Source organism: Tursiops truncatus, chromosome 3, assembly GCF_011762595.2.
Source record: "Tursiops truncatus isolate mTurTru1 chromosome 3, mTurTru1.mat.Y, whole genome shotgun sequence".
NCBI classification, from domain to species: domain Eukaryota; kingdom Metazoa; phylum Chordata; class Mammalia; order Artiodactyla; family Delphinidae; genus Tursiops; species Tursiops truncatus.
This window is the reverse complement of record NC_047036.1, coordinates 97,907,493-98,195,850: the sequence shown is the minus strand read 5'-3', so window position 1 is coordinate 98,195,850 and position 288,358 is coordinate 97,907,493. Positions and strand designations below refer to the sequence as shown.

Here is a 288,358-nt window from a genome sequence, read left to right as displayed (position 1 = left end):
TGAAGAAGATGTGGCACATATATACAATGGAATATTGCTCAGCCATAAAAAGAAATGAAATTGAGTTATTTGTAGTGAGGTGGATGGACCTTGAGTCTGTCATACAGAGTGAAGTAAGTCAGAAAGAGAAAGACAAATACCGTATGCTAACACATATATATGGAATCTGAGGAAAAAAAATGTCATGAAGAACCTAGGGGTAAGACAGGAATAAAGACACAGACCTACTAGAGAATGGACTTGAGGATATGTGGAGGGGGAGGTGTAAGCTGGGACAAAGTGAGAGAGTGGCATGGACATATATACACTACCAAGCGTAAAACAGATAGCTAGTGGGAAGCAGCTGCATAGCACAGGGAGATCAGCTCGGTGCTTTGTGACCACCTAGAGGGGTGGGATAGGGAGGGTGGGAGGGAGGGAGATGCAAGAGGGTAGAGATATGGGAACATATGTGTATGTATACCTGATTCACTTTGTTATAAAGCAGAAACACCATTTTAAAGCAATTATACTCCAATAAAGATGTTAAAAAAATCTCTAATGCTAAAATCATAATTCTAAAATTAAAATCATTACCATTCTATCAGCTTGCTAATCTTTCAGGCTTAAGAACAGACTAGTGCATTTTAGCAATATAAGGTTAAAATACAATTAAGGTTGAACTTTGTATTTTTCCACTTAAATGTCCACTTTCTTTACATGCTTATAGGTTAACTCATTTCTACCTCTTTATTTTTTAAAATTTCTACCTCTTTTTAAAGCAAAAAAAGAGAGACGAAAGAAAACGATAAAGAAAAACTGACAATGCTTTCCGCATTACTGATGCAATGAAAATAACAGAAATAGTGAGAGAAAAATAAAACAATTTCATGTACCTGTTTCAGGCTAATTTCTTTTCCAAGAAAAACATTAAAAAAAAAAAAAAAGAATGAGCCACAGATTGCCCAGTCTATCTTCTCTATTAAAATAACTGCAAAAAAAAAAAAAAAAAGGAAGAGCGGGCTAATGGATCATTACAAAATAAAGTTGTCCCTAGTCACATTACAGTCTGCCAAAAATTTTTTAAAAGTCCATTCTTCATTCTTCTCTCTCCCCATTTACCTTGGTTCTTGAAATCACTGATAGAGCAGGATCATGGGAAAATAACAGTGCCTGATACTGTGATAGTATACACATAAACAAGTGAACTCTTTATAGGATTGATGGATACATCAGACCAAAAATGTCAAATTAGTTCAAATTTTAAATTATTTTACTTAATTTCTTTGGATACTGACCTCTAAAACTTGTTTGTTTGTATAGACACAACCTGTATCGTTGCTGAGTTAGAAACCAGTAGCTCACAGCATATTATAACCACAGCAGCCCAATTCAACTCACCAACTTAAAAAGGGAGCAAACTCCACCATCTCCTAGTCTAAGAATTAGCCTCTAAGCTCTACCAACTGGTAGAGAAGGCAAAACAACAAGGAAGTAGATTTGCAACAGCCTAAGACATCCTCAAAAAGGCACACTTAGTTTTATAAATTTATATAAAACCAAAGCCCCTCCCTTCCTTGTCCCTTCTTTGACTTTATCCTTGTTCTCTGGGACTACCTCCCTTAGGGTGTAACCGAGAAGGACCCTATGGGGCTCTCCCAGAACAGGACTCTTCACCATGTCCTCCACCTGCCTTTTGTCTGTACAAAAACTTTAGTCAAAGAATAAATTTAATCAGAGAAGTGAGAAAATGCAGAAAGAAAGGAAAACAGTCAAGAAAGACAAAAAAAATTATAGTTTAGCCATTAAAGTCAAGGACCTTTAATTCCTCCCTAAGGGCTCTAGATAATATTCTAAGCCAGGTTCTTTGAGCTGTTTTGCAGATACTGAAACCCCCAACAGGTGGAAGAAGTTAACTGTATGGTTGCCCACAAGTAGTGGACCACAGACTGGTTGGAACCAGAATGTTCATGATGTTGGCTCCCAATTACCTCACCAACAACGAGTCAGAATAATGTCCACAAGCTGACCCCCTTCCTCACCCTGTCTTTAAAAACCTTTCCTTGAAAGCCTTCAGGGAATTCAGGTCTTTCAAGCACTAGCTGCCTGGACTCCTTGCTTGGCACCCTGCATTAAATTCAGCACTTTCCTTCACCACAACCCTGTGTCAGCAGATTGGCTTTACTGTGCACAGGCAAGTGGACCCAAGTTTGATTCAGTAACAAGGGTAGTGATGCCAGCCCCTTATTTCCATGAGCAAATATGCTTTACACATCCACCTTTTGTACTATCATGACCCTGCTGATGGAAGTAGTTTGGTGCTTGGCTTACCATGTTTGCTGACTGACCTATCCTTCCAGATCAGTAACCCTAGGCTAATTGGTTTTCTCCCAATAACATGAAAACAAATTTTGCTTCCAGTATAATTGTGGAAAGAATTGATTGTACTTCCTGATATATCTTACAGACACCACCTGCTGTCAAATAAATCTTTCTGACTTATCACTATGCTTGTATTTTGGGGTATGTTTCCTAGGATGAGTCTATTTTTCATTAGAGCATTATAAAGGGATAGATGACGTTGAAAAAAATACTCTTTACATATGAAGATAAGGAAGAGCCTCCTATTTAGAAAGATACTTAAGCTGAGTTCTAAAAGGAGGAAGAAAGCACACTGAACAGATACATGGGGGAGAAAATTACAGACATGGGAAGAGGTAGTGTAAAGGCCCTGAGGGACGAATAAGTGTGCTTGATGTGCAAGGAATAGCAAGGAGGCCAGTGTGATGGAGTAGAGTGGAATGGACTGGAATAGAGTGGAGTAGTGTAAGGGGAGATGGTAGAAGATGTTAGGAACTGTAGACCAGAGCAAGAATTTTTTAAATGTGAAACCATCTTAAAGTTTTGAAAAGAGAACTGACAACACCTGTCTCTCATTTTTAATGCTCTATGGAAAAGAGGTTATAAGGGCAGAGTTAGAGCAGAGAGATGCATTAAAATGCTATCGCACTTCTAAGCAATAGATGAGGTGGACCAGCATAGGAGTGGTGGAGGTAGTGAGAAATAGTTTGATTCAAGAAATAATTTGAAAGGAGAAAGAAGAAGGTTGTGGATAGATTGTTGCATGTGGGGTATGAGAGAAAGAGAGGTAAGGATGACTCCAGATTTTTTACATGATCAACTGGAAGAATGGAATTGCAGATACTAAGAAAGAGAAGAAAATGAGGAACAAATGTAGAGAAAGAAATTAAGAATTTGATTTTACAGTATGGAATTAAAAATAGAACTATCATACAATACAGCATTTCCACTTCTAGGCATATATCCAAAGGAGATGAACTCACCATCTCAAAGAGATATCTGCAGTCCCATGTTCACTGTAGCATTATTCACAGTAGCCAAGACATGGAAATGACTTAAGTGTCTGTTGATGGATGAATGGATAAAGGAAATGTGGTGTATAGATAAATAATGGAATATTATTCGGCCATAAAAAAAAGAAGGAAATCCTCCCATTGTGACAACATGAATGAATTCTGAGGGTATTATGCTAAGTGAAATAAGTCACACAGAGGAAGATAAATACTGTATATCACTTATATGTAAACTTTAAAAACATTAAACTCACGGTAACAGAGAGAGAATGGTGGTTGCCAGGGCTGAGGGATGGGGAAAACAGGGAGATGTTGGTCAGAGGGTATAATTTTTCAATATAAGATTAATAAGTTCTGAGGATCTAATTACAGCATGGTGACTACATTTAACAATATTGTATTATATATTTGAAAGTTGCTATGAGCATAGAGCTTTAATGTTCTCACCATACAACAAAAACAAAATGGTAATTATGGGAGATGAAGGATGTGTTAACTAACCTTATTGTGGTAAATACAGCACAATATATATGTATATCAAATCATCACACTGTACACCTTAAACTTACACAATGTTAATATCAACTATAGCTCAATAAAGCAGGACATTTTTTTAATTTAAAAACATAATTTGGTTTTGGACAAATAAAATTGGGATTCCCATTAGTCACTCAAGAGGAGATGTCAAATAGGCAGTTGCCTATGCAAGTCTGGCATTTGGTAGGAGAAATCTGGGATAGAAACACATATTTGGCAATATCAGTATATAGGTGGCATCTGGTTGGGATAGAGTAAGTGACTCTGTTGGTAAGGGATTATAAAGAAGACTGCTTTGAAGACCCTTGTTATTCCACATCCAAAAGGTGAGGGAGAAGACTCAATTTCAAATCATTCAGTCATGCTTCTTAATGTCAGAGGTCTCTTTTGTAGCTATATGCAATTGGTAGTTATCATTAAGTAGTATCATTTTCAGAGGAATCAGTGCTAGTGAAGTTCACATCTTATTTATTTGCTGCTAAGCACCAGCTACTAGCCTCAGCTGATCTGAATCTGGACAAAATGAGTTCAAGTAACGGGAGAGTTGGACTTCGGTAAAGAGCACTGTGCCTTTGAATAATGTCCTTTAAGATACCCCGAAGGCTCTGCCCAGCCACCTGGTGTTTGAGAAATTGGTAGGGCTGCTCTAGAGCATTTTGATTCTGACAAAGGGTCTTCAAGGAAGCCACAAGCTTGGGTTCATATTATTCAGCTTAACAGACATCCACCCTTAAAATAAAGACAAATATTTATTTATTTTTATCCCAGTGTAGTAGCCTAGATAGACCCAATGATTCCAGACTCCAGACCTTTGTAGTCCCATCTCACATTGAATAGGGCTGACCTGTATAACCAATAGGATATTGTGGAAATGATGGTGTATGACTTCGAAGCTTTCTCTTGAATTACTTGCTTGGGGGAAGCCAGCTGCCATGTTTCAAGGACACTTAAACAGCTCTAGAGAGGAAAGCTCTTGGCAAGTTGCTAATACCCCCTGCCAACAGCTAGCAAAGAGCAGAGGCCTCCTATCAACAGCCATGGGGCTAGGCATCTTAAAAGAAGATTCACCAGCTCCATTCAAGCTTTCAGATGACTGCCGCCTTGGCCAATAGCTTGACTGCAGCTGCATGAGGCCCTTAGCCACGACAACCAGCTAAGTTGTTCCCAGACTCCTAATCCACAGAAATGAGAATAAGAAAGGTTGTTGCTCTAAGCTGTTAAATTAGGGAGTAATTTGTTACGTAGCAATAGATAATGAATACCTCCATAGTCTTTTCTTTCCTATGCCTTCTTTCCCCTTGTCTACACATTTGATTTGGGGTTTGCTTCACTCATAGGACGACAAAAGTTGGAAGAGTGAGTTCTCAACTGTGACTGCATACTGGAATTTATTTGGGAAGCTTTAAAAACACTCACACTTGGTTCCCAACCCCAGAGATTCTGATCTAATTGGTGTGGGATACAACCTGGACATCAGGATTGAGTAAAAATTATGTTCAAACAATACACCACCTGATTTCACATGAGATATAGAGCCAACTTGACCTGCCAAACTTCCTTCCAAAAGTGAAAGGTAGGGTAAGTGTTTTATGGCTCAGAGTCTTCTAGATATGGACTCTGCAAAAAAGAGTCAGCAATTAAGGTATGTCTCCCATCATTTGGGATGCATACAGAGCAAATAAAGCCACAGCAGAAGGTACAGAGGAAACACCAGGTAGATGTGGGCTGCTTTCCACCTGTACCCACTTAACACTTGCTGCTGTGTACCTACAGTTTCATAAAGGGTGACTTAAACTATTTTCTTCTTTTTACCCAAACTTTTACCACATTCAGTCCTCCTCATGCTCCATACACACCACATCCACATCAGTTAAGACACTTTTAACAAGTAAAAAAAAAACCAATCAGCTTAAAAATAAAAATGTATTCTTTACTTGCAGCTGATTCACTTCGTTATACAGCAGAAACTAACACAGCAATGTAAAGCAATTATACTCCAATAAAGATGTTAAAAAATATATATATCCACTGACAGAAAAAAAAATGTATTCTTTCGAATGATACAAAACTCAGAGGTAAGACAGTCCAGAGTTGGTTAATTGAGTAGCACATTGGCATCAGGCACTCAGGTTCATTCCCTCTCTGCTATACTCAGGTGTTCCTCGATGGACACAGTTTCCTCAACTCCAGGAAGAAAGAGAGAAGAACAAAAGAACAGAGAACCTCTCTTCCAACGTATCCTCTTTTACCAGGAAAGGAAAAAAACTCACTCACACACACATACACACACACACACACAAGATTTCCCATACATCTCATTAATGTGAAAACTAAGTTATATGCTCATTTCAACCAAAACAGGAAAAAGAATAGGAAAACATGATTGCTAAGGCTGGACATGATCTACCTCACAGGGCTAAGGATAGGATCATACACACATGCTTCCCTCACACCATCAACATCCATATATTCCATTGATTAGAAAACTTTCAATTGCAAATAGCAGCTATGTATGTTAGCTATTGTGTGCTACAAAACATACAAGCACAAAATCTCAGTGGCATAAAACAAAAATCATGTATTTCTCAGAGAGCTGCAGGTTAACAGAAGATATTTGGTTCTATTAATCTCAGCTGGACCTGTGTTTCTTTTGATAGGCAGCTAATCCAGGCTGGGCTTGGCTAGGTGGTGCTGCTTCAAAGTTCAGCTGGACTTTGCTCCTCACTGCAGGTTGGGCTGAGGTCTATCCAATATGCATTCATTCTGGGGCACAGGCTAAAGGAGCACAAGGTACCCAAAGAAGCTTTCTCATGTCAATAGCAGAAGCCCAAGAAGGCAGGCAGAAATGTGATACCTGCTAAGGTCTAACTCAGAACTGACACAGTATCAAAGTCAAGACATGAGGAAATGCACACCATTTCTAATGGAGAGGACTGCAAAGTCACATGGCAAGGAGCTTGAATATAAAGAGAAGTTAAGGACCAAGGTTGGTATTTCTATCTACCACAGATACTAAATCTGGCTCTATTTACCAAAAATAAAATTATTAGAAACGTACTGAGGACTCACACAATTGATGGAAACTTAATGATCAGGTTCATAAAATAAACATCTCTAAAACCCAAGGAGCTGGAAGCACAACAATCATTTTTAGCAGTAATAATCTGCCAGGATACTGCCACCACTGGACACTCTATGTCACTGCCACTCCGGTGAACCCAGCTGTCCTTTCTCGTATTTCCTAATTTAAGGTTTTAAATACCTGGCAGGAGCATCCAGTCAGCTGAGTATAGGTCATGCCCAAGCAGTATTATCAAGATAAGGGCCTAACCTTTTGCATTTCCATATTGGGAAGTGGACACTGCCTCCACCAAGACTACTCATAATTAGAGATTCTCTCAAGATATGACGGGACTTAGAAGTCAGAGAGAAAAAGACACAGTGTTAAGGGGCTTCACTAAACTGGAAAATAATAGGGATTCTGTGAATGGATAAAAGATATTCCATTATAACATCAAAGCATCCCTTACAAAGGGAGGTATTTCATGCCCAAAAACAGGAGGGTGAATCTTTAGATCATTCATGATAAATCATCTGGGGCCTAGCTAGCATTTACTAGTAATACATATTCAAACAACAGTTTCTTTTGGATCGAAGAGGAGAGATATCTGTTAGCCTTGCAAAACTCTAATTGCTTTGTGCCCCTGAATATACTTAAGGAAATTAAATATGTTCTCAATTTTATACTCAGCATTTAAATAATCTAATATACATGCTGATATTTGGTCACTTCATGTTCAAACATGCTGAGGAAAAACTGTTGAGCCTTGCCATTTGCAGCAACACAGATGGACCTAGAGGATATTACGCTTATGGAAATAAGTCAGACAGAAAAAGACAAATACTAAATGAAATCTAAAAAATAATGCAAATGAATGTGTATACAAAAACAGAAACAGACTCGCAGATACAGAAAACAAAATTGTGGTTGCCAAAGAGAAGAGGGAAAGGGGAAGGGTCAAATTAGGGGTTTGGGATTAACACATACAAACTACTATATATAAAACAGATAGGACTTCCCTGGCGGTCCAGTGGTTAAGACTCCATGCTTCCACCGCAGGGGGCATGGGTTCAATCCCTGGTTGGGGAACTAGGATCTCACATGCCGTGCAGCACGGCCAAAGAACAACAAAAAAAAGTAAAGTAAAATAAAATAGATAAGCCACAAGAATTTACTGTGTAGCACAGGGAACTATACCCATTATCTTATAATAACCTATAATGGAATATAATCTGCAAAAATACTGAATCACTATGCCATATACCTAAAACTAACCCAATATTGTAAATCAACTATACTTCAATTAAAAAAAAAAACCACTGGGGCTTGACATGTCCCTCAGAAGGCTTTTTTATGCTGAGAGTTCTACACTGGGATAGGTGTTTAATGCTACTCACAGCTTTAGGAGATCTTTAAATTCAAATTACTATTATTATGATTAAATAATGTCATTGCACTCAAGGGACATAGACTGCAGTATCAGATTAGGTCATGAGATTATTACAGCCATAAAGAGAGCTGTTTTTAATAAAGGGCAAGTTTTATTATATGTTTGTAGTAGATCAGGTCTATATCACAAAACAGCCATTTGGTTAGTGAAAAGAAGTGGAGAGGGAGCAGAAAGGAATATTAGAAAAGAGACTGAAGGGAAAGGAGGAGAGTCAGGAAGGGAAGGAGGGAGGGAAAAAGGGAGAGAACGGGAGCTGGGGTCAGGCACCTATATCACCTCTCATTGCTCTCCGCACACAGTGGTCCTCTGGGTTATTGGTGCGTTGCCGTAGTAAGATGGCACAGGATCCGTGCAAGGAAGGTGATGCCTGTTCTCTTTGGAAATTTTCTTCTTAAGCAACTGGGGACACTGCCAGCAGGTGAAACATTATGGCTCTCAGTTAACCACACCAACCACAACCACATTGGTAGCCCAGGCTCCTGCGATCCCAAGCCTGCTCTTTATCTTCCTTTTTCTGAAAATAGGCAGAACAAGGATATCCTCATCACAAGGTGCCCACTCAAAGGAATAGGAGTGGAGAGAAAGGAATGCAAAGGTAGGGCAACATTCTTAAGACTCTGACTTCTCATCTAAACAACTTTCTGGCCAGCTGTGGTTTTGTCCCCATCACTGCCCTTCTAGAACTCAGACTGTCCCCACATAATCTCCTTGGCCTTTTAGTTACTCCTGACTATATTCAGCGGAGCCCCACTTCCTCTCTCTGTAAACTACCAGACTGAGTGCCTAAGAAAGAAAATGGAACCACTATTTTCTACACTGAAATTGATAATAGACCCAGGAATCTTAATACATATAATGAAGAAGCTTTCCCAACAATGCCCTGAAAGGTCTCACCATATAGGAAGGAGAATGAATGAAGTAAATTAATTCCATTTAGTTGTATGAGCTGATCAACATGGCACAGTTTGGAGAGTTCATCAGTAAAATAAACGGCTTTCTAATTTAGGATATTCTTAAGCTTCTCCATTAAATAAGTATTTCTGCATGTATACATTTAAATAGGCTATCTAGTTCTAATTAGATCTAAAATGAAAGTGGATAAAATAGCTGAAATGTTCACAATTTATGCTCAATAAACTACAGTAATTAAATTATCAGAATAGTTCTTGCACAGAAGAAAACTTTATGTTAAAAATTATATACCCTTTCTCGGGGGCTTCCCTGGTGGTGCAGTGGTTGAGAGTCTGCCTGCCGATGGAGGGAACATGGGTTGAAGCCCTGGTCCGGGAAGATCCCACGTGCCACGGCGCAACTACGCCTGTGAGCCACAACTACTGAGCCTGTGCTCTAGAGCCCGTGTTCCACAACAAGAGAAGCCACCGCAAAGAGAAGCCCGTGCACCACAACGAAGAGTAGCCCTCGCTCGCCGCAACTGGAAAAAGCCCACGCATAGCAACGAAGACCCAGTGCAGCCAAAAATAAATAAATAAATGTATTTATTTATTTAAAAAATGATATACCCTTTCTTTATATTAAGAGATCCTAAGACTCCCAATAACTAGATAGAGGGTCATTCTTTTTCTATTCCTGACTGAAAATGGGCAGACAGTATTTGAAATCATTTTACTTTCTAGCCTAGACAACTCAGTGACAAATGATGGCTTTCGGGCTTCCCTGGTGGCACAGTGGTTGAGAGTCCGCCTGCCGATGCAGGGGACACGGGTTTGTGCCCTGGTCCGGGAAGATCCCACATGCCGCGGAGCGGCTAGGCCCGTGAGCCATGGCTGCTGAGCCTGCGTGTCCGGAGCCTGTGCTCCGCAATGGGAGAGGCCACAGCAGTGAGATGCCCGCGTAGTGCAAAAAAAAAAAAAAAAAAAAAATGATGGTTTTCAATACCAGTGATGGATTTTAGTTCTCAATTGCACTAGTGCTAAAAAGTCCTGATTTCAAAAGAAAAAGAGACCTTCCTATTTTAAATTCCATAAAACCATTGAATAAGTATAAAATTCTTACTTTTTTGGTACTTATAGCCTCCAAAAGAATTATTGTCATCATGTGATTCCTTAATTTTTCCAATAAATGTTCTTACAAGACTCAAATTTACTCAATTATTTGCATGCTTTACCTCTACTATTCAAATTCCTGCCAAAATCCAAATTAATTCTATTGAGCATTATTTCCTGTAGTCAAACAATAAAAGAATATTGTCTAAATGCTAATCTGCTGTTTATTCATTTTCCTCATATAGCTTCAGTCCCCCAGAGTTTGACATTTCAATAAATCCTTAAAAGGGATTATAATGCCGCTTGCTATATTTTGTTTTCTCCAAGAAAATAAATTAAGAAACTTTCCCACCTTTAACCTCTTAAAAAATTATAAAGAAGCCTATCTTTCTTCCTCTAGAAAACAGGCTTTGAATGTGGAATTAATTCCAAGCATCTGGAATAAAGAAACAGTCCCCGGGTAACAGAAGATGATTTCAATGGATTCTAGCAAAAGCTTCCCTGTAATTTGTTTCCTTCAAAACAATCTGATCACCCTCATTCTCATAGGATGCTAAAGCAGAGAATCCCATATGTGCTTATGCAATATTCAAAAGATCCCTGAATTTTTTTTCTGCAGCTCTAACTACAGCCCTTTGGTTTGCCTGTCATTGGAGGCAATCTGTGCATAGTGGATGGAAAATGTAGTCCATGATGTGGTTCTTAACAGCACAAATTAAAGACAGGTTAACATTTTAGTCATGATTGGGGGGAAATTTAATATGCAGGAGTTAATTAATGTGAAAACAACTAACTGAATTAAGAGCTATGCATAGCTGACTTGCTCATATGGAGCAAGTTATGTTGAAGAACCCAAATCAATCTTATTCTCTTCATGCACTCATTACTTCCAAATACTCACATTGAGCAGGTAGAGCCTGAGCGCTGTGCACGGCCTACGATTGCCTGGGTTTTTTTTTTTTGTTTTTTTTTTTTTGCAGTACATGGGCCTCTCACTGTTGTGGCCTCTCCCGTTGCGGAGCACAGGCTCCGGACGCACAGGCTCAGCGGCCATGGCTCATGGGCCCAGCCGCTCCGCGGCATGTGGGATCCTCCCAGGCCGGGGCACGAACGCGCGTCCCCTGCATCAACAGGTGGACTCTCAACCACTGCACCACCAGGGAAGCCCCGATTGCCTGTTTTTTAAAGCTGATTCTATCCAGTAGTTCATGCCCACCACACAGGTCAGATTTACTTCACAGCTGCCCCAAATCATAAGGGCCTCACTGCCTCTGGCACTCAGATGTTCACAGTACATGGCCAGTCTTACCAAGGAAATAAACCCCTGTGGCCAAGGTGTTTCTACAGTTTTTAAATCTGTATTGGTCCCTGCAATTGATAGGTGCCAAGAAACGTAGGATTTGTAAAAAGAATGAAATCTCCTCCCAGAAAACAGCTATTGGCTCAAAAAAAAAGTTTCACTTCAATCAAATGCTTCACTTCAAAGCCAATATAAACCACCCTTTCTAGGACCATGTCAGTCAGTTCAGGGGTTTAAAATCCAGAAAAATATTCAAAGTGGAAATCAGTTTACACCTCCAACTTCCTAATGGAATGCCCACAGGCTAAGTGCCCACTGGACAGTTGAGTGTTTTGCCACCACTTTCAATTCAATTTGTGTCAGGCCACGTCCTAGGGGCAATGAGGTGAGGAAGCCAGGAGACAGCAGGAAACAAGTGTACTTAGGGAAGAAGAGAATAGCACATGGAGATTTACAACCATAGGTCAAGTTGGATAGGAACGAGAGTACAAAGACTGGCCACAGACTAGGGAAGGCTGAGAACATACAGTGATCACGTGAGGGTTGAGGAGTATTTTAAGGGACAGGATGAGTGTGGAGTGCATCACGTCTATCAAACTTTTTCATGGTCCCACCCAACTCAGAAATATAGTCTAGCCATGGGCCCAGGATAGGAAATAAGTGGATTAGGAAATTGGGTTTCATGAATACATGACAGTCCTTGACACATCAGTCTAGAATTTAAATAGTTTTAAGTCTATGCATCCACCAAGCCTTCACTCAAATCCAGCTCTTTTATGAAAATTTTCAATTCCACCTCAGTCAGATGAAGATCTGGCCAGCTTCTGAATACAAACACTGATCTCTCATTTGACAAATAACTCCCTCTTGTGATATCTCTTTACTTTTATCCTATTGTTTTCTAATTACCATCTTGTTTTTAACATTCTAAGAATAGAAGTTTTGTTTTTCCAAATAGATAATGAGTCACTTATAGGCAGGGAGTATGGCGTATTTCTAGTTCAGACACATATGAACACACAGGCAAATACTTACACACGGCCTCTGCCCCTTATGCATATTAGGTATATTACAGGAATGTGGTGAATGAGAACGTAAGAATCAGAATATGTAAAACTAACTCATCAATGCTAAACACTTTTGAGTTTACAACACAAGGTGCAGTGTTTGGGGAACTAGAGATCCAAAAGATGTCAACCAGCGTCTACCTCCTCAATGGACTTTGTAAAGAATGAATATATGTATAAAGTCATTCTTTAAATAGCAAATAGGAAGTTCTACATAAAATGGTGGTTTGACTCCATGGATTTATTTCTTGAAACAACTTTAGCATAACATAAAAGAATAAAAAACATTATAAACTTTAAAGGACAAAGGAAATGGGAAAAAAGGCAACGACAGACAAGATATTTTTATTATAACTTCAGAGGGTGGAAAACAGATTGGGAAGTGGTAAATGACTTGAAGCATAAAGAAAGCTGAAACTTGCAGAGAATGATAATGATGACAAGTAGATTAAGACTCTCTTTAGAACCCTGGAAAGCGCTCAAGAATTGGAGGCACCAGGTATCTTGGGAGGCAGAGAAAAGGATGGGGCTACATAAGGATTCATTTGATACTACATACCTCCTCTACCCTGCACCAAGTGAGCTTCCCTCCCCATGCCCTCAAGAAAAGAGAAAATGTACTCTAGAGAAACTGAGTCCAGGAAGACTTGGGACTCAGACACACCCAGGCTTAACAGAGTGAGAACAAGGTGTATGTTGAAAACAAGGAATTAAGAAAATGCCTATTAAATAAAAAGATTATTCTGACACTTGTGAAAGACTTTTTTCAGGGAGACTATTACAATGGGGTTTGTAGTGGGGGATAGAGACTGGGTCAACTCTGAATAGAGCAAGAAAAAGTGGAAATATATAGCCAAAGAGCAGGGTGGAAATCAGTGGATGGAAAATTACTAAAAGGAAACATCAGGAGTAAGGAGAGATTCTGCATAATCAATTTGACAGGATTATTGCTGAAGGCAGGCCAGGGTGATAAGATATCTAGAGTGCAGGATAAGGAATTTGGTGAGATGCCAAAGCTAAGAGATGAAAATTTTGATCAGATATCAAGAGTGCAGGATTTTCTCTTTGGTGGGGCTAATAGTGGACTCCAGGAGGGCTTGTACCAAGGAGTACTTCCCAGAGCTTCTGCTGCCAGTGTCCTTGTCCCCACATTGAGCCACAGCTGCCCCCCGCCTCTGCAGGAGACCCTACAACGCTAGCAGCATTAACCAAGAAGAACTACAATCCTGCAGCCTGTGGAACGAAAAGCGCATTCACAGAAAGATAGACAAAATGAAAAGGCAGAGGACTATGTAACAGATGAAGGAACAAGATAAAACCCTAGAAAAACAACTAAATGAAGTGGAGATCGACAACCCTACAGAAAAATAATTCAGAATAATGATAGTGAACATGATCCAGTACCTCGGAAAAAGAATGGAGGCAAAGATAGAGAAGATGCAAGAAATATTTAACAAAGATCTAGAAGAATTAAAGAACAAACACCTAGAAGAATTAAAGAAGAAACAGACAGAGATGAACAATACAATAACTGAAATGAAAAATACACTAGAAGGAGTCAATATCAGAATAACTGAGGTAGAAGAATGGATAAGTGAACTGGAAGACAGAATGGTAGAATTCACTGCCACAGAACTGAATAAAGAAAAATGAATGAAAAGAAATGAAGACAGCCTAAGAGACCTCTGGGACAACATTAAATGCAACAACATTCACATTATAGGGGTCCCAGAAGAAGAGAGAGAGAAAGGACCCGAGAAAATATTTGAAGAGATTATAGTCCAAAACTTCCCTAACATGGGAAAGGAAACAGCCACCCAGGTCCAGGAAGTGCAGAGAGTCCCAGGCAGAAAAAACCCGAGGAGAAACACACCAAGACAAATAGTAATCAAATTTACAAAAATTAAAGACAAAAAAAATTATTAAAAACAACAAGGGAAAAACCCCACAGATAACATACAAGGGAATCCCCATAAGGTTAACAGCTGATTTCTCAGCAGAAACTCTACAAGCCAGAAAGGAGTGGAACGATATATTTAAAGTGATGAAAAGGAAGAACCTACAACCAAGATTACTCTACCCGGCAAGGAGCTCATTCAAATTCGACGGAAAAATCAAAAGCTTTATAGACAAGCAAAAGCTAAGAGAATTCAGCACCACCAAACCAGCTCTACAACAAATGCTAAAGGAACTTCTCTAAGTGGGAAACACAAGAGAAGAAAAGGACCTACAAAAACAAACCTGAAACAATTAAGAAAATGGGAATAGGGACATAAATATCGATAATTACCTTAAATGTAAATGGATTAATTCTCCCACCAAAAGAAACAGACTGGCTGAGTGGATACAAAAACAAGACCCATATATATGCTGTCTACAAGAGACCCACTTCAGACCTAGGGACACATACAGACTGAAAGTGAGGGGATGAAAAAAGATATTCCATGCAAATGGAAATCAACAGAAAGCTGGAGTAGCAATACTCATATCAGATAAAATAGACTTTAAAATAAAGAATGTTACAAGAGACAAGGAAGGACACTACTTAATGATCAAGGGATCAATCCAAGAAGAAGATGTAACAATTATAAATATATATGCACCCAACATAGGAGCACCTCAATATGTAAGGCAACTGCTAACAGCTGTAAAAGAGGAAATCGATAGTAACACAATAATATTGGGGGACTTTAACACCTCACTAACACCAATGGACAGATCATCCAAACAGAAAATTAATAAGGAAACACAAGCTGTAAATAACACAGCAGACCAGATACATTTAATTGATATTTATAGGACATTCCATCCAAAAACAGCAGATTACACTTTCTTCTCAAGTGTGCATGGAACATTCTCCAGGATAGATCACATCTTGGGTGAGAAATGAAGCCTCAGTAAATTTAAGAAAATTGAAATCATATCAAGCATCCTTTCTGACCACAAGGCTATGAGATTAGAAATCAATTACAGGGAAAAAATGTAAAAAACACAAACACATGGAGGCTAAACAGTACGTTACTAAATAACCAAGAGATCACTGCAGAAATCAAAGAGGAAATCAAAAAATACCTAGAGACAAATGAAAATGAAAACACGATGATCCAAACCTATGGGATGCAGAAAAAGCAGTTCTAAGAGGGAAGTTTATATGAATACAAGTCTATCTCAAGAAACAACAAACATCTCAAATAAACAATCTAATCTTACACCTAAAGGACCTAGAGAAAAAAGAACAAACAAAACACAAAGTTAGTAGAATGAGAGAAATCATAAAGATCAGAGCAGAAATAAATGAAATAGAAACAAAGAAAACAATAGCAAATATCAATAAAACTAAAAGCTGGTTCTTGGAAAAGGTAAACAAAATTGGTAAACCTTTAGCCAGACTCATCAAGAAAAAGAGGGAGAGGACTCAAATCAGTTAAGATTAGAAATGAAAAAAGAGAAGTTACAACGGACACTGCAGAAATACAAAGCATCATAAGAAACTACTATAAGCACCTCTATGCCGATAAAATGGACAACCTGGAAGAAATGGACAACTTCTTAGAAAGGTATAACCTTACAAGACTGAACCAGGAAGAAATAGAAAACATGAACAGACCAATCACAAGTAATGAAATTGAAACTGTGATTAAAAATCTTCCAGCAAACAAGAGTCCAGGACCAGGTGGCTTCACAGATGAATTCTATCAAACATTTAGAAAAGAGCTAACACCCATCCTTCTCAAACTCTTCCAAAAAATTGCAGAGGAAGGAACACTCCCAAACTCATTCTACAAGTTCACCATCACCCTGCTACCAAAACCAGACAAAGATACCACAAAAAAAGAAAATTACAGACCAATATCACTGATGAACAAAGATGCAAAACTCCTCAACAAAATACTAGCAAACAGAATCCAACAACACATTAAAAGGATCATACACCATAATCAAGTGGGATTTATCCCAGGGATGCAAGGATTCTTCAATATATGCAAATCAATCAATATGATACACCATATTAATAAATTGAAGAATAAATCCACAAGATCATCTCAATAGATGCAGAAAAAGCTTTTGCCAAATACAACAGATTTATGATAAAAACTCTCCAGAAAGTAGGCATAGAGGGAACCTACCTCAACATAATAAAGGCCATATATGACAAACCCACAGCAAACATCATTCTCAATGGTGAAAAACTGAAAGCATTTCCTCTAAGTTCAGGAATAAGACAAGGAGGTCCACTCTTGCCACTATTATTCAACATAGTTTTGGAAGTCCTAGCCACGGCAACCAGAGAAGAAAAAGAAATAAAAGGAATACAAATTGGAAAAGAAGTAAAACTGTCACTGTTTGCAGATGGCATGATACTATACATAGATAATCCTAAAGATGCCACCAGAAAACTACTAGATCTAATCAATGAATTTGGTAAAGGTGCACGATACGAAATTAATGCACAGAAATCTCTTGCATTCCTATACACTAACAACAAAAGATCAGAAAGAGAAATTAAGGAAACAATCCCATTCACCACTGAAACAAAAAGAATAAAATACCTAGGAATAAACCTACCTAAGGAGGTAAAAGACCTGTACTCAGAAAACTGTAAGACACTGATGAAAGTAATTAAAGATGATACAAACAGATGGAGAGATATACCATGTTCTTGGATTGGAAGAAACAACATTGTGAAAATGACTATACTACTCAAAGCAATCTACAGACTCAAGGCAATCCCCATCAAATTACCAATGGCATTTTTTACGGAACTAGAACAAAAAAATCTTAAAGTTTGTATGGAGACAAAAAACACCCTGCATAGCCAAAGCAATCTTGAGAGAAAAAAACGGAGCTGGAGGAATCAGACTCCATGACTTCAGACTATACTACAAAGCTACAGTAATCAAGACAATATGGTTCTGGCACAAAAACAGAAATATAGATCAATGGGGGCTTCCCTGGTGGCACAATCGTTGAGAATCCGCCTGCTAATGCAGGCGACATGGGTTCGAGCCCTGGTCTGGGAGGATCCCACATGCCGCGGAGCAACTAGGCCCATAAGCCACAACTACTGAGCCTGCGTGTCTGGAGCCTGTGCTCCGCAACAAGAGAGGCCGCGATGGTGAGAGGCCCATGCACTGCAATGAAGAGTGGCCCCCGCTTGCCACAACTAGAAAAAGCCCTCGCACAGAAATGAAGACCCAACACAGCAAAAATAAATTAATTAATAAACTCCTACCACCCAACATCTTCTTTAAAAAAAAAAAAAGAAATAAAGAAATATAGATCAATGGAACAGGATAGAAAGCCCAGAGATAAACCCACGCACCTATGGTCAACTAATCTATGATGAAGAAGGCAAGGATATACAATGGAGAAAAGACAGTCTCTCAATAAGCGGTGCTGGGAAAACTGGACAGCTACATGTAAAAGAATGAAATTAGAACACTCCCCACACATTAGAACACCATACACAAAAGTAAACTCAAAATGGATTAAAGACCTAAATGTAAGATACTATAAAACTCTTAGAGGAAAACACAGGAAGAATACTCTTTGACGTAAATCACAGCAAGATCTTTTTTGATCCACCTCCTAGAGTAATGGAAATAAAAACAAAAATAAACAAATTGGACCTAATGAAACTTAAAAGCTTTTGCACAGCAAAGGAAACTATAAATAAGACAAAAAGACAACCCTCCAAATGGGAGAAAATATTTGCAAATGAATCAATGGACAAAGGATTAATCTCCAAAATATATTAACAGCTCATGCAGCTCAGTATTAAGAAAACAAACAACCCAATGAAAAAATGGGTAGAAAACCTAAATAGACATTTCTCCAAAGAACACATACAGATGGCCAAGAGCCACATGAAAAGCTGCTCAACAACACTATTAGAGATTTGCAAATCAAAACTACAATGAGGTATCACCTCACACCAGTTAGAATGGGCATCATCAGAAAATCTACAAACAACAAATGCTGGAGAGGGTGTGAAGAAAAGGGAACACTCTTGCACTGTTGGTGGGAACATAAACTGATACAGCCACTATTGAGAACAGTATGGAGGTTCCTTAAAAATCTAAAAACAAAATTACCATATGACCCAGTAATCCCACTACTGGGCATATACCCAGAGAAAACCATAATTCAAAAAGACACATGCACCCCAATATTCATTGCAGCACTATTTACAGTAGCCAGGTCCTGGAAGCAACCTAAATGCCCATCGACAGACGAATGGATAAAGAAGATGTGGTACATGTATACAATGGACTATTACTCAGCCATAAAAAGGAACAATATTGGGTCATTTGTAGAGATGTGGATGGACCCAGAGACTGTCATACAGAGTGAAGTAAGTCAGAAAGAGAAAAACAAATATCGTATATTAGGGCATATATGTGGAATCTAGAAAAACGGTACAGATGAACCGGTTTTCAAGGCAAAACTAGAGACACAGATGTAGGGAACAAACGTATGGACACCAAGGGGGGAAAACGGGGGGGTGGGGGGAGCAGGGGGCTACTGTGATGAATTGGGTGATTGGGATTGACATATATGTAATAATATGTATAAAATGGATGACTAATAAGAACCTGCTGTATAAAAAAAAATAAGTAAATAAAAATGACAAAAAAAGAAAAGAGTGCAGGGTTTTCACTAAGCTGAACCAGCAGGAATATTTCTAAAATTTGATCAACGGCAGGGCCCAAGAGTGACGCCTAGTCAAAAAGAAGACTCAGAGGAGCCTGACTGAAGTTTGGTCTTTGTCAGTATGAATGGTGAGGGAGGGAGTGGGGCACAGGTAAAATGCCAAGAATTGGGCCCAAAAATGGCATTATATTTCTCAGCAGCATGGCTAAAAGCTGGAAAATAATGGAATAATATCTCTAAAACTCTGAGAGAAATTGTTTTTCAATCTAGAATTGTATATCCAAGTAGCTTGATTCAAGTGTGAAAGTCTCCTGAAAACATTTTTTGATTATTCTTAAAAAATTATTTTCCATGTTCCTTTTTTTTTTCAGGGACATACATAGGATATGCTTCAAGTAAAGCTGTAAGCCCAGAAAAATATACCATGACAGCTTGCTGCCTGTGAGGGGAGCAGAATATGTGACCCCAAAATATGTCACCTTGGCACGTGGATTATTTTGAGCTGAAGGTAAACAAGACCCAGCAGACCTAAAAAAAAAAAGCAACTTTTACTCCCTTAATTACCTAAAAGAATTTAGATGGAAGACCTGGCCCAGAAATATAGCTATTACCAAAGATAATTTTTTATCCGAAAGACCAAACGTAGGCAGGGCAAATATCTAATTACCAAGCATCTGCTCTTCTTATTCTCCTGTGAATTTCCCTCTTCCCCTTTGAAGCCCCAGGCCCCTACCCCATTCCTCACCTCAGTATGGCATATAATCCTCAACTGCCCAACTTGCTCTTGGGGCTCAAATCTTTGGGGGTCCCATATAGACAAAATTAAATATTTCTCTTGATAATCAATCTTATTTCAATTTAATTACTTATTTCAATTTTAATTACTTTAAAAACCTAAAGGGGAAAGAGGGAAAACGTTCTGCCTCTATACCTGCAGAAAATTATTTAGCCTTTAACAGTTTAGGGAAATTAAACTATAACCAATTATTTTACAAAGGGTTTTGGAGTAAGAATTATAAACGAGAGAAGGGGAGACCTTTAAAAAGGTGGGAAATAACACTTTCCTCGTGTTTAAATTTTTTAATTGACATTATCTTTTATTAAGCTTGTTTTGCAAGATAAGTATCCCATAAATGCTTCTATCAATACCCTCTTCAGATCTTTTAGTTTCATTTTTGCTGGCGCCAACATTCAATGCAATCATGTACTTGTGTGACCTTTTCGGTTTGTAAGGCATGGTAACCTGATAATTTTTCTTTTAGTTTTTCCATGTAAACACTTCACTGTGTTCAATGGGGCATAAGAATAGGAGCCTGCTTTTTATTCAGTTACCATATTAGTTAAGTCACCTTTTGTTGCAGAATAGACACCTTACGGATGCTAACTTGGCAAATAAAGGAAGTTATTGAATCACATGGATTAAAAATTCATGTATGACTTGAGGCCAGGGCTTGAACTACGTCAGCATAACCAGGCTTTCTCCTTCTCTCCACCCTGTTCCTTAATGTGATGGCTTAATGTGATGTCAATGAGGCAAGATAATTAATCCACACCTTTCATGTTCAAGTCTAGCAGAAAATATAAAGAGCATCTCTTTTAGAAAGCTCATCTTAGAATCCAAATAATTTACTTTGATTGGCTCACTTAGGTCAGGTGACTTTCCCTGAAACAAACACTATACCCTGGGAAATCAGGGTCACAGCTTTCACGCTGTAGAGTCTCTGGCCAGAGAATAGGTAATCCAGTTTCCCAAAGGAAAATTGGCATATTTTTTCCTGTAGAGGGGGAATAGATGCTGGGCAAGCAAAAATAGCATACATATGTTACAGCTCTTAATACATTCAAAAGCCCATTGTTCTGCTGTCCCCACCGAACAGAATTCCCGAAGAAGAATTTACCTCAGCCCAACTAAATGCTTCTCTTGGTAAAAAAAAAAAAAAAAAAAAAGTTAAAAATTAACACACAATTTCTTTTTAAACTTATGATCAAATCACACACAAATGCATATTTTTCAAGTTCTACATAGTCATTTGGAGTCTTTATAGAGTCCTTGCTCAATGTTTTTAGTAGCTTATAGTTATGACAGAAACTAACTATAAATGTAAGGAAAAGTTGTGATTTTCTTTCCTCAGAGGATGTGCATTTCTACCTGCAGTTTTCTCTTGAATATCATCACATTCTACCCTCAGCTTTGATGATGAAGTATAAGGGTTTTCTTTCACATCGATGCCCCCTGGGTTGCTGGCTATAATCAGCCCCCCGGGCAGGAAGCTGAGTATTCTGGGGAGTCACGTTGCATGTCTCCGAGATCAGATGAGGAGAGCAGCTCCATGGAGGCCTCCTGCATATTCCAGGAAATGGCTAAAGTGATGTGGTTTTCCTCTTTCCAAATAATTAATTTTCAAAAATTGGCATGAGGCTCTGCTATTTCTGTACTTGCATAAGATAAACCACTCTTGTTCCGTTCAGCTGCACATCTGCCTGTGGAGCACTGGGTTAATAAGTTACCCCTGCCATTGCCACCCGTGAAGGACTGGCTAGGGCTTTATTTCTTTTCTACTTTTATTTATTTATTTATTTTGTGGTACGCGGGCCTCTCACTGTTGTGGCCTCTCCAGTTGCGGAGCACAGGCTCCGGACTCGCAGGCCCAGCGGCCATGGCTCACGGGCCCAGCCGCTCCACGGCACGTGGAATCCTCCCAGACCGGGGCACGAACCCGCGTCCCCTGCATCAGCAGGCGGACTCTCAACCACTGCGCCACCAGGGAAGCCCTAGGGCTTTATTTCTACAGAAACAATCCATTCTCTGCCAATGCATCTGAAGGTCAGACAAAGAAGCATAGCTTTTCTAGTTTCAAACCTCACATTTTCTTTTCTAAATGAAAGTTTATCACATTTTTTTATCCAGTACCTAGCAGAATTAAGTATCCTCTCTAAGAGATCATAGTCTGGTAGAAATTCTGATATGTTATTATGCTATACAATGATTTAGAAATGTATTCTAGAATCCTAGTATATATGCATAGCTAATCTCCTAGATTAAAAGTTGTCTTTGGACTTCCCAGGTGGCGCGGTGGTTAAGAATCCACCTGCCAATGCAAGGGACATTGGTTCGAGCCCTGGTCTGGGAAGATCCCACATGCCACAGAGCAACTAAGCCCACGAGCCATAACTACTGAGCCCGTGTGCCATAACTACTGAAGCCCACGTGCCTAGAGCCCATGCTCCGCAACAAGAGAAGCCACCGCAATGAGAAGCCCGCGCACCACAGCAAGGAGTAGCCCCCGCTTGCCGCAACTAGAGAAAGCCCATGCACAGCAACGAAGACCCAATGCAGCCAAAAATTAATTAATTAATTAATTTTTTTAATAAAGTTGTCTTTGATATTAAGTAACCACCAAAAAAAAATCCACTTATGTATTCATGAATTCTGAGAGAGAAATATTTTTAATACATCTACATATATACATTTATATTTATATATATATTTATTTTTAATACATCAAAGACATTTTGATACATTTACTTAAAGCATTTTTCTCCTATTGAACAAATCCCTGTTCTTTGGTTTTGTCAAATCATAATGATTATAATAATTTGCAAATTTAAAAAATTAATTTTGAACTTCCTTAGGGTATACATGGTTTGATAATTCTTTATATATCTTTAGATTCCATTATCAACTTCTCATAATTCTTTCCTGATAAAGTGGATTGGTGATGAACGGAAAGGACAACCCTAGAGGGGAAGCAAACTTCTTTTTTGTTTTGTTTTCTGGTCACTTCTTGAATGGGATTTCCCATGTATGGCTTGGATCTTGCAGCTAAAGAGAAGTAACTCATGGAAGAAGATATTTAGGAGCTAATTTATATAAGACTAATAAATCCAAGACAAGTAGAAACCTTTAGGGTTATAAATTATAGGATTTTTCCCTATTATAGATCCAAGTACGATAAATAAAAATTGGGATCTATTTTCCCAGAGATTAAAGTACCAGAAACGAATCTCCCATGTGGAACTTGCTCTTAGGCACAGCATCGGATTTCTCCCTTGATGTGTAAAGCAAGAAGTAATGGAAAAAAATACCCCAGCTGAATGAAAACCACAAGTGTCTCTGATGCCCTGGCCCTAATGACTTTTATTCCTCTTGCAAAAACTTTTTTACCCTATAACCAAAATAACTGTCTAAGGCACATTGTCTGCAGTCCTTTGCAAGGCTTTTAAAATACTTTCAAATATAGTTTAACCCACCAAAGAAGCAACAGGTCAGATTAGGATTTGAGGCTATAGTAGTAATTACAGGTCCCTTTGGTTGTTTAACACATAACAACTCGTCTGGGGAAGGCTGGTATTAGAGTAAATTAAATTACAAAATAAACTTGTTAGACAAGTGTACTTTGACTAGACTTTTGAAAAAGAATCCAAATGATGAAAACATCATCCACTGTCATTTGTTTCACCAACCCACAAAATCTTCACTCAAATATTAGGGTCAGTTATATATTTATCAACTCGTGTGTGCTCTGAAAAGATAAACTAACGCATAGGGAATAGAAGTGTAAAGTGGGACTTTAAGTTGTGTATCAGGGAAACACATAAGTCTTTGAGAATCTACACTGAAGATCAAATTTAAAACTTTCACTTGATTCTGGAAGGCTGAGAAAGCCCAAGGAAATAAAGTGCTAATAAATGAGGAAGTAGAAATATGCACTGAAATGCAACAGAATAAGGAAACAAATGTTATCCAGCTCAAGATACACTTAAAAAGATTCAATGTAGCTGGATTCTAAAATAAGACTTAATATTCAGGTTTAAGAGGTATTTAATTTTTTCCCAGCTCTGTCCACTGAAAGGTCCTAGAAGCCCAGAAGTAATTACACCCCCGGAGCAATTAGCACACCCAACACCCAGATCTTTATTCCTAAATACCATTCTCTATTAAAAAGAATCAGGTAACCCTGGAGAAATGACAGATTCCAGGGTTGGTGCAGGGAAGGTACAAGATGAACCTGAACGTTTTGTGCCAGAAAGTAAGGAACTGCTAAAAATACACTAAAAATTAAAAAAAAAAAATTGACATGTCAAAAGGACACATAGAGCCAGCTCAAAGGCATTCCCACTGGGCAAGTCAGAGACAATTTAAGCATCAAAATAAACAAGGTCCATAACATATTATAACCCATTGAATAAAATAATAATCCATATTGACAATAAATAGATGATTGATAAATAAATAAATAAATGGTATAGATAGATCTTTCTAACTAGAATGCCAACTAATAAATCTAGAAAGATCCAATTTGAAAATCACATGCAACTATCATGATAAAAATTTATTTAGATAAGGCTAATTGATAGATTAGTCTTGGGTGATAAGGGTGGTGAGTGAGTTTGGTGAGAAACAGGATATTTCTATAGTTCCACCCCACAAATTATCACAACTATCACACCAACAGTGGAGCACAGCCAGCAATCTACCCAGTAGTGAAGCCTAGGCTGCAACCTTCACATCTTCAGGGTACAGCTCTTGGCCCCAGTGATCACACAACACAGCCTGAGGCCCTGCACCAACTTAGTACCCTGTCTGTGGCCCCACCTGAACACAGAGTCAAGCGAGTGGCACCACCCTGCCAGGAAACACAGTTTGTGATACTGCCCAACCAGAGGTGATTGCAGAGCCCCAGCTGGTGGCCCCATCTGACAGCAGAGCACAGCAAGTATCTCTGCCAGACTAGGGAGCCCACCCAGTGGCCCCACTTGAATGTGGAGCCCAGCCATCAGGCCCAACCAACTGTGGAGTCCAACCAGCAGTAACTGCCCTGACTTCAGAGCATGGACAGTGGTCTCATCCAAATTTATCCAAGGAGATGAAAGATCTGTACGCTGAAAGCTATAAAGACACTGATGAAAGAAATTAAGCAGATACAAAAAAATGGAAAGATATTTCCTGTTCATGAGAAGAATTATATTCTTCTTGTTTTGGATTTTAGAAAGTTTATTAAACATTTTTGGATTGTCTGGGCTATTGTTCTCCATTGCCAGTGTTCACAGAGTATAGGAATTCATGCTTTGGGGTTGAGAGAGAGAGATTTATCCTGCCTTGTAGTCTTGGCTATTTCTTATCACACTTAGGGGGTTTGACAGTTTGGAGGAAGCTGGGAGTAGAAGATATTTCCATTCACTACTGTTTGAGGACACACTGGAGGAGGTCAGACACACTCTCTGCAGTGACCCTGTAATTGTCCCTACTGGAGAGAAGTATTCTTCTTAATATTTAATATTATTAAAATTTTCATACTACCCAAAGCCATCTATAGATTCAATGTAATCTTTATAGAAAAAAAAAGGCATTTTTTTACAGATATAGAGAAAGTATTCTAAAATTCATTTAGAGCCACAAATAACCAAAGCAATCTTGAGAAAGAAGTACAAAGGTAGAGGCATCACACTTCCTGATTTCAAACTATATTAAAAAGCTATAGTAATCAAAACAGTATGGCACTGGCCTATACATTGACACATAGACCAATTGAACAGAATCAAGAGCCCAGAAATAAACCCCCATATATAAGATCAACTATTATTCGACAAGGGAGCCATGAATACTCAATGGGGAAAAAACATTCTCTTCAATAAATGGTGATGGGAAGACGGGAATAAAGACACAGACCTACTAGAGAATGGACTTGAGGATACAGGCAGGAGGAAGGGTAAGCTGAGACAAAGTGAGAGAGTGGCATGGACATATATACACTACCAAACATAAAATAGCTAGCTAGTGGGAAGCAGCTGCAGAGCACACGGGGATTAGCTCAGTGCTTTGTGAACACCTAGAGGGGTGGGATAGGGAGGGTGGGAGGCAGGGAGACACAAGAGGGAAGAGATATGGGGACATATGTATATGTATAACTGATTCACTTTGTTATAAAGCAGAAACTAACACACCATTGTAAAGCATCCAATAAAGATGTTAAAAAAAAAATGGTGATGGGGAAACAGGATATTCACATGCAGAAGAATGAAAATGGATCCTGATCTTACACCACTCACAAAAATTAACTTGAAATTACTTAAAAAAGTAAATGTAATACCTAAAAACTGTAAAACTCCTAGAATAAAATATAGCAGGTAAGCTCCTTGCCATTGGTCTTAGAAATGATTTTTTGGATATAACTCCAAAAGCACAAGCAACAAAAGCACAAATTTTTAAAGGACTACTTCAAACTAAAAGTGTCAGAGTATCAAGAGAAACCATTAACAAAAATGAAAAAGCAACCTTTGGAATGGGAGAAAATATTTGCAAATCATGCATTTGATAAGAGGTCAATAAAAAGGTAGGAATGTAAATTGGTGCAGCCACTATAGAAAACAGCATGGAGCTTCCTCAAAAAAATTAAAAATAGAACTACCCTATAATCCAGCAATCCCACTTCTGGCTATATATTCAAGGAAATAAAATCATGATCTCAAAGATTTATCTGCACCCCCATGTTCAATGCAGCATTATTCACAATAGCTAAGACATGGAAACAACCTAAGAGTCAATCAACAGATGACTGGATAAAGAAAATGTTGAGATATATATATATCTTTTAACATTCCCACCAACAATGCATAAGAATTCTCCTTTTCCTACATCCTTGCCAGCAATTGTTATCTCTTCTCTTTATAAATACAATGGAATATTATTCAGTCATTAAAAATAAGGAAATCCTACCATTTGCAAAAAATAACATTAATGAAACCTGAGGGCTTCATGCTAAGTGAAATAAGAATGACAAATACTCTATCCCACTACTGGGCATATACCCAGAGAAAACCATAACTCAAAAAGACACATGCACCCCAATGTTCATTGCAGCACTATTTACAATAACCAGGTCATGGAAGCAACCTAAATGCCCATCAACAGACAAATGGATAAAGAAGATGTGGTACACATATACAATGGAATATTACTCAGCCATAAAAAGGAATGAAATTAGGTCATTTGTAGAGACGTGGATGGATCTAGAGACTGTCATACAGAATGAAGTAAGTCAGAAAGAGAGAAACAAATATCGTATATTAATGTACACATGTGGAACCTAGAAAAATGGTACAGATGAACCAGTTTGCAGGGCAGAAATAGAGACACAGACGTAGAGAACAAGCAGAAATAGAGACACAGATGTAGAGATTGGGATTGATATATATACACTAATATGTATAAAATGGATAACTAATAAGAACCTGCTGTATAACAAAGTAAATAAAATAAAATTTAAAAAAATTTTAAAAAAGAATGATATACTCTATGATCTGATGATCTCCCTTATGTGTAGAATCTAAAAACATTGAATTCATAGAAACAGAGTATATAGTGGTTAATGCCTGGGGCAGGGGATGGGGGAATGAATGAAGGTGGTCAAAGGGTATAAACTTCCAGTTATAAAGAGAGTAAGTGGGGCTTCCCTGGTGGTGCAGTGGTTGAGAGTCCGCCTGCCGATGCAGGGGACACGGGTTCGTGCCCTGGTCCGGGAATATTCCACATGCCGCAGAGCGGCTGGGCCCGTGAGCCATGGCTGCTGAGCCTGTCCATCCGGAGCCTGTGCTCCACAACGGGAGAGGCCACAACAGTGAGAGGCCCGCGTACCACAAAAAAAAAAAAAAAAAAAAAGAGTAAGTTCTTGGGATCCAATATAAAGCATGGTAACTGCAGTTAACAATGCTGTATTGCTAAGAGAGTAAATCTCAAAGGTTCTCACCACACGCACCAAAAGAAACACCTATGTGAGGTGCTGGATGTGTTAACTAACCTTATTGTGGTAATCATTTTGCAATATATACACATATCAAATCATCATATTTGTATGTCTTAAACTTACACAATGTTATATGAAAATTATATTTTGGTAAAGATAGAAAAAAATTTAAAACACAAGCAGATTCTCTCTCTCTCTCTCTCTCTCTCTCTCTCTCTCTCTCTCTCTCTCTCACACACACACACACACACACACACACACACATACAGTTAAAAAGCAGTTGAAAAACCTTAGAAGCCCTGCTCCTAAGGCCTTTCAACTGCTTTAATCAGGCCCTAGAACATCCCAGATAATCTCCCATAGTTAAAGCCAACTGAATAAGGATTTCAATTACATCTGCAAATTCCCTCCACAGCAATACCCAGATTAGTGTTTGAATAACTGGGGATGTAGCTTAGCCAAGTAGACACATCAAAAAGAAAAAGAGAAACCATCACATTATGAAAACTCATATATATAAACAAGGAGGTTAAAAAAGATTATTTAAATGTAGAAACTATAGCCATTCATTCAATACTACTGCCATCATAAAAAAACGTATAACAATAAAAGCCAGGCAAACCTTGTAAAAGAATAACGATGTTTCAATAGGCACAAAACAGACATTTAAGATGAACATCATTCTTGAGACAAAAGTAAGAAGCTATCAAAGAATAGTCAAACATAGCCATCTATAATATACTGTTTCAGAAGGAAAGCTTTAGCTCGTAAGTCAGGTTCACCATGATAAACAACCAGAACCTGGAAAATACTGGACATCATAAATGACACAGAGACTGAGAAACAAGAAGTTGTCATATTTTATCATGGTTCAAAACAAAATGACTCTCAGTCCTATGCCTTGAAGGGGACAGAGGTTAGAAAAACGCTAGCAGTTGTTTTATGACCTTTCCAGCTTTGAAAAGAAAGGCCCCTTAGGCCAAGCAAAGCCCATTTTTCCCCATAATTTGAAGACCAACAACATTTTATCCTGGTGTGAGAGGTTGATCCTCGCTGTTTGACGGCACACATCTTTTCACAGATGGAGCTGAAGGCATCCATCTGGAAGGTTCTGTGCTTTCCCAGAACCATGACTCTTTTCCTCCTTTACCCTGAGCCTGCAGTGCCTGGGTACACTTCACTCCAAGTGACTGTTCCCTACAAGCTATAGTTCATCTTTTCTTTTCTTTTTTGAAACACTATATTGGAGAAGAAAGCTGCAGAGCAGCTTTTGTGAGACTCTATTATCAGAACAAAAGGAGGAAGAGCATGCATCAGTAGTTCATTCTTCTTAATAATTTTTATGGACTGAATGTTCTCACTGAGAAGTTAGAGAAGTCACTTAGAAATTCATTATGCAGGGAGAAAACTCAAGATGGCTCCTGGCACTAAGCAATTTTTTTTTTTCTATTAGATCGCTAAAGTAGTTACCCCACACCTGGGTGTGAACAAAGCTTAATAAAACCTTGTAAGTGATAACACTATGCTCTCAGATTATTATCTTCAGGATGTCTCTGTACACAGTGCATACAGTCATCTTCAGTATCACTGCCTACACTGAAACAAGCAGAGGCCAGGAAGACCCTGCTGAGATGGAGATACTATTGGGTCGCTGATCGGTTCACTTACTAAGAGGTCCACTCCTACCCACTGGCCTCGCCTGTGAGACCAGACTCAGCTTCAGGGTCTGCCTGTTAGTAGGCTGGGAAAACTCCCATAAAGTTGAAGCTTGAACTTCAATTTACCCAAACAAGCCCTCTCGTGGGGGAGGGTGAGTAAGCCTAAAGAAATAACGTTACTGAGAAGTTAAGACTTCTACAGTAGAATCCCCTCCTACCAGCACTAAAAACGAGGAGTAGGACACAACATGGCATAAGTATTCCCTATTGGCCAGATAAAGGGGTGAGTATGTGAGATTCATAGGAAAGTTGGTGAAGACTCATAGTCCTGGATTTGTACAGAGAAAAGACCACAAGGAGCTTGAGAGGTCAAGGGTGAGTCAAGGTCACTAGATGGGTTACCAGGACAGAGTGCTAGTGGCACAGCAGGCCAGTGCGGACAACAGCAGCAGCACATGTTTTGTACAGCATCCTGGAGAGATAACAGGAGCAGTGGCTACAGCACACAGAAGCAGAGGCACAAAGAGAGGCACAAATCTTATGTAAGATAACCTTCCTCTTGGGGTCCCCCAGAAAGACTAGAAAGGGGAAGGTGTAGGTACCTGTTGAGGCCCTTGAGCTCTCAGATTTCTTGCTGCCTCTGGAGGTATTGGTTAAGTCCCCCTATGATCTTAGCTCCGTAGTTCTTGCATTATGCATTTTCAGACTTTATTTGAGCATTCCTTTTTCCAGACTGGGTCTGAAAACCAGTGGTGTCAGACTAAGTGTGATTTAAAAACCAGACTGGGTCTGGGATCAGACCCAGACCCCCTTCAGGGACTTGAACCTTTGGTTCACATCCCCCAATTAAAAAGGGTTACAGCGGGCTCTTGGAACGAGCTGGAGATCTGAAGTTAAAACTGACCTAGGGAGGTTTCTCTATAGAAGCAGTTGGCATCTTAAGGTGGACAGTTCTCCCAAGATCGTGGATCAAGATCTTCTCTATAAAAGCTTCTCCCCAAGCTTTTACTGGTGGACTATTCCTAAACACTTCTGGTTTGGTATTGCCCAATTCAAATCAATTTTTGCTCAAATAAGCTCAAAATGTTTACTATGCCTCAATTACTCTTTTAACAGCATGAACACGCCAGTCCTTCACAGTCCCCACAACTCTCAATTGTCTTTTAACAGTTGTGTTTCACATTTTTGTGACTCAGTGACATTTGAGCTTGAAAGCCTCTGCTATAAGTGAGTATGAGGTGGGTCCAGTGGTAGATGATTCAAGGAAAGGCCAATTAAACTGTAGGTCACTCTTCCTGATACCCCAATTAACACATTTAATAAAAAGCAAGCTATGCTGTATTTCATGTTCTTCCAGGCCTTTCATCCAGCATTCCAAAGCTCATGATCAGAAAAATATGCAGTCCCGATAGCTCTCTTCTTATAAAATATGTATATTCATAGAATCTTTTCTGTTCGTTTCACAGAATCACAGCATACGTACATCTCTTTTTTGGCTTATTTGTTTAGCTTGAAATATCTTTTCTCAGTATAGAACAATGGATGAAGTATTTACAAATACTGACACAAATCTAACATTTTTCTTTCAGCTTAGCAATGTACAATAAAACAACAAACAGAAAGCGTTAAGAGCTGAATTATTCTGAAATTGGTCACACAGAACTCCAAAATACTTGTCAGAAGATTTTAAGCAATAGATATTAGGAAGGTAATGCATATATTTACATGGATCTAAGAACATTTTTGTAGCCTCCACAGTTGAAATATACTGAGCCACAACAAGCCTCCAGACAAAGCTCAATTCTGTAATTTAAGTCCCATTTGCAATAACTTCATAGGACAGCACAGACATTGAAACATATAATTTGTGTCGGCGGCAAAGAGATTCCATTATTCACTTATTCATCTTGAGATTCTCAGTTACAAACCAAAGAAATTGTTCTAGCTCATTGAAGCAGAAAAAAATACTTCATTAAAAGGATATAAGTTTCAGAATCTCTGGGAAAGACCCAGAAGCAGGCTTGATGTTCACTCTTCCAAGAACAGTCTCCAAAATAAGACACAAGACTGTTCCAGCACCAGGGCTACCACCAGGTACAACATCACAGTTTGCACTGGTGGTTCCAGGTACTAGAGACAACTCCTAGAGTCTTTTGGACTGTGCCTCTGGAAGGCTGGATGTCTTGGCCTGCGTCAATGTTTGTGCTTGGCTGCAAAGCATGATGGCTAGAAAAGTAAGGTTATGGGCTCTGCCACTGTGAGCGGTGGGCTAATAAGGCAAAGAACTCCCCACACACAAAAAAAGGTATACAAAGGTGCTGAGGAATCAAATGACCACTGCCCACCCACCCACCCCTGCCAAAGCAACAGGGCATTAGATACTGGGTGAGAAAGTGTTAAAGAAAAATAAAATAACATGTTAAGAAACAAATTCTTGTGGAATTTTTAGTCTGTTGGGGAAGACAGGACAAAAATTAAGCAAATAATCACATTAATAAATGTATAACTACCAACCGCATAAGTGATCCAAAGGAGAAAGTTCTGGTTCTCTGAGAGCTCGTATCAACTGGAGATCCAGAAGACTTCTTAAGGAAATGATTTCTGACCTGGGATCTGAAGAAGAAATAAGAATTAAACTGATGAAGGGAATTGAAGAACATTCCAGAACATTCCATTCAGGGGAAGCACATACGCAGACAGCTGTGATGAGAGGGAACACAGCAAGTTTGAGGAGGAGGAAGGACCATGTATTTACTTGAGATTAAGGTTAGGGTGGGAAAAGAGTTGTGTAAATAAGGTTTGAGAGGTAGATGGGGCTAGATGAGGCAATATTTACGTCTTCATTCTGAAAGCAAATGTGGAAGGGGAGTGCAAGAGTACTCTAATCAGAGCTCTCTGATAATTTTGTGTCAACTGAGCACTGGGGGGCTGTAGACAACATGTGGTTCAGGAGGGAGGTGACTGTAGTCTCACCTCTTACAAGACACTTGGAGAAAACCCACCAGCCACTTTACAGTAGATTCTTGTTGCTTTTTCTTCGGCGTGTGTAAGTTCTGTTTTAATCAGTTTTGCTATAACTGTTATTTTGCAAAATTGAATTACATACATGCTTAAAACATTTTCAGATTTTGAAAAGTTTAATGTCATAAATATTCCTTTTTTGGAAACTGCATCTCTGATGACACTCTAGAGCATTTGCAATTCATAGCCTAATGCATTTGGCTAAGTTGAAATTCCTTGAAATTCAGAATTTATAATAAAAGGCATTATGGTTTCCAAATAGTAGTGGATGACCAGGGAATTACAGTATTTAGCGCTGCTTTTCAGACTTCCACCTGAAAACTGCCTTTCCCTGGTCGTCTGATCTACTGTCTCTTCGCCAATTAATTCTTAGTTAATTTCTGCATAAATAGCAATAGAAAGCTCTATAAGAACTTCATTAATTTTTTCTTCAATTACTTGAAATTTGGTTAGAACTGAAGATTTCTTTGCATTAAAGCAGCCTGAAGTATTAGCTTTAAAAAGTGTGGTTTGAAGCCAGGAGACTTGATGTTAAGTTCTGTTTGCATCACTTCCCAGATATATGACATTTTGAAAGTTATTGGAGTCTTTAGCCTTTATTTTCTCAACTGCAAAAGAGAGGGCCTCCAGCTGAGTTGTAATGAAGATAAAATAAGAGGATATTTCATCAAAGTGATTCGCATGCTAGACAAGTGTAGAAGCATAAACATGAAAATGATTTACTAAATAAACAGGGTTCGGAAATGCAGAAACATTGGGGTGCTTCATAGCAAAGAAAATATTCAAAAATTTTGCAGCATTTTAAGAATACGCACAAAAGTAGAGACCGGAACTGTTTTGACTGTGCCTGTGTTCCTTCTTTCGGGATTTTCCTTGTTGGTCTCTGAGTTTAGAGCACGTGAAAACCCTGGATCAGCCTCCAGCAGCCTCCCAGCTGGGCTACACCCCAGAAAGCAATCGTGGCAGTAAATTTAAACAGAGTCCAGGAGTAAGCAAGGCGTATCTCTTCAACAGCCAGGTATGCTTAGGTTCTTTTGGTGCCCTATGTTTCATTTCATTTTATTAGCTGTTTATCAGATATACAGGGCGGAATTAATAATACGCCTCAGCTCAAGGCACTTTATAATCATCGATCCATATGAGTCTCTCTAGTTTTAACAGTTATTTATTCTACTTATCCACATCTCCAAGGTAACCATTCTGCTGTATTTCTTTTTTTTTTTAATTAATTAATTTATTTATTTATGGCCACGTTGGGTCTTCATTGCTGCGCGCAGGCTTTCTCTAGCTGCGGTAAGCAGGGGCTACTCTTCGTTGCGGTACACAGCCTTCTCATTGCAGTGGCTTTTCTTGTTGCGGAGCATGGGCTCTAGGTGTGCGGGCTTCAGTAGTTGTGGCACACGGGCTCAGTAGTTGTGGCGCACGGGCTTAGTTGCTCCACAACATGTGGGATCTTCCCAGACCAGGGTTCAAACCTGCGTCCCCTGCATTGGCAGGCGGATTCTTAACCACTGCACCACCAGGGAAGCCCTATTTATTTCTTTTTATTTTAAAGTGCTCTAAAATGTGTTGTGTGATTTTGTTAGCATTTCTTTTAAACTATGTAAATCCTTATAGATCTCATTCATTTCCTTACTCTTTTGGACTAAGTACTATCTTTTTAAGATCCAATCTTATTTCTATGTGTACATCAGATATGTCCCTCCTAAAGCTCCATAACCACCCATGGTATGTATCCTCCAAGTCTTGCCTATTTACTCTACCCAAACTGCCACCAACTCCCACCACTGTAAACATTACTGTAATAGCTATCTTTATATAGTTCACACTATAAAAATATTTGAAATTTTCTGTGGGATAAATTCTCAGTAGCAGAATTGCTGTGTCATAGTATGTATGTACACTTAATTTGTCTACATCCTGCCAGACTGTTCTTCAGAATGGCTGTATCAATCTACTCCCCATGAAGCTTTCTGCATAGCTGCTTCCCTGACAACACTTAGCATTATCCAGTTTTCTAATTTTTGCCATTTAATACTGTTAATTTAACCTGAATTTCTCTGGTTACTATCTTCAGCATGCCTTTGAGTACTTGGTTTTGAGAGTTTTCTTTTCTGTAAATTGCTCTCTCATAGTCTTTACCTGTTTTCCTATTGCGGTAACTGACTCGTCAATTTACAGAAATTCCCTGCTAATTATTAATTCCGTTCCAGTTTTGAACATTGAAAATACCTTCTCCCATTTAGTCATCTATTAATTTGGTCCATAGTGTTCTTCATGAATGAAAAACCTTAATTTTCCTGAGCATAATGAAGCTTTCACAGATTATTTCTTCTTTTCTAACTTTCTCATCCTTGGAGATCTTCCCCTGTGGTCCTCTCCCTGCCTGAAGTCTCACCTGAGGGTGCTGGGGACAGAATGACAGCTGCTCAAGTACAGAGGATGGATCAGTTTTGTTTGATGCTCTTTCCGCACAACTACAACAATGCCTGGACCAGGGTTAGTGCCATTATATATAAGTGCTAAATGAATGAAGTTAGAAAGTCTCCCAGAGCTATGAAGAGGTCATTTCACCTCCTGGATTCTTTAAGGTGCACAGTTCCCCACGACTTACTTGGTTTGCGTACAAGAAAAATCCTTCTTGCTCAGGGAGGGAGGAGGGCTGCAGTGGGGTGGAGCAACGGAAGCTGTTTGTCACTCTCTTTCCATGATTTCAATTTCCATGATTTCAATCTCCACATTGTTCCCAGTGGATCGTTCCGAAAAGTCAGTATCTGGAAGATTTTACATAGATATGCATATGAGTAAGTATCTTGCTGGTAACCAATATTTCTTGCTGGTACAAACCAATCCAAAACGTACATTCCCACAATATTTCTGATTGTTTTCTTTATTGGGGTATAACTTACATGCAATAAAATTCTCCCATCTATACAGCATATTTGCAGGGGGAGCCTTAATTTTGATATAATTGTATTTAGCAATCTTTTGCTTTGTTTTTCCTTTTGAAAATTTTTGAAGTGTTTCCCCATTCCTAGATTGTAAAGATTATCTCATACATTCTCTTAAATCAGCTGTATTTTTTTCCCTTCTAACTTACATGTTTAATCAATCTGGAGGTAACTCATTATGTAGTCTTAGGTAGGGATCCAATTTTTCTCCATATACTGAGACAATTTCCCCCAAAAACTTCAACTAAACATTTTCTACTGATTTGTGGTAATTCCTTTCAAGTTTATTAAATTCCCATGGATATATGAGTCTCATTCTGAGTGTATCATTTTCTTCCACTTATCTGTTTATCTGATCTTATACCAATAGCACATTGCTTTTACTACTCTGGCCTTGTAGTATGTCTTAATATCTGGCAGGGCAAGCTCTTCATCTTTACGACTTCTCTTTAAGCAGCAGACAGCCATGAACTTTTATTTCTCTCTACAAATTTTACAGCAAATTTAATAGTTTCCCTAAAATATCTAACTGGAATTGTTACTGAAATTGCATTGCATTTATATACTAAATTAAAGAAAATCTCTGTCTTAATAATATGAATTCATCCCATCCAAGAGCATGAAATGTCATTCTCTTTCTTCATAGCATCTTTCATGTCCTTCACCCAAATTTTAAAGTGTGACAGGAAAATTATTTGAAACTTGGAAATAAGACCACAAAAAGGTGAGTGGGATATCCTTTCAATATCACATGAGGGCAAAGGTCACAAAAGTATAGTTATGAAATGTATTTAGTTTATCTCATTGTTTACCATTAATAAAAGGTCTCAAACTTAGTGAGGTTACATGTTAACTTCTAGAATTTTTTCCAGTAGATGCAAATAATTTTGTGTCTAATGAAAGAGATGACTCCAAAGATTTATGGTCTGGGTTTGGGACATTAGTTTTATAACTAATTCAGCAGTCCCGATATTTCTCTGCTAAACTGCCTATAAATCCCTGGCATCTTAAGTTCTCTTTGAACTGGCCATACACCTTATTGGTCCCCGTATTAATTAATGGGTTTAAAATCTTTAACATGTTGATTTTCTATTTGCATGAAAGTCATGGTTTTAACTTTTTGAAAAGCACACTTTGGTGAGTTCCTTCATAAAGGTCTTACATATTCTAGGTTACTTTAAGTCTTAGATAGTTTATAGTTGTATTGCAATTATGAATGAAATATTATTTTTCTGGAGTTTCCCGATTAATTACTGCTGGTATAGAGAAATATTTTTGATTTTGTAAGTTGATGCTGTATAAAGCAACTTTGCTAAACACATACTGGTTCTAATAGGTGGTCTCTGGATTCTATTAGTTCTTTTAAGTACACAATTACAATATCAGCAATTAATGAACAGCTAGATACTATACACTAATAAATTTTTAAAGATAGATAAAGTGGATAAATCCCTAGAAAATTATCAAATGCCAAAATTAGCCCTAATTTTACAAATACTTCCCTTGAGGTTGATCCTAGGTTTAGCTTCTGACTCTCAATAAAATTCATATTTATGTTGTGTACATAAATGACCTCATTTAATATCCACTAAAATTCTGTAAGTTAAGTGCTATGCCCATTATATATTGAAGAAAATAAAAAAGCGCATCGTAAAATAAGCGCATCGTACGAAGTCACAACATTAGTTGTGGTGGCTCCTTGTCAAAAATTCAGCTCTTGTGCCTTGAAACCTGGTACAATTTTCTGAGGCAGAAACTTTTGTGTGTCTCTCTGCCCCTATCCTCCAGGTCGTTTTATTACCTAGAAGTTCAGAAAAAAATAAAACTGATCATAGCAAAGAAATGTTCATCAGCTAATAGGGTAAGTATTCACATGAGGTTTGATTTTTGCTATCCTTACATCTACAAAGAAAGACCAATTTGTTATCACAGAAAAGTGAGAAATACAAAATGATATCTCATCAGGGGTTTTGCTTTCTCTTTGGAGTCTGGAGGACAAGCAGGTTCCTATAACTGATGAAGCTGCTTTTAAGATGTACTTGTGGCAGTGTTCTCAGATTCGGCAAATAAATATACAGGGTGCCCAGTTAAATTTAAATTTCAGGTAAACAATGGATATTATTTTAGTATAAGCACGTCCCATGCAATATTTAGGATATATCCAGTATGTGTATATGTGTGCATACTATATATCCAGTGTATATTATATACACATAGTATACATTATAATCTTTACCACAACCCTGAAAGATTATTATTCACCTTTTATATTGATAAGGAAGCTGAGGTTCAGAGATATTAAGTAAATCATTCAAGGCCACCAGGTGGTAACTGGCAAAGCTGATCAAGACCATCTAAAACCCATGCTCTTATACTGCTTCCCCAGTTCCTCAAGTAACCCTGTGGGACAGCACCATGTTTCAGTTAACCCCAGTCCCATTCCCAGCCCTCTCCTCCCTTGCTCCACTCTATGGCAGGGGTTGGGAAAACTAAACTCTCCCTTTCCAGCTTCCATCACTTCCAGAGCAGGCCATGTGACACAGTTCCGGCCAGAGAAGTGAAAGCAGAAGTTGACTGGAGCTTCTGGAAAATCTTGGCTTTCACGATCAAAGGGACAAACATGAGTCACTGATCTGCCCCTCCTCCTCTTGCCATGATCACAGATTTGATGACGGGCGATGTAGCCCTCATCTTGTGATGACTATTCAGGAAAGGCCAGGGGGTCTATAGAGTTGCCAGCCAACCCTGGTACTATCGAACCTCTGAACCAAGGAAGAGCAACACCTACCTCCAGACTTCCTATTAGGTAAAGATAAAACTATTTGTTTAGCTACAGTAAGTCAGGGTGCGAATTTCCTTTCCACACTAATTATTTGGGTGTTAGGTATTCTCAATAGATTCAAATTCAGACAACATGAATTGGATGCCTAATACTTCCAGGCTCCTTGAGAGATGTCATCATAATTTAACCCTTACAATAGCTTTGTGTGGTGAGGATTACTGTACCCATTTCACAAAACTGCTTCAAAGAAGCCTCGCAGCCTGTTCAAAGTCTACCCTAAGCTGGTAGCAACATCAGGATTCAAACCTGTGTCATCTGAATCTGACTGTAGGCTTTTCTCTTTTAGATGACTGGAAACACTCGTATGATACTGAAATAACAGTTTGGTTTCATTTTGAAAGTATGCATTCAACAGGAATTTTCCAGTTTTCAGAGATGAATAATCATTTTATAAGGAAATTTTACTTTTACCAAAACTCATATTCCTTAAACTCACTGAATACATTAAACTAGCCTATGGTTTTTCATTTTTCTGTAGAGCAAGTTATGTTCTCTACTAGGGAGAAAAGATGTGTGATAAAATAAAGGTTGAAATCCAAGGAACATTTTTTTAAAAACCAAGTACCAAAAACTACTACGTTACAAATGTGAGAAAAAAAACATGGAATATGATTGTAATAGTTACATCTCACATTGGCTGAGGATGGAGTATGTAATGCTGGAGAATTCTTTTACCATTGCATTTTACGCTGAGTTCATAGTACTACACTGACTGGCAATCTCTCTTCATAATGAGAGTCTTTCGGCAGAGGAAAAGAAAAATAAGTTGTCATCTTAAAAAAGAAAAAAAGTACTATAGAAAGGGACAAAGATTTGTCAAAGGGCAGCACAATAACCATTATGGGAAGACATGACAAAGTCAAAGAGAGCTGGGTAACCACTCATTTGCCCACCAACTTAATAGGATAAATTCCTCCAGGCTCTTAAAAGATAATGAGCACACCAATTATTTTCTCTGGGCACAGGAGCAGGTCGAGGAATTACTGCTGTGTTCTGACACAATAACACAAGCCAGACAAGTCAGAAATGTCATCGTCAAGCAGTCTAAGGATATTTGAGCAGAGAGATGTTAATCACAGGTGAGTCTTGCCAGTGGCTCTCCAATCACAGAAGTCAGGGTTCATTTTCAGTTCAAGCATGATGCTCTCAAATCAAATCTGGTATTAACGACATCCCACAATAAGGAGATTTGCAGCAACCATAAATCTTTAGATCTCTAAGTCAGTTGTCTATTTGTCCTTGTTGTCAGAGAGCACATATTTACTCAGCTTTCAGAGCAAAATACTTCATATAGATGCCAGAGATAGGGGAAGATAGCATTGATTCATGGACATGGGTTGCTGTGCAGTAGGTCTTTTGACGTAATAATAATTGCTATTTGTTTTGTACACTAAAAATAATTTCTAGGTACAAATATTACAATCTGTTCAAATCTATTAAGTTTTCAGGGGAAGTAACAAGAGTTTTGCTGGCTTAAGCAGTCCTCTGAAGTTCTTTTGTTGTTTCTATTGCTGTTCCATCGGGCTTTTAACTTTAAATATTTTATTTAAAAATTTTTAAACCTACAAAAATGCTGAAAGAAGAGAACAATAAATACCATTCATCTAAATTCATCAAAATATTAATATTTTATCACCCTTGGGTTTTTTTTTCTGGGAATTTTCTTTTTTATTTTATTTTATTTTATTGATTTACAATGTTGTGTTAACATTTCTTTCCTTCTTGCCTATCTCTGGACTAATCATATTTTTTAATGTAAGAATATATATACTTTCTTGCTCTACCATTTGAAAATAAGTTCCAGACACCATGACAGTTCATCCCTAAATATCACACATCTGCTAAGAATGAGTGTTCTCCTATATAATCAGAGTATCACTTTCATATATCCACATTCAAATTTCCCCAGTTGACCAAAATTGTTTTTTTTAATTGTTTTACTTTTTCAATCTAGGATCAAATCAAGGTTCACACATTGCCTTTGATTATGTCTTTTAGTATCTTAAATCTTTTCCTGAAGAGCATTCTTTTTGTTTCTGTTTCTATTTTCACAACATTGAAAAATTCAGGACAGTTGTCCTATATTATGCCCCACATTCTGTATTTAATTGTTCTTCACCACGAGAATCAGGTTAAATATTTTTGGCATAAGTACTACATAGCACACAGGGGATGCTGTATACCTCCCATTGTGTCAGGTATCTATTCTAAAGGTTAATTTTCCTTGGCAATGAAAACACATAATCCATGGGATAATACCTCTTGCCACCTCCAACAACATTTTACTCAAAAGTTTTAGTATTCTTTGATGATCTTTGTTTGAATTGCATTCAGGTGCAAAATGGTGATTTTTTTAAAAATTCTCTCCTTTTTCTACATTTACTATAATCTTCTGTAAAGAAGAGCTTTCCTACTTATTTCTTCTCTCTCCCTCTCTTTCCCCTCTTCCATCTATCACTATAGATTTATGTTCAATGTGATATAATCTCTTACCATCATTATTCTTTTCAATGCTCAAATTGTCCCAGTTTTTTTTTTTGGTTGTTGTTGTTGTTGTTGTTTGGTTTTTTTGCCATACGCGGGCCTCTCACTGTTGTGGCCTCTCCCATTGCGGAGCACAGGCTCTGGATGCGCAGGCTCAGCGGCCATGGCTCACGGGCCCAGCCGCTCCGCGGCATGTGGGATCTTCCTGGACCGGGGCACGAACCCGTGTCCCCTGCATCGGCAAGCGGACTCTCAACCACTGCACCACCAGGGAAGCCCTCACTCAGACTTTCTTATCAGATTTCCCAGAAGTGGGGCAGAATGGGAGGAGAGAAGGATGAGGTTTAAGATGTCAGCAAACATCAAATAAATGGGGTCAGATAAAATTTTAAATATTTTTTAAATTTGTTTAATTTAAAAAACTTTAAAAATAGAAAAATTTTAAAAAGTTATTTTAATTTTAAAAAATAAATTAATTAAAATGTTTTTAAAATGTTTAAAAATGGGGTGAGACTATTACACTGGGCTACACTTACATTCTTTTACATAAGTCTATGAGATAGAGATCTGTTACATAGGTACCATGTGCGCCCAAATCACCTCCACAGGGTACATGTGAAGTACCTGGAATAAGAACACAAGGAACTTCCAGCTCTTTAAGTGGGAAACAACCTCTATTAATACACAGTAGCAGCAGAAAAATCATTATTCCTTTGCAAGTTACTTGACATTTTCAAATTGTTTCTAAATCAGTTATGGACAGGGCTATCAATTTTCTGTTTAGAAAATCAACTTTAGAAAGGATATGTGCTTTCATGATGTCAGAGGGCTCCTCAGAGGGTCAAAAGCATTTAAACTTGTCTCTCAGTCAAGACATCAAGATAATTCTAAGAGCCTCTATATTTCATATAAATGTCAGATTAGAGCAGCTCATCATTAAGTTGAATTAATAGAAATAACCATTACATTTAAACACTCAAAAAATAAAGCTACAGATCTTTGTCAAAACATATAATGATAAAACAATAATATTAGCAGCTAACATGAATTGAATGTCTTTATGTTCCAAACACATTATAGTCATCCTCGTAACAGTTCTTTGGATTTAATATTAATATTATCTCAAGTTTGCAATGAGGAAATTTAAGCCCAAAGAGGTGAAATAATGTGACCAACATCCCACGGCAGGTAAGTGAAGAAGTGAGAATTCAAACACAAAGCAGAAAAATAACATTGAAAATTCAACATTTCGGGACTTCCCTGGTGGTCCAGCGGTTGAGATTCTGTGCTCCCAGTGTAGGGGCCCCAGGTTCGATCCCTGGTCAGGGAACTAGATCCCCCACACACCGCAACAAAGACCCCGCAGGTCACAACTAAGACCAGGCACAGCCAAATAAATAAAAAGATAGATATTTTTTTAAAAAAAGAAAATTCTACATTTCATTACTGTATTTTAGCTCTGAAAGTAGAACACGGATTGATTTCCACTAAAGCTAGAAAGCGCCAGACTGGCTCAGATTTTAACCTAATCAGCATAAACTTTTATTCTCTTCTCTTCTATTTTTACCTTAGAATATTAGGGTCCAGCATCCAAGACAGCCAGTAGCCAAATGACCAGGGATGGGGCAGAAGAACTGTTTGGACTTTTCCAATCCAAAGGATCACATCAACAATCAGTTTGGAATTCAGTGAAGTATGCCCTGTTGCGGTCTTGAGGTGATTTTTTTCGGCTGAAATCCAGATTTCTCTGTGTTGTAACCACTCTGAAGAAACAGAATAAACCCCCCACCCAAAATCTGGCTGGAACGTCAAGACTGATGACACACAACAAGAAGGTATGAAAGGTTTATTACTTACATGAAATGAGAGAGGCGTTGAGTTCAAAAGTACCTATAGACTAATGGGTTAAAAAAATTGTTCAACCACTGTTTGACCTTCAGCTTTGGAGATCTCAATATCACATGTGTAGTGTAATAGTCTACATGACATATTTTTCAGAGCACTTTTACACACATCTCATTGAATCACCTCAATAACTGAGTGTGAATGACAGAAAATTTACCTATGCAAACGTGAAGCAAATATCTCATGTAATCAATATGTGTATTCCAGTAGGCAGAGGGTGCTAAACACCTTTATAACCCCTTGGTGCACGGCTTTGCTCAAATGGCTGTGGCAACCAGCTGTGCCGCAGATATAACCTTTGACAAAATGACACACCTCTGCTGTACTGCCCGTCACTTGCTTTCTGGCCCAAGCTTCTCTGTCCACTGAGATTCTGGGCTGTGATGGGTCACATGCAAATCTGTAAGTACAAGGAAATTAACACCCCTGGAGCAACCCTTGATTAACATAGGATAGGAACTGGGAAATAAACACTCACCTTTCCCTGTCCCTGGTGGACGATTCTGAGGCACATTCTGTATAACTCCAGTGGGGCCCTGCTAGCATTGAGCCCCAGCTGCACGCAGCCACCTTCTTGAAATTGCATCCTTGGATTCGCTTCCTTTCTTCCCTGTTCCACTCTTCCCAATCTGCTGTGCTTATCCTGCTTTATCAGATTTGGCTACAGTAGTTAATTAATAAATCGTTAATATATACTTCAAGAAAAATCACATTCCCTGGGGACTATTCATCAAGCCCTTGTCATAGAATCTGCTTTAGAAGGGAACCCAAACAAAATCAGAGAGTTTAAGTAACTTAAAAAAGAGTCAGTTAATGTTGCAGTTAGAAAACAGGTCTTCTGTCTGCTTATGGGATGTGATTAAAAGCACAGGCACTAAAGTCACATTCAACTGGGTCTGAAACTAACTGGTGTACTTTAAGAATGTGACTTGATTTTTCTGATGCTCAACCACTTAATCGGAATATTAATATAAATGATAATAACAATGGCCAGTCATTATTGAGTGCTTCCATGTGTACACTCTTTGCATATATTAACCTTCTAATCCTCACCGTAACCTTATGACATATATATGTATATTATATATATATATATATATTTTTTATTCAAGACTCATTTATTCTCTAATTCTGCCCACATGGAGACACCCTCCTTGAAAAGGCATTGAATCCTTCCATTCACTTTAACACCTTGTGCTGAAAACATGTGTTCTGAGGTTTCAACTATGAGATCCACATTCTTAAAGCACTGATTCTTAAACCTCATCTAGATTTCTCCCCTTGGATGCGGGGAGATGACCCAACCACAGCGAAGAACAGCTCAGGACTGTGGGCTCTGCTCGCCCAGAAGACCTTGCAGCTCCCCTGACCACCCGGCTGGATCCAGGACTAGGGCCCTGAGACGAGGGGTGCCTGCTGGACTGCCGCCAGCGCCACCGCCCCCAGCTCCTGTCCTCTTCACTAGGCTGGCTGTCACCTCTAGTTTCCCTGGAGTTTGGGGATTCCAGACGGTCTCGGCTCACACTTCTGTATGACGCCTGCTGCCTCAGCACTGCTGATCCACACTGAGGGGGGAAAGCACACAGAACTGCTTTTCAACACACCAACATTCCACACAAAAGTTATTTTATAAGCCTGCGAGTTCTTTTTCAGCAGAGGAGATTCCCAAGGTCATGACTTCCCCCGGCTCCCCACTGCCCTTGCCGGCAGACTGGATGTGCGTGACCGCCGTGCTGAGTCCGGCACACCCCCGTGGCTCCACTTCGGAGCACTCTCCTGGAGAACCGAGGACGGTTCCCTGGGCTCATCTGTCCTGAAGCCAGCCCTAGAGTGACAAGAGCCACACCTGCAGGTCTATTCCACTGACCAGCCGCACAGGACCGAGCTGGGCCCACGGACCTTGGTCTGGATTGTGTTGGCTGGTCATTCTTGCCTAGGTTCACAGGCCAACAGCCAGTGTCCTTCCTTCCCTGCTCATCACTGCACCAGTGGCTCACTCCTACCTGCTGCCATCACAGGCCTGGCAACCTCGTGTTCGGGGCCAGCCAAGAACTGAGACCCCAGCAGGCCCCTAGTTCCCAGCAGGCAAACTCCCCATTAAACTACCGCTGCCTGGCCGTGTTCTCGAGGCTTCAGAGTCGGGAAAGTGCGGAGGGCATAGCAAGCCGCGGCGCCCCCAGCCCCGGACCCGCCATGCTCCGCGGAGGCGCCGGGTCCTCGCCGCACCACTACCCCCAACACAAGCGACCTCTGCGCCCGCCTGTCCCGCGGACCCGGGTGCGCCTCCGGCCACGCCTCCGGCCACGCCTCCGGCCACCGCGACCCAGGACGGAAGCGCGGGGCGTGGTGCTCGGCACGCGGCGGGCGCGCGGCGGGCGCGGGGACGGACGCGCGACGGGCGCAGGGGCGGGCGCGCGACGGGCGCTGGAGCGGGCGGGGACCCCGGGTTCCGGCCCCGAGGCCGCGCGGACCCGCCAGGCCCACCTCCGTCCCCGCCGCCCGGAAAGCGAGATATAGTAATAATAATATTAATAATAGTATTACTAATATAATAATATTAATATATTATATTAATAATAATATATAATTATATATTATATAATTATATAATAATGTTGGTATTCTATTATTAATAATTATTATTATATATTATTGTCACCATTTTGCAGATGAAGAAACTGGGGTACAAAAAGCTTACTATGCCCAAGATCATAGAGCCAATAAGTGGCACCTCAGGTATTCCAACTCCAGACGCTCAAACTCTAGGGCTCACACATTTAATCATTATTAAACACATTTAAACACTATTAGCCTCCTCACAGGGTTGTAATAATAAAATTTAAAATAAAGCATCTAGTACAGTGCCAGTTGCATAAACAGTGCTTATAAACATTAACGCAAAAAGGAAAGAAAAATACTTTTTAAAAAGTTTAAATCCTGATTTAAAAATTGACAAATACTTCTTTTCTGTTAATTTATCTTTGTTTCTCTAATTTCCTTTTTTCTTGGACTCTCTTCCATTAAAATGTCACTGCCCTTCCACCACTGTGACTCACTGATGTTTTATCTTTCCCTTGTTCCTGGTCCCCAATCACCTGCTCCAACTTTACCCATTTCTTCCTTTCAAAGCTCATTTTTCTCAATTTCAAGGCTGCTGACAGATCAGCTTGTGAAACATTAGAGAGTTTATTTTCATACCATTCCCTTCAGAATATCACCAGAATAAACGTATTTGTGGTACTTGAGACAAACACCCCAAAATACATGGACAGTTGCAATCAGTATTTATCAGACCCTTCAGGATGTAAACAGAGGCTTCTCAGTGATCAAAAGGGATCAAGAAAAGGATTTCCCTGCATTGTGGGTGCTGCTTACAGTCTGAGGTACAAGCAAAAAATAAATAAATAAATAAAATAAACACTTTATTTGATTCACTAACAAGATCATCTTTCTTTTAATTAATAGCATAAGTACTAACTCACCTTAACTTTCCTCACAAATGATACCAATGAGGATAATTTGCATATGCAAAAGATTCACTCAGGGAGCTTTAATTAAGGTCCCTGATAACTTCTCTGATTGCATTTTTCACAACTGCCAAGAAACAGTGCAGTGCGGACTTCTTTCCCCTGGTGGAAGAATATTTTTTATAGAATTCTGAATGATTCAATGATCACTAGTGAAACATCAGCAGATGACACAGATGATTCCACAACTGATGCACTTTGTCTCCTTAGGCAACCTTGAATTATCCTAAGTTTTAGGAAAGCAACATCTATAACAGCTTGACTCTTCTTTGGAACTAAGCCGAGTATGAATTAATTTAATTTATTTTAATTATATTAGGTATTTCCCAATGAAGAAACATTCCCAGGCACCGTAAGTAAACTTGCAGTTTAGGATCTCCTTTTGATATAGCCAATATTTTATGATAACTGTAAATGGAGTATAACCTTTAAAAATCGTGAAACACTACATCGTAACTTATATAATATTGTACATCAACTATACCAAAATTAAAAAAAAAAAACCTTCCATCGAACAACCTTTTCAAGGTGGTTGGCACATTGACATTTCCAAGGTTTGCACTGGTTCCTCTATTCCTGTGGAAAACAGCCATTTGCTCTGACTTCTGCACAATGGTTAATTAATAAAAAAAGTAATCTACGCATCAAAAGACCTTAATGGATCCACATCTCACACTGAAATATTCCCCCAGCTGAAGAGTTTACATATTGCTTACTCTTTCAGTCATCACTTGTTTCAAATGAGTAATTAAAGGAAAAGTAGAATTCTCAGGACCCACATATTCAATGGTATCTGTGTTTGTCTAATGTCAAGGATGTGCATATCCTTGCATTTTAGGAGATAATATTTTCATGCCAAATATCAATATACTTCAGTGGTAATCATATAAATGTCTATAATTTCAATTTTCTCTGTGTGTTCCCAGTCTAGTTAACTCAAATATAGAACCCCATATTAAACATTCTGAAACATTGTGTCCTCCAGCTTTATCAGCTGAAGAAGTTGTACTGAACTTTAAAATGAAATAAGATGTTTTTAAAGGGGAACTCTTAGCACCACTTTTACAGAGCACTCTTGGTACAGGAATCAAAATTATTAGCAGTGCCTTTTTTTTTCTTGTTTTAAGAGACTTCTCATTTCTGGCTGATGGTTACACCTCTAACTAGATTTCAAGCTCCATGCTCAGAGAAAGAAAAGCACACACAGCTCTCCTAATATCCAAATAATAATCTCTTCACTGATCATCACAAAAGTCCAATCTCTATCCCGAACCTATTAAATTAACTACAAAATCTTTGCTGGACTCGAGTTCTCACCAAAAAAGCCTGTCTGTGAGGACATTGTAGTCATTTAACCTCACTATTCTACAGGATGTTCCTACATTCCATAATGTACCTGAAAGGGTTAAAAAAAAGTCCTTTCCTGTGATCCTGTGAATTAATCATAATGACTGCTCTCGATGACAAAGAAGGTCCCACATGAGGAGAGATCTGAGTGTGAGAACTACTGCTTGGTAAAAGCTCTGGCTTAGGGATATGCCACCATTTAGCCATAGGAAGTTCAAGTTACTATAGTTCAAAAACAAGAAAGGGATTACTTGCAGAATCCAATTGAAGATGGTAACAATCCAAGAGGCAATTGATTCCAAGGGAGGCACTGACGCCAAAGCTAAGCAGGGCTCTAAGAGAATAGCCAACATGGGAGGTCAGAAATCGGGTCATAGAGTAAGGGTATCAGGAGGGGGCAGCAGACAATCAGCTCAGAGGACACCTGCTCCCCAGGAGTGACACACCCCCACTGGTCCTTAAAGACCTACCACAGCAATGGTGCCTGGCAGGGAATATTCACGAGAGATGAAAGCTTTTCCTTTTGAAGCTTTGATGGCTCTCCATAGCCTAGTACTACCCAGAATCATCCTGTGCTGCTGGAAGGCATGCAGCTAACAAGTGAGAATGGCACTTTCATCCATTTGTTTCTCAATTCTAGAATGCTATCATTTTAAAAGAATATTCGAAAGAGATCTTACAGTGACCTCGGAGAAGAGGGACATACTGGGTGCAAATATGTTGCTGTCATGCACACTCATTTAGTGCTGACTCCACCTCTCCCAATATCACCTTCCCCACAACCACCACTATCAGTCAGTTCACCAGGAACCAATAAGCAATATTACCCAAAGCTACCAAAAATTTAATTTTAAGTTCGAAATGGTTTCAGAGGGTGTCAAAATTGTTAATGCTACAGGGCCTAAGCCAATGCTTCTCAAACTTTAATGTGCACACAAATCTCCTGAAGGATCTTGTTAAAATTCTATAGTTCTGGGGTGTTAACTGAGTGCTTGCATTTGTAACAAGCACTCAGGTGATGTCAAAAGCTGCTGCTCTATGGATCACACCATTGAGTCCCTTGGTGACTCAGAAGCCCCATAATTGTCCAATATTCTTGATGCTCCTTCAGATTAGAATTCAGCCTAGAATCAAATCAAATTCTCCAAATCAAGGGTTCTCAAACTGAACTCCATGGGTCTCCAGCTCTGGCACCAGACTCCCTAGGTTTTAATCTCAGTTCCTCTGCTTACTTCCTCCATTTCCTCATCTTATAGAATGAGTATAACATAGAACCTGTCTCATCAGGTCATTGCTGGAATTAATTGAGATGACTCAGGTAACACGCATCACATAGTTCTTAGCATGGTAATCAAACAACAAAGGTTAGTTGTCCCTAGAGGACCCCAAGAAAAACTTCAGGGCACTCTATGAAGCCTTCAAAGTTATTTCTAAAATATTCTATGTGCTGCAATTCATTTACCCGAGAGAGAGTCTATGTCTTTCATAGATTCTCAATGGGATTCACAACCCCCAAAAGTTTGAGAACTGAATTTAACAGCACATTAAAAGTACTATACACCATGCCCAAGTGAAATGCAGTGATGATTTAACATATGAAAATCAATCATTGCAATACAGCAAATTAACAGAAGGAAAGACAAAACCACATGATTATATCAACTGATGTAGAAAAAACATTTGACAAAGTTTAATACCTTTTCATGATAAAAACACAGCGAACTATTAATAGAAGGGAAGTACTTCAACATAATAAAAGCCATATATGAAAAACCCACAGCAGTGAAAGACTTAAAGCTTTTCCTCTAAGACCAGGAAGATGGAAAAGATACCCACTTTCATCACTACTATTCAACATAGTACTAAACGTCCTAGCCAGAGAAATTAGACACACACAAAAATAAAATAAAAGGCATCCAAATTTGAAAGGAAGAAGTAAAATGATCTCTGTTCACAGATGACATATTAGCACAAAAATTCCTAAAGATTACACACACACACATACACACACACACACACACAAACCTGTTAAACCCAAGAAATAATTTTAGCAAAGTTGCAGAATATAAAATTAACATACAAAATTCAGTTGCATTTTTATACGTTAACAGTGATCAACCTGAAAGAGAATTAAGAAAATAATCTCATTTACAACAGCATCAAGAAGGAGAAAATGCTTAGGAATAAACTTAGCCAAGAAGGTGAAAGACTTGTACATTGAAAACTACAAAACACTGCTTAAAGATATCAAGGAAGATTGTATTTGTATATAAATGGAAAGACATCCCATGCTCAAGAATTGGAATATTGTTAAAATGGCCATGCTACCCAAAGAAATCTACAAATTGAATGCAATTCCTATCAAAATCCCAGTAGCAGAAAAATATCTTATGATTCTTATGGAGCCTCAAGTGGCCATAACAATCTTGAAAAAGAACAAAGTTAGAAGCCTCACAATTCCTGATTTCAAAACACAGTACAAAGCAACAGTAATCAAAGTTGTATGGTACTAGTAGAAAAACATTTAGACCAATTTAACAGAATAGAGAGCTTAGAAATTAATCCTTGCTTATATGGCCAAATGATTTTTGACAAAGGTGCCAAAAATGCACAATGGGGAAAATACAATCTCTTAAACAAGTGATATTGGAAAACTGGATATCTACTTGCAAAAGAATGAATTAAAGAACTAAGTACAGGACCAAAACTATAAAACTCCTAGAAGCAAACATAGGGTAAAAATTTCAGGACATTACATTTGGCAATAATTTCTGGGATATGACACTAAAAGCACATACAACAATGCAAAAGTAGACAAATAGGACTACATCAAATTTTAAAACTTCCATGCAGGTAAGGAAACAATCAACAGAATGACAAGGCAACCTATTGGAATGGGAAAAATATTTGAAAATCTTATATCTAATATGGAATTAATATCCAAAATATCTGAGGAACTTCCACAACTCAACAAAAAACCCCACAAATAACTGATTTTTTAAGTGCAAAGAACTTGAATAGACAATTCTCCAATGAAGATATACAAATGGCCAGCAAGCATATGAAAAGATGCTCAACACCACTAAACTTAAGAGAAATGCAAATCAAGACCACAATGAGACATTATCTCACACCCATTAGGATGGCCACTGTCAAAAGAACAGAAATAACAAGTGTTGGAGAGGACATGGAGAGGTTAGAACCCTGTGCCCTCTTGCTGGGAATGAGAAATGGTGCAGCCACTATAGAAAATAGTACAGAAGTTCCACAAAAAATTAAAAATAAAATTACCATATGATCCAGCAATCCCAGTTCTGGGTTTCTCTGCAAAATAATTCAAACCAGGATCTCAGAAATAAATCTGCACACTCAGCAATATTATTCACAATAGTCAGGAGGTGGAAGCAAACAAAATATTCCTTCACAGATGAATGGACAAACAATGAAATATTATACAGCCTTAAAAAAAAGAAGGGAATCCTGTCAAATGCTACAAAATGGATGAATCCTGAGGGCGTGATGCTCAGCAAAATGAGCCGGTCACAGAAGGACAAATACTGTATGATTCTCCTCATATGAAGTATATAGAGTAGTCAAAATCATAGAAACAGAAAGTAGGAAAGTGGTTGCCAAGGAAGGGCTGGAAGAAGGAGGGTGGGGGAATTAGTGTTTAATGGGTATCGAGTTTCAGTTCTGCAAGATAAAAAAGTTCTAGAAGTCTGTTGCACAACAATGTGAATACACTTAAAACGCTAAACTGTACGTTTAAAATGACTTAGATGATAATCACTGTGTTTTTATTACAATTTTTTAAATATATACTGACGTCTGAGTGCTAACCACAGAGAATATCATTTAATTTGTCTGGGATGCAGACTGGACACTGATATTTTTTAAAGGCCCCCTGTAATTCATCAGTGCCATACAGGACCATGGGCCTAGTGTCCGATGTTATGATTTTTCCAAGAGAGGCTAAAATCAAGATTTTTATCTTTATTTTTAGTGTTCATATAAACATTGCTGATTTTTTTTTAATGCTGGCAACTAATTTTTTAAATTCTGTGCAAACCAAACACACCACTTGCTGCCTCTTGGGCTACCGATCTCCAAGTTCCTTTCTAGTTTAAAATGTCTGTGGATCAAAATTAAGTTTCCTGTGTCTCAGTAGGTGGCCTCCTTACCAGGGGACTCTCCTCTGGCTTTTGAATCTTCCTATGTGAAGTACTCATCAATAAAATGGGTCACTATGCACAATGGGGTGTCCCAAGAAGTGTATCATGGTTACAAGTCCTTAGCATGTGTGGGTTATCGTTTTGGTCAATAAACTGGAGGTTTTTGAACAACAATTTCAGGCAGAGAAACCTGTTTTTTTTGAGGGGGTGGGGGGATGTTTGTTTATTTGATTTCCAGTTTGAGAGAACCCTGTAGTTTAAGCTGAATAGTACATGGATTCCTAAATACATTTACCATACAAAAGCTGAATTGCTTTGATGTAAGTAGGACTGGAGAAGTGGGAAGCGAACGACTGTAATTCATTTCCTGCCTTATCAACAGGCTTTTCTGTCCTGAGTAAACTCGGCTCCACAGAGCCTCCATCCAGGTTCAAAGGGAAAGGTTCAAGGGCTGGAGGAGGGAAAGCAGTGAGCTGAACATCTTCATCCCCTGCTCCTGAGTAACCACTGCTCTTACCCACTGTACTGAGCTTCTACTTAAGCTTTTGTTAGAAAAGGGGTTCAAGTGCTTTAAAGAAAGAAGTTAAAAAACCCTGACCTAGGGGCTTCCGTGGTGGCGAAGTGGTTGAGAGTCCGCCTGCCGATGCAGGGGACACGGCTTCGTGCCCCGGTCCGGGAGGATCCCACGTGCCGCGGAGCCGCTGGGCCCGTGAGCCATGGCCGCTGAGCCTGCGCGCCCGGAGCCTGTGCTCCACAACGGGAGAGGCCACAACAGTGAGAGGCCCGCGTACAGCAAAAAAAAAAAACAAAAAACCCTGACCTAGATGAGGGTATCTAGAATACTCATTAATTTTTCAGATAACACTAATAGAAAAGTAACTGCACAAATAGAAAATACAAGCACCAATGAACAGTGAATAAATAGATGGAAAAGAAAGTGGAATTCTGAGGCTATCCAACAAACCAAATCATACATGAGTGTTTATAACACAACTTCAACCTAGAGAAAGCCTAAGTAAAAGCATGGGGATGTAAGGTCCCTTGCAGCCTGCTCACTGACCTTCTGCGTGGAGCAACACTCCAGGCTAGATTTTAGTGTCTGTGAGAGTGAAAAGCATGCTTAGCAGTGAGGTTAAGTAAAGGTCTGTAACATGAATCTTGAGGAAAGAGTAAAATAACCAAGATTATTCTTTCAAGATAAAAACACTATAAAAGATTGAATATAAAAAGACAAAGGCTGCAGAAGCAGCAAAAGAAAAAAATAGGTAAATTGGACTATATCAAAATTTAAAACGTTTATGCATCAAACTTTTGTACTATCAACAAAGTGAAAAGGCAGCTCTTGGAATGAAACAAAATATTTGCAAATTATATGTCTGACAAAGGGTTAATATCAAGAATATAAACAGAACTACAACTCAACAACAAAACAAATAACTCAATTTAAAAATGGGCAAAGACTTGAATAGGAATTTCTTCAAAGAAAATATACAAATATCTAATAAGCGCATGAAGAGGTGGCTTTAAATCTCTAATATTAGGGAAATACAAATCAAAACCACAGTGAGATACTACTTCCCATTCATCGGAATGGTTATTATCAAAAAAACAGAAAATAACTATTGGTGAAGATGTGGAGAAATTGGAACTCTTGTGCACTGCTGGTGGGAATATAAAACCGTGCAACACTGTGGAAAGTAGTATGGCAGTTCCTCAAAAAATTAAAAATAGGATTACTATCTGATCCAACAATTCCACTTTTGGATATATACCCAAAAGAATTGAAAGCAAGGATGTGAAAAGATATTTGCCCACTCACATTCATAGCAGTAGTATTCACAATAGCCAAAAGGAGGAAACAACCCAGTTGTGAATCAGCAGATGAATGGATAAAGAAAATGTGGTATACACCTACAATGAAATATTATGCAACCTTAAAAAGGAAAGAAATTCTGACGCATGCTACAACATGGATGAACCTTGAAGATATTATGTGAAGTGAAATAAGGCAGTCACAAAAGGACAAATACTGTATTACCCCACTTATATACAATACCTAGAATAGTCAAATTCATAGAGACAGAAAGTGGAATGATAGTTGCCAGGGGTTGGGGGAAGGGAGGAAAGAGGAGTTATTGTTTAATGAGTACCGGGTTCCCATTTTACGAGATGAAAAAAGTCCTTGAAGTGGACAGTAGTGATGGTTGCACAACAGTGTGAATGCCACTGAAGTGTATACCTTTCTATAAAATGGTTAAAATGGTAAATTACATGTTAGGTATATTTTACCACAATGTTTTCAAACATTTTTTAAAAACAAAGACTATAACAATCATGAAAGCATATTAGTCCACGTGCCAAGTGAGTTTCATGTGATGCCAGCCATACTGACTTAACATATTTCTTCTTTACAATATCATCCCACTTCATTTGATAGACATGAGAATCTGTGATCCACCAGGGTGAACTCTGAGTGCACCTGCAATGGCAGGACTGGTCATAGGGACTGTGACTTAGAGAAGGAGATCAATGGAAACAAGAAGGAAAGCTTAGAAGGGCTGGTTGAACACAATGAGGTGAGCAGGAATACTGAAAACATTTCAGGCCAAAGGGATTTTAGTGAACCTGATGATTCTTGAATATTATTGGCAAAGCTACTTGTAATAGACATCAAACTACTTATTGTAACAGGGGAGATAAAAGTCAACTGGTACAGTTTGTGAGAATGAAGTCTTTAGACTACTAACAGGACAAAAGTGTAGACAGTAGGGATTGTTTATCAGACACTAAATGTAATACAGAGAGAAACTAAAGGATCTCATTCCAAAAACACATAAAATTGCCTCATGGATGCTGAAACAATCTTGTGCTTGGAGACAGCAATGATTTCACACATTTTACAATATTAGAAGGTCTGGCCCCCCTTCCACTGGAAAAGTGAAGATTCTGATTTTTTTTCATCCTCTCTGCTTCAGATGGATCTGAGAAACTCAGACTTGTTTGGCATGACGTGTACCACCATTAAATATGCTTAAAGGAGTTTAAATATCAATGGATAATAAATAACGTAAAATTAACAATGAATAAAAGACATACCAAATTTGATACTTCCACGAATTGAGAACTAATAGCAAATTCACAGCAAATAAGAGAAAACTCCAACAAAGGAACCTGGAAAAAGCTCCAAAAGATTTAGTTATAATGTAAAAAAGAATTTTCAAGAAAACATGTCGATTAAGCTTTTGGCAAGATTTAAGAGCAGAGGCAAAGCTCTCAAGCTCAGGGTGGTGCTAGAGGATCCAAGCCCCTGCTGTGCCTGAGGTAGGCAGTGAAGGAAGAAGATAAAGACATGATGCTTCATGGGAGGTAAGAAGAGCTGGAAGATACACAAAGAGTTGCCAATGAGCTCCATCAGCCAAGTGGCCCCCCAGCCCACTGGCAGCACAGTGGGAGCCAGACACCTGCGCACGATGCCTGAAGCACACGCCAGAAGGATGTTCTGTGTCCAAAGACATGCCAAGCTTCAGAGGCAAAAAGCCTGTCCAGGTGGGCAAGATGTAATTGACCTATGTGCTTTTCTTCTTTTTGTTCCTCTTGTTATTGATGTCAGGTCACTGGATATTCATATCTTAAAAGCTGTGTTCCACTTCATAGAGATAGCCATTTCAGCGTTTGGGATTTAGACAAATGATCTACTTCACAACAACCATCGATAAGACCCACATCACTTTACTTCTCAGTATTCAACCTTCCTAAATCCTCCTAGATGGCTACATTTTACCCAAAAGACATCTCTCCATTCACAGGAGCAGGGCTTCATGGGGGAGCAATTGCTCACACTTTCTGTGACTCGCCAACCACGTTTCTTGTGAGTAAAGGTCACCACGGCTTAATAACACTTTCTATGTAGAATATGGAGAGGAATACAACTGCATTTTATAACCAGATCTACGTTTGTCCTTGTGACATAGCAACAGAGGAGAATAAAACATTCACTGACTGTCAAGCCTCAAAAGATGACTTTAAATCGCCCAGCTTTATGTTTCAGTGGCCTTTTTTATTGAAACATAATCAACTCATATTTGATGAAACAGACACAAGACTATGGGAAGAACAACGATTCCAAATGTGGGGAAGGTCTAGACTTCTTACTGTTTGTTATTTCAGTAATTTAAGCGTTTTGAGATTCAGGTCTATGAAACTCCTTTCTAACCCAAGTCAAGGACTTGGTCTCTCTCCAAAGTTTTTTAAAGAAAACACAGATTCAAAGTGAATGCACATCAGTCATGTGGGGGAAAGGCGGCTTTTGTAGTGAAATACGGATCTGAATCTCAGCCTTATCACTTATTAGTTACATGACCTGACATCAGTGTCTTTACCTCTCTGAGCCTCAATTTTCTGTCTGTAACAGGGTTCTGATAATGCTTACTTCTGCTGCTTGCTGAGGATATTAAATGGGGTAATGAAATCAACATTACCTGGCACAGAGCCAGGGACATGGTCAATGTTTTAAAAATTGAAGGTAAAAAGAGGTTAGGAAATTTCTGGCTTCTATATTGTCTGAGGAGAAGGAAGAGGATGGGGAGAGAAGGAAAGAAAAGAAGGAGTATCACCGCACAATGCACTGATATCCCTAAGATATGTCACTATCCTAACATCCTTTCTAACAGAAACACAGAATAGAATCAAAGACCCATCTTATGCAGCCAACTCATAAAGCAGGTATAGGACTCCCACCATAACATCAGGAGTCCAACGGGTTCCACTGTAAGTAACTTGGATTTGTACTCAGACCATTCAGATGTGAGGATAAAATCATTTCTTAAATAAACTAAAGGGAATTTAAAGCTATCCCTCTACCCCCAGTCTTTACTGCAAGGGCTAAAGAATTTCCATATTCGTCTCCCTTTCCCACTCACTTCAGACGTGCCATGTCCCACTAAGATGCATTTACCCTACTTCCCTCTCTTCCATCTCTGTTTGGGTGAAAAAAATCATCCATTCCTGTATTGGTTCAGTCTTTTGGACCATTTCTAATCGATTTTCTTCATATCTCATCACAGAATGATAACTTTAGGCAACGCTTGAAGAGTAAACTGCAGCCAACTAGCAAATTCAAAACAAGCCCAAGGTCAGCAGCACACCAGTGAGACCAGGGTTCATTCCTTAAACGTTAGAATCTGAAAATGAAAAGCAGGGTTAATCAGTTAATGGATCTGGCACGGTAGCATCCAGAGGGGCAGGGGAGGACAAAACACTGAATGAGTTCAGAGACATTATAAACAAAGAGGGTCATTGCCTACATGTTCCTGCTTCTCTCCTTAAGATCTGAATGTCCTTTGAATCCTAACATTTAAGAGTGCAACTCTTTCCAGCTCTGGGAGGCTTGAATGCCTCTAGTGAAATGCCAGCACTAATGAAAGTCTAATACCTTTCCACCTGCAGCACCTGTGCAGACAAATTGTACCAGGCTTCAGACAAGCTGAAGAGCCTCCGTGTGCTGTAGATGGAACAGCTGGTAGAGTCAGTGTTCATTTGCTGAATGGTTCCTGTAATCCCAGCTTGAGCTGGATAGGAAACTCTACAAAGGTAGCTAACTCGGAGCTTCCACGCAAGAAACATCTGTCAACTAAACAACTTTGTGTGAGACGCCTGCCTTCTCGGCTGTGGTGAATGATGACAAAGACTGCCACCAGATAGACTGACAATGGTAGTCAACACATCCTTTCTGAAGTGACACAGCAAGACTCCATCGCCACTAGCTCCAGTTGTTAAACAACATCTGGCACAGAACCAGAGTCATTTACCCAACCCCCTCTTTGGAATAAAATGAACACGTGGTTAGTCACAATGCATTTGGTCCCCTTCCACTGAGAGGTATTTTAGCTACCTATTTGTTCTATCTATTGAGTGTATTCTGCATCATTGTATCTACTCTACAAAGCCTGTAAGCATTATTATCAAAAAGAAAGATGAAAAGAACCTTTTCAGGAACCTTCAAACCACCCAACTAACTTCAAAGTATTATCTTACTCCCAGAATTACCCCAGTGGGTACAAGCATATACTATGGAGAGTGTATTTTTCAATAAAATATTCCCTTTGTGTGTATGCATTGGTTGAAACATGCCCTATCTTCTTATGAAATTATTAGTTCGTTATTAAAATTCTTCAATTGAACTATTTCTTGAGATCTGTTCCTTTGCTGACTCGTACCCACTATCACTGATCCTAATCCCACCCTATACCAGAGATTCTCAGTAAAAGGAAACGAGAAGATTGTACATACACGAAGCCTATGTTCACACCTTCTCTCCAAAACTAATACACCAATAAACCAATTGAAAATCAACAAAGAGAAAAAGAGATCCTTCCATGCTCCATGCCCACCTGATCTCACATTGTGCTACTTCTACTCTCAGCTTTGTCTTCCATTTCTAGATCTTTTCCTATCTTTTGGGAAAATCTGAACTTATCTTCTGAATGAGAAAACTAAATGCCTTTAGTGAATACTCACCCCTACCTCCTCCTTCACTACACAAACTTCATCATGCATTTTCAAGGCAAGCACCTTAACTGAGCTCCCCCTGACTCTCCACAATGAGGGAAGGGGACTGTCCAGAATTTCCCATCAGAATGAATTTGGATGCAAAGTTCCCATCCGAACTTTAAGGCTAGAAGAGGTTGTTCTGAATTTCACTCTTTGAGGAAAAGGATTTCTTTAAATGATGGTCCTTTAAAATGTTAATCTATTGGCAATGTGCTTCAGCATCACTTTAGGGAAAAACAAATGACACTTTGTTTCCTATAGACACTTTACAGTCTACAAGTTGAGTTGATGAACGCTTGATATTCGTACAACATGATGGCCCAAAAGCTAATAAGAAACTTATTATGAATGTCTTCACAGCCTAAGACAGTAGCCTACAATTCCTTCCCATTACTGGTTCTGTCTTCCAAGCCTAATGATTACTCCTGCACATAACTTTACACTTTGATTTTTTATCATTACCAAGCCATCAGACATGGATTAGGAGAAAAGTCAAAGTAATAGGAAGTTATATCCCAATATTATTTTTGAGCAACTAACAGTTCTCACTTGAACGAAATGAATTTTATTTTACACCAAACTCAACGATATAGCTGTCATCTGGAACTTCAGTGCTATACTCTACTTACTGGAAGTTTAGCTCATTGGATTCCTGGATTTCAGCACAGAAACCCTGAGTTCCACTCTTCAGGCCTTCCATTGAGTTACTATGTAATCATGCCTGAGTCATTTTTTTGATTTGTTTGCTTTTTCTCCATTTGTAAAATGGCAATAATCCAAATTCTCCAAGTCAGGGACCTCATTTTAGGATTTATTTTTAAGCTATGTTTCTAGAAGCCCTAAAATTCTGCATAGTTGTTTCAGGTGTTACATATAAATAATTTAGTCCAAATTTTTTATTTTTAATGTATATTTTAACACTGTGGGAATATTCTAGGAGTCACTAACTCACAAGTGATATATATTAGATTTTAACACATTTTGGTGAACCCCCTTGCAAGATATGTCTAGTTAACTCATTCTTGTCTTCAAATCTCAGTGTAAAACTCCTACCAAATTTGTGTATATAAATGACCTTACTTTAAATATGTTATTTATTAGTAAGTGTGTAGATTAGCCCTGGTCATTTTTTTAAAACGGCAGTACCTGGTTTGCTCTCATTTCTAAAGATGTGTAATCAAGTCCTCATGTATGTGAAAGCCTTTGTCAAAGCCTACATTCTAAAACAGTCCATATTGGGCATGTGCAGTACCTAGTCTTATCATGCAATCTTTGGGCAATGAGGCAAGATGGTGCTAGTGGTATATTGAGAAACTACTAGAGCCAGGTTACAAGGGCTGTTTGATTAATGGCAGATTTTGCAATCATGTTGGGGAATCATGCTGGATTTTCAGGGTGAAAAACAGTTTTCGGGATCATAAAGGGTTAGATGAGACACCATTCTGGGTTTCATGCAACTGGATAGGACCTCAGAGAATGGAAAACCCATGTTCCTTGAACATCTCACAGACTGGCCTATAGGTACAATTTGCTAAGTGCATATCATTTAAGTTTATCACAGTAAACTGTCCCTTCTCTAAGATTTATATAATAAGAGAACTCAGTTTTCCCATATCAGTAACACAGTTCTACAATAACATGCCCCTCCAATTTCTATACCATGTAAAATTCAGATTCATCTACCTGGAACACAGTCTTATCACATAATAGTCAATTACTCAATAACTAATTTCCAACAGATAATGTTTTAATATTATTTAATTATAAATCTTTTAGTACTTATTAGAAGTTTTGTGTGCTTCTTCTCTGACTTTGATGCTTATGATAAGAAATACAAGGGCTTCCCTGGTGGCGAAGTGGTTGAGATTCCGCCTGCCGATGCAGGGGGCGCGGGTTCGTGCCCCGGTCTGGGAAGATCCCACATGCCGCGTAGCAGCTAGGCCCGTGAGCCATGGCCGCTGAGCCTGCGCGTCTGGAGCCTGTGCTCCGCAACGGGAAAGGCCACAACAGTGAGAGGCCCGCGTACCGCAAAAAAAAAAAAAAATACAAGCAGTAGTTAGGTATTGTTGGTGATGCAATTTTGAAATGGAATTTCTTACTATACCTCCCATGGGTTTCTGGGTAAAAACTGCAGAGTGTCCTGAGAGCACACAGAAGTCCATTACCATTTTCAACTACCTGCCTGTCAAATCAGTATTTTTATAATATAGTTTATACTTTGGAGTTCTAGAGAAAATTATATTTGTAAAAGGAATCAATCACTGGGGAAAAAAAAGTTTGAAAACTGCTATTTTGAAGGTACAACCACTGGCATCATTTGTAAATCAACCTGATAGGTAGAACCAAAACATCCAAAGTGTATTCCATGCTGTATTTTGTCCGAGTTATGAGTAGGCATCCCCACTGAGAGGGAGACTGCTTACTTCAGCCCAACTCAAAACACAGATGGAACAGCTCTCCAAAATCAAATATGCAGTCAATGCATGAAAAGAAAAAAAGTAAGTTTTGTGAGGAGACACAAAATTTGGGTTTCATCTGAAACAGAAAGAATACACAGAGGTCTCATGATGATACTATCATGTCACTGATATTTATTATAAATATTGGATGCCTCTGGCCTGGTTTTATATTTATGATAAGGAATTAAAGCAGTTGTTAAATGCTGAGCTGTGATTACACATGGGTTCCAGCTATGCTCTTAGCCTTCTGGTCTGATTCAATCTTTTTTTTTTTCTTTTTTTTTAACATCTTTATTGGATTATTTATTGGATATTTTTTGGATAATTACTTTAAAATAGTGTGTTAGTTCATGCTTTATAAAAATGTGAATCAGCTATACATATACATATATCACCATATCTCCTCCCTCTTGTGTCTCCCTCCCACCCTCCCTATCCCACCCCTCTAGGTGGTCACAAAGCACAGAGCTGATCTCCCTGTGCTATGTGGCTGCTTCCCACTAGCTATCTATTTTACATTTGGTAGTGTATATATGTCCATGCCACTCTCTCACTTCATCCCAGCTTACCCTTACCACTCCCCGTGTCCTCAAGTCCATTCTCTACATCTGCGTCTTTATTCCTATCCTGCCCCTAGGTTCTTCAGAACGTTGTTTTTTTTTTTTTTTAGATACCATATATATGTGTTAGCATACGGTATTTATTTTTCTCTTTCGGACTTACTTCACTCTGTATGACAGTCTCTAGCTCCATCCACCTCACTACAAATAACTCAATTTTGTTTCTTTTTATGGCTGAGTAATATTCCATTTTATATATGTGCCACATCTTCTTTACCCATTCATCTGTTGATGGACACTTAGGTTGCTTCCATGTCCTGGCTGTTGTAAATAGAGCTGCAATGAACATTGTGATAAATGACTCTTTGTGAATTATGGTTTTCTCAGGGTATATGCCCAGTACTGGGATTGCTCAGTCATATGGTAGCTCTATTTTTAGTTTTTTTAAGGAACCTCCATACTGTTCTCCATAGTGGCTGTATCAATTTACATTCCCACCAACAGTGCAAGAGGCTTCCCTTTTCTCCACACCCTCTGCAGCATTTATGGTTTGTAGATTTTTTGATGATGGCCATTCTGACTGGTGTGAGGTGATACCTCATTGTAGCTTTGATTTGCATTTCTCTAAAGATTAGTGATGTTGAGCATTCTTTCATTTGTTTGTTGGTAATCTCTATATCTTCTTTGGAGAAATGTCTATTTAGGTCTTCTGCCCATTTATGGATTAGGTTCTTTGTTTTTTTGATACTGAGTTGCATGAGCTATTTGTGAATTTTGGAGATTGATCCTTTGTCAGTTGCTTCATTTGCAAATATTTTATCCCATTCTAAGGGTTGTCTTTTCATCTTATTTAGGTTTTCCTTTGATGTGCAAAAGGTTTTAAGTTTCATTAGGTCCCATTTGTTTATTTTTGTTTTTATTTCCATTACTCTAGGAGGTGGGTCAAAAAGGATCTTGCTGTGATTTATGTCATAGAGTGTTCTGCCTATGTTTTCCTTGAAGACTTTTATAGTGTCTGGCCATACATTTAGGTCTTTAATCCATTTTGAGTTTATTTTTTGTATGGTGTTAGGGAGTGTTCGAATTTCATTCTTTAACATGTAGCTGTCCAGTGGTCTCAGCACAACTTATTGAAGAGGCTGTCTTTTTTCCCTTGTATATTCTTGCCTCCTTTATCAAAAATAAGGTGACCATATGTGCGTGGCTTTATCTCCGGGCTTTCTATCCTGTTCCATTGATCTATATTTCTGTTTTTGTGCCAGTATCATACTGCCTTGATTACTGTAGCTTTGTAGTATAGTCTGAAGTCAGGGAGTCTGATTCCTCCAGCTGTTTTTCTTTCTTAACATTGCTTTGGCTATTCAGGGTCTTTTGTGTTTCCACACAAATTGTGAAATTTTTTGTTCTAGTTCTGTGAAAAATGCCATTGGTAGTTTGATGGGAATTGCATTGAATCTGTAGATTGTTTTGGGTAGTATAGTCATTTTCACAATGTTGATTCTTCCAATCCAAGAACATGGTATACCTCTCCATCTGTTTGAATCATCTTTAATTTCTTTCATCAGTGTTTTCCAGTTTTCTGCATACAGGTCTTTTGTCTCCTTAGGTAGGTTTATTCCTAGGTATTTTATTTTTTTTTGTTGCAATGGTAAATGGGAGTGTTTCCTTAATTTCTCTTTCAGATTTTTCATCATTAGTGTATAGGAATGCAAGATATTTCTGTGCATTAATTTTGTATCCTGCTACTTTACCAAATTCATTGATTAGCTCTAGTAGTTTTCTGGTAGCATCTTTAGGATTCTCTATGTAAAGTATCATGTCATCTGCAAGCAGTGACAGCTTTACTTCTTCTTTTCCAATTTGGATTCCTTTTACTTCTCTGATTGTTGTGGCTTCTCTGATTGTTGTGGCTAAAACTTCCAAAACTATGTTAAATAAGAGTGGTGAGAGTGGGCAACCTTGTCTTGTTCCTGACCTTAGAGGAAATGGTTTCAGTTTTTCACCATTGAGAACGATGTTGCCTATGGGTTTGTCATATATGGCCTTTATTATGTTGAGGTAAGTTCCCTCTATGCCTACTTTCTGGAGGCTTTTTAACATAAATGGGTGTTGAATTTTGTCGAAAGCTTTTTCTGCATCTATTGAGATGATCATATTGTTTTACTCCTTCAATTTTTTAATATGGTTTATCACATTGATTGATTTGCATATATTGAAGAATCCTTGCATCCTGGGATAAACCCCACTTGATCATGGTGTATGATTCTTTTAATGTGCTGTTGGATTCTGTTTGCTAGTATTTTGGTGAGGATTTTTGCATCTATGTTCATAAATGATATTGACCTGCAGTTTTCTATCAATGTGACATATTTGTCTGGTTTTGATATCAGGGTTATGGTGGCCTTGTAGAATGAGTTTGGGAGTGTTGCTCCTTCTGCTATATTTTGGAAGAATTTGAGAAGGAGAAGTGTTAGCTCTTCTCTAAATGTTTGATAGAATTTGCCTGTGAAGCCATCTGGTCCTGAGCTTTTGTTTGTTGGAAGATTTTTAATCACAGTCTCAATTTCAGCACTTGTGATTGGTCTGTTTATATTTTCTATTTCTTCCTGGTTCAGTCTCGGAAGGTTGTGCTTTTCTAATAATTTGTCAATTTCTTCCAGGGTGTCCATTTTATTGGCAAATAGCTGCTTGTAGTAATCTCTCATGATCCTTTGTATTTCTGCAGTGTCAGTTGTTACTTTTCCTTTTTATTTCTAATTCTGTTGATTTGAGTCTTCTCCCCTTTTTTCTTCATGAGTCTGGATAATGGTTTCTCAATTTTGCTTCTCTTCTCAAAGAACCAGCTTTTAGTTTTATTGATCTCTGCTGTTGTTTCCTTCATTTCTTTTTTATTTATTTCTGATCTGATCTTAATGATTTCTTTCCTTTTGCTCACTTTGGGCCTTTTTTGTTCTTCTTTCTCTAATTGCTTTAGGTGTAAGGTTAGGTTGTTTATTTGAGATTTTTCCTGTTTCTTGAGGTAGGATTGTATTGCTATAAACTTCCCTCTTAGAACTGCTTTTGCTGCATCCCATAGGTTTTGGGTCATCATGTTTTCATTCACATAACTGATGTGTCTTAGATGCTTAACATGAAAGCAAATATTCTAAAATCAGCAGTGTCCTTTGATTTTTGTATCACTTCTATATTATATAATTATTTAAACAATACTGTAGCCAATGTGCATAGGGAAAAATGAATCAACTGTAAAGAAAACTTAAGTTTTTCTATTATTTAATATCTTTTCATAGAAGGCAACTTGACAACTTTTTTTTCTCAAGAAAATGACTTCCTATGTGTTCTCCCAGAATCAAACCCAATCACAAACATTCCAGTTCAAATAGTTAATATGAGAAATGGATGAAACTCCAATAGGAAAGTGAGATAGGGAAGAGAAGGCAAGCATTAAATACTGTGTTATAGCCATGTGGAAAAGTGGAGGTAATCCACAGAGAAACTCTGGGAAACACAAGCTTCCAACTTGAAGGGCCAGGGAGCTGGGGCATTTAGATACCCACTCCCATCAGTCCTTGGTTGAGGACTGCTGCTGGGAAGCTATTAATTCCCCTCACTTCCTCCCTGCCATCTACACAGGCAGAGCAGACTTCAACAGCTTCAGAAGTTCCTGGGCTGGAAAATGCCAAATAATGGCAGTTGAAAGTTTGCCACATGCACAAAATGGTAGGGTCTAAGAAATATAGGAGGGACATTGAACAAATTTCCAATAGCAGGCAAGTGTCAAATGCAAATTCAGAGGGCTTCACAAGTGATCTTAGCAATTAGAATGGATAATAAGAAACCTCTCTCAACAAGAGCCTGAGATGCACTATCCTTATCATTTGAATAATGAGTGCTGCTTTCCATTTTTTTTTTTTTTTTCTTTTTTTTTGCGGTATGCGGGCCTCTCACCGCTGCGGCCTTTCCCGTTGCGGAGCACAGGCTCCGGACGCGCAGGCCCAGCAGCCATGGCTCACGAGCCCAGCCACTCCGCGGCATGTGGGATCTTCCCGGACCGGGGCACGAACCCGCGCGCCCTGCATCGGCAGGCAGACCCTCAACCACTGCGCCACCAGGGAAGCCCTGAGATGCACTCTTCTTATCATTTGAATAATGAGTGCTGGTTTCCATTTTTTTTGTGAGTGTGTGGTACGCGGGCCTCTCACTGTTGTGGCCTCTCCCGTTGCGGAGCACAGGCTCCGGACGCGCAGGCTCAGCGGCCATGGCTCACGGGCCCAGCCACTCCGCGGCATGTGGGATCTTCCCGGACCAGGGCACGAACCCGTGTCCCCTGCATTGGCAGGCGGACTCTCAACCACTGCACCACCAGGGAAGGCCTGGTTTCCATTTATTAAACAGTTCTTTTGTGCCAGGTACTGTACCAATGGCCCAACGTCCATGATCTCATTTAATGCCCACAACAATCCTATTATTACATCACCAGTTTATAGATGAGGAAGCTGGACTCAGAGGGATTAAGTAATTTACTGAAGTAACAGACACCAGCCCAGGTCTCTCAGTTGCCAAAATATTTTTTCTTTCTGCCTCCCACTGTTTTCAATGTCCCTAGATGGACAGATATATTTTCTTTAGCTTGAGTATGTCATTAGCTCTGGAAATTCTATCTAAAAAACATCACAGTCCCCCGCTTTTCAGAGAAAGACCTGTGTCTTCATATCTTTGAAATTCCAGCCTGTGTACCAAAAATGGAGAGACTTCTCACCTGATGCCCCTGCCGTTTTTGCCGCATGGACTTTTACGAGAAGCTCTCATTTAGTGCTCTGCACCTGCCCCTTGGTGGTTAGCACTTTCAAAGAGCTGCAGCCTCCATGAATTACAAAATCATCTCTGCTTCTATTTCCTTTCCCGTCTGATTTCCATTTGCTCTGCCTGGTCATGGATGGGAAGTTTCTTTTCTTGTAGCATCATTCCAGTCTGACTTTTCTTTCACCTCTTCACATTCCACATTCCATCAAGTGGCAATTTTATTCTAAGATCACCAGTTAGATCTTTAAAATAGATTTTCAAAGAATATCTGACTGTTAGAACTTCAAATAGCTCAAATATAACCATTTTCTTCAATAAACCTAAATTCTAATCTATTTTAAATAGCATTTTGAGCAAAATAATAATTCATACTCACTTGTATTGGTCCTTTTTTCCTCCTGAGTCTCCAAGTCACTCTTAAAACCTTCAAACTTTACGTCCTGTAATGCTATCACAGCACATTTTTAATTATTGGTATCAAAAGAAAGGGACTATCATAGGGGAAAAGCCTTCAATGTTATTTTACCAGCTTAATTTCTACACAAAAGCTTTGAAGTAATCAACGAAAAGAAGAAATGTGAATCCAAATATGCCACAAACTAGGAAGACAGTCCAAGAATTAACAATGAAGGTCAAATCCAAGTACAACAAATCCCATGGAGAATACTGATATGTTTTGCTGTAGTGACATTTCATGGTTAATTGGTGGTTTGTTAAAGATTACATTTCCAAGACCAAAAAGAATAATGATAAAACACACTCAGAAATGGAAAGCAAGAGGGCTCTATAAACAGTAGCTGTTTGGAAATTATAAATGGTACTAAATGACTAATAAGGAAGATAAACAGCTTACCACTTCTCAGGGAATTTTGTAACTTTCAAACCACAGAGTGTTGTGGGCAGAATTTGATCAAAGGTCTCTAGAGTACACTTTCATCCTCATGAGGTTGGGGGCTGTGAGTTGGAAAGGCCTTTAGCGGTTATCTACTTCCAGCATCCTGCCCCAGAATTCCTCAAATTCCATTTTTTTCCCATAAGCTGTTATTTCCATCCAGGTGTTACATGTACCAGACCCCTTTTCTACAGCAATGGCCCTTTCAGGTCTTGAGGTAATTTTAAATAATACAAAGAAAAATCTGCCTTGCAGAATCTTAGATTTCACTGATTTCACATTGCTCTTAATGGAACGAAGGCATGGCATCATCTGCCTAGCCTCATATAAAAAAGGAGGAAAAAGCCAAAAAACATTCATTGCCCCATTGAATCTGGTGACCTACATAGTCCCATGTGTGACACTGGTCCCACATAGAAAAATTTGAGCTTACTGTCCACGCTGAGGCTCAGTTAAACCCACCCTATACACAGTCACCTAAGTGACTTTTCTAGAACACAATCTGATGGAGTCACTCCTCTGCCTTCACCTTCAGTGAATCTCCATCGCCTACAGAACAAACTCTAAATGACAGAGCCGTGGCTCTCTTTCCAGCCATATCTCCTATCAACCCCCTTTCTCAGAGTTCATGCCCCAGCCATACTGAAGAACATACAATATTCTCTTTATCTTAAGGATTTTGTACAGAGTGGTCCCTCTGCCTGAAACTTTCTTTCTTCCTTCCATCTTTGCCTGGGAAGGTCCTGGAAAATTTCTACTCACCCTGCTGATCTCCACCATCACTTCATTCAAGAAGTCCCTCTGGGTCTCCCATTCCCTACCTCCACCACTGGGCTTAGTTAAATTTAGCCTCCTGTGTACACCCACAAAGACCCACTTCCTCTATCAAATGACTTATTTCCTATGTTGTAATTACCTATTTCTTTATCAGTCTCTCTGACTGAACTATACACTCCTTAAAGACTGAGCATTTGTTTTCTTCATTATCATATCTAAAAACCTAACAGAGTAACTGACACATGACAGTAACTCAGTAAATACGTGTTGGATGAATGAATGAATGAATGAACGAAAGAACAACACACTGACCAGCTGTATGAGGTCAATCTCTAGTCCATCCCTCTCTCTCTTACCTGCAACCTAAAACAAAGCCCAGTACTTCTGGATGTCTTCCCTGGTCCTGGAGCATTTGTGAACTTACAGCAACATCATTCCCATCCCAGACACCTCCACTTCCAATAATTTGTTCTCCTTGGCTATAGTAACACCAGTTACCTAAATGTGACCCGTCTTCTCCCACCACATCCTAAATCCTCTGAGCCAGGTGCAGCAGCTTCCTTTCACGATGCTAGGACAGGCCACAAAACAGATGATAATCCCTTTGCACATTTCAAGGAGCAGCACCAAGGGAACAGTACCTGGGAAATGCCGTTGAATATCCATGGCATTTCAGAATATAGCCTCAGCACTTCTCTCACTCTGGGAATGAAGGTCCAAAAAGCACATCAGAGAATGTTCATAGTTGTAAACAAGCTCCACCTTTGAAACACAATCTAGATAGAACCAAATATAAAAGCCTGAACAATGAGTGAAACCAAGGTCTCCTCCATGATTTCCCTTCTGACAACCTTATTGTCTCCTCAACCATAAAAGGTGAACTTGAAACTCAGGACCTTGCCTTATCACCAGAAACATCCAAGCTTGGATCAGTCTTTCTAAGACCATATATTTGCTCTGTGAACTATTAGAGACTTGTCACATACACAGAAGTATAACAGGATTATTTCTATCTACCTGGGGACCTGGAGTCTTTCACATTGCTCCTGTTCAAACTCTCAGAACAGCAAAACTTTACCTACAAAGTGTTAAAGCTATGACACTCCCAATTTTCACAAACCTCCTCATCTCTTGTGAGTCACATGCAGCCAATTCCAGGAATTGGAAACATGGTTGTGAGGATGAAACTGACTTTGGGGCTCCCCTTGGATATGGTCTTCCAGACTTACCAAAAGGCCATTAAGAGGAAGGTTTACCCCACCTCAGGGAAACCCAAGGAAGTACTTGCAGTCAAGGGCTGCCCGTGGCTTCTGAGCTATGTCCGAAAAGAATTTCCTACTGTACCTGGATCTGCTGAAGCAATTTCTGACTGTCCGAGAGCCAGCATGTACCGTTCCTGAACTGCCTCCATTGTGGATCATCCGTAGGGCTGTCAGATTTAGTAAATAAAAATACAGGATACCCAGTTAAGCTTGAACTTCAGATGAATAATAAATCATTATTTTTAGTATAAGTATATCCTATGTACTATTTGGGGCATACTTATCTTAAAAATGTACTCATTGTTTTTCTGACATTCATATTGAACTGAACAGCCTATATTTTATCTGTCAACCCTACTCATCAGAAATGATGGAGGATTATAGAGATCCAAGAGATGCCTCAGAGCATCCTCAACTTTTATTTATATGTCCTGGACAGCGAGCACGGACTTTCCACTCCCATTAATTGGCTATAATGGAGTATATTCCCAATTTTAGAGCTTTTTCTACTTGTCATTGTTATTATCTTCCTTATTTTAAGGAGATGTTTATTTTTCTCCAAACTTAATAGCTCATCAAAAAGTATTTGAAAGTTCATTAGACAAGGGAAAAACAACATGATTCTGAAAAGTGAAGGAAACTGCCTGGTGTTTAGCAAAGAAGCATTAGGGAGATTGAAAAAGCCAAACTTAATAAGCAAATCTCTCCAAGGGTATTTTCATAGCTTGATACCCTCCCACACCCTGAAAATATTATTACATCAAGAATGTAGAACTGCTAACCAAATGTAAGGCTCCCATATGATTCTATCAAACTGAGGAGGCTTCTTTACTAAGCAGTGAGCAGACCTGCTGCCCCAGGGACTTTGGCAGTTGCAACATAGAGCTCTTCCCTTTGGGATGGAAGCAGCAAGTTTTCCTGTGGTCTACACGTTGGCCCCCAAAATACTACACTCCCAATACTTGTCAACTTTAAGTATTTTTCTACATATCTCCATTTTTCTGTTACTATTTGGACTACATCCTAGACTTGACATTACATAAATTGCATTCAAGAAGGTATTTTTAAAAGTTGGTAGGAAATCTTAAATCTATAGCTTGCAGTCCCTGGCTTACTTTCATCCAGATGCATAAGGGTTTTCAAAAGTAGTCAGGTTAGTTACCCCATATCACAACCCCACCCTTGTGTCAGAGATATAAAAATGTAACATGATATTTAAGGTTTTAGTTGCAAAATCATCAAGCCTTCCAGACAGAGGCAATAGAGCAAAATGATTACAGAGGCATGGATTTTGATTTGCTCCAGTGTCTTGGGCAAGTCACTTGGCCTCTGTATTTATTTGTACTTATCTGCACTTATCTGTCACTTGGGGGTTATAATTGTACCTAGCCCATGGGTATATTGTACAAATTATCTGTAAAATAGTTAGAAGAAACCGACACAGAGTAAGCACTCCACAGACATTGGCTATTAGCTATTGGAAATATTTCTCCATGAAAAAGATTACTTTATCAGTGGATGACTCAGTGGGAGAGAGTGAATCACAGAATCACAGCATGCTGAAAGTGACCTAGTTCACACTCTTATGTGAAAAAAAGAAAAGTGTGTATGTGTAGAAAATGTCTGCAAGTTTACATAACAAAGTCAATCATCTTAACTTTGAGGATTAGAATAAATCAGGAAAGAAGAAAAGATTGAGTGTAATTCAATTTCTATATCATTTGTGTTTCTACACTGAGACTTTTAATACATTGGAAGTGCAATTTTTTTTAATGTGGCGGGATAAAGGTTTTCAAGTTTTCCTGATACATCTGTATTATTATTTCAGAATTGCTGGCATTTCTTGTCATCTTCGGATCTACACCCATTTGAGTCAGTGGGCCATTCTGGACGGAGGATATAATAGAGCAGAAGTGAAGTGAGAGAAAAGGAGAGAAAAGATTTTCTCTTTTCTCTTAAAAGAGGAAAGGTCTTTGGAATGGGAACAACTCACAACCAAACTTTTGGAAAGGATGTGATGGAAAATGAGACAAACATCCTACCCCTGTGATGAGAAGGATTCCTTGGGCTGGATGGAGGGAGGTCAGAGGTGGCTGGACAAGGAAACCAACTAGGGAGAAACACACACAAGTGCAGAGCAAACACCCTGAGGCCACTCAGCCTGACTCCATGCAAACATATGTCCAGCAGCCAGCCCTTCACCTGTGGTTCCCCAGCAAGACAGGTACCTCGGGGGTACCAACTCATTCTGAGTCCATTATGCCTGGCCATTCATATACCGCTGTCTGACTTGTGAGGAATAAACTCTAAATGTTTATGAGGAAATTGGGGAAGGAGATTGAAAGGTTACTTAAACAGAAAAACAAGTTCAGGAAGGCAGGATGATAGAGAGACAAGAAAAGGACCTTAAAAGATAGAAAGGATTTGCCAAAGAGGAGAAAGAAAAAGAAATGATTCCAAATGGGTTAATCTGCAGCTAGGAAGTTAAGGAAGATTATTGATGTGTGAGGACTATGGAATAAAGTGAATAAAATTTATCAGAAGTTGCTGAGAATATGGTAAGAAGCATGATTATCAAATTATTAATTTCCTGCAATGGCATTCTAGGGGGACACTAGGAAGGGGAAGCAAATGTTCATGAGATGACAGTAGCAGGTGGAACGTTGTTTCAGGGGAATATCAGTCTTGCAGTGTGTATCAGAGGAGGGCAAGTGTGAGCAAGCAATGAAATACTAAGTGTATACGGTTCCTTCACTGAGTGCACCCAGCCCCGTGGTCAGACTTGAGAACAAGCAGGACTTCAGGTACTGGAGCTACATTTCATTCATCAAGACTTGAGAAGACACCCTTAACTCAGGTCTTCTCTTCAAACTCCATCTTTCCTTCTTGAGCTTCATTTGGCCTCCTCCCTTACCCTCAAGCTGTGGACTAATGCCACAGAGCAAGATGGGTCACTAGTGTCCTCCATCCCCTAGCGACTGTGGTTCACATCAGTGGAGTACCAAAGGCAATAACCAAGTAACAGACACAAGAGTGTATGAACAAGAAGAGATTCTGATAAGGCTTTCTGTGACAGTGTGGACCAAGTCAGCTGTATATGCCTGGTATCACCTTCATCATGAGCATCCTTAGGGAAGAAGTTCTCAGAAGGCAGAGCCTGGCTCTCTAGAGGCTCTGCGTCCTCACGGCCCACTCAAAGACCTCAGTTACAGCTTCGGCCCCCAATATCTCTCCCTCTGCCTACTCACAGTTTTTGAAGTCTTTCCTCCACATTTCTCTTGAGAGATGGAGGAGGAGGAAGAGGTTCAGGCCAGCTCAGACTCCCCTGGGATCCCAGCAGGATGCCTATCATTAACCTCCCACCTTCTAGGAAGCTCCTAAGATCTCCACATTTGGGGGAGTTTTCATTTCATCTGTGCTTCAAATTGCTGGCTAGAGATGGCCTGTTGGAAGGTGGCTAAAAGCAAGTAGGAATCCTTCGGGCAGCCTGGCCCTTCTCGACTGTCAAACATCTTCAGGGAGATTCTAGGAAACATTGTTTGTTCTAGAGAAGGGAGGGAAACAATCCAATTGTCCAATAATGCTTGAATGGAAAATAAATGATGCTATACGCATGTGACGAAATAATATCAGTCAAAAGTAAAAGACCTAGATCTATATGGATTGACGTGGATAAATCTTGAAAACATAATATTGATTGAAAGAAAATAAGATAAAGAATGTTAGAGTATGATAACAGGTATGTAAGTATTTAAATATTTAAATCAATTCAACATATTGCTTGTATATATATATATAGATGCAAGAAAATAAACTTTATCCAAAGAACACATTATTTACATTTAATTTGCTCATTTATCTAGGAAACCCAAAAGAATCCACAGATAAACTAGTAGGAACTAATAAGACGGTTCAACAAGGCAGACAGATACAAGATCAATAAATTTTAAAAACCAATCAGGCTCCTCTACACTGGTGATAACAAATTAGAAACTGTAAAAGAAAATAAGAAAAAAATAAGATCTAAAAATAGTTACAAGAGCTATATAAATTATTTAGAGCTAAGCATATGTAAAAGTAAATAGAACTAACAAACTGAGTATGACCAATTAACCTCTGCCCAACCCAAGGATTAAAAAAAGACCGTTCTTACTTTATGAGAACAGACCCTCTTCTTAAGTAGCAGATCAGTAAGTGAGAGTGAATCAAAGAAACACAGCATTTGAAAAGTCAGCTAGTCCAAGCCTCTTGATCACACATACAGAAGCTGAAGCCCAGGAAGGTTGAGTTACTTGGTAAAGGGCCCAATGTCTTGACTCAAGGACTAGCATTTTTCACTAATTCATAAGACACAATCAACTTCAGTACCTTGGAAAGAGATGGGAAAAAAATGAAGAAATCAATCATATAGTTACTCATCTTTAAGTACAGAAATAGCCATGACAAAATTACAGGTATTGAGGGAAAACTGAAGTACAGAGTTTAAAAGGTCAATAATCCACAGGGAAACTGGAGACTATTTAAAATATTAATATTAAATCTCTATATAAAAGACATTAAAAGATCTCCAATCAAAATGTTAATTTTAGAATAGATATGGTATGGTACAATTTATAAATCAAAAATACTTAGAAGAAACACAATCTGGTTAACAGGTAAAGTCACAAGACAATTGCAGGAGAAAAAGAGTATCTTTCTCGAAATGTCCATCAATAAGGGAATAATTATATTATGATTTGTCACTAGAAGTAAATAAATAACATTTGCCTAAAAAATGGGATAGACCTACAGCAAAGATTTATACTAAATCTCTATATTAAAGACATTAAAATATCTCCAATCAAAACGTTAATTTTAGAATAGATATGGTATGATATAATTTATAAATAAAAAATCTCTATAAAGCTATAAATCACATATAAAGCACCTACATATGTAAATTCATGGACCAAAAGTCTTGAAATCAGACAGCTAGTGATCAATAATCTCTACAAAAGGAAGTAGTCTTGAGAGTGGGGTTGGGGGGTTATGAAGGGGGACTTTTATTGTACTTTTATACATTGTACCCTTTAAAATAATTCAGTTTTTTTAAATTAATTAATTTATTTGGGGCTGCATTGGGTCTTTGTTGCTGCCAGCGAGCATTCTCTAGTTGCAGTGAGCGGGGGCTACTCTTAGCTGTGGTGCACGGGCTTCTCATTGCAGTGGCTTCTCTTGCTGCGGAGCACGGGCTCTAGGCGCACAGGCTTCAGTAGTTGTGGCATGTGGGCTCAGTAGTTGTGGCACACGGGCTCTGTAGTGCAGGCTCAGTAGTTGTGGCGCGCGGGCTTAGTTACTCCGTGGCATGTGGGATCTTCCCACACCAGGGCTCGAAGCCATGTCCCCTGCATTTGCAGGCAGATTCTTAACCACTGCGCCACCAGGGAAGCCCAATAATTCAGTTTTTTATAAAGAGACTATTCCTAATATTATTCCTAAATTTTAAAAATATATAGTTGGATAACACTATGAAAAATTAATTGATATATTTTTTATTATTTCTCTTTGCTCCCTGGATTTTTTTCCCCATCCAGTCAGCTAGGCACTCTGAGTTCACTGCATTAGGAAGGTAAAGACTCAGCAGAAGTGAGGGAGAAAAAAAGAAAATTCTCAGCTTTGGAATGTTAAAAACGGAGGTCACAGTAGAACAGGTGAGAATTCTGTGAACAAAAAATAAATCTCGTCTCAAATGTAAAAAGTATTCTCTGCACTGGGAGGCAGGAGAGGGAGGGAGGGAAGGACTGAAGGAGAGAGATCAGTGTGGCCAGGGACATAGAAACTGTGCTTGAGGACGATATGCCCAGGAAGAGAATCAGAAGATTCAGCCTGCACGTGACCATTACCTCCAGCCAGCACCCCCATCTCAGACCTCAGGAAATTCAGAGAGAGAGTGGGAGTAAGTCAGGAGGGCCACGCACACAGTCTGTGTGGCAAGGGTTGTGGCCATTCCCTATGTGTGAGAAGTCCCCAGCAATTTCCAGGCCTCCTTCTGGAAAATGCTGGCGGACGTCTCTAGTGCTTATGCGAAAGCTTGTTCACAAACCTTGAAAGATACAGATGTAGATGACTGATAGACAGATGCATAGATAGAAAAATGTAATTAAATAAAACATCCAGGAAAGGTTTGGAAAATGCCCTTTATTGCATATGATGTTTATAACATTATATTAATGTTAGACTGAGTGCTGGTCCCTTCATCCTCCTTCAGACCACGGCATTCTGTCTGCTACTATCCTGAGGGTCCTTTCTTCTCCCTGGAATGGAGAAAACAAATGAGGTAGAACAGGAAGAGACAAGAAGCAGTATAAGCTCTGCTGGTCAGGGTTACCCTCCAGCGTTGCCTTAAAGCTCAGAGCCACACACAGCACAGTGAGCTTGGCTCCAGATCAACTACTGCACAACGAAGGTTCTGGAACATTTCCATATCTCGGGGGACCTCATTTCCACGTGACTCTCTTTCACATTCCCCTTTGTCCCAGAAGGCTAGGTACAGTGGTCAGGGTGAGATCTCAGCTCAGGCCAAAGGCTCTCAGACCTCAAAGTTCTGGTCCTGCAAGGGGCCCTGTCCTCTCTTCAGACCACTCCTGGCTCTCTCTGCCGAGAAGGAGCTGCTGGAAGTACATCCTCTTAGAGTTGAGGTCCACCGTGCAGGCCCTGAGAAAACTCCTAGTCAAAACGCTCCACATTCTTGTTTAAGTCAACAGAGGTCAATTCCTTTGGAAGTGCTGGGTGTGTCCCCAAGTCGACGCAACTGCACAGCCATTAGGTAAACCAGCACATCTCTGCAGCCCCTTCCCTTAGACTCCTCTGGGCCCTCGTGACATAGGCTCAGGAGACTGTGCCAGCCTCCAGCCTTACCTCTTCCAAGAGAAGGCCACACCGTCTTCCGGGATCTTCTGTCCCATGAATCTCAGTTGCTGTGTGGAAATCAAAAGAGAGAAAAACACTTCTTAGTTAAAGAGAATTTCCTGTGGGAGCTGAAAAGCTCAGGATAAATTCCCACTTACAGTCATGACTTTATTATTAAATGACTGGGCCAGAAGCACGGGAGCCGGTTATCTCCCATTCAGTTGTCCCCTGAGGTGCTAAAGCCCCCAACTCTCCCTTATGGAAGCATGAGCCTGGGGTGGTGAGACGGGACTGGCTCAGGGAAGGTACAGCTCCCTCCGCAGCCCCAGCCCCTGCTCACTTCCTGTCCTTCGGAGAATGAAACACATAGACTGGACACCGGCTCCTCGGGCAGAGGTCTTCCCCCGTGGGCTGCTGCCCCTCATTCTCCTTTTCTTCTTGCTCCTCTTTCTCCTCCTCAGAGGTGCTCTCGGATTCCACATTGTCCGTCAGCTGGGACATGGCGAGATGAAAGACATGGCAGCTGAAGCCGTCCTGGACACTGTACTGCACGTGCTGCTGGAGGATCTCCAAGGTGGGGAAGACCCGGCAGCAGGCCATGCACCTGAAGCCCATCTCCATGGTCACCAGCCAGTCCGGTGTCTTGGCCCTGGGCGTCTCCTTGACTGCAGGTGACCCTGATGGGCTGTCTGGCTCTGCCCTTTCCTCACACTCATTCTCCTCCCCAGTGGGCTCACTGTCAGACAGGTTTCTGGTGGACACATGAGAGATGGCATTGCCTACCCACACATGCTCAGGAAGGGTCACTTCTTCTCTCCTCAGCTGCTTTTCTAGCAACTCCAAGGGTTTCTCTATCATCCAGGAGACAGCTACACCCTTGTTCACTTGTACCCGCATGTAGAATATTTTCATGCCCCTTTCCTCTTCGTCTGTATACAGAGAGTCCTCATACGATGAAGAGGATGAGAAGGAGACATACTGTGATGGGGGAGTGGTCTCCCCTTGTTCCTGAACCTGGGCTAGGGGTGCTCTAGGCTGGGCAGTGTCTCGATGTAATCTCTGGATTTCTGAAAAAGGAAATTAAAAACATAATAACATGCATGGGCCATGCCAGAAGCTGAGGGAGCAGGTGTGGTAGACGAGGGAGGGACATTTGCATGACATAGCTGTGTCATGACCTTGGTGTCTGTTGGCCGTAGGATGGAGTGGTGTATCTGGTGTCATCTGTGGGCTTTTCATCTGCGCGTGGGGGGATACTGGAGCGGTGTCTGTATACAGGGGTGTGGAGTATGGTGGTGAGGGCTGTGGTATGTGAGGGATGCGGAAGGATGCGTGTACGACAAGGAGTGTGAGTTTGGGAATATCGGTGGTGCATTACTTGTGGAATGGGGCTGTGGTGCAGGAGAAGAACACTGTGGATCACGTGCCTGGGGTTTATGTGTGCACTGAGAAGGGCTGTGCCTGGAGGGCGGATGTATGTGTGAGCTGTGTGGACCTCAGCTGGGTGGTCCTGCTCTCAGGCTGGAGGTCTATGATGAAGAACTCTGTCCTTCTCTGGAAGCAAGGGCAAAGACAAACCCTACATTTCCCCCTGAAGATGCTTAATCCGGTCCCTCTGCCCTCCACCTCAAGCCCAGACCTTTCCAGCCCCTGCTCCTTGACTTCCCCACCATGGTGGTACCAGGATTCACACGCCCCCCAGACTCAGCTGGGATCCCTGCCCTCGTAACAGCTCAGCCATTCTGCCCAGGCTCCTCCACAGAGCCCTCATCACCTCCGATGACCCTGGGTTTCCTCTCAGCCTCCCTGGGATCTGTGTGCCTCCTGCCTCACAGCCAAGCACCCCCTCACCTGAGGAGCCCCGCGCCCTTACCACTGCAGATGAGCTTGCATGGAGAAGAAGCATAGGAGAAGTATTCAGAGGCAGAGGAGACCTCCCCTGACCCTGGGCTGCAGCCTTGGGCCACCACAGTGGATCCAAGCGGAGGGGGATCCTCTTGTGACTTCAAGATTCCTGAGGGAGGAATGAAAGGCTCAGGGTGGGTTCATCAGTCCTCTGTCCACAGATATTTACTGAGTGTCTGACACGTGTCAGGTGCAGCGAATACACACAGTTGAGAGTGTGGTTCCCGGTGGATACTCCAGTATTTAATTCAAATCAATACTTATTCTGTCAGTGTCTTGTTGGTAACGTAGGCCTCAGTGATGACTGCGTATGAGGGAAGAGTGAGTGATGTGTATCAGTTAAGTCTGTGGTAAGCGTGGGGTTGGCGTGGGGAGCACAGTGCAGATGTGTCTATCTGTGTCTGTGGCCTTTGTGTGCGTGGTTTCTGTTCACAAGTCAGGAATTCTGGGACATGTAACTTTTCCTCATTACATGGTGTGGCTTGTATTTATGGTGTGTGTTCATTCTTTCATTCACCAAGATTCAGTAAGCAGCTATTCCTATGTATCCGGCACTCTTCCATTGTTCTAGTCTCTGGTAATGCTGCACATTCTAGTAGGGGAAGACAAACACTAAACAAAAATACAATAAATATATAATACATCAGCTGGTGGTAAGTATATAAGGGTTGCCAGACTTAGCAAACAAAAATACAGGGCAGCCAGTTAAATTTCAATTTCAGATAAACCCAGAATAATTTTTTAGTGTAAGTATTCCCATGCACTATTTGGTCTTACTTATTTTTAGTGTAAGTATGGCCCATACAATATTTGGGACATACTCCTACTGAAAAATTACTTGTTGTTTATCTGGAATTCAAAGTTAACTGGATAGCCCATATTTTATCTGGCCACCCTGACATGGGTTAGTGAGACTGTGGTTTACTGTGGTTTGTACAAAGCGGGTCTGGCATTACTCAAGAATGTGTTATAAGTGTGGTGTGTGTGACATGTGACTGGTTCTTATAGAGGTATTTAGAGATAGCTGAAGTTAGCTGTGTTTGTGCGAGAGTTGAGGAGATACATATATATATATATAGTGTGTGTGTCATATATATATAGTGTGTGTGTCTATATACATATCTCATCTCCAGCGTTTGGTGTTGGAGGAGAGGATTGTGACACAGGTGGGTTGTATGAGAATGTAGTACAGGAGTGATGCGTGTATATACCTACATGTGCTGTGTGTGGTTTAATAAGGAAGTCGTATGTGGGGTGTGTGATATTTTTGCTGTATCAGAGTGTACATGGGTGTATGAGTTACTGTCTCATAAAACACCCCTAACAATAATTCTGTAAACACTCTTACATACACCGAGTGTCACCCAGGTCCAGGCAGGGTGACAAGAACTTTACCATGCAGACTTTATATCTGATAAGCACTCTACCCCCATTCATCCCGCTCTTCTCTCCACTACCGCCCCCCCCCCCCCCCCCACACACACACACACACTCTCTCTCTCTCTCTCACACACACACAGGAACATAGAGAAAAATATTCTGAATGGTGGGGACAGGGGCAGTCATTGCCTTCCCCAGCCTGTCCCAGCCACTGCCTGAAAATCTGCCTGCTGTCTAGACCTCCATTCCCAGGGCCCATCCTACAGTCTCCAGGGCCCTGGGCCCGGTAGAAGCTACTGGGCTCTAATTTGGGGCAGAGGCCTCTAGCTGGAACTCTGGGGTGGGCTCCACTTCCTCACATGACCACCTCTCTCCCAGGGCAAGCTACTCGCCTACATTTAATGCACGCAGGCACCACGTGGCCCGTGGCTCTCAGAGCTCCCCGCAGGACCCTGAGGACATTTCTCACCCCTGCCCACGTGGTCTCAGTCTCTGGAAAGCCCTTCCCTTCCCTTGATTTCCTTTGGGAAATTCTTCCTGTTGAAGGAATAAAACTTCCTTGCTTTCAATATGACACCATCCCTAGACAAACAATCTTCTTTTGAACTGCATTCCACTTCTCAAGGTATTTTTCAACAAGGCCTTCAACTCATGGGGCTTCTCTTTCCACTTTGGTAAAAGGGGCCAAGCAACTCATGGGTCTCTCTCAGCATCCTTGCATCCTTCACATCCCACACCTCATGACCCCAGGGAAAGATCAAAGAGACAACTTGGGGACTGAGAAAAGCTGCACCTCTAGGTCTGTGCAAGCAGGATGCAGCCTGCTGTGAGTCCGACAAAGCTCCAGGCCCGGCAGCCCCAGGAGAGAGTCCTCAGACCGGCGGAGCTGACCTCCCATCTCCCAGGGGCATCTGGCCCGTTCTGTGCCGTCTCACACCACAGGGACCCTCCGGATGGATACGGCAGCATCAGTGAGACAAGGTCTCTCGCTCCCTGCTTCACAGGTGACACGTTCTCAGTAACCCCCCCTTCCTAGAGAAGGTTCAGTTTGGCAGAAACCCATGTGCCCCAGACAAGGTGCCCCTCCCACATACCTCCTCCCTTCTCGGCAGTTTCCTGGGACTCTTCATTTTCCAGATGTTTCCTCTTTTGTCGCTGTTTCATCGTACCAACTAGAAGTCTCCCTTAGAAGATGCCTCACCTCCAACTCCTCCTCTTCCCTACAGCTTGGCCCTTCTTGGCTCTTGGGAAATCCGTTGAAATGATTCAATACCAATAAAAATAGTCAAGTCTCCTAAATGGCTGAAGAACTTAGACCACTTAGTGAACCGGCAGTACTGCCTAGCGCTCACCAGGGCTGCTAAGTTTCAAAGGTTGCCACGGCCACAGCAGAGTTCTCTGACCTCAAGGATGACCTCAGAGCATTCTGTGGACCTAGGTTCAACAGTCTCTGCAACAGCACAGACCCCATTTCCAAGAACAATTCCTTTTTCCCAGTAGAACCTTTCCCGTGAATTCAACTCTCACATCTTTCCAATGTGGCAGGATATTTTGAGATGTTAATCTGTTCTTGTTTATTGTCTTTTCTTCTTTTATTTCACCCTTTCCCTCCTGCATTCAGGTGGGTAGCAGACCCTATGTTCTCTGGCCAGTGGAAGAGCCTGGCAGGGCATAGCAGAAATAGCATGGTGATGATCTTGGCTTTTATTTCTAAAATCGCAAACTCCATGGAAAAGAGAGGATACTTGAGCAGAAACATAACAGAAGCAGGTTTTTGAAATTAGGTACTGTCTTGTTTCCCTACTGGAGTGTTGAAATGTGCTAATTAAGTCAGAGAGAGATGTCTGCAAATCCTGGAGGAGAAAAGGCCTCTCAAGTGTGGCTGGAGGGGTAAATGGGGCAAAAACTCTAAAAGGAGATGGCTATAGTATGCATACAAGCAGAATCATGGCAACCTGTCCCATGCCTGGCACAGCAGCCACCAAACCTAAAGGAGGCATGGCCCCCGAGCTGATGGACGTCTACACTTACAACTGTGGGCTCCAGTCAACAATGATCATGCTTCCACGCACTTCCTCAAAAGCTTGGCCCTGTATGACTTCCAAATAGGGATGGCGGAAATCCAAACAGGACACCAGCAGGATCAAGGCTTAAAATACAAATTACGTGGAATTATAAAAAAAAGTTTTGTACTGTTTCTTGCACACCTCTGCTTGTGGGCTGTAATTTATACCAGTTATGAGTGGCAATGCATCTGGATCCTCCTGATTCCACTCTAGAATTAGAGACACCTCATTTTGAGGTAGTGGCCAGGATCCAGTGGGAGTATTGGTGCACGGGACGAGGTAGACTCCCAGAAGTCACTGCTTTCATTAGAAATACCACATGGACTGAGGCGGGTCCCAATTTGAAAGGGCACTGCAGAATGACTTAAGGTTTCAGGCAACAGGAGAGTGAAGAGAGGACAACTTCAGCCTTGTGAGGGTTTGCTGATGAGATTAAATCTTTCTGCTTCTTGGAGAATCCCTAGAAAAGATGGGGCAAGGAGGATTTTTCTTCTTAGTTTTTTGGGGGTAGAAATTTCCAAACATACACAAAGTAAGGAGAATGATATAAAAGGAGTGCAGCACCATTTACCCATCACCCAGTTTCAACAATTATCAAAAGTCTGCCATTCTTGTTCTGCTACACACACACACACAAACACACTCACTCACTCGCGCACTTTTAGTTTTTTGTGTATTTATTTTGGTTTAGGAGTTTGTGGAGGGTGGGGCAAGTGCTGTTTTTTATTGCAAATCTCAGACATTATGTCATTTCTCCTTACATGCCATAGTATTTATCTCCAACAGATAAAAACTTGTTTCTAACATAACATCATTATCTCACCCAACAAATTTAATTATCATTTTTTCTTACCACAATAACTAAGCCATACTCAATTTCCTCCAAATGTGTTTAAATGTCTTTTTTTATGATCTATTGAAATCAAGATCTAAAGAAGGTCCACACCTTGCAATATGTCAATGTGTCTTTTAGTCTACAACAGTTCTCCCTCCCTTTTTTTTGGCACTGATTTGTTGAAGAAACTAAGTAATTTATCCTTTAGAATTTTCCACAGGAATCTGTTGATTGTATTCCTGTGATGTCATTTAAGATGTTCCCTATTACCTCTATTTTCTTATAAACAGGTAGTTACAGCTAGAGAATTAATTAGATTTAGATTCGATTTCATGTTACTACAAGATTATTTTATAAGTGATGCTGTGTACCTTCCTATTGCATTGCAACAGGAAGTACAAAAAGTTGTCCATTTTTTTGTTTGTTTGTTTGTTTTGTGGTACGCGGGCCTCTCACTGTTGTGGCCTCTCCCGTTGCGGAGCACAGGCTCCGGACTCGCAGGCCCAGTTGCCATGGCTCACGGGCCCAGCCGCTCCACGGCACGTGGGATCCTCCCAGACAGGGGCACGAACCCGCGTCCCCTGCATCAGCAGGCGGACTCTCAACCACTGCGCCACCAGGGAAGCCCTGTCTGATTTTTAATGAAGTTAAGGTTGATCGGTGAGGTCAGGTGCTGTCAGCTTGGTCCCTCCATCCATAATGATGAGGAACCACAATGCTCCTCACCAACCTTTCAACAAAGAGCATAACAACCGTTGATGATCACCACTTCCTTAGGAGTTGAACTTTCATTAGAAGTTCTAATTCCATCATTCCAAGGAGGATGATTCTTTAGGCATCTTTCTTAGACCCTGAATTTCTGAAAGAAATGAACCTCGCCTCAGAAAAGGAAAGACGATTCCAAACGTACCAGCTCAGGTTGTCCAACCTAGAAGCAATGGATTCATCACAGCTAGCCCCAGCTAGGTTGGGACATACTTTGGTCATTCCTTCATTTCTCTGTCCATTCTTCATTATATAAACAGTTATTTAGCCCCTCCTATGTGCCACGCTCTCTAGATTCTGTACTTGAACATTTAAGAACAAAAGAGATACAAAGATTTTCTCTCAAGGAGCTTAATTCTAGAGGAGAAGATAGACAACTTTTTTAAAATAAGTAAAATACCTAGTAGGTTAGATATTTGCAAGTACCGTGATGAAAAATAAAACAAGAAACTGGATATGGGACTATAGGAAATAGGGGAATTTCTATGCTGAATGGGAGGTCATGGAAGGCTTCACTAAAAGGGCCTCATCTCAGTAGTACCTGAGGGCAATAAGGGAGCTTAGAGCCAAGGTTACATTTTTTAGGCAAAAAGAGACTGGAGTCTGGGTCAGGGATTGCTTGGCGTGTTTGAATACCAGGAAGAAAGCCAGCGTGGCTGAGGGAGGGAGAGAGTGGTAAGAGGGGAAGTCAGAGGGATAATGAGGAACCAAATTATATAAGATTTATAGGCTACTGCTAAAACGTTGGCTTTTACTCTGAGTGACGTGGGAAGCTTGGAGAGTTTCAAATGAGAAATTACATTTTAAAAGATCACTCTAATTGCTTTGTTAAGAACAGACATTTGGAAGGCAAGGTCAGAATCAGAGAGAATAGTGGGCCTATTGCAATAAACCAGGAAAGAGATGAACCATAAAAGGAAAACTAGGTAAACTAGACGTCATCAAAACTAACATCGTTTGCTATGTGAAAGATTCTTTTAAGAGTATAAGAAGTCAAGCTAGAGACTGGGAGAAAATATTTACAAACTACATAGCCAACAAAGAAGTAAGTCTATAACATATAAAGAACGCTCAAACTCAACAGTAAGAAAATAAACAATTTGATTAGAAAATGGACAAGAGATATGAAGAGATTCTTCATTGAAAAGGATATACAAATCGCAAATAAGCACATGAAATGATGTTTAATAGCACTAGCCATTAGGAAAATGAAAATGAAAACCATAATGAGATACCACTACTCATCTATCAGAATAGCTATGGGATCCAGGTAAAAAATTAGCTTGTTTCTCCAAAAAAATTTTTCTTAGCACCTGCGAAGTCACTATGAAAGGTACAGTGAATAAACATTTTGCTATCCACGGAAGAGCAAGTAAGTTAACACTGGAGAAAACACTTCATAAACCATACAAGCTGCACAAAGGTGAGGCGCAACAGTTACCCTCAGGAGCTGTAATTCTGAATACTTTTAACCTCAAATGGACCATGAACTTCTCTGTTCCAACCTAAGATTCTATAGTCGTTTCGCAGTATCCTCAGGGGATTGGTTCCAGGAGCCCCTGCAGACACAAAAATCCACGGATGCTCAAGTCCCCTATGTAAAATGGCATAATATAGTCAGCCCTCCTTACCTACAAGTTTCGCATATGCAGATTTAACCAACCATGGATAGAAATTTTGATTCACATTTGGTTGAATCTAAGGATGTGTATTTACTGAAATAAATCCACCTGTAAGTGGACCCACGCAGTTCAAACCCACGTGGTTCAAGAGTCAGCTGTAGTACCAAGTCCAGTGTGGAGGCACAGGGGGTTCCCCGTATCACCAAGCAATTATCAGACACCACCTGAGTGTTGTACAAATGCAGCTCAGTTCTGACACTATTTACACAAAGATAGCGTCAGATTCCACAGATTAGGGCTCAGTCCTACAAGACTGCTCCTACCACACACACACACACACACACACATTCAGACACCAGTAGCAAATAATGCAGGTTTCCATCCTTGCTTCTGACCAACCAGATGTTGCTTTCAGCTTGATTAATCCATTCACACAAAGCGGGCTCACAGAACTCAGAGAAACATTTTACTTACTACATATTACAAGTTTTAAATATATATAGACTCAGGAACAGCCAGATGGAAGAGATGCATAAGGTAAGGCACAGGGAAAGTGTCTAAATCTTTCATGGTCTCTGAGCATGCCACTCTCCTCGCACCTCCACATGTTCACCAACTCAGAAGCAATCCAAACCCCCTCCTTTTGGGTTTTTATGGAGGCTTATTAACATAAGCATGATGATTAAATCATTTGCCTTCGGTGAATGATTCAACCTCCAGCCCCTCTGACCACTTTAGAGGGGTGGGAATGGCAGTTCCAACCCTCTAATCACTTGGTTGGCTCTACTAGCAACGAGCCTCCGTCCTTAGACACCTTTATTGCCCTCAGCACTTAGGAAATTCCAAGGGTTTTAGGAGCTCTGCGCCAGAACAATTGAAGACCAAATATCTATTTCTTATTATATCACACAACCACCTTCAATTTCTACAGCACTGCCTTCAAGAGGTTGCCCAGTCCATATTTCAGTATTTCCAATGACAGGAAACAATTCCCCTCAAAGCAGCTTTGACATTTATGTATAGAAAACTTAAACTTTAATTCAGTAAAAAGAAGGATCTTCTATATCCATAGGGCTTTCCCTATGTATCCCAGTTATACTCTTTTTTTTTTTTTTTAAGAAGATGTTGGGGGTAGGTGTTTATTAATTAATTAATTTAATTTTGCTGTGTTGGGTCTTCGTTTCTGTGCAAGGGCTTTCCCTAGTTGCGGCAAGCGGGGGCCACTCTTCATCGTGGTGCGCGGGCCACTCACTGTCGCGGCCTCTCTTGTTGTGGAGCACGGGCTCCAGACGCACAGGCTCAGTAGTTTTGGCTCACGGGCCTAGTTGCTCAGCGGCATGTGGGATCCTCCCAGACCAGGGCTCAAACCTGTGTCCCCTGCATTAGCAGGCAGACTCTCAACCACTGCACCACTAGGGAAGCTCCAGTTATACTCTTTGAAGACCATATCAATCAAGAATAAGCTTGAACTACCACTGGCATTTTTCACAGAACTAGAACAAAAAATTTCACAATTTGTATGGAAACACAAAAGACCCCGAATAGCCAAAGCAATCTTGAGAACGAAAAACGGAGCTGGAGGAATCAGGCTCCCTCCCTGACTTCAGACTGTAATACAAAGCTACAGTAATCAAGACAGTATGGTACTGGCACAAAATCAGAAAGATAGATCAATGGAACAGGATAGAAAGCTCAGAGATAAACCCACGCACATATGATCACCTTATCTTTGATAAAGGAGGCAGGAATGTACAGTGGAGAAAGAACAGCCTCTTCAATAAGTGGTGCTGGGAAAACTAGACAGGTACCTGTAAAAGTATGAGATTAGATCACTCCCTAACACCATACACAAAAATAAGCTCAAAATGGCTTAAAGACTTAAATGTAAGGCCAGAAACTATCAAACTCTTAGAGGAAAACATAGGCAGAACACCTTATGACATAAATCACAGCAAGATCCTTTTTGACCCACCTCCTAGAGAAATGGAAATAAAAACAAAAATAAACAAATGGGACCTAATGAAACTTCAAAGCTTTTGCACAGCAAAGGAAACCATAAACAAGACCAAAAGACAACCCTCAGGATGGGAGAAAATATTTGCAAATGAAGCAACTGACAAAGGATTAATCTCCAAAATTTATAAGCAGCTCATGCAGCTCAATAACAAAAAAACAAACAACCCAATCCAAAAATGGGCAGAAGACCTAAATAGACATTTCTCCAAAGAAGATATACAGACTGCCAACAAACACATGAAAGAATGCTCGACATCATTAATCATTAGAGAAATGCAAATCAAAACTACAATGAGATATCATCTCACACCAGTCAGAATGGCCATCATCAAAAAATCTAGAAACAATAAATGCTGGAGAGGGTGTGGAGAAAAGGGAACACTCTTGCACTGCTGGTGGGAATGTGAATTGGTACAGCCACTATGGAGAACAGTATGGAGGTTCCTTAAAAAGCTACAAATAGAACTACCATATGACCCAGCAATCCCACTACGGGGCATATACCCTGAGAAAACCAAAATTCAAAAAGAGTCATGTACCAAAATGTTCATTGCAGCTCTATTTACAATAGCCCGGAGATGGAAACAACCTAAGTGCCCATCATCGGATGAATGGATAAAGAAGATGTGGCACATATATACAATGGAATATTACTCAGCCATAAAAAGAAACGAAATTGACCTATTTGTAATGAGGTGGATGGACCTAGAGTTTGTCATACAGAGTGAAGTAAGTCAGAAAGAGAAAGACAAATACCGTATGCTAACACATATATATGGAATTTAAGGGAAAAAAATGTCATGAAGAACCTAGGGGTAAGATGGGAATAAAGACACAGACCTACTAGAGAACGGACTTGAGGATATGGGGAGGGGGAAGGGTGAGCTGTGACAAAGCGAGAGAGAGGCATGGACATATAGACACTACCAAACGTAAGGTAGATAGCTAGTAGAAAACAGCCGCATAGCACACGGATATCAGCTCTGTGACCGCCTGGAGAGGTGGGATAGGGAGGGTGGGAGGGAGGGAGACGCAAGAGGGAAGAGATATGGGAACATATGTATATGTATAACTGATTCACTTTGTTATAAAGCAGAAACTAACACACCCTTGTAGAGCAATTACACTCCAATAAAGATGTAAAAAATAAAGAATAAGCTTGAAATTTTATTGTAACAAATAATTTCTCCAAATCTCAGTGGTTTAAAACAACAAAGGTTCATTTCCCGCTCCTTGTACATGCCCATCATGGGCTGCCTAGGAGTTCTGCTCTTCATTTTCCTTATTCCTGCCCCCAGCTTGACAAAGCCACCTCTCTCAGTCATCTTTGTAGAGAGAAAGAATTCTGGAGCCTCACACTGGCAGTGTGAGTTCTGGCCCAAAAGTAACACACATCACTTCCACCCAAAACTGTTGACCACAATCTTATTTTTAGGGAAACCACTGCCCAAAACCGCCTGCCCTGACCAGGCCCGATAGTAACCACTTGCACGAGTTATCTTACAACAGGAGGTCCTGGTAAGGAACGCGGAACTAACAAACTACCACCAACCGGAAGAATTCGGGATAGGTCAAAAGGAGAGAGGAGACTCCAGTCCATATGTCCTACCAACCTCCCAGAACCCTTCTCGCTGGAACCTATCCTAGCTGAGCAATGTGTGCACCACCAGAAAGGATCCTGAGTCAGAATGATCGGCCAGAGACAACCCAGAAACTAACCCCATTACCATAAAACCTGAGACTGCGAGCCACATGGCAGAGCAGTTCTCCTGGGTTCCCTTACCCTGCTGCTCTCTGCCCGGACACGCCTTCCCAATAAAGTCTCTTGCTTTGTCAGCACGTGTGTCTCCTCAGAAAATTCTTTTCTGAGTGGTACACAAGAGCCCACTCTTGGGCCCCGGAAGAGGTCCCTCTTCCTGCAACATTATCATATGTCTCTCCATTTTCTAAACTCCTTAGGGAAAAGTAATTGTGAACAATACTACTGAATAGTACAGAAACCATACAGAACAATTCTAATCCCTCCCTGTTAAAGATAAGACTTGACAAAACCATCAAGCTATGCATTCACAAAACTGGGTCTAGAACTCAGATCTCTTAGGTCATCATTCAGAACCTTTTTCCGCTATGCTATGTTAGGATTTTTATACCAAGACAATGTAGTTGGGTTAATAATGCCTTTACTTCATTTTTTGTTTTTGTTTTTTTTCATAAATTGATTCAGGAGGGAGGCTTTGGAAGCCCCTAAAACACTTGCTTTAAACTGAAAAGCAACTGGAAAATAATCCCACTGCCTTTTGAAATGGTTGACCTAGTCAAGATTAGATGTCTGGGAGGCTTTTATGTTCTGAATATAGGGAATAAAAAGGAAACAATCTTCCTAAGTCTTTAAGAAACAGGGGGAAAAACTCTTGACTCCCACTTTGCCATTTTGATTAGCTTGTTGACACTTCAGTTCTTTGAGTAATAGCAGTGGCAACAGCTAGAGTTTAGCCAAGATAAAAGTATATGTAATAGTGTGGCGGCCCCTGCAGAACCACATACCACTGTAAATGCTTTAGCTCAATCCTATTTGCTCATAGGTCTGTGCAAAGTAACAAATGGTTCTGAAACATTTATTCCAAATAGCTTTCTTATTATTACTTTAAAGATAACTTGGCTGCCAAATACTTGCTCCCTGGTGAAAAAGAATGCATATATGGGAGGAGGATTTATGTATCAAGATATGCTGCTTATTTCGCTCCTGCTGATACAATGCACATCTAATGAATTAGAGATAATCTCCCTCTCTTCCCCAAACTGTAGATAAATGAGTATGTCGTTTCTCCCTCCCTTCAATTCATCCTGGTCATAGTTATTTTCTTTAAGAATATTATTCCCCTGCTTAAATCTTAAATGGCTTCCCAACGCGAGAAGAATAAAACCTAAAATATTCAACCGAACATTCAAAGGCCCGTAGGGTTGAAGACCCTGCCGAGTTTTCCAGACTAAGCATAACACTCACCTTCCCGCCTCCACTCAACTAGGCCAGACTTCCCTCCCTCCATCAGAGGACAGGCGCTTGCTCAAGTCATTTCTTTCAAAAGTATAATTTTTCAAAGTACAATTTGTTTTTAAGTCCAATTAAAATCCCACTTTCTACAAGAAGCCCTTCCAGATATCCCAGTGAGAATGGACCACACATTTTCCCAGCATGTAAGTTGTACCTCTGTGATAACTCTTTTCACATTCTTCAGTCGGGCAGACTCTTAACGAATGTGTCTGATTTCCCCCACAACATAGAGTAGGATCCCTTGGAAAGTAGAGGCCAAGATTCCTTATCTCTGGATTTTCCACATCTCCTTGCACTGAGCATGATCCCTAGCAGGACCCTGGGGGCTCCTGGGCACAAAGCCTGTATCAGTGTCCCCCATTTCTTGATTACAGGAAATAGGCTTCATTCAGCCTCCATGACCTTCCCTGAGTTCCAATGAGCAGGTTCAAACAGTTGCTAATTAGAGAAGGGAGGGGATGTGAGACAAGGGAGGAATAGTCAAAAGAAACAATAGTGCAGCCTTGGGGCAGGGTCTTGGTTCCCCCTCAAGGGACACACATAACAATATCTTTGAGCTGTTTTGCAGATACTGAAACCCCCACTAGTTGGAGAAGTTAATGGTGTGCTACCCACAAACACGCAGACCCCAGAACCAGTTGGAACCGTAAGGTTGATGATGCTGACTCCCACTTACCTCACCACCAACCAATCAGAGGAATGTCCATGAGCTGATCACGCCCTCCTCTTTGACCGATTACTATAAAACTCCTCACCACCCTCTCCAGGTCAGGGCCACAGATTTTGAGGGCAGTCGCCTGCTCTAGCCCCCCTTTGCCTGGCAAAGCAATAAAGCTATTCTTTTCTACTTCACCCAAAACTCTGTCTTGAGATTTAATTCAGTGTTAGGGTACAGAGGCCAGATTCGGCTTCAAGTATGAGCTCCCCTACTTGCTCCCCTATCCCGCAAAAAAACAAAAGCTTAAATAAATTGCCAAAGTACTGGATCTTCTTCCTCCCTAGGCCAAACAATGTCCTGACCAGTGGCCTCTCTTCTTTTTCCCCATACCAGCACAGGAATGCCATCTCTGCATTTATGCTTGCCTGTCACCATGTTCATGTAACTGAACAAAAGTGACAGCCCTGTTCATCCCATGTCCTGTGTAACCCACCCAACTCCTTTCATCTCCATCTAAAACTATTTTTTTACACTGCCTAAAATTTAACCATAAAGAAGCAGTACTTTGAATATTTACCCTTCAAAGATTTTTATTAAAATACAAGTAACCTCATGAGAAGTGGTGCCTTAACTTAAACCATCATCAGCCATTGTTTTAGCAAGGACTAAGGGAAAACAGGCTGAGAATTGGGCCATTTTTTAATGGGATTGGAAATGTAGAGACAGGAAAAAGAAGAACTGGTATCTGTTCAGGAGGTAGATGTTGGGGAGGTGGTGAAAAAGTACCAACAATAAATATTCAACTTCCTCATAAATTTGCAACAGACGAAGTCTTCCTGAGCTGGTGCCCCTGTGTGAAGCAATGTATTAAGGACATAAGACATACAGATCCACTTCAAATTAATAATGTTAATAAACTGAGCTGAGACTCAGAGAGTTCAAATAACTAGGGTTGAGAAGAATATTCGAAGTTTATTTTTAAAGGAGCCCAGAGATTGAGGTAAAACCCACAACTGTAAAGAACACCTTTCCATCAGGGACTTAGCTTCTATGTATGAATTGTAAGTAAGGGAAGCAGCCTTAGAAAGCAGAATCAGATGATTACTGGTGCCTAGGAAAACCTCTGGCCTAAAGAAGTAATCTGAAGTTAGCCCCATCTTCCTCTAAACCCATTTGGTAGGGTTTTGAAAATCTCCTCCATGAACATAATACACTTGACATGAATTCATGGAAGTAAATGAGGTTAACAGGATCTGACCAACATCTTAGTGTATCTTCCAAAGGATGGGCAGTGTATCCATAATGAGGAAAGGAATATGAAATGCTCACAAATCCCATGATTAAAATGCCTCTTGGTCTATAAATCATGTTTCCCTGCTGTTCATAGCTCTGAAAAGGATTAGAGAGAAAACTACTCCTGGGTGTGACAACTGGGGTCACTGAAGATTAGATGTTGCCAGGAACCCACAGAGTCTGCCCTGCAGAAAGCAGTGAAATGATCAAACCCCCACCACTCCTTCTGCTGGAATATTTACTGTTGACACAAGAGTTCAGCTGTAGACTATGAGCAAAAACCTTCTGTCAATCCCTTTCAGTCCTTAATGAGATAAAAAGAGCTAGAGATCTTTCAAAACAGTTGAAGATTGCTACCTGACAGGGAGCTGGGAGTAGTGCAACTAGCATATGGGTAATTTTTAAGGCTACTTTTAAGTGTGAAGCCCTTTGACTGGTTCTCTGTCTCATGGGTGTCCTGAAATTTCCATCTCACTGAAATTTGGAAAAGAATTCAGGCTCTATCTTTCCCCAGAGAGGGGAGGCAGCCACAAGCTTTACACACCTAGAGTTTGTACATACGGCAAAATTAGATTTGCTTACTATTGGAGCCTGACAATACTTGATACCTGATAAAAATCACTGTCAAATAACATTTATAAGAACCCAGTTGCATGAGATGGGGTACTATGTTGAGGATCACAAACAGTTACAGCAAAGGCCTCCAGGTGCCCAGAGTTTAGGGCAAGCAAATGAGCATATAGGAAAGGCAAAATTTTAAAATGGCAGACCAAATTTGAATGGACCAAGTAACTGCTTTGCCATTGTACATTCTTCCTATCCCCTGTCACCCATCCATCTATCCATCCCCCCAAAACATACCCCAACCCTAGTGACAAAGGTGGAGGCAAAGCCTGGAAGGACAGTCCACAGGTACTGAGATGCTCAGGGTTGGGAAGGACTTTGATGCTTGTGAAATCCAGTCCATGGTACCTTTGAATTTCCTTTGCCATGGCTCCACCAAGTAATTACTTGGCACATGTCCTAGGACCTTCAGGGACTGGGAATCCACCACTTTCTAAAACAAAACAAAAAATAAACTCAACATATTTAGGCAGATAAAACATATTTAGGCAGATATAACAAAAAATTCTTCCTTGTAAGGACAAATCCACTTCCCCAGAGCCTGTTGCTTCTGGTTGCATCTTTTAGGGCCACGGAGGGAAAAAAAAAAATCAACATTCCTCTTCCATAAGACAATCCTTCTAATATTTGAAGACTGTTATCTCAGCCCTTCAGGTCTTTTCTTCAGCTACACAGCCCTATTTCCCTAAAGGTCCAGATTTCATTTCCACATTGTGATCCAAACTTTCTCCTGAATGTGTCCTAGTTGCTTTATATTTATCTTAGTCTACATTCCCCAGAGCTTAACACAGTATTCCAACTAAGGTCTGACCAAGGCAAAGTAGAGTGGGGTTCTTACCTCCCCCACCAGAGATACTTCTCTTAAGACTGGCTTTTCGGTAGCCACATCAAACTGCTAACTCCTACCGAGCTGATACAGCCACTTTAAAGTAGCCAAGTCATACTTCAAAACCATTATTTCTTACCAAGTAATGTAGCTACCTGGGTTATCCAGACCTCTTCTATCCCTCACCCAAAGACCATCCATAAGCCTCACCCCACCAACATAAAAACACAAGAAATGGGTAAAGTTTTCTGTTTTGTACATTCCTTTGGAAAAGCGGAAAATTATTTGATGTGCCCATGACTCCTCAAAATACCCCAGGTCAAAAATTGTCATCTCAAAACGTTATGCCACTCGGTGAGCTAATTTCGTGAATCTTTAAATAGCATGAAGGATACCTAATACGTTAAACCATTAAATGGATCCTGCCTAATTAACAGTAAATCCTAGGGGAAAGAGTGCAGGTCTGTCATTAGAGCCACCTGAGTCTGAATCGCAGCCATATTCATAAAGTGCTGGTGGCCCAGCACAACTTATTCTGAGTCTTGCTTTCCTCCCCTAGAAATGGGGCTAATACATCCACCTTGCCATGTCCCTGTATAAAGTACTTGACACAATGCCTGGTCTGTGGCGGATGGGCAGTAAATGATATGCTTCCCCTCGCAGCACAGATTATTACAGCTTACACCCCATTTCCCTTAGTAGATTCCTAGCTCTTAGAGAAAGGGCCTGGGACTTCCTTGTCTTCACATCCCCCAGACCCTCAACACCAGTGTAAGCAGACACACATTCCTCTTGAATATAAATGTGAGCATTTGGCTTTAAATTCAGTTGTATATCATATAGAAATAATTACATTTCTGCTCTGGCCTCTCAGTTTCAAAGGCATATTTTTTTAATTCCCAGGGAATAGCTAAGAGTACCTATTATAAAAAAGAAAAAAGATAGACTCTACTCAAGTCTCGGGCAATCATGTTCAAATGGTGCTCTAAGTCTCGGAGAACAGGTTGACATTGACATTTCTAATATTCCTAATGTTGACCCAATTTTAAGCTCTATTTCTCTCCTCAAGTAACCGTGTTTCAAGACACAACCAGAAAACAGGAGGGGCAAGATGAGGCTCTGACGGGGAAAGCCAACCTCTGATATATCCAATTTCTGACCTATGGCTCAGTCAGCTCAAGGGAAGTTTTGTGGGTCCCCAGTGTCTTCCCAGGGCGACAGACACTCCCACACGGCCTCAACCAGGCTGAGGTAATTGTTACTGTTATGGCTTTAACGATGTGAGTGGGAGAAGATGAGAATTCTGAAAGACTTATTTACTGCAAAGCATCCCAAATATCTCATTAATCTGCTTTTCATTTGGCAAACTCTTCCTTCATTAAAAGTGCCACGCTCTGCTCTGCGGTTTATGACAAAGTAAAACCGTCTCTGGGAGGCAAAGCAGCAAAATGGAAAGAATGTGGGCTCTGGAACAAATTAGACGTGAGTTTGATTTCCAAGTGTGCTACTTACTTGTTCTGTGACTGTGGGCAGTTTTCCTTAGCCTGTTAGAACCCCATCTTCCTCATCTGTCAAGAGAAGATGATTGTCCTGTCCTGGTTTATGAATATTGAGATCAGCCCTAGGCCTTAGGGCACTATGTTTGTTTCTCCTTTAAGGTTCAATGGTCACCTGCAAAAGGAAGATCATAATATTACCAACTTCATACACTTCGTGATGAGGATTTAAATGGGTGAATGTATGTAAACTAATTAGAATAGAGTCTGGCACAGAGGAAGTTCTATATAAGTGTGTTATCATCATCATTAAGGATTAAATGACACACATAAAGGACGCTTTGAATAGTGACTTGCACCTGTTACTTATGAGGTGCTCAATAAATGTATGGGAAAATATCTCCCCTCCCAACTAGAGACTTTTCCTTGGGGTCTGAAGAAACTCCTTGGGTGGGAGGAGCTTTTCAAAATTATATACTCAGGGCTTCCCTGGTGGTGCAGTGGTTGAGAGTCCGCCTGCTGATGCAGGGGACATGGGTTCGTGCCCTGGTTCGGGAAGATCCCACATGCCGCGGAGCAGCTGGGCCCATGAGCCATGGCCGCTGAGCCTGCGCGTCTGGAGCCTGTGATCCGCAACGGGAGAGGCCACAACAGTGAGAGGCCTGCATACCACCCCCCCAAAAAAATTATATACTCAGAACTTTAGAGAAAGAGGGATCACGTAGATAAAACCTGTTTACAAAGAAACAGACTGACGGATGTAGACAGGGAGAGCAGGGATGAGAGGTAGAGAAGGGAGCTTCCCTGGTAAGGTGGCACAGTTATCAGAAAAGAAGATACCAGGTCTCCTGATACCCAGATGACTACATTCTTTTCCCCAGGTCATGCTGCCTTTTAAGTGTTGTCTTGATTGAGAAACACCTTCCTACAAACAGAGTTCAAATTGTCAGGTGACCTCTGATCTTCTTTGAGGTTGAGAATAAAGAAAAGACGTGGACTCAGGATGGTTTAGGAAGATGCTGGGAATGTAAAGGGAGAGAATGGCTCCCCCCAAAAATCCCAATTCAGAGCAGGGACTATTTACCTCACTCTGGACAGTAAAATAAGGGCAGTGCACCCAGATACTTGCCACCCACAAATCCAAATCCAGGAAGCTCTGCCTCCCTTGGTTAATTTTAAACGCTGCTTTTATATCGCAGTTTAGATTTGTTTTGTTTTGTATGTACAGTATCAGTGAGCTCCAGATTCCTTATTCCTTAGCTCTAGGAATGAGAGCCCTTTCCAGCTGATTTGGTGTCACTCACCACTGAGGGAGGCAGAATATTCCTCTTCTGATTGGAAATACTCACTTTATTTCAGTGGGTCTCCTTCATTTCTTTCCCTTCCATCAGGGAGATAGATCTCACCTAGGGTGTTCTGCCTTTCAAAGCAGTTTTCACTTCAACAACTAAGATTTAAAAAATTTTTTCAAGTAAGCAAAGAAACAGAAGCCAAGAGTACAAGAAAGAGAGCACAGAAAAATAGAAGGGAAAAAAAATCAGCCCCAGGGTGAACACAAATATTGATATTTGGGGTCCCCTAAGCTTGAGTCTAGGCTCTATTTTGTGCTGAAATTCTGGGCTCCTCTGGCAGCTAATAGGTATAAACGTCTGCCAAAAAACGCTAATAAGTATTTTCATGAGGAACCAAGGGGGGGACAAGGTGAGGGTCTTAATACAGTTTCAATGTTCCCCAGCTCTGTCCATGGCCTACCTACCCTCATGGACTCAGTGCTAAAAAGAGACGGCTGTCCATCTAAAAATAAAGAGAAGGCATACTAACAATCCTGCCCTGCTATGAGATCCATGCATATCCCAAAAGGGGGAAGACTGCATGTCCTGCTTCTGCCCGGCTCACATCAAGAACTCCAAGAGAGAAATCAGAGGCAGAGGCAAGAACGGTACCAGGGGAGGCTGCACAACTGAGAGCAAAATCTGTGTCCCCTGTGAGGGCAACCAGCCTACCACCACGGGGGCTGAAGCGAGGGAGGAAGGGAACGCATCATGGAACCCACAGGAGGCAGACAGAACTGGAGCGCATGTAGGAGACAACCCGTGGGACTCCGCTGGGGCTGGGTGGGGAGGACATGGAGATTTGTAATAGCCAAAGAGATAAAAAGCTAAAAATACGGGTTATTACCATTGCTGTGACCCCTTTGAAAACTCCAGGCTAGCGTGGCCTGAGAAAATGGGTTGACATTGGTAATACCACCTCCTTCTGTTATTTCTCTACAATTTAATCTGCACACAGTGTTGTAACGAGGATCCCTAGTGGGCTGTGTTCATCCAGACTAAAGCTCTTCTGATGCAGGTGTTCCCAGTAAAAGAAATACGATTCTTGATTCTTAGAATTTAATTATGTGCTGCTCTTTGTATATTAAAGTAATTCAAACTACTGTACCACTGGGGTATATGATTTGTATTATTTTTCCTATAAGTGGGATGGGCTGGTAAAGAATCATGCATTTTCTCACGAAGGTTCACTTGCAACTAATCACACACGTTTGAGAAATAGCAGGTCAGGACTAGAGGCACCGTGTGTGTCCATGAGACAATTTCTCTGCAAAGAAGCAATATAATATAAAGAATGGTTAAATCAATTAAACAAGGAGACCATTAGACTGAGGCAGCTCTAATACATTAGCCTACATAAGCAAACCAAAACCTAAGCCTGTAATGCCTCAAGGGTAAGAAAGTGAAACCTAAGGACAACCAATCGCAGACAGCCAATTCAGCTTTTCCAAATAATGCAACTGCTTCAGCCAATCAGATAATTCCCTCGCTTTGCTTCCCCTGCATCTTCTCTACAGAAGTCTTTCTCCCAGCTCCCGTATGGGGAGCATCCTAACCATTTCCCATTCGGTGCTGCTTGATTCAAATCAATTTTTGCTGAAATAAACTCTTAAAATTTGAATATGCCTCAGTTTATCTTTTAACAGAACTAAGCAACACTAGTCCAGAAGATACACCAAAAAGCATTATTATTAGCCAGCGCCTAGCCTTAACCTGTCTGGGTCTCAGTTTTCTCATGAGTTAAAAAAAAATTTGCAGTTAAAAAGATTTCATATGCCACCCCTTGGAGTTCTTGTGAGGGCCAAAAGAGAGTATTTGAAACATTTTCTAACATTTTCTACTATAAAAATAAGGGGCCACCTAGTCCATTGGAGTAATGGAACTTTGTTTTCAGGTAAGTTAAAATACCTGCTTCCTTAATTATTAAATTTACAATTTAATAATTTATAAAATGTATCACTCCAGCTCCTAATTCTTATGTGATGACATGAAGTACAAAGGCAAAGAAAAGAAAAAGACCAAATCTCCTTCAATCACAGTATCTGGGCCGTTCTGGCTCATATTAGAAATCTCTGTATGATATTACATTCTAACATCCGATATTAAGCTTTCTTTCAGAGAATAAAGAAAATATGTGCCAATATTAAGTTATTCTTGCCACTGTTGTCTTAAATGAATGTGGGTGTCTTCTTAAGGCACTTTATACAAATCAATATGCCACCAACCTAGTGAAATGTGGCCACCCACACCAAAAGTACGACTAGAGAGAAGCATCCAGCCCATGAAAAAAACTAGTGACTTTTAGTGAACAGAATAAGGAAGAAATTAAATTGGAGTCTGTGGGTGGTGACAGCAGAAGAAGTGGGTCATCCTTTTAAACCTCATTTCCTCCGAAGTTTTATGTTAAAGAGGCCCAACCACCAAAAAGTGAGTTTCCATATTGCCTAGGGAAAACGATGTCAAAGTAATTTGAATATTTTTCAAATAACCTTCCTTAATACCCTATGCAACTGAGAAATCCCACAGGCCTGTAAATCTTAACAAAGCCATTGTTTCCAGCTCTAAACCCTGCCTTTGGGTTTGGCTTTCTCCCTTTCTTTATGGATGAATAACATTTTCAATCAAGTTGTTTTTCTTACTCTGGGAACCAAGCTCATTTTGCATAAACATAATCCTCTCTGGCATAAAGCCAGAGATTTTCAGGCTCTCTGGCTTTACCTTCCCTTTCTCATCACTACTAGAACATGAGAGTCACACTCCAGGAATCTCAGGGGGTGCAGGAGAGATGCTGTGCAGTGGGATGCAAGTTGCTTCTGAAATCTTAAGAGCAGAGTCACCTCAGAGAAGATGCTTCACACCCAAGTCAGGTTCTCAACTGTAAGCCATGTATAATAGTGACACTAGTAAGAATCAGATAAGACTTCACTCAATGACTGCTCCTCTATGAATGCTATCCTGTCCACTTTCCCCCTCCCTTAATGAGAATGGCCCACTTGCCACCTTTGCCTCCACCACTGAGGTGTATACAAGCTTTGATCACAACGTTTCCGTCATTTACTTGCTTTTTTTTTTTGGCCGTGCGCCTTGTGGGGGGATCTTAGTTCCCCGACCAGGAATGGAACCTGGGCCCCCTGCAGTGGAAGCACAGAGTCCTAACCACTGGACCAGCAGGGAATTCCCTCATTTACTTGTCTATATTTCTGTCTACCCTCACCAGACTGAAGACTTTTACAGGGCAGTACCTTTGTCTTATTTATTTTAGAAATCCCCAAACCATGCTTGCCAATGTTTGTTATGTAATAGGCTCTAAAGAAATGTCTGTTGAAGGATTAATTTGTTAATTGACTGACTAGTTGATTGATTGAATGAATGCCACAGACGAAAGCACCCTAGAAACCTCCTATCGCTAGACAAATGTAAGTCATTATTATGTGGAATTCCATAAATTAGCTTTGAACTTGAGGTAATTAGGCAATTGCTCAAAGTCAAGAGGTAATGGACCTTTTAAATGTTCTTATTTCATATCATCCTTTGTTCTTGTTTATTTATTTAATCCAGACAGCTGCCAAGAATTTACACATCTTAAGATAACACACTAAAAAAAAAAAAACAGTCCCTGCCACAGAAATACTGAGAAATATTCTGCTGGCTAAATTAGAACTGACTTTTAGAGACACAATGATGAAATTACAGACTTTAAGTTCTTTCTCCAGTACAAACTGGTGTCCTGGGGAGACCAATTAATGCTAACGCCAACACAGAACAATGAGGGGACTGTCCTCAGATGCCCATTTTGTTTTTACCAGTTGCTCTCAATATGAGAGTACTTACAGGAAGTAGCTGGGTGTTTGGTTTTTTTTTTTTTTTCACTATTCACTTCATAAATATTGGACACTAGCTGTGTGTTGGCTAAATATAAGAGATGCAAACAAGGATTTCAAGGTGGCATGTGGGTTGCATGAAAGGTTCTTGACAAGATTACATATACCATAACCAAGGCAAAATGAAATGCCATAAGACAAACAGAAATACAAAACTCCCCAGTGCAGTAACAGGCCCCTGGAGAAGATCAGAAAAGACTCCATGGAGGAGGTGGTAACTGTGATAAATTAGGCTTTGGACAATACGTCAATCCACATAGACAGGGAGAACAGCGTGGTGGGACTGGGGAAGAGTGGGGATTCCAAGGAGGAATGATGCTATACAGAAATTACAGAAGGGAGGGCCAGCTCCCATGGCTGTTTTTAGTCTTCATTTCCAGAAGTTTCCATTCCATGTGCTCCTGGTATGCTAATTTGACTCTGGTAATAACCAATTTGACATTAGTGTATTTAATGTAAAATAACACTGATATCATTACTATAAATCTCTCTCTCTTTTCACAGCAGCAATAAATATTATCTTGAAGCAATAGATCAAATACTACATTTATATAATATCCCTAGAGAAATTATTCAAAATTGAAGCACACTTTGAGTATATTATAATTACATTTTCTTTAATTTTCCATGGAATTCAAAACAAATACTTCTCAGCGTTTTCTGAAAATGATCTGTGCTTAACATGGAAAAACATTTTAATTACTATAGCATAACATCTTGCCAACTTCTACATCATTTAATCCTTGCCAGATTCTGATTCTAGCATTAGAATTAGCTTCTCCGGAATATTTTTACAAGCTGGGAATGGACATGTTTAACTGTATAACATTTCTTAACTTCATCAAATTCTAGAACAGCCCCTTCAATCTGTGATAGAAATAAAGAATCAGTTTAATGGTATGTCTCTCAAACTAATGTTCTGAAGGATATTAACAGGTGTTTCATTAAAAAATGAGAAATGTTAATGGAACAAAGTTAAGTAAAGATTTCCACACTTATGTGTGGAATCTAAAACATTCAACAAACTAGTGAATAAAACAAAAAGAAGTCAGACTAGCAGATACAGAGAATGGACTGGTGGTTGCCAGTGAGGAGAGGGAGTGGGGAGGGGCATTATAGGGGTAGGGGATTAAATATGGGGTTATTATCAGATTATATGAAATCATGTGTATGAAACTTTTGAAAATTGTAAAGCATTGTAGAATTTAAAGAATCTTTCATTCAATAAAATAGTTTAAATTTTTTTAATTTTAAAAAATATTCACTTAGATTTGAATAGGGAAGATTACCTGAATATATATTTGGACTGCTCATAGAGTAGGTGATTCAATACCTGACAAAATAAAGGGTACACCTTTTCCAACTAGACACCTCGGGAGTCTATAACTTTACTCCAACAATATCACCTTTATTCAAAATACTTCTGAACACCTCTTTAGTTTATGACATAAACTTTAGTTTATGACATAGACTCGGTGGTGACAAACTTTTCATCATTTATGGGTAGGTTTGATTTGGAGAATAGACAAAGACATTCAGAGCCAGATCTGGAAAATAAGGTAAATGGCCTTTTGATCACCTGGAATCTTCCTGTGAAGTAATGACACCAACTTTCTTGTGTAACTTATGAAGTGGTTCCAAAACCAGTAAGATAGGAAGAATTCCAAAGTGTTTTAGATAATGGTAGCATCATTAGAAAAGATATCTTTCTCCAAAAAGAATGTGACAAATTAAACTTTTTGTTATGAACATTTAGGTATGGTTGTTCAAAATAGTTCTCAATCCCTTTTTTCACATTTTGTTCAAAAGTAACTTGTCAACTTAAGGCAAATTCCTAAAGATACCTACCTACCTACCAAATGGGTTATTTCCCTTTCAAGTATTGTTTGAAAGGAGAAATGAGACTTACTCTGTCAGCTCTGGCTCCCTCCCCTTTACAGGGTAGAAAAAAACCTGAGAGAAGAAAAAGACAAGACAAGATTGGGGGTTGGGATATGGGAGGTAGTCAGCAGATATTATCAGTGGCCTGGAGGTCAATCAGATTCACAAGGCAAAAGGATTGTTTCATAATCTCCCAATACCTCTCAAATCAACCAGGCAAACCTCTGATGGTTTCCAGTCATAATAGTTACATTACATGAATTTTAAATAACCTTAAAGCTACGGTCCTTTTGGCCCTGAGCAATACAGCAATGGGCATTTAAGACACCTGGCTTCCAACACCCATCCTGCCCCTGCTGGTGGGGCCTTAGCACCTGAGATAGAGAACTCTGTTTTGTTCATTAACGAATCCCAAGCATTTACAACATATACTCATAGGTGCTCAATAAACACTTCAAGTAAGAAGGCTTACTCTCACTAGGCCTCAATTTCCTTATGTGTTAAAGAAGGTTATTAGCTTAGACCAAGAGATTCCTGTCATAATCGTGAACTTACTAATGGAGACTCATCATTTTTTCTTTCCTCTGCTTTCCAGTGGCAAAAACCTTTCCCCAAACTATACCAAAGAGCCAATGGTCAACTGTCTCTTCCTCACGCCTGACTACCATCTATATTATCAACAGACATTTTGCTTTCATAAACTCAAGATTTTCCCGAAATGAGGAGGTGTAGCTAAGATGATGGAGTAGGAAGAGGTGAGCTCACCCTGAGCTCACTTCCTCCCATGGGCACACCAATACTACAACTATTTACAGAGCCACTATTGATGAGAATGACCTGAAGACTAGCAGAAAAGATTTCCCAACTAAATATATAAAGAATCACAATGAGAACTTCCCTGGCGGCACAGTGGTTAAGAATCCACCTGCCAATGTAGGGGACACGGGTTTGATCCCTGGTCTGGGCAGATCCCACATGCAGCAGAGCAACTAAGCTCACGAGCCACAGCTACTGAGACTGCGCTCTAGAGCCTGTGAGCCACTACTACTTAGGCCCACGTGCCACAACTACTGATGCCCGCGTGCCTAGAGCCTATGCTCTGCAACAAGAGGAGCCACCGCAATGAGAAGCCCGCGCACCACAACGAAGAGTAGCCTCCGCTCACCGCAGCTACAGAAAGCCCGCACGCAGCAATGAAGACCCAACACAGCCAAAAATAAATAAGTTAAAAAAAAAAAAAAAAGAATCACAATGAGATGGGTAGGAGGAGTGGAGATGTAGTAAACTCAGGAGCCATACCCCTGGGGTAGGTGACCCACAACTGGAAGGATAACCACAACTACAGAGGTTCCCTCCAAGGAGCAAGAGTTCCAAACCCCACATTGGGCTCCCCAGCCAGGGGCTCCTGCACTGGGAACATGAGCCCCCAGAACAACTGGCTTTGCAGGTCAGCAGAACTTGTATATGGGAGAGCCAGAGGGCTCTGGGAAATAGCTTAAAGGGCACATGCAAAATTTCACATACTCCAAATCCCTGTGCAGAAGCAGTAATTTGAAAGGGATTTGGGTCAGACCCACTTGCTGATCTTGGAGAGCCTCCCAAAGAGGCAAGAGGCTAGTGGGACTCCCCCTGGGGACATAAACACTGGTGGCAGCCATTTTGGGGAGCTCGTTCTACCATGAGGACACTGGAACTGGTAAGCACCACTTTGGAGTCCATCTGCTAGATTATTAGTGCCAGGGACTTACCGGCCCACCCAGTGCCAGCCCCGAGCCTCCCTGGCCCCACAGCCAGCCTAGTAGGGACCCAGCCCTGACCATCAGAGAGCCAACACTGGCCCCAGGACCCACAAGGCCACACAGCCAGCCATGTTGAGACTTATCCCCACCCACAAGCAGGTCAGCATCCACTGCACAAGCCTGGCAGCCAACCTGGCTGTGGGGTGTGGAGGTCAAACCCTGTCTACTAGCATACCCACAACAGTCAGCCCCACCATAAAGAAGGGCCCACACAGCCCACATAAGGGTACCCCTAAAGCATATATCTCTGAAGACCACAGGGGAACGTGCTGCTAGGCCCCATAGTATGTCTCTAATATGGCCACTTCTCCAAGATTAGGAAGCATAACCAATCTACTGAATACATAGAAATAAACAGAGAATTAGGCAAAATGAGGAGACAGAGAAATATATTCCAAATGAATAAACAAGACAAACATCAGAAACAAACATGAGGTGGAAATAAGCAGTCTACCCAATAAAAAGTTCAAGGTAATGATCATAAAGATGCTTAACGAACTCAGGTGAAGAATAGAGAAACATAGTGATAAATTTAACAAAAAGCTAGAAAATATGAAGAAGAACCAAACAGAGCTAAAGAATACAATAACTGAAATAAAAATACACTAGAAGGAATCAACAGTAGATCAGATGATACAGAGGAACAGCTCAGTGAATTGGAGGACAGAGTAGTGGAAATCACTGAAGGTGAACAGAAAAAAGAATTTTTTTTTTTAATGAGGATAGTTTAAGACATCTCTGGGACAACATCAGGAGTATAAACATTCACATTATAAGGGTCCTAGAAGTAGGAGAGAGAAAGGAACAGAGACTTTATCTGAAGAAATAATAGCTGAAAACTTTCCTAACCTGAGGGAAGGAAACAGACATCCAGTTCCAAGAAGCACAGAGATTAACCCAAAGAGGTCCACACCAAGATACACTGTAATTTAAATGGCAAAAATTAAAGATAAAGAGAGAGTCTTAAAAGCAGCAAGAGGAAAGCAGCTAGTTACACACAAGGGAACTCCCATAAGACTATCAGCTGACTTTTCAGCAGAAACTTTGCAGGCCAGAAGGGAGTGGCATGATATATTCAAAGTGATGAGAGGAGGGAGTTCCTTGACAGTCCAGTGGCTAGGACTCCATGCTCTCACTGCTGAGAACCTGGGTTCAAACCCTGGTCGGGGAACTAAGATCCCACAAGCCACACGTCGCAGCCAAAAAAAAAAAAAAGTGATGAAGGAAAAAACACAACCAAGAATACTCTACCTGTCAAAGCTGTCATTCGGATATAAGGGAGAGATAAAGAGTTTTACAGACAAACAGAAGCTAAAAGAGCTCAGCACCACTAAACCCACCTTACAAGAAATGTCAAAGGGACTTCTCTAAGCAGAAAAGACCAGAATTAGAAATATAAAAATTATAAAAGGAAAAATTCCATAGGTAAAGGCAAACATACAGTAAAGGTAGGAGATCAATTACTTATAAAGCTAGTAGGAAGGTTGAAGACAAAAGTAGTAAAAATCATCTTTATCCACAATAAATAATTAAGGGATACATAAAAAGATGTAAAATATGATACAAAAAACATTAAGCATGCACAGGGCAACAGCGGGTGAGTAAAAATGCAGGGTTATAAGAATACATTCAACCTTAAGAGATCATCAACTTAAAATAAACATATATATATATATATATGGTCACCACAAACAAAAACCCGTAACAGATACAAAAATAGATACAAAAATAGAGAAAAAGGAGTCCAAACACAATATAAAGGTAGCCATGAAATCACAAGGGAAGGCAGCAAAAGAAGAAAGGAAAAAAAAGAACTACAAAAACAACTCTAAAACAATTAAGAAAATGGCAAAAAGTACATACCTATCAATACTTACTTAAAATATAAATGGACTAGATGTTCTAGTCAAAAGACGTAAGGTACCTGAATGGATTAAACAAAACAAGACCCATATATATGCTGCCTACAAGGGACTCACTTCAGATCTAATGACACACAGAATAAATGTGTGGGGATGGAAAAAGGTATTACATGTAAATGGAAATTAAAAGAAAGCCAAAATACAACACTTAAATCTGACAAAATAGACTTTAAAATAAAGACTGTTAAAAATCCACAAACAATAAATGCTGAACAGGGTGTGGAGAGAAGGGAACCTGTTGGTGGGAATGTAAATTGGTGCAACCACTATGGAGAACAGTTTGGAGCTTCCTTAAGAAACTAAAAAGAGAGCTACCATGTGATCCTGCAATCCCACTCCTGGGCATATACCTGGAGAAAAACATGGTTCAAAAGGATACAATGTTCATTGCAGTGCTGTTTACAATAGTCAAGACATGGAAGCAACCTAAATGTCCATCAACAGAAGAATGGATAAAAAAGATGTGGTACGTATATACAATGGAATACTCAGCCATTAAAGAGAATAAAATAATGCCACTTGCAGCAACATGGACAGACCTAGAGATTGTCATACTGAGTGAGCTAAGTCAGACAGAGAAAGAGAAATATCATATGATATTGCTTATATGCAAAATCTTAAAAAATGATACAAATGAACTTATTTACAAAACAGAAACAGATTCACGTACTTAGACAATAAACTTATGGTTACCGGGGGGAAGGGTGGCAGGAGGGATAGTTAGGGAGTTTGGGATTGACATGTACATACTGCTATATTTAAAATGGATAACCAACAAGGACCTACTGTATAGCACAGGGAACTCTGCTTAATATTCTATAACAATCTAATTGGGAAAAGAATTTGAAAAAGAATAGATACATGTATATGTATAACTGAATCACTTTGCTGTACACCTGAAACTAATACAACATTATTAATCAACTATACTCCAATATAAAATAAAAAGATAAAAAATAAAATAAAATAAAGACTGTTACAAGAGACAAAGGAGGACACTACAAAATGATCATCGATCAATCCAAGAAGAAGATATAACAATTGTAAATATATATGCACCCAAAATAGGAGCGCCTCAATATATAAGGCAAATATTAACAGACATAAAGGGAGAAATCAACAATAACACAATAATAGTAGGGGACTTTAACACCCCACATACATCAATGGACAGATCATCCAGACAGAAAAATCAATAAAGAAACACTCACCTTAAATGACACATTAGACCTCATGGACTTAATAGATATCTATAGAACACTTCATGCAAAAGCAGGAGAATACACAATCTTTTCAAGTTCACGTGGAACATTCTCCAGGATAGATCACATGCTAGGCATAAAACAAGTCTCAACAAGTTTAAGAATATTGAAATCATACGAAGCATTTTTTCTGATCATAATGCTATGAGACGAGAAATCAACTACAAGAAAAAAACTACAAAAAAACACAAACATGTGGAGGCTAAGCAATAGGCTACTAGACAACCAATGGGTCACTGAATAAATCAAAGAGGCAATCAAAAAATACCTGGAGGCAAATGAAAATGGAAACAATGATCCAAAATCTATGGGACACAGCAAAAGCAGTTCAAAAAGGGAAGCTTATAGCAATACAAGCCTACCTCAGTAAACAAGAAAAATCTTAAATAAACAACCTAATTTTACCTAAAGGAACTAAAAAAAGAAAAAACAAAACCCAAAATTAATAGAAGGAAAAAAATCATAAAGCTCAGAGCAGAAATAAATGAAATATAGAGACTGAAAAACCAAAAGATCAATGAAACTAAGAGCTGGTCTTTGACAAGATGAACAAAATTGATAAACCTTTAGCTAGATTAACCAAGAAAAAAAGATAGGGCCCAAGTGACTAAAATCAGAAAGGAAAGAAAAGTTACAATAAACATCACCAAAATAAAAAGTATCATAAGAGATTATTACAAACAATTATATGCTAAAAATATGGACAACCTAGAAGAAATGGATAAATTCCTAGAAACACACAATCCTCCAAGACTGAATCAGGAAGAAATAAAAAATATGAACAGACCAATTACCAGGAATAAAATTGAATCAGTAATAAACAAACAAACAAACAAAACTCCAAACAAAGAACAGTCCAGGAACAGATGGCTTCACAGGAGAATTCTACCAAACATTTAGAGAAGAGTTAACGCTTATCCTTCTCAAACTATTCCCCAAAACTGCAGAGGAAGGAACTCATTGTGAGGCCAGTATTACCCTGATACCAAAACCAGGTACCAAAGACACCACAAAAAAACAAAATTGCAAGCCAATATCACTGATGATAGAAGCAAAAATCCTCAACAAAATATTAGCAAACCAAATACAACAATACATTAAAAGGATCATCCACCATGATCAAGTGGGATTTATTCCAGGGATTCAAGGATGGATCCATACCCACAAATCAATAAGGTGAACACCACATTAACAAACTGAAGAACAAAAACTATACAATTATCTCAATAGATGTAGAAAAGGCTTTTGATAAAATTCAACATCCACTTAGGGTAAAAACTTTCCAGAAAGTAGGTAGAGAGGGAATAGCCTCAATATAATAAAGGCCAAATATCACAAACCTACGGCCAACATCATACTCAACAGTGAAAAGCTAAAACCATTTCCTCTAGGATCAGGAACAAGATAAGGATGCCCACTCTCACCACTTTTATTCAACATAGTATTGGAAGCACTAACTACAGAAACCAGACAGGAAAAAGAAATAAAAGGAATCCAACTTGGAAAGAAAGAAGTAAAACTATCACTGTTTGCAGATGACATAATACTATATATAGAAGATCGTAAAGATGCCACCAAAAAAAATCAGAACTAATAAATAAATTCAGTAAAGTTGCAGGATACAAAATTAATATACAGAAATCTGTTGTGCTTCTATACAATAACAATGAACTATCAAAAAGAGAAATTAAGAAAACAATCCCATTTACAATTGCATCAAAAGAATAAATACCTAGGAATAAATCTAAGCAAAGAGGTAAAAGACTTGTACTTGGAAAACTGTAAGACATTGATGAAAGAAACTGAAGACAACACGAACAAATGGAAAAATATACCATGCTTATAGATTGGAAGAATGAATATTGTTAAATTGACCATACTCCCCAAGGCAATCTACAGATTCAATGCAATATCTATCAAAATACCAGTGGCATTTTTCACAGAACTAGTACAAATAATTCTAAAATTTGTATGAAAGCACAAAAGACCCTAAATAGCCAAAACAATCTTGAGAAAGAAGAACAAAACCGGAGGTATCATGCTCCCTTATTCCAAGCCATACTACAAAACTATAATAATGAAAACAGTATAGTACTGCCACAAAAACAGACACATACATCAGTGGAACTGAATGGAGAGTCCAGAAATGAACCTACACGTATATGAACAATTATTCTACAATAAAGGAGTCAAGAAAATATGATGGGAAAAGATAGCCTCTTAAATAAATAGTGTTGGGAAAGCTGGACAACTGCATGCAACAAGAATTAAACTGGACTACTTTCTCACACCATATACAAAAATAACCTCAAAAGGGATTAACGCCTTAAATGTAAGACCTGAAACCATAAAACTTCCAGAAGAAAACATAGACAATATGCTCTTTGACACTGATCTTATCAATAATTTTTTGGTTATGTCTCCAAAGGCAAGGGAAACAAAGACAAAAATAAATAAAAAACAAATGGGACTACATCAAACTAAAAAGCTTTTGCACAGCAAAGAAAACTATCAACAAAACAAAAAGGCAGCCTCCTGAATAGGAAAATATATTTTCAAACAATATATCTGACAAGGGGTTAATATCCAAAGTATACAGAGAACTCATGCAACTCAACATCAAAAAAACAAATAACCCAATTAAAAAAATGGGCAGAGCACCTGAATAGACATTTTCCCAAAGGAGAGAAACAGATGGCCGACAGACACATGAAAAGATGCTCAACGCCACTTATCATCAGGGAAATGCAAATCAAAACCACAATGCAATACCACCTCATACCTGTCAGAATGGCTATCATCAAAAAGATAACAAATAACATGTAACGGCAAGGATATGGAAAGGGAATCCTCACGCCTCATTGGTGGGACTGTTAATTGGTGCAGCCACTATGGAAAACAGTATGGAGGTGCCTAAAGAAATTAAAAATAGAACTACCATACAATCCAGCAATTCCACTTCTGGGTATTTATCCAAAGAAAACAAAAACACTGATTTGAAAAGACATATGCACTCCAATGTTTATTGCAGCATTATTTAAAATAGCCAAGGTGTGGAAGCAACCTAAGGCAGACATAGACAAATGTATAAAGAAGATGTGGAATATTACAAAATTATAATGGAATATTCCTCAGCCATAAAAAAATTAAATCTTGTCATTTGCAACAGCATGGATGGACCTAGAAGGTATTATATTAAGTGAAATAAGTTAGAAAGAGAAAGACAAATACCACCTGATCTCACTTATATGTGGAATCTAAAAAACAAAAACAAACAAAACAAAATGAAAACAGGATCATGCACACAGAGAACAAACAGGTGGTTGCCAGAAGGAGGGGTGGGGAGGTGAAGCAGGTGTAGAAGATAAGAGGTAACAAATCTCCAGTTATATAATATATAAGCCACAGGAATATAATATACAGCATAAGGAATATGGTTAGTAATAATGTAAAAAGTTTGTACATGGACAGATGGTTACTAGAGTTACGGTGATCATTTTATAATGTATGCAAATGTCAAATTATTATGTAGCAACCTAAAACTAACATAATAGCATACAAGAACTATGTTTCAATTTAAAAAAATGTTTTCCAGAAATGAAAAGAAAGTGGGGCAAAAACTACTTGTTGCCTACAAAATACCTATTCTTTTCTTCTTTCTCAGTAGCAGAATTCAATTTTGTTGGGACTGTGATATGTTCAGCTAAAACAAAAAACGTTTCCCCACCTCCCTTGTGGTTGCTATAGTTATACGACACAGTTCTGGCCTAAGAAATGAAAGCAGTAAAATTTCCTAAAAGGAGAACAGAATCAGTTGGTAGTGCTGCATTCTGCTGAAGCATGGGCACAGTGCTGAGATGCTGGAGGTGGGAGCACCATTCTACAACCTCAAGTAAATAGAAGGGAAGGGCCATTTGCAACAACATGGATGGATTTGGATCCATGTTCTGCTAAGTGAAATAAGTCAGACAGAGAAAGACAATACTGTATGATATCACTTACATGTGGACCCTAAAAAATACAACGAACTAGTGAATATAACAAAAAAGCAACAGATTCACAAATACAGAGAACAAACTAGTGGTTACCACTGGGGAAAGGGAAGGGGGAGGGGCAATATAGGGGTAGGGGACAAAGAGGTACAAACTGTTATGTATAAAATAAGCTACAAGGACCTAGAGATAATCATACTAGGTGAAGTAAGTCAGACAGAGGAAGACAAATATCATATGATATCACTTATATGTGGAATATAAAAAAAATGATACAAATGAACTTATTTACAAAACAGAAACAGACTCATAGACTTTGAAAACAAACTTATGGCTACCAAAGGGGAAAGGAAGGGGAGGGATAAATTAGGAGGTTGAGGTTAACATATACACACTACTGTATATAAAATAATCAACAAGGACCTACTGTATCTGGAACTCTACTCAATATTCTGCAATAACCTAAATGGGAAAAGAATCTGAAAAAGAATAGATACATGTAGACGTATAACTGAATCACTTTGCTGTACACCTGAAACTAACACAAAATTGTAAATCAACTATACTCCAATATAAAATTTTTTAAAATTTTGGGACTTCCCTGGTGGTGCAGTGGTTAAGAATCCACCTGCCAATGCAGGGGACATGGGTTCGAGCCCTGGTACGGGAAGATCTCACATGCTGCGGAGCAACAAAACCCGTGCGCCACAACTACTGAGCCTGCACTCTAGAGCCTACGAGCCACAACTACTGAGCCTGCGTGCCACAACTACTGAAGCCTGCGTGCCTAGAGCCCATGCTCTGCAACAAGCCACCGCAATGAGAAGTCCATGTACCGCAGCAAGGAGTAGCCCCCGCTCACCACAACTAGAGAAAGCAACTAAACAAAGACCCAATGCAGCCAAAAATTAAATAAATTTATTTTAAAAAAAATTTTTAATGGAAAAATAAAATAAGTTACAAGGATACAACATAGGGAATATAGCCAATATATCATAATAACTATAAATGGAGTATAACCCTTAAAAATTGTGAATCACTATATTGTACAGCTGTAACTTATATAATATTATACATCAGCTATATTTAATTTTTAAAAAATAGTAGGGAAGGGCCAAGAGAAGCGCTGTCAGGACCTCCAGGATGCAGACACTGAATCAGAGTTAGGAGTGCAACTCTGGCATTATTGGGAGGGTAAAGATCAAAAGTGGTATTGGAGGGGGGTAGGGGATTGGGCCACAAAGGCCTTCAGATTTTCTGACTTGAAAATCTGACCACGCTTATGAGAGGAAAGGGGGAAGAAGGCAGTATTGAACAAGAGGAGCCTTGAATTAAGATGCAAATCTCGCAAAATTTCAGCAAAGCCAACTGTCCATTTGATGAATCCTATATCAGAGAGAATGGCCATGCCCACGTGTCTTCTGCTATGCTCAGTCATTACTTGGGGGCTGCCTGGGAAAAGTGTGGCCCTGCATCAAAAGCTGAGGCAGATCCTGAAACCGTTGCGTTTGGAGTCTCTCAAGATGGCAAATTCTTCCTTGAAGGAAGATCTAAGCAGTAGACCTGCATGGCCAGCACCACAGTGAAGGTCTCAGCCCTGACATCGTTAAGCTGGGATTACTGCCGGCAACTCCCCATTTCTGGCTTCTCATTGTGTCAGGAAAATGAAACCACTAATTTATTTAGTCCCGTGTTTGGGGGTTTCAGTTCTCTGTGTTTCTATAAATTATCAACTCAGATTCCACTGGGCGAGTCTCTAGTTAACAGTAAATTAGGTGCCTGGGGAGACACATTCACCACCATTCCAGGCTATGAAAGCTCTAAGTCAATGAAACAACAGCCCGGGCGCAATGCTGTCACCAGGCAAATATAAGCACCAGTTTCCCAGGAGAATTTTAGTGACAACAACTTGAATAACTGTTTGCCAAAAAACAGAAATAATAGGCTTAATGAGTGTCTGCTTGGGGGGCTGATGTTTGGGCCTTAGTGTAAGAATTTTCAGATAGCTACTCACATCAAAGAAATTACTGTTTTCTTACTGCTGGATTCTTAACCGCATTGTCAGTGCTTGGAATGCTAGAAGTTTGACTTCCAGATAGCCTTCGGAAGCACACTTTTATCTCTCTGGACTTCAAATTCCTCTTTACAAAATGAGGAGGTTGATTAGGTACCACTGCAAGTATTTAAAACAGAGGGGATTGAAGGCACAGAATGGGTAACACACGTGATGGAGAAGCTGAGAGTTGAACAGGTGATGATGTGTCATAACCCAGATATTAGCAACAACAGGAAGCCAATACCACCTTTAGGGTGGAGAACAAAGAGAAGAGGTGGTACTGCTGGAACTCAGGACAGTCCGTCAGCCAACAAAGCCTGAAGCATGGAGAGCCTGTACAGTGGGAGCTGGAGCCGCGTGATAAATTCACCTGCTGCCAGAGCATCAGCCCAAGGCAGAGGGAGGAGGGAAGATACCCTGGCTTCTCCCAGCCTCCCTTGGGGCTCTCACCAGTGCCTCTGTTGGCTAAGGTCAGTGAGAAGCTAGCAAACACAAGACTTTGGTAAACCACAGCCTTCATGGGTCAGCCCCTCCGTGACAGAGAACACAGCAGCAGAAGGACAAAAGAAAAGGAACTCAGGCAGAGCAGGTCCAAGACCATCATAGCCTAGACCAAAGGCATCTACATTTTTTCAGAAGTAGGTCACACGAAAATAAAAACATAATTGGGAAGACTGTTTGAACTGTTGATAATGGTAGCTAGAGAAGATCAATGATTATCATATAAACATGGACTTTACTCAGAAATACAGCAAATGTATATCAAGGCATTATTCATACTCATGATCTCTTGATTCATCAAATGGGTCTGGTGTAACTAGCTGAATTCAGATAGTTCAAAATTATGTAATTAATAAAACTCATTTCCATCATATCTGCTAACATGATTCCTGTCAGCTGCCACCCATTCAGCATGAGCTAATTTGTGTGTGTGATTTTGTTTGGTCGTTTTTTTTAAGTGAACCGAAAGCTCCAGGCAGCCAGGACCCGGGGTGGGGGGTAGCTGCGCTGCTCTGAGGACCTCTTACTGGATGCTGGGCCAAGACACCACAATTCCTCCTAATTTAATGGCCCCTATTTCTCCAGGGTAAGAGCACCTTCTACCGAGGAAAGGCTCCCAAAAGCTTTAAGGAGGCGGTGCATCTGTCACATGGTCGTGCCAACATTGTCAGCCTCCACCAGGCCAAGGGGTACTGGCTTTTGCCTAGGAAGTTCTTTAAGCCTACTTCTTACAGTCACACAAATGATTCATAAGGGAGCTCAGAACCGGTGAGAACTTCCTGGAGCCAGAAACATTTGTCCATCTCTAGACCTTTAGGGCATCAAACTTCTAAAATGAAATCTTTGGATGTCAAATAAAGCTAAGCCAAAAGTGAAACTCCTCAACCCCATCATCCTGGTTTGTTCTCTAAAATAGGGCTCCCCAGCTGGTCCGTGGCCTGTTAGGAACCGAGCCTCACAGCAGGAGGTGAGTGCTGGGCCAGCAAGCAAAGCTTCATCTGCTGCTCCCCGTGGCTCGCGTTACTGCCTGAACCATTCCTGCCCACCCCCCCGCCACCGGTCCGTAGAAAAATTGTCTTCCACGAAACCGGTCCCTGGTGCCGAAATGGTTGGGACCTCTGCTCTGGAAGCCTGCTGGGCACTGCATGTCAGCCAACTGTGCTGAAGGCACACACTCGAAGCCTAGCACTTCTGTGTTTCATGAGCAGCATTTTAACGTCCCCCAAAAAAGGATATGAGTTAAAAACGACCAACATAAACACGAGCTTGTGTTTTTCTCTATTCACTCAAGGAAAGGGTATAATTCCATAACTACAAAGTCCCTGTTACCATCCTTCAGATTCTCCTCCTCTGAATCCAGAGTTCCAGCCAAGGGTGGCGCAGTAACTTCGGTTCCAAGAGGGCAATGAGATGGCTGAGTGGAGAGGATCGCGTCTCAGCCTTAGCTCAATAGAGCCGACCCAGCAAAAACAGAAGTGCTTATCAGTGAGGTAACAGACAAACAAAATGTTCTTTGTGGCTTAAAAACTATACTCCCATGCACTCCATTTTAAGAATGTAGGAAAGAGTGAAGCAACCTAAATGTCCACAGACAGATGAATGGATAAAGAAATGTGGTACAGATATACAATGTACAATGGAATATTACTCAGCCATAAAGAAGAACGAAATAATGCCATTTGCAGCCACATGAGTGGACCTAGAGACTATCATACTAAGTGAAGCAAGCCAGAGAGGGAAAGAAAAATATCATATGATATCACTTATATGTGCCATCTAAAACAAAGAGATACAAATCAACTTACTTATAAAATAGAAATAGACCCACAGACATAGAAAGCAAACTTATGGTTACCAAAGGGGATGGGGGGGGATAAATTAGAAGCCTGGGATTAACATGTACACACTACTATATATAAAATAGATAGCAGCTTCCCTGGTGGCACAGTGGTTAGGAATCTGCCTGCCAATGCAGGGGACACAGGTTCGAGCCTTGGTAATGGGAAGATCCCACATGCTGCGGAGCAACAAAACCCGTATGCCACAACTACTGAGCCTGCACTCTAGAGCCTGCGAGCCACAACTACTGACCCCGCATGCCACAACTACTGAAGCCCGCGTGCCTACGGCCCGTGCTCTGCAACAAGAGAAGCCACTGCAATAAGAAGCCCATGCACTGCAATGAAGAGTAGCCCCTGCTCGCCGCAACTAGAGAAAGCCTGGGCGTAGCAACAAAGACCCAATGCAGCCAAAAATAAATAAATTTATTTTAAAAAATAAACAAAAATTTTAAAAAATAGATAACCAACAAGGACCTACTATACAGCACAGGGAGCTATACTCAATATTTTGTAATAACCTATAAGGGAAAAGAATCTGAAAAAATAGAGAGCTGAATCACTGTGCTGTACACCTGAAACTAACACAACATTGTAAATCAACTATACTTCAATTAAAAACAAAAGAATTTAGGAAGGAGTAAATATGGCCAACTGTCAGGTTAAGGAAAGAAATCCATGAAACTAGGTGGGAAAATTTATCTGAGAGGGAATTTTTTAAAGGAAGGTATTTAAGGCAATATAAAGGTTTATCTTGTTTACATTTAACACTTAATGGTTGGAAGGTTAAAGTTTGGGAACAAGAATTGCTGCTATTCTCCTAGAAGCAAATGATTATATTTTAAAGAACTTTACCCTCTCACAGGTCTTTGAGGAGACCTGTCATAATGTCAAGTCCTGATCTTTTTCTTGAAAGGAGGCAAGAGACATAAGAATTAACTCTATAGAATGGCACTGTGTCACAGTGCTTTCAGGGCAGCTAAAAAGAAGGAAAGAGCAGACAGCAAGTCTGAAAAGGACAGAGGGGAAGGGGCATCCCAGATTTCAAGATAAGTTCCCTTGACAGAAAAACAGGATATAGACTCTGTGATGAGGGGACTTCAGGTCATTACCTCTATTACAGGCTGGGATCCTGCAGTTGATTTCTCTCTCTCTTTCTCTCTCTCTCTCTCTCTCTCTCTCTCTGTCTCTGTCTGTCTGTCTCTCTCTCTGTCTCTGTCTGTCTGTCTCTCTGTCTGTCTGTCTCTCTCTCTGTCTCTGTCTGTCTGTCTGTCTCTCTCTCTCTCTCTCCCCTTATGCCCTTCCTCCACCCAACCTCATCTTTTCTCTGCAGGAAGCAGGTAATTAACAAGCGCCCCTAAATGGAGGCCCCTGTTATCATTCCTTAATGTGTTTTCCAACTAAGTTAACAAGAATCTGGGGCTTTCTAAACCAGTTCAACATATGGGCCCAAAAAACAAAATTTACACTTACGGCTACTGTCAATGGCTTTTTCACAGTTTAATGTGTTTTCTTCAATCTTGTGCTACTATTTAAAATAGCCAGTTCTACAGAAAACTTTCCCTCTGGAGAAAGTGCTGTGATTTCCAGTGTGAGAGGGCAACAGAGCACTTTAAGGCAATTGATCTCAAAGGGAGCAAAACACACCAGCACCCAAGAGGAAGAGCGGCCACAGGAGAGGCAGCCACCTGCCTTCCACAAAGCTGTTCTGGGTGGACACAGGGGAGAGCTTAGTTGAAAGAAAATATGGGGAGGAAAAGGAGTTCAGCATCAAAAAGCACCTAAGCACCGACTCGATACCAAATAGGAAGTTAAAATAATATCATTCCCAAGATGAAAGGAAGAGTTTTAGGTTGTCAGACCCAACTTTCATAACTTTAATTTTTTTTTCTACAGTAGACTCTCTCAGCTCTGGGGGCACATTGGAATCACCTGGGGAGTTTTAAGCTTTAAATCTGATGTCTGCTCCCATGTCGAACCAATTAAAGAAGACTAAATGAGGGAAAGGGACAAGCACAGGGAGCTTTATTGGAACATCTCCACTGACAAGGAATTCACTACCTTCCATGGAAACCCGTTCCCTGTTGAGACCATTCTGATTTTTCAAAGTTTTCCCTACGTTGAAGTTAAAGCTGCGTTTTGTACCATCCCTCAATTTGTCCTTGTTCTGCCCAGAAGCACCATGGAAATCTACCCAATACGTACATCAAATTCTGGAATGATACAAACCTGGAGAGCTGCTTTGATAGCACAATTGACAGGCTGAGGGCAAATTGAACAAAATGAAATCCAACAGGTATCCACAACCTTTTTTCCTTGGGGCTAAGAAAGTATAGCACAAGGAGAGGATGGGAGAGAAAGGGCGTTAGCAGCAGGAGTTCCGTGATAGATTTCTGGGGTAGGGAGGGAGGGCTGGGGGGCAGTAACTCCACCTGAGTCATCAGGGTGACGTGGCTGCCGAAACCCCTCGTGCTCTCCCAGGCTGCATCCATAGACATGAGATCTCCAGAAGAGGGTTAATCAGGAGACACACCCGTAGGAGAGAATAGGTGACCGCGCTTCAAAAGCGATAGAGAAAAACAGAGAGAAATGAACCCAACAGTGAAAGATTTTTGAAGGTTCAAATAAAGAACTGGTAGGGGGAAGGCCGATGAAAAAGAAAGCATTAAAGTGAGGAAGAGGAAACTAGCATTTGAGTATGTACTCTGTGCCAGCTACCCTACATACATCACTTCAGATAATCATCAAGACAGCCTCTGATACACATAACTGATTCACTGTTATACAGCAGAAACTAACACAACATTGTAAAGCAAGTAAACTCCAATAAAGATGTTAAAAAAAAAAAGACAGCCTCTGAAGTTACCTAATTAATGAGAAGATATTTACAGAGCCTCAAGGGATAAAACTAGAAAGAAGGGGTGGGTTTGGAGCTTTAAAAAAGACAGGTATCTTCAATTTTTTTGCTTTCCTTTTCTTTTTGGGTCTCCTTCAAAGACTGAGATGATTACACACCTCAGTTGGTGGGACTCAGTTTATTGGTCCACACAGACTCCTCTCTTATTTATTCATTAACTCCTTTGTCTCTTCACATGTATATTTGTAAATCCCCATGGCCCACCAGCATTTCTCTGCCTCTTCGTAAACAATGTATATTCTTTTATTTGCATATGTTCTTGTAAAATTTTGTGTGTATTCTGTAAATTTTCTTTTCCCATACTTCACCATTTTCCCCTACAGTTTGTACCTCTTTCTTGTTAATTTGCAATAGTTTTCAGATATCAGTCCCTTGTTGGCATTAGCACTTTATTTATCATGTCCGTTAACATTCTAATCTTTGTATCAACAATAACATTGCCCAGGTGTAATCGAAATCAACTTTGTTTTTTTAAAGATTTCACATTTGAGGATTTAGTTAATAAATCCTTCCCCACCTTAAGATCACAAAGAAATTGTACATTTTCTTCTAATAACTGTATAGTTTGAACTTTCACATTTAGGTCTCTCATTCTTCTGGAATCTGCCTTTGTATATGGTGTTATAACAAGGTCAATCTTATTCTGCTCTGTATAATGTGCCTGTTCATCCAGTAGTATACTACACAATCCTTCCTTTCCCCATTGACTTGTGGTGCCACCTTGACGATACATTAATTTCCAATCAATATACAAATCACATTGAGCTCTCTATTCTGTTCCATTGATCGATCTGTCTGTCCTTGTATCAATATCACACTGTTTTCATTACTATGGCTTTGTAGTATGTCTTAACATCCGCCAGGGAATGTTATTCCGTTTACTTTTCTTTTGCAAGATTGGCTTACTATGAAAAAGTTCGGGAGATCGGCTGTACAATATTCTGCTTATAGTTAGCAATACTGTACCGTACATTTGTTAGGAGCATAGATCTCATGTGTTTACAATTTTTAAAAAGATATTGGTTTACTATTTGTGGACTTTCATTATCCTGTACAAATGTTCAAGTAAAGGCTATCAAATTCATCAAAAAATCCAAATAGAATTTTTATCAGGATTGAATTGGAATTATAGATAATTTAGGGAAAATTGTCATCTTCATTATATTAGTCATTTCATCCAAGAGCATGAAATGTTTCTTCATTTATTCAGATCATCTTCTATGCCTTTTCTTTACATTTTAATTTTTTCCCCATAGAGCATGTGCATAGTCTTGGATGAATTAACTCCTAGATACAGTCTGTCTTGCAGAAATTCCTACATATGGACTGACAGACAAATGATATCAGTATAACAGAGAAGCCTCTGGCTAATATGGGATTTTCCCAACACCGTTCATATCCTGTGCTATCCAGCCACAGCAGCTGTATGCTAAACAGCTAACCCAGCTGCCTTTGGCTCCTCCAGTCAAGACTCTTCACTATCTTGGTCTGTCCTTCATCTGCTTCAGGTCCCCAGTGTGTGGTAGCCAGTACCTCCCTAGACCTCAGTCTTTAACCCTAGCACCACAGATAGATCAGAAGACCCTGTTTCTTCCCAGCCAGTTGTTTACCTTCCCAGTTGAGCGGTTCAAGCAGGTCCTGTTCTCAGGGAGTGCCCCAGGGAAGCAGATTTCAACTCAGACCAAGGAAGGGCTTTCTCACCCAGCTGCCCTAGGAGGGAGCGGTGCAGTCCCTTCTCTCTGCCTCGGTTTCCTCTAATCAGGAGGTCCTGGTGTGACATGGAGTCTCCACATACCAGCCGAGGTCTCCAATCCTGAGTACACAGAGCTCTCGTCTGCTGGGGAGGTTGAGGAAGAAGGGAGCGGGAAGAACCTGGCACCGTGGTGGCACATCTTTGGACTCAGTGGGCAAAGGCCAGGCTCCAATGTCTGCCCGGTGCTGAGGGAGCCGCCCCTCCTGGCAGAGGGTGCGCTCATAGACACACTGTGAAGCTTAGTTCTTACTCTGGATCCATGAAATGAGTCAGGCAGTTTTTATTCTCTTCCGTTGTCTGGGATATCCAGTGTAGGTTAGAAAACAACTGTTTCTTGAAAGTTTCTTAGAATTTACCCGTAAAACAATCTAAGCTTGGGGTTCCAGGGAGGGGAAGTTGTTCAATGCCATTTCAATTTATTTCATATGTATGATTCTATTTCAGTTTTCTATATTTGTGCCAGTTGTGACATTTTATATTTTTCAAGGAATGTATCCACTTCATCTACATTTTGAGTTCACTCACATACAGTCATTCACAGTAGAGAAAAAGCCATAATTGGATAAGTAGAATGCAAACATTAGAAATTAGCCATGTGAATGAAGAGGTGTTTAATTGTGAGACTAAATGAAATGTCCAGCACAAGCTTCTATAACCACGGACCGAGAGTTGCAGCGTTGCACAGTTCAAATTCATCCTGGCTAGCTGCATTATGATGCCATCTAGTGGTTATTGTCCACTAGGGCTTCATTATAGATGGTAACAATGCTAGGACTCAGGTTAGCCAAAACTTCCAGGTCACTGGCAGAAATGCTAGGAATTTCCCAGTTTGCTGGTTGCCCATTGCTGCAGATTTGGCCTAAAGGGACTCCTTCTCCCTTTGAGGCCCCTTCAAAGATTGCTGTTGCCCCCCAACCCTACCCTCACACCCCCAACATGGCCCTCCCAGAAAAGATAAAACCTTAAGCCCACAGCCATTTGAGAACACGGGCAGGATACGTCATCAATCCTGATATATCAAGCTCATACTATTGTAAGATGTTTCTGTAATCTTTTATTATTTTTTTAATATTCCTGTTGTATCTGTATTTATTTGACCATTCTCTTTCTGTATCATATTTAATTTTATCGACCTTCTTTTTCCTCGACACTTTTGTTAGAGTTTGTCAATCTCATTTATCTAGTCAAAGAAACAGCCTTTGATTTTGTTAATTTTTCTATTGCTTTATTGAGCTATAAAGGGTTTTTTTATTAGTATATAATTCATATACCATCAAACTCATCCTTTTTCAAGTGTACAATTCACTGGTCTTTTAGTATATTTACAAGAATGTGCAACTATTATCACTATTTAATTTCAGAACATTTTTGTTACCCCAAGAGAGCACCCATATACGTTAGTCATCACTTTCCATTTCCTTCTTTCGCTCACTGATCTGCTTTATGTCTCCATAAATTTCCTATCCTGGGTCAATCACATAAATGGAATCATGCAATATGTAGCCTTTTATGGCTGGCTTCTTTCACTCAGCGTAATGTTTTAAAGGTTCACCCACGTTGTAGCAGATATCAGTGCCTCTACCTTTTTATGGTGGAATATTATTCCATTGCATGCATATAGCATATTTTGTTCATCCATTCATGAGCTGATGGACATTTGAGTTTCTACTTTTGGGCTATTATGAATTATACTGCTACAAACATCATGTACAAGTTTTTGTGTGGACATATGTTCTCAGTTCTTCTGAGTCTATAACTAGGAGTCAAGTGGTTGGGTCATGTGATAAATCTATGTTTAACTATTTGAGGAACTGCCTAACTTTTCCACAGTGGCAACACCATTTTACATCCCCATCAGCAAAATGAATAAGGGTTTCAATTTCTCCACATCCTAGTGGCTATGAAGAGGTATCTCATTATGGTTTTGATTTGAGTTTTCCTAATGACAAATGACGTTGAGCATCTTTTCACATGCTTATTGGCATTTGTATATCTTCTTTGGATAATGGTCTCTTCAAATTCTTTGCCCATTTTTATTTGGGTTATTTGTCTCTTTATTGTTGATTTGTAAGAGTTACTTATATATTCTGGATACTGGACTTTTATCCACCTCCTTTGAACAATTTCTTTGGCCAAGATTTTATGAGTAAACTCAGGGAACAGCAGCATTGAGAGGAGGCAGTAAATGAGGAATCGTGCCAGTCAGCTTATGTATGTTTTTATCAACTGTTTATCCCATCAGGGCTCTGGCATTGCCTGGACTTTACCATCCCAGCACCGAAGATTTGGGTCTTCGATAAGATTTCTGCAATAAACCCCTATTTTTAGTCCAAGTTCTTGAGGATATTCCTGATCCGTCCGTACTTCATCTGTAAACTGGAGATATTATCCTTGAAGCTTCTTTTGAGGACTATATGATATAATGTATACAAACACTCGGCTTATAGTTGAAATAATAGATCCTCCTCCTCTCATTTTAATGTTTATTCCCACATTCTGCCTTCCAAAGTCTTAATCTCACATATTCTCACTGTTTAAATATAATGAAGGTTTTCTTCCCATACTGACTTTGTTTGGCCTGCCACGGGAAGAAGTACTTTTGCCTGGTTACATATACAAATATTATGTATGTATGTAGTTATCTATCGCCAGCCTTCTAGCATGACTTATGTCCCACAAAGTTAAAAAACAGCCCTAAGTTAAAAGTTAGCCTTCTTTTCTGATTGCATTTCTTTTTTTTTTTTTTTTTTTTGCGGTACGCTGGCCTCTCACTGCTGTGGCCTCTCCCGTTGCGGAGCACAGGCTCTGGACGCGCAGGCTCAGCGGCCATGGCTCACGGGCGCAGCCGCTCCGCGGCATGTGGGATCTTCCCAGACAGGGGCACGAACCCGTGCCCCCTGCATCGGCAGGCGGACTCTCAACCACTGCGCCACCAGGGAAGCCCTCTGATTGCATTTCTGAATATGGCCTGTGGCTTATCATTTATTTCCCATAGACATTGCTGAATGAACTTTTATCCTGAAGCTTCATTTGTTTAAAAGAATATTAACATAAAAGAATCCTCACTAGAGCTCCGAGGAAGATATATTACTCCATTTTTTTCTAGACATCTAGTAGCAGAAAGCACATATTTTATTAAAAAGATTCAAAAGACTATTGTTTACAAAAATGACTCACAGAAACCTGATTCACAATTGATTTCTAAAACATATAATGGGAAGAATAAGTCATAGAGTGGACATATGAGGAACTGGGGAATCCTTTTTTAGTCAGTGTCTGATATACCCAATCTTCTAAAAATCTATCTCAGTCTTGACCATTCTGGGATAGTTTGATAGGGAAGCTATTCAGCCAAAAAGGATGCTCAATAAGGAATCGTTAGCTCAGCATATAATATCCACACAAGGGAAGGGGTAATTTTAGAAAATTAAGAGCCCCATATCTCAAAGGGAAGGCATTCCTAAGGTGATATTTTTACTTTTGTATATGGTTTCTCCTTTATGCATATAAGCGTTCTCATTTTCAAAAACCTTGGTTTGACTTGAGGTAAAATTCGGTTACTTTTAATTTTGTATCTTTTCCATAGCGGTGTAACTCTGTGGTCAAAAAATCTTATTCACCCTTCATATGAATGTGGCTGACTCTTTCTCTTTTCTTTCTCTTTTTTTTTAGTTTATGAATTTTATTTTTTTTATACAACTTTTTTTATTAGTTATCTATTTTATACATAGTGTATATATACCAATCCCAATCTCCCAATTCATCCCACCACCCCCTGAATGTGGCTAACTCTTCCTAACATTATTTGGAGGAAGGGTGAGAACACTATTACTATTCTGTCCACATGGTAGCCACCTAAATTCTGGTCACATTGACGAAAGAAAATATTCATAAAATTCCATATTCCAATTGGAATTCCTTATATTACCAAATGAACTGACCTTAACGTGAAGAACACATTACACATATAATGATTTGCAAGAGGGCCTTCATATTTAATCTTTATACCATTTGATTCTCATCACAAACATGCTATATAACTGATCCAAGGCTAAAAATGACTAAAACTCCCATGACTCTTCCTGCTGATGGTTTCTCTGAGGTGGTACAGAGTTAAAAATGTAATTTCTACAAATGAAAAATTGCCGTTACTGAAATTCAACAATTTCATGGTAATTATCCATCCATATTTCCTTTTTATATGCTTTCATTTGGATAAAATTTCATTTAATATCATCAAATAAGTTTTCTTTGGGGCACAGTGATTTTCATATTGTCAACTAATAACCAGTCAGGTGTGTCTTGGTGTTTCCCAGAATCACCCTTTATTCCTTTTCCTCTTTAAGTCAGTACTTTCCTTCTTAGCTTCAGGAATATTTTATTCTGAAGAGGCAAAATATCTCCAAGATTTTTAGGAAAAGAAATCTTGTTCTTAAATCTGTGGCCAACTTTAGCTGCCAAAACTCAACCTCCTGTTTACTCATTCACTACAGGAGAGCTTACAAACCAAGCTCTAATCTCACCAATTCACAAAGAGTTCTGGAAATCCCACATACCTACGGGTGGGATCCACTGAAAGGATGTAGACAGGTGGCTCTCCTACTTAAGCAGGCATCAGAATCACCTGGTAACTTGTTAAAACAAACTGCTGATTCAGTAGGTCTGATCTGGGCCCAAGAATTTGCATTTCTAGCAATTTCCTGGATGATGCTGATGCTGCTGATTCCATGACCATGATCTGAAAACCGCTGCATAAATCCCTGTGCATTAACCTCCAGTCTGGAAAGATACTGACTTTTCTCAACACACACCAACTTTAAGGTTAAAAAGATTAGAAAAACAGCTAAAACCCTCAAGAATTCGTTTGCAGCCCTCACCTACTCTAGAGATCCTGGATTCCATAATCACTTGCTAAAGTCACTGCTACTGATACTGTGGCCTTCTGGATTCTGGATCCTTTTCCCTTGCCAAGATTTTCAGAATTTTCCACATTCCCTCTGCTTCATTACTAGACCACTGTTGCCCTTGTCTCAGGATCACATTACTGTTACTGATCTTCTGATTCAGATAAAAGCCCAATGAAGGAAAAACTTGGCTCTTTTCTGAAGGCAGATGCAAACTGCTCACCAGGTCACGATTTCTCTAAAGCACTTTTAAGAGTTCAACATTTATTAGCAAGTCAGTAAGTCCCTCTTCATTTTAAAACCTCTCCATACTCAGAGGGAGGGGGCAGTCTGGTATTAGCCTCTCTTATTGCAAACACTTTAATAGCTTGTGAACAATTCTGAGAGGTAAAAACACGTCCTCAGGGCTTCCCTGGTGGCACAGTGGTTGAGAGTCCACCTGCCGATGCAGGGGACACGGGTTCGTGCCCTGGTCCGGGAAGATCCCACATGCTGCAGAGCGGCTGGGCCCATAAGCCATGGCCGCTGAGCCAGCATGTCCGGAGCCTGTGCTCCGCAACGAGAGGCCACGACAGTGAGAGGCCCACATAACGCAAAAAAAAAAAAAAAAAAAACACGTCCTCAGTAGACTAACGACTGCAATAGAGACAGCATGAGGGCAGGAAAGGTGGGAATGTGGCTGGACTCACATCCCCTTACAGTCATCTTAATTTATTCCTCTGCATTCCAAGCCATTTACAATACACTTAAAACATAGCTTAGGCTCTATTAGAGTCCCTGGCACAAAGCAGGTTTCCACAAAGCACTGTTTTTTTGGTCATGGAGCAAAATCATGTACTGATTACCTTATGTCTAATACTGTATGTGAGATAGTTCAGGGAGCAGTCATGAGTAATCTTTATCAAAACAAAAAAAAACACAAAAAACCCTTTCTGAATGATCTTCTCACAGCTAACACAATGATTTAAGACAATGCCAAAGCATATTAACAACTACAATTAATTTATGGTAAAAAGCAAGGATTTAAAAGTACCTTGTTAATACAAGGTAAAAACACACTGTATTAGATATCAGAGATCACCTGTTTCACTTGTGCAGCCCAGTCTCCATGTAACAGTGTCAGAGAGGAAAACTCAGTTGTTACAATATCCAAAATGATGCGGCCATCCTAGCACCTAAGTAGACAGAGAACACGTGTCAGCCATGCTTGCCATTGTCTGGTTTTAGCTCCCTAATTTACACTTGCCATCTCTGAACCTCTAAGACCTCTTCCCCTGTCACATTTGGAAAAAAGAAAACCTCATACTGTAGAGCAATGAAATTGATTTCCATTGGCCAAATATAACAGGAAGGCTTCTTGCTTCAAAAGCACACCTCGGGGTTTCCCTCAGGGTCTTCCGTACCTCAGGCACCAGAGGCCACAGAAGCCAGAAAGGCCTTTGTCAGTCCACACACAGACCAGAATGAGTCCGGAGCGGCCTCTTCCGCTTTCCAGGCACCGTCCTCACCACCTTCTTCCCCTCTCGTTAGGAAAAGCTCTCATTTCAATACTTAACACTTGTTGACTGATGAGACCTCAGGGTAAATGAATGCCAATGCTTCATCTCAACCAGGTGTTTGCTTTTATATATCTTATCATGGATTAGAGATTGAAATGCTTTCTCCTCTTACAGGGATTTTAGCCATCAGCAAGTAGATGGAGTTTGTAGGGAGCACCTAAGAACCACTTTCTGGAAATGGAGGGGAATGTGATGGGTAGGAGGCAAGAGCCACAGGACAGCAGTGCCCCAGAAACACAGCCTCAGGGACTGGAGCCCTTCTTTCCCCAGCACGAATATCTCGTGCAGTCTCAGCCTGGATGCAGAGGCTTTCCTTTCCTTTCCCACCCTTTGACCCCACCCAGCCCTGCACCAAGTACTCAGATGCCAGCCTCCTAGGCTCACTTGGACACGTGGGGGTGCTTCTGGTTGTCACAAGGACTGCGGAGTAACCCTAGCATTTTCTAGACTTCCTTGCTCATCTTTTCAAACTGGGCAGAGGGGGTGGGGTTCACTCTATGTGTGCGGATCAAAGGCGGTAGCTTTGCATTATGGCGTGCACGCGTATGAAGGGGCTAATTTTATTTTCCTTCCAATGTTATTGAGATATAATTGACATACAGCACTATCTAAGTTTAAGGTGTACGGCGTGAAGATTTGCCTCTTCTACATCATGAAATTATTACCACAATAAGTTTAGTGACAACCATCACCTCATATAGATACAAAATAAAAGAAAAAATTTTTTCCTTGTGATGAGAACTCTTAGGGTTTACTTTAACAACTTTCATATATAACATACAGCAGTGTTAATCATATGTATCACGTTGAACATTACATCCCTAGTACTTATTTATTTTATAACTGGAAGTTTGTACCTTGTTACCACCTTCAGATGCCCCCTCTCCCCACCCCCCCCCACCTCCTGTAACCACAAATCTGATCTCTTGTTCTATGAGTTTATTTGGGTTTGCAGTATTATTGACCTACAACACTATGTTAGTTCCCATTACACAACATAGTGATTCAATAGTTCTATACATTCAACATGATCACCACAATAAGTCTAGTTGCCAACGGTCACCATACAAAGATATTACATTATTATTGACTATATTCCCCACATTGAACATTTCATACTTGTGACTCATTTATTTTGTAACTGGAAGCTCATACTTCTTAATCTCCTTCACCTATTTCTCTCATCCCCCTTCTTCCCTCCCCTCTGGCAACCACCCATTTGTTCTCTGTATCTATGATTCTGTTCCTGTTTTGCTATGTTTGTTCATTTGTTTTGTTTTTTAGGTTTCACATAAAGGGAAATCATACAGTATTTGTCTTTCTCTGTCTGACTTTTTTCACTTAGCATAATACCCTCTAGGTGCATCCATGTTGTCACAAATAGCAAGATTTCATTCTTTTTTATGGCTGAGTAATAGTCCATTGTATATATATATACTACATATTCTTTATCCATTCATCTATTCATGGGCACTTAGGTTGCTTCCATAACTTGGCTATTGTATATAATGCTACAATGAACAGTGAAGTACGTACATCTTTTTGAACTAATTTTTCATTTTCTTTGAATAACTACCCAGAAGTGGAAATGCTGGATCATACAGTATTTTTATTTTTATTTTTCTGAGGAAACTCCATACTCTTTTCCATAGTGGCTGCACCAATTTCCATCCCCACCAACAGTGCACAAGGATTCACTTTTCTCCACATCCTCACCAACAGTTTTTATTTGTTGTTTTTTTGATAGCCATTCTGGCAGGTGTGAGGTGGTGGTGTCTCATTGTGGCTTTGATTTACATTTCCTTGGTGATTAGTGATGTTGAGCATCTTTTCATGTGTCTGTTGGCCATCTATTTGTCTTCTTTGGAAAAATTTCTATTCAGGTCCTCCCCCCTTTTTTAATTGGGTGGTTTGTTTTTTTGATATTGAATTGTATGAATTCTTTGTATATTTTGGATATTAACCCCTTATTGGATATATCGTTTGCAAATATCTTCTCCCACTCAATAGGCAGTCTTTTCATTTTGTTGATAGTTTCCTTCACTGTACAAAAGCTTTTTAGCTTGATGTAGTCCCATTTGTTTATTTCTGCTTTTGTTTCCCTGGCCTGAGGAGACATAGCCAAAGAAATATTGCTAAGACCAATGTCAAAGAACATACTACCTATGTTTTCTTCTAGGAGTTTTATGGTTTTAGGTCTTACATTTAAGTTTTTAATCCATTTTGAGTTTATTTTTGTATAAGGTGTGAGAAAGTAGTCCAGTTTTCCCAACGCCATTTATTGAAGAGGCTGTCTTTTTCCCCATTCTATCTTCTTGCCTCCTTTGTCACAGATTAATTGCCCATATAAGTGTGAGTTCATTTCTGGGCTCTCCATTCTGTTCCATTCATCTATGTGCCTGTGTTTGTGCCAGCGCAATACTGTTTTGATGACTAAAGCTTTGTAATTTAGCTTGAACTCAGGGAGCATGATACCTCTTGTTTTGTTCTTTTTTTCTTAAGACTGTTTTGGCTATTCAGGGTCTTTTGTGTTTCTAAACAAAATTTAGAATTATTTATTCCAGTCACATGAAAAATGCCAGTGGTGTTTTAATAGGGATTTCATCAAATCTGTAGATTACCTTGGATGGTATGGTCATTTTAACAATATTAATTCTTCCAATCCATGAGCTTTTTATCATGAAAATGTTCAAATATGCACAAAAAAATAGTATAATCAACTAGCATATCACTTCAGTCCTACATGATTCAGTGTGCATTTCTATAACGTAAGAACATTTTCTTACATAAGCACAACACCACTGCTACCCTTAATAAAATTCCTTGATATCATCTAACATCCAGTCCATATTCAATCCTGAACTGGAGAGAAATATTTTTATTTTGTATGGATAGCAGGAAAACTAATAATATAGAAAAAATGATTATAGTAATATGATTATAGATACTGAACAACTATCAAAGGGAAACAAAACTTAAAAACATTTGGTTTGTTTAGCTGTATTAAAACAATACTAATTAAGGCAATTTATTCAACTGCTTGATGTTTATCCCCAGTGACAACAGATCATCATAACAATTATGCACGTCATTAAATGTGCCCAGGATTACAGCTGGAAACAAATAGAATGCACACAAGTAGTACAGAAATCTGCTTGCAACTTGAAAATTGTTTACTTCGAAAGAAATAGAATTGACCTGGATAATCTGCGTTCAGACCCAGGGAAGTGTAGTTGATACCAAGGGTACAAAAAAAATTTTGAACTTCATCAAACTCCTGACAACCTTCTCTCATTACCTTTGCAATGATACATTATACTCTTAGCTAGGCGAGAAAAATGCTGATATGAAACTACAGCACCAGTACAAAAATGCAATTGTTCTGGGACCTCTGAGGAAGAACTCTTTTCATAAGAAAATCTTGGAGCCTGGAGGACCAGTTTTACACACTGTAGCTGTTTAATAACTCCTGTTCCTTCTCCTCCTCCCTATGCCCACCTCAGTTTGCAGGACTGCACAGGTGAGGGCTCAGAAAACCGACCTGGAGCAAATTCCTTCTCATGACACAGTTTGTCGTTTGGAAAACACTGATGGTTACATCAAAAGGCTTTCTGCAATGTTACTGCACTACCTTCACAGCAAATTTGCACAGTCCTTTCTAAATCTAGATTTAAAAAGGATGTACTTATTTCAAAGGAAAAAGGATTAAACAGAAGGTGAGGGGGAAGCTCCAGGCACTTAAGTCTCCTTCCACTCTGGCAGTGAGTGTTTGCCATTAAAGCAGCCTCAGACCCTTGTTCTCATCCTCTCCAGGCCTTGTGTGCACTTGGTTCTTTGGACACAGAATCTAGTGAACTCACGGACCCCAACTTACCCCAGTGGTCAACCAAGACTGTCTTAGAATCCTTCTGGCAAAAGTAACCTCAGAAATGTTGACCTCAACTCATTACTGAGGTTGTAAGCATAACTGGGCAGCTTTTGTTAAGTTCACATTAGCCACAGCCTTCTGCAAAAAGGGGAAGAAAGAAAGAGGGAGTGAGGGAGGGAGGAAAGGAGAGAGGGAAGGGAGGGCTGAGCTTGGAAATGGACTCTCTGAAACCAAAGTACTGGTGAACTTGTTAAAGATTTTTAAGTCTGACAGGCCAGCTTTCCCAAACCATGGCAGCTGTAAAGGGAATATAATTATACTTAGCAGAAGCCACCAGAATTTTGAAGTTACCCTAAATTTAAAGCTTCTGGGAGACTTAATTAAATTTAATGAAAACCATAGCTGCTAAACAAAGATGTTGTAGCTCCCACTTAGTTATTCCTGAGAAAATTAAGTAGCAATCATGAAGACATACCTCAGCTTTCACATTTAAGCCGCTAGGTAGTAATGCCCAAAGTCTATAAATAAGGTAATGCTCTCTTCTTTTCATTAGCTAGTACCATTGTCAAACTACTCATCTGTTCCTGTAAGAAAGAAAATCAGAACTAGAGCAGAAGGAAAAAATAAGAGGAGAGGGCTTCCCTGGTGGCACAGTGGTTGAGAATCTGCCTGCCAACGCAGAGGACACGGGTTCGAGCCCTGGTCTAGGAAGATCCCACATGCCGCGGAGCAACTAGGACCATGAGCCACAACTACTGAGCCTGCACGTCTGGAGCCTGTGCTCCGCAGCAAGAGAGGCCGCGATAGTGAGAGGCCCGTGCACTGTGATGAAGAGTGGCCCCCACTTGCCGCAACTAGAGAAAGCCCACGCACAGAAACGAAGCCAACACAGCCAAAAATAAATAAATAAATAAATAAATAAATAAATAAAATTTAAAGTAACAAGCAAAAAGCAAGCCCTTCCAAGTTCATTAAAGGAAATGTTTAAAAAAAAAAAAAAAGAGGTGAGAAAAAGGAAGTACAGGGAAGTTATCCTGAGTGTGATATAGGGTAATATTCTAGCCGACTTCAAACCCTTGAGCTCCTCCACCATCCCCACCACTCCCTCCTGTGGCATTTCTTTTGTTTTTTAAAAAATTGTATGTTGTCCGCCATTGCAGAATTAGTACCCAGTTAGTTCAGGTCAGGATGGATGTCTGTAAATCACAGCACCAGAATATGTGGCTCGTTATGCTCCCATGGTAATCTTAACCTGGACTATTTATATGTAGAAATAATCATGATCCTTTTGATGGATTTGAGCAACAGGATGGTAGAGATAGAGTGAAACCTGACCCCAGGCAGAAATTCTACTCTCGGACTAGTACAGGGAGGAGGGGGAGATGAAGTGGCCTAATCTGCCTTCATGGAGGCCAACCAGACAGTCCAGGACGGGGTGTGCAAACAGTAATGTGCATCAGAATCCCCTGGAGGGAGATTGCGAGACCCTATCCTAAGAGTTTCTGATACAATAGGTCTGAAGTTGGGCCCCAAAACTTGCTTCTCTAACAAATTCCCAGGAGACACTAATACTGCTGGCCCAGAGACCATATTTTGTTTTTATTTTTTTACTTTTAGTTTTCTTGTTTGTTTTTAATTGGGGTATAGTTGTTTTACAATGTTGTGTTAGTTTCCACTGTACAGCGAAGTGGAGTTCCCTGTGCTATACAGCAGGTTCTCATTAGTTACCTATTTTATACATATTTGTGTATATATATCAATCCCAATCTCCCAATTCATCCCACCACCCACCTTTCCCCCCTTGGTGTCCATACATTTGTTCTCTACATCTGTGTCTTTATTTCTGCCTTGCAAACCAGTTCATCTGTACCATTTTTCTAGATTCCACATATATGCGTTAATATACGATATTTGTTTTTCTCTTTCTGACTTACTTCACTCTGTATGACAGTCTCTGGGTCCATCCACATCTCTACAAATGACCCAATTTTGTTCCTTTTTATGGCTGAGTAATATTCCATTGTATATATGTATCACATCTTTATCCATTCGTCTGTCAATGGGCATTTAGGTTGCTTCCATGACCTGGCTATTGTAAATAGAGCTGCAATGAACATTGTGGTACATGACTCTTTTTGAATTATGGTTTTCTCAGGGTATATGACCAGTAGTGGGGTTGCTGGGTCACATGGTAATTCTATTTTTAGTTTTTTGAGGAAGCTCCATACTGTTCTCCATAGTGGATGTATCAATTTACATTCCCACCAACAGTGCAAGAGTGTTCCCTTTTCTCCACACCCTCTGCAGCATTTATTGTTTGTAGATTTTCTGATGATGCTCATTCCAACCGGTGTGAGGTGATACCTCATTGTAGTTTTGATTTGCATTTCTCTAATGATTAGTGATGTTGAGCATCTTTTCATGCATTTGTTGGCCATCTGTATGTCTTCATTGGAGAAATGTCTATTTAGGTCTTCTGCCCAGTTTTGGATTGGGTTGTTTGTTTTTTTGATATTGAGCTGCATGAGCTGTTTGTATATTTTGGAGATTAATCCCTTGTCGGTCACTTAGTTAGCAAATATTTTCTCCCATTCTGAGGGCTGCCTTTTTGTCTTGTTTATGGTTTCCTTTGCCGTGCAAAAGCTTTTAAGTTTCATCAAGTCGCATTTGTTTATTTTTGTTTTTATTTCCATTACTCTAGGAGGTGGGTCAAAAACATCTTGCTGTGATTTATGTCAAAGAGTGTTCTTCCTGTTTTCCTCTAAGAGTTTTATAGTATCTGGTTTTACATTTAGGTCTTTAATCCATTTTGAGTTTATTTTTGTATACGGTGTTAGGGAGTGTTCTAATTTCATTCTTTTACATGTAGCTGTCCAGTTTTCCCAGTACCACTTATTGAAGAGCCTGCAGAGACCATATTTTGAAAACCACAGGTCTAAGACATACTGTCTCAGAAGTTTAGAAAACAGAGGCATGTTTGGGAAATGGTTTGGTATTAGGTGAATCCAATCCGAGACACAGAAGATATGGTTGAGACAACTAGCTAGCAATGATAGAAAGATGGGTAATGGGTGAGTCCCGGAAATCTGCCGCATAAGGGCAGGCCCTTCACCATCAAATGAGGAGTAAAGTCTCACCCTAGGAAAAGTGAACAGAGCTGGGTGGGGTCCCATAGCCATGATCAACCTGCTGAAATCAGATCAGGACCTCAGCCCTCAAGGGAACCAGCCAATACGTCGTAGGAGGTCCCCAGGGGCTGATGGAATGAATCTGAGACAGAGAGCTTCAGGGAAGGGAAGCTGGGAGCATCTCCTACCCGAAAGAAAGATCTGACCCGTCTGCAGGTAGACTGGAACACATGCTCCCTCTCCTGGCATCAGATCTTTGACAACCAGGACCCACCCCACACCCCACACAGACAAACTCTTGCCTGCAAGTGCTCCAGGCCCTGACAACCCCTGTATAAGTAAGCAAAGCGCCTGCATCACTGAACTCTACACTCATCTGACTACATTTAGAGCATTGTCTCTCCCAATTTAATTACTCATAAAGCACAGAACTATAAAGTGGTCTTATTAAAACATATTTCACAGTTAGCTAGTGGGAAGCAGCAGCATAGCATAGGGAGATCAGCTCGGTGCTTTGCGATGACCTAGATGAGTGGGATAGGGAGGGTGGGAGGGAGGCTCAAGAGGGAGGGGATATGGGGACATATGTATACATATGGCTGATTCACTTTGTTGTACAACAGGAACTAACACATTATTGTGAAGCAATTATACTCCAATAAAGATCTATTTTAAAAAAACATATTTCATATTCATTTTCATCTAACTCTTAAAACAACCCCAAGAGATGCACCACGAAAACAGCCAAGAGGAGGGATGCTCAGGAATCACAGGACTGGCTCTCAGACCCACCATTGTGTGAAGCTGGGATTGGCCTCCTGACTCCAAGGTTAACATTGTTCCCCTTAGTTCATATTCCCTCCCTTTCGAAAAGGATTTGTTTGTGGGTTTTTTTTTGGGGGGGGGGGGGTGGCTTGATTTTGTGTATTTATGTATGTATTTATTTTTATTAGTTCTTGTGAAAATTTTATTTTTTTAATTTTTATACACTTTTTAAAGGTTACTTTCTATTTACAGTTACTACAAAATACTGGCTGTATTCTCTGCGTTGTACAATGTATCTTTTTTTTCAACTGAAATATAGTTAATTTACAATGTTGTATTGGTTTCAGGTGTACACCACAGTGATTCAGTTATACATACATATATATCTATTTTTTTCAGATTCTTTTTCCCTTATTGGTTATTACAAAATATTGAGTATATTCCCTGTGCTATACTGTAGGTCCTTGTTGGTTATCTATTTTATATATAGTGGTGTGTATATGTTCATCCCAACCTCCTAATTTATCTCTCTCCCCTACCCCCCTTTCCCATTCAGTAACCATAAGTTTGTTGAAAACAATTTGAACCAACTCTACAGGAGAAATTTAATCTCTCCTGCTTCATTAAGCAAAAACAAAAATCAAGAGATTATACCAGAAAACATATTACATCATTACACTCAATTATGTAACACTTAGCACAGCCTGTTTTCCTAAGGAAGTCCCTCCCTGCCTTAGGAAAAACAGAGTTCTCTATCACTAGAGGTAACCAAGAAAAGGCTGCACAAATACCCACCAGGTACATCAAAAAAGGAATTCAAGCATCCAGTGGGATGGATATTGACTGATGTTTCATTTTATTGATTTTAAATTCTCTTAATTTCTCTATTAAGCTCATTTTTAAAAACAGACTCAAAATCCCTATTACCACTTCCATAATTTTTATGTGTAAAATGTTTCTGTGGGCACAGTAACTTTATTTAGACAATGAAAATTCAGTATTTTCACTGCAATGTTTAACATAAATGACAATGCATATTTTCATACTTGCCAGTCCGTTTATTTTTGACAAGTTGAAGTACCCGGCAAAATGTTTCTTACCAGAATCCATGGGTTTGGAATTCCAAAATTAGAACAATACCCATACCTCACAGTCCTAAATGTGTGTATTTCTTGCCCAATGGTATTTTTACTATCTGAAAGTGTTTTCTTTAATCTTCTTTGATGCACTTTCTCCTATTCTTTCTATTGCTCACACTGTAAACTTTGAAAATAAATGTCCTTAGGCATCAACTCTGTGATGTTTACTAAAAAACCTGGCAAATTTTTAATGGGATCATTACAAATTCTGCTTGTTAAACCCAAGGAAAAGTATAGGTATATCAATATTTTAAATGGAAAGCCCATCAAGGCAACATGCCACACAGACTTAGGAGATTAGTGACGTGAGCTGGGTTTGATTCCTGGCGCCACTACATCCTAACTCTGTGACTTTGGGAAAGTTTACTCTTTGGAAAAAATGATGAAAATTGCACATAACTCACAGGAATAGAATGCAATCATGTACGTGGGGCGCCGGCAAAATGGATAAGGCAGCAGCGTTTCATAGTGATTTACAAAGATTGCCTGTATCCAAATCCCAGATCTGCCACTTAGCTATATACTGTTGAGCAAGTTATTGAACCTCCCCAAACCTGTCTCCTTGTCTTTATAATAGGGATGATGGTACTATCTACTTCGTAGGCTTGTCGTGATGATTAGCTGGGATAATACTTGTAAAACCCTTGGCACTGGGTCCTGCAGCTGGTGGGCAACTCAGGGATGCTAGTTCCCTTTCCCAGCATCCTCTTCCCAAGCTGTCTCCAAGTTTCCCTACTCACTTCTCCCTACTTTGCCATCCTACTTTGCCCCAAAGGAAAAAATACTTGTAAGGGAGAGGCAGAATTCCTTTGAGAGAAAGAATTATCTTTGTTTAGGCATATACACTGAAATCCTCCCTAGCTGTGAAAAGAGCTCCAGTGGACTGGTTGAGAAACAGAGCTAAACTGTTAGGTATATTTGCTTTATTAAGCATGGAGATGTGGGAGGTAAGGAAGGCAGATGTGAGAGGAGTCAGCCTATTTGGGGCTTTTCAACAGTGGGAGTGGCAAAGGCACTAAGAACCAGAGAATCTAGTATATTCCACAAGTAGCCTACTGGGCTAAGCTGTGAGGTAAACCCTCTGTGTTAATCCTAATGCTTCAGTCCTGGTCTAGTACACATAACTACCTTGTGTAAATGGTTTGGGATAAAATATGAGCAAAAATGAATGCTGTTCCGCATTTAGATTCAATGCAATGATAAAAGAAGGGAATAACTGAATAAGGAGAGATGAGAGACTGCTAATTCAATGGAGTCAGAAAATTGTATCAAAAGATGAATAGAAAAACTATTAACCACTGCTCCCCTCCCCAAGAATACGTGGACATGTTGGTAGGGACATGGGAGTTCGTATTGTAAGCAGGACGGAGACTCTTTGAATTAAACATTAAATGAAAGGTGACCAAAGAGACTGAAAAACCTGGGCCCCCCCCCCACCTTCTTTCCACCAAGACTGCTGACATCTTGACTATGCCAATTCTCTTTTTTCATCACTGGTTTTCATTAGACATCTATATACAGTATTATTCCTACTTGATAAAGTGAAATAATTGGTTTCAAACGAAGATTAGAACTTTACTGTTTATAGACTCCTAAAATCTTGAAACCAGAAGACCTTCTGGTGATGACCTACCTAGTTCAAGCTCTTAACAACTAGGAGACCAGCCTAGAGAATGCTTGCCCGGTTTTCATGCAAGTTACCAGCAGCAAATGGACTTGAGTTTTCAGCCAAGGGCAACTATTCCCTTCCTTATCATTGGCTGTTTCAAGTCAGAAAGGGAATAAAATTAAGCCTAGGTATGTAAGGGGGCTCATAAAACTAGGGAGCTATTACTAGTTGCCTGCATATATTCCTGAGTTGTGATGTTAGTTAACCCATTTTAGCAACAGATAATCTCTTTATTTCAACTACACCAATCAATGCATTATTATATCAGATAACTTTCTAACGTTCTCCTTAGAATAAAGTATCATGATGAAACTCAATCTTTGACATATAAAAGTGAAATTGAGTATGAAAGCAGACCCATTTGATTATCATAATTTCTGAAGTTTTTCATAGAGAACAGACTTGTGGTAGCCAAGGGGAAGGTGGGGCGGGGAGGGATGGATTGGGAGTTTGGGATTAGTAGATGCAAGCTAGTATATATGGGATGCATAAACAACAAAGTCCTATTGTGTAGCACGGGGAACAATATTCAGTACCCTGTGATAAACCATAATGGGAAAGAATATGAAAAAGAACGTATATATATGAATAACTGAATCACTTTGCACTACGGCAGAAATTAACACAACATTGTAAATCAATTATACTTCAATAAAGTAAATTTTTTAAAACTTCTGAAGTTTTCATTCGCTTTCCTATGTCTCGAACTGATTTTCAGGTGAGTTAAAGTGAACACAATTTACAAAATTCAATGCCTTTACAAAGAATATGAAATTTCAATAGTTTCTCTTGCAGTCTAATTATTGAATAAGCAATTAAGCTAATTTTCACTGAATTTATGAAATGAAAATCAACTAAACACTTTAACCTAATTTTGGAGATTTGTAACGGGATTAGTTTTTAAATGGCTGTGCGATAAAGTCATAGTTCTACAGCAATTCAATATGTTTACAATAGTAATAATTTTACTTTTAAGATCTACAAAGAAGATAAAGATGAGCTACTGTATGGAAATTGGAGTTAACAGACCATGTCTTAGGCCTCTAAGTATTATTCTTTTATAACAGTTATAGTTATAAGCCTAATTAATTCAAGAAAGAACTTGATTTTGTCAACTACAAGATTTTATCAGAAAAATACAAAGAATATTGGTTTGGATATTGGAGGAGGGGTGGAGGTCCCAAAGAGATGAGTCCCTAAGGTTTTGTAAAAAGGCACTTAGGGAAAGAAACTTTAATACATAAAGAAAGGAGGTATAAGGTATAAGTGAGAAGCATATTTTCAACTCTGTAAGAATTAGAAATAAAAAATGCCAAAGATTGGCCTCTCTGGTCCAATTAATTATACAATACCCAGACTTCTCTTATTTCACCTTTAGTTAGAGAATTTTCTATAATTCCAAAGTTACAGAGCAAAGTACTGCTAGCTTTATAGACACAGCGCTTCTCAGAGCCCCAATCTCCTTAATTAAGGAGTCTATTTTAAGACAAATCATATTACCTTAAAAGACAGGGATGGAAAGATATGTTTAGAGATACTGCTTGGAATGCATAGTAGAACAAACACAAACTAGGAGATGGTGAGTATGTTTCTTGGTCTGACTCTTACACCTCTCCCAGTATGACCTGGGACAACTCACCAACTTCTCGGAGTTTCACTGCCATCTGTCAAATTTTTTTTTTTTTTTTTTTGATTGTCAACTCTAAATAATAGAAACTGACAATACACACGTGGAGACATACACACTCCTTAAACAACTGATGGGAAAACGTTCATTCTCTAATTTTAAAACGCAATTTAAATCAAACCAGAGAAACCACTGAACATCTGCTAAAGAGTAAGAATTCCTTTTAATGATAATCCTTAAGAAGTAATGATAAAATTGGATTCACTCATGCAATGAGCTGCTTAAGATCAGATATTCTCTCTTCCTTATTCCCATCTAAATCTTTAATGCCTGGTGCACATTAGGAGTTCAATAAACAGTCATTAACTGACTATCCATTGGTGGGCTTGAAAATTGTTATTTGGGAATCAGTACGGTTACATGTAGCAAAAACCATGTATCTGGAATAGCTCACACATTAGGCTGAAAGGTGAAGAGTGAGGGGAAATGGTTTATTCCAATCTGTCCTAACTCACCTCCACAGGCCAATAAACTTGAGTACTCTTTACCAGGCAGAGGAAAAAGAGGACACGTCTATTTTTACAGGGGACAGTGGGCCAGAAGGTAGTGGTACCAAAAGCCCCTCTCTCTAATCTCCCAACCTGAAATCTAAGGTGAAATACTCTTACTGCCCAGGTGTCCTCCCTTGGGACATGGGCCAAAGTGATGGCTCACTCTAGACTGAGGTTTGGTTGCCACAGAACCCCAACTTCAGTTGACTATTCAGAAAGGCAAAAGAGTCAGATCGTTGAAACACACAGTACTACCCACCTTCTTGTGATACAGTCTGCGAACAGGACTGTATCTTCGGATGATGACGGGTTCCCAATCAGACGCGGGGGCCTGCTTCTCCTGGTCCTGCACCTGCACACAGCAGTACGCACTTCCTGCCTACTTTACTTCCACAGACACCTCATTTGAATCAGAGGTCTAAGTCATATTGCTTCAATTGCTTTCTCTTGCTTGGCGATACAAGATTTAGTCACATTGGGAACTAAGGGACTGTTGCAGTCCGTAGGCATTGACTTGTATAAGGCTTTTTGTATAAGACTTTTGTTTTTTATGACAGAACTCGCCATTCATAAACGTGCTGACATGTTTGCTCTCCTCTCCTCACCTCCCAAAGTGGGATAAGCACAAATGAAACTTCTTGGCTGTATAGGACTGTCACAAGCTGCTCTCACCCTTTGACCCAATAATCCTACCCCTAAAAGCTTTGTCTAAGAAAACAGTTCAGAAGAATTGAAATGTCTAAAACAGTAGTGTTTAAGTAGAGGGTAGTGATTCGTGAATGTTGATGGCGATGAAAAGGGAAGATCAAGGGGATACTGGAGTTGCTGGTTTGGAAAACTGAGTGGATGTTGGTGCCACTCGCCGACACAGGGAATGCATCACGTGGCTGGTAGGGGCACAGCCAGTGTGTGTGCCGTGTGGTTTTACCTGCCTGGGTGTGGGAGTGGGAGAGGGCCTTTCACACTTCCATAATTCATATGAATTCATATTTTCGTAACTGTTCAAAGCAAATAAAGGTGACAGTTCAATATTTTGTTTTCTAAACTGGCACTCTCAGCACCTATGCCTGAAGGCCATATCCACCGCCACCACCCCCTGCAACCCTGGCCTGTTTTGGACAGGTTTTTACATTTTTTTTACAAAGCTGTTTTAAGAAAAAGAAGATGCTACAGAGACCACATGCGGCCTACAAAGCCTAGAATGCTACTCTCTAGCCCTTTACAGAAAATGTTTGCTGACGGCTGATTTAACCCATCATTGTTCTTTACTGACATGCTTCCAACTTCAAAAGAGACTAAGGAAGACAGAGCTGTTCAATCTCCCTTCACATAAAACTCACTTGAAGTGATACTTTTTAGACATCATTTTATGTCTTCTTCCACGCTGCCTTCAAAAACTTCCCTGGCCAACACTGCCCCAACTCGCGGCGCTTTCTACTTCTCTGTTTTCTGACTCTTATCAGCTGTGGACTCAAAAGTTATGCAACCAAACTGTCTACAAGACGGATTCTGGATGAGGCCATCAACAGCTCTCCCATGAGCAAATTTTGAATTTTAGTGCCTCAATATTTTACCTCCTCAGATATCTTTTTATTTTTTAAGCTACGATAACCCTGATAGCTGGATGTCACTTACTAGGCAACTTCAGCCAATATACTGCAGACACATGTAATATAAATCTAGATTTTCAGTCGACACTTGCAGTTTTTCTATTTTGCCTATCTATGGGTTTTTAAGTGGGTTATTGTCTTTCCTCTCCCCACTTAAACAGCTTAGTTCACACCGACCTAAAACCTTCTGCTCTTCAGAAAATCAGTTTCCTTAACGTTCACCTTTTGAGGTTTCTCAGCTTCAGAATTTCTCCACGGCATTGGATTATCGTTCAGTTTTGCTGCAATAGTTGTTGACTTAAAGGATAAAGTTAATGTTGGGGTAGTATTCTTATTAAATAGATTATTACTCAAATCTATTTCTCTCCAACATAGAATTCAGCTTTCTCAGATGGTTTGCTTTAAAATACACACACAGAGTCCTGTGAGGAGCAAACAGAGGCTGTTCTACCAGTGTGGGTTACAAAGAGCTTCGCACAGGGAACACGCGGGGGAGGCATAAGGATACGGAGGACTTTGCCAGGTGATGGGGTGAAAAGGCAAAGAAACCTTAGGGTAGACTGTTGAGATTAGGCTCTCCATACTCTAAATTTCCTCTGGTATCATACCTGATTCACCCTCAGGCCTTGTGGTCTGGCTGGGGCTGATCCTATCAGTGCAGAAGAGTTACCATGTCAGGCCTGAGACTGCTGTCCTTAGAAAGGTTCGCCTGCAAGGTTGGCCCTTCGCTGACATGTGGGAACTTAGAATTTTGAGAAGTTTCCCGATGTTCCCTCACTGAGGAGAGCGGTTCCCTGCGCACAAACTGCCCAATGTGGTTGATGCTAAATGCCCGCATTCCTTTTAGAAGGCTGGAATTCTGGTGTGCCCTCTGGCAGAAGACGCCTATGTGACCAGCCTCCTGATGAAAACCTCAGACACTGGGTCTTGGTAGACAGTTCACATGCCGTCATGCTAGGAAAATGAAGCATGTCCTGGATGACTCCACAGGGAAAGACTCTTGGAAGCTTTTACCTGATTTCCTCTGGACTTATTCATGCACGCTTTTCCCTTTTCTGATTTTGCTTTGTATATTCTGATATAATAAATCAAAGTCATAAGTATGACTATATGGTGAGTTCTGTGGTCCTCCTGACAAATCACCAAATCTGGGGAAAGCCTTGGGGCTCCCCAACACACTATCCTTTGCTGCATGTACGGACCCTGATAGATGCAGGCCAATCAGCATACCCACCAATCTCTAGCTACAGTGATGAGTTCAGGGATTGGCTTATGATCAATGACAGCTAGTGAGAGCAGGTAAGGTCTTCCCTGGGGCTTTTGGTAGAACCCAGTGGTCTCTCTTCTGCTGGTTGATTTGAGATGCAACCACGAGGCTGTACCTCTTGGCTGCCATCTTGTGACCACAATGAGAATAACTTGGAGCTGCCAGGGTTGTTACCACATGGAGCCTGTGGATAAAGCGGGCAGAGAGATGGCCTGGGTAACACTGACTCATTCAATGATCCCCCTTCAAAAATCTACCCATCTAGATTTTTTTCCGTTATGTGAAAAAGTTTTATGCCAATTTGAATTGGTTTTATTACTTGCCACTGAAAGAATCCCAAATGATGCAAACTTGAACCATGCTAAACAGTCTGACAGTAAGATGACCAAGTAGGAATCATCGCAGGTTTCTAAGTTGGGAAGTCACATGCTCAGATGTGTTAACCTCTGGAGGCTGCAGGGAAGTGGGTGGCAAGACGGTGGTAATGAAAGACTGGAAAGCAGTTGGAAAGCCATTAAAATGAGCTATCAAGTACGAGGTACTAGGGTACAAGTACTTGGGTAGGAGTGGCATAGAGTAAAATCCTTAAATATTCAGGAAATAGAAGTGATAAGAGTTGGTGAAGGACTGGATATGGGGTGTGAGGAAGAGAAAAGTCAAGGATAACTCTGGTTTCTTAGTTTAACTCAGCAAAAGGTGATGTTCTTAACTAAGACAAAATAAGAAAAGATGCACATTTAGGAGTGGAGAGGAAGATCACATGTTTATTTTGAACATGTATCTGCAGTAACTACACTTGACCCTTGAACAATGGGAATAAGGGGGTTAAGGGCACCAACCCTCCATGCATTTGAAAATTCGTATATAACTTTACAGTGGGCCCTCAGCCCGCCATATCTGTGGTTCCATATCTGTGGATTCAACCAACTATACAAATGGAATAGTACTGTAGTATGCGTTTATTGAAAAAAAACCCGAGTATAGGTAGAGCCATGCAGTTCAAACCCACATTGTTCAAGGGTCAACTATATATGACAACAGTCTAGTAGTCATTTGGCACTGTGGGTGGAACTATGGAATTATGGCAAGATCAGAGTTGAAGATAATAGACTCAGAGTTATGAATACTCAGGTGATGGTTGAAGATAAGGCAGTAAATGAAATCACTCAGGAAGAAAACACCTACCAAAAAGTGGAGAGGGCTGAAACGTCAATCAAAAATTCTGTAAAGACAGGTAGACAGAGGAAATTACCAAAGAGACAAGCAGAAGTCAGGGAGATTAACTCATAGGTTCATTTAAGAAGGTAAAATATTTCCCACCAGAGAATAAAAGGGAAATAAAGAATTAAAAAGGATGGTGCGGGCTTCCCTGGTGGCGCAGTGGTTGAGAGTCCGTCTGCCGATGCAGGGGACACGGGTTCATGCCCTGGTCTGGGAAGATCCCACATGCCGCGAAGCGGCTGGGCCCGTGAGCCATGGCTGCTGAGCCTGCGCATCCGGAGCCTGTGCTCCGCAACGGGAGAGGCCACAGCAGTGAGAGGCCTGCGTACCGCAAAGAAAAAAAAAAGATGGTGCACTCAACATGATGGTACACAACATGGTATAATATTAAATATTACAAAAAGGTTAAGGAGCATGAGGACTAATAGGAAGCTACTGAATCTGGATACCAGTAGCTCTCTGACCATTAAGATTGACAGAGATGGGTTAGTAAGGTAATTAAAAGGTCATTTTCTTAATATGCTTTAAGCATCTAGGGTATATATTCAACAATTTCATTCATTAATATGTAGTGGCATTTGATTAACTTTACTATGCTATTTCTATTTGGAAGGACACTAAGCTGTTCCAAGCGCAACTATAAAAGACAAACATTAAAAGACTGCCATTTGGTTTTTTTAAATGCAACTGGCATAACAATGAATCATCCTAAATTAAATTTATGTGATGCAGTAAAAGTAGTTCTTAAAGGGACATTCACAGAAATAAATGCCTATCTTAAGAAACAAGAAAAGTCTCAAACAACATAATTTCACACCTCGAGGAACTAGAAAAAGAAGAACAAATGAAGCCCAAAGTTAGTAGAAGAGAGAAAATAGCAAATGTTAGCACAGAGATAAAGGAAACAGAGACTAAAAAAATCTACAGAAAAGATCAATGAAACTAAGAGCTGGTTCTTTAAAAAGACAAACTAAATTGAGAAACCTTTACCTAGATTGACCAAGAAAAAAAAGAGAGAAAACACAAACAAAATCTGAAATGAAAGAGGAAATGTTACAATTGATATCACAGAAATTAAAAGGATCACAAGAGACTACTATGAATACCACCAATAAATAGGATAACCTAGAAGAAATGAATAAATTCCTAGAAATGCACAATGTCCCAAGACTGAATAATGAAGAAATAGAAAACCTGAACAGACCAATTACTGGTAAGGAGACTGAATTAGTAATATCCCAACAAACAAAAGTCTAGGACCAGACAGCTTCACAGGTGAATTCTACCAAACATTCAAAGAAGAATTAATACCAATCCTTCTCAAACTCTTCCAAAATTAGAAGAGGAGAAAACTTTTCCAAACTCATTTTACAAGGCCAGTATTACACTGATACCAAAACTAGACAAGAATGGCACAGGAAAATTACAGGCCAATATCACTGATGAACACAGATGCAAAAATCCTCAACAAAACATTAGCAAACCAAATTCAACAATACATAAAAGGATTATAACCATGACTGAGTGGCATTTATCCCAGGGATTCAAGGATGGTTCAACATCTGCAGATCAGTCAACGTGACTCACCATACATTAACAAAATGTATGGATAAAAATCATATGATCATTTCAATAGATGCAGAAAAGCATTTGACAAAATTCAACATCCATTTATGATAAAAGCTCCATTTATGATAAAAGCAAAAATAAACAAATGGGACCTAATCAAACTTACAAGCTTTTGCACAGCAAAGGAAACCATAAACAAAATGAAAAGACAACCTACAGACTGTGAGAAAATATTTGCAAATGATGTGACCGACAAGGGCTTAATTTCCAAAATATACAAACAGCTCATACAACTCAACAACAACAACAACAAAAAACCAATCGAAAAATGGGCAGAAGACCTAAAGAGACAGCTCTCCAAAGAAGAAATACAGATGGGCAATAAGCACATGAAAAGATGCTCAACATCACTAGTTATTAGAGAAATGCAAATCAAAACTACAATGAGGTATCACTTCACACCAGTCAGAATGGCCATCATCAAAAAGTCTACAAATAATAAATGCTGGAGAGGATGTGGAGAAAAGGGAACCCTTGTAAACTGTTGGTTGGAATGTAAATTGGTGTAGCCACTATGGAAAACAGTATGGAGGTTCCTTATAAAGCTAAAAATAGAGTTACCATATGATCCAGCAATCCCATTCCTGGGTATATATCTAGAAAAGACAAAAACTCAAACTGGAAAAGATACATGCACCCCAATGTTCATAGCAGCACTATTCACAATAACCAAGACATGGAAACAACCCAAATGTCCGTTGACAGATCAATGGACAAAGAAGATGTGAATATATATATACAATGGAATACTACTCAGCCATAAAAAGGAATGAAATATTGCCATTTGCAGCAACATGGATGGACCTAGCGATTATCGTACCGAGAGAAGTAAGTCAGACAGAGAAAGACAATATTATATAATATCACTTATATGCAGAATCTAAAAAAATAATACAAATCAACTTATTTATAAAACAGAAACAGACTCACAGACATAGAAAATAAACTTATGGTTACCAAAGGGGAAAGGAGAGAGAGAGGGATAAATTAGGAGCACAGGGTTAACATATACATATCACTATATATGAAACAGCTAAACAACAAGGATTTACTGTATAGCACAGGGAACTATATTCAATATCTTATAATAACCTGTAAGGGAAAAGAATCTGAAGCTGTATGTCTGAAACTAACATAATATTGTAACTCAACTACAGTTAAATTTTGAAAAACAGAAAGTTATATATTTGGTAGATTTCCAAGCATTATATGAAAGTAAAGAATTTCCAGCAAAAGGGAAGGGAGAAGAAAGAAAACTATTTGAAAACACAAAGACCTTTATCTTGCCTTAAAGCAGAACACTATCTATCATAGCAAAGTATGAAAATGAATAAATATACTAAAATTCATGTTAAAATTGGGATATCAATAAAGAGAAGAGAAAATAACAAAACAAACTGTAAAAGGCATCAAAGTGGCCTCTACTCATTTCATTTTCCTTACAACTTATAAATGCCATCACAATTCTGAAGAGACTGGACTTCAGTGAAAGTTTTTTATTATGAAGACATAGGTCTAAGAACAGAAGGATAATCATGTGCCAGCTTACAGTTCCTTGTAAAAGTAATAACATGAAAAATTAGTAGAAAATGAACATCTGAAAAGTTATCTGTAATCTGAAAATGTTAAGCAATTTCCCCTGTATCTTAATTTTGACCATTTTTGCTGAATCACTTTTGCATATTTAGTTGAAGACAGTATTTAATTTTTCTATTGTAATTAGTAACGTAGTATGTCCTTCAGAGCTTGGCATATTCTTTAAGAATCATCTGAAGCTTCTGGCTCAACATGATGTTCCCTCTGGCCTTCAGTCTGCCACTAAAGAATGCCTGGAAAGGAGAGAGGGAAAGACAGAACCAACCTTTACCATGTCACATTGTATTTCTTTTTTAAAAAGATCATTGCTTAGACTGAATACAATTGAGTTAATAACTCTGGACAACAAAGGCAACTTTTATCTAGCAATGATAGTTCAATGATTATAGATAACACCCATATTTTTAGATATCTAAGAAAAAATAAAGACTCCTTGTGTATTTTAGAAAACCATAGAATAATTTATCTGAATTGACAGATCTGGGAATTCTGCTTCAACCTATGCTTATGGCTTTAGCCTATATTCTTAAATGTGAATTTAAGACCATATGAATAAAAGGCTTTACTGTATTACTAACAATAAAAACACTGAGTTCAGAACTTTCAAAAGTAGATTTAAAATATTTATTATATCTTCATGAAACAGAAGGCCATATAATGGCAAAATAAGATAGTGTAACAAAGTAGTGAATAGATCCTGGGCTGTAGCATCAGAATGCCTGGGTTTAAATCTAGGCTCTGCCACTAAATGCAAGGTGAGCTTGGACAAATTACTTAACCTCTCTGAGCTCTGGCCTCCTTATCTATAAAGGGCATGACAACAGCACCTAAATAGCAGCTTTGTTGTATGAGTTAAATGAAACAGTGTGAAAAGTGCTTAGCTTAGCATTCGACATGTGGAAGGAGCTATTAAGCTCATTATTACCAAGCAAAAGACTATAATGTCAAAACACTAAGAGCTCCTGTACCACTTTTTTTCTGACCTGACAATAGAAACTTGTGCAAGTTCTCCCCCCGGTGTCAAGTTCCCTATCAGTAAGATTAAAATGATAAAACACAATATAGCTTATTGAGAAAATAACATACAGAATATGAAGTGAAAAAGAAGTCTCTAGATTTTTAGCTAGATGTACATGTACATCTACATGTACATGTAACATTACAAAGCAGCCTCACAAATAAAATATCACTTGAGAAGCACAGCCATCAACCTGAAGTGGGCATATCAGCAAAAAAGAAATTCAAAAGCTTAAAAACCTACTCAAGGCCACAGAGCCAACAAAAAGTGGGCCAGGACTAAACACGGGTGTTCTCTGCTTAATAATATCTCCTGCTTATTAACTAGCAACAATTTAATTTCAGAAGCGAATCCTTACCAACTGGAGGAAAAGCAAAAACTGCTTAAACTTTTTATCCCAAAAATACTGCAGGAGAATTTCATTCAATCAGGTTCAAGTGCTAAGCATTCAAACTAGAGACTGGAATTTTAAAACTAAGACAGCTTTCACTGTGCAGTTACAGAAATGATGGTCTGCGACTCCTGCAGAGTCAGTTCGTAGACGGGCTTGCCAGGTGCTACAGTCTGAGAGGGACTTACAACCTAAAATAAAAACACCAACTTCTGGGCTTCCCTGGTGGCGCAGTGGTTGAGAGTCCGCCTGCCGATGCAGGGGACACGGGTTCATGCCCCGGTCCGGGAGGATCCCACATGCCACGGAGTGGCTGGGCCCGTGAGCCATGGCCGCTGAGCCTGTGCATCCGGAGCCTATGCTCCGCAACGGGAGAGGCCACAACAGTGAGAGGCCCGCGTACAGCAAAACAAAACAAAACACCAACTTCCTTGAAGTAAATATACCAATATTTGATGGTTGTTATTTGAGTGGAAGAATTTTGTACATAAATCTTTGTTCCTATCTAACTGTTTTCTTAGGATAGATTCCTAGAAGAAGAATTACTAAATCATGGCATTTCTTAAATAAGTTTCTTGACCATGCTTCCATATCAACACAGTTTTCAAACTGTGCACCTCAGTGCACTGGGGCACCACACCAAACTCCAACAGACACTACAAAATATTTTAAATTTTTGAAGGAAATACAGTGACATTGGTCAAACACAACATGAAAACTACCCTTGTTTGGATCTAACTACTTAATAAACTGAACCATTAGGTATTTCTTTTGGCCTAGGAGCGCCACGCAAAAAGTGCTGAGACAGTAAGTGGCCATAAAGGAAGAAAGTCAGTGAAACTCTGCCATAGTGCTGTCCAGAAAGACTGTTAAATTAATATTCCTTCTAGCTACGTGTGAATCCCCTTATCCCAACCTTAATATTACTGCTTTCTTCATCTTTGAAAATCTGAGGCAAAAATGACATGCTTTAATTTGCATGTTTTAGATACTGGGAAAAATTAATAGTTTTTCTCATGTATGTTAGTCATACCTATTTCTTTCATTAATTACTGGTTCATGTCGTTTGCCCATTTTTTATATTGAGGTCTTTGTGTTGTCCAGAATTTTTATAGGTTATTAACACCAATATACTATGTATCATCATTTTATTTTTCCCCAGGTTTATGGCATATCTTATGGAGTCTGACATGCAGAAGTTTTTAATTTCTACATAGCCTAAACTACTGCTATTGAGCTTATGTTCCTTATTTCTATCCTTGCTTTAATCTACTCAAGTATTAATTGAGCATCTACATTACACTAGGCAATATTCTATGCTAGGAAAGAGACATCTCTCCCTGTTCTCATGGAGCTAACATTACAGTAGGGGAGTCAAAAAGTAAAATGCAAACAAGTAATTAAAGCCTGTTATAAATGCTATGAAGGAGGCTACTTGGATAATATAATAGGAGGGAACTACTTTGGATGAAACAAAGCCAGCCATGCAAAAAGATGGGAATAGAAATTCCAGAAAAGACAAATAAATAGACATTGAAGGGGTAAAAATTGATGGGAAGGAACTAAGAGGAGAGGCAACGTAAATTGAATTAGCATTGTAAGTGATGAGGCAAGCAGTGCAGGATGAAGCTGGGAAGATAAGCAAGGGAAACTTCACATACAATAAAATAATATGTAGCTTGGATTTTATCCAAGTGCAAAAGTAAATCTTGGAGGTTTTTATCAGGTGGAATGACCCATAATCTGATTCACAGTTTTAAAAGATTACTCCAGCTCCTGTACGGAGAACAGATTGGTGGAAAAGCAAGACTAAAAGCACTAAGACCAGTCAGGAAGCCAGGTGAGAGATGATGGAGGCTTGGATCAGGATGATAACCCTAGTGATGAAGAGAAGAAAATGAACTCAAGATACGTTCTGGAGAAAGAACAAGCAGGATTAAGGATAGAAAGGATACAGAGGTGAAGAAGGAAGCCAAGACAATTCTTACATTACTGAGCATACTAATTTGGGTAGATAGATCATGGTGCCATTTCCTGAAAACAAAAAGAATGGGGGAAAAAACTCAATCACAAGTTCTAAGTTGGACATAGTAAGATGTGCCATCAGAGACATAAGTGAAGAGCTGGTTACACCACTATGGAACTCAGAGAAGATGCTGAGTGAGACATTTAAATCCGCAAGTTGTCAACATGTAGATGGCTCTAAATACCACAGGATGGATGGACTCATTTAAGAAGAGTGTTACTTAGAGAAGAGCCCTGAAATGAGCCCTGAGAAACACCAAAACTCAACAGTTGGGGGTAAAAGAGGAAGACACCAAAGGAGATTAGGAAGAGCCAAAGGTGGAGAAAGCAAAACAGGAGAATAAGGTATCATGAAAGCCAAGGGATAAGATTATTTCAAGAAGTTGGTGGTTAACTGAGTTGAATGCTACTGAAAGGCTGAGAAAGATGTAGATAGAGAAATATTTACTGGATTTAGCAATATAGGTCATCACAAGAACTTCACAAAAACATTATCAGTGCAGTAACAGATGCAGAAGTCAGATAAGAGAAGGCAGAAGAGCAGTCAAGACAGAATTCTTAAACCTTTGCTGCCCACTAAAGTAGCCACTAGCCCATGCAGCTATTGAGTGCTTGAAATATGATTAGCCCTGGCTGAGATGTATTGTAAGTATAAAATACACACTGGATTTTAAAGATTTTTTTTAAAGAAGGATATAAAATATCCCATTAATATTTAATATTGATTACATGTTAAAATATTTGAATGTATTGGGTTAAATAAAATATATTAAAATTAATTTTACCTGTTTCTTTTTAAGATTTTTAATTTATTTTGATTTTTTTATTAAAGTATAGCTGATTTACTGTGTTGTGTTAATTTCTGCTGTACAGCAAAGTGATTCAGTTATACATATATATACATTCTTTTTTTTATATATTCTTTTCCATTATGGTTTATCATAGGATATTGAATAGAGTTCTCTGTGCTATATAGTAGGACCTTGTTGTTTATACATTCTATACATAATAGCTTACATCTGCTCACCCCAACCTCCCACTCCATCCCTCCCCCAACCCCCTCCCCCCTTGGCAACTACCAGTCTGTTCTCTATGTCCATGATTCTGTTTCTATTTCATAGGTAGGTTCATTTGTGTCATATTTTAGATTCCATATATAAGTGACATCTTATGGTATTTTTCTTTCTCTTTCTGACTTACTTCACTTAGTATGATAATCTCTAGTTGCATCCATGTTGCTGCAAATGCATTATTTCATTCTTTTTTATGGCTGAGTAGTATTGCATTGTATACACCACATCTTCTTTATCCATTCATTGGTCAATGGACATTTAGGTTGTTTCCATGTCTTGGCTATTGTAAATAGTGCTGCTATGAACATAAGGGTGCATGAATCTTTTTGAATTATAGTTTTGTTAGGATATATGCCCAGGAGCACGATTGCTGGATCATATGGTAATTCTATTTTTAATTTTATAAGGAACTTCCATACTGTTTTCCACAGTGGCTGCACCAACTTACATTCCCACCAACAGTGTAGGAGGGTTCCATTTTCTCCACACCCTCTCCAGCATTTGTTATTTATAGACTTTTTAATGATGACCATTCTGACTAGGGTGAGGTGATACCTCACTGTAGTTTTGATTTACATTTCTCTAATAGTTAGCAATGTGGAGCACCTTTTCATGTGCCTGTTGGACATCTGTATTTCTTCTTTGAAGAACTGTCTATTTAGGTCTCTGCTCATTTTTCCATTGGGTTGTTTGTTTTTTTGTTGTTGAGTTGTATGAGCTGTTTACATATTTTGGAAATTAAGTCCTTGTCGTTTGCATCATTTGCAAATATTTTCTCCCATTCTGTAGGTTGTCTTTTCGTTTTGTTTATGGTTTCCTTTGCTGTGCAAAAGTTGTAAGTTTGATTAGGTCCCATTTGTTTATTTTTGTTTTTATTTCTATTGTCTTGGGAGACTGACCTAAGAAAACATTGGAACAATTTATGTCCGAGAATGTTTTGCCCATGATCTCTTCTAGGAGTTTTATGGTGTCACATCTTATGTTCAAGTCTTTAAGCCATTTTGAGTTTATTCTTAACCTTTTTTTTAATGTGGCTACTAGAAAATTTTTAATTACTTATGTGGCTCACATTCTATGTCTATTCAACAGTGCTGGTTTAGACAATTCTTTTGTGAAAAGGAACAGAGAAATGATATGGTATGCTGGATGGGGATCTGATATCAAGACAGAGTGTTTGCTTTAAAATCAAGATGTTAGCTTGCCTTTATGCTGTAGGACAATTATGTAGTAGAATGGGAGAGAATGATGCAGAAAAAAGTGGAAAGGAGAAGAAGCAATGACTTCGAGTAGATACTTGGATGAGAAGTGAAGAAGTCTTTGACAGGAAGAGGGAGACTTCCTTCAGTGTAATGTATAGGAAGAAAAGAAGACAGGTGCAGATGCTGACGAAATAGATCTGGTGATGGGAAAGTGAATATTTTCATTTGAAAGTCTTTTTTTTCTCCCAAAGAACATGAGAAAGATCATCAGCTGAAAATGAAAGAGAGGTAGGCATGGGGGTGTTTTGAGAAGACAGGTATGAAATACTCATCTCAGACAACAGGAATGGAGGCTTAGTGGAAAATCACAGTAAGATTGCTAGACAGTGTGTAGAGACTATTTGAGACTTCTAATCAAAATTTTAAAGGGAAGTCAATTTGTCTAGTTGTATGGCTTTTCTCCTGGCGTCTTCATCTATTCAGGTACAGATGCAAAGATGGCAAAGAGTAGGGTTAAAATAGAGTGGAGTTTTCCAGGCAAATAAGATGAGAGAGGTACAAGGGAGATGAGGGTATTTTCAAGGGAGATACTCCGATGGACCATGGAATCTAAGCTGAACAAGAAGAGAAGACAGAAGGGAGCTGATGGATAGAAAGTGGTATTGTCAACAAACCGGAGGTCTCTGTGAAGCTCAACAGCAGTAGCAGGAATAACAAAACAAGTTAATGAAACTGTAGGTGATGGTGTTGGAAAATGGTGATGTTTTGTAACAGATACTGGAAGTTGTACATATTATGTTCCCAATAAAGACAAAAGCTGATGTAGAATGGAGTAAAATTAGAAATAATATCAATAAACTAAGAGTCATCTGTTAGAGAAGTCACTTTTACAAATCCTGAAGGAAGCCATCAAGGTTGACAAGAGTTGATGCAGAGAGAGAGACAGAGAGAGAGACAGAGAGAGAGACTGTACACTGGGATATAAGGTCTTTGATAACTGAAGAATAGTGATGACAGATAGCACTGAGGTGAGGCAGAACGTAATTGAGCCAGATGAGTTTAGAAAACCCCTAATATTAAATTAGACTCTAAGGACTGTCACCAAGAATAATGAACACCTAGGTTTTCATCAAGTTTTGCTTCTGCTTTAATTTTTTTACATTTAATTCCATCCTGTATGGTACTGACTAAGGTATATGGAATGACATAAAGCACTACCATTTCCTATGCAACTGCCCAGTACCATTCACTGAATAATTCATTCCCCCCTAAAGGTCTGATATTCCTAGCAATTATATAAATGTTTCTGTAAATCCTACATTTAATCTTTATGTATAAGCACCTCAAATATATCTTTAGAAAGAACTCTTAATTAGCCACTCAGCAGCCACAATGACCTTTAAAATTCAGATGTCACTCCACAGCTCAATAGCTTCCTATCACACAAGATCTAAACTGTCTTGCCAACATCTACAAGGTCCTGTGTGACCTACGCCATGCCTACCTCTCCCTGTTCGCCTCCTGCCTCTCTCCCCACTGGCCTCCTCACAGTTATAGTATCCAATAAGCTGAGCTACCGGTGCCTCCAGCCTTGGTGCTAGTTGTTTCTTTAGCCTTACGGCTCCTTCCCTCACTTTGTTCAGGTTTCTATCAAGCCTTTTTGGACAATCCGATCTAAAATAGTTCCTCTATCCTGTCACACTCTAATCCAGGGGTTGGCAAACTACAGCCTACGGGCCAAAACCAGTCTGCTGCCTGTTTTTGTAAACAAAGTTTTACTGGAACTCAGCCACATCCATTTGTTTACATATTATCCATGGCTACTTTAACTCTACAATGGCAGAACTCAGTAGGTGCAACAGAGACCATCTGACCTGCAAAGTTTAGAATACATTTACTAGGGGACCCTGTACAGAAAAAGTTTGCCAACCACTGCTATAACCCATTACTCTTATTTTTCTTCATACCTGAAATTATACTTCTTTTCCATTTCCCTCTAGAACTAAGCTCTACCCAGAAGGGGCACTGTCTTGTTCAGCCACATCTAGCACCTGAATAAAAGGAGGTACTAAATAAATTCCTGGGAAGGAATTAACTGAGGGCTCACTCAGTACCACGCATTATTCTAAGCTCTTCATGTATATTATTGGATTTAGTTATCATAACAATCCTACGGGATTATCACAATTCATTTTGCAATGAGAAAATTAAGGCTTAGAGAGTAGGTGGCAGAGCTAAGATTCAAACTTAGATTTATCTGATGCCAAAGAACGTATTTTTAACCACTATACTACTTTACAATTCTTTTAAAATTAGTCATTTTATCCAGGAAAATTGAACATTTTCTCCCTTATTCAAATTGCTCCATTCCTTGTAAAATTGCATAGTTTTCTGCAAATAAGCCCTGTGCTTTTTCTTGTTAGGGTACTCATTGGTACTTTGTAGTTTGGGTAGTGATTACAAACAAAATTTTTAAATTATATCCTCTAGCTGGTTTTGCTGCTATGTGAAAGCTATTTTTAAATAATTATTGTGCATTCAACCACTTGTTTCAACTCTTCTGGTCTAAGAATCAATCAGTTGATTCTCGTGGGATTTCTAGCTACATAATCATTCATATTTTCTACTCCATTCTAATTGCTACATCTAATTTTGTGTGTTTGTGGACTAGCCATAGGTTTCAGAACAATATTACCTCATAATGGCCAGCAAAGGCACTCTTGTTTCAATCATGATTTTCCACTGAAATGTCTCTAAATGTTTTACCTTCAGTAAGACACTGGCTATTATGTTCCATCCTTCTATTTCCAGTTTTCAATGACGATTAAGACAAGTTCTTAATTTTATATATCAGGAAAGAATATCTAATTTTATGAAATATCATATGGTTTTTCAACTCTGAACTAACAATATATTAAAAGGTCTAGATGTGGGTTTTACATTGTTTATCTGCTAAAGAATTCCATCCAAAAATTTAATTTTAAAAAGTATCAGTTGAAAACTCCATTAGAAAAATATATGAGCTGTCAATTTGAATACCGCTATCACTCTGTCTTTCCTCAGAGTTGCAAGATATCTGTCTTATAAATCAGAATTTTGGAGTCAGCCAAAAAACTGCAATTGTCAAATAGGAAGCAATAATGACAAATAAATGAACATTTTAAGAACTTTACCTTCTGAGGATCAAGCTTGCCCAAGACTACTTTCATGAAATCTTCATCTGAAAGCGTGATGGTTACATCAGCAGAATCTTTTGCAGGGCCTTGATACACTTTTCCAGAACCATTTTTTAGGTCAATAGCTGGGAAAAATAGGAAGAAACAAATGTCTGTCATTTTTTTCTTCACAAACCAAATAAATGCAGACATTTTTATAGTTTCCAAGTTACTGTGGTACTTATTCTATTGGGTTGGCCAAAACCTCGTTTGGGTTTTTCTGTAAGATATGGAAGACCCGAACGAACTTCTTGGCCAACCCAATACATTATATATTACCTATCACTTAGAAAAAAATTTTAAATCCTTGATTTTTTGAGATGTCCTCTTTATAAAGAATATGATCTTCAAAATAGTCAAATCAATAATAGTTTTTCTTCATTGAGGAAGTTTACACAACAGATATTTGAAATGTGAATCAATGTAGAATAATATAAGGAAGTTAAGTGGTTGGAAGTTATATGATTAAGGCCTTTAGATTAAAATAAAGACTCTGTAGTCAACAAAGGAAGAAAACTGAATTTTAAAACAATGGCATATTGGTTGGGGTGGGGGAAGGGAACGCACACTCTAATTACCTTTCAAAAACCTGAATTCATCAAAGGTTCTGTCATATGAATTAAACGACAAATTAAATTTTTAAAAGTATTCTAATTAGTTTGCTATAATTTATTTATAAAATGTTTATTGCCCTAATTGTTGTGAAGAAACGTTAAAATTAAAATCTTTTCCCTTAAATGTTTTTGACAGAAGGATTAAGTCTCCCAGAAACAGGCTGGGTAACTGGAAAAACTATTAGATTTGCCTTCATTGCTCTCTATACAACATTTACAGAGCTTTATGTTAAAGTTACATTTTAGAAAGTTTTAATTGTCTCATATATGACTGAGACCAGTCATCCAGGAAGGTAATTCCACTCATCCAGCTTCAGCCTCTTGAATGTGCTTTCTCTGCTACTGCGAAAGCTATGATTGCATCACTCTCCCTAAGAGTGTCAGGAAACTCCCAATTTAGGATCAAGGAAAAGCTACACACACGTAAGCAAAACCATGCATTCTGCTTAGCCAAGCCCTACTCCAAAGAGAAAATTAAGTCACTCCCATTGTCAACAGAAGAGAATCTTGCCAACTAAACTAAAAAATAATAACATGACTATGACGGTTACCTGGGAAGGAGTAAGAGTGAGAAGGAGACCTTTTTGCTTTTTATGCTTCATTCACTCACTTCATTGTTAAGTTTCTTCTATGGGTGTCAGACAATGTACAAGGTACTAAAAGTAAGGCATGAAGAACAAAGGCTCTGTTCTTATTGGTACACACATATTACAAATGTGTTTTTATGTATTATTTGTATAGTTAAAAAGAAAGGTAGAAAAAGAGAGGGAGGAAGGCAGGCAGGGAGGGAGCAGGGAGAGAATAACGGGCAGGGGTCAGAGGGCAGAAAGGAAAGACTAAAGAAAAGCAAACCTCTGGCATTCAACAGACATGATTTTAATTCTTCACAAGTAAGTGTAAGGACCACTGTATGTACTAGTCTTGCTCAGGAATAAAACTGGACTCACGCATCTTAATACTTTAGTGTGGAATAAGTCTGTTAGCTAATGAAGGCCCTTCTAATGAAGGGCTGTCTACGTGCCCTCTCACTCACTTGGTTTTACGTGCTGCTTCACAGCCATGACTCTTATGAAGCAATAAAATATTTTTTTCTGTGGAAAGCTAATAACTAGTGCCGGTAAAAGAAAAGAGGGCTAAAAAGGGGGAAGTTCTTAGCAAGAATACAGAAACTTGGGGTAAAGGAGTGAAACTCCCCATTCCACAGTGGCTCAAGTCATGGTTACAAATGGCTCCTGCGGGAGGATCGTCATCTACCACCATCACCTTAGGTTTACAGATACCTGTCAGGTCATGGGTAATCTAACTGAAATGAAGAACAAGCTATATGTATTTTCTTTTTGTGTCAGAATGTATTTTAAAAGCTTTATGAATTATTTTAGCTCAGTATTTATATAATCATTAATGCACTGAAAAAGTCCAAAAAATTTCAGTTATACTTTACAGAATTTAATGGGGGAGGGAAAGGTGTTAGATGAGAACATATATTTGGACTTAGAGACCTTTGAAGGTTTTAGAATATATACCTTACAAATTACAACACTCTTACCAAAGTGGGTGTACAAGGAACATACCTCAACTTAATAAAAGCTATTTATGACAAACCCACAGCCAACATAATATTCAATGGTGAAAAGCTGAAAACCTTCCTGCTAAAATCTGGAACAAGACAAGGATGACCACTCCTATTCAACATAGTACTGGAAGTCTATTCAGCATTCAGACAAGAAAAAGAAATAAAAGGTATCCACATTAGAAGGAAAGAGGTAAAATTGTCATTATATGCAGATGACATGATACTAAATACAGAAAACCCTAAAAATTCCACACAAAAACTACTAGAACTGATAAACAAATTCAGCAAGGTAGCAGGATACAAGATTAACATACAGTTGCATTTCTTTACACTAACAATGAACTATCAGAAAGGGAAAGTAAAAAAAAAAAAAACAATCCTTTTTAAAATCATATCAAAAAAATACAAAACTTAGGAATAAACCTGACCAAGGAGGTGAAAGGCTCATATGCTGAGAACTGTAAAACACTGAAAGGAAATGGAAGATGATTTAAAGAAATGGAAAGATATCCCATGCTCTTGGAAGAATTAATATTGTTAAAATGGCCATACTACCCAAAGCAATTTACAGATTTAATACAATCCCTATCAAATTACCCATGACATTTTTCACAGAACTAGAACAAATAATTCTAAAATTTATATGGAACCACAGAAGACCCAGAATTGCCAAAGCAATCCTGAGGAAAAAGAACAAAGCAGGAGGCATAACCCTCCCAGACTTCAGACAATACTAAAAAGCTACAGTAATCAAAATGGCATGGTACTGGTACGAAAACAGATATATGGATCAGTGGAACAGAAGAGAGACCAGAAATAAACCCACACATCTATGGTCAATTAATCTTTGACAAAGGAGGCAAAAATATACAATGGAGAAAAGACAGTCTCTTCAGCAAGTGGTGTTGGGAAAGCTGGACAGCTGCATGTAAATTAATGAAGTTAGAACACACCCTCACACCATACACAAAAATCAACTCAAAATGGCTTAAAGACTTAAGTATATGACATGACACGAGAAAACTCTTAGAAAAGAGCATAGGCAAAACATTTATCTGACATAAATTGTACCAATGTTTTCTTAGGTCAGTTTTCCAAATCAAAAGAAATAAAAGGAAAAATAAATAAATGGAACCTAATCAAACTTATAAGCTTTTGTACAGCAAAGAAAACCATAAACAAAATGAAAAGATAACCTCCACACTAGGAGAAAATATTTGCAAACAATGTGATAGACAGGGCTTAATTTCCAAAATATACAAACAGCTCATACAATTCAATATCAAAAAAAAAATCCAAAAAATGGGCATAAAACCCAAATAGAAATTTCTCCAAAGAAGACATACAGATGGCCAATAAGCACATGAAAAGTTGCTCAACACTGCTAATTATTAGAGAAATGCAAATCAAAACTACAGTGAGGTATCACCTCACACCAGTCAGAATGGCAATCATCAAAAAGTCTACAAATAATAAATGCTGGAAAGGGTGTAGAGAAAAAGGAACCCTTCTATATTGTTGGTGGGAATGTAAAATGGTGCAGCCACTACGGAGAACAGTATGGAGGCTCCTTAAAAACCAAAAACAGAGTTGCCATATGATCCAGCAATCCCACTCCTGGGCATAATTCCGGAGAAAATTCTAACTGGAAAAGATACATGCACCCCAATATTCATAGCAGCACTATTTACAATAGCCAAGACATGGAAGCAACCTAAATGTCCATCAACAGATGAATGGATAAAGAAGATGTGGTATGTGTATACACACACACAATAGACTACTACTCAGCCATAAGAATGAAATAATGCCATTTGCAGCAACATAGATGGACCTAGAGAATATCATACTAATTGAAGTCAAACAGAGAAAGACAAATATCATATGATATCATTTATATGTGGAATCCAAAATATGAACTTATTTACAAAACAAAAACAGACTCACAGACAGAAAACAAACTTACAGTTACCAAAGGAGGAAGAGGGGAGGGGATAAATTAGGAGCTTGGGATTACCAGATACAAACTAATACATAAAAAATACGTAAACAACAAGTCCTACTCTTTCTCACAGGGAACTGTATTCTGTATCTTGTAATAAGCTATAATGAAAAAGAATATGAAAAGAATATATATATATGTATATACATATGTATATGTGTATATATATATAACTGAATCACTTTGCTGTACACCAGAAACTAACACAACATTGTAAATTAACTGTATGTCAATTAAAAAAAAAAGTATAGATCCAGTAAACAAACTAACCCAGCGATGTCATGTATTAAATAAATAAATAGATAGATAAGCTTTATATCTATTGTATACATTGTACAACACAGGAAATATATTTTATAATAAGTATAAATGAAATATAACCTTTAAAAATTGTGAATCACTCTGTGGTATACCTGAAATTTATACAATATTGTATATCAACTATACCTCAATAAAAAAATTTTATTTTATAATAAATAATAGATAGTGTTACAGATTTTACTCAACAGGACGACCTTGCTACAATGTTCTGATTTCAGCTCCCAAAACAGCTGAAGAAGTCTACAATGTCTCTCTTTCTGATTCTTTTTTATTTCATTAATATTTTGCACATCAGTATGGATAAGAAGGTGCAAGTGAGCATTCCAAGATCTGGGCCTCCTTCCCAAAAGCACCTCACTGAGGCCCACCCTCTGGTTTCTTATGCATGTCAAGGGGCTACATCTCTCCATTACACACTCTTGTTCCCCAGAAAAGAGGAAGGGTCCTCGCCCAGGCAGCCCTCCTGCTCCTAGATGATCAAGCACGACAGGCCTCAGAGAGGCCTAACCTCGAAAGACACAGCTAAGACTCCTCCTCCACAGCCAAAACCAACACTGACACCAGAACTCTCTCCATTCTCTCTAGACTCACACTAATTTGGTTTTTAAAAATCCCGACACAGACACACATTCTGCCCAGAGATTCATTGTTGGTGTTGTTTGGATGGCAAGATAGGGGAAGGAGCAGGGAAGATGGGCACGGTCCAGGATCTTTGGGTTTGACATGCATCTTCCAGGCCACTGAGCCCAAACCCCTTGGTTCCTGGACTTGCTCAAGGCCTGTCACTTGTGTAACTCCAGTTCCATAGGTGAACTAAGGAGCTGAGCCTGTTCTCTGCAAACAGGTTTGGATCTGCCATAATGCAAACATGACTGGGACAACTAACAGCAATTTAAAATACCAAGAATTTGGTGATTAACTGTTCAGCAAAACATTTTTAAAACTGCTTGTAAAAAAAAAAAAAAATTAGGTATTCCCTAAGTCAGAGCATTCAATCATTTATTTTATGTCATTAAGCACCAAGATGCAAAAGAGAGATACCAACATGGAATCATCTTCTAAAATATCATAAGCCAAAACACCTAGATAATTTCTACTGCTGCCAGCTACTCTGATTTAGCTCAGTGACACAAAGATGGTGAGAAAACAACCAGAACTGAAAAAAGTTACACAACTGAGAATCAGATCAAATAAAAGATAGGCAGATAACCAAAGATAATGATGAACCCTTTCAGAGAAAGCTTCAAGATCTAATTTGATTGTTAGCTTTGATAAATTTGGACCTGAAGAAGAGATGATAAAACAAACAAAAGCCACAAGCATCAATTACAAGTAGTTATTAACAGGTTTCTAATATTCCCATTTTTCTGGTGAAAATACAAGAAACAACCTTTTGCCTAGGTTAATTAAAGGTAATTATTAAATGTAAGCACATTTTCTAATACTTTCTACAAGGAAAGTGATACTAAGATAAGGAGAAAATCTTAGTTGGTTATTGACACTATATTGAAAGAAATTACGCTATTTGCCAGAGTGAATCACTTGTATACTTTACAAATCTCTACAGAGTTCTTTTCTGCCAACTGTGAGATACATAATTCCAGCACGTTTTCTCTCTTATAGATCGCATTCCTTTCCTTCACCGGTGTCCTCAAAAATCCTGTGTTTTATATTTATAACTCAACTTCTAATATAGTTTCATCTATAGGGGAAAAGGTTTTATTCCATCATGAATAAATAGAAAGAAGGAAGGACAGAAAATAGAAAGAAAGTGATGATACCTACATATCACTGTTATCTATGAAGTTTTTTAGAAAAAAAAATAGACACTTTGAACTTTGGGTAACTAAATACATATTTCATGTTTTGGCTTCCTTTACCCCCTTCTGAATTAACCTCCTATAAGCAAAAATGTCCTCCAGAAGGACAAACATCAAAATGTTAACTGTAGGTAGTGGGATTATGCATCATTATTTTCTGCTCTATACTTTTATATACCAAATTTTATATAATGAAAATATACTCCCTAAAAGGAATAGCAATTGTTATGTTAAAAAGAAACTTACATTAAACCAAAATCAATTGAACAAAACTTCAAAATGTTTCCTAGGAATATGTAATAGAAGATGGTCTCAAAAAGTTTTAGTTGATTTAGAAATACATTTTAATTTTTTTGGTCTCAGTGAGCATTTACAGTGATCTTTAATTGTAATGAGAAATAAAACAGTCTGATTTACAAGGTATTTAGGCACTCTAAAATAGTCATCTCAGAATAAAAATAATGAAAATCTATAAAACAGTAGTTTCTACTGTGCAAGTAAAATCCCAAACCTAAAGATTCTTTCCTTTAAAAAAAAGTCTGTATAGACAGATTATCTGCATGATATGTGGTATACAAATAATGAAGGAAGATGGTTCATACCATCAGTTGTGGGACTTGCAGAAGCACAGCCTATAATCCTTGCTTTCAGGTACCACCATAGTATACTACATCTCATACACTAGCCTACAGTCCCCAGAGAAGGATTACAACCAGGTTTGAGATGGGCCTGAAAGTTAACATGGTCCTGGAGTGTAAGCCAATCACAGGTCACTTCCAGGAGTCCCTCAGCATTCCAGGGGCTCTTGGCCAACCTTAACTACCCAGGATCCCATTGTACTTCACAGTTATGAAGGATGGGGAAAATCCTTGAGCTAAAAAGTATTCTGGATGCTCCTTGTACCACATCAGTAGACAGATTCAAGGGACCACAGCTGCTTGACTACAAATGAAAGGATCCTGTCCCTTGGGACCTCAAGACAAAAAACACGAGAAATCAAGAAGTTTCAGTGAACAATCACTGATACACCATTTTTCTCCAACAACTCTAGAGATCGGAATACTCTATAACATAAACCTAAGGCTAGAATACTCTATAAAGAAAGAATATTCTACCAATCAAAGTAAGGCTAGAACACTTTATAATATAAAGGTAAAGAAATGATGGTCAGCGTTCATTAATAGCATGCTTCATGATTCAAAATATGAATAGCGGTCAGCTATGGAATAAATGTTTGTGTTTCTCCAAAATCCATATGTTGAAGCCCTAATCTCCAAATAATGATGGTATTTGGAAATGGAGCCTTTGGGAGGTAATTAGGTTTAGGTGAGATCATGAGAGTAGAGCCTCCATAATGGGGTTAGTGTCCTTAGAAGAACAGACATGAGAGAGATGATCTTTCTCTCTGCCTTGTGGGGAAACAGTAAGGAGGCGGCCATCTGCAAACCAGAAAGAGGGTTCTCACTAGAGCCCAAACATGTTGACACCCTCACACTGCACCTTCCAGCCTCCACACTATGAGAAAATAAATTTCTGTTGTTGAACCTACCCAGTCTATAGTATATTTGTTATAGCAAACTGAACAAAGACACTCTCATTGTTAGAAGCAGTGGCCTCGCGATCTATAATTGACTGATGCTGAAGAAAGAGAATGGATATATACTCGCTTCCCTTAACCTATATAGAAACAGCACAGTGAAATCGGATAAAGCCACATATTTTTCTGTCATGACATATAGACACTGGATACTTAAAAACTTGCTAACAGATCTGGCTGATTAGCAAAGTGAGCCCACAAAAGTGCTAGTGCTTTTATTATGCAGACAGAAAAAGAAGAAAATTCTCTGATCTAGAAAATTTTTTTTACTCATCTTCAGTAATTTCATCTTACCTTCCCCAATTTCACTTTAAGAATTAAACTAAAACTGGACACTGCAATCTTTTAAGAGACCACAGCACAGAAAAGTTTGTGCCATGATTAAGAATGTAGTTACACAACAGATACAAAAGACATGGTAGAATTTTTTTTACCCCTTTCCCTTTTTATCTTCTCTTTCTTCTTAAAATGGTACCAGAGTCCTTTTGGAGCTCCACAGAAGTGAATGGAAATGTGACTGCTTTCTCTCTGCAGCAACTTGGCTTATATTGGATGCCTTGCCAGGTTGCTAACATGGCACTCTAGTAGATAACTTCCCTAGATTAGATAAAATTAGTACCTTTGATTGCCATCTGTATAGACGAAGAAAATAATTATGATTATATACTGATAGTTAAGGTGATAATCCAAAATGTTAATTTGGGGGGAATGAAGAAAATATTTTTAAAGCTGTTAAAATATAATGAGAATTACTCAAAACTTTAAAATATTTCATTTAACCCGATGTACTTTCTTCACATTTAAGAGGAATTTGAAGATTAGTTAAAGAAGCATACAGCTAAGGTGACTTTAAAGTACTAATTTCAGGTGTTACAATGAAATCTTTAAAACAAGTATTTTCATTTTAATTGATTCCCTTCATCTCTAAAAAACATGCATGGCTTTGGGTGCCACGAAACCCGTTATTTCCCATAAAAAAACAACTTATCTAAGAAGGTTAAGATTTACCTACCTTCAAAGAGACGGGCTTTAGTTATAACAAGGATACTTTATCTCTATTGACTAAGAGTTATCTTAAAATATAGAGCCAGGGACATGACTTACTCCACTTAGCTGCAGTATTTTCACCTTTAGTGATATGCCACTCAAACACAGCATTTACTTTCTTCACCACCTCTCCCCCCATATGCTGAAGGCGGCGACCTATTTCCTCAAACACAAGGGTACTCTGAAGCTCCCTACCCTAGCAAAAAGAGAAAAGTTAATTTAATTTTAGAAGTTCTGTAAAAATGACTCAAGGGGATAAAACTATTACAAAATAAAAGTGCAACAATGTGATTTTTTTTGAAAAACCTGCACATAAATAAGGGAAACTAGTTTTTTCTCACTAGGTTTCTTTCACACCTTTCCTTATATTAATTTATGTCATCCAGAACCTCACTCCTCTTAATAAAAGAATTTTACTTTTATCAAAATTCAGAAATAATATTTTACAAGTAGACTAGGAACTAACTGGATAACTTATATCCTAACTAACTTCAGCAGGAAGATACTGTGCAAATCAGTCAACTACTGTGGTCTCATTTCTCTGTTTGTAAAATAGGACTAGATTACACAAAGCCTGAATTTCTGTCTAGCTCTAAAATGTCTTAAGTTTTTGATCTTAGATTCTCTTTAAAGAGATTTTAATTTTCATTCAGTTATATGATAATATGGCAAATGAAAGACAAAGATCATGGGTTTGAAAACCTTGACATTACAAAGTTAATATTTTGGAGACAGAAAATATAAATACTTTTATTAAAAGTCTCAGCATGTTAATACAGAATAACACAAATGTTTTAATAAATAATACATGCTACTGTTTTTATATCTGCACTCAAAGCATTATACAAATCTTTAAATCAAGAAAAAGGTACAGGATATTTAAATTTTTAATATATTTTTCTCCCAAATACTATTTAAGATTTCTCATTAAACAACTGATTTACTTACTCTAAAACTAGAAAATTACTTATATTCTCTTGAAAGATACCCTAGTATCCACACAAAAAAGTTTTTTTAAAAATTCATAAGTTGTCAAAATATTCCTTTTTCTCCAAGCAGTTTTAAATTAATGTTCTCCAGTTCGAGTTAAGAATCTTTCATAGCTCTTAATTTACTAAAGTAGACTGAATATTCTTAAAGTGATCTTAATTGAAATTCATAAGTCAGGGTATGACTTGGATGTCAGTGGTTATAACCCACCTCAGATGGTGTCTTAGCTAAAACATCAGCTGTTGGCACAAGATCCACATATGCATTTGAAATGACGATGTCTCCAGTTCCTTGGACCTTATAAAGGTACAAGAGGAAAAAGAAAAACAACCAGTTCACTCCGATGATTCCAAAGAAAATACAATTTCATTGTGAAACAGTATAAAATCTTTTAAAAGAAATTTACATTTTTCTTCATATGAAAAAGAAAATAATCCAAATTAAATAAACAGTTCATAACTTAAATATCAAGAGAAATAACATGAAAGCTTACTGATTTAATACAAGTGTTAATTAACCCTAACTGTAGAATCAACTGGAGCCCTTTCAAAAAATATTTATGACCAGGTCCCATCTCCAAATATTCCAATTTAAATGGTCTGGGGTGGACCCTGAGCATTGGTATTTGGGGGATTTTTTTTTTTCCAATATAAGTATGTCTAATGGGGAGCCAGGGTGAGAATTGCTTAATTCTTATAAATAGTAAAAGGCATGGCACAAAATCCACATGAGGTAGGGGTACGTAAAGTGTATTTGTTCGGTTAACATAGAATGAAATTGGGTAGGAACAGACCACAGTCTTTGTAAAGAAATAATTCTAGCTCTTATTTCAAAAAGGAAGTGTACACAGTATAAAGTAATACTTAAATAGCCTTTTTATAAAATATTAAAGGAATTATAATTCCTAATATATCAGCTAAAATTATTCCAGTGGTATTCTTTCATAAAAGTATGGTATTGCTACAAATGTATAGGACAATGTCTAAAACTTAAGGCAGCATTTATTAAAACTGACTTTTAACAATCAGGAAGATCATTCTCCCTTGACTACTCCCCATTATACTTCAGAAAAAAAGATCTTCCAAACAATCGTACCTCAAGAAACAAGAAAGATCTCATATAAATAGGCTAACATTACACCTGAAGCACTTAGAAGAAGAAGAACAAAAAAAACCCCAAGTTAGCAGAAGGAAAGAAATCATAAAGATCAGATCATATATAAATGAAAAAGAAATGAAGGAAACAATAACAAAGATCAATAAAACTAAAAGCCAGTTCTTTGACAAGAGAAACAAAATTGATAAACCACGAGCCAAGACTCATCAAGAAAAAAAGGGAGAAGACTCAAATCAATAGAATTAGAAATAAAAAAGGAGAAGTAACAACTGACACTGCAGAAATACAAAGGATCATGAGAGACTACTACAAGCAACTATATGCCAATAAAATGGACAACCTGGAAGAAATGGACAAATTCTTAGAAAAGCACAGCCTCCTGAGACTGAACCAGGAAGGAACAGAAAATATAAACAGACCATTCACAAGCACTGAAATTGAAACTGTGACTAAAAATCTTCCAACAAACAAAAGTCCAGGACCAGATGGATTCACAGGCGAATTCTATCAAACATTTAGAGAAGAGCTAATACCTATCCTTCACAAACTCTTCCAAACTATAGCAGAGGTAGGGACATTCCCAAACTCATTCAATGAGGCCACCATAACCCTGATACCAAAACCAGACAAAGATGTCACAAAGAAAGAAAACTACAGGCCAATATCACTGATGAACACAGATGCAAAAATCCTCAACAAAATACTAGCAAACAGAACCCAACAGCACATTAAAAGGATAATACACCATGATCAAGTGGGGTTTATCCCAGTAATGCAAGGATTTTTCAATATACACAAATCAATCAATGTGATAAACCATATTAACAAACTGAAGGAGAAAAACCATATGATCATCTAAATAGATGCAGAAAAAGCTTTCGACAAAATTCAACACCGATTTATGAAAAAAGCTCTCCAGAAACAAGGCATAGAGGGAACTTACCTCAACATAATAAAGGCCATATATGACAAACCCACAGTCAACATCATCCTCAATGGTGAAAAACTGAAACCATTTCCACTAAGATCAGGAATAAGACAAGGCTGCCTACTCTCACCACTCTTATTCAACATAGTTTTGGAAGTTTTAGCCACAGCAATCAGAGAAGAAAAAGAATACAAATCGGAAAAAAAGAAGTAAAACTGTCACTGTTTGCAGATGACATGATACTATACACAGAAAAGATGCTACCAGAAAACTACTAGAGCTAATCAATGGATTTCGTAAAATAGCAGGATACAAAATTAATGCACAGAAATCTCTTGCATTCCTATACACGAATGATGAAAAATCTGAAAAAGAAATTAAGGAAACACTCCCATTTACCACTGCATCAAAAAGAATAGAATACCTAGGAATAAACCTACCTAAGGAGACAAAAGACCTGTATGCAGAAAACTATAGGAGACTGATGAAAGAAATTAAAGATAATATAAACAGATGGAGAGATATAACATGTTTTTGGATTGAAAGAATCAATATAGTGAAAATGACTATACTACCCAAAACAATCTACAGATTCAATGCAATCACTATCAAACTGCCAATGGCATTTTTCACATAACTAGAACAAAAAATTTCACAATTTATATGGAAACACAAAAGACCCCGAATAGCCAAAGCAATCTTGAGAAAGAAAAACGGAGCTGGAGGAATCAGGCTCCCTGACTTCAGACTATACTACAAAGCTACAGTAATCAAGACAGTATGGTACTGACACAAAAACAGAAATATAGATCAATGGAACAGGATAGAAAGCCCAGAGACAAGCCCACACACATATGGTCACCTTGTCTTTGATAAAGGAGGCAAGAGTATACAATGGAGAAAAGATAGCCTCTTCAGTAAGTGGTGCTGGGAAAACTGGACAGCTACATGTAAAAGAATGAAATTAGAACACTCCCTAACACCATACACAAAAATAAACTCAAAATGGATTAAAGACCTAAAGGTAAGGCCAGACACTATAAAACTCTTAAGAGGAAAACACAGGCAGAACACTCTACGACATAAATCACAGCAAGGTCCTTTTTGACCCACCTCCTAGAGTTATGGAAATAAAAACAAAAATAAATGGGACCTAATGAAACTTAAAAGCTTTTGCACAGCAAAGGAAACCATAAACAAGATGAAAAGACAACCCTCAGAATGGGAGAAAATATTTGCAAATGAAGCAACTGACGAAGGATTAATCTCCAAAATACACAGGCAGCTCATGCAGCTCAATACCAAAAAAACAAACAACCCAATCCAAGAATGGGCAGAAGACCTAAATAGACATTTCTCCAAAGAAGATATACAAATTTCCAACAAACACATGAAAGGATGCTCAACATCACTAATTATTAGAGAGATGCAAATCAAAACTACAATGAGGTATCCCCTCACACTGGTCAGAATGGTTATCATCAAAAAATTTAAAAACAATAAATGCTGGAGAGGGTGTGGAGAAAAGGGACCCCTCTTGCACTGCTGGTGGGAATGTGAATTGGTACAGCCACTATGGAGAACAGTATGGAGGTTCCTTAACAAACTAAAAACAGAACTACCATACAACCCAGCGATCCCACTACTGAGCATATACCCTGAGAAAACCATAATTCGAAAAGAGTCATGTACCACAATGTTCACTGCAGCACTATTTAGAATAGCCAGGACATGGAAGCAACCTAAGTGTCCACCGACAGATAAATGGATAAAGAAGATGTGCCACATATATACAATGAAATATAAACTGTTATTACTGTTGGTGGTGGTATTTAAACTGCTCGACACAAACCATCAATGTAGTACAAATGATCAGGCCAAAAAGTATCACCCTGGTCAATTGTATTAACAAAAATAATCTGTAAAAAACTTATAAAAGGCTGATTGCACGTCCTTTTAGTATTTTACTGGAGCACTGCTAACAGCCTCACCCCAAAATTACTTAACTCTATAGGGAGATATACTGTCTTGTTACTTACTATTAATTAAGCCCAGACTCTGTGACCTAAGACGTTAATTTGTGGGGTTTTGTGTGATCAAAATGCACACGGTTTCTGTCCAGTAGGAAATATAACCGTAACAGATATGGTTTTACTGTTTTATAGGACAATTGACTAGTTTTGTCTCTAACTCAGCAAAATTATTTTAGAATGCTTTCCCTGTTGGACCACATAAACCCTGTTGTTCTAGTTCTCCTTTGAACCAGTTTTATCATCTTGCTAGCTCCCTCGTTAAGGAATTAAATAAATTTTCATCACATTTTCATTTTATATCTGTCTGAGAGTCATGCCTTTAATTTTCTGAAGATTATGTTCTGACAACAACTTGAATGATGGGTTGAGCCAAAAAGATATGGTTGGTTGGGTTTTCAGAAATGCTATGTAGACAGGCACCAATTTAGCTGAGAATAAAAAACAGAAAATAGCTTCTTTTCGGCCAGAACAGCCATCTTCCAGTAATTCACCAAAATGACCAACACAAAGGGAAAGAGGAGGGGCACCCGCTACATTTAGAAAACATGGAGCTGCTCCTTTGGCTGCATACATGCGAATCTACAAGAAAGGTGATATTGTAGATATCAAGGGAACGGGCACTGTTCAAAACGGAATGCCCCACAAATGTTACCATGGCAAAACTGGGAGAGTCTACAATGTTACCCAGCATGCTGTTGGCATCATTGTAAACAAACAAGTTAAGGGCAAGATTCTTGCCTAGAGAATTAATGTGCGTATCGAGCATGTTAAGCACTCTAAGAGCCAAGATAGCTTCCTGAAACTAGTGAAGGAAAATGATCAGAAAAAGAAGGAAGCCAAAGAGAAAGGTACTTGGGTTCAGCTGAAGTGCCAGCCTGCTCCACCCAGGGAAGCACATTTCATGAGAACCAATGGAAAAGAGCCTGAACTGCTGGAGCCCATTCCCTATGAATTCATGGCATGATGGGGGTAAAGAAAATAAAAAATCTGGACTGTAAAAAAAAAAAAAAAAAAAACAGAAAATAAAAAACAAGGTACAGAAGCATCTTATTTTCAATTAAAAGTTACCACTGATTTTTTTTTAAAAACTTTCTAAGTTTTATATCATATCCATAGTAATAACCAAAAGTATGCTAGGATGGAACATAATTATAGGATACAGTGAAGAGGGTAACAAAACAATGTACCTCTAACTACATTATTCATACCTTGGTTTGGAAATGGATTCTACTTCCTTCCTTCCACATCTCAGTTTGTAGAGTTTGTCCTGGATATACTGGTTTTGCAAAACGAACCTTTAAAAAAAATGTGTTTTAGGGTTAAAAATGTTTTAATACGAAACTTTTCCACTTTGCAGGGGGGGTGGAATTTGAGGGGAAGGTTGGAGAGCATAAAAGGAAGAAACAGAGACTGGACTATACTTAAATTCATAAAAATAGTAATATGATACAATTAGTAGAGAAAGGATATAGTTAGTAAAAGTTAATTCTTTGTCTTTCAAAGTATAGAATCAATAAATAGTTTAATCTTGACAAATCAAAACACAGAAGAATAATCATATTAAGTAGAGTTATATAGGTAACCACCAGAACAACTTAACAGAAGCAGTTAAAAGTGGCACTAATTAAGTCTGAGGAATAAGACCTGGGGTCGTTGTATAGGACAGAATAATTACACTTTTTATTTCCTAATTTTCTATACTATTTTATTTGCTCTGTATACATATTATTGGCTGATTTTTAAAATAATTATAATAATAACTATAAAATAGTTATAATAATGAGAATAATCAGTGTTATCAAAGGCAAGACATCAGAAAATAAATTTCCACTGCTGCATGGATCACAAACTGATAAAAGCTTTTGGAGCTATTTGACACTGCCTTAAAATTTTGTTTCTTTTTTTTTTAAGTATATGTCTTTCGATTTATGCAAAATTGTGCAGAGTCAGTTTTCTTTGTAATTTATAATGGATGAAAACTTGAATCCAACTTAAAAGTGCAAAACTAGGGCTTCCCTGGTGGTACAGTGGTTAAGAATCCGCCTGCCAATGCAGGGGACACGGGTTCAAGCCCTGGTCCAGGAAGATCCCACATGCCGCAGAGCAACTAAGCCCGTGCGCCACAACTACTGAGCCTGCGCTCTTGAGCCCGTGAGCCACAACTATTGAGCCCACGTGCTATAACTACTGAAGCCCGCACACCTAGAGCCTGTGCTTCGCAGCAAGAGAAGCCACCGCAATGAGAAGCCCATGCACTGCAACGAAGAGTAGCCCCTGCTCACCGCAACTAGAGAAAGCCCGCACACAGCAAGGAAGACCCAATGCAGTCAAAAATAAATAAACTTAAAGTGACCACAAAAAAAAAAGTGCAAAACTAAAATCAATATGCAGCCAACATACTGATATAGGTGCATGTTTATTAGAGTTCAAATGCAGCCACTTAACATTTTCAATTAAATTAAGGCAAATTATAAAACAGTAAAAAATGAATAAATAAATTTTTAAAGGTAAATCTCGAGTTTTTGTTAAGGCATATAAGCTGCTATATGTATGTCCCTAACTATTTATAAAACAATCAAATTAATCTGTTAAAAGTATAACTGTATATAATATCCTTCATGATGCATGTGTAATAGAGGCATTTATAGCTACAAAAAGAAAACTTGCTGATTGCCAAGTCAATGAAATAATAAAAATAATAACTTCAGTATAGTACCTATTTTTAAGTGAAGTCACTAAGACTCCTCTAAAACTAAAAAGGAACAAGTAGTTAAATTATTACTAATTTACACACACCTTAATTGCTTTGAATCTTGACACGTCATTATCTGCAAACTGCTGTAAAACATGCCTGGCAGAAAATCCAAATGTACATAATCCATGTAATATGGGCTTGTCAAAACCTAAAAATGAGAGAGAGAATTTAGTGAGATAAAGGCACATTTCATGTTTAAAAACCAAGAACAGTTCATTCAGGACTTGAAAAATACATTTTTAAACTGCATTAGCCTGAATCATACCATCTATTTTAACACATTATTGACTGGGGGGATTTTTGCAGAAACTAACGCCTATGGCGTTAATACGTCTCCGGTCAATAATGTGTTAAGAAACATGGAAAATATTTTATAAATAATACTTCCTGGGCAAAAAATTATGAAATAAACAAAAAAAGAAAAAAAAAGAAAGGAATGTCAGAAATCTGGGGACACAAATAATTATTTTGTTTAGCTTTGGTTGTAACCATGAAATCATCCACAGTGATTTCAATATCCATGTATGTAGATGATCCTTCTTCAACCTTTCAGTTCTTTGCTCTCCCCTCCAACGGCCTCGACCTTCACGATAACTCAGACACCCATCCCCATGGTCCTATCCTAGACCTTGCACTAGCAGGAGCTACCTTCCACCATAATCTGAATTTCACGTACACCAATTTCTGAACACTACTTCCCACCTTTCCATGTCCTTTGCATAAACATATTAGGAGAGGGCTATTTTTTAAATGTTACTCAAACTTCCAGTCATAAGTAGCGACATCTTTAAGTATTATTTAGATAACTGAGCTAATATTTTCATTGGCTCACATTACTAGCAACTCACCTGCTAAGTTAGCAAAGTCAGGATCAATGTGTAAGGGATTCCAGTCTCCACTGAGGCGGTACAAAGCAGCCTGTGGAGAAAGAATTATAAAATAAACTAGCACCCAGTGCCTTCTTAGAATACATTAAACTAAAAACAGGAAATATGGCTGGTTATTGCATAAGAAATGCATTATAATGTACCTAATAGTAGCTCTGATTAAAAAATAACTATTTCTAACAAAAAAAGATTAAGTGTAAATCAAATGCTTTTTGTAACACCTGCCACTGAAATCAGAAGGGGTGAGGACTGTCAAATAATAGGAAGGGGAACCAAGAACTACATCTGGGAACAACACTGGTTACCACTGCCTAAGGAGAAATTCACAAAAAGGAATCCATCAATCTACTCTCATTAAAACACAATGAAGGGCTTCCCTAGTGGTGCACTGGTTAAGAATCCACCTGCCAATGCAGGGGACACAGATTTGATCCCTTATCTGGGAAGATCCCACATGCCACAGAGCAACTAAGCCCGTGTGCCACAACTACTGAGCCTGCGCTCTAGAGCCTGCGAGCCACAACTACTGAAGCCCAAGCACCCCAACTACTGAAGCCCACATGCCCTAGAGCCCGCGCTCCGCAACAAAGAGAAGCCACCATAATGAGAAGCCCGTGCACCACAACAAAGAGTAGCCCCCACTCGCCGCAACTAGAGAAAGCCCGCGCACAGCAACGAAGACCCAATGCAGCCAAAAATTAATTAATTAATTTTTTAAAAAAGAAAAGAGGGCTTCCTTGGTGGCGCAGTGGTTGAGAGTCCGCCTGACGATGCAGGGGACGCGGGTTCGTGCCCCGATCCGGGAGGATCCCACATGCCGCGCAGCGGCTAGGCCCGTGAGCCATGGCCGCTGAGCCTGTGTGTCCGGAGCCTGTGCTCCGCCACGGGAGAGGCCACGGCAGTGAGAGGCCCACATACCACAAAAAAAAAAAAAAAAGGCTAAAAAAGAAAAGAAAGAAACATTAAAAAAAAAACACAGTGAAGATAGGTGTAAATGTTTATAGCCTCTTCTAACCAAGCAAAATTTATGCCAACTTTCTTAATGGGGTGTTTTAAATTGAAGCCTGTAACCCAATACTAGACATATAAACATCACACACTCCTCACAAACTTTCATTCTACTGGGTACACTAAATCCTGAGATCAGCTCATCCTGCAAAAAAACAGACTAATAACTTGCCATTAAGATTATATTCCTGCTTACTCCAGATCCTCACATCACTTCTGTACTTAGACAAGGCAGAATTAGCAGAAAGATATAGATAACAATAGGAAAAAAGTCACCACACTTCCCAGCATTTAAATTGTGCATTGGTCAAATGAGAGAGTACTTTTCAGTACTGAAGGGAAGAAATTCATAAAAGAGCTAACAGTAAGTATTTAATGTACCTGTGTATTAACTATGGGGCTGCCTCCAGACTTCTCTTTCTTATCAACTGCTAGGTCAAGCTTTCCAAGACTATTAAAATGTTGTGTAGAGACTAGCCATGTCAGCATACCTGACTTTCTTAATGAGTTTCTGTTGTTTTTAATTATTGATTATTCTTTTTTAACCAATTTTATTTACAGAAAATAACATCTCCTCTAATTCATAGGAAAATGTTGTTTACTTTTTAATGTTTTGTACAATTTTAATAAGCTCTTTCTCTTTCCCATCACTCTATATGATAGTTTTCTAAATTATTCACTTTTTTAATGACTCAGTATTTTTTCCCTTTATATGACTTCTAAAAATAATTAAATCAAATCAACAATTATCAAATAGATGTGACTTAAGATCCTGTATAAGATGGTAGAGGATTAAATGATAAATTTTAGAAAGCACTTTAAAAAAAATAAAACACTAGGCAAATATACATCATCACGTTGCATACAAATGGAAAAAAAAAATGACAAATTTCAGGGTCCAAAGGGGAAGGTGTCAAACACATAATAGATCATGGGCTTTGGCACCAGACAGACCTAGGTTCAAATCCAGCTCTGCCATTAGTGGGCAATTTTCTTTATCACCCTAAGCCTCAATCTTCTCATTTAAAAAACTGAGAGGCTAATCAAACTCTTACAGAGCATTATCCTTGATAAATATTAATACCTCAATAAATGTGAACTATTATGATTATTTTAAAAGATTTCAGCAACAGTATAAGACAATCAAGTTTTTAAGATTAGTGCCAGTGTTCTTACCCCACAGATATTATTCCTATAAATGAAAAGAAACAACTCTTCTAAAGAAATCATATTAAAGGAATATGAAAATTTTCATATTATTTCAATGACAGCATTGCTTCCAACAGAAGGCAGAATTAGCAAAGATATAAAAGATCTATCATGAGAAATGACTAAAGTCAACTGATTGGATGTTTAACTAAATTCAATCATAATGCAAAATAACCGTTCTCCAAACAATAAAGAACACTATCAAGGTTTATTTTCTGAATATCTTGAAGGACTTTCATATTTCAGAAGAAAAGCAAAAAGCTTCGTGTTTTGTTCTGTTTCATTTCTGCCTAGATGTAAAAATCACTAAAATTCACACATACAAACTAAGAAAAATAGCTCTATATTGTCTTACTTGAGTATTAAATGTAAGTGGGAGGATCTTCCATATATGAGTAAATTAGTTCTTAGTTTTATTTATTTAAAGTGTACCAGTAGGGACTCCCTAGTGGTCCAGTGGTTAAGAATCCACCTTCCAGTGCAGGGGACGTGGGTTTGATCCCTGGTCAGGGAACTAACACTCCACATGCCAAGGGGCAACTAGGCCCTTGTGCCACAACTACTGAGCGCACGCCCTCTAGAGCCCGCGCACCACAACTAGAAAGCCCACACGCCACAACTACTGAACCCACACACTCTGGAGCCTGCGCACCACTAGAGAGCCTGCGTGCCACAACTACTGAGCCCACGCGCCACAACTAGAGAGCCCACATGCCGCAGTGAAAGATTCCGCATGCCGCAACGAAGACCCTGCGTGCCACAACTAAGACCCAATGCAGCCAAATAAATAAGTAATTTTTTTAAGTGTACCATTAAGTTAAACTAAATGCTAAATTAAAAGGGTCAGGAATTAGTTCTTCCCAAATCCTCACATCCCCTAAAAAAGCAAACAGATCAACAAGAACAAGTAAAACTACACAGATCTCAGGCCTACAGTGTAACTAGAAGAGAAAAACCACAAACTTCAAATTCCTCTAAGTAGAAAAATAAACACCTATATCCAGCAGCATTGTCTTCTGAGCACACTCTCAAAACTACTAGAGAGAGCGGTAGGGGTGGGGCGGGGGAGTATAGCAGAAGCTCATGGAAGAGAAAAAAAGGAAACAAAGAAAAATCACTTCGAGACACAGACAGTCTACCTCGAGGACAAAAATACTGAGAAGAATCCTGGAAGATTAGAATACTGACTACTGAGCAAAGAATTAAAAGTGCATGCACCTCCAAATGGCAGTCCTAGAAAGGCAATACTTCTGAGGGAGAAGAGGATAAAACAAAGATGTCTCCTTTGAAGACTGAATGGTGAAGAAAAAGAATCAAGAGGGGAAATTTATGATCCTGCAGGATAAAGAGAACTAAAAAAAATTTAATAAAACACTTCCCCACTATGCCCTACTCCAAAAAGCCATCCATTAAAGAAAAGGCACTTTGCTATACTGACAGAAGATGACAATCTTGAATTTCTTTAAGAAAGAATCTTGTAAACCATCCCAAACTACTAACTTTACCTACAAAATGCATACAGGTAAGTAATCTCCATCTGTGCAAAGCTACAATAAGACTAAAAAAGAAAATAAGAACCAAAACATTATTATAAATAAAATTTTCCCAGAAAGAACAACTAGCAAACAGAAGAAAACGATAACACAATACTCAAGCATTTGGGGATAGGAAATAAACATCTTGAATCTGAAATTCAAAAACCAAGAATATAAATGGACAAAAAACATGAAGAAATGAAGTAAGAGATGATTAAACTTGGGAAAGAAATAAAAGAAAAATCAAAATCATATTAGAAATTGAAGACTAAATTATAATGTTCTCAAAGGAGAACATATTCAAACAAAATTTTAATAAGGCACATAGAAGAAAAAAAAGAAAAAAACCAAGAGGATGGAAATGAAATAAAGAACTAAAAAAGGACAGAGAGAAAATGGTTGGAAGAAAGATAGAAAAAGATCCAATGTACATAAAGAGTACCTGAAGAAATAAAAATAAAACAATGAATAAGAACTAATATTTAAAATTATCACCCTAGAAAACTTTTTGAAAATAAAAGATCTGAACACACATATTAAAAAGGCCCACCAGGTACATGGGAAAACTGACCTGGAATGAGCAACACTGAGATTTATCCTAGTAAAACTATTAGATTTTTAAAGATAAAGGAAAAAAAAATCCTAAAGCCCTCAAGGATAAAGATCAAGTAACTTAGAGGAAGATAATGACTGGCATCAGACTTCTAAACAGCAATATAGAAAGCCAGGCAACAATGGAACACCATTTTAAGAAACTCAAGATTTCATATCCAGCCAAGCTGTCCTTCAAGTATCCAGGGTATAGAAAAATAGTTTTAAATACATAGGAACCAGACTTCCCTGGTGGCGCAGTGGTTAAGAATCCGCCTGCCAATGCAGGGGACATGGGTTCAAGCCCTGGTCCAGGAAGATCCCACATGCCACGGAGCAACTAAGCCCAGGCGCCATAACTACTGAGCTTGTGCTCTAGAGCCCGTGAGCCACAACTACTTAGCCCATGTGCCACAACTACTGAAGCCCACACGCCTAGAGCCCGTGCTCCAAAACAAAGAGAAACCACCACAATGAGAAGCCCGCGCACCACAACGAAGAGGAGCCCCCGCTCGCTGCAACTAGAGAAAGCCCGCACATAGCGATGAAGAAGACCCAATGCAGCCAAAAATAAATAAATAAATTTATTTTAAAAATAATAATAAGATAAATAAATACATAGGAACCAAAGGAATACTATACACGAGGCCTTCTTGGGGAACCTACCACAGGAGGAGCTTTATCCAACCAGGAGATATGGGAGAAACTTTGGCAAAAGGATTGATATATATTCAATTGCAAATCTAAGACTAAAACAAAGGTGGGGAAGAGGCAAGAATAATATATAAATGTTAAACTGTTCTGAAAAAGTAAAATTAATGCATTCCCCAAAATGTGAACTATAAGGGAAAGAGAAACAAGAAAATAAAATAGGCTCTTTAATTGTTAGAAACAAGTAGGAAACAAAGCACAGCAATAAAAACTGAAAAAACAAATAGTAATAAATGAGAAAATTGGGCACTATGGGCATATAAAAAGGTATAGAATTTCCACTTCCGGCCTAGATGGAATAAGTGGAATGAACTTACTCTTCCACAGTAAACAATTAGGAAAAAAAATTTTTTTAAGTGGGCGAGGGGGATACTGTTCTTAGATACTGGACAGGAGGCAGAACAGGATTATGATTCTTGATAGAAAAGAAACAAAAAAGATGGACTCTACAATGGCCACAGTGCTCTGCCTGACAGCACTTTCTAGACTGCAGTGCAAAAAGGGAAACAGAAACATAGCAAAACAGTCTCAAAGAGTTAAAGAGATAAAGATCAGAGTTCTGGGAGAATGGGCAGTTAGAATGTAGATGTACTGAAAAGGAGGAAGCTACACAGGAAACAGTTCCAGAAATTTAAATAGAAGTCCCCTTGAGGGCCACAGAGAAAGGCCCTGGAAGATGAGACACCACGTGAAGAAGAAGCCAGGTGGAGATTAGAGGCACGCCAGCCAACAGGGAGCACTAAGACCCTGCACTTGTGAAAGAGCCATCCTGGACTTTCCTGCCCCACCCAGACGCCATCTCAGAACAGCTACATGAGTGACAGCCAACACCATTTGTAGCACAAGGACCACCCAGGCAACCCAGAGTCATGCAAAATAATAAATCATTGTTTCAAAACAAAATTTTAAAAGTACTTATAATACACATGGTAATATAATAAAGAATTATATTTTAATGGAGTATAACCAATATTCCAAAGATTAACTTTATTTAACAATGATGGTAGCTAAAATCCTAATTGTTAGAATAAGTAGTATGAGATATGTATCTGGGGAAAATAAAGATACTCGTTTTCATTCTCCTCAAATACAAAGCCTAACACCTGTTACCTATTTATTCTTTGGTCTTTCTAGATTATTGGGGATGAATTTTCTCTTTATTAATTATGAAAAACCATGAAGTATACATGTAATATCATACCAGTTTGAAGATGAAGAAATTCTCCTAAAGACATGAAAAACAAAATATTCCAGAAGTGATATTGGTAGAGCGATGGTTGCTAGTTTCCCTACTGATTGAGAAGTTACTTATTTAATTTAAATAGCTGGCACAAAGTTTATGCTATAACAACATAATCTGTTCCATTTCCACTTCTCCTTAAAGGTCTGTTCATCCACAATCATCTCCCACCACTCTCCGGTGTGAATGCTCTAATTCTTACTCCTTGTACATACATCATGCTCTTTTCTGCTATCATTACTAAGTTCTTATCCCCTTCCAGGCCATACTGCAAGCCTTATATCCCTGGTAAGAGAGAATATCTATACACCATTTTAGTTCAGAAGTCCCATCTTTCCTACCAAACTCTTCTGTATGTCATTCTCTAATAAGTAGCCCATCTCAGAATGTCTACAGCACTTACTCTACAATTCAAAGCCTTGTATTTAATCATTCGTTGCTTAGAATAGGTGCCCCAGAAATTAAGACATCTACACCTTGTATCTAAGTATCCTTTCAGTTCCTTGTCAATAGATCACACTTCTTCTACTTGATTTGTATCTCCTATAGCACAGATCCAATTTAAAACAGCCCACAAATCCCCTGAAATTTAAGCAAAGTTTTATGCAAAATGTTTCTGAAGAAACAGTCGGTAGTTTTTATCATATTCTCAAGTGACCATATGATACAAATGGTCAGGAACCTCTGTCAAATGATGGGTGTCCATTATTTATACAAAAAATATTTGTTAACTTATAAACTGTCCTTTGTCACACAGCAAAATACTCAAGTCTGCTAAAAGCTAACAAAAAGTTCTATTCATCTGAAAAAAGAAAAAAAAAATCTTTCTGCTTACTGTATAAAGCAATTCAAGCCATGGAAACTATTCAGCTTTTCTTATCTACAGCAGATACATTTTATTATTTCAGTAACACAAGAATAATAATGGAGCATTTCTGGGTTTTGTGAACCATGAAACCATGAAGTCTTCTGTTCTTTAGTGTGCTAATAAAATTAATTTCACTATGAAGCTTTAATTAAACATAAATATGAGTGCTCTCTTAGGAAACTGATAAGAAATAGGGATAGGAAGAACATTTAAAGGCAAAAACTAATCTGAGGTAGAAAGTATTGTTCTATCACCCAATTATATAGTGTATAAAAAAATACAATTAATATATTCCAAACTTAATTCTTTCTGGCTCATGAAATTATATTCCTATTTGCCAGCACACATAAATCCTGCAGTTCTCATATCAAGTATATCAAAATTAGTATCAAAAAATAAGTGAATTTTACAAATAATGTGCTGTCATTACCTGCTTATTCACAGCATAACTTCAGAGCTTTACAAATTCTGTTCTATGTCTGCATGGTTAGTATTCTGGCCATCATAGGGAAGAATCTTCAGGTCTCTCAAAAACAAAGTTGCTTTTCTCATCTTTATGGTCACCTTTTGTTTCTTAGATAAATCTTTGCATGCTTCCAGAATTTGTTAACTGACAGGGCATTTTAACTCCTCCATCAGAAAACATATTATTTACGCCAAACAAAAGAGATTAAATCATCTACTCCTTCTCCGATGCTTTACTGTACCTGTCCACTAAAGTTAGCATAAAATAATCTCTCTCGAAGCAATGTAGCTCAGTTTTCTTTTCCAATAGAAGAAAGGATAACTGAAATTTGCCTTTTATTTTATCCTGCTCTCTAAGGCTTTAATGAAATTCTTCACTACTAAGCTAGGCAGTCTCCTTAAGGCAAGCAATCCACTGCCAACAAAGCATAACGCTTTTTCAATTGACTAATGAAAAGCCATTTTACATTTTTTTTGATACCTAGTGGATACTCAGAACACAGCCACTACTTTTGGACTCACAAAATTACAGGGTATCAGAGTTATAAATCAAAAAGTGTCAGGAGTCAGGTGGCTTTATCACTTTTCAAAAATACATTCTTGAGGCTTCCAGGAAGATGGCGGAAGAGTAAGACGCGGAAATCACCCTCCTCCCCAGATACACCAGAAATACATCTACACGTGGAACAACTCCTACAGAACACCTACTGAACGCTGACAGAAGACCTCAGACCTCCCAAAAGGCAAGAAACCCCCCCACGTACCTGGGTAGGGCAAAAGAAAAAAGAATAAACAGAGGCAAAAGAATAGGGACGGGACCTCACCAGTGGGAGGGAGCTGTGAAGGAGGAAATGTTTCCACACACTAGGAAGCTCCTTCGCGGGCAGACTGTGGATGGTGGAGAGGGAAGCTTCGGAGCCGCGGAGGAGAGCACAGCAACAGGGGTGCGGGGGGCAAAGCGAAGAGATTCCCTCACAGAGGATCAGGGCCGACTGGCACTCACCAGCCCGAGAGGCTTGTCTGCTCACTCGCTGGGGCGAGCGGGGCTGGGAGCTGAGGCTCGGGCTTCGGTCGGAGCGCCGGGAAAGGACTGGGGTTGGTGGCGTGAACACAGACTGCAGGGGATTAGTGCACCACGGCTGGCCGGGAGGGAGTCCGGGAAAAGTCTGGACCTGCCGAAGAGGCAAGAGACTTTTTCTTCCCTCTTTGTTTCCTGGCGCTTGAGGAGAGGGGATTAAGAACGCTGCTTAAAGGAGCTCCAGAGATGGGCGCGAGCCGCGGCTAAAAGCGCGGACCCCAGAGACGGGCATGAGACGCTAAGGCTGCTGCTACCGCCACCAAGAAGCCTGTGTGCCATCCACACCCCACTTCCGGGGAGCCTGTGCAGCCCGCCAGTGCCAGGGTCCCGTGATCCAGGGACAACTTCCGCGGGAGAACGCACGGCGCGCCTCAGGCTGGTACAACGTCATGCCGGCCTCTGCCGCCGCAGGCTCGCCACGCATCCGTGCCCCTCCCTCCCCCCGGCCTGAGTGAGCCAGAGCCCCCGAATCAGCGGCTCCTTTAACCCTGTCCTGTCTGAGCGAAGAACAGACGCCCTCCGGCGACCTACATGCAGAGGCGGGGCCAAATCCAAAGCTGAGCCCCAGTGAGCTGTGAGAACAAAGAAGAGAAAGGGAAATCTCTCCCAGCAGCCTCAGAAGCAGCAGATTAAAGCTCCACAATCAACTTGATGTACCCTGCATCTGTGGAATACATGAATAGACAACCAATCATCCCAAATTGAGGAGGTGGACTTTGAGAGCAAGATTTATGATTTTCTTCCCCTTTTCCTCTTTTTGTGAGTGTGTATGTGTATGCTTCCGTGTGAGATTTTGTCTTTATAGCTTTGCTTCCACCATTTGTCCAAGGGTTCTATCCGTCCGTTTTTTGTTTGTTTTTCTTAATAATTACTTTTTATTTTAATAACTTGCTTTTATTTTACTTTATCTTCGTTCTTTCTTTCCTTCCTTATCTCCTTTAGACAACGAATCATCCAAATTGAGAAGGTGGACTTTGAGAGCAAGATTTATGATTTTTTTCCCCTTTTCCTCTTTTTGTGAGCATATCTGTGTATGCTTCTGTGTGAGATTTTGTCTGTATAGCTTTGCTTCCACCATTTGTCCTAGGGTTCTATCCGTCCATTTTTTTTGTTTGTTTTTTCTCTTAATAATTATATTTTTATTTTAATAACTTTATTATATTTTATCTTACTTTATTTTATTTACTTTATCTTCTTTCTTTCTTTTTTCCTTCCTTCCCTCCTTCCTTCCTTCCTCCCTCCCTCCCTCCCTCCCTTCTTTCTTTCTTTCTTTCTACTTTTTCTCCCTTTTATTCTGAGCCGTGTGGATGAAAGGCTCTTGGTGCTGCAGCCAGGAGTCAGTGCTGTACCTCTGAGGTGGGAGAGCCAACTTCAGGACACTGGTCCACAAGAGACCTCCCAGCTCCACATAATATCAAATGGTGAAAATCTACCAGAGATCTCCACCTCAATGCCAGCACCCAGCTTCACTCAACGACCAGCAAGCTACAGTGCTGGGCATCCTATGCCAAACAACTAGCAAGACAGGAACACAACCCCACCCATTAGCAGAGAGGCTGCCTAAAATCATAATAAGTCCACAGACACCCCAAAACACACCACCAGACGTGGACCTGCCCACCAGAAAGACAAGATCCAGCCTCATCCACCAGAACACAGGCACTAGTCCCCTCCACCAGGAAGCCTACACAACCCACTGAACCAACCTTAGCCACTGGGGACAGACACCAAAAACAACGGGAACTACGAACATGCAGCCTGCAAAAAGGAGACCCCAAACACAGTAAGATAAGCAAAATGAGAAGACAGAAAATCACACAGCAGATGAAGGAGCAAGAATAAAACCCACCAGACCTAACAAATGAAGAAGAAATAGGCAGTCTACCTGAAAAATAATTCAAAATAATGATAGTAAAGATGATCCAAAATCTTGGAAATAGAATAGACAAAATGCAAGAAACATTTAACAAGGACCTAGAAGAACTAAAGATGAAACAAACAACGACGTACAACACAATAAATTAAATGAAAAATACTCTAGATGGGATCAATAGCAGAATAACTGAGGCAGAAGAATGGATAAGTGACCTGGAAGATAAAATAGTGGAAATAACTACTGCAGAGCAGAATAAAGAAAAAAGAATGAAAAGAACTGAGGACAGTCTCAGAGACCTCTGGGACAACATTAAACACACCAACATTCGAATTATAGGGGTTCCAGAAGAAGAAGAGAAAAAGAAAGGGACTGAGAAAATATTTGAAGAGATTATAGTCGAAAACTTCCCTAATATGGGAAAGGAAATAGTAAATCAAGTCCAGGAAGCACAGAGAGTCCCATACAGGATAAATCCAAGGAGAAATGCAAATCCAAAGAGAAATGCAAATCAAAACTACAATGAGATATCATCTCACACCTGTCAGAATGGCCATCATCAAAAAATCTAGAAACAATAAATGCTGGAGAGGGTGTGGAGAAAAGGGAACCCTCTTGCACTGCTGGTGGGAATGTAAATTGATACAGCCACTGTGGAGAACAGTATGGAGGTTCCTTAAAAAACTACAAATAGAACTACCATATGACCCAGCAATCCCACTACTGGGCATATACCCTGAGAAAACCATAATTCAAAAAGAGTCATGTACCAAAATGTTCATTGCAGCTCTATTTACAATAGCCCGGAGATGGAAACAACCTAAGTGCCCATCATCGGATGAATGGATAAAGAAGATGTGGCACATATATACAATGGAATATTAGCCATAAAAAGAAATGAAATTGAGCTATTTGTAATGAGGTGGATGGACCTAGAGTCTGTCATATAGAGTGAAGTAAGTGAGAAAGAGAGAGACAAATACCGTATGCTAACACATATATATGGAATTTAAGAAAAAAAAATGTCATGAAGAACGTAGGGGTAAGACAGTAATAAAGACACAGACCTACTAGAGAATGGACTTGAGGATATGGGGAGGGGGAAGGGTAAGCTGTGACAAAGTGAGAGAGAGGCATGGACATATATACACTACCAAACGTAAGGTAGATAGCTAGTGGGAAGCAGCCGCATAGCACAGGGAGATCGGCTCGGTGCTTTGTGACCGCCTGGAGGGGTGGGATAGGGAGGGTGGGAGGGAGGGAGATGCAAGAGGGAAGAGATATGGGAACATACGTATATATATAACTGATTCATTTTGTTGTAAAGCAGAAACTAACACACCATTGTAAAGCAATTATACTCCAATAAAGATGTTAAAAAAAAAATTCTTACCTGATTAAGTGAGGTGGTATCTGTAAGTACAGCATCAGGAGGTCTATTAGGTATGGCTACAGCTACCTGAGATCAAAAAACATTACACGTTAAATAATAACAAAATAATTGTTATTCTCTTTACCCAAACTGATATTTGATAAACAACCATGTTTCAATATACAGTCATCCCTCAGTTTCCAAGGGTGATTGGTTCCAGGACCCCTTCATGGATACCAAGATCTGCAGATGCTCAAATCCCTTATATAAAAGCGGTGTAGTATTTGCATATAATCTATGCACATCCTCCCATATACTTGGGAGGATGTGCATAGATTACTTATAATACCTAATACAATGTAAATGCTGTGTAAATAGTTTGGGAACTTTCTGGAATTTTTTTTTCTGAATATTTTTGATCCACAGTTGATTCAATCTGCAGATGCCAAACCTGTGGATACAGAACCCACAGATTTGGAGGGCTGACTGTAACAAAATCTGCAAACTGGATAAAAAGTTTATTTTAATATTTTATTTTCAGCACATAATGACATTTAAAATTTCATAACTGCTAGCTTCATCTACATTAAGATTTCCCTGAAATGACCTTGTTTAATGAAAGGAATTATATAAGCAGATCCATTCTCTAGGCCACAAAGGAGAAAAAGGTAAAGACTCTTTTCCCAATGCAAAAGATGACAGTAACTGTAAGAATTAGACAAACAATTCACATCTATATTGATTTAATCTTTAAATGCACTTTACCAAGATTGTGGATCTCTTTGCATTTATTTTCTTTTTAATTTTTATTGCAGTATAGCTGATTTACAATGTTGTGTTAATTTCAGGTGTACAGCAAAGTGAATCAGTTTTTTATATATATACATATATATATATATATATATATATATATATATACACACACACATATACATATACACATATACACACATATATCTCCACCCTTTTTTAGATTCTTTTCCCATACAGGTCCTTACAGAGTATTGAGTAGAGTTCCCTGTGCTATATAGTTAAGTCCTTATTAGTTATCTGTTTTATATATAGTAGTATGTATATGTCAATTCCAATCTCCCAAATTATCACTCCCCCACCATTTCCCCCCTGGTAACTATAAGTTTGTTTTCTACATCTGTGGCTCTATTTCTGTTTTGTAAAGAAGTTCATTTGTATCGTTTTTTTTTCAGATTCTGCATGTAAGTGATATCATATGATATTTGTCTTTATCTGACTTACTTCACTCAGTATGGCAGTCTCTAGGTCCATCCATGTTCCTGCAAATGGCATTATTTCATTCTTCTTTATGGCTGAGTAATATTCCATTGTATATATGTACCACATCTTCTTTATCCATTCCTCTTTTCTTTTTTAAGTGCATAAATCTTTTTTTTTAATAAATTTATTTATTTTTTTTTTTTTGGCTGTGTTGGATCTTTGTTGCTGTGTGCAGGCTTTCTCTAGTTGCAGTGAGCGGGGGCTACTCTTCATTGCAGTGTGCAGGCTTCTCATTGCGGTGTCTTTTCTTGTTGCGGAGCACAGGCTCTAGGCATGCAGGCTTCAGTAGTTGTGGCCTGCAGGCTCAGTAGTTGTGGCTCGTGGGTGCTAGAGCACAGACTCAGTAGTTGTGCTGCATGGGCTTAGTTGCTTCACGGCATGTGGGATCTTCCCGGACCAGGACTTGAACCTGTGTCCCCTGAATTGGCAGGCGGATTCTTAACCACTGCACCACCAGGGAAGCCCCCATTCCTCTGCTGATGGACATTTAGGTTGCCTCCATGTCCTGGCTATTGTAAACAGTGCTGCTATGAACATTGGGGTGCATGGTTTTCTCCAGATGTATGCCCAGTAGTGGGATTGCTGGATCATATGCTAACTCTATTTTTAGTTTCTTAAGGAACCTCCATACTGTTCTTCGTAGTGGCTGTATCAATTTACATTCCCACCAACAGTGCAAAAGGGTTCCCTTTTCTCCACACCCTCTCCAGCATTCATTGTTTGTAGATTTTTTGATGATGGCCATTCTAACCAGTGTGAGGTGATACTCATAGTTTTGATTTGCATTTCTCTAATAATTAGTGATGTTGAGCATGTTTTCATGTGCTTTTTGGCCATCTATATGTCTTCTTTGGAGAAATGTCTATTTAGATTTTCCTTTTTGCATTTATATCCTAATTGGAGCAGTTGAGCTTCTTGGATGTGTAGATCAACGTTTTTCATCAATGCCATTGTTCCTTCAATTATATTTTCTGCTTCTTTCTCTCTCCTCTCTTTCTGGTATGCCCATTACATAAAAGCTGGTGTACTTAATGGTATTTCACATTTCTCTGAGCCTCTTCATTCTTTTTCTTCACCTTTTTTCTTTCTGTTCTTCAGACAGAAATAGATTGATCGATCTTCAAGCTTTTTGATTTTAATTCTGCCACTTCAAATCTACTGTTGAGACCCTCTAGTAAATTCTTCATTTCAGTTATTGTACTTTCAGTTCCAGAACTACTTCTATTTGGTTCTTTTTTTATATAATTTCTATTTATTGATTTCTTTCTCTCTTTTTTTTTTTTCTGAGCCACAACACGCATCTTGCAGGATCTTAGTTCCCCGACCAGGGACTGAACCCGTGCCCCCTGCAGTGGAAGTGCGGAGTGCTAACCACTGGACCACTGGGGAATTCCCCAATTTTTCTCTATTTGATGAGACATTGTCATCATACTTTACTTCTTCACACACTTTACTTCTTTAAGCATGGTTTCCTTTAGTTCTTTGACTATATTTACAATAAATGCTTTGAAATCTTTTCCTATTAAGTCTTCTCAAAAGCAATCTCTGTTGCCTGTTTTGTTTTGTTTTTTCGTATATATGGGTCATACTCTTTTATTTCTTTCAGATCTTTTAATTTTTGTTGATAACTGGATACTTTAGATAACATATTGCAGCAACTCTGGATACTGAGACCCCTTTCCCCTTCCAGGGCTTGTTGTTATTGTTAACTTGTTTATTTGTTTAGTGACTTGGCTAGACTACTTAAGTACATTTCCCCCACAGTGTGCAGACTCTGATGTTGCTCCTCAGAGGGTACAGCCTTGGGCAATCACAGTCAGCCTGGGATGGATGACAGTGGTTTTAGCAGATCTCTCCCTGATCTCTCTGTTAAACTGTCTGTCCAGCTGTTCAGCTTCACAAATTGACAGATGACTGTTCTATTATTTTCAACAGTGCCCTGGGGCATAAATTGTTCCACAATCTGATCCAATTAAAGTCAGGCCTTTTTGGAGGTGTAGTCTTTGAGGCCAGTCTTTGAGGTTTGTTATGATCCCATGATGACTCTTCTTAGCTGTCTTCCCATGGTTCTCTCTAGCAAATTTCTAGTTGGACTAGTTTAGTTTACTGCTTTCATGGAGCTACCAGCCTCCTCTTGATTATCACTAAAGTAACACTGTTTTTGAAACCATCCTTACTTTTGAGCTTCCAAATACTTGGTACCAAAATGAGTCAGTTTCCATGGGAAGAGCTTCAGAGCTCTCTATATTATTACAGCCTGCCTTGCCCCCCAGGCCAAACCTCTGCACCACTGCAACGGACATGAGGGCAAGCATCGTGGCCCACTTCTCTCCAAGTGACATCCTCACTTTACAAGAAGAGTCCTAGGCAAGGGAGGAGCTTCTGGTCTTCTCAGCTTGCCTCTAGTAGCAGGGGACCACAACCCTATGAGCAGGCTGGGCAAGAGTTATCAGGGCCCTCGTGTTCTCAGCCTGCCACGGTGGAACACAGTCTCCACCCTACAAGTAGGGGCGGGGTGAAGGAAGACAGCCCCGTAACTCTCAGCCACTTTTACCTGGAATTGAGCTTCTGCAACACAAGCTGGGGCTGGGGAGCTGGTGTGGAGGTAATAGGAAAAATGAGTGGGCTGGTCCTCCTAGGAAGACAGTGCGGCCCTATTCTGGGAACTGAGGGCAGAGGTAAAAGCTAGGTTAAATTGATGTAAAATCCAATTTACAAAATATTTTTAGGAAAAAAAATATGTTTTTGGATAGAATTTGAGAACTAAAGAGTAACTAGAATTGTTTTATACAAGAGAAATGCTCAAGTCATTTAATGAATGATGATTTGCATTTATACAAGGATCACTTGTATGTGTTAGGTTTTTCTAAAGAGTTTTGGATGCAGGCAAAGTTTGCATAAGAAAGCAAAGATATTCCCATAGTTACCTCAGCTACATTACACTTACGTCAGCCAGACTTTTCTATATATACCATATGTTATATATTAAAATATACAAATATAAACAGCATTTCAAATCCAAGGAACACATTCTGATTCAAAGAAGTGTGGACTACTGAAGCCCTACTCTATGAAATTACACATATGGTAAGTTCAAAATACAGATAAGGATCCTTAACGACACATGTATCTCGCTTATGAAGTCATAGCCTACCTTAGCTTTGTCTGACATCCGTTTTCCACCAAAGCCTCCAGAGCCAACAACAAAGATGGAGAACTGATTATAACATATAAGTTCCTCCCCAGAATAAGAGTAGACTGAAAAGTAAATGAAAGAAAAAAAGAAAAGAGGTTATTACCAAAAGACATAACTAGTTACCCAATATATGATCAACAATCCTTTGAAAAGTTTCAGAAACAAAATCCAATTACTAAAAGGCTTTGCAATTTAAAGACACCCAGGTTTGGGATACAGAGCACTCATTTTAATCACTCACTACCAGTCTCTGGAAGACAGAGAGAAGAGGATCTTGACAAATCCTTTCTTGACTATGAAACAGCAGTTCATCTCACCTCTTCTTAAAGTTCCCCAACTGCCTTTCGTATTTCAATTCTCTCCTTCTCAAACCTTTCAAACAATTCCACTATAAAATGCAGACTAACGCACATGAAAAGATGCTCATCATCGCTAATTATTAGAGGAATGCAAATCAAAACTACAATGAGGTACCACCTCATACTGGTCAGAATGACCAACATTAAAAAGTCTACAAATAACAAATGCTGGAGAGGGTGTGGAGAAAAGGGAACTCTCCTACACTGTTGGTAGGAATGTAAATCGGTACAGCCACTATGGAGGTTCCTCAAAAAACTAAAAATAGAATTGCCATATGATCCAGCAATCCCGCTCCTAGGCATATATCCAGACAAAACTATAATTCAAAAATATGCATGCACCCCTATGTTCATAGCAACACTATTTACAATAGCCAAGACATGGAAACAACCTAAAAGTCCATCAACAGATGGATAAAGAAGATGTGATACACACACACACACACACACACACACACACACACAGGAATATTACTCAGCCATAAAAAAGACTGAAATAATGCCATTTGCAGCAACACGGATGCACCTAGAGATTATCATACCAAGAGAAGTCAGAAAGAGAAAAATACCATATATCACTTATATGTGGAATCTAAAATATGACACAAATGAACATATCTACAAAACAGGAATAGACTCAGAGATATAGAGAACAGACTTGTGGTTGCCTAGGGGAAAGGAAGGTGGTGGAGGGATGGATTGGGAGTTTCGGATTAGCAGATGGAAACTATTATATATAGGATGGATAAACAACAAGGTCCTACTGTATTGCACATGGAACTATATTCAATATCCTGTGATAAGCCATAATGGAAAAGAATATGAAAAAGAATGTATATATGTATAACTAAATCACTTTGCTGTACAGCAGAATTTAACACAACATTGTAAATCCACTAAAATTCAATAAAATTTAAAAATTAAAATAAAATACAGATAACCACACTCCCAAATTTTCAAACATTCTGCTGAAGTCCTCAATAGAGCCTGGAATGTAAAAGAAGAAATAAGTGAGAATGAAGGTATAAGCTTCAGGAGGGCAGGATCATGGCTTTTTTGCTCACCATCATATTCCCAGCAATTAGAACAGTAACTGGGACAGAAAAGGCACCTAATAAATAGGTATTAAATTAATTAGTAAATCAATGAACAAACGATGTGATTGAGCAAGTTAGTGAATAAGTGAGCAAGTAATGAATGAAAGACAGCTGTCCCTCTTTCTACTGACTACTTTCCTGGTGACAGTTTGAGCATCACCTAAATCACCAGCACTATAAAACTAGGAATATGATTTTGAATTGTATAATAAGGAAAACTATAATTATAACAAAAAATAATGGAAGTCATGGTGATTTGTATTTAAAATAAGACTTTTATCCTTATTACACAGAAAATTGGATATCTAATTCCATCTATATTTTATCTACAAATTCTAATACATTATTATCCATTACTAAGCTATAGCTAAATAAATGGAGTAGATCAAGAAAGAAGAGTAAAAATTAAAGCTAAGGTTACTGCAGAACTTTTTTGTGGTAGACATTTGGTAGAATGGTGAGAAGACTAAAAGAAAACTGGGTGAGTTGCAGCCAAATGTTAGCCAATATTTGAAATGGTTAGAAAATACAAAAATCTTAAAAAAGAAAGAAGAGGGATAAGGAGGAAGAGGGAAAGAGAGAGAACAGACACATGTTCTACGTGTCTATGATGAAATACATAGTTTACTTTGTAAACTATGAGTTAACAAAAACAATGTAGTAGAAAAATATTTAAGAGCATTAAAAATGTTCTCAATATATTATTAAGTAAAAACAAGGCAAGTTCCAAAACAACATATTCAGTATAACCTCCTGTATATTTAGAACAAAAATGATAAAGCCTATATTCCAAATACCAGACAATATTAAACTTTCCACTTCTATTTCCAAAATTTTTATAATGCTTATCTATTTCTATTGTTCTTAAACTTTAAAACAAATAAATTCTAAGCAATGTATCTTTAGCTTATGTTTAAATACTAGTATTTCAACATTCATTAAACTACTATAATCTTTTTTTCCACTGCAAATAAAATGTGGCTATGGTGTTTAAACCACATTATAAGTTCAACAGGTTTGAATGTGCAAGGTTAAGAACCTAACTACAATTTATAAGAATGATTCAGGGGTCAAATATGTTCCAAGTTCCAAAGAGCTAACATAGAAAAGAGTATCTACAACATAGCCTAATTATCAACTGAGGGCAGTCTATGTATTCATTCCTGCCAAAAACATAATCTAGGAAGCATAATTCTCCTCTATGCTTGCTATACCAGCCACATTTCTCACCTCTGTGCTTTGGTTATGTTGTTACAAATCCCCTGAAATGTCCCACTCTCTGGACCACCCCCTCCTCCCTTATTTTCTAAAAAAGCTTGTGAATTTTTAGAACACTAATCTTGCTTTCTCACAATTGGAAGATAAATAGAAACTTATTCATCAACTTCTGTGATAAAGTATTGTATTACATACAAAGTCTATGAATCTAACAATATTATTATAAGAACTAGAAATGAGTTACCATCCATAAGAATTATTAAACCGGATCCTTTATCCAGGACATCAGCAACAACTGCTTCACATTTTACTTTTCCTAAAATGGGAAGTAAAATAATAAATAAATAGTAAATAAATAAATAAGGAGACTGTTTTAAAGACCGTAAGTTATATGAGGACATGAGAGAAATTAACATAACTTCCACTGTAAGTTCAGCAAAACTAAAAAATCATGATTTAGAATAATTTTCAATATAATGTTGAATCATAAACATTAAAAGCAATCAGAATACCTGAATCACCAAATTTGAAACATCAATAATTCTGATAAATTAGGTTGTAAAAAGTAACAATTTTCAATCATTCAATGAACACTTGTTAAGCATACAGCCAACACCATCTACCCCATTCCTTCTCAAATCTCTACTCTACGGGCTTCAATTAGACAGTGTTTCTTTCTAACTACTCTGTTCTTTTAGGGACTGTTCCATTATTTAACTGGTAATGTTAAATCTTGATGGATTAACAATTGTTTGGGAGTGAACTCATAATCTTTTTCTCCAAGCTGTTTTTCTCTTTTGTTCCCTATACGAATGAATGGTACTATCCACCCAACTGCCAAGCCAGAAACTTCAGCATGACCCGTGCCTCATAAAATAGTGTCTAAGTATGTGGCAAGACTTGAGTATGCAGAGACTGGGAGAAGCTAGATTATATGATAAGTTTCTGATTTCATCCTGAAGTCTATGAACAGCCATCTGGGGTTTTTAATAGAGAAGTGACAAATACACTTGCATTTTGGAAATAATATTCTGGCTACAGTGAGAAGAGCAGACCTGAAGGGAGCAAGAATGGAGGCAGAGAGAACACTTAGAAAGTGAGAGATGACAGTGGTCGAAGTGAGGTGGACAGAAATAGGATTCTAAATGTATTGAAGGGACAGAATCAAAGAATTTGGTACCTGCCTGGGTGTGAAAGATGGTAAAAGAAACGCTAAGGATAACTAGATTGCTGTCACTTTCACCTCCTAAATCTCTCTCTGCTTCTCCCACTTCTCTCCATCTCTCCACCACCACCTTAGCCTAAGCTACCATCATTTCATTTGAACTACCACAACAGACTTCTAACGAGGTACCTGCATGTCCACTCTGACCAACTTTAAAACCTGCTCTCCTATTATGTCTGAAGTTATTTTTTCCCAAAGTCAACCTGATTACCAACCTGATTATGCCAAATCCTTCTATTTTAAGTTCTAATGGTATCATATATGTTTCATCTGTAATGTTTAGCACATATAGTTGCAAGTGTACATTTATTTGTGTGGCTTTTTGATTATTGGCTGCCCTCCCCACCAACTAGGTTATATGCTCCATGAGGGCGGAGTCCAGATTTGCTTCCATTCTCCATTTATTCACAACCCTAGCAGAAAGCCTAGAAGTTAGGAAGTAATCAATAAATAATTGTCAAATTGCTGATGATCTCTTAGGATGATCAACTCCACATCCAATGAAACACCAAGCCCACTCCCTACATATCGCTATAATTTCTCCACTTATATCCATCCTCATGCCCACAATCCTATTCAATCAACCACGGTCTCTAACCTAGATTATTACAACAGTCTCTTACAAAATCTCCTTCTCTCTATCTCATTCCCTTAGAATCCAAGCATTACAAACATGAGCCAGAGTTGATGCTTTCTAAAATCCACGTTTGATCATATAATTCTCTCCTTTCAGTCCTTCAGTGGTTATCTACTGTCTTTAAAATAAAAGCCAAACTTCTTCACCTGACCACACACTGCACACTGCCTCAGATAAAAAAGGGCTGCGTGAAAACTTAGGCTGTAACACTAAACGGAAGACTCAAACTGAGATGGTGGAGCAGGAGAACACGGAACTCACCTCCCCCCTGACAAACACATCAAAAATACATCTACACGTGGAAAAATTCTCCCTGAAAATTAAGTGGAGACTACCAGAAAGACCTGTACAACCAAGACTGTAAGAAAGACCCACAGGTAACTGGGTAGAAAGGGAAGAAAAGCGAGCGGGTCAGGACCTGTGCCCCTGAGAGGGGACTCAGAGGAAAAAGGAGATTACACATGAAGAGACCTTTCCTGGGGAGTGAGCACTTCAAGCCACATATTGGGTACCCCAGCCCTGGTGTCCAACAGAGGGAAAACGAGTCCCCTTGGCTGGCTGGAGGGCCAGTGGGATTAACAGGAGGGCTGTGGGAAGCCTGGACTCCGGGAGCATGTGAACACTTATGTGCTCCCGAGGCAGGGCAGAGAGGGCAGACTGAAACCACTTGGGTAGCTGACTGGTTGCCTACAACTGCCCTGGTCCCCAGCCTGAGCTGAGAGAACACGCCAGCACCATTTGCCTCGTGTTGCAGCTTCACTCTCTGGGCTGCCGTGATTGAGGAAAAGGCTCAGCCATGAGACCCTGAGAAGGTTCAAACCCTAAGTGGCAACTGAGTGGCGAGGGGGCAGCCATTACTGGTGACTGCACTGGGGCTCCAGATCTCTGATGGTGGCCATGCCAAACAAAATCCATGCTCCGACCCTCACTGACTACCCACCCCAGCCCCTCTCGCTCCACCACTGCTCCCCTCTAGGGTAAGGGTGCCAGCGCTGGGAGGGGGGGAAGCATACACTTAAAGGAAACTTAGCCAGCTCAGACCCGACCCTCAGGGCTTCTGCTCCAGCAACTTGGGACCTGCCCCTGCACCAAATAGTGGGGTAACAGCCACTAAGCAGAGGGGAAGCTCTACCTAACATCTAGCTTGGCCCTACTCCTCCATCTCCAGCCCCACCCCCTACCAAGATGACAGCTGCCAGCACACCTTGAGAAAAGACATAAATTGTGCTCACATCAAATCCAGCTCTCCCATCAATGCCACTGGGAACACGCAGACTGTACAGGGACACGCCCACAAAAGAACACCCCTTCAAGACCACCATAGGTAACTATTTCACCAAATTTCAATAGATAAGCAAAATGAAAAGACAGAGGAATCTGTTTCCACTGAAAGAGCAAGAGAAAACTCCTGAAAAAAACAACTAATGAAATAGAAATAAACAATTTACCAGATAAAGAATTCAAAGCATTAGTAATAAGAATGCTAACTGAATTAGGGGAAAGAATAGCTGAATACAGTGAGAGTTTTAACAAGGAACTAGAAGATTCTAAAAAGAACCAATCAGAACTGAAGAATACAACAATTGAAAAGAAAAACACACTAAAAGGAATTAACAGCACACTAGGTGATACAGAAGAACACATAAGTGATCTGGAATATAGAAAATGGAAATCACCCAATCAGAACAGCAAAAAGAAAAAAGATGAGAACATTTTAAGGGATCTTTGGGGTAACATCATGCAAACCAACATTCCATTATAGGGGTCCCAGAAGGAGAAGAAAGGGAAAAGGGGGTCAAAATATATTTAATGAAATTATGGCTGAAAATTTCCCAAGTCTGAAGAAGAAAACAGATATCCAGGTACAGGAAACACAGAGGGTCCCAAACAAGATGAATCCAAACAGACCCGCACCAAGACATAGCATAATAAAAATGGCAAAACTGAAAGAGAGAATTCTAGAGGCAGCAAAAGAAAAACAAAGAGCATATACAAGGGAATGCCCATAAGGCTATCAGCTGATTGTTCTGCAGAAACTTTGCAGGCCAGAAGGGAGTGGCATGGTATATTTAAAGTGCTGAAAGGGAAAACCCTACAACTTAGGATACTCTATCCAGCAAGATTATCCTTCAGAACTGAAGGGGAGATAAAGAACTTCTTGGATAAGCATCAATACTAAACCAACCCTAAAACAAATGTTAAAGGGTCTTCTCTAACTGGAAAAGAAAAAGCTATAACAAGAATTAAGTATCTATAGAAAAGGAAAAATCCCATTAGTAAAGGCAAATATATAGGGAAGGCTGAGGCTCAACCACTTAAATAAGCTAGTACAAAGATTAAAAAACAAAAAATTGTGAAATCAAGTATAACTACAATAATCAGTAAAGGGATAAACACGAAGATGTAAATATGACATCAAAAACACAGATGGGGGAAGCGAGTAAAAAAATATAGAGCTTTTAAAATGTGTTTGAACTTAAGGGACTACCTGGTTTAAAACAAATAAATAGAGTCATAGATCAACATCTATGAGCCCCATGGTAACCACAAATCAAAAATCTACAACAGATACCCAAAAACAAAAGAGAAAGGAACATAAGCAAAAGAAAAGCGTGAAACCACAAAGGAAAAAACTAAAAGAAGAAGAAAAAAACAGGGAAGAACTACAAAAACAACCAGAAACAAGTAACACTAACACTGAAACAGAACTATTCAGCATTAAGCAATACGAATTTTTTTTAATTAAAATCTCAAAAAAAATTAAAGTACAATTCTAGCTATTTGCTGACCTCTACCATTATATAATGTGAAATGAAAAAGACTTTTTTTTATTTTACCACCTTACATGGTCAGTATATAATTAATATTCTGACATCAGAGTAGCAACATAAATATATCGAAGTAAAGTGAAAAAATAATGAGAAGATTTACTGAACAAGTAAGATATTATTGAGAAAAATAAATTGATTATTAAGACAGCCTTGGTTTTACTTACTCTAAAAGAAAATAGAAAAAAGTTAATTACAAGACATTGTATCTTTAAACATTGTTTGCTTTATGAAAATCAGTACCAACACAAATACCTGAGAAAAGAATGAAGAATCATATTCATGGGAATCATAACTGATTATACACAATCACTAAGTTTAGGACACAGACAGAAAATGCTCCTTTCAATTGCTGACCAGATGTTTAGTATTTTGAAGTTATTTCTTAAATAAGACTATTCAAATAGGACAAAGTTTAAGGGAACCAAAATAGGTACTAGTTAACATCAATCTACTCTAACGCCTGACATGCACATAAATAACTTAGTTTATTTAGGTTGCTCTATGCCAGTTTAACACATTGACACAGTTTGGAAGGTTAGTCAGAAAATAAAACGATCAAGAACTCACCTGCTCTGGGAAGTGGTTTATATAACTCCAGGTACTGTTCCCCATGAAGAACCTGCATTAGGGTAAGCAAAATTTTATTAGTAGACTTTCTTCTTCCACAGCTTCTTCTGTGGATACCGCTAATCACAAGTGGCATTTCACTGTCCACACGTTCATGTGACTACTTCCCCCAAATTATCTGTCTCAATTTGGCTCCCACTTCTTAGTTATATGATTCAGAAATAATCAGTACCCCAATCTAAAGACTGTCAGCTCTCTAGAATAGAAGAGATATATTTGTGTTCTTTCTTGACATTCATAAATTTTTGTTGACTGATAACTGTGGATTATTTGCTAATGGAGACACTGAACTAGGCATATTTCCAGTGTTCATCACTGTGCCTGGAACATAGCAGGTATCCAGTAAATATCTACTGAATAAAAATGAACAAATAGGTCAGTACTAGAAAAGTAATTTCAGGTCACACCTGCCACATACAAATGACACAACCAAAACATTAATATAAATCTTACAACCACATTCAAGTAAAAGCAATGTCAACATTTTCTTAGTGTAAGAGTAAATACTAAAGACTCTGTGCAACTTCATAGCCACTTAACCTCAATGTATCAAAGCAAGAATATAAAAATATATGTAGGAATACTATAGGACAGTAAAAACAAAACCTGACCCATATATCCGAATGACCACACTCAACTGCTATGGGACAGTTTAATTCCCAGTCTTCCTCAGAACCCAGAAGGGAGGGTAGTGATGGGAGGACAAATGAAGGACTGCCTCACTATCATACGACCTGGAAGCTCAAGGTTAGGAAGACTGGGATTCAAATCCCAAGACGGCTATCATTCCTAGGGACAGATTTTGAACACTATTCATGATTTCCAACTCCTTCCAACTCTGAGGAAGAATCCTGAAACATTTACTTTAATTGTTTGTACTGACATTACCCAAACAGAAGAACTGTATGCAACAAATACCATGGGAGAGTGACTAAAACAACAAACTGCCTGGCATCTATTTCTTGCGTCCTTCCCTACTTCATCGAATACTTTAATAAAATAACCGTAGATTCTCATAGATTCAGAGCAGCAATGAGCTAATCGATCCTCCAGTAAATGGGTTCTCCAATCAGTCAAAATCACAGAAATCAGTTCAAAAGTCTACGATTCAACAGTTATCAACTGGACTCATGGCCTGACCCTTACTTCAAGAAATAAAATAAACCCAAAGGCTTCTCACAATTGTTTGCTCCTTCTTGGAACAATTTATTCACTTTGCTTCTCAAATACCACATTCTCCTGATACGCCTCATACCTCACTGGCCACTCCTTCCCAGTCTCTCTTGCTAACTCTTTCTCATCTCTTCAAACTCTCACCAAACTCAGGCTTTTTTTCTCTACTTACATTCTCACACATTGGTGATTTCACCCAGTCTCATGTCTTTAAATCTCACTTAAATGCTACAAATCCCAGTAGGGCCTCCCCCGCAAACTCTAAACTCACACATTTAACTGCCCACTTTATATCTCCACTTGAATGTATAACAGGCATCTCAGATCTGTCCAAAACCAACTCCTGATCATCCCCACCTTAAAGTGATTGTATATATCTATTTTATTATACATAGTAATATGTCATATGTAACTACTATACATATTAAATACATTGTACATAATTATGAATATACGGGTATATATGCATATATATCATCCCAGTTAACCTGACCAAAAACCTTCATCCTTGACTCCTCTTTCTTTCCATGCATATCCAGACTAGTGCTGGAATTACCATAATAAACTCCAAACTGGTTTCCCTGCTTCCATGCTTGGCTCCCATAAATCTATTCTCCACAGAGGAGCAAAACTGAGCCTGTGAGTGAACACAGCCAGATCATACCACTCCTCAGTTCAAAGCACTACAAATGGCCTCCCATGTTAATCAGAGTATGAGTTGAAATTCTTATGATGACTACAAGGCCCTCTTCTCCTACCGCTGCCCCCTTGCTCATTCTATAGCTGTATCAACCAAAAGCAAGGTAAGTATGCACCTGCCTCGGGGCCCTTTACACCTACCTGTTCTCTCTGTTTCAAATATTCTTCTCTCTTGCTCCTTCATCACTATCGTCAGGTAAGGATTATCATACCCATTTTATAGATAAGGAAACTGAAGCTTAGAGAAGTTATTAACCCTTGGTCAAATAGCATGTAATGGCAGAGAGAGAATTAATAACATTATGCCAGGGTTACGGACTGTACATAATTACTGTTGCCTTCTTTTTGCTTGCCTTTTCAACGAACTCTCTACCCTTTTTTTCTCTTTAAGAAAAATTAAAAGACATGCTAAATCTTTATTCTTGAATCAACCACTATAAACTATTGTATTAAGACACCACACACACACACACACACACACACACACACACACACACACACACACACACAGTATGTGACATTTACCAATCATATTTAAAGGAAGAGAAGAAGAGCAAAATAAAGGTTTCTTATTATGCATACCTTTGCCAAGTTGACTGAAAGCCCAGGAATCTCTGCTAATCCTCCACCCATTATAGATTTCTGAGCTAGAATAACTCCAAAGGTAGGCAAACAGGAGAAATCAGAACTCCCTTCATAAATAAACCTCAAATCTTTCGGCTCCTTGATTGATGCTCCCACTCCAAGGGCATACATAATAGTGTCCAGTTCCGTATAAGAAGAAGAAAATGGAGGAAATTTATGGCCAATAGCTCCAGCCTATGGAACAATTGTAGAAAATTATTTTTTCACTGATATTCTTGTCAAATCTTTAAATTTCTGACTTTTCAAAACTATTAACTGCTACATACTTAGCTTTGTGAATAGAATGTCATTTTAGTGAATCTGATAGGGTATCATAATTGTTTCACTATATTTTTTTAATAAAATCAATTGTATGGAAAAAGACTTCATTTACAAATAAGTACTTTTTTCTTGCCCACTTCTTGTTAACACATAGTATATCTCATTTTCAACTTTCCTGTCTCTGATGATGGAAAAGCCTATTAATACAGTGACTGTTAGCTACTCAAAATTACAAAAAATAAAAAAATTATTATAAACAGGGATAATGAATGGCTCTATGAGATCTATTTTATAAAAGTCAGTATAAACAGATGAGCAAAACACTGCTTAATGCTTGTAAATCAGACTCCTTCATAATGGTTTTGGTTATAATTAGATTTTACCGTAAGCTCCTACCTAGGACTGTCCTTTATCTAACTGGATATTGTATTTTTCTATTTAGTGATGACATGCCTAGCTAATTTGTGAAGCATATGTTAGGTTATAAAAGAATCATGTCCAATTTTTGATCACTTTCATTCTAAAGCAAGAGTCAGCAAACAACAGCTGAGAATTAAAAATGGTTTTTACATTTTTTTAAGAGTGGTCTAAAAAAAGAAAAAGAAGATTATGTGTCAGAAACAGTACGTGGTCCATAAAGCCTAAAATATTTACCATCTGGCCCTTTACCAAAAAAGTTTGCCAACCCCTACTCTAAAGTAAAATCACATTTATAAACTGATCATATTCTCAGGGTTACAATTAGATTGTTTATTTCATCACTATGTCTCCCCTGAGTCACAAAACACCATAACTGAATGTGTCAAATGACTTATTTCTTATTATTTATGCACTATAATTTTTTTTTAAAAAAAGAAGTACTGGAGATAGGTAATCAGCAAACTTCACAAGAGCTATAACCACAGCTCTACTAGAATTTCTGACACAATGGGAGACTTTTTACTTTGCAGCCATGTTGAAATATTTCCAAAATATAATCTATCAATGCTTTTCCTTAAAAGAAATGACTCAAAAGAGGCACTAAGTTAAATATCCTTTTCTAATGAGTTAGAAAGTGACTGAAGGACGATTTTCAAAAATGCTCCAAAAAACAAAAAAGACACTTGTTTATTACACTGAAGAGAAAGTAAAAGTTACATTTAATATTTTAGCCTTATGTTCATTCAAATTTTATAAACATTCAGTACATGTTCTATAAAGTTTTATGGTCACTCACCTTTCCTATTTAACAATAAATTAATAGCTTGGAAAAGTATTTTTTGCATAAAAGAAAAGGAAAGAAAAGAAAAAAGTCTCCAGAGAAGGCAAAGCGTTAGCCTTTCTCTTCCACTTACAAATCCTGATGTAGCTGTTGATGTCACACTACTGGTATGATTTGCCGAAACTCCTCCATCTGAATCTATTTTATTTAGCGCTTCAATTACACTGCCAATTGATTCTAAAAAAAGGAATAAATAACAATAATAATGCTTTTTCCATCAACAGATGAATGGATAAAGATGTGGTGAATATTACTCAGCCATAAAAAAAGAATGAAATAATGCCATTTGCAGTGACATGGATGGACCTAGAGACTGTCATACTGAGTGAAGTTAAGTCAGAAGGAGAAAGACAAATATCTATGATATCACTTATATGTGGAATCTAAAAAAATGGTACAAATGAACTTATTTACATAACAGAAAGAGAGTTATAGATGTAGAAAACAAACTTATGGTTACCAAGTGGGGAGGGAGACAGGGAGGGATAAATTGGGAGACTGGGATTGACATATACATACTACTATATATAAAATAGATAACTAATAAGAACCTACTATATAGCACAGGGAACTCTACTCAATACTCTATAATGACCTATATGGGAAAAGAATCTAAAAATCAGTGGATATATGTATACGTATAACTGATTCACTTTGCTATACAGCAGGAACTAACACAACATTGTAAATCAACTATACTCCAATAAAAATTAATTTAAAAAAAATCAGTCCCACTATAGAGTGGGAAGAGCAATTTGCATATGTGAAATATCTAGCCAGTTATTTTACAGTGCTATTTAAATAGTGACCTACAGGACAAACTTCCAGATTTTTCCTATATAGTTGAACTATATTTCATTTGTACTGAAAAAAAATTTAAATCATTAATGATTCAAGTCAATCAACTTCAGGATAAATAAGGATGAACAAATTGAATTTTCTCTTTAGGATCACTGGAATTTAAATAAGACAGAGTGCTTTGGTAAACCTATTACATAAAGATCATAAAAGCATCATCTTTCAAATATCCTAAAGAGCTAATATTCCCCTGGTGAAATCCAAATAAATGTAAGCTATTTTCAAAAAAAAAAAAAAAAAAAAAAGCTTTTGTTACAGACGTGACTAAGAAAAGCTACAATGCTTTAGACAATCATTCCTATATCATCCAGCAAGCCTGCTGCAGAACCTTCACTGGCATTCATGAACTGACTGCGTGATGTCAGGCTATTGCAGGAAAAAATCGTGGAAGACTCTGAATAGACCAAAGATAACTGGGTGTTTCCAACATACTCTCCCCACGTTATGATTCCAAAGAGGCTCTAAGCTTGCAAAGTCTTTGAGTGATTTTACAACTCTGTAAAGTCGGATCCTTGTCCACAGATGTGCAATTTCCATCTGGTGGAGGGACAACTAATTTTCCTTCTCTCCCCACCATCACCCCTCCTCCAGGATGCAACAATGTCAAGATTACCCCCCAGGTCTCTGTACAGGTAACTGCTCAGAAAACATTACTAAAAATTCTTCCAGAGAAAACCACCGTTATGACCAGTGACTACGGACAGAATTCAGAAGCTGCTATTCTGGGGTCTAAAAGGTTAATAAAGGAGATTCACAGAGTATCCACATATGCCATAAGGTTCCAAAAGCTCTGGGACCTTTCTAACAAACCTTAGATATATGGGCCTCCTTCTAAACTCAGACAAAAACTATAACTAAACTACAGAATGTGAGATGACCAGGGCTCTCTTCCATTCCTGGTGACACTAGGTAGGTTTCTTGCCTACCAACCCTCCTCTTACCACCCCATTTAGGCTGCTGCCTAGATGGGAGGCTATTTAACTGAAGTAACCTCGGTACAGGCTGGCGGTACTGCACTCAAAGACAGACCACCTGAGTTAACTCTTGGCTCAAACACTGAGAAAGCTTGGGCCACTTACTCAGCTTTTCTGGGATTTAGTTCCATCATCTGTAAAATGAAAATGATGAAATGGGTGCTCGGAAAGTCGTGATTCTACAGAAAGTGTAAGTTTTTTTTCTAACTGTACTTCAAATACTAGGGTTATCTTTTCATTTGTAACTATATAATTCATCATTAGCTTTTTCTTTATATTAGTCTAATACTTTTAAGGCAATAAAATGGAATTCTGACCTCAGAGAAGAGTTTTTAAGATCCTTTTTCCTTTTCCTAATTTTCATTGATAGGTGACTGCTGTTCGTAGACTAAATTTACCTCATATATCAAAAAAAAAGAATACAGAAAATGCTACCGCTAATGACATAACAATCATGTTATCCTCTGATTGAGAAAAGTATAATGAAAATTTCAGTGAGTGTACCAGCAGACAAGAAAGTAACATTGGGATTAAAAAAAAAAAAAAGAACAGTCATTTTTCAGATATATTCTTCTATCAAACATTAAATATAATACTAGGAAGGGAAAAAAAAAGATTTTTCTGTAAAATAATCCTGATTCATGATCCTTCCCAGAAAGGTCCTTTAAATTTCATATACTATATACATATGTGAGTTATACTAGAAAAAATAATGTGACTTTTATTGGCCGTCTCTTCCTGTGGCATATCATAGATGATTCAATAATTCAAGGTAACAAGCATTTACTAAATCCTTTCTATGAGTTCAGCACTATGCTAGCACCAAATACAAAAGGACATACAAGATACATTCTCTGCCTCCAAAGGAACTTATTATGCAGTTAAGAAACCACACACTTATGAAACAAAAGCAGTGGAAAGCAGTCATGATTAGACGCTCAAGTGGTAAGAGTTCAGCTAAGAAAGAGCTGAAGCCCAGAATATGAAGCCCAGAATATCTGGGGAGGTTTTGTTGAACATCTGGGGCTTGAGTTTTTCTAAAGAAGCACCGAGATTAGCAGAGGTGATAAAAGGAATGAGAGGCATCTTAGAAAGGCAGAGAAACAGTAGCAAAGACAAAGTGCTAAAACAAAGCAAAATCTATTCACTAGAGAGAAAAGACCTAAGCCTAAATAATATAAGACTTAAATAAACTTTTGGGGAAATAAAGAAAAATCAGGTCAGATTAAGGAACATGTGATTAGATAAGGCAAGACTTTGAAACCAACTACCAGATGGGGAATAGATGCATTGAGCACAAATGGGTAAACACCTCCTTACGTCCCCTCAATCACACATATACCAAAAAATCAGGATCATAAGAAAACTGAAAAACTGACAGTGGGAGTAACATACATACTTTAAATTGGAGAGTTCTAATACCTACTGGAGCAGAAAATGTGCTCTTGATGATCTGAGCATCTAAGTTATCACAATTAAGAAGACAATTCCATAAGAGAAGAGAATGCTTTGTTGCCTCTGATTACCCAACCAGGACTAAACTGACTTGGGACTCTTTACCTTGAATTCTCTGAGGCCTGGTGGCATTATCAAAGTCACAGATCTTCGTCCAGTTAGCTTTCACCGCCTCAGGAGTCATTGGCTGAGTCCTCTGTCTTACAATGGCTCCAAGGGTCCGCTCCCATCGTACTGGTTATAGAAATAAAACCAAGATACTGAACACATAGTTTAAGAGGGAGACAGAAAGTAGAATTCATGAGTCCCCTGAATTTTTTTTTTAACATCAAGAAAAATGGAATTTGGAAAAAAAGATTCTAACTTCTAAAGATTTTTACTACAAATTTAAAAAAAATAACAAACCCATTAGGATGTCAAATTTCTTTTTCTAATATTTGAAGCTGAAGGGAAAACCTCTCCCTCCTCTGACTATGCCAGATACTACTAAAGGTAGGATGAAATGCTGAATCAGAAAGTTAAATTATATATAATCACACCAAAAGACTGTCTTCATCACCAAAGATCACTTAGATAATACACTTCAAGGTAACAGAACAGAATAGAGCTCTGTTGAATAGCAAACTGAAAACTAGTGGTGATAACAGGTCAAAGACTCCAGATAATCAAATTAATATATCACACAACCCCACATAATTCTCCCTTTTCCTCCCTTTGCTCTTCCTCCTTTTCCATGGGAAGTCAACTAGATTGCCCACCCAGATTCACAAAAATCATCATTGCTGCATAAGTTCCATAAAGATAATTTTTAACATTTTAAAAGCCTGAGGAATAAATAGAACCTTATTTAAACAGAATGGTCAGACTCTGATGATTACTAAATTGAAGGTTTGTCCTGGGAAATGACAGAAGCTTCTAGAGATTTCCTATTGATAAAGTCCCATATACAGCTTTTATTGCAACAACTGATCTTCCTTTCTTAAAAGATGTCATAAGACACTTAAAAATGTTTGAATAAGTTACTTCATAACTTAGAGAACAGTCATTAATAATACACTACAATATGTTGTAACAATGTCATCCAGTAATGGCAGCCTTTTAAATAATTCAATTAATTTTGATACCAGCACCCAACTGAAAAGTTGAATTGGGATATTGGAATGTTCACAATTTTTTTTAAACACCACACAGTAATTATCCAATTTGGAGCTCACAAGGTTTAAAAACTGGGGGAAGAGAGGATTTAAGCCAGATGAATTTACTATTGGGCTGAAGGAGAATAATTTCTACAGATCAGCTGCAATTTCTCTTCTAGAAAGCTGTCCAGTGTGATTCCCCACTGTCTCCTTCTGATGTTCCAAGGAAGAAAAGAATCACTGAGAGAACTGGAGAACTTGCCTAGGACAGAGCTCTTCCCATCTTGAAAAAACGCCCTCCCTCCCACTCACTACTCTGCTAAACAGGCATGTGGGGTGTCGGAGACATGGGAATACAAACATCAATATAAAGAGAGACTGTGCTGTCTGAAGAAACAGCCAGTTCTGAATAGGACAGAACAAATATTGAATAAGCACTGCTAATAGGAAAAAAATTGAAAAGATCCTTGAAAATACCACAGGCCTGCAGGGCAATTTCCATGTTTTAGAAGACCTGTTGCGATAACAATGTTTGAGTTTGATTATGCGTGCACTAAATCCAATGGTTCGGCATTCGACAAGGTCTTTACCCAGCTCTACCTGGATATGCAGTTTTAAAGATATGGAAATAATGTATGGCAAACCAAAAACCAAAAGAGACTTACATTTTCCAATCCATCCTGCTCCGACCTACAAAAAGAGGAGGAAGAAGTTATACCATCTAATGTGAAATTACTAATAAAATTTTTATGAAATGAACAAAACAGGCAGCTATCTTTTTACAAGTATCAGAATGCTAGATGACAATGGATGAAAATAATGCAGCTCTACAAAAGTCTGTTGGCCCACATGACTTTGCACTATTCATGTTATCAGAGCAGAAAAATAAAGCAACACAATATAGCAGAAATGCATGTAGTAGAAAAGCATGACTTTGCACAGAAACCAAACTGGTGTGATACTAGTTCTTCTACAGACTAGCTGTCTGATCCTGGTTAAATAATTTGACTTCCCTAAACTCAAGATTCCCGTTATGTAAAATCAGGATAATAATACACTCTTCATGAAGTAACCATGAAGGTTAAACAATATAAATACCAAATTTGCCCAGCACATCACTTGAAATACATGTCCTTCTGGAAAGACTTAATGAATAAAAAAAATAAAAAGCAAAGAAAAATAAAGCCAGGATTTGACTTAATGAACTACATATACTCATTTTAATGAAACACCTTTATATAGAAATAAGGCAAATGACCAAATACATTAATCACCGTACAGAAAGATGATATTTTTTCTAGAAGCCATTCAAGGAAATTCTCAGAAGAAAATATCTGATGTAAGAAAATCTGTTTGTCATATCTTCAAACACCACAACTACAGTGTTCCACATGCATATAACGGAAGAAACTGTACCAGCAGACAGCACACTTCTCAGTGGCTCTAATCACTCATTCCTTTACGTATATTAACAGGACAATCGGCCTTGATGCTGTCAGAGTAGTTAAAATGGCAGTGGTACTGATAACAGGCAAGAAAAATATCATCTTTTACCATACTTGGGGAGTGAAGCAACAAGCTGCAAACTCCTCACAGGTGCTAGAAACAACAGCTCCAGTCGATCCAAAAAATCTCTATCTGCCACTCTAGATATCTATCAAAACTTGGCAAACAAAGTGTCAATTTACATTCAAGGTTTAAGTCAGGATATTACACACCTCTCTTACTGTATTTTGTACTCAATCTCACACAGCAAATGTCCCTTACTAAAAATGTTCACAATATAGTAAAATAAAAGAACAACATACAAAACTTCATCTACAGCATTATCCTAGTTATCTGTGTATGTTTGGGTGTGTGTGTAAACTGTATACCTAAAAAAAAAAAGCCTATTCGTGTAAAATGCACATCTAATGAAAGACTGGAAAAGAATATCCACAAAAATATTAATAGGAGTTATCTCTCGATAGTGGTAATGTGGGTGATTTTTATTTTCCTCTATATACTCCCCTATATATTTGAAGTTTTCTACAAAAGCATATATTATTTTTGTTCACAGAATTAATAACAAACATAAATGTAAAAGACAAAGAATTTTTTAAAAATTCCTTAATGAGATAAAAAGACAGGCAGACCAAATTTTGAGCTCCACATGGCTTGATATTATTAAATTTCTCTTCTGTAAATCTAGAGTTGTAAAGTCCTTTCCACCTCTAATTTTCCACAATTCACAATCAACGACTGTGATTAAGAAAGCAGAGGCACCTATCTCTGCATAGACATGTGTAGACTGTTTTTCATTTACTAAACAGCTTTTTATTCAAATAAATCAGGCTAATATATATCATTCACTTCAAACTGAGCCAGGTAATTTTGTTACCAAGAAATATCTTTGGATGTCATGTATTCCACATGCAACAGGTTTATTATTATACTACCACAGAGAATCAGATAAAGGGGGATGGTCTAAAATTTAACAGTTCATCCTAGAAAAGAAAAAAGAGATCAAACTCAAATGAGGACTAAAAAATATATAAATCAGCATAAGAAGATCTAAAGGGACTTTGATTATAGAGTGAAAACTGAACCTCATTGGATGGTAGGATTATGTGTGGTTTTTATTTTTATAGCAAACATGCAAAGCTTTGCAACAGGGAAACATAGCAAAGTTTATTTTTAAAGTTAATACAAATAATAAGTTGTGTTTACTGATCTATCATACCCAGACTGAATTCCTGCTATACTGATATAATAGTTAAAATTGAGGGGTGACTGCTCTGTACGCTAAGAGTTTAAAAATATGATCTCCAGTTCTCACAACAAAACCCCAAGAAAACGAAAACTCAGGGAGGTTAATTTGTACAATATTCCAGCGAGCCAGCAATTACCAGAGCAAGAAATCAAAACCTGGCCTGGCTGACTTTAAACCATCACCTCTGTCCTTTCACTTAACTTACTACTCAGCATCTCTAACCAAATGAGACTTTCTGTATCTGACTAAACACATCAAACCAGTCAGTCACATTTTCATTTGACAAGAATATCAGAAATGAAGAACTAGGGAAGAACAATTTACAAAGTTGCTGTTACTTTCTCAAAAAAGGACATTAGTCATACTTGTTCCTTAATTATAACATATACATAATATTAAAAAATATACAAGTGATACCAACTGAGGCAGATTTTTACAAATGTGAACAATTGGAAAATACTAATTTTTGAATCATTTTTTTATATTTAATTACACAAATATTGCTTTGGGAGAAAGTGCAAAGGTGCAGAATACCTCAAACAAGCCACCATTTTCCTCACAACTCTCATGGCAAAGCCAAAGGACCAGGGGTGCCACGTAATCTGGCTTCAGAGCTTCCAGAAGATCTGAAATAAATAGCCAAAAAAAAAAAAAAAAAAAACTATCAACAAGAATATATACATATTCAATCAATCATTTTACTTTCTGAAAATTCCTCACTTATAAAATTATAGGTTCAGAGACTTTTTAAATAAACAAGAAAAAAATTAGATATACATAATTAATTAGTATTAACATCCAAGGCTTTTAGAAGAATCTTTTCATCCCAATGGAGACATTCAGGCTTCTAACATAGAAGGCATCAGATATACCTTTCCAAGATGGGTAACGTACTGTTTAGAAGACAAGTTAAAGCTGCCTTGGCAAAGACTGGTGAGCAAAGGCATACATAGCATAATGAACTTAGGTACCATTCATTCCCAAAACTGTTTTGCTCTCCCAGAAGCTAGAACACTATAAAACAGCCTTGACAACTGTAATGACAGTAAGATGATGTAAAATGGACCTTGCAACCATTACTGATGAGTCACAAAGTGTAAGAAATATTTTCCTGTTATATACCTTCTGTGAGCAACTTAACAGAGCAGAAAGGTACTACACAAGGAGCATGAACACCTAGATTTTACTGCTGGCCCTGCCATGTAGGCAATTTAGGGCATTGAGCACAGCACTCAACTCTCTTGGACGTGTGTCTGTATCTGTAAGATGGTAATTAAAATGCGTTACCTGCCTATTCTACTAAGTTGCTGCAAGGCTCAAATGAGACACGATTTGTAAATACATCTTATAATCTTTAAAGAATCAAATAAATGTAAATTTTAACTGTGAAGGGACAAAATATAGTTTTGTATTTTAAAGTGACAAAGATGACATTTACAGTCCCTGTAAATTAAAGAGCAGCTCTAAAAACCTTTCACTTTACAGTATTCCTGACCCCAGAAACTGTGAGATAATATATACTTGTTGTTTTAATCCACAAAATTTGAAGTAATTTATTACACAGCAGTAAATAACTAATACAGCTTGGGAAGTTAGTTCATGAGTATTCATCCTAAGATCATGTTTCATTTCATGTAAGAAACATGTAAGTCACATATATGACTTTCCATTTTTCAAATATATTTCAAAGGGGGAAAAGAAATTGCAAATGTCTCCACACATTACTCTTAACACCTGGTTCTTTAACAAATAATTCCTTTGACAGCCTGTAAGTTAATATTTCAGAGGAAAAGAGGAAAAACGCTGAGGCAAAATAAATTTTCAGCTTTTTCTAAACTATAAAAAAGTAATAAATACCAAAATTTAAAATAACAGAAATTCAGAATCTGAAGGGCTTTTAAAAATGATCTGTAACAACTCTCTTCTTTTACAGAAAAGAAAGCAGGTCCAGAAAGATTAAATTATTAGTCTAAAATACATCTTATTCTCCAAACATCTTTCACTAGGGTTTGGTGGGCATAAAAGATACTACATTAAACAGTGACTTAACATCTCTAGAGGTCAAAATTAATGGAAGCTACATTCTCAAAGGAAAGCAAATTTAAAAGCTAAAGTTTTGTTTGTTTGTTTGTTTGTTTTGCAATACGCGGGCCTCTCACTGTTGTGGCCTCTCCCGTTGCGGAGCATAGGCTCCGGACGCACAGGCTCAGCGGCCATGGCTCACGGGCCCAGCCGCTCCGCGGCATATGGGATCCTCCCGGACCGGGGCACGAACCCGCGTCCCCTGCATCAGCAGGCGGACTCTCAACCACTGCGCCACCAGGGAAGCCCTAAAAGCTAAAGTTTTCAACATTTTCTTGAAAACTTGCTGCTTCCCCAAGAAAGTCTACAGCCCATGGCAAAAAGTGACTTAGGTAGGAGTCTAGCACAGAAATGATAAGCATAAAATTCTAAATAGTGGTTGTCTCTTGGCATGAAGCAGAGGAATAGAATAGAAGGTATAAAGTTAGATGCAAGTAATGTTCCAATTCTTGGGTTGCGCAGTGAGTTCATGACTATGCATTACATTTTTTTTTTTTTTTTGCAGTACACGGGCCTCTCACTACTGTGGCCTCTCCCGTTGCGGACCACAGGCTCTGGATGCACAGGCTCAGCAGCCATGGCTCACGGGCCCAGCCGCTCCGCGACATGTGGGATCCTCCCGGACCAGGGCACGAACCCGCGTCCCCTGCATCGGCAGGCGGACTCTCAACCACTGCGCCGCCAGGGAAGCCCCTATGCATTACATTTTGATGCTTTACTTCTTGCCAGTAACCTACACTGTTGTGCATATATATGTAGTATTATACTTAATCCAGTTCTTTAACAAGAATTCCTTCAATAAGATATGAGAGTATAAAGAGTTTTTAAAATAAGGGACTTTTTTAAATGGCCCTGTTGACAAAAGAAAAGGAAAAAAAATTAGATCTCAGGTACAAATAGCTCTTCTACACTAAAGCAAACTGGTTAGGCACAGCTCTTAGGAAAAGCTAGCAAGTACATACTTGTTTGGTATTACAAATTCCAAGTTCTAAAATGAACGTTAGCTCAAACGTGGAAAGTAAAATGGTACTGTGAAAAAGCATTTGTATGCCATGAAGCAGCTAATTCTAAAGTAATTTCACTCATCAACTGTTTTGTACTGTTTCACAGAAACTACTTTTAAAGTATTATAGATATTTTCTTTTTAGAAATATGTTAAAACCAGGAGTATCAAAAACCATACACAGTTTTTCACCAGTCAAGTATTCTATTTATTATATAACTAAATAAATAAGCACTGGCTCTCAATCATGCATTTAAATATTTAAAGTTAAAACTTTGTATTTCATGTTTTCAAAGAACAAAGTTGGAAGACTCACATTACCTGATTTCAAGACTTACTGTAAAACTATAGTAATTAAAACATCATGGTATTGGTAAAAGGACAGGCCCATAGATCAATACAACAGAACAGACAATCCAGAAATAGACCCACACATACATACATGGTCAACTGATTTTCCACAAAAGTGCAAAGGCAATCCAAATCAAGAATGAGGAATAGTCTTCAGGACAAATGAACTCGCAGTTTCTTCCACAAATAACTGGCACTTTTTTAAAAAGGAGAATGAGCTATTATATGTTAAATAAAACTTAAGAGATACAGTAACAAAACGACTGTGAACCTTGTTTAGATCACTGTGGAATAAACTAACTCTAAAAAGATATTTTTTAGATAATGAGGAAGTTTTCATATAAATCTGGTATTAGACAATGTTAATGAATTATTTTATTTGGTGTGATATTGGCATTGTGGTTACAATGTCCATATCTGTTAGAGACACATTTCCAAGTATTTATTAGGTGAGATGCAACATCTAAGATTTGCTTTGAAATGTTACAGAGAAAAAGGGAGAGGGTAACAAAATAAATAAATCAATAAAACAAAATCATTTTGAAATATGCCCAGAGCATTCTGTTCTCCTTAACAAAGGCCTATCCTCAAGGGAAGCTACCAGAGCCTTATCTGACTTAAGGGAAGAACAATTAGACTAGTGGAACCCCTCTAGCCTTCCTGTCTCAAATAAGGGGAGAAAAAGAAAAAAGGCTAAGAAACTCTACTGAAGGTGAGAGTCCAGAGACTTTGACCTGCTAAAAAACATGGGGATTTAATCATAAGATTATAGAACACTTCCCCTCGCCATAATTTACAGCCACTTCAACAGGGCTCCAGTATAACAACAGTGGATTACAACTGAGAGAGCTGCAAACACAGAGTACCTAGGGAAACCCAAAGACAACAGGGGACACAAAAACAATGACAAAGAGGAAAATGTAGCCTCTGACACCAACAGCTACAGCAACCAATAAATGCAACCTAACTCCTAGCTAGATAAACATGAAACCTCACAATAAAGCTCTGAATACCACACTTTCTACTACCCCAATACATCATGTTCTGTTTTCAACAAAAATTTCAAGGCATGCTAAAAGGCAAGAAAAGTACAGACTGAAGAGACAAAGCAAGCCTCAGAACCAGCTTGAAATATAGCAGAGATTTTGGAATTATCAAACTAGGAATTTAAAGTAACTGTGATTAACATGCTAAGGGCTCTAATGGAGAAAAGTGGACAACTTACAAGAACAGATGACTACTGTAAGCAGACAGAAGTAAATGCTAAAAAAATCAAAAGGAAATGCTCAAAAACAAAAACAGGGCTTCCCTGGTGGAGCAGTGGTGGGGAGTCCGCCTGCCGATGCAGGGGACACAGGTTCATACCCCGGTCCGGGAAGATCCCACGTGCCGTGGAGTGGCCGGGCCCGTGAGCCATGGCCGCTGGGCCTGCGTGTCCAGAGCCTGTGCTCCGCAGCGGGAGAGGCCGCAACAGTGAGAGGCCCGCGTACCGCAGGAAAAAAAAAAAAAATATATATATATATATATATATATATAACATTTTGAAATGAAAAAAGAAAAATCAGTAAGCTTGATTTGAATATATGTCAATAGAAACTTCCCAAACTGAAATGAAATGCAAAGAGAAAAAAGGACAAAAAAATAAAAGGGAATAGAATATCTAAGAACTGTGGTATAATTACCAAAGATATATTGGGACTTCCCTGGTGGCACAGCAGTTAAGACTCCACGCTCCCAACGCAGGGGGCCCGGGTTCAATCCCTGGCCAGGGAACTAGATCTCGCAACTAAGAGTCTGCATGCCACAACTAAGGAGTCCATGTGCTGCAACTAAGGAGTCTGCAAGCCACAACTAAGGAGCCCGTGAGCTGCAACTAAAGGAGCCCACCTGCTGCAACCAAGACCCGGCCCAACCAAATAAATTAATCGATTAATTAATTAAAATAAAAACAGGCACATAATGGTAATACCAGAAGTAGAAGAAAAAAAGAAAACAACAGAAGAAATATTTTAAGTAGTGATGGCTGAGAATTTTCCAAAGTTAATCACAGATCCAGGAAGCTCAGAAGACATCAAGTAGAATATTGCCAAAAATCTACACCTATTGTTATGCATACTATATTCAAACTGCAGAAAAAACAAGGAGAAAATCTTGGAGGAACACAGAGGGAAAAATACCTTATGCATAAAGAAACAAGGGAAGAATTATGTCAGACTCTCCTTCAGAAACCATGTAAGCAAAAGAAGAGTGGAGTGAAAGATTTCAGGTGCTGAAAGAAAAAAATTACCAACCCAGAATTCTGTACCCAGTGAAATTATCCTTCAAAAGTGAAAGAGACTAAATTATATCTCAATAAACCTGGGCGGGGGGGGTGAAAAAAAAAGTGAAAGAGACTAAAGAGAATAAAAAAACAAGCTAAAGACTGGGAAAAAATATTTGCAAAACACATATCTGATAAAGAACTTGTTTCCAAAATATTCATGGAACTCTTAAAACTCAACAAGAAAACAAAGAACCCCCCCCCCCAAAAAAAGAAGAAGAAAACAAAGAACCCAATTTAAAAATGAGCAAAAAATAAGAACAGAAACATCAAGGAAGACAAATAAATGGCAAATAAGCACAGAAAAAAAAATGCACAACATCATAAGTCATTAGGGAACTGCAAATTAAAACAATGAAATACCCTACACACCTATTAAAAGAACTAAAATGCGAAAGACTAACAATAATAAATGCTGGCAAAGATGTGGAGCAACAAGAACTCTCACTCACTGCTAGTGGGAATGAAAAACGATACAGCCATTTTGGAAGACAGTTTGGAAATTTTTACAAAGCTAAAGATAGCCTTACCATACAATCCAGCAATTATCCTCTTTAATATTTACCCAAATGAGTTGAAAACTTACGTCCACACGAAAACCTGCCCATGAATGTTTATAGCAGCTTCACTCACAATTGTCAGAAACTGGAAACAATCAAAATGTTCCACAATAGGTGAATGAAAAAAAAATTGTGGCACCTACATACCATGTAATATTATGTAGTGATAAAAAGAAATGAGCTTCAATCCTCCCAGACATTTGTGAAAAAGAGGAGAGGATGAAGAGATGGAACACAGGGGATTTTTAGAATGAAACCATTCTGTATGATCTATAATCGTGGGTACATAACATCATGCATTTGTGAAAACGCATATAATCATACAACCTAAAGAGCGAGCCCTAAAGTAAACTATTAACTATAGTTAATAATAATCAATCAGGGACTTCTCTGGTGGTCCAGTGGTAAAGAATCTGCCTTCCAATGCAGGGATGCGGGTTCGATCCCTGGTCAGGGAACTACGATCCCACATGCTGAGGGTCAACTAAGCCCGGGTGCCACAACTACCGAGCTCACATGCCTCAACAAGAGAGACAGTGTGCCACAAAATATAGAGCCCACGCACCCTGGAGCCCATGTGCCGCAACTAGAGAGAGAAAATCCACATGCCACAACTTGAGAAAAGCCCGCGCACCACAACAAAAGATGCCACATGCCTCAACGACCCGATGCAGCCAAATAAATAAATAAATAAATAAAAATTGGTCAATACTGGTTCATCAATTGTAATAAATGTAGCACACTGATGTAAAACTATGTGGGAGGAGGAGTATATGGGCACTCTCTTTACTACCTGCTCAATTCTTCTATAAACCTAAAACTGCCCTAAAAAACATAATCTATTAATTGTTTAAAATAATTATTATTATAAAACAGTAAGAATGCTATTACCTCATTCTGTAAAGAAAAAATGTATGTATGTCTACCTACACAAAGAGAAAGTTTATCTCAGTGTGGTAGAATTATGGGTCAGATTTTGTTTGTTTGTGCTGTCCTAAATTTTCTATAATGAACATAAACTACATATAATGCTTTTTTAAATTGTAAGGAAATTTTTTTAGCTACTCAAAAAATTAAATACTTTTACAAAGCTCACACCACACAGGTATGTGAGGAAACAGCATTAAAAAAATCTAAACTACTTACCATCAGGCAAAATGTTCTGGGTCAACCGTGATCCAGCAGTAGGGGCGATAGTGTTACAATGAATGTTGCTTTTCTCGCCTTCAACTGCAAGACAATTTGAAAGGCCCAGAAGACCCAGCTTTGCAGCACAATAATTTGCCTGGCCAAAGTTGCCATATATTCCTGAAGCCGATGAAGTCATGATGATCCTAAAAGGAAAATCAATCTCTCAACATCATCTTTTCTATATTTTGATAATGTTGCAACTCTAAGCATTTTTTTTTCTTTTTCATTACTATTATATCTGTCAAAAGCAACTCTGTATACTGCCATTAGGTCCTTAAAGTCATGTTTCATATATTTAAATTAATATAAATAATAAAAGTAATCTCTCAAAATTCAACTGTGAGATTCTATTGTTTTAGAAAGAATCCCTGGTCAGTATCAAATGAATTCAAGTGTAAGAATGTATATTCATTATCTACTGAAAACAATAAGTATTTATAAACATAAAATAAACTGCCAATTTACAAGTTAAAATTTCAGTAAGAAATATTAGATCATGAAGTTCTAATTCTTTAGTCCTCATCACTTTGCTACTTTCCCTTTCTGGATAATATTAAATGCCTCATATTAAAACAATACCATCTCATAATCTGACCTAATCTCACTTACTCTACTTAGTAGAACAAGTAAATCCTATCATTTACTTTCAGAAACTGCTAGTATCAGGATATACTAGAACTCTCCAATAAGAACAGATATCACATGCAATTTACTTCTAGTAGATGTGTGTGAACACTAAGTTAACAGGAATAACTTTTACATTAGAGCGCATGGGTCCACTTACTAGGTCTGCCACATCTGAGTCACACAGATGCAACTATAAGAGTCTTACCGTTCCTAGTTTACAAAGACTAACTCATGTCTGACCAGTGCCAGCTAGTAGAAAACATCCACTCATCTCTCCCCAGTTGGTCACTGGACACAAAAAATGATATTTTGGTTAGAGAATAAAGTACTGCTGAATCCTCAATGTTTGTACTGCTAAAATATCAGAGAATAGCAGGAGAATCATTAATAATGAAAAGTAGGAGGTGAAAAGAAATACTAAGTTGTCCAGCTCCTTAATCTATGACTGACACCAGTGTAACGGGGAGGCATCTGCCAAAATTACATTTAAAAAGCCTGTGCATATCTGAAGGTGTATTTTTCAACGTCAAAGCAATTCTTTTCCTCTGTACATAAGAACCCACACAGGCCATCTCCAATCCCCCTTGACAGCCACATACAACTCTACCTTCCAAATTTCTGTTTCTTCATGTGATCCCACGCTGCCCGGGTCACCAGGAATGAGCCCCGCAAATGAACTCTCTGGATGATATCTAAAACAAGAAATTTTTATCATGAATGTTGTCAAATTTAGACAGAGCTATCTCAGAATCAACATAAGCAATGACTTACTTATACAAAGATGTTCATTTTATACCTAGCATTCAAAATCAACTATTGTCACATTGCACTCAGAGTAATCATTTTAGCTTTAGTTCCAGTTACATAACCAATCAATAATTCATACCCATTTTGCCTATAATTTATGATTAGATTATTATCTAATATAGCTAACTTTATCATAAATACAATGCCACCTAAATACGATGCCTATGCACATCTAAGTACAATGCCATCTTTAATTTTTGCCTATTTTATATAAAAATTCATTAATACAAATAACCAAGAATTTTACATATATAATTGGGACTCAACACAAACATTAGTTAAAGCATAATCAAAACCACTCAGTTCTTCATCAAGAAATGTTTATAAAATGTTCAGTATATCCCTAAATCCCTATTTTTAACAGGATTTGCAAATGAGTTAGAGAGAGCTGGGGGTCGGGGCATGGAGGTGTAGGAAAGAGGGGGAGGGGAAGAGGGAAAAAGAGAGACAGAGAAGCCTGCTTTCTGAAATGTCAATCTAATGAACAGACAACTTGGAGGATGATTCAGGTAAACAAACAACTCTAGATTTAATCTTACTCTGATGAAACCAGAAGAGGATACACTCCAGCCCCATGAGAGCTCAAAGCAAAGCACCAGCTTAAGTCTCCTCTGCCAACAAATTCTATCTTTCTCAGCTCCTTTTTTTCTTCAGTTCTTATAAGGGAATTGGAAATTAAAAGCCTGTCTTTGCTTACTTCTAAGTCAGAAAGATATCTTGCTTCCTCCAAAAGAACTTCTGGCAATATTTCCCAGAAACACACTCTATAAACAATGATGTCATTCATCTCAGTTACCATGCCTGCCACCATCTCAGCCACCAATGCTTGTTTTAGTTCTGATAGCCAGTGAAAGTAAGGGCAAAAAAGAGCAAACAGGATAAAAAAAATTTTATAACTGTGATTGTTCATCATCTAAACTCAATCTTTCCAACATGACATTCCTAATGGAAATTTTTCCTACTTATTAGAAGTTTCAAAATTATGTCTAGGTTTTTCCCACCCACTTCTCCGATCTCCATCATTTTTAGTGCCTCAGACTCTCTTCCATAGCCTGCTCTTGCTCTTGAAATAAGAATCATACAGCCAGACAAGCATGCAAAAGGCTGTTAGAAACAGCTAATACTGCAAGAAAATGCTGATAATCTCTCAAAGAGAAAAAGGGAAACGGACGAAAGTCACAAAAGCCTTTTCTGCCAACTGTTCATTTTCAGTTTTAAAGCTTATTCATCACTTATATTAGCAGAAGCAAAAATAGGTAGAAGCAAGTTTTTCCTTAAGTGTATAAATGTATCAAATATTAGAAGGCTAAATGGATAAGTATGTTCCAGAGAACATATATTTAAAATAACTTACCCCAGTCTTCATCACTTATTCTACCAAAGGAACGGTCCCTCAAAATTCTAAAAAATTGATATTACATATGTTGAGAAGAGAAAGTCAACACTTAAAAAAAAGTTTGCATGTACATAACATTATTGGAAATTTAAAAAGAAATACTCACCCAGCATTGTTGATCACAACATCTACAATATAAAAATATTCAAGTCACAAATATAAAAGCAAGCATATTAATTTGCCTTTGCTTACAACTCACATTTCTTTCAAAAGTGTTCCCTGCCTCCCCCCCCCGCTCATGGAAAAGTAGATATAATAGGTAACAAGTGCTAGCAGAACAAAATTTTATACCTATAGCAAAACAAAATCTGGTTCACAAAAGCACAATAAATACCCCATTATATCAGTGCTTTCCTCTCAAGTCTACATACCTAAATGTTTCCACCTCTACCTTCTGCCAAAATTCTGTGAGCTTATTTACAGAATTAGCAGTCACACAACTCTTAGGTTCTTAGAACTCAGTGGTAATTGTAAGGCATCCCTCAATTAACTTCAAAATTCACTGGGAAAATTAAAAGTTTAAAAGATTTTTCCTTGCCACTCAAAAGTCAAAAGCCCAGAAAGGAAACCATTAGAGTTAGAAACTGATGGCCTATCTTAATACATAATTGCATTCTCACTATAAAAAAAAAGAGATTACTTCTTAAGGTTCAACCACCATCTTGCGGCTATTTTCACCTTATGACTTCAAAACTTGTGGTCGCTATCCCTGTGTCAGACACTATGTGAACACGTCTCTCATAAGCTCAACCAAATATAGCTAGAAACATATATACGCTAGACCAAAAAAAGGGGAGGGGACACATTCAAACTACAAAAATTAACATTTTTCAGATTATAAACATGTTGAGCTAATCTGCAGTAGTTTCCCTCTAGTAATTCAATAAACTTTTACTAACAATGTATGGGACTAAGTCAGGAAAATTAAACAATATATTTGAAATGCTTGAAATGCTTCTTAAAAATGAAGATTTTTATTTTATATAATTCATCTTAATTAATTTGCAAGATACTGAATCATTTTAATCTGAATCATTATAATTATCTAAAATATTCCACTGGGTCCTCTATTGCCAAAATACTGATTTATTTTTTATTTTCTAAATATATTTGGGGTATGATTAAATTATTATAAAAAGGAAACTTAGAAAATACAAGTTTTTTTAAAGGTTCTTAAAGTACAAAAAAATATAAAACAAACTCAACACATACATGCATAAAAACTGTCACCTCAAGCCCTTTGTGGAATAAGATTAGGGTATGTAAAAAAAAAAATTGGGGGCTTCCCTGGTGGCGCAGTGGTTGAGAGTCCGCCTGCCAATGCAGGGGACACAGGTTCGTGCACCGGTCCAGGAAGATCCCACATGCCGCGGAGCGGCTGGGCCCGTGAGCCATGGCCACTGAGCCTGCGCGTCCGGAGCCTGTGCTCCACAATGGGAGAAGCCACAACAGTGAGAGGCCCGCGTACCGTGTAAAAAAAAAAAAAAAAAAAAAAAAAAATTAAAATTTAAAACAAATCTAAAAATTTGATTACCAAAAATGAGTTTTTAATAAACAAAAGGGAAATAAAAAATATTTCATTAGAAAGGTAGAAGCTGCTCTGTTAGTACCACAAATGCAAAGAAACATTACCTATTCTTCCAAAAGCTTCCAGTGCTGTCTTCACAACCTTCTCTCCTGCTTCCACTGAATCTGAGGGAAAGGGAAATTAGGACAAAACTTCAGTAATATCCCTTACAAATGACTTCTAAATTCTGTGGCTCAGAGCACATGACAGATACTATTCATTCAACAGAAACTGTTTCCAAGGAAAATACATACATATTGCAGGCACGTGACAAACTAAAATATAAATGATACATGTTACAAAAGAAATTTAGTCCCTAAGACAATCCTTTAACCTACAAAAAAAAAAAAGAGAGAGGGGGTAAATGAGAAGTATTTGACAAATAATATACAAGATACCACGGTCCAACAGAACTTTCTGTGAAGATGGAAATGCCCTATTTCTGCACTAATACGGTAACCACGAACCACATGTGGCTACTGAAATGTGGCCTGGAATGTGGCTAGTATGACAAATGGAATATTCTATTTTATTTCATTTCTATTGAATTTTAAATAGCCACATAAGCACTTCCCCTTAAGGATGCAAATGGGACTTTGAGAGAGAGGGAAGGAGGAGCGTGTTTAATTTGAAAACGCATGTTCAATTCTGCATCACTACATTTGGAAAACAAACCTACTGTTTTTGTAATACTAACTACAAAAAGTAAAGCTCAATGAAATATTATGGATTTTTTTTTTCTGCTAATCAGCCCAGGAGAAGGGCTCGTATCCCCAGAGCTGTGTGTCAAATGGTCAGCTGTCAACTCAGCATCACCACTGCCTCTTTCTACTTCCTCTGCAATCACAGGGGGAGCCAAGTCCCTTCCCTGGAACCCATAAGGTCCTGAGTTAGATCTGCCAAAAAGAGATACTCGCTTAAAGGGAGAAAAAGTAGGAGGAGACTGTAAATTCAGGCAATCTTGTGAGCAGGCTGCAGATGTGAGACTGACAGCACATCTAGGTGAGCTCTTGAAAGCCACCTGCCACAGGGTGAGACGGTCATTGACAGTTTCCCTGACATGCACCTGCCCAGACCTTCCAATGGTAAGTCTCTAATTCGTTGTATAAAACCCTTCACACTTGGAAAACCGAGAGGGGCTTCTGTTTTCTTGACTGAATCCTGATTGATACAGGTTGAATATCAAAAGTGAGGGGCAGGGAAGAGAATCCGAAATCTTTATCTTTACAAAATAAGTTTTAAAACCCCAGAAATTTTTTTTAAGTTGAAAACTTAAATGTCTGTCTCATTATTCCCTTGAACTCTCAAAACAAATCATATCCTATTTCCTTTCCTCTAAAATTTCAGAATAAAGTCATTGGCAATCTAATTTTCTCCCTGGCCCATAAAAACAATTTAATTTTCAGAAAAGTCAGTAAGCACTATCTTTTTAAAGTAAATCTACTCAAGAAGATTCCTTACAAATACTATTAGAATCAATACATCAAACATAGAGGTTGTATTTGCTGTTGTTATTTTTTCTTTATTTTTAATGCCTAACTTTGACTCTTACATTTTCATAAAGATAAGAAAGTTACATACAGCAATGATTACCTGTGCAGAATGGAATATGAAGGCTGGGTACAGAAGGGGGCCACTTCACTTCTTACACTATATTACTTAAAGAAATTTTTTTTAAAAGCAATTTTAAAAAGAAGAACTCTGAAGAAATACATAAGACCTTTTAGCTAAGACAGGTCTTTTAAGAAGAGAGCATATTCATATTCACATCTACAGTAATGTACTGATTATATCATGTGCTCATTATTAAAAATATTAAATAAACAACTGAATAAAAGTTAGACTCATAAAATAATCTACATCAAAAGTTTAAAAAATACATCACTAAACATCTTTGGCAGACTTAGATAAAATCTAATCTCATAATTATACTAGAATGCCAAGATATTTGCTCAATAATTATTAACATGAGAAACAGCATTAGTTGAGGAAATATAAAAGAAGCAGTATAGTTCTCTCAAATACTGTACCATAGTTGGCCACTGCTTTTCCACCTTTCCTTCTTATTTCTTCAACAACCTTATCAGCAGCTAAGGAGCCTTTACCAACTCCCTTGAAGTCCCCTCCTAGATCATTCACTGCAATGCAAAAGTAAACAAATAAGAATTCAGTTCTAGACCTTAAAAATATGAGTTGGAACTGAAATTATATTATTAGTATATTTCTTCAGTCATCTTCCTAATTCCCTATTACCATATTCCCATCTTACTGAACACACCGTGAGATACGTACTTTCAAAACATGCCTCTTTGTTTTTAAATACAGATATGAAGCAGCAAAAATATTTAAACACAGGTTCATGTCATGAAATTTTTAACTGTGCAATGCTTCTCCTTTTTCGGAAAGAAAAAGACCATGATTCAACCCACTTTTAGCAAAAAGAAAGAAAAGAAAAAAACCTAAAGATCACTTTTAAGATTAAATACACAGGAAAACAGTATGGACATTCTTCAAAAAATTAAAAATAGAACTGCCACACGATCCAGCAATCCCACTTCCGGGTATTTATTCAAAAGAATTGAAATCAGGAACCAAAGAGATAACAGCACTCCAAATGTTCAATGTAGCACTATTCACAACAGCCAAGATGTAGAAATAATCTAAATATCAACTGACAGATAAAAATGGATAATGAAAATGTGGTACATAAATACAATGTACTATTATTCAGCCTTTAAAAAAGAAGGAAATTTTGCAATATGTAACGACATGGATGAGCCTTGCAGATAATATGGTAACCCAGTCACAGAAGGCCAAATGCTGCATGATTCCACTTACATCAAAGTACGTAAAATAGTCAAACTCATAGAATCAGAGAGTAGAATGGTGGTTGCAGAGGTTAGGGGGAGGAGAAAATGGGGAGTTGCTAATCGGTGGGCATAAAGTTTCAATAATGCAAGATGAATAAGTTCTAGAGATCTTATCTGTCATACAACATAGTGCTTGTAGTTCATAATACTGTATTGTACACTTAAAAATTTGTTAAATGTTCATATTAAATGTTCTTACCATAATTAAAAAAAAAAAGAAAGAAACAAAGAAAGGTCAAATACACAATGTGAAATATCTTCTCCATGTCAAGAAAGAGTTTGTTTACAGGAATGGTGATAAAGAACAAGCACAGTATTAAACTCTTGGAGAAGCACACGTGAATTTTTATAAAACATAGTGTGTCATGGTCTACCAAAAAAAGAGGTCAAAAATTACATACACAACTAATATGTGTTCAGTCACTAATTTATACCATATATGTAATTTATATGTTTAACAACTGACCACGCTTACCACATAACATCTCCCTATATCCAATTATATAGATACAAACATTAATTGCACATTTACTATTTGCAAGGAAATCTACAGAAATCTACAGATGTATAAGAATGGTGCCTATCCTCAGAGTTTATAATCTACTGAAACTTAAGTATGTGGTAACTACACTAATACACTAATTGCATCATAAAGTTTATAAAAGTCAACATAACTAAATAATATAACAAAGGTAATTTATACAATAATTTAATTATTTACAAAATAACATGCAAAAACAAATGAAAAGATAAATAGATCAATGCCAAATAACTTGGAAAAAACAGAATTTAAAACAAATACCTGGGACAAAGAATTAATTTGCATTGCAAAGTGATCATTTTTGTAGGGTTATTGCACATACTGTGCAGAATTTAAAAATTACTAATTAATAAATGGCATAGAGGTATATACTAAAATTTAAAATCTCTTAATATTACCAAATTGATAATTACCATAACTGGGGAAAAAAGAAAGCCCACAAGATTTTATTTTTCTTTTCAAGAATGGTTCTCCTTTGGGAGGGCTGGGGTGAGGGCTGCAAGTGGGGTTGGGTGGTAAAGGGAGATACAGGGATGATACCGAGCAAAGCTCGCCTAATGTGCTTTTACGCTTAAAGGAAATGAATTTTTCAAAATGTGGACTGGGATATATTTTTTCTAGCAATATAGTCTTAACAGCCTTACTGTAAATAAAAAATGCCGCAAAGACACAAAATAATGGGGAAAAGGCTTATGTTATCCCTCAGAGATTTTTTTTAAAAAGTGTTATGATTCTCAAGACTAAATTCCTCTTAATTATTCATTTCTGTACAATTACTCAAATGACAGGAAACAGTTGTAAAAAATCAAGATCTTAAAACATGCTGCTAACAGTCTTTTAAGCCCCTTTTTAACTAAGCAAGGGAAAGTTCAAGAGCAAACTGGCAAAGGCCATACTTAAGAAAGAATTGTTCAATTGTGAAATGAAACACTACCCCCAAGTGGAAACTGTTCAAAGTGCAACCAAGTGCAGTCAAAGGTTAAGAACTGAAGACTGGGTAAATAATTATTGAGATCAATGATGTGTAGTGAAACAGTTTCAGAATAGATTTATTCAAGACAAGTCTCTACCTTAGAGAGTACAAACTTAACACTGACCCCACTCAGTTATCCTGCTATCACCAGAGCTAAATCACAGGGATTACAGGCTTAAGTAGAAAAGCACTGGTTACACACTGAAGGGCTTGGATAGCAACAGTGTTAACAGATTGTATACAAAGAGAAATGTATCCACACTATGTGACACTGTTCCGCTTAAATATATGACTAAAATTCTAATAATAATATTTTAAAATACCATTACCGCCTTATACTGGTACGTATATACTTTGCATTTTCAAAGACCCATCTATATACATTGCTTCATTTGATCTCCATACATCTTTTTAGGAGTTTGGCAGAAACAGTTGTTCCTATTTTCACAGAAGAGGAAAATTGAGGAAAGGTTATGTGACTTGTTCCAGGCTCCAAAGCTTGTCCAGGCTCCAAGGCTGTATGAAATGGCAAAATTCAGACTAGAACCTTGACCTACCACAATACCATTCTGCTCCTCTAATGCTGCAAACAAGTTTCTTTTATCCCAATTATTTCCACTAAAAAAATAAAATAAAATAAATCACATGTGCTTGGGGAGAATATAGAAGGAACAGTAAATCAAGCACCCCAGTCAAACAAATAGCTTTAAAATAGGGAGTAAAAATAGTTAAGATTATGATAGTTAAGGACAGAGTCTTCTCAGCTAAAACCATCAAAATATCCCCAAAAGTGATATATTTGTAAATCCTCCATATAAAATCCAGTTTATAGCTCTGAAGAGTTTTGGGTTTTTTTAAGATGTAAAAGCTTTTTCCTATTTCTGTCATTTTAAATAAATCAATGACTTGGATAGTCTATTAAAGACTACATAAGGTTTTTTACTAAAAATCTACCCCAAGATTTTACTAAATACCTGCAATATGCTAACCACTAGAGCAGGGATATAAGAATCCAGAGAATTCTAAAACACACTTGGAGCCTGTAAAAGTACTCTACTAATAGGTAAATGGATACCTAAATACAAAGTACCAAGTTATCAGCAATCGAAGCCTGAAAACAGAACCATGTTTGTGACAATGCCTGTTTCCCCATATCCTCCCAACACTGGACATCATTCTTTTCAATATAACAATTAAATGATTACAAGTTGTAGCTCATTATTTTAATTTACATTTCTTTGAGCACTAGTAAGGTAACATTATTTTCATGGGCTTATTGGTCATTTATACTTATTGTTTTGCCTGCTTAAATCACATTTCATTTGGGGTGCTTTTCTTTCTTACAGATGTGTACGTGTCCCTTACTTATAAAAGATTTTAATTCTATATCATACGTGTTGCAAATCATAAGTTCCTTTATTGAAATGTTGAAAGAGAAACAGAGGTAACACTGGAGCATTAATATTATTTGACGAGCATTACGTACATTGTTTTTCAGTGTTTTGTTACATAAACCAGATTGAGAAATCTGGATTTGTCTTTAGTAATCCTATTTGTATACAGGACTTTGCTCTCAGAAGTTGGTTTTCTTGTTCATTCTTGCTATCCTTCAGCCCTGACTATTGGCTCCAAAGACTAGAGCAAGAAACATGCTTTGGGTCTCCTGATATCAGGGCTGCTAAACCAGCTGAGGGAATATATGTCACTTTTAGTTTGACAGAAAAAAAAAAAAATGCAAATCAAACTGATTATCATCTTCCTCAAACTGTCCCACCTTCTCAACATCACTTTGCTGGGTGAGATATTTCCCAGGTACTCTTTCCTTTCTCCCGTTTCTGAACAGCACATGTCACTAGCCATCAAAGCTTGACATCAATTTCATTATGATTCTTCAAATGTTCACTCTGTTCCCACTCTGGATCCAGCACTGTGCTAGGTGCTTTGAGCTCGCAAGGTAGATAGTTTGTGCACTGAGGAGTTTCCAGTTCTTTCGAAGAATCGTTTACTGCCATTTCTTTCCTATTCTATAATTTCATGCCCAGATTACTACAGTTGCCTTCCTGGTGGTCTTCTGCCTCCAATCTTAATCTTCGCAGGCAATCAGCAGACTGTTCCTGGGTAATGGCCCAAAGGCAGCCTTTATACTAAGTCATCCCCTTGCTCAAAATCTGCAGTGGAACACTATTATTCACTGCCTAACTTTCAAGATCCCTTAAAGTCTGCCCTCACTTTACTGCTTCACTTTACTATAAGTAGTTCGTCCTTTTTGCTGTAGCTCAGTGAGGGAAATTGCTTATATAGCAGTTTCTAACTTGCCACTTAATTATCAAGAGTAATAATGCTATAATGCTTTGTATTTGAAGAGTGCTTTATAACTGTGCTTACACATATTCACGTTCATATATTTATTCAATCCAAGGGTTTGACACCAGCTGTGTCATATCCACTACCAATGACATATCTATAAAAGACTTTTATTTCCAAAGTAAAATGGTGCTTCCAAAGCTACAAAATCAAAATAACTTTCATATGTATTGATTCTGTGACATCCTTTACAATGAGCAATCTGAGAAGCATATAAAAAGATGACACGGGGACTTCCCTGGTGGCGCAGTGGTTGAGAGTCCGCCTGCCCATGCAGGGGACACAGGTTCGTGCCCCGGTCCCGGAAGATCCCACATGCCGCGGAGCGGCTGGGCCCGTGAGCCATGGCCACTGGGCCTGCGCATCCGGAGCCTGTGCTCCGCAACGGGAGAGGCCACAACAGTGAGAGGCCCGCATACCGCAAAATATATATATATATATGACACGGGCAATATTGTACTACAAGTGTACTTATTTTTTGGAGAGGTTATTTACTTTTTTTTTTAATGCTTTCAAGAAATTCAAACCCCGCAGATTCAAAAAGTCTTTTTAATCCTTGTCTTATCCCAGAGGTAACTGCTATTAACCATCTCTTGGATGTTCTTCCAGACATTTCTGTTTTCTATGCTTGATGCCTTTCCTCCTATTTTGATAAAGTTTCCGACAGCAAACAATAGCATTAAGAATCATTTCATTGATTTTAGAGTTGTGGGCCCAATGGGGATTTCTTCCTGTATTCTGTTCATGTCCTGACTGCTACCAAAAAGTATTTAAGGTGCCTTAAATGTGCAAGGACTATTAAAAAATGGAAAAATTAAGAAAACGTTACATCAGAGAAAGAGAAGCCTACTCAAAGCATATGCTAATGGTAGTTACTCTATTTGGGGACAGTGCCAGGTTTACCCTTAAGCTTCTTGACAGCCAAAGAAAAGGTGGAAAACACAGAGCTGCCATACTATTTTCACTGTTTGGTAGAAAGACACAATCACCCTAGTTCATCAGAGTCTTTTCCAGAATGGCCATAAATGTATCTAAATATTTGAAGACCTCCAAAATGTTGTGATAGTTTAGAAAGCAACGTCTTAAATTAGGTCCCTTTAATTTAAGGGACTTAATCTGTCTCAACAACAAGAAGGCATCAAAGGTCTCCTTAAAGGGAGAAGAAGCTGAAAATGAAAGACTGAGTCCCCTCCAGAGTTCAGTCCTGGGACCCCATCTCCTGTTTATCTGCACTCACCACCCGGGTAATCTAATCCAGTCTCCTGGGTTTGAATACCACCTAGAAACTGAAAATAGATCTATATAGCTTCAACCTGTCCCCCCAACTACAGAGTCCTATGTCCCACTGCCTACCTACTATCCCCATCTGAAAGTCTACTGGGAATGTCCCCTCTCTGCGAATCCGGCCCTCCTCCAGTCTTTCCTATCTCGGTAAACCACCACTTTATCCTTCTCTCTCCCTTTCAACCCACATCAGCAAATAAGCAAATCCTGCCATACCGACCTTCAAAATATTTCCAGAATTTAACTTCTTTGCACCACCTCCATCCCTACCACCTGTCTGAATCACCCCCATCTCTGATGCAGATTATTGCGATAACTTGACAGATCTCTCTGCTTCCACTTCATTTTTAATGAAAAATTACAAGTGTGGACAAGAAGAGTTAATAGGATAATAAACTCCAATATGCCCAACATACTTCTCCACTTCCACTCTTGCTCCCCTAGAACCTATTCCTCACACAGCACTCAGAATGAGCCATTTAAACCTTAAATGAGGTCACGTTGCTCCTCCACACTCTCCAATGGCTTCCCATCTCAATCAGGGTAAAAGCCAGTCCTTACTCTGAACTAAATGGTCCTACATGACCTGACCTCCTGTGATCTCTCATCTCTCATTCTGTTCCCCTAGATAACTTCACTCCAGCCTGGGATGCCCCCTAAGCTCACTTTGACATAATCTTGAGCACAGTGCCCAGCACACAGTCACTATTATTGGCTTTTTACCCCCTTTACAAAAGGTTTTAATTCTTGATGTCATTTAATCCCCATCATAATCCTGGAAGTTATTAGGTAAGGTGGCTACTAATATTCAGAGAGGTCATGTAATTAGACAGCAGAAACAGGATTTATAGCCTGACCTAACTTCAAAGACAATTCACTTTCCCCACTACAGTTCACCTTCTGGCTGTCAGGATCACACAGCCGTTAAAAACACACGCTCTGGCATCAGACCACAGGAACTTGTAACTCATCTTTACCAGTTATTATGCAACTGCAGTACAGAAAAGAAATCATGTCAATCTTACTTCAAAAGATTGCAGTTTCAATTACCCAAAAGTGCTACTCCTCCAGTTCAAGAATAGAAAGCATTCTGCCTTTCTTACTGTCCAAAAAAGAGGTTCTCCTTGCTGGAACACTTCGATATTCTTTGTGTTCACGCCCTCAAGACAAAACTTAATATTCAGAGAACTCGATACAGCTTACCTACTGAGGAAACCTCAAACCTATTCCATTCCCAACATTTCCTTCAGATATGTGCGAACATTTCTTGAAAGATGTAATGTGTACGAAACCAAATGTCCCTTGTTGTAATTATCAGCCAAAGGCTTAGCAGTTCTTATATCCAGATTTAAATCTCCCATAATGCTTTATATTATGGAATATAAAACACAGCAATCATATTTACATGAAGAGAGTATCTTAAGTGATACCCTTAACTTTGCGTTTGGCCAAGTGATTTCCTTTGGCCAATGAAAGGTGAGTAGAAGTGACATGCCACTACTAAACAGAAGCTTTATGAGACACCAAGGGGATCCATTTTTATTTTCCCTCTGCCGGAAGAACAGCCATGATGAAAGTTGCTCCTTCAGCTGGGATCCTGAAATTAGTAAGACACATAAAGCAGAGACACAGCTGCCCAGAAGCTGAAAGGTCAGGTAGGTATGAAATTACCCTTTTTTTTTTAATATATTTATTTTATTTATTTATTTTTATTTTTGGCTGTGTTGGGTCTTCCCTCCTGTGCGTGGGCTTTCTCTAGTTGTGGCGAGCGGGGGCTACTCTTCGTTGCGGTGCGTAGGCTTCTCATTGCGGTGGCTTCTCTTGTTGCGGAGCATGGGCTCTAGGCCCGTGGGCTTCAGTAGTTGCGGCACACGGGCTCAGTAGTTGTGGCTCATGGGCTCTAGAGCGTAGGCTCAGTAGTTGTGGCACACAGGCTCAGTTGCTCCACGGCATGTGGGATCTTCCCGGACCAGGGCTCGAACCTGTGACCCCTGCATTGGCAGGTGGATTCTTAACCTCTGCACCACCAGGGAAGTCCTGAAATTATCCTTTATTATTATAAACCATTGAGATTTGTCTGTTAACTCAGCATAACCTAGCAAAAGTTGACTTATATGAGAAACAAGGTACTCCATTTCTTAAGGTCTTGCTTCTTACTGGCCTCTGAGCTAGTCATAGGATTAACTGATTAGTAATTTTTCCACAAACAAGATACTCCGGTGTTATAAATCCTAGGTTTGCTTACTCCTCTTTACTATTTTTTGCTTACTCAGGTAAAAATATGCTGAGCAGAACAAAATTAACGCAGGAGAAATGTTAGTGCACATGATAAAACCTGGACTTGAGGCATCTGTGTTTTAAAAAAGTTAAAGCAGAGGGTAGTGGTGGTTAGGGAAGAACAAAACCCATTGGTAGCCTAGAAAGTTCACAGCTAGGTCACAGGCTAAAAAGTGGTAGAAAATATCAGTGAAAAGTTCTACATTTTCACATAAACTAAACTAAACTAAATCTGGCTCTCCAGCCAAGTTTGGCAAATATTTTTCCCAAAACACTAATTTTCTGCCTTTTGGGACTTTCACAAGCACTTGCTGCAATACCATCCCTGAGGCAATGACAAAATAAACAGATACACTGTCCCTGTTTACCTTTTTCTTAGAACTGAAAAACTCCAAACTGAGTTCAACAAATTCAAAGGTAATAAATAAATACAGGAAAACTGATCCACATAAACACATATTGCTCAAAAGGTTTTACAAAACAAGTTTATAAACTAAGATTATAAGTTAGTCACAACAAAAACAGCAGGAATTTATTCAACCAATCTCAAAGACACACCAACCACTCCCCAGCCCACCCCACCCCCCAAAAAGGGCTACATCAAACAATAAAGGAACGAATGAACAAAGTCCCTTCTTTACAAAAGGCAATATTCTAGGTCCCTTAGGAGATACAAAAGATAAAATGAGATACTTGCACTTACGGAACTGAGTGGAAAAGATGTAAATAAATAAAAAGTTGTAAGTATTAATAAATAAATAGCAATATATTTTTTTTAAAGGGAAAAAAAAAGTTACAACATGTGCCTTTAGGCCCTGACATGAAATATTTGGGGGAAAATCTGGCAAAAAAGGCCTGAACTATACACCCCCTGACCACCACAATATCAAAATTTGTCCTTGCCCCAAGAAGTAGATTGGATTAACAGAGAATGGCTATGACCTTAAACAAGGAATATCCGAAGTCTCTGTGTCCCTTCCATAAAGATATATGCTAGGTCTGGACAGCCGAAGAGTGTGGTTAGCAAGATGAACAAAGATGCGCAGAGAGCAGCAACTAACCAAAAGTTGATAGAAACTGGAGAAAGAGAACGCCTCAAGGAGTTGCTGAGAGCTAAATTAATTGAACGTGGCTGGAAGGATCAGTTGAAGGCACACTGTAAAGGTAATTAAAGAAAAAGGACTAGAACACGTTGCTGTTGATGACTTGGTGGCTGAAATCACACCAAAAGGCAGGGCCCTGGTACCTGACGGTGTAAAGAAAGAGCTCCTACAAAGAATAAGAACATTCCTTGCTCAGCATGCCAGCCTTTAAGACTGAATTAGATTGTGTTGTTTTGTGGTTTTATTTCTGAAAGTAAAATCTGCCATAAATTAGGAATTGATTTCCCAAAATAAAATCCCTTTTTGTATGATGGTATACAGTTTTCAGTAATGATGTATACAATTGTATTGATTTTTTTCCCTAAATGTGTTATTTTAATAAATATCTCATGAATGAAAAAAAAAGGATATATACTGAGGAAGAAAAGTATATCCAATATCCTGCTTAGGTCTTCTTTGTTTAGAAAACCTGGCTGCTTGTTCAGTATTTTATTACACATCTCTGTAAGCAAATTGGGAGAAATTTGTCTCTCTGTATTCCCTGATAAGATGTAGGAAAACTGGGATTGGGAGGTCAATGTGGGCCAACAATTTTAGCCCAGGAAAGATATTAATAAATATTGGGCCATACATCTGCCCTACATACCTACCCGGCACTCATTTAGATATTCCCCACAAAGACCTGGCTGTACACAAATCCACTCCTATGTCCATACCAACTGCCAAGTACATCAGGCAAACCACTGAGATTACTAAAACCTCCCACTTTTGGTGTATTCCTCAATACACCATCTTCCAACTGATCCCCCCACAATAAAACTCATGCAAGTGCCCCTTTAATTAAAAAAATTTTTAACTGTTATAAAAGCTTCCATTTAAAAAATTTTTATGAAAGAGATTTAAAAAAAAATACTTTGGATTCCCCGATTCCAAACATTTAGTTATGAAAATGCACTTATTTCTTACCTTATCAATATATTTACACTTACAAGGATTCATCTTGCACCAGTCTTCTACATCGAAAAATTACAGCCCACAATATACCAAATTCAAGAATTTCCTGTTATATAATGAATGTTGGCTCATCTCTCTCAGTTCTATTAAGTTGCAATTTCTATGAAACTAGTTTACTTTAAAAAGTAAGTTACAAAGTTAGCCGCAACAGGGAAAAAAATTTTGTTGGCAGAAGAAAATATTAGTGATGAAATTTGACCTTGACAAATTATTTGATGTGAATACAAAGGCCTCTGGCTTGTGAAGACATGGGCTCGAACCTGTGACCTGTGTATTTTAGTTCCTAGCTACTGAATGAAAAGAAAAATATATCAACTTACCAACAACTGATGCACCTCTTTCTGCAAAAGCCAGGGCATAGGCTCGGCCCAATCCTATTGAAAAACAAAGAAAAAAATCAGAAGGTTGAGCAAATGTTAGCATAATTTTTCTGGTCCACTCAACTCAATCCCCATTGCAAAGTAACCGGTGAACAATTAATTACATTACAAGGGTAGAGCCTTCATTGGTACTCTCAGCCTCTACTTCACCTACTTCTACTTTCAGGGGTTGGAAAGCTTAACACTGTATTTTCCACCGATTCTACCTACCATTTCCTATCATTCTACCTAGCTTCTAGGATGGATGCTAGATGTGAATTGGGTTCCACCATTAAACGCATTTGCATGAAATGTGGAAGGAGGAAATGAGGCAGAAGCCACCTTACTGTGACTTTTGGATGTTACTGTTGGTTAAGAAGCTGATTTCTTGAGGCTTCCTAGGTATTAAGCAGATATAGTGGCAGCTTCTAGATCTAGCTCGCTAATTTCTGGATGGCAGCTTCCATTCCCTAGATCCCTGGGGCCAGTGGCTATTTGGGCTGTGGCAGTTCCAATGGTAGCCTCAGAGGTAGTGGCTCCACTAATGGACCAGTTTTATACTGTTCCACAAGGAATTCCAAGAGGAACTGCCTAAAACCCAACTGCCTAAATTAAGTCCTTTCCTGTTTCAAATATCTAGTGGTTTCTATATCCTGCTCTGAACCTTGACTACATAATCACCAAACACAGGAAATATTTAATTCAGACTCAAAGGTATGAGGTGTAAATTTATACATCCAAAAATGGATACGTGCCTATATAAATTTTATAGGCAGAGAATATCTCAGGAAGACTATATAAGAGACTGGCAATTAGTGGTTACCTCTGGGGAACAGAATTGTGTAACTAGCAACAAGGGGTGGAAAGCTTACTTCTGTATTGTTTCAATCATTTTAACATGCACACGTTTTTTAAAATGTAATTGATAAATTTAATTTGAATTGATAAACAAGTAAACAAATATTGAGATGGCTAAATTATCAGGCTCTTCTAAAAAGAACCCAAACTATAAAGTTTTCCAAAACTAAAAGATCACCAAATAATTTATTTTAAAATTTAATCCACTCTGAATGGATGAGAGAGAACCCACTCAATATAATAACTCCAGTCTCCTCATATTTTATCAGATCTAGGCTGAAGCACTTGCTCTAAACATGAGGTTTTCAGAGAAATCAAATACTCATAACCAGAACGCAGAAAAAAAAAAAAAAATGGTAACAAAGTGGAAAATCATCAGATGAAAGAAATGGGGTATGTCTCTAGTACAGATTGATCTAAGTTAATCAGAGAATTATCTCAAAACCAAGCTATACAATACTCTGAAAAGATATGTAAGTAATCTACTTTTACCATAAAGGCCCATGCACACTGTACACAAATCTGTATATAAAGTTAAAAGTGACATTCTCCTCCCTGTTTCCCTGTAACACCACTCGTCCATTAACAGGTTCGCTAAGTGTCCTCCCATGTTTTTGTATCTGTGCTTACATAAACATTATTTAAATACTTTATGTGTCTTAGTCTGTCTCCCCAAGTAAACTAGAAGGTCCTTGTAGGTTGAGATTATGTCATTCTTTTACATTTCCCACAATGCCCAGCACATCTTTACAGTCAAAACGCACAAAAAGTTAAAGCCAAGAGCCTCTATTTTCTCTTAATCCTCTTTTAAATCCTGCCTTAACTTTCTCCCACACCTAAGTTCATTGTCAACTGTCCTCTCTTCCCCATTTCTCTTCAGACCTTAACTTCTTTAGCATTGTCTAATATCAGTTGATTCTTTTCTCACAGTGCTTGTTCAGTGCTCTCTTCAGTGGGTTAGACTTTTCTCTGCTTCAAGTTCACAGAGCCTCTGAGATTAGCTTCCTGGACTATTTCACCTTCTAGCTTTACCAATCAAAGGAAGTCAAATGACTCCGAAACCTCTCCTGACTCCAGAATCTCCAACTACTCACACACTTCTCACTTCACCATCTCCAGATCTACAGCTTGCTATTTTATAACCATCTCAAATTCACAATGGCCAGACTCCCTTCTTCCACGGCCCACCTCCACCACTCTCACAACTACATCCCCAGCAACTACTATAATCAGCTAATAAATATGAATTCCCATTATCCCACCCATCATGGCAAAACTGTTTACCTTAATCCTAGACAATTCTAAACCTCTCCTTCCAGGTCTCCCATTAAACTATTCAATATTCCAAGCTAAACAACAGCACCTGAATAGTGCAAAGATATTTCTATTCATCTCTAGAACATGCATGGGTTGGAGTCAGACTAATTCCCAGACACAGGCCTGGCAGGCATTCACGGACACCCTCCTGGGATGTTTAGCAGTGCCTCAATTCTACAGATATGTATCCTTAAATGAGAACCCCAAGACCTCAAGGACAACAGTCTTCATGATAGGACTGGAATTAGATCTCAATCTCTCTTTCATAATGATGGCCCACTGTAGACCTAATGACAGTCTCAACTTTACCACAAAATTATATCTGCCCCAGATCAGTATTCAAATCTAATGGCTAGTAATTGTATCATAATCCAGGCTCTTTAAAATATGAATCAGTTCATGAACAGGAGGTGCTAAATTCAGAACTGTCTAGTCACAACCCATTAATACTTCACAAAATCAACTTAGTGGGTTGTAATCTGCATTTACTTAATGAAAAAGAATAGAAAAGTTCAAAGTGCACTGCATTTACTATGTACCGTGTCATGAGCTTGTTTCAAATATAGTGTGTGTGTGTGTGTGTATACCAGGTCTTGGTATAAAATGTATTTCATACTGTGAATCACTCACTGTCAAAAGAGGTTTAAAACATGAGTGCATTACTTAATTATTTCCATCAAAAGCAAAGTGTAAACAAAATGTTTTCCCCAAAACATAATCATTTTAGAATAAATATAGCTATGGATATAAAACATTTGGCCACCAATTAATACTAAAGATATTTTCTGAAAGGAAGCATGCGAATCCATTTTATAAATGGAGACATGAAAATACGTATGAATTAACTGTCAGAATTCCACTGTTTGTGACTTTTAATATATAATTCAAATTAATTCTGCATTAAGTCCATTCTAGGTATAAGGCACTACCAGTGGGTAATCAAAGGCCCATAAGGTCAAGGTCCCTGCACTTGGAGATTACAGAGATCATGGACAGGTGGGAAATAGTGTAAAACCTCACTGCAAAACATCCGTGTGGGTATGAGTGGTTTGTCTTAAATTTTGTCCTTTAAAAATAGGGTTACTTTGGGACTTCCCTGGTGGTGCAGTGGTTAAGAATCCACCTGCCAATGCAGGGGACACGGGTTCAAACCCTGGTCCGGGAAGATCCCACATGCCGTGGAGCAACTAAGCCTAAGCGCCTAGAGCCCGGTTCTGCGACAAGAGAAGCCACCGCAAAGAGAGGTCCGCGCACCGCAACAAAGACCTGATGCAGCCATAAACAAATAAATAAATAGAAATAAAAATAGGGTTATTTCACATAACCAATCTCCGCTTGGCTTCTGAAATACAGGAAGATCTGGTCCACTTCAGAAAGGCCTCTGCTCTCCAGTTCCTACTGCCCCCACCCCACTCTTATTTTATTCCTCTATCGCCTGCCTGAGTCCTGCAGGCATTCGAGTTTGCAATCCGCTTGATAAACACACAAAGTCCAAAACGGAGGACTCTTATCAGATGCCTTTTTTTAAAGAAGGCCCTCTCAAGAACTTAAAATCATCCGACAGAGGGAAAGATGACTGACTTTTCAAAGGCAAGGGGCTGACATTTCTACTCCTGCGGGGGTGATTCCAGGCCCCAGACGGCTTTTCAGCCACGTTTAAAACACCTGACAGAGGCCTAGGGAGTCTATTAACAGGAAGAGTCGCAATCGATACGCACAGACGGGCGTCGGGATGAATTTTACCTAGTTTTGCAACCCGCAGCCGAGCCCGGCCTCTCTCCTCTCAAGACCTGAAGCCTTGAGAAGCTCCCACAGGGTTGGGGGGGGGTGGAGAAGTGGGCTGCACCAGGAGTTTCTGGCTCCCCACTCAAGGCTGGCCAGCCCCTCCTCTCCATCCTCAGCCGATTAGGCGCCCGGAGAACAATCGTTGTCCGTCCTCCCACCCTCAACCCCACCGAGTCCAGTCGCTCGCTCCCCAAGCCGCCCCGCCACCGCTGCCCGCAGCCCAGATGCTGAGATCGCAACTACGGCTGCGTGCGGATTCCAGACCAAAAAAGGGGGACTCCCAGCACGAGAGCGAGCTGGAGGACGCCGGCCCTCTAGCCTTCGCGTACTCACCTCCCCCCGCGCCGGTGACCAGTACCACCCGCCCGTCGAACCTCAACGGCACGGCCATAAGTCCAGCCTGCAGCGACACACATACACTAGCAGAACTACTGGAGTTCAGACTGCGGGACAAGCAGGACAGGAGGAAAGGCTGGGTCAGGACAGCAATGACCTGCCAGTTTCTGCGGAGGAGAGAAACGCCGTAGTTTTACAAGTGCGCCTGCGCAGCGATCCCTTGGAACTCTGGGAAATGTAGTCCAGCATGCCTCCAGTCGCGGCGAGAGCCTGCCCAAGAGGCTTGGCTTGAAAGGCCCAGTTCTGCGGCCGGAAGTAATGGGAGCTGCTGGGACCTGTGTAGTAAAATGATTGACTCCCCTAACTTCATTCATACTTTCATCCATCGTTTCGTCATTCACTCAACAAGAGTTTTCTGGATTTAGGCGAGGATGCAGCCCCTATTCTTAAGTAGCTTTCAGAAATAGCAAGGGGTGGGCTTCCCTGGTGGCGCGGTGGTTGAGAGTCCGCCTGCCGATTCAGGGAACACGGGTTCGTGCCCCGGTCCGGAAAGATCCCACATGCTGCGGAAAGGCTGGGCCCGTGAGCCATGGCCGCTGAGCCTGCGCGTCCGGAGCCTGTGCTCCACAACGCGAGAGGCCGCAACAGTGAGAGGCCCGCGTAACGCAGGAAATATATATATATATATATATAGCAAGGGGTAAAAAGGATTTCTTAGAACGTAATCCTTGGACCTCTTGGAAACCATCTGGAAAGACGCAGAGTCCTGGGCCCCCAGGCTGACCTCCCAAATGGAACTGTTACCAATGGACCCTCACTAAAGTCCTAGCCAGGCGCCGACACCCAGGGAGGTTCCGCTCAGATTCGCACAGCCAATCATGAAACCTATGCTGAGACTGGAACAGCAGAAGCTTTAATTAATGGCCAAAGAATGGAGAAGCGCAAATTTAGTTCGCAAATCAACTTCACAACCCAATTGGGACAGAGACACCATATGTTTAGGAGGGCCGAGGTAAAAGGGAGGGATTTGGAAAGAGTGGGAGGCATACTCACGTCTTATCTGAGAACAGCGTTGTGGTTTGGACACAGAACTGATGCAACACTCTTTTTCAGTCCTTGTATGGGCTTTTCCAGATGTTGTCAAGGCGATCGTCACCTGTCACGGTGCTGGTGGATGGGCCCTTTAGCATGCTAACGTATTACGATAAGCATATAATGAGGATCAAGGTCTACTGGAAGTCAAATCTTCTGTCATCTTGGGTCTAGTTGTTCTAACCAGTCCTTGCTTTTCTCTTTGCAGCTTCCTCCTGAACTTAGATAAGAACAATTGGTTTCCATTCAAGGGAGGGGCAGGGATATGATTCTGGGGCAACAGCCTTGGTAACAGAATCTCAGGGGACAAAAAAATGTCAACAGGTGCTCCTAAATGATTTTTGCTTTTGGATGGTGAGTACAGTCAAATGATGTAAGTTTTCTCAATTTTGACACTATTGAAATTTGGGGTCAATAATTTTTTTGTTATGTGGGGTTGTTCAGTGCACTGTAAGATGTCTAGAAACATCCCTGACCTCTACCCACTAGATGCCAGTAGCACCCCCCCAAGTCACAAAAATCAAAATTGCCTCCAGACATTGCCAAATGTCCTCAGTTGGGGTGGGGTGGGGATAACCCCTGAATGAGAACAACTAGTTTATACTAAGATAAACTAAGCCTCAGAAGTAACATTTTTGGAAACATAATTTTACTAGAAAAAATAAACTTTAATGTTTATTTTCCAAGGTGAAAATAATGCTTTCTAAATAGTTACTAAATAGCTTCAGTGGTGTCCAATTTTCAAGCGTGAAATTTCATTTTGGATATTGTCATGCATTTTAACACAACTGAATTGAACATATGAATCCTCATGTGGTGTCTCATAAATCAATATCTTAGGCAAAGAGGAATCTGAAACTTTTTGAATAATGGTTATGTTTGGTTTCTGATTAAGTCTCCATTTGTTCACACTCTCAATATACTATCTCTGTCCAAAAGACATAGTGATGATATGGGCTTCCCTAGTGGCACAGTGGTTAAGAATCTGCATGCCAATGCAGGGGACACGGGTTCAAGCCCTGGTCCGGGAAGATCCCACAGGATGTGGAGCAACTAGGCCGGTGCGCCACAACTACCGGTCCTGTGCTCTAGACCCCACGAGCCACAACTACTGAGCCCACGTGCTGCAACTACTGAAGCCCCGGCACCTAGAGCCTGTGTTCCACAACAAGAGAAGCCACCACAATGAGAAGCCCATGCATTGCAACAAAGAGTAGCCCCCACTCGCCGCAACTAGAGAAAGCCCACGTGCAGCAACGAAGACCCAACGCAGCCAAAAATAAAATAAATTTAAAAAAATTTAAAAAAGACATAGTGATGATAAATAAAATACAAAAAGAGAATTATAAAGCTAGGATCAAACAAAAATCTTTGTATTTCCAGATAGAAACCCAAAGCAGAGAATGGGGCTATACTCACAGATCTATCCTCACAACTTACTGGAATCCAAGTGCAGAAGCAGGAAAATATACCTGGAAGGTAAAGGTGATAAAGGAGATTGGGGCTCAGCTCTCTGAGAAGTCATCAGCTAGTGTCCTTCTGTTTAAAAAAAAATTTTTTTTAATAGCCATCCTGAAACTCTGCCTGGGGTTCAGTTGATACATAGAAAGAAACTTCCTCCGTGAATGTCGGACATTCCTTATGAGATCATGTTACTTCTTCCTGAATTTTATCCTTTAGAAAAGAGCTTGCCAGATGAGGTGTCATGAATGGGTTACAGATGTGCATGAAATTTTGATATCCTCAACCCTTAGTGCGGCTGTGGAGAACAGAATGGCTAGAACGCCCTGGCTGATCTCTGACCTGTGACCATTCTTATCTAGAGTTGACCCTTGAACAACATGAGTTTGAATTGTGCAGGACCACTTATGGGTGAATTTTTTTTCAATAGTAAATGCTACAGTACTACAAGATCTGAGGTTAGTTGAATCCATGGTGTGGCACCATGGATATGAAGGACCAACTATAAATTATATGAGGACTTTCAACTGCACAGAGGGTCAGCGCCCCAACCCCTGTGCTGTTCAAGGGGTTGTTCAACCCCTGTGTTGTTCAGCGCCCCAACCCCTGTGTACTTCTGTCAGAATACTGCAGGAATATTTTATATGTGTGCTGCGATTTGAAAATATTTAGGAGTTAAAGTATTAGTACTTCTTATAAGAATCTTCATTAGCTTGCTAGGGCTGCCATAACAAATACCACAGACTAGTGGCTTAAAAAACGGAAATTTATTTTCTCACAGTTGGAGAGGTTGGAAGCTTAAGATCAAGGTGTCGATTTGTTTGGTTTCTTTTGAGGCCTCTCCTAATGGCTGCAGATGGCTGCCTTTCACTGTGTCTTCACATGGTCTTTTCTTGCAGCAGATACCCCGGTGTTCCTTTGTATGTCCAAATTTCCTCTTCTTACATGACACCAGTTAGATTGGATTAGGGCCCACTCTAACAGCCTCATTTTAAATTAATCTTCATTTTAAAGGCCCTGTCTCTAAATACACTCACATTTTCTGGTCCTAGGGGTCAGGGTTTCAACAGAAGAATTTTGAGGGAACACAATGCAGCACCAACAGGGATTACTGTTGATAAACTCTTACTATTTTACTTGAAAATATCTTCATTTCACCCTCAGTATTAAATGATAATTCAGTTGGATATGAAACTGTCAATCATAAACTATGATCAAGTAGGATTTATTCCAGGGATGCGAGGATTTTTCAATATCCTCAAATCAATCAATGTGATACAACACATTAACAAATTGGAGAATAAAAACCATATGATCATCTCAGAAAAGCAGAAAAATCTTGTGATAAAATTCAACATCCATTCATGATAAAAAACACTTCAGAAAGGGAGAAAAAGGGAACATACCTCAACATAATAAAGGTCATATATGACAAACCCACAGCTAACATCATACTCAATGATGAAAAGCTTAAAGCATTTCCTCTAAGATCAGGAAGAAGACAAGTATGATCATTCTCATCACTTTTACTGAGCATAGTTTTGGAAATCCTAGCCACAGCAATCAGAGAAGAAAAAGAAATAAAAGGAATCCAAATTGGAAAAGAAGAAGTAAAACTGTCACTGTTTGTAAATGGGATGATGCTACACGTAGAACATCCTAAAGACACTGCCAGAAAACTACTAGAGCTCATCAATGAATCTGGTAAAGTTGCTGGACACAAAACAAATACACTGAAATCTGTTGCATTTCTATACACTGACAACAAAATATCAGAAAAAGAAATTAAGGAAACAATCCCATTTACCATCACATCAAAAAGAAATACAGAGGAATAAACCTAAGGAGACAAAAGATCTGTACTCTGAAAACTATAAGATGCTGATGAAAGAAATTAAAGACCCCACAAACAGATGGAAAGATATACCCTGTTCTTAGATTGGAAGAATCAATATTGTTAAAATGACCATACTACCGAAGACAATCTATAGGTTCAATGCAATCCCTATCAAATTACCAATGGCATTTTTTCACAGAACTGGAACAAAAGATTTCACAATTTGTACGGAGACACAAAAGACCCCGAATAGCCAAAACAATCCTGAGAAAGAATGGAGCTTGAAGGAATCATCCTCCCCGACCTCAGACCACACTACAAAGCTACAGTAATCAAAACAATAAGGTACTGGCACAAAAACAGACAAACAGATCAGTGGAATAGGATAGAAAGCCCAGAAATAAACCCATGCATTTATGGTCAATTAATCTATGACAAAGGAGGCAAGAATACACATTGGAGAAAAGACAGTCTCTTCAGTAAGTGGTACTGGGAAAACTGGTCATGTAAAAGAATGAAATTAAAACATTCTCTGACACCATATACAAAAGTAAACTCAAAATGGATCAGAGACCTAAATGAAAGACTGGATACTATAAAACTCCTAGAGGAAAACATAGGCAGAACACTCTTTGACATAAATTGCAGCAATACTTTTTTGGATCTGTCTCCTAGAGTAATGGAAACAAAAACAGAACTAAACAAATTAAACTTAAAAGTTTTTGCACAACAAAGGAAACCATAAACAAAATGAAAAGACACCCTACAGACTGGGAGAAAACATTTGCAAAGGATGCTACTGACACAGAATTCATTTCCAAAATATATAAGCAGCTCATACAGCTCACTATCAAAAAAACAAACAACCCAAACAAAAAATGGGAAGAAGACCCAAATAGATGTTTCTCCAAAGATGACATACAGATGGCCAACAGGCACATGAAAAGATGCTCAATATTGATAATTATTAGGGAAATGCAAATCAAAACTACAATGAAGTATCCCCTTACACCAGTCAGAATGGCCATCATTAAAAAGTCTACAAATAATAAATACTGGAGTGGGTGTGGAGAAAAAGGAACCCTCCTACACTGTTGGTGGGAATGTAAACTAGTGCAGCCACTGTGGAAAACAGTATAGAGATTCCTTAAAAAAATAAAAGTCAGGTTACCGTATGATCCTGCAATCCTACTTCTGGGCATATATCTGAAGAAAACTCTAATTCAAAGATATACATGTACCCCAATGTTCACAGCAGGACTATTTACAATAGCTAAGACATGGAAACAACCCATATGTCCATCAACGGATGACTGGCTAAAGAAGGTATGGTATATATATATATATATATATATATATATATATATATATACACAATAGAATATTACTCAACCAAAAAAGGAATGAAATAATGCCATCTGCAGCAACATGGATGGACCTAGAGAATATCATATTAAGTGAAGTAAGTCAGTCAGAGAAAGACAATTATCATATGATATGACTTATATGTGGAATCTAAAAAAATGATACAAATGAACTTATTTACAAAACAGAAATAGACTCACAGACATAGAAAGCAAACTTATGGTTACCAAATGGGATAGCAGGGGGCGTGGGGGGAAGATAAATTAGGAGGTTGGGATTAACATATACACAATACTATATATAAATAGATACACAATGAGGACCTACTGTATAGCACAGGGAACTATATTCAATATCTTGTAACAACCTATAATGGAAAAGAATCTGAAAAAGAATAGATATATCTACATATGTATAACTGAACCACTTTGCTGTACATCTGAAACTAACACAACATTGTAAATTAACTATACTTCAGTTTTTAAAAATTGTTTAAAAAATGTCAGCTGGTGTTATATAAAGTCTAGCATATTATATATTATGCTAGATAATATGAATATTATGCATATTATACTATATTAAAAACTTTAAATTATCTTTCACATATACATATATATTTAACATATGCTGGAATATACATATTTAAATATACTCTAGAATATATTATATATAAAATATTATATATATACATATTAATATGTATATATATACATTCATATGTGTGCATGTGTGTGTGTGCGTGTGTATATATGTACACATATACATTCCAGCATATAGCTTTAAATGGCCAGGCATTTGAAGAAACAAGACAATGTGAACAAAATTCATGAGAAATCAAAGGTTATAAAACAGACACCAAGGGCTTCCAGATAAGAGTTACTGACCATAGATTTCAAAATAATTATTCTTATTTGGTTCAAGGTAATAAAAAATGATTGAAAATTTAAGCCATGAATGGAAAATTTTAAATGATCTAATGGATTTTTTTAAATAATAAAAATATAATGACTAAATTAAGAATTTCAAAAATGTATTTACTATCAAATTACACATGATAGAATTAGTGATCTGAGATAGGTCAAATAAAATATGTGAAATAAGCACATGGAAAAAATAAAAACATGAAATACTGGAAAAAACTTAAAGGTCAAAGAGATATGTAAGAATTCCAAAGTAGAGAACAGAGAACATGAAGAAAAAGCAATATTTGAGTAAATAATGACTGACAATTAACCAAAACTGATGAAAAATATATAAACCATCTAATTTTAGAATATACAGGCAAGATAAATACAAACAAAACTAAACCTGACTACATAATGGTAAAATTACAGAATATTGAAGAAAAGATGAAATCTTCTAGGTAGCCAGAAAGAAAATATTCAAATGAACAAAAGTTTAATTTAGTTTGTTTTTTTATTTCTTTATTTTTTCCAGTTTTCCAATTATTGAGAAATAATTGACATACATCATAATATAACTTTATGGTCTACAGCAGGATGGTTTGATTTTTTGATTTGCGTATACTGTGAAGCAACTACCACAATAGGCTCAGCTCACATATAGATACAATAAAAAGAAAAAATAAGCAAAAAGGAAAAAACTGTTTCTCCTTGTTACGAGAACTCTCAGGGTTTACTCTCTTAACAACTTTCCTATACAACACACAGCAGTGCTAGCTATAGTCATCATGTTGTACATTACATCCCTAATATTTATTTATCTAATAACTAGAATTTTGTACCTTTTAACCACCTTCCTCCAATTGCCCTTCCCCCCACCCTCAGCCTCTGGTAACTACAAGTCTGATCTCTTTTTCTATGAGTTTGACATTTTTTTTTTAGATTCCACATATAAGTGAGATGACACAGTATTTGTCACTCTCTGTGTGATTTATTTCACTTAGCATAATGCCTTTAAGGTCCATACATTGTCAGAAATAGTAGAATTTCCTCATTTTTCTGACTGAATAATATTCCATTTTGTGATAGATACCACAACTTCTTTACTCATTTTATCTACTAATGTACACTTAGGTTGTTTCCATCTCTTGGCTATTGTAAATAATGCTGCTATGAATATGGGAGGGCAGATATCTTTTGAATTAGAGTTTTCATTTTCTTTGTATATATTCCCAGAAGTATTAGAATTGCTGGGTAATATGGTAATCTATTTTTAATTTTTTGAGGATCCTCCCTATTGTTTTGCAGTGGCTGTACCAATTTACAATCCCACCAAACCCTTTCTCCTCATCCATACCAGCATTTGTTATCTCTTGTCTTGTTTATAATGGCCATTCTAACAAGTGCGAGGTGATGTCTCATTGCAGTTTTAATGCATTTCCTTAGTTACTAGTAATGTTGAGCATTTTTTCCATGTGCCTGTTGGTCTTTCTTATATCTTCTTTGAAGAAATGTCTATGCAGGTTCTTTGCCCATTTTTTCACTGTTTGGTTTTTTTTGCTGCTGATTTGTGTAAGTTCTATATATATTTTGGATATTAATCTCTAATCAGTTATAGGGTTTCATATATTTTTCCCATTCCATAGGCTGTCTTTTCACTTTGTTGATGGTTTCTTTTGCTGTACAGAAGCTTTTTAGTTTGATGTAGTTCCACTTGTTTATTTTTGATTTTGTTGCTTGTGCTTTAAGTATCACATTCAAGAAATTACTACCAAGACCCATGTCAAGGAGCTTTATTCCCAGGATGGGGGGCAGGTGAAGTCAAGGAGGCAGAATAGGGGCATGCAGAGTTCACATCTCCTCACAACTAGGGCACCTACCAGGCTCTGGTGGGGGACCTTGGACACCTAAGGGGACAGGAGGAACCCCTGCACAACCAGGTAGGACGTGGGGGCTTGGGAAGAGGGAAGCAAAAGTGGAGGCAGGATAGGACTGGTGCTCCTGAGGGGCAGCTGGGGGAGAGGAGGGGTTCTAACACCCAGAGGGGCCCACTCACCACTAGGGGATCAGCAGGGACAGGGAGATACCTTCAGGGGATCAGAGGGGAATGTGGCCAGCATTTCCCCCACTTGCTTGGGCAAGCCTGCTGGGGTCCCAGGCCTGAACCTCCACCCTCTGGGGCCCCCTCCAGTCACGCATGTCCTGTGGGCATGGGAGGGAGGAGAAGTAGAGGCGAGAGAGAACCAGTACCCCAAGGGGCAGCTGGGGGAGGGGAGGGGTTCCCATGCTCGGAGGGGCCCACTCATGGTGAAGGGATCAGTGGGGACAGGGAGAGAACTTCGGGGGATCAGGGAATCGGAGGGGAATGCAGCCAGCATTTTCTTGACCTGCTTGGGCCCCAGCAAGCCTGCTGGGGTCCCGGGCCTGAACCTCCGCCCTCCGGGGCCCCCTCCAGCCGCACTGAGCCTAGGCCCAGCTGCCCCTGCCTAAGCCCCGCCCCCCCATCTAACCCCCCAAGGCCTTTTCCAGTATTTTTTTTTTTTTTTTTTTTTTTGCTGTTGTGGTTCTGTTTTGCCTTCTTGTTGTTGTTTCATTTATATTATTATTTTTTCTAATATATTTTTTATTTTTCTAACTTTATTTTATTTTTTATTCTTTGTTATTTTTTTTTTTTTTTTTTTGCTGCACCCTGCAGCTTGCAGGATCTTGGTTCCCAGGACAGGGGTCAGGCCTGAGATCCTGTGGTGGGAGTGCTGAGTCCAAACAGCTGGACTAACAAAGAACTTCAGACCCCAGGGAATATTAATTGGTGTGAGGACTCCCAGAGGTCCTCATTTTGGCACCAAGACCTAGCTCTACACAACTGTCAGTGTTGGACTGCGAACTCCAGTGTTGGATGCCTCAGGCCAAACAACCAGTAAGACAGGAACACAGCCCCACCCATCAAAAAAAATGATATGACATAAAAATATGTTACAGAAGAAGGAGCAAGGTAAAAACCTAAAAGATCAAATAAATGAAGAGGAAATAGGCAACCTACCTGAAAAAGAATTCAGAGTAATGGTAGTAAAGATGATCCAAAATCTCAGAAATAGAATGGAGGCATGGATTGAGAAAATACAAGAAATGTTTAACAAGGACCTAGAAGAACTAAAGAACAAACAGTGATGAACAACACATAACTGAAATGAAAAATACACTAGAAGGAATCAATAGCAGAATAACTGAAGCAGAAGAACGAATAAGTGAGCTGGAAGATAGAATGGTGGAAATAACTGCTGAGGAGCAAAATAAAGAAAAAAGAATGAAAAGAAATGAGGACTGTCTCAGAGACCTCTGGGACAACATTAAATGAACCAACATTTAAATTATAGGGGTCCCAGAAGAAGAAGAGAAAGAGAAAGGGTCTGAGAAAATATTTGAAGAGATTATAGTTGAAAACTTCCCTAACATGGGAAAGGAAATATCCACCCAAGTCCAGGAAGCACAGAGAGTCCCATACAGGAGAAACCCAAGGAGAAACACACGAAGACATATATTAATCAAACTAACAAAAACTAAATTCAAAGAAAAAATATTAAATGCAGCAAGGGAAAGCAACAAATAACCTACAAGGGAATCCCCATAAGGTTATCAGCTGATTTTTCAGCAGAAACTCTGCAGGCCAGAAGGCAGTGGCATGATACATTTAAAGTGATGAAAAGGAAAAGCCTACAGCCAAGATTACTCTACCCAGCAAGGATCTCATTCAGATTCGATGGAGAAATCCAAAGCTTTACAGACAAGCAAAAGCTAAGAGAATTCAACACAACCAAACTAGCTTTACAACAAATGCTAAAGGAACTTCTCTAGGTGGGAAACACAAGAGAAGAAGAAACTCCACAAAAACAAACCCAAAACAATTAAGAAAATGGTAATAGGAACACATATATCAATAATTACCTTGAATGCAAATAGATTAAATGCTCCAAACAAAAGACACAGACTGGCTGAATGGATATAAAAGCAAGACCTGTATATATGCTGTCTACAAGAGACCCACTTCAGACCCAGAGACACATACAGACTGAAAGTGAGGGGATGGAAAAAGATATTCCATGAGAATGGAAATCAAAAGAAAGCTGGAGTAGCAATGCTCATATCAGTTAAAATAGACTTTAAAATAAAAACTGTTATAAGAGATAAAGAGACATTACTACATAATGATCAAGGGATCAATCCAAGAAGAAGATATAATAATCGTAAATATTTATGCAGCCAACATATAAGTACCTCAATACATAAGGCAAATGCTAACAGCCATAAAAGCGGAAATCAACAGTAACACAATAATAGTTGGGGGGGAACTTCCCTGGTGGTCCAGTGGTTAAGAATCTGCCTTCCAATGCAGGGGACGCAGGTTCGATCCCTGGTCAGGGAATTATGATCCCACATGTTGTGGGGCAACTAAGCCCATGTGCCGCAACTACAGAGCCCATGCACTCTGGAGCCCATGTGCAACAACTAGAGAGCCTGCGCACCGCAACTACTGAGCCCACACGCTCTGGAGCCCTGCACCACAACAAACATCCCGCATGCCACAACTAAGACCCAATGCAGCCGAAAATAAATAAATAAATATTTAAAAAATAATAATAATAATAGTGGGGGACTTTAACATGCCACTTACACCAATGGACAGATCAACCAGACAGAAAATAAATAAGGAAACACAGCTTTAAATGACACAATAGACCAGGTAGATTTAATTGATATTTATAGGACATTCCACCCAGAAGTGGCAGAATACACTTTCTTCTCAAGTGCACAGGGAACATTCTCCAGGATAGATCACATCTTGGGTCACAAATCAAGACTCAGTAAATTTAAGAAAATTGAAATCGTATCAAGCATCTTTTCTGACCACAACGCTATGAGATTGGAAATCAATTACAGGAAAAAAACTGTAAAAAACACAAATACATGATAGCTAAACAGCATGCTACTAAATAACCAAGAGATCACTGAAGAAATCAAAGAGGAAATCAAAAAATACCTAGAAACAAATGACAATGAAAACATGATGACCAAAAACCTATGGGACTCAGCAAAAGCAGTTCTAAAAGGGAAGTTTATAGCAATTCAATCTCACCTCAAGAAACTAGAAAAATCTCAAATAAACAATCTAACCTTACACCTAAAGCAACTAGAGAAAGAAGAAGAACAACAAAAAAAAGCCCCAAAGTTAGTAGGAGGAAAGAAATCAAAAAGATCAGAGCAGAAATAAACTAAATAGAAATTAAGAAAACAATAGCAATAAATAAATAAGGTCAGTAAAACTAAGAGTTGGTTCTTTGAGAAAATAAACAAAATTGATAAACCTTTAGCCAGACTCATCAAGAAAAAAAGAGAGAGGACTCAAATCAATAAAATTAGAAATGAAAAAGGAGAAATTACTACTGACACCACAGAAATACAAAGGATCAAAAGAGACTACTTCAAGCAACTATATGCCAATAAAATTGACAACCTAGAAGAAATGGACAAATTATTGGAAAGGTACAACTTTCCAAGACTGAACCAGGAAGAATTAGAAAATATAAACAGAAAAATCACAAGTAATGAAATTGAAACTGTAATTAAAAATCTTCCAACAAAGAAAAGTCCAGGACCAGATGGCTTCACAGGCGAATTCTATCAAACATTTAGAGAAGAGCTAACTCCTATCCTTCTCAAACTCTTCCAAAAAAATTGCAGAGGGAGGAACACTCCCAAACTCATTCTATGAGGCCACCATCACCCTGATACCAAAACCAGACAAAGATATCACAAAAAAAGGAAATTATAGGTCAATATCAATGATGGACATAGAAACAAAAACATTACGATTTGCACTTTTCTAATAATTAGTGTCAATGTTTTTCAAGTTGCCTAGGGCAAACAGGAATTCATTGAAGGGCAGAAAACTCATGTCAGTTTGCCATTCTGTGTTTTTTTTATATGTTGATCTTGCCGTTCCCTGAACATATTGTTCCAGAAGGCAATATTAAAGGACAATCTCATAGGAGGTTGGAGCACTATATTTTCTTCATTGTGAATATGCTCTCAGGGTTCACACGGATGCAGGTTTTTTTGTTTAAACAGAAAAGAGGGAAATAATTAGTCCTTCCTAGATGCAGAATATAGGGATTTTGATCTGAAAAGAGTGTGAAGAGGTTATGGGGTATCACCTCACACTGGTCAGAATGGCCATCATCAAAAAATCTACAAACAATGAATGCTGGAGAGGATGTGGAGAAAAGGGAACCCTCTTGCACTGTTGGTGGGAATGTAAATTGGTACAGCCCCACTATGGAGAACAGTATGGAGGTTCCTCAAAAAACTAAAAATAGAACTACCATATAACTCAGCAATCCCACTACTGGGCATATACCCAAAGAAAACCATAATTCAAAAAGACACATGCACCCCAATGTTCACTGCAGCACTATTTACAATAGCCAGGTCATGGAAGCAACCTAAATGTCCATCAACAGAGGAATGGGTTAAAGAAGATGTGGTACATATATACAATGGAATATTACTCAGCCGTAAAAAGGAATGAAATAGTGCCATTTGCAGAGACATGGATAGACCTAGAGTCTGTCATACACAGTGGGGTAAGTCAAAAAGAGAAAAACATCATATAATATATCTTATATGTGGAATCTAGAAAAGTGGTACAGATGAACTTATTTGCAAAGCAGAAATAGAGACAGAGATGTAGAGAACAAACTTAGGGATACCAAGGGGGGAAGAGGGGGGGTGGGATGAACTGGGAGATTAGGACTGACATATATACACTACTATGTACAAAATAGATAACTAATGAGAGCCTACTGTATAGCACAGGGAACTCTACTCCATGCTCTGTGGTGACCTGAACGGGAAGGACATCTTAAAAAGAGGGGATATATGTATACACATAACTGATTCACTTTGCTGTACAGCAGAAACTAACACAACATTGTAAAGCAAATATACTCCAATAAAAATTAATTTTAAAAAATAACACTTTTTTAAAAAAGAAAAACATTAAGAAAAGAAATAAGGAAAAGAGACTCTGCCAACCAAATGTAAATTGGAAGAAAATCACAACGTGCTGGAGCTAAAAGCAACCTTAGCGGTTGAAATACACGGCATTAATGTCCTCAATTCTTTACCCTGCCCTTATCCACATCCTTCACATACGACCCGGCAGTACCTTCTCCCAGGAAAGAGACAGAAGATACTTCCCTACCCCTTGCTTTTGGGTTTGCCACATGATCTGCTTGGGTTAATGGAATGTTAATAGAAAATAGTTTGTGCTAGTGTGCCTGCTCTTTCACATCTGTCAGAGCAGGAGAGTAAGCCTGGGCTAGCTGAGGAGAAGGATTAGAGACCTACAGGGCTGAGCCAGCCAGGGATGTACCCAGCCAAGAACAGGAGACCTTCAGGTGACCTACAGATCTGTGAACCAGGTAAATGCCTATTGCTGTGGGATACTGAGACTATGTGGTTGATTGTGCCATATATTAGTTGATACCATACCCAGCAACTTCAACTCCTTCAATTTATAGAGGAGAAAACCAGACCCCAAAAGTGGAAGCAGATGGATAGCAGTGGAAACAGGGCTGGAAATTAGGATCTGAAACAGAACCTTGAATATCTGAATATTAACTCCAGCCTCAGATATGCACTGGCCACATGGACACTGGAAAGCCAATTAGTTTCTCTGAATCTCAGTGCTTTGTTGGAAAATGAAGGTAACATGTACCCTAAATAAAAACTAGAAATTGTCTGGTCTAAATAAGGTATTCGATGTGAAGACACTTTGTGAAAAAGGGATAAAGACACTCAAGTGGTTAGTGTTTAATGGATGCCAAGTGCATGATGAAACTTTTGCTTACATGATATTATTTTATCTCATTTAACCTTTAAAATACCTACCAATTAATAAGGTAGGTGTGCACTCATTTGTTGAAAATCAGGTGATTACCGTGTGCTTACAGAGCCAGGTCCTATGTACATGTAACGAATAAACAAATTCATGCTGAGGGAACTGAAGTAACTTACCCAAGTAACTTAACCTCAAAGAACTTGGCATGTTCTTATTAATCAGTAGGGAGCTTGATGATTGTAGCTCAGGAAAACTGTTAACTATTGCAAAATAACTTTCTGCTACTGGTCACCCAGAAACATGCTACAAAGTTATTCAAATTAGAGTGTCTGCTTTTAGAGCTTTGATCTGAAAATTTTATTAGAAACATCTGTTTTTACTATCCAAATGTCATGATATATATGCCATGCCACCTACCATTAACAGTCACTGGGGTCTCTAATCACAACATTCCATCTGCTCTGGAAGATGACTACCGTTCTCTCTGGGGCACTCCCAAGGGCATAAGGTGCATTTCAAATGTGCCACATGGCCTATATTTTGATTCAAACTACACCCAACATACCTTTAAAACTCAACAATACGTATCTTAGGTTTAACTTCTCGGCATGAGAAGGACTGACTCTCTTTTAAGGTATCCGAGAACACTTTTCAAAATTAAATACATCAATATAGGCCCCTGCAAATACGGGGGGAAAAACATAAGAGAAAAACAGATTTTATTTGCACCAACAAATATTTGGGAAAACAGGAGGTGCCCTAAATTACTGGGAATGCTTATTAGCAATAGAGAATCTTGCCCTGAGTGAGACTTAAGAATAGCCACAAAAAGAATGAAAATTGTGTAAAGGCAAATAAATTTCTTTTCTCAGCTTCAAGAGTACTGAGTTCAAACACCATTCCTGGCTTCCTAATTGCATTGTAGTTTTACGTATGAGAAGAATGTTCTCTGAAGTGAAATCTCATGTAATTTCTTAGGGTCTTCAGGAATTTTAGTTAATCCAGATTAAAGTAAATCGATCAGAATATGAAAGGATTAAGAAAATATGCTTTTATTCCACCTCAAAATCTCTTTCCCAATAAAATATATTTGATATAGATTCTACTAGCAGGTCTTAAAATTTACAATATTCCAAAGAAAATGAGGGATGATGCTGGAGGAGGACAGTGGAACCCCGCCAGAATTTGAGAGGACTTCCCTCTGGGCAAGGTTTCATTCTGATTATTTTCATTGCACTGAGTCACAAATTTCAGGACACAAAGAAATGAAGGGGCAAGGAGTAAGGGCTTCTTCTTCAACTTCCTTCAAAGCTTTATTTTTGAACAGAATCCTTGAAGTCACTATTTCTGAACAAAAGTGTGTTGTGTATTTCATATTCTTTTCTTATTCTTTTCCTTGTTGAAATATTTATAATGTATATTGTGAAAAGAAGCACACATTTGGAAAGAATCTCTTTGAAAACTTGCTTAATTGTGATAGTTAAATAGCTTAATAGTAAATAACTAGCTTAATAGTAAATATATTATGTACATATAACTACATAAATATAATAGTATATATAATTATATATAATAGTATAATAATAGAAGTGTAATATTAGTGTGTGTGTGTATATATATAGTATATATGGACAGTATTCCCGTTCAGAAAGGGCATTTTAACTTAAACGGTCTTCATTAACAGGTAAAATGCATGGAATTTTCAGCAGGAAAATATTAATACACATTGTGAAAGATAATTGTGACTTTGTGGTAGTATCCTACTTTCATTTTGTAAACTCTGTGAAGGGCTTGCTTATCCCCTGCCTGCATTTCAAGCAACACTTACCAGTGACTGTGTCAGATTTAAATCATAATTTACAGTCACCAACACAAAATTGCTCCTGAAAAAATATTATTCTATTTTTTAGCATTATTGAGGTATAATTGAGAAATAAAACTAAGATATTTCAAGTGTACAATGGGATGATTTGATAAAAAATATTTATTTTAAATGGAACTCATCTATGGGTAGGAAAGTGAGTTTTGTATTTGTTATGTTTAATCTCTGCCCAAATCAACTTCCCTTTTATTTGAGGTTAAGGAACATAAAAAGTAGAGCTTGGGCTTTTATATCTTTTAAGTGGATTTCTGCTTAAAGATACTAAAAGACAGCAGCTACACTAAAATGCCTTCTTCAGTCGGCATGGTATTTATGTGGTGGCATAATATTTTGAAATATCAGCAGAAGTTCTCCTCTTTTAATCTTTTGGGTTTTTTTATAAGACCATGGCCTTTTCACCATTCACGCACCTAAACTGTGAGACATTCATAAAGAAAATAATTTTATAGCAAAAAGAAGGCATTTGGGATTCTAAAGGCAAAATCCTGAGTCTGAATAGATTTGAAGACAGAGTTAGAGACAGACTTCCTACCATGACACCATGACAGCCAAAGATTCTCCTGATTTGATGGTGGGAGGCAGGGGACAGGAAGGGCAGTAAAGAGCCCAAATGGAGAGGAAATAGGGAATAAGTAGAACTTACAGTTCCCTAAGAAAGGTGAGTCCTGGTCCCTGGCCACAGTAAACTGAATAATTGAAATCCAGATTGTTTGAGGATGGTTATAGGTGCACCTGTAGATCACTATATCTACTTCTAGTTACCATTAAAGGCAGGTGCGAAGGGAGCAAAATATTCTAAGGAGCCTCTATTCCGGAGGCCAGCATGAGATTGAGATCTACTTGGGTGAAACGCTGAAGTAAGAAGCACACTAAGGCTCGACTGTCAGCCTGCACGGCTCCAGAAATAGTTCTCAGCCACGGAGACCACAGCAAATAAAAAAGGAGAGGAAAGTGGGGTAGAAGGTGAAAGGTCTTCAGCTCTTCTTAAGGTTCTTGGCAACTGGTCTGCAATCCAGAGACCCACCTTGGTGTGGGGAGAAGCAGGCATGAATCCTCAAATAGTAAAGGAGATATTTGCATTTTAAAGTGATCGGTAGGGCAGCAAGCACAGAGCTGAAATAGGTGGAAGCACTGTAGGCTGGTCTGTGTTATGCCTCCCTTGAGGGTGACTTGGAGGCTCAAAAGTGCCTGACAACCAGGAATGTGCTGCTTACTTGCGCTAATTCTGAGCAAGAGCTCAGCGTTCACAGCCCCGGAGAAGCTGCTGAATAAATACGATTCATTGCCTCTCATAAAGCACAGCTGTGGGAAATAACCTGCAGAACCTGATAAAATTTGGGGAACTAAAAGGGAACAACTTTCTATTTTTCAATCTGTTCTTTGAAAATAGTTTTTATATTTAAAAAAGAATCCACTAAGTACTTTTCAAATGATGCCAATAAAATTTACCTGGGATTCTCTGTAAATATCAGACAACCTGTCCTTTTTTTTTTATCATAGAGACAAAATAAGCCAGACTCTCTAATAAATGGTCAAAGAATTTGACAGCTCAGAGGCACTACATGTTAGGAGCATGAAATATTGTACATGCTTTAAGAGGGGTGTGAATAGAGATTGGTATTGCAAAAAAAAAATGGAATTGTCAGTGTCAAAAAACTGGGACAGTGTCAAAGAAAAACTGCATTGATGGGGTTAAATAGGCAAGGAAGACTTCATTCAAGACTATTTTAGGGACTTCCCTGGTGGTGCAGTGGTTAAGAATCCGCCTGCCAATGCAGGGGACACAGGTTCGATCCCTGGTTCAGGAAGATCCCACATGCCGCGGAGCAACTAAGTCTGTGTGCCACAACTACTGACCCTGTGCTCTAGAGCACATGAGCCACAACTAGTGAGCCCACGTGCCACAACTACTGAAGCCCGAGCACCTAGAGCCCGTGCTCTGCAACAAGAGAAGCCACCACAGTGAGAAGCCCACGCACCGCAATGAAGAGTAGCCCCCGCTCGCCACAGCTAGAGAAAGCCCACGTGCAGCAATGAAGACCCAATGCAGCCAAAACTAAAAATTAAAAAAAAAAAAAATACTATTGCTTAGGGGTCAAGACTACTGCAATCATGGAGAGAAACTGAACTCAACTCTGGAAACAAAAGGCAGAAGAGAACATTAAGGCCACCTTGATCAGAAGGTAGAGTTGGGTTTGGAGAGAATTCGGAAATATGTTCCCCTCCTAGCAGAAGCACAGTCATAGGGAAATGGAAACTCGGGACTTGTCGTGTCCTATTCTGTTATTTGGGAAAAGAAAAAAGAGGATTTTCTCTGCCTGGACTCTTGGCAGTGGTGTGCTAGTAAAGGGTTAACAATTTTTTTTTCTCCCTCCAGAAGAAAACAGAGCCATTTTTTGTAGTGTTTATTAATTTCCACGCTATAAATTTTCCCAATATGACCTATTTCAAGCTATCAATTTAATGATACTGCAATGTGAATTTGGGAAGAAAGGCTCACAATCAGGTTTTCAGAGGTGGAATCAGCCAACTTAAGCACATCACACTGCTTTTTAGCCATGCACACTGGCAAAAAACGAGAAGCATCTAGAAATAATAATAATATATGCTAAGGATCCAACTCCTCATTATTGAGGTTTTAGACAAGTACATGAAGAGAAGAAGTTTAGGGTAGGAATAGCTTAAGAATTATAACACAGACATTAACTTATAACACCTTACAAATTGCAGCTGATTTAATTCCCATTACTGAATTCTGATGAGGAAACCGAGGGTCTCAGCTTCACATAACTAGTAAATGGCCAAGCTGGGAATGGACCAGAGGACTAACTGCTTCCCAAACCCTCTCTCTCCATGAGCTCAACTCTGAACAACATTCACAAATCCTTTTCTCAAGACCTACATCCTCAAAAATATGTCTTACCTAGAGCCCACAATTCTTACAGGTAGATATATCCTTTAAGGATAAACACAACCCAGGATGCTGAAAATAAGAAAATTTCTCTGTGAGGGACATCCTTATTCCATTAGCATCCCTTGCACATAAGTGGAACATATTCTGATGTGATCCAATGGAAGAGTAAAGGAGTAACTTTTTGATTTGGAAGGAGATAGTTACAGAAACTTCAATAGTTTGAAGCCCTATTGTGATAGATAGGAAAGCAAATATTAAGTCTAAAATGAGAAGAGAGGCAAAAATAAAGGCCCCTGGAAACAATAATCGGCTGACTTATTCATCTTTGTATCCCTCCGGGTCAGAATGTGGCTGAACTCAGAGCAGGTGCTGGATACTAGTTTGAAGAAAGGAGAGAGAATTGGAGGGAAAGCCAGATGGAAGGAAAGGTAGAAAGACACAAAGACAAAAGGGAAGGAAAAAATTCAGGAGGGAGCGAGGGGGACCTGGTGGGTGTACTTTTAAAAATGTGAAGAGTGTCCAAAAATGGAGTAGAAAGGCTGTCGTCACAGCTGGGAAACGTGGCCTGACTTTGACATTCACCTGAGCACTGGTTTCTGCAGGCCAACAATTGAGTGAGTGTTATTTGTAATCTTCACCTTGCCCACCTTGTCACAACGTGGAACTCTCTTGGTCACACCCATTTATAGGACATAGTTATTAAATATTGTGCAAGACAAAGTGGGTTCTCATGTCATGTCTTTATATTTGCATATTTAATAATAATTAAAATGAAGTCAATAAAATATGTACATATTTTTATTTTAAATTGCATAGACAATGTACATGTGTTTTTTATTTTTCTATGAAAAATAAGGGCAATTGTCTTATTTAAAGCACATAGCAATGAGGAGTGAAATAAAAATGCTATAAAATACTCTCTTTTTATTCAGTTAAGTAAGTGAACTTTCTACCTGGAAGATGATACTCTCATTGGCATCCCTGTCATAGATTAATGGCAGATTTTTGGATGTTACCATTGATAAAATATTTTTTCTGGCTTTTAATAAAGTACTGTTCCATGAAGGATATTATAATCTCCCAACATGGTTCTTTTGTAGAGTGGTTCAGTTTTTTTCCACTTGCATAATTTTCATTTGTTATCAGACAATAAAACATTTTGCTCAGAATATTTCTCCCCTCATCTTGCTTAATTTCAAATAAAATTAATGGGGATAGTATTTGGGGGCAGGGAAGAGAACCAGAATGTGAATACTCATATCATAATTCCTGTTACACACATATATCTTGAATGTGATTATCTAAACTGACTGAGATAGTAATCCCTGAAGGGGTCTTGCATGCCATAGCTGTTGAACATGGATTTGTGAAAAAAAAAAATGAACAGAAAATAGTTCTGTCTAGGAAGAGTTCTCCATTCCCTAGACACCTCTGCCCTTCTCAAGTTATCTGTGCTACGTCACACTGTGTAGTCAGCCACGAGTATAGCCAACTATCAGAACTGGAAAAGAAATATTAATGAACCAAATTCCTTTAGACTCGCAGATGTTTGTTGCATACATTCTAGAACGGCAGTATTTTTTCCTCTTTTAACTGAATCTCCTAGGATGATAGAGTTAGTGCAAAACTAGAGAAAGAAAAGAGCATTATTAAATTCACTCAGTAAACACTTTTCAGTACCTACTACATGCTGACACTAAATCACTAAAAATCCTTTCAAGAAGTAGGTAAAGAAGGATGCACCAGGCGCTGGTCAGCCATTAGAGATGCTAGACAGGCAACGACGACTATAATACAGTATTGATAAGTACCAAGATGGGGATAAATGTTTGGGTATTAGCTATCGGAACACAGCATGACAGCCCATGCAAGGATAGGGGATAACTTTGGAAGTTTTTTGGAGGTACTGATGCTGACCTAAGTGAGTACCAGTGAGCCCCTCAAAGAGAAGGGGGAAAAGGTGCTCTAGGCAGTGGTGGTTTAAACTAGTTATAAAGGAAACAGGCTGTAAAGTTATAAAGGGCGAAGGAGGATCAGAGTCTGAACTCCCTGGTTTAATAACTATTGGGTCTGGGCAGATGACTTTTCTTCTACACATCTATCTACTCATAGGGAACCTTAGAGAGAATGAGAGAGTAAAAAAGAAAAACAAAACATAAAAGAGTACTTGGGGACTTCCCTTGTGGCACAATGGTTAAGAATCCGCCTGCCAGTTCAGGGGACATGGGTTCGATACCTGGTCCGGGGAGATACCACATGCCGCAGAGCAACTAAGCCTGTGTGCCACAACTACTGAGCCTGCACTCTAGAGCCCGTGAGCCACAACTGCCGAGCCCATGCACCACAACTACTGAAGCCTGTGCGCCTAGAGCCCGTGCTCTGCAACAAGAGAAGCTACCGCAATGAGAAGCCCGCACACCATAAGGAAGAGTAGCCCCCGCTCTCCGCAACTAGAGAAAGCCCGCGCAGCAACGAAGACCCAACACAACCAAAAATAAATAAATTTATTTTAAAAAAAAGCACTTGGCAGCATGTAATTACTTAATAATTTGTATTTTATCTGCGAAATTTTGGTGATGCATTCAGGTAACTGTATTTCTATAAATCTGGAGTGAAAATTTTTCAACTTAGATAATGATCATTGAGGGAGAAAAGAGAGTTGAGGGTTAAAGGACTTTCTGCTCGAAATTACTAGTTGTTGCAGGTTGTAATTTCCAGAAGCAGATACCATGTAGAGTATGGGGTACAAGATGTTCATAAAGGATCAAAACATATGAAAGAAACAGTGAAACAGGATAGAGAAGAGGAAGAAGTCAACTGTGAAGCAAGCACAAGGAAGCCCTGGCCACCCCAGCAGGGAGTCCTCGAGTGACCAGTGCCTCTTGGAGTTATGTGCATGGGCCAAAACGGCCATGTCTTTACCCCTCTGCCTGGCTACCCCAGGAAAGGCGTGACCGCAGGCAAAGCAGCTCTCAGCCACTGAGACAAATTCTCTGAAATTGGGCAGCAAGCCCTTCCCTGAAGGGGGATCTGGGAGGCACATCTCTGGATCTATTACAATAGTGTTCCCTAAAAGTATGTCCTCCTCCCCTTCTGGGTGAATGCAAGACGGTGCTTCTCAGCCCCTTATAGATGGGCTGGGCACCTCACTCTTCATGGACAATGGAGACCCTCCTTGGGAGTCTTCTGTTTCTCTCCTCCTGCACCAAGGGGACTGCATGTTCCATATGGTGGAGCTGAAGGACAGAGGAGCCTCCCTCCACCTGCATTGAAGAACAACTACATGGACATGATTCTGAAGAGTTCAACCTTCAGATGTAATGCAATGAGGAATTGTGATAAGCTCTTAAGGAAGATGGTGACATGATTAGATCTGCCTTTAGAAAGATCAGTCTGGCTACGATATGCAAAGTTTTTGAAAATCGATGAGGCTGGAGGCAGACAACTCATTAGCTACTACTTTTTGAGACAAACAGGATGACAAGGGAAAAGGATTTATAGTCAAGGAAAGAAAGTAAAGCTACAGCTAAGGGTTAACTGTACTATTTGATGACAGGTTGGATGGCGGTCAGAATACGTAGTCTGGGGTGTGAGGCTGGGCTCTTCTATTGTATTTCCCATAAGAGCGGCTTGATAGGACAATAATAGCAGCTAATATTTATTAAGTGCATTTGGGCACCAGTCACTCTGCTAATCACTATGCGTGCATTGCCCCCTCTTCTCAGCGGTCACAGTTATCCTTTCTACTCTGCTGACAGAAACCCAGCTTTATTTAGGAACTAGTTTTTTGTGTATCTTTAAGGGGCTTCCCTACCCCCAGGGGTAGATGCTCATCAGTCTATGCCAGCCATTATAATTTCATTTCCCTTATCAGTGATTTGTTACACATGGTCATGTATTAGAAAAACAAGACAAAGAGGAAAGTCTAGTGAGAGGCCTCTGGGATTGTTTTCCTCATAATTAAAAAAGGAGAAATAAAATAGGGACTCGCTTGTTCCTGCCTTTGGCACTGCCACGTGAGGCCTCTATGTTAGGAGCTACTTGTATTCTTTTTGTGCCCCAAAGGGGAAAGTCAAGAGACTCCCAGAGAGAGTGACAGGAGCCCTCACATCATGGAGCTGAGCAGGTAACCAACTCTGATAGAGCTGACCTTGGGACTTCCTGTTATGCGAGGTAGCGAATTATTCTCGTTGTTTAAGCCACTTTTAGTTTATTCAGTGACTTGCACCTAAAGGATCCTCGCTGATACACCTGTTTTAGTGTTATTATCTATGTTTGAAGGAGGTAGGAGAAGAGGTGAGGGGATAGCCCAAGCTCTGCAGATCTACCAGCAAGAGTAGGAGATCCTCTCACGATCTTGGTGGTCACCCCCGTGGAAGTACTAGAAGCTTAAATGCCAGTATTTGGGAAAATAATCTGCTTTTTTCACATTCTTTTTTCCTGAGACCCGACCTCAGGCTTTCACAATCTCAAGTTTTCTTCTCATTTTTAAGACATCCTTTGTTTCTTGGGATTTTAAAGTCACAGCTTTTTCCTCACTTCTTGCTCTGGCTCTTAACTATTTCATTAGCTCCATTCACCACATTAGATGAAGAGTGTGTCGTTAGCTCCAAATGATTGTTGGTGGCTGTTCAAGAACTGACAATAAAAAGTCAACGTTTCGGACTTCCCTGGTGGCCCAGTGGTTGAGCCCGCCTACCAATGCAAGGGACACAGGTTCAATCCCTGGTCCGGGAAGATCCCCCATGTCTCGGAGCAACTAAGCCCATGCGCCATAACTACTTAGCCTGCTCTCTAGAGCCCAAGAGCCATAACTCCTGAGCCCATGTGCCGCAACTACTGAAGCCCATGTGCCTAGAGCCTGTGCTCTGCAACAAGAGAAGCCACCACAATGAGAAGCCCGTGCACCGCAACCAAGAGTAGCCCCTGCTCGCCGCAACTAGAGAAAACCCGCGCACAGCAACCAAGACCCAAAGCAATCAAAAAAAAAAAAAAATTCAACCTTTCACTAGTGACTGGCGTGCAATGGTGTATAATTTTGTGACACCTAACAGGGTCCTATGCTCTGTAGATCACAGGACTGGGAATGGCTGTTACTATGGCTGCAGATTTTTCAAAGGGCTGTATTCTTTTGAACAGAAGACCCTGCAAACAAATTCTCAGATTCTGTCTTTTGTTTCGTCTCATTTGTGGCTCAGGTGAAACTATTTTTCCCATCAGGATAAAATTGTTTAGATTTTTTTTTCCTTCAATAAATACAACCTTAAATAGTATAACCTTTAGAAAATGCTCTCTTTTCATTTTAACTTTATAGTAGTTATCTAATGAAGGCAAGATATTCCTGAAGGATAGGCAAAACTGGGAAAATTGTGTGTTCCAAACCAAAAAAGAAATCAGAGAATGTTAACCGAATCTTAACTTGAAGCAAATCTTATTTTTCTCAGTCTTCTTTTTTAGTTCTAAGTTGAGTATTAAAGCATAGAGCACAATGACATCAATACATTCTCTTAGCAAAATGCTATGTATCCCAAAATGAAGCATGGTATCAAATACAAATTCCTCCACTTGGGGTTTGCATCCCGTGTTTTCTCAAAGACTTTCCTCAAACACTCCCTCTCCTGCTTCAACCAATTCTCAGTTCTTGATGGAATATTACCACCAGCATACAAACAAGCACTAATATTGGTTTTTTTCAAATCAAATCAAATAAAACCTCCCATGACTTTGACCTGAATCGTCTTCCCACCATTCTTCCATTCCTTCCCAATTCACTGTACATTTTCTTGACAAATATAGTCATGTCAATATGATCTCTACATCCAGTCCAATCAAGTTTCCACCCCTTCTATTCCAGAAAAAGATCTTGTCAGGGTCACACACACAAAAATTTATCCAGTGATCACCGTTCTTTCCTTAACCAGACCTTTCCATTGCTTCCAACATAACTGCTCACTTTTCTTCACAAAACTCTCATCTCTTAATGTCTACGACCCCATGTGCTTGTACCTGAGTGCCTGCATTATTAGCTGCTTCATCGCAGTCTCCTTTGCTGGTTCATTTTCTCCTCCTCCACCACTAAATGTCCTGGGCTCTCTAGGCAACATTTTTTCAAGCCTATGGCTTTAAATAGAACTTGTCTGCTATGACTTCCACATCTGTACCTTAAGGTTCAAACATGCCCTAGAACTTCAGAATCATATACCCAACACCCTGCTGGATATTTGTCCACAGGTGTTTTTTTGGGGTTTTTTTTTTTGTTTTTTTTTTTGTGGTAAGCGGGCCTCTCACTGTTGTGGCCTCTCCCATTGTGGAGTACAGACTCCGGACGCGCAGGCTCAGCGGCCATGGCTCACGGGGCCAGCCGCTCCGCAGCATGTGAGATCTTCCCGGACCGGGGCACGAACCCGTGTCCCCTGCATCGGCAGGTGGACTCTCAACCACTGCGCCACCAGGGAAGCCCTCCCACAGGTGTTTTTAAAAAGCATCTTAAAATTAACACAGCCAAAATAGTACTCTTGATTCTTCATAGAACTCAATTACCAAACTCTTTTCTCAGATGAACTGTTTTGAATAAATAACACTATCCAATTTTTCAAGCCAAACTTTCAGGGATTCTTCCTTATTTCTCACTGTCCATCAGAATCCTCATTCTCAAATGTACGTATATAAATTATCAACATATCATGTACAATTTGCCTTCAAAACATATCCTAAATCTATCTTCTTGTTTTCCATTTCTACTGTTTAAACCATCATTGCTCAGATTATTCACAGCACTTTAGCTAGTCTCCCTGCTTCCATTCTTCTGCCTACACAATAGTTTTTTGTTTGTTTGTTTTTCCTTATTAACTTTACTGAAGTGTGACTTACATGCAATAAAAAAGCACCTATTTTAAGTTTGCAGTTTGGTGAGCTTGTCAAATGTATACACCCATATGATCATCAACCCTATCAGGATACAGAATATTTCCATCACCCCCCAAATTTTCCTTGTATCCATTTGCATTTTACCCACCCTCACCTCTGGCCTAGGCAACAACTGATATGTTATCAGTTGTTGCCTAGGCCAGAGATTACTATAGATTAGGTTTACCTCTTCTGTAATAGTATATACATGGGTTCATATGGTATGTGTTCTTTTGTGTCCTAGGTAGCTCAGCACATTTTTTGAGATTCGTCAATGTTGTGTGTCTAGTAGTTTGTTTCTTTTTATTGTTTGGATATACCACAATTTGTTTAAGAAAATATCAAAGAAAATCTTTGTGATCTTAGAAGATAAAACTACTAAATAGGCTATAATAAAAAATTAACACCATCATGATGAACTGCCCAAAATTAATGTATTAAATAACTTAGAGCCCAGGGAGATGATGCTAGGAAATCTACCAAATAAACCATCTAGTCTAAAAATCATATAATCATGAGGAAGTATACTTATAAGCCCATTCTTCAATGGGGAAGTACTAAGGTTCAGTAATTAATTTAAACATAATAAGTACATAAATAGTGAGTTTGGGGGGAAAAAGATTGTTTTCTGGGATAATCACACATAGGTGACAAGCTAAAAACGGCATAAAGTCCATTGAGATTGGTTACATAAAATTACAAGGTATCTGAGGCATCTGCATTCGAGACAATATTCTCCTCCAGTTAAGGAATGGAAAATTAGACATAGGGTATTTCCAAGTAATGTAGTCAATACTACTGTAGTATTAAGTGGACAGGAAGTCCTGCTTTTAAACTGAAATTGCTCCTATTAGCTTTAATCACTGATGTGAGTACTTTTAAAGTCTGGATAACCACTAAGGATTCATTTCCACAATATGCCTCCATTTAATGTGAAATCAGATGGAAGGTGTCCCAAACAACTGTTCAGTTTCTTTTTTTCAGTTATTCATTAATTAATTTATTTTTTGTTCCACCTGTTGAATGTGCTCTTTGAAAAAGACTTTGTGTGTTCCATTGTTTGGTGAATTCTTCTATAAATTTCAGGTATGTCCTGCTGGTTGATATTTTATTCACATCTTTTATATCCTTAGTAATTTTCTGCAGAAATTTCAACTGTAATGTGGATTTGTCTAATTTTGCTTGCAGATTTTTCTCAGTTTTCGCTTCATAGATTTATGAATCTCTGGTATTAGGTTCACAGGGATTCAGAATTGACACTTTCATTTTTATGAAATTCCCCTTCTCATCTTTGTCAATATTCCTGGTTGTGAGGACTTCTCTGTATATTTTCCCATTCTCTTACTGTTGGACTATCTGTAACTCCATATTTAAAATGCACTTCCTCTAGATGATATAAAATTGGATTTAGCACTTAAATCCAGTGTAATATTCTTTGGCTTTTTTTTAGAAAGTTTAGAGCATTTATAATTAATCTAATGATTTACATGGTTGTTTCTAAGTGTACCATCCAGCTATTTGTTTTCAATTTGTCCTATATGTACACTTTTTTGAGTTTTATGGTTTTATTAACACGAATACAATGTGCACACAAGCTGTCTCTTCATTTTCTTCGCTGTGCAGCCTGGCATTGGGATTGGTGACTGACAGCCGGCTAGGCTGCTCTTTCCACAATGGCTCTGTGGTTCTTAGAGGAGACGATGTGAGAAATCACAGCCCAGTAATATATGCTCCACATCAGCAGCATTTCAAGCTCCTTGACACTGTGGACAGAAACTTTCAGAAGTCACTGGTCAGCAAGTGCTTTGTTTTCTTGCTGTTCCAGTAACCAAAGTTGGACATCAAAATCTGGCCCCTGAATCTCCTGCACACCCTATTGTCATGCCCCTGGGCTTCTGCCAGTTCTGCTTAATTATGACATATCGGTCTGACTGGTGCTGGATGGATTTCTTGGTTCTCTTTTTGATCTTTGGCTTCATGAGAGGTCTGAGGGCGGCCATGATGCTGAGGAGGACGTGTCCCATATATTTTTTATTCTCCGTCCCTGCATTCTTTATGACTATTTAAATGTTTTCAATATTCAATTTTTCTTTACCATGGTCTTACTAGCTATAACTTTTAAGTTTATGCAGTAGGAGCTCTAGGGTTTGCAATATGCATCTTATCACAGTCTTTCTTCAAGTAATATCATGCCTCTTGAGTTTCAATGTAAGAAATGTATAACAGTATATTTCTATTATGCCCTCCTCTTCTTTATACTTTTATTGTCAAATAATCTACATCTTCATTGGCATAAACCCCACAAATATATTATTATTTTATAATTTAAACAATAAAGTACATTTTAAAGAAATTTTAAAATGAAGGAATTTTTTAAAATTTACCTACATAGGGCTTCCCTGGTGGCGCAGTGGTTGAGAGTCTGCCTGTAGACGTAGGGGACATGGGTTCGTGCCCCGGTCCGGGAAGATCCCACATGCCGCGGAGCAGCTGGGCCCATGAGCCATGGCCACTGAGCCTGCGCGTCTGGAGTCTGTGCTCTGCAACGGGAGAGGCCACAACAGTGAGAGGCCCGCGTACCACACAAAAAAAAAAAATTATCTACATAGTGACTATTCACAGTATTTTTTATTTCTTAGTAAAACTCTGGTTTACTCTTCCTTCAGCCTGAAGAAATTTACTGTAAATTTTCTTCTTGTGCAGATCCTTGGGTGATGAATTCTCCACGTTTTTCTCTTCCTGAACATATTTTTATTTTAGCTTCATTTCTGAAGAATATTTTTTCTAGATATCGAATTTTAGGTTGACAGACATTTTTTCAACATTTTAAAGATGTTGTTCCAAAATATTCTGGTTTGCATTGTTTCTGATAAAAAGTCAACAACTTTCTTACGGTTATTCTCCTGCACTTAATCTCTCTTTTCTCTGGCTGCTTTTAAAATTTTCTCTTTAACAATGATTTTATAAAATTTGAATTATGTGCCTTTGCTTTTCTTTTTCCTGATTAGAATTTTTTGAGCTTCTAGGACATGCAGCCTTATAATTTTGAACAAATTTGGAAAATATTAGCCATTATTTATTCAATTCCTGTCCACCTCCTTCCTGGAACTCTAATAACACTGTTGTTAGAGTTCTTAGTACCATCCCATATTTCACCAAAGCTAAATATATCTGTATGCATAATTTCTATTGTTATGTCTTTAAGCTCACTGATATTTTTTCTGTGGTGTTTAATCTGCACATAACGTTTTTTGGGTTCTAGACATTCTATTTTATTCCTTTTAATATATGGAATTTCTGTCCACACTATGTTCATGTTTACATCAACCCTGGAATGATCTGGACATTTCCCTTTTCCCAGCACTGAGGCACCTGAATTAAAGTTCGGGGTCACCTAGGTAAAGTACAGGGGAATTACTGTTATACATTTGTCACAGTGAAAAATGATCTTTCATCATAGGCCTCTCTTCCAGTCAATGGGTTCATGGTCTGAGAATCAGATCACATCTGGAATCTAGGAAAAAAGAATTGTGACTTTTTAATGGGCAGCTTCCCTCTGCCTCCTTATCATTTATTTTTATTTATTTTGATTGCACATATTATGCAAAATGCTTGCTTGCTGCATATTCATATTTCTGTAAGGACTAACATATCCTGTTAACCATTTCTATATCTCACTGTGAGTCAAGCTTCCTCATCTGCCACACAGATCTTATTGCTCGTTGTGATAATTGCACTTACCTTGCTTTTGATTGCTAAGCACTACCATCCCCTCTTTGTTATTTTGAGATGCAATCAAATTAATTGCTATCAGGATTCCCAGTCCTAAAACAGCATCTCTTACTGTCATTCTTTGCCTAGACGGAACAGCCATCCCTGAGCTCCTAAACAATTTTTGTTCCCCTTTCACCAGTTACTTGCTTAGTACTGTCACCTGGCATGTCCTCTAGGCCTTCGCGTGAAATACTGTCAGCTGTTTATCCAGCTTTATGTTATATATCCTACCTAGCTCTCTTTCTGAATCTTTGAATCCTTTTTCCATCATCAGCCCTGATAACTCTGACATTCCTACTTAATTTATTTTGTGTCAGTATTTTTTTAAATGTTTCTAATAGCTATCCTAGGAGAGAATAGCATGATCTCCCACTGTAGATGCCAGAGTGTTAAATTCTATTTCACAGGACTATCTCCCATATTGATAAACTCCCCCATCCACAACTTTCTTTTTTGTTCTGTTCCCCTTCGTTCAGCATCCTTAACATATACAATCCTGTGCATCTACTCTTGGTATATTGGTACATATTAGCCAAATCCTGCAGCAACGGCAGCACATAGTTTTCCTCATTCCTTAGCAAGCCTAATAGTTCTCCATATGGATGTTCTGGGATTTGTGCTGGTACTTTCTTAGATCGGGTTTCCTGAAAATGGGGATTTTTAATGGGAAAGTTGATGGACAATGCTCTTAGGAAGTTCACCTGGAAGAATGTGAGAAAGGCAGAATCTGACAGAAGGAGAAGCTGAATCACAATGTACAGTTGACCCTCGAACAATGAGAGAATTGTTGAACAACCCTCCACACAGTTGAAAATCTGAGTATAACTTATAATCGGCCATCCCTCTATGTGGTTCCTCCTTATACACAGTTCTGCACCCATGGATTCAGCAACTGCAGATCGTATAGTACTGTAGTACAGTAATGATCTATTTCTGGATCTCAGTGCTGGTTACACAGTATGTTTAGTTTAAGAAAATCCACTGAGTTTTAAATTAACAGTAGATGGAAATTAATGCAGGCATAGTAATTCAGTGAGTTTTTTTACGGGTTAGAGGTTTAGAAAAAAGGTTTTAAAAATCTTTATTAAAAGATACTTTTCAGAGCCAATTATTTTCAGAAAAAAAAGTTTTCTTAAATGAAAATAAAGATGAAAAGACAAAACTTTAAATACTCTAAAAAATTTCCCCAGAGCTGGATTTTTTCAGTTTATATAATGCAATCTGCTTAAACTGATCTATTCTAAACAGTCTATCACCACTGTGACCGTCCAAAATTAACAACTTTTATTTATATATGTAAGGTCCTTCCAGGGTACATTTGAATCATCAAAGACAGACAAAGATGTGTTTAATTTCATTTAAGTCTATTTGGTTAAATTTTCTCTATTTGAACATCAGTAGAGCCATGTGTGATATCTAATGGAAAATATTTCAGATTATTTGCTTAAGTAGATGGTCATGTGTGAGTCTATCATCTATTATTTATATTTTAAAGACATTTAATTTTAGAACTATATAATTTTGTTCTCTATTTTCTTCCTTCCGTCTTAGGTGTACACCTAATACATAGATGGATTTACAAAAGTATAGGAACTAGAATGTTTATAACATCACTGTTTATAATAGGCCAAAACTGCCAACTACACTATTAATGCCTATCAACACTAGAATGGATAAATAAACTGTGGTATATGTCCATAATAGTAGTATGTAACCATGAGAATCAAAATCAAAATCCACATACAACAATATAAATGAAACTCACAGACATATCAATTGAAAGAAGTTCAATTATTCATGAAATACTCATGAATTCAAAGTTCAATTATTCATGGCTGAATAATATTCTGATGTGTATGTGTGTGTATCACAATTTGTTTATCCATTTAGCTGTCAACACTTAGGTTGTTTCCATGTCTTGACTATGAAATAATGCTGCAATGACCATGACAGTGCAGATGTCTCTTCAACATAATGATTTTGTTCTCTTTGGATATACACCCAGAAGTGGAATTGCTGGATCATATGGCAGTTCTATTTTTAATTACTTGAGGAACCTCCATACTGTTTTTCATAGTGGCTATATTAAAACACTTCCTGATGTAAAATTCCTATACACTAGCAATGAAAGATCAGAAAGAGAAATTAAGGAAACAATCCCATTTACCACTGCAACAAAAAGAATAAAATACCCAGGAATAAATACCTAAGGAGGCAAAAGAACTGTACTCAGAAAACTAAGATACTGATGAAAGAAATCAAAAACGACACAAACAGATGGAGAGATATACCATGTTCTTGGATTGGGAGAATCAATATTGTGATAATAACTATACTACCAAAAGCAATCTACAGATTCAATGCAATCCCTATCAAATTACCAGTGGCATTTTTCACAGAATTAGAACAAAAAATTTTACAATTTGTATGGAAACACAAAAGACCCCGAATAGCCAAAGCAATCTTGAAAAAGAAAAAACGGAGCTGGAGGAATCAGGCTCCCTGACTTCAGACTATACTATAAAGCTACAGTAATCAAGAAAGTATGGTACTGGCATAAAAACAGAAATATATATCAGTGGAACAGAATAGAAAGCCCAGAGATAAACCCACGCACCTATAGTCACCTTATCTATGAAAAAGGAGGCAAGAATATACAATGGAGAAAAGACAATCTCTTCAACAAGTGGTGCTGGGAAAACTGGACAGCTACATGTAAAAGAATGAAATCAGAACACTCCCTAACACCATACACACAAAAAAACTCAAAATGGATTAAAGACCTAAATGTAAGGCCAGACACTATAAAACGTTTACAGGAAAACATAGGCAGAACACTCTGACATAAATCACAGATGTTTTCTGACCCACCTCCTAGAGTAATGAAAATAAAAATAAAGAAATGGGACCTAATTAAACTTAAAAGCTTTTGCACAGCAAAGGAAACCATAAACAAGACAAAAAGACAACCCTCAGAATGGCAGAAAATATTTGTAAACAAAGCAACTGACAAGGGATTAATCTCCAAAATATACAAACAGCTCATGCAGCTCAAAATCAAAACAACAAACAACCCAATTAAAAAATGGGCAGGGGCTTCCCTGGTGGCGCAGTGGCTGAGAGTCCACCTGCCGATGCAGGGGACACGGGTTCGTGCCCCGGTCCGAAAAGATCCCACATGCCGCGGAGCAGCTGGGCCCGTGAGCCATGGCCACTGAGCCTGCGCGTCCAGAGCCTGTGCTCTGCAACGGGAGAGGCCACAACAGTGAGAGGCCCGCGTACCACAAAAAAAAAAAAAAAAAGAAATGTTTCATTTATAAAAATCAAGTTTCTGGAAACAAATTTTGGTAAAAACCTATGCCTTCTCCCATGATATGTCTCACAACAAAATAAAACTAGAAACATTGAAAAAGATAATCAGGAAATAGCAAAAATAAAATACATAAAATGACAGGAAAATCACAAACCTTTCAACATCGTCTATAGATAAGCAGTTCTTTTTCTCTTCTCAACAAAAATTAAGAAACATTAATACTGCATCACATCGTTTAAATTCTAATTTCTGAGGTTAACAGAAATGTTTGCAAATGTTAAGTTACAGCTAATGAACTAACATAAATGAATCAGTATCCTAATAGTTTTCTTTTATTAAACCAGGATGATCAAAACCAGAAAAAGGGGCTTCCCTGGTGGCGCAGTGGTTGAGAGTCCGCCTGCCGATGCGGGGGACGCGGGTTCGTGCCCCGGTCCGAGAAGATCCCACCTGCTGCGGAGTGGCTGGGCCCGTGAGCCATGGCCGCTGAGCCTGCATGTCCAGAGCCTGTGCTCTGCAACTGGAGAGGCCACAACAGTGAGAGGCCCGCATACCGCAAAAAAAAAAAGAAAAAAAACCCAGAAAAAGTAAACACAATGAGCTATGTGCTGTAGACATTGCAAATATTAAGTGCATTATTAAAGTTCTCTTTGATAATCTTTTCTAAAATCAATTTCAAAACTTTTCCTCAAGCCAAAGTGAGTCTATGCACTAACAGACAAAGCAACCCATGTATGATTTTCTTATTGTTTTGAATTTCTATTCCAGCTTTTCTCTTTCCTGTGGAACTGATAAGAAAAAGTGTAAGTACAAAGAGGTTCAGCAGAGCAAACTAAGCACATGCACATAAAAAACACCCATTAACGTATGTTGACACACAAGTTGCCCATAGGCAGTATCTTTTAATGGTTCTTAATTTTGTTGCTTACTGCATTGATGGGCTTAGAGATTATCATACTAGGTGAAGTAAGTCAGAAAGAGAAAGACAAATACCATATGATATCACGTATATGTGGAATCTAAAATATAACACAAATGAACCTATCAACAAAACAGAAACAGACTCACAGACATAGAGCAGACTTGTGGTTGCAAAGAGGAAGGAGGGTGGGGAGGGATGGATTGGGAGTTTGGGGTTAGTAGATGTAAACTATTATATATAAAATGGATAAACAACAAGGTTCTACTGTATAGCACAGGGAACTATACTGAATACTGCTCAGGCAACAGAAGTACTAGCTAGATTGGAGATGGGGTATGGGCATGAAAGCAAGCAGAGTCAGAGCACATTTAGGTGTTCGAATTTTGTGCTTAAAATATTTTAAGCAGGATTACTCCAGAGAAATGTTTACATCATGGAAAGATCACTCTGCCCCATAATTGAGAATTGATTGTAGGTGGGCAGGGGTAACAGATAGAAACCTACTGGGAAAAATTGAGACCAGAAGTAATGCAGAGGAAATGTTGAAGAGAGGGTAATTTGGAGATTTTTTTTTAATTAACTTTTATTGGCGTATAGTTGATTTACAATGTTATGTAGTTTCTGTAGTACAGCAAAGTGAATCAGTTATACATATACATATATCCACTCTTTTTTAGAGTCTTTTCCCATATAGGGCATTACAGAGTATCGAGTAGAGGTCCCTATGCTATACAGTAGGTTCTTATTAGTTACCTATTTTTGGAAATGGAGTCAATAGGTCTTTTTGATTAATAGAATGTACGAGAACGATAGAAATAACCCCCATATTTCTGGCTTGAGAATCTAGGTTACGGTGGGCCATTCATCAAAATAAGGAATAGTGGGAGATCAGCTTTTGGAGGGAACACGATTTCAATTTTGGGCAAACTGCCTACAGTAAGCGAAGTGAAGCTATGGCTGGAGATGCCAAACAGACAGCTATGGTTCTACAACTCTGAAAGTTTGGTTTCAACTCTCAAGCAGAGCAAGAAAAGTCTCTAACTCAAGCCTAAATCTCCAACGCAGTCCTGTCACTGAAAACTCGCCCCTACACCAGCCCCTTGCACTCTTAGCCCTTTGTCCACATATGCCTTTTGACGTTGTACCCCTTGATTCTGGGGCTCACCGAAACCCGGAAAGGCTAGACTCCAAGGCGCTGAAAGTTAAAAAAGCCCTTGTAATAAGAAAGGTCACTCCTGGGCTTTGAGCCAGGACCTCGCCCCGCCCCCGCGCTGCCTCCAACCAGGAGGGTGCGTGGCCTGGAGGCGGGGCCCTCTTCTTCCGGAGGGTTGGTGCCCGTCACCCCGCCCCCTGCTCCCTACAAAGGCGCGTCTACCCGTGACGCTATCCTAGCGTCAGGCCAACGGCGAGCTTCTTTGCTTACTGGGCACAAGGAAGTCCGCGGGCGTTTGGAATGTAGACTCGAATCAAGATGTAAATGTGAGCCTTGGGCATATGGCCACCAACGGTAAGCCAGTGGGACAACTCAGTAAACTGCAGTCTCCACGCTCCCGCCCGCTGCCGAGAAGGGCGTAGCTACGGCGACTGAGCAGCGCCAAAATTCTTCAAACGCAATCTCACGAGGGAGCCTAGCAAGCGGAGTATCGGTTCCGTCGCCAAGCTCCACCTGGCACAAGTACCCAGATCTTCATGCAGGGTACTTGCTTCAATCTTGCGTTGTGGTCTTTCCAATAATCCCGTTATTCTGTTTAAAAAAAAAAAAACTGCGAAAAGAATAAAAGAAAAAAAGGTTGTGTGCGTTATTCTTACTTTCAGAAATGTCAGTGCAAAATCAACCCAACTGTGATCTTCCATGAGGTGTGCTCAGCCACAGGCCCACAAGAGCGAGAATGAAGGCTTTCTCAGCCATTGCTGGGAAGCTAATACACCACTTCCCAGACTCACAGCTGGGCTCTGGCTAGTCGCAGGCAGAGTGAGGTGTATGATACACTACAAAAGAGGGTTGCTTTATTAGTGTACACTGTTCTCTAATGCTCTTAGCTTGTTCTCGTGTCCTCGTTCTTGTGGGGGGAGGCAGAAGAAGAGACTTAAAGGTACCAGTTAAAGGTAACTCGGTCTATTTGGGGTAAATGCAATCTTTCAGGATTTCTCCCTCCTCCCTTTTCTAGCCTAAAGGTCACATTAAGATAGAGGAAAGATTTGGCAGGGCTAGGAGTGGTCCTTAAAGCCCTGCTGGCCTCTGTTTCTCCCCCAAGCTACTGATAAAGTATGTGGCAGATAGAACTTGAGGTTTATTCTCTCAACATAACTGAGACGTCTCAGTGATCCTCAACCTACCTGCACTTGGCCCCAGCTCAAGTCTATCCAGCCTCTGAAACGTGTTTGCATCAGCATGTGGGCTCAGGTATTCCTAGAATCTGCTGTGCATTGTCTCTCGCTCTCGGAATTATTTTAGCAACTTCTATGTGAGTCTAAAATAAAATTTTCAAACAAGCAAAAATAAATCTCTTCCATGCCAGCCAGGAGCCAAGGGAAACAGGAATAGGACCTTCAGCACATTATTGCATAAACAAACAAGGCCGTTAACATTCTGCCGCAGTCACTTTATGATGATTCAAAGTCACTTGCATAGCAGTGTCTTCTCAGAGTCAATATCTATCTGGTCTTTCTATCCTCTTCTCTCCCCCATCTCTCAGGCCCTGGCCCCAGAAGGGGAAAAGGGGTGTTGGGTCCCTGAAGACCCCAGGCCAACCACACCCCCTATTATCTACCCTCCTAATCTTTCTCCCTTTCCCAGTAAGAATTCTACTTAATCTCTGCTAGTCAGAACTCCTCTTAAGTTTGTCTTCTTTGCTCCGACCTTATGGATGTCTCTTTTCTAAGGGGTTACTCTTATAAGGGAGACACTAAGTTTTGTGACTTAGCTCTCATGGTGTGTGGAGAGCTGGGAGGGCATGAAGGGATGTTACAGGGAAACAGTATTTTTCTCTTTTTTGCTGCTGAGTCTCTGAACCTGCTTCCTATTGTTGGAGAATACCTCTACCTACTTCCTACTTCAGAGGCTGAAAATAAGAGACACTTACCTTCTTAGCCTCCTTGCAACCAGGCATAGCACATGTCCTAAGTTCTGCCAATGAGGTGCTTCCTCCCAAGGCTTTGAGTTGGGATGGAGAGAATGACAAACTATATAGAATCCATTCTGGTGATAGGTGGTAGAAGCAGCAATGGTCTTAGCTCTAGCGGGGGTGGGCAAAATTCAGTGGTAGTGGCATCAGAAGGGTGAGTGGTGGCATCTAGTATCCAGCTGCAAGGAGAACGGTGTCTTCACTAGACCACCTGCAGCATGATTGGGGCAGGGTTCCTGGCTGCAAAGCCCCTGACCTCACTCACTGGCCCTGAAAGTGATTCTGTCAGCTGTCACTGAGCTGCAGCTGGTTTGAGATTGCAGCTGTGCAGGGTGATTGAGCACATATAGACTACAGTAGCCAAGTTTAATATGAAAATAGATTCATTTGGGAACCAACACAGGCTTTCCAGGAGCTCATACTGCATAAGTCAGAATCAAGCCTTGGATGGAGATAGAAATTTTTCCCTGGAATCACAAGAAGTTCCCTAGGGGACCCTATACTGTAAAGGCAGCTGTAATTTACATGAACTTAAGACTCATTAATTTATCCCATACACACTACTAAATATAAAATAAATAACCAACAAGGACCTACTGTATAGCACAGAGAACTATACTCAATATTTTCTAATAACCTATAAGGGAAAAGAATCTAAAAAAAATAGATATATGTGTCTGTATTACTGAATAACTTTGCTGTACACCTGAAACTAACACAACATTGTAAATTAACTATACTTCAATTAAAAACAAAAAGACCCATTGATAGCACCAGGAACGAAGCACCTCAGACCTGGTTTTTCCTCAAGCTCAGTTTAGTAGGTAGCAATCTAATGGATTTTTTGCTAATTTTTTTTCTCTTTTATCTTGTTTCTTAGCCTTGGATAGATGACCCAGTTTGGACCTAATGCAGCAAGAGAATATCTGCAGGAAAAAAATCTTTTTAAAATGCATCTTTCAGAGTAGGAAAGTTTATGTCCATGTGGCCTTACTGGACCTCTGAAGCACCCACCGTCTTGGTGGTGACAGTAGCTACAGCACAGCTGGAGAAAGCTTGGGTTTCTGCAAGAGGAGTGCATGAAAGCACAACTAACATCTCTACAGAAGATTTTTCCCAATAGAGTTTATGTTCACAGACCGTGGCCAACCAGCACAGTATGACTAGTAACCTGACAGGCTTAAACAAGAACTTTTCTCTTTCCTCCATCCCGCAGATAATCCTAAATAAATTGGCTGGCAACTGCAGTAAGGGTCTGGATTGCGCTGGAATCTGGGAGTGTCATTTTTGCTTATGATAACTGCTGCTAGTGTATTTCCAGCAGTGAGGCTGCTACTACACTGACCTTCTGTATGCTGTGCGCTTTGTTTTTTGTTTGTTTGTTTTTTCAGCAATAGAAACATCAATGGTTTAATGGATGGGTGATCTTGCACATCTGAAGCAAGGTCCTGGAGCTACATCCCACCATGTGCTGCAGACAGTGGGCAGGACATGTTAGCAGTCTTTGTTCTGCTGTGCTCTTCGGAAAAGTAAGACACAGAGAGAATTGCAGCTGGGTTAGGCCTACTTTGGAGGTTAGAGGAGTTACATCCATTTCTAGTATAACAGGGCAAGATATGGTGATAGCACTAAGTGGTGGACAGTGTATAAAAGTTAAGTTTTTAATAAAAGCAGGACCATGTTTCCCATTTTAAACTTATCTCTTGGTACTTGCCTGGCTGTCCAGTGGTTGAGACTCCACACTTTCACTGCGGGGGGCACGGGATCGATCCCTGGTCGGGGAACTAAGATCCCATATGCAGTGAGATGCAGCCAAAAGTTAAAAAAAAAAACAAAAACTTACCACTTGTGCAGTCAGAACCCTATGCAGGAGGTAAGATCTGAATATTCATGCATTCAGCCTTTACTTATTAAGGGTGCTATGAGTCAGGCACTGTTCTTGGCCTAAGAACAGAACAGACAAGGTCCCTGCACTTATAGATCTTACATTCTAGAGAAGGGAGAGGATAAACAGCAAAGGAAGAAATGATTTCATCTCATCGCAAGTGCTAACGAAAAATTGTATCAATTTATCAAACAGAACGCATTACGTTCTAGGCAACTTGTTAATGTTTTACAAATATTAACTCATAACACCCTAAAAAGTAAGTGCATAATTATCCTCATTTTTAGATGGGAAACCTAAAGCACAAAAAGGTGAAGTAATTTAGCTAGCATGTAGTAAAGAGAGGATTCAAACCCCAGTGGTAGAACTCTGTTGCCTGAAACAAGCTAACAGGATTCGAAAGAGATAGAAAGTTGAGACAGAGGAGGGAAGTACTAATTTAGAGAGGGCATCCAGGAAAGGCTTATGAGCAGATGAATTTTGAGCTGAGACTTGAAAGTTGAGAAGAAACGGTCAAGCAAGGATTGTGACAGAGCTCTCCAAGCAGCACGAACAGTACATGCAAAGGACCTGTGGGGAGAATACCGTCTCACCTCCTGGCACAAGAGGAAGTCACAGAGGGAGGCAGGGACCGGATAGTGTGGAATCTTGGAGGCCACAGTGGAAAGTATGGATTTTATTCTAGTTATAATGGGGAGCGCTTCAGAAGCGGGGGAGTAAAATGATCCGTTGAGCAAAACTACATATTCCCCTCTGTGCACTTACAAGAACGTAAATGCATAGAGAAAAGCCCAGGAGAACATACCACCTGATTAAGTGGTTAGTTCTGGGCATGATTTGGGACCATGGCAATGATCAAGGGGACTTTGGCTTTTTCTGTTTTTTACCTGAAAAGCTACTTGTGTAATTATACAAATGAATAACTTCTAAAAACAAGTTAAGCGCCATAAAATCCCATGTGTTGTGTAGCTTAAAACCCTCTCAGTTACAAGCAGCTGCATCGCTCTGAACTGAACACAGTATCTGTGGAGCTTGTGAACTCTGCTTCAGACACAAACCTGAATTACCGGATGTATATCTCCCTTAGAGAAACCGCAAGCAGTCGTGTGTATTGCGTAGTGAGCAAAACCTCTTAGGGAAAAGTTGGTAAGACTGAAAAGAGGCACAGTAAGTAAAGCCGATTGTGAGGCTGAGAAAACCCAAATAGGGAGTAAGAACTTGATAAATGAACTTGTTTACAAAATAGAAATAGACTCACAGACAGAGAAAACAAAACTTATGGTTACCAAAGGGGGTGGGAGGATAAATTAGGAGTTGACATCAACAGATACATGCTACTGTATATAAAATAGATAAGTAACAAGGACCTACTGTATAGCACAGGAAAGTATATTCAATATCCTGTAATAATCTATGATGGAAAAGAAGCTGAAAAATAGATAGATATGAATAACTGAATCACTTTGCTGTACACCTGAAACAACATTGTAAATTAACTATACTTGAATTTTTAAAAAGGGTTAAAAAAAAAAAGATTAAGAACTTGGCTGGTTTCTCCCAGTTGGAAGCAACTGATAATTCTATGCATTGTCTAAACTATGAAAACCAGTTTTAGTATATAGTGAGCTACTGCCAGTTTTGTCTTTCTTTGTAGAAGGTACCTGATGAAATGTGCTTTAAGAGTAACCTGGATTATCTTGGACACCTACTCCCATGACCATTGAGCCACTTGGGATTTACTACCCACTTTCACATCTCATTGCTTTCAATCTTCCTCCTTCCTGTTCACACCCTCTCACTCATCACATGGCTTATTTCCTGCTACGTGACTCTTCACCTCAGCTCCTTTCATTATGCTTGGAGACTTTAGAAGCCCTGTGCATGATCCAGCCAATGCCCTGCTTCCTAGTTGCTTAATGCCCGCACTTCCAGTGACTTTTTAATCCAGTCCACTTTGGCAACTTTTTCCCATAGTCACACCCTGGACATGTTCGTTACCAGTTACCACTTCGGCAATCTCACATCCAAACCTTTCCAGCTCAAGTACTCCCATTGCAGAATCCTTCCCTCTCACGGCAACTTCCAACGCATCCCTCCGTGTCTCTCTGGACACCCAGAGCCTCTTTCTGTCTTCCTTTCTGTCTTGCTTAGACTCCATGACTCATCATTATAATCCACAACCTTGCTTCTCTTTTCCTCCTAGAAAACTTTTCTTTTCACTCCTAGAAAACTTTGAGATTTTCTAGCTTAAAATGTCTTCTAATTTCTATGATCATTTCTTTCTTGATGCATGAGTTATTTACAGATATATTTCTTCATGTCAAATATATGGGGATTTCCTAGTAATCTTTTTATTGTTGATTTTGAGCTGAATGCCTTATTATCAGAGAACATATTCTGATTTCAGTCCTTTAAACATATTGAGGTTGGCTTTATGACCCAATTTTAGTAAAATTTGATTCAATGTTAGTAAAGATTCCATGTATATTTGAAAAGAATGTGTAATTTGCAGTTTGGAGCTCAGGGTTCTATACATGGCTATTAGGTTAAGTTTGCAGATCATATTTTTCAAGACTTTTATATCCTTACTGATATTTTGCCTGCTTGTTCTATCAGTTACTGAGAAAAATGTGTATAAAATACCCCACTATGACTGTAGACTGTGAGGAAAGCCTAATGATTTAACACAGATTAGTGGAAAATATAGAATGAGAAAATGCAAGGAAAAGTTCTGGAAAGAGTGATACAAGTTATTTTTACTTGGAAGTGACACCTCGATTTTTTTTAATGAATTTATTTATTGTTTATTTATTTCACTTATTTATTTTTGGCTGCGTTGGGTCTTCGTTGCTGCATGCAGGCTTTCTCTAGTTGTGGTGAGCGAGGGTTACTCTTCGCTGCATTTAAGTGCCTAGTAAGTAGTAAATGCTCAGTAAAATTTAATTTTCTTCCACTTATGCAGAGGAACTGAAGGTTTACTCTAGAACAACCCAGTGACTATAGCTATAGTCACCTGTAATCACAGGTGGTTGGATATATTTATGCTTACCTGTGGGTAGAGTCCCTGGTGTGAACCATGGGTTCGGTACTTTCCATCTAATTCTCAGTATTAAAGAATCCCTTCAACATTTGTATATGAGAAGTGGCTTAACAAGTTTATTCGTTATCTGTTGTTACACAACAAATTACTACAAAACCTAGACAGTTTAAAATCACAAACATTTATTTATTATTTCAGCTTCTATGAGTCATAAATCTGGGCCTGGTTTAAGGGGGCACCTCCAACTCAGAGTTTCTCAAAATGTGTCTCACAAGGCTGTAATCAAGGTGTTGACTGGCTGCAGTCATCTCAAGGCCCATTTGGGGGAGGCTCCACTCTGAGCCCACTCCTGTGGCCACGGGCAGGCCTCCGGTCTTTGCTGGCTATTGGCTGGAGACATGAGTTCTTTGCCACGTGGGCCTCTCCATAAGGCTCCTCACAACTTGGCAGTTGTCCTCCCTCAGAGCGAGCAAATGAGAGAGCAAGAGAAGGCACCTAGACAGAAGCCATAGCCTCTTTTTTTTTTTTTTAATAGACTTCATTTTTTAGAGCAGTTTTAGGTTCACAGCAAAATTGGGCAAAAAGTACAGAGGGTTCTTATATAACCCCTTCCCCGACACATGTACAACCACGCACACGCACACCGTAGACATCCCCCGCCAGAGTGGTAATTTGTTACAACTGATGAGCCTATATTGACACAACATTATCACCCAAAGTCCACATTTAGGTATTGTACATTTTATTGGTTTTGACGAATGTATAATGACACGTATCCTCCATTATTGTACCATACAGAATAGTGTCACTGCCTTCAAAATCCTCTGTGCTCTGCCTGTTCATCCCTCTCTCTCCCTAACCCCTGGCAACCACGGATCTTTTTACTGTCTTCATTTTTTTTTTTTTTTTTTTGTCTTTTCCAGAATGTCATATAGTAGGAATTATACAGTGGGGAGCCTTTTCAGATTGGTTTCTCTCACTTAGAACATGCACTTAAGTTTCCTCCATGTCTTTTCATGGCTTGATAGCTCACTTCTTTTTAGCAGTAAATAATATTCCATTGTCTGGATGTACCACAGTTTATTTACCATTCCATCTGCTGAAGGACACCTTCGTTGCTTCCAAGTTTTGGCACGCCATAGTCTTTTTGTAACCTAATCTTAGAAATAACATCCCATTACTTCTGTGGAGTTCAGTTCATTGGAAGCAAATCAATAAATCCAGCCCGCACTCAAAAGGGAGAGATTACACAAGGGTGTGAATATCAAGATGGGGGAGGGAGGATCACAGAAGCTATCTCAGAGGTTGCCTACCACACCAGGGAAGACAAGTGTTTACAGCGACCTTGACCATGCCCAACCAGCCACATCAGTGAAAGGATGCCCTTTATAGAATCTGTGCCTGAAAAGAGTCTACTCTTGTTTTACTGTAGAATAGTTTACCAGAGTACTAAAACTACTGAGCGACACAAATGGATGCTATTTTGCTCATTTTGAGAATGATCCTAAAGCAATGCGCAGCACTATAAAATTCTCTGCCAGCTCATTTTACTAGAAAAATAGAATCTACTTCTGGCGCATTTTCTTGTACAGCTGCCCATTCCATTCAAGTTTTTAAAAAAAGAGAAGACCTCCCAATTAAACTATGCCATTTATTCCGCTCCTCCCTGTACTGCAGAGTGGAGTATATGATAGAGGACAAAATATCTGATAAATAAAGTAATTCCAGTATTATTGCACGTATTATATCACATATAGTTACTTATACTTCTGTACAGAAATGACAATGAGCTGAATATACGGTTTTACAGAGTAGGCATCCACTTGAGAAATGTTCGGATGTCATGTTAAAGTGCAATGTGCCAAATTTAAAATAAAGAATATTTATTACTGCTCACAGTAAAATATGTATATATGTGATATCGTTTTATATAGAGATTGATAAAATATCACTGGAATGTATATAGGAATTCAGATTCTATATTTTTTTGGTAGGGAAACTTTATCCTATTTACCATCAAGTGGAATGGAAAGGTGAAGTCTGGTGCTTTTTTTCATCCGCAGATCCTAAAATCCCCATACTAGTCCAACATTTGGGGGAAAAGTATTTGTGAAACCATCTCTCGGTGGGAACAGTGGATCTACACGCTTATTTACAACTTTTAACAGATGAATCCCTTAACTCTCTGAGAGGTGTGTCCAAATGTAGCATGGAACCTCTGCTCTTTGCCTTATTGGGTAGTTACATCCAACCTGAGTATGTTAAACAATTTGGTGATTTCTGCCTCAGGTGGAAACATGAAGGTCCACGATAGTTAGAAAACAGTGGCACCACATCACCACAAGAGGGAGTAAAGAGCCACAAAAACATCTCATACGGCTAGGCTCTAGCATTTCGGAGAAAACAGAACTTTTGCTGTTTCTATTCCCCCCCACACACTCTTACCTCTTCTAATAATCCAGAGACTTTCTTCTGGCCAAAGGCAGGCCCAGTACCTACAGATCTCTCTGTAGAAATGAAGAAAATAGAACCGGGAGCAGGTTACTTCTCCTATGCTGTCCCAGGCTGACTTTCCAGAGGAATGCTCCCAGATACCGATTCACACAGAAGTGGGTTCCTGTCTCATCGCTGAAGACACCCTTCAGTGCCTGCCTCTGCTCTCTGATTCACCACCCAAGCCCAAATATCTGGTTTATGAGAACACATGCCATGTTCAGTGATTCGAGTAGTTCTTGAATTAACTTACCACAGCACTAAAGTAACTAGGTAATACAGGGGCCAATGAGTAACTTTCAAAGGCCAACAGTAAGCACTCAATAAGGAGAAAGGTCAGACTTTGAGCCTAAGAAAACACACCTTTCTTGGAATGACATAAATAGAAATCCTCAGTTATAATCCACAATCATTGCTGAGTCCTTTGCGCCTGGGGAAGTTCTAAAACTCAGAGCCCTGTAAATGGTAGCCCATTATACCGAATTAACCGTCCAGGGTGTTTGGGGATTTTTTCATTGTTAGCACAGCCTGGGGAAAAAAAAAAAAATGATGAATAGAGCTGAATAAGATAGTTTTCCCTCATCAGAGTTAGTCAGACGCTGCAGGCAGAATGTCAGGCAAAAAAATACAGGGAAGAGTAAATACAATGGGAGATAACTTATGACTGTGACCATAGAAATGTGATTCCTTGAGTCCTGACTGATGCTTACTAATCCTGTTTGGATTCAACAGAACAGGTTTCCAAACTACGATTTAAAACTTTTCTTGAAAATAAATTATCAAATCACTGCCGCAAGAGTTCCCTCATTTACTAGATCCCTATGATAACTCTTCTCCAAAGAGTTCAAAGTGTTGTACTGAATAGAAATGTGAATTTTTAAAAAACACTGTCAGAGGCAAAGCTTAATCTAGTCATGGTGCTGGGAGAAAGGTTGGGAGATGGGAAAAACCATAACCAAGATGTCTTAAAGACTGAAGATGACTCCAGGTGGCTGAAGAAAGAGCAATGGCGAAATCTTTTGGCCTGAAAACTTTCAGCTAGCTAAAGGACTGAGAATACAGCCATGGCCCTGTACAACAGCCATCTTGAAAGCTTGGGGGAGCTAATTGCAGCTTGGGAGACATGTCACATCTTGAATCTTGGAATCTTCCAACAGACTTCAGATACAGAACGTTTCATGATACAATTCCCAAAACTCCTCTCCCTAACACTCTTCTGCTATGAACACTGGTCCCTCTTCTACAATGCTCATTTAACATTAAGAAATATATGCCTCCAACTCACCACATACTTGTATTTCTGCCATTGTATCAGTGTTCCTTCCCAGCTTTAGATCTGCTCAAGTCAACATGATTTTACAGTTCGGCCCCAAAAGCTCAGAAACGCCTGAGAAGCAGGCCAGCCTTGCACACAGGCCAAGTCTCTAAGTCAAGCTCTAAGAAGTCTCAGCAAAGGAACGTGAAGTCCCGGTGGCTTGTCAGGATCCATCTCTGCAGTCAGGGGAATATGAAGCTTTGATTGGTCAGACCTGGGTCACAGGCCACATTTAGAGCTGGGGGTGAAATTAGCTCTATCTACATTGAGCATAGGAGAAGAGTAGATCCCCAGTTAATGTGAGAAGCTATTAGAAATAGAGTAAATGGGGACTTCCCTGGTGGCACAGTGGATAAGACTCCACGCTCCCAATGCAGGGGGCCTGGGTTCGATCCCTGGGCAGGGAACTAGATCTCACATGCATGCCACAACTAAGAGTTTGCATGTCACGACTAAGGAGTCTGCATGCCACAACTAAGGAGCTGGCAAGCTGTAACTAAGAAGTCTGCCTGCTACAACTAAGGAGCCAGCCTGCTGCAGACCCGGTGCAACCAAATAAATAAATAATTTTTTTTAAAAAAAAAGAAATAGTGTAAATGAATTCTGGGCAGCCAAAGAGTAACACGTGTCTACCTCCACCACTTTTCAGGCCTTCCCTCTCTATCATACCCTGCACAGGCCCATTTAGCTTCCAGGGAACCTTGGATGTCTGAGTCTAGTGAACATGGAGCCCTTGGTGTTGTGCAGTGTGGTGGCTCTGACTGTTCACAACCACATACCAGGTCATTGCCGTGTGATGAGGCTCATTAGTATCCATTCACTCAATACTGCTTGAGTCTCTGCTCATATATTTTGTTAATTTCTATTGTCAGCAAGTCACCCCCCCCACCATACACACACACACACACACACACACACACACACACACACATACACACACACACACATCACAGGGAGACAAGCCAATGATAACATCTGACAGCAACAAAAAAGACCTCAGATAATAGGCATCATGGTGATAGGGGAAACTTCAAGGATGGTCAGGGTGATGGAAGGTGTTCATTACCACTGTTTTAAATTCATCTTAGAACAAGCCATGTCATCTGTACAAAATTCATGTAAAATAAATCATTTGTTTCAAATAAACATCTCTATTCCCCCCTTTCAGCATTGTATTTAAACAAAATAAATTAAAAGAGTAGATACTTTTTACCCACATCTGGTTCCTGTATTAACCACATGTAATCAAATCAATTATTGAGTGGTTCACTAGGGAAGAGTGATTATCCTTCCACAGTGAGACATCTCCAGATTTTCAGAGCAGCAAGCAGATATAATGAGAATATAACAATTCTTCCAGGAGAGACATTCTTTTTCCTCAAAGTGATCCAGTTCTGCCCCCACAGTGTGTAATTTGCCACTGGAACATCCCACTATCAGCCTTTTGGATGGTCCTGGGGGTACTGACTCCTAGGAACTAGGTCTCCTGATGCTCTCAGATCTACCGTGAACAAATGTGGGCTCAGGAACTGGAGGATGCGGACTCCCATCCTGCTAGACTGGAGAGTGCACAGGCAAGGAGCAGTGTGTGTGTGGTTAAAAGGGCAGCTACCATCCCAGCTCCACCACATACCACCTGTGTGCCCTTTAACAGTCTTTCTTTCTGAGCCTGAGTTTTCTCACCTGTAAAATGGTGATAAGAGTTCCTACCCTCTAGAGTTGTGATGGAGACAATATGGTCCACAGAGAGAGTTTAGCATAGTGCCAGGCACATGGTACTAAATAAAGATTGGTTTTGATTAGGGTTTTGATTTGTGTTATCTTTTTTTTTCTCACTTTGTTTTTAAGTGCTCAGGAGGTGAAGCTTGGCCTGAACTCTTACTTCCATCAGGAGGACTGTCATTGACAACTTAGAGCAACCTTAAACAAGAGGAACTCAGTTAGATAACTTGGTCCTTCACTAAATATAAGTAAACAACCGGTACTTAGATTTCCTTTTACTTACCAACTTGGAAGAGCTAGCAAACAAATTTTAGTCAGCCTAAGGAATGTTTAAAAACCCTAATATCCTCTTTCTAGAGAGTTTGTCCTTCTAGTTCACATTATTTTGACTCAGTTCTGGCTCAAAGATATAATATGATGCATCACACAATCCTAAAAGGAAAAGGTCAGAGCATTATTAAGGGTGATAGCTTCTACTTATTGAGGATACACTAGACATCCTGCTATGAATGTTTTATGTGCCTTAGTGATTATTTGAGATAGGCACTGGATATGCCCATTATACAGATGAGGAAACTGAGAAATGAAATGAAAGAAAAGAAGTTTCAAAGAAATGAAATCACATTCCCAAACTCCAACTACGAAGCTTGTTTCCTTAACATTAGGCCACTTTGCAGTCTTCCAAAATACTTTCAGTGATTGCAAATGCTTAAAAATAATAAAACTTAATTTGAATCAATATATTTTCATGATACTTTAGGACAGACTTTAATTCTGAGTTCTAACTGGTCTGTCTCCACTGACCAGGTCAGGTGCCTACTAGTCTGTTTCTAGGCAAAGTTTCCCGGCACTAAGTTTTCTTAGGTTCCCTCTCCCTTCTCTAAAAGAGCAAGCACTTTCCACAGCGAATATAAAACCAACCTAGAAATCATCTTGTATCAATCAGAACTCTTTCAGTTTGAGTCAGATACAAACTCAATCAGTTTGAGTCAGAAACTTGACTCAAACTGGCTTAAGCAAAAAAATTAAATGTATTGGCTCCTGAAACTGGAGAAGTCCAGGGGAAGGCGACTGCGGGTGAGGCTGGAAGTACTGCCTCAGATGATAGCATCAGGACTCACTTTCTCTCCATCTCTCCATCCCTCCACTTTCCAGGTTCCTTTCTTTCTCAGCCTGCCTCTCTCCTCAAGGCAGCACATTGGCTGCCAGAAGCTCCAGACTCACAGCCTCATAGTTTCAAGTCCGGGGGGAAGACAGAAGGATTCTTTCCCTGTATCTCTAGCAAAAGTCCTAGGATGATTTACAGTTGAGCCTGATTGCACAGCTGCATTGCATGTTCATTCTTGAATCAATCACTGACACAAAGGGGAGGCCATGCTCTGATTGACCAGACCCACGTCATGTGCTCAACTGTCATCAGAGTTACCATCAGCATCTGGATAGAGAGCTGGAGGGAGGTGGTACTGCTGTCCTACAGAGAAACCAACATGTTGTTAACAATAGAAAGAGAATGGATGCTGAGCAACAAAATGTAAATGACCACAACGTAAACGATGTTAGGTCCTAATACCCTATGAGCCTAGGGACGCAACTACACATACTCTTAACTAAACTCTGGGCCCTTGAATGACAACATGACATAACATGAGAAATCAGAACAATTCCTAAAATCATGGCCAGATAACGATTGCCAACCTATGGGCAGAGGTCCTAAGTTCGGGCAAAATATAGATTTAAAGAGTTAATATAAAGCATCTCTCACTCAACAATTAAGTTATGCCAGAGTCAATACCTGTGAATCCAGAGCCATGTAACAAGTATCAATCATCCCTCTTTCCCCACACGCACTTTGTCATGACCTTGGAAATTCCAGGATTTAAAACAAAGGAGCCATAACAGAGACTAAAGGAGCCAGAGGCAAGCAGGCTCAGAAGCTTTCAGCTTATCCTGAAGAGCTAACACAGGAGAAAGGTTCTTCTCAGATGGTGTCCATATGGTTTACATATAGTGTACATGGAATTTGTGTCAAATCTACAGCCAGGGACAAGAGTGATGCAGAAGGAACAGACCAATCACCTTTCTTAGAGCTGTGATACACCGAGAACATGACCTCAGCCTGGCACCGGTGAATGAGAGGAGTCATTGTTGAAGAGAGCCAGTGAACTGCTAAGACGGAATGTGGCTCTGGTTGGATGAAACCGTTAGCACAGCCCTGGTACCCTTGGTTGAATATGTTATTACATTTCAAAAGTAAAGAGAAAGGTGCAACACGATAGCTAGTGAATACTTTCAAAATGAAGATTAACATTTATCTCCAAATACGAATCTTCCTCAAATATAAACTGCTAATTTAAAAGGCCTCAAGTATTAAGTCTCCTAGATAAATTCTCTGTGCATCTGATTCCTTCTTCATAAAACAGCCTGGATGATGGTTTTAGTTTCAAATCTAAAATTCAACAGCAAGCATTTTCTTAGAAAAGGCAGCTACTAACTACAGAGGTATCTTAGTCCAGCGATGTGGCCTCAGTTCACACTAAAAACCACTCCCATCACCTCCGCATCCCTGTCCACATTCTCCAGGTGGTGGTGATGATGACGATGATGATGGTGGTGATGGCGGCAGCTAACAGGAATCGAGCCCTTATTATATGCTAAACGCTCTTCTTTACCTAAGTGCTTTACATGGATAATTTAAGTATTGCAATTATCTTCACTTAACGGATAAAAATAACAAGAGATGGAGAAAATAGTAACCTGCACAAGGTCACAGCCTGCAAGTGACTCCCTCACCTAGATGTTTAACCCAA

The 288,358-nt window shown here is 38.9% G+C and overlaps 2 protein-coding genes, 3 long non-coding RNA genes and 3 pseudogenes across 11 annotated transcripts; 2 read left to right on the top strand and 6 right to left on the bottom strand.

The window, feature by feature from the left end:
- Window positions 1–32,340: 32,340 nt before the first annotated feature.
- Window positions 32,341–45,247, bottom strand: LOC141278214 (uncharacterized). The gene is made up of 3 exons (XR_012330561.1): window positions 42,693–45,247; window positions 35,463–35,622; window positions 32,341–32,440 (listed from the first exon to the last, which is right to left on the bottom strand). It is a non-coding gene; the product is annotated as an uncharacterized lncRNA (long non-coding RNA).
- A 30,295-nt stretch (window positions 45,248–75,542) lies between these two features.
- FAM170A (family with sequence similarity 170 member A) lies at window positions 75,543–135,060 on the bottom strand. 2 transcript variants are annotated; one of them, XM_073802433.1, is made up of 8 exons: window positions 130,275–135,060; window positions 125,923–126,016; window positions 94,821–94,979; window positions 92,831–92,915; window positions 80,646–82,077; window positions 78,140–78,280; window positions 76,607–77,333; window positions 75,543–76,334 (listed from the first exon to the last, which is right to left on the bottom strand). In XM_073802433.1, the coding sequence occupies exons 5-8, from the start codon at window positions 80,713–80,715 to the stop codon at window positions 76,328–76,330; spliced, it is 945 nt and encodes a 314-aa protein (XP_073658534.1). In that variant the 5' UTR covers window positions 80,716–82,077; window positions 92,831–92,915; window positions 94,821–94,979; window positions 125,923–126,016; window positions 130,275–135,060; the 3' UTR covers window positions 75,543–76,327. The 2 variants fall into 2 exon arrangements, 1 of the variants encoding a protein (XP_073658534.1); XR_012330832.1 differs by lacking the exons at window positions 125,923–126,016; window positions 130,275–135,060 and having other exon boundaries at window positions 75,570–75,671; window positions 76,276–76,334; window positions 94,821–104,564.
- An 11,295-nt stretch (window positions 135,061–146,355) lies between these two features.
- Window positions 146,356–237,890, bottom strand: HSD17B4 (hydroxysteroid 17-beta dehydrogenase 4). 5 transcript variants are annotated; one of them, XM_033853104.2, is made up of 24 exons: window positions 237,704–237,886; window positions 233,372–233,425; window positions 222,656–222,763; window positions 220,691–220,750; window positions 219,165–219,186; window positions 219,017–219,063; window positions 217,463–217,547; window positions 216,184–216,371; window positions 209,256–209,347; window positions 206,635–206,659; window positions 204,939–205,067; window positions 201,620–201,723; window positions 199,962–200,198; window positions 197,448–197,499; window positions 192,432–192,503; window positions 189,472–189,575; window positions 185,046–185,111; window positions 173,036–173,105; window positions 172,229–172,335; window positions 170,641–170,727; window positions 165,566–165,652; window positions 164,423–164,561; window positions 155,350–155,477; window positions 146,356–146,703 (listed from the first exon to the last, which is right to left on the bottom strand). In XM_033853104.2, the coding sequence occupies exons 1-24, from the start codon at window positions 237,759–237,761 to the stop codon at window positions 146,614–146,616; spliced, it is 2,211 nt and encodes a 736-aa protein (XP_033708995.1). In that variant the 5' UTR covers window positions 237,762–237,886; the 3' UTR covers window positions 146,356–146,613. The 5 variants fall into 5 exon arrangements, 2 of the variants coding, with proteins under 2 accessions (XP_033708995.1, XP_033708996.1); XR_004525855.2 differs by lacking the exon at window positions 146,356–146,703 and adding an exon at window positions 163,753–163,950 and having other exon boundaries at window positions 155,349–155,477; window positions 237,704–237,890; XR_004525854.2 differs by lacking the exon at window positions 146,356–146,703 and adding an exon at window positions 163,753–163,915 and having other exon boundaries at window positions 155,349–155,477; window positions 237,704–237,890.
- LOC109550805 (large ribosomal subunit protein eL21-like) lies at window positions 169,928–170,411 on the top strand (annotated as a pseudogene).
- On the top strand, window positions 231,963–232,270 carry LOC109550806 (transcription and mRNA export factor ENY2 pseudogene; annotated as a pseudogene).
- Window positions 237,891–238,764: 874 nt separating the features above from the next.
- LOC141278315 (uncharacterized) lies at window positions 238,765–273,887 on the bottom strand. Its single transcript, XR_012330830.1, has 3 exons — window positions 273,395–273,887; window positions 266,351–266,502; window positions 238,765–240,270 (listed from the first exon to the last, which is right to left on the bottom strand). It is a non-coding gene; the product is annotated as an uncharacterized lncRNA (long non-coding RNA).
- Window positions 265,370–265,962, bottom strand: LOC101325538 (large ribosomal subunit protein eL32-like; annotated as a pseudogene).
- Window positions 273,888–280,186: 6,299 nt separating the features above from the next.
- Window positions 280,187–288,035, bottom strand: LOC141278314 (uncharacterized). 2 transcript variants are annotated; one of them, XR_012330828.1, is made up of 2 exons: window positions 282,467–288,035; window positions 280,187–281,180 (listed from the first exon to the last, which is right to left on the bottom strand). It is a non-coding gene; the product is annotated as an uncharacterized lncRNA (long non-coding RNA). The 2 variants fall into 2 exon arrangements; XR_012330829.1 differs by having other exon boundaries at window positions 280,187–281,175.
- Between the last annotated feature and the right edge of the window lie 323 nt (window positions 288,036–288,358).

Coding starts and splice junctions, on each gene's coding strand:
- FAM170A (XM_073802433.1), bottom strand. CDS start 80,715: ATGAAACAGCGACAAAAGAGGAAACATCTGGAAAATGAAGAGTCCCAG. Junction 78,281..80,645: donor AACTGCCGAGAAGGGAGGAG/GTATGTGGGAGG, acceptor TTCCTCCCTCAG/GAATCTTGAAGTCACAAGAG. Junction 77,334..78,139: donor ATGCAAGCTCATCTGCAGTG/GTAAGGGCGCGG, acceptor TTCCTTTTTCAG/AAATCCAGAGATTACATCGA.
- HSD17B4 (XM_033853104.2), bottom strand. CDS start 237,761: ATGGCCGTGCCGTTGAGGTTCGACGGGCGGGTGGTACTGGTCACCGGC. Junction 219,187..220,690: donor GGAAGCTTTTGGAAGAATAG/GTAATGTTTCTT, acceptor TTTATATTGTAG/ATGTTGTGATCAACAATGCT. Junction 205,068..206,634: donor AGCAGGATGGATTGGAAAAT/GTAAGTCTCTTT, acceptor TTCTATAACCAG/TACGATGGGAGCGGACCCTT.